The sequence below is a fragment of the Phyllostomus discolor genome, chromosome 4 (assembly GCF_004126475.2).
Source record: "Phyllostomus discolor isolate MPI-MPIP mPhyDis1 chromosome 4, mPhyDis1.pri.v3, whole genome shotgun sequence".
NCBI classification, from domain to species: Eukaryota; Metazoa; Chordata; class Mammalia; order Chiroptera; family Phyllostomidae; genus Phyllostomus; species Phyllostomus discolor.
Genome location: NC_040906.2, coordinates 57,377,118 through 57,665,475, shown reverse-complemented (window position 1 = coordinate 57,665,475; position 288,358 = coordinate 57,377,118). Strand labels below are relative to the sequence as shown.

The 288,358-nt window shown below is 36.8% G+C and overlaps 2 protein-coding genes across 2 annotated transcripts; one reads left to right on the top strand and one right to left on the bottom strand.

The window, feature by feature from the left end:
* The first annotated feature begins 62,134 nt into the window (after positions 1–62,134).
* LOC114494843 (isocitrate dehydrogenase [NAD] subunit beta, mitochondrial-like) lies at positions 62,135–63,189 on the top strand. Its single transcript, XM_036022555.1, has one exon. It carries the CDS (start codon positions 62,521–62,523, stop codon positions 62,863–62,865), a length of 345 nt encoding a protein of 114 aa, XP_035878448.1. The 5' UTR covers positions 62,135–62,520; the 3' UTR covers positions 62,866–63,189.
* A 95,489-nt stretch (positions 63,190–158,678) lies between these two features.
* On the bottom strand, positions 158,679–284,718 carry GRB14 (growth factor receptor bound protein 14). Its single transcript, XM_028510739.2, is given in 16 exon segments — positions 158,679–159,061; positions 160,279–160,372; positions 162,365–162,452; positions 162,592–162,664; positions 162,757–162,873; position 165,182; positions 167,742–167,778; positions 167,781–167,820; positions 173,682–173,777; positions 173,971–174,081; positions 178,793–178,930; positions 181,873–181,947; positions 183,805–183,926; positions 202,815–202,971; positions 283,005–283,137; positions 284,361–284,718. Coding segments are annotated over 16 exon segments (1,620 nt in total). The 5' UTR covers positions 284,552–284,718; the 3' UTR covers positions 158,679–158,914.
* Between the last annotated feature and the right edge of the window lie 3,640 nt (positions 284,719–288,358).

Below are 288,358 nucleotides of genomic sequence, written 5' to 3'. Positions count from 1 at the left end.
AATTGAGAGCCTTGCTGGGTAGAGTAGTCTTGGTTGTAGGTCTTTGGTTTTCATTGCTTAGAATATTCCTTGCCATTCTCTTCTGGCTTCTAGTGTTTCTGTTGAGAAGTCAGCTGCTAGTCTTACTGTGGCTCCCTTGTACACTACTTCTTGTTTCTCCCTTGGTGCCTTTAAGATTCTCTCTTTGTCTTTGAGTTTTGCCATTTTAATTATATGTCTTGGAGTGGGCCTCTTTGGGTTCATCTTGACTAGGACCCTCTGTGTTTCTTGGATTTGATTGACTTTTTTTCTCATCAGGTTAGGGAAGTTTTCTGTCATTACTTTTTCACACAGGTTTTGTATCACTTGCTTATTTTCTTCTCCTTCTGATATCCCTAATATATGGATACCATTACGTTTCACATTGTCCTGCAACTCCTTTAACCACTCTTCATTTTTCTTGAGTCTTTTTTCATTTTGTTGCTCTGTCTGGGAATTTTTTTCTACCTTGTCTTCCAGCTTGTTGACTAAATTCTCTGCCTCATCGAAACTGCTTTTTATTCCTTCCACTGTGTTCTTCTTTTCAAGTATTGTATTTTTCATTTCCTCCTGGTTATTATTGATAGTTTCTATTTACTTTTTCATGCTGGTGTCATTCTCAGTAAGTTCCTTGAACTTTTCCTGGAGTTCTTTGAAGTTCTCACTGATCAACTTGAGCATCCTTACAACCATTATTTTTAACTCAGTGTCTGATCATTTGGTTGCCTCAATTTCATTTAACACTCTTTCTAGGGATTTCTCCTTTCTTTTCAGTTGGAGGTTGTTTCTTTGTCTCCCTATTTTAGGTGACTCTTCTTGTGTGTTTCTGTGTGTTAGATTGATCTGCTTTGACTCCTTGTCTTTATTCTGTGGTCTTCTGTGGTAGGAGAACTGTGGGGCTCAGTGGTACAGTCTCCTTGATCACTTGCACGTGATGCTCTTGAACTGCCCTTTATGCCTTTTATGTTGGGCCTCTGGTTGTAATTGGGTTTTGGTTGTTGTGGGGTCATTCTTTTGTGGGTTCTTCCCTCCAGCTAACTGACTAAGAATCACTCCTCCATCCAATAGTATACAATACTGTTGTACAGGCACTGTCAGGATGAAAACCATTCAGACCAGAAAATGGACCCACACCTGCAAAAATAACCCTTACTCACAATTGACTCATAAGGAAATGAGTCAATATTAATAAAGGTATAAAGAGATTAAGACTATTATAAGAAAGGGAAAAACAAATATGAGATGACTAACTGAAAGAAAAGATTTTACAAGGGTAGAGGGATGGGCAATAATAAGAGTAAGATGTACACCCTGGCTGGTGTGGCTCAATAGTTTGAGCACCAGCCTGCAAACCAAAGGTTGTTGGTTGGATTCCCAGAGAACACACATGCCTGGGTTGTAGGCCAGGACCCTGATAGGGAACACACAAGAGGCAACCACACATTGATGTTTCTCTCCCTCTCTTTCTCCTTCTCTTCACCTGTGTCTAAAAATAAAATAAATAAAATTTTTAAAAAAGAGTAGGACATAGGTATTTTTAAATTTTTTACAACACTCCACACTAAACTGTTTAAACTCCACAGTGGTTTCACTGGCAACAGTGCATGAGGGTTTCCTTTTCTCCACATCCCTCCCCATCCCCTTGTTGTTTCTTATCTTTTAATGATGACCATTCTGACAGGTATAAGGCAATGAACTTTAAGGGCATTGTTCTAAGTAAAATAAGACAGGGAATGATAAATACTGTATGATATCACTTACAGGTGAAATCTAAAAAAGTCAAACTTGTAGTAACAGAATTAAATGGTGTTTACCTGGGCTGGAGGTGGGGAAAATAAGGAGATGCTGGTCAAAGAGCACAAATATCTGGTTAGAAGATAAATAAGTTTTGGAAATCTAATGTATGGCTTTATGATTACAAATAACAATAATATACCATATACTTGGAAGTTGCTAAAAGAGTAAATTTTAAATGTTTCCACCAAAACTAAAAATATAATTATGTGACATAATGGAGATATTAGCTAACATTATGATGATAATCTCATTACAATACATACTTGTGTGAAATCAACATATTATGCACATTATAATTACATAATATTGTATTAAAATTATATATCAATAATGCTGGGAAGAAGAGGCAAGTGTCTCACCTTTAGCCAAATAGCCAAAGACTACTAATAATGCTGAGTCTTTATATAGGATAAGGTGTAAAAGATCATTACCCATCATTGAACTAAATACCTTGCATTTATTAGGTCATTTTAAGTTCAAAAGATTATATTTTATAAAAACTCCCCAAACAGTACTGTTTTTATGGCCTAAGAAGAGAAACATTGGTCTTAGACTACTAAGGTTTGAATACTGGTTCTGACATCTGCCCACCCAATGATCTAGAATAAGTCATTTAACCGCTCTGTAAAATAGGGAGGGATGATAGGACTGACCTCATAAATTTTCTTTTTGTGTGTTTGTGCACATGTGTGTGAATGCACAGAATAACTCAATATATAATAAAGTGTTTTAAATAGTGCCCAGTACTCTATACATATATATTAATGGCCAACACTTGTAGAGCAATGCTCAAGGTCACTTACCCAGTGTTTGAGTAGGAGTCCAACAGAGGTTCTAATCTGTAATTGTAATATATCTGACCAGTAGTAGAAACTCTCTTACCTTTGTTTCTTTCCCATGCCTACTGATTCTGTAGGCCCTTATTAGTCTTTGGAGGAATTGAGCAGATTTTATTATTAGGTATAAATTAATGGCACGCCCTAAAAATCCTGCTCCTCATTACCTTATACCTCATCAAAAATATTGAAAAACAGTTGTTATCTGTAGAGATACTTTGCTGATACTCATCTGGATCTCATAACACATGTCAGCCCAGTCCGTGAGGCAACCATTGGCCATTAATTCAACAAGTATTTCTGAATACAAGCCTTTGGTATTCTTTTTTATATATAAGCATTTTAAATTTAGAACAGTTTAAGATTTACAGAAAAATTGCAAAGACAGTACACAGAGTTCCCATACAAACCATGCCCTATTTCCATTATCATTAACATACTACATTAGTGTGTCACATTAGTGATAATTAGTGAACCAATATTGATACTTTTTTATTAAAATCTGTAATTCATTCAGAATTCCTTACATTTTACTTAATGGCCTTGTTTTATTCCAGGAACCCACCCAGGATACTACATTGCATTTAGAAATCATGTCTTCTCAGGTTCCTCTTTAGTGTGAGTACTGGTCAGGCTTTTGTATAGCATTCTTTTTTTTTTAAGATTTTATTTTTATTTATTTTTAGAGAGGGAAGGGAGGGAGAAAGAGAGAGAGAGAGAAACATCAATGTGCGGTTGCTGGGGGCCGTGGCCTGCAACCCAGGAATGTGGCCTGACTGGGAATCAAACCTGTGACACTTTGGTTCGCAGCCCACGCTCAATCCACTGAGCTACACCAGCCAGGAACATTCTTAAATTAGAATTGACCCTTCTCTCAAGATTACACTGGTGTTTTATGTTTTGAGTGAGAAAGACCACAGAGGTAAAGTGCCATTTTTTCCATTTTTTAAAATTGTTTTTCAAGTAGAGTTGTCTCCATTTCTCCCCACCACTTCCCCCACCCCAATCATCTCCACCTCCCACCCTTAATCCTACCCTCCTTTGGCTTTGTCCATGTGTCCTTTACTCATGTTCCTTGATGATCCTTCCCCTTTCCCCCACCTCATTACCCCCTCTCCCCAACTCTGGTTACTGTTAATTTGTTCTTTATTTCAGTATCTCTGGTTATATTTCATACTATCACCATGATTTATTGCTGTTGATACTCATCTTAGTTACCTAAAGTAGCATTTGTCAGATTTCTACATTGTAAACTTATTGTTCTCCCCTTTCTACTCTATTCTTTAAAATGAAGTCACAATGTGTAGCCCGTATAAAAAAAGTGGGGAGTTATGCTCCACTTGCTTGAGGGTAGAATAACTATATAAATTATTTGGAATTCTTCTGCATAGGAACATCAAACTTCCACAATCATTTGTTGAGAAAGTCAATCCTTTTACTATGAAATGGTGTTTGCTGCTTTTCAAAGATCAGTTGATACTTGTGTAGATCTTCTTCTGGGCATGCTGTTCTGTTCCATTAATCAATGTGTCTATAATGTTGTTAGTGTCATGCTGTCCTGATTACTGTATTTATTGTGAGCCTTGAATGTGGGTAGTGTGATTCCTCCAACTTTTTTTTCTTCTTCTTTAGTATTGTATTGTCTATTCTAGATCCTTTGGTTTTTTGGTTTTTTTTTTTCATGTAGAATCTGTCATTATTTAAAAATAACTTGCTGAAATTTTGATAAAAAATGTGTGGATCTATAGATCAAATTGGGAAGAACTGTACCTTAACAATATTGAGTCTTCCACTCCAGATCGCAGGCCCTCTTTCCATTTTTTAAATTTCTTTAATAATTTTTAGAGCTTTATAGTTTGACATGTATTATGTATATATTTAGTTATATTTATTCCTGAATGATATTTTATTTTATTTTTTATCCTCACCTGAAGACATGCTTATTGACTTTGCAGAGAGGGAAAAGGAGCAGGGTGGGGGACAGAAACATCAATGTAAGAGAAAAGCATTGATTGGTGTGCCCTAAATGGGCATGTGCATGTGTCCTAAATGGGACCAAACCTACAACCCAGGCATGGGAACTGAACCCATGACCTTTGTTTTATGGGAGGACACTACAGCCAAATAAATGAGCCACACTAGTCAGGGCTGTTAATTATATTTTGGAATTTCAAATCCCAATATTTCACTTATAGGATATTTGAAAATAATTGACTTGTATATATTAATCTTGCATCCTGTGACCCTGATATACTGGAATATTCATTCCGGTAGGCTTTTTGGTGTACCCTTTTTTGAAATTTTCTACATAAAAAAAAGCATGTTACTTGCAAATAAAGACAGTTTTATCTCTTCCTTAGATTTCTGTATACATTTTTTGTCTTGTCTTTTGCATTAATATGATTTCAAGTGAGATGTTAAATAGGAATAGTAAGAGAAGACATCCTTGCCTTGTTCTCAATCTTAGGGAGCAAGTATACTGTTTCTCACCATTAAGTATAGTGTTAACAGTAAGTTTTACATAGATGTTTTTATTAAGAAAATTCCCTTCACTTTCCAGTTTTCTGAATATTTTTATTACAAATGCATGATAAATTTTGTCAAATGTTTTTCTTCATTAATTAATATGATCATATGAGTTTTCTTGCTTATTTGCTCATTGGTGTTGTAGATAACATAGATTGATTTTTCAAATGTTGAACCACTCTTCTATATGTGGACAAAAGTCTGGTTGACCATGGTGTATAATTTATGTTATGTAATTCTGGATTTGATTTGCTCATATTTTGATAAAAATGTCTGTATCTGTATTCATGAAAAAAACTTATTCTGTTTTTTTCTATGTTGCTTCTGCTTCTATTTTTCTAGAACAGATTGTAAAAATTGATATAATTTCTTCCTTAAGTATTTGCTAGAAATCCTGTGAAATGACCTGAACCTGGTACTTTCTTCTTTGGAAAAAATATAATTATTGATTTAATTTCTTTAATAGATATAAATAGGTATATTTAGATTATCTATTTCTTATTGTATAATGTTTGGTTGTTTATTCCTTAAGAAATAGGCTCATTGTATCTAACTTGTCAATTTGATAAGCACAGAGTTGTCTATATCTCTTTATTTCTTTAATGTCCATGTGATCTAACAGTGAAGACATTACTTTCATGAATGATATTGAGAAATTGTGTCTACACTCTTTTTTTCTTAGTTAGGTTGATTAAGGATTTATCATTTTTTATATTTTCAAAGAGCCAAGCTTTTGTTTTGTTGATTTACTCTATTACTTTTCTGTTTTCACTGTCACTATTTCTGCTCAATTTTATCATTCTTTTCTTTTTAAAATCTCCTTGATTTACAATTCAATTATTCTTCTTTCTCTAAGGGGTAAACTTAGGTTGTTCATTTTAGTGTTTTATTATTTTCTTATACAATGATGTAGGTCTATAAATTCTTTCAAAGTGCCATTTCTGTTGCAATCCACCAATTTGATAAGTTACATTCATATTTAGTTTAAAATATCTCTTCCATTTTCTTGGCACATCTTATTTGACTTGAGTTATTCTAAAAGTATGTTGTTCACTAATATTTCAGAAATTTTTTGCTTTATTTCTGTTGTACACTTCTAGTTTAATTCCACAGTGTTCTGATAATATATTTTGTATCATTTTTACTCTTTTAAATTTGTTTAAGTGTCTTCTATAGCCCAGAATGTGATCTATCTTGCTGAATGTTTCATGTGAGCTTCAGAAGAATGTATTCTGCTGTTGTTGGATGAGATATTCTATAAAAGTCAGTTAGAACAAATTGATTGATAGTGTTTTTCAGGTCAACAATTTCTTTATTGATTTATTGCCTGCTTAAACTATCAAATACCAACAGAGGGATTTGAAATCTCCAACTATAATAGTAGATCTGTCTGTTTTTCCTTTCAGTTTTTGCCTCAGGTATCATGATGTATACACATTTAGGATTGTTATTCCTTCTTGAAGCATTAATCACTTTTCATTATGTAATGCCCCCCTTTATTACTAAAATTTTTCCTTGTTTTGAGGAGTGTTTTGCCCCAAATGAGTGTGGCTACTGCAGCTTAATTTTTATTAGTGCTAGCATGGCATATTTTCTCCATCTCTTTACTATCAACATTGAGATACTGTGCATTTGAAGTACGGTTCTTGTAGACAATATATAGTTGGATTTGTTTTTTATTCAATCTGATCATCTCTATTTTTAATTTGTTTACATTTAAACAAATTAAATTTACATTTAAAAGATTATTGATATAGTTAGCTTAATTTTTACAGTGTTTGTAGCCATTCTCTTCATTGCACTTATTCTTTTTTTAATTTCCTTTTATTTGCTGCCTTCCTTAGTTTTACTTGAACATTTTATATAATTTCACATTATCTCCTCTCTTAAAATATCAATTATACTTCCTTAATTCCTTTAGTTATTGCCCTAAGATATATGTGTGTGTGTGTGTGTGTATCTAAATTTAAACTCATCTTGAAAAAAACTATACCATTTACATACAGTATGGGCAGCTTATAACACAGTATGCATAGTACAGGTAACACAACATGGTATTTATAATTCCTTCCCTCCCTCTCATTTGTTATAACATTTCTGTCATTCCTTTCACTTATCACTATAACAACATAATATATTTTAACTATATTATTCTAAATAAATAGTAGCCTTTTAGAACAATTAAGAATATGAAAAATGAAAAGGAGAAAACTGTATTTGAACAATGATTAAAAAAATAAAAAAGAAAAAAAATAATATGAAAAGTCAATACATTTTTATTACCTTCATTTATTCTTTTCCCAACATGGTTCCTTTGTTTATGTAAATCAGGTTATTTTTTTCTGTTTACTTTTTATTTTTATATTCTAACTGTGAACTAATAAAAATGTAATTTTCTTTTTTCACATATTTTCATTGTTGTTCAAGTACAGTTGTCTCCATTGTCTCCTTCGCCATGCCCCCCCACCCCAGCCATCCCCCTTCCCACCCTTGATTCTACCCCTCTTTGGCTTTGTCCATGTGTCCATTATTCCTTCCCATCTCCCATCTGGTTACTGTCAGTTTGTTCTATTTTTCAGTGTCTCTGGTTATTTTTTGCTTGTTTGTTTGTTTTGCTAACAAGGTTCCACTTACAGGTGAGATCATATGGTACATGTCTTTCACTGACTGGCCATCTGTATGTCCTCCTTGCATGGATATGGACAATGGTTTGTAAATTGACTTTGGAAGTCGGGGGACTGGTTGCATAGAGGGGATCATGGGACAACTATAATAACATAAACAATAAAATATTTTTTAAAATAAAAATAAATAAATTGGGGAGGATTCGAGGTTAAAAAAGAGAAAAGTCCTGTGCAGAAGAAAAACATGATTTATTTGTTCCCTATAAATGAGATATCATTTGTTTTCTATAAATGAGATACCACAATGAGATATCATCTCACACCAGTCAAATGACTCTCACTAATAAACAAACAAACAACAAGTACTGGTGAGGATGTGGAGAAAAGGGAACCCTAGTGCACTGTTGGTGGGAACATGGTGAAAAAATGGAACACTTCTGTCTTGTTGGTGGGAGTGCAGACTGGTACAGCCACCATGAAAAACAGTATGGAATTTCCTCAAAAAAGATAAAAATGGAACTACCTTTTGATCCAGTGATCCACTGCTGGGAATATACCCTAAGAACCCCAAAATACCAATATAAAATAATTTACACACCCCTACATTCAAAGCAGTGCTATTTACAATAGCTAAGATTTGTATAGAACTTCTTCTAACATTTCTTGCATGGCAAGTCTGCTGGTGATAAATTTCTTCCATTTTTCTTTGTCTGAAAAAGTCTTATACCCACTTTATTTTGAAGGTTAATTTTTTCAAATATAAAATTCTAGGGGTTTTATTCAACATTTTAAACCTTTCAATTTACTGTCTCTTGGGGCTAGTTTCTGATGAAAAGTCCCCTGTAATTATTTTTCTTGTTCCTCTACTTTTTTCCCCTTCAGGCTTTTTTCAAGATGGTCTGTTCTTGTTTTCTGCAGTTCGAATCTGATATGTCTAGATGTGAGGCTTTGGTATTTAACTTGTTTGGTGTCCTCTGAATTTCCTGTGTCTGTACTTTGTTGGGCACCATTAATTTTGGCAAGTTCTTGGGCACTATTTCTTCAAGTATTTCTTCTGCTTAGTTCTTCATTCTTCTGCTATCTCAACTACATGTATGTTTCACTTTTTTAAATTATCTCACAAATCTTGGAAACTTGGTTCTCTCATTTTTTTCTCTTCACATTTTAGTCTGCAATGTTTCTATGGGACTATTTTTAAGCAGTTTGATTCTTTGCGTAGTGGTGTCCAGTCCATAGGTGAGTCCATCAAAGGCATTCACTCTCTCTATCAGAGTGCTTTTGTTTCTAGTGTTTTTTAAATCTTTCATAGAGTTTCTATCGCTCTGCTTTCATCACTTGTACGTTGTCTATTTTTTCCCATTAGAGACCTTAACATGGTACTCATAGTTATTTTAAATTTCTGATCTGATGTGTTTAATCAATGCTAGAGTTGTAGGTGCTAGAGGCTTCAAATTCCTGTAACCTTTTCATTTCCTCTGCTGACTTTGCACTTCCCTAAATACTCCTCTTCAGAGAAAGTCTGGGTCTCACAGCTTTTTTAATTGCAATACACTGTTATTACATGAGAATCTTGTTAGCATAGTGAGAATGTATGGGGAAAGGGGAAGTATTCTATAACATTCTGATCAAATTATAGTGTTTAGTGGACCTTTCTCTTAGGGATCTGACCTTCACAAGTGATTCCTAGTGCTTTTTCCCCTGACTGTATCAGTCCTGGCATCTTTGGCTGTATTTGTTTTCTCCCTCAGTCAAAAAGAGAATAAGAATGGAATGAAATGTGAGCAATGCTTTTCCCCCACCTGTGATAATATTCTGGTAAAGTGTTTTTTCCTTGGATATTTAGGCTTTGTTATGGACAACCCTCAGGGTGTATATCACAATGATTCTTCCAGTTCTTTCAGCTACAATCCATTGTTATTTTGCTAGTCCTGTAGGTGATGAGATAAGACATGGAGGAAGTGAAACATCTATAATTTTGTGATTAAATCTCTCTGTCTTAATAGGTCTGTGTCTCTCACAAATGCTTCTCCAGAGGTATAGCTTTATTTTTTCATCACTTTTGAGTCAAAAAGCCCAGAGGGGACTGGAGAAATGCCCTTCCCTAGCTAGAATAAGCTACTTCTAAGGCCTTTTCCCCTTGAGAGTAGCTTTCACTATAGAGAACACTCAGGTTACATTTCACAGTGATTAAAATTTCAATTTTGTTCTCCCCACCACAGGTATAAGAAGATATTTCTCACATCTTTATCTTCAGAACCTGGTAGGGTTTGGGAGGTAATGACCCATAAACCTCTAGGGTCCTCTAAGACCATAGCCTCCCAAAACTTCTCATTCTCATGCTAGTCCATGCTCATCTTCCAGCAGTTCATTATTTATTCACACTTTTAGGGTTCCTAACACTTATGGCTCCATCCTCTTCTCCTTCAAGGAAACAATCCCAGCTCTGACCCTCTGGATTCACCTGTCTCTCTAGATTTTGAGGGGGTAATTTGCCTTGTAAACTTAGTTCCCCAGTAGATCCAAGAAAGTGATTGGTTTTCAGTTTTTTTCAGCTTTTTCTTTTTGTAAGGACAGGAACTATGGCTTCCAACTCTTCACATGTTGGAGCTTAGGCCAAAAGTCCATGGTTTTTATTTCTTAAACATAAATAAGACATAATCTCTAAACATAGTTTAGTCTAACAAAAGACCATAGACAAATTAAAAATGCACACATCAATGTGTTCATTTTAAATGGTGATAAGTGTGGCAAACATAAAGAATAGAGAACTATGAGGAAGAATAATGAGATCATTTTCTGGTGTGTCAGGGAAGGCTTCTCTAAGGGAGAAACGATAAAACTGGGACTTGAAGAATTAATAAGAGTTAGGGTGAGGGAGCTGTGAAAGGTGGCTCAGAGATGGAAAAGAGCTGGACTCAATTATTTGCCTAATTTGTGACTGAAAGAAGAGCAGAAGCAGCTCTGAATGAGTTTGGAGTAGCTGACAGGAGTCAGTCTAAGCAGGTGTATTAAGACATGCATGTTAAGAAGTATTACTATAAGTACCTAAGAGAGCCATCAAAGAGCTTTAAAGAGTGAAGCGAAATGATCACCTCATGTTAGATTACTCTTGCTGCAGTGTGAAAAACTGATTAAAGTGAGGCCAAAGGAAGTGGAGACACCAATTAAGAAGCCACAGCATTAGTTCAAAAGTGGATGGTGTTGGCTTGATTCAAATTAATGACAGTAGAGAAGAAAGTAAGTAAACTGATTCAGAATACATTTTTGGATATGAAAACAAGACTGATAATTATCTCTTAAAAAGATTATGAAAAGCCAAATTCTAGTTCTATGTTTAAGAAGCTGGGAAGTTCTTAGGAAGTTGCTGCTCCATCCTAACAAGTAAAAAGCCCTTTAGCCACTATGCTGTACTCCTGAAAGTAATAAAGTTTACATTCCAAAATGATATGGAATGGAAAGTATAATTAACATGAAAATGAAAATTAATCATAAAAATGCTAAACATGTAAATACCATCAACTCTTTTTTTTTAATCTGTAAGAGAAAGAAGGATACGATGGAGCGGCTGTCCACATAACTGGAGAGACAAACAGGTGAAGCCAGGAGCCACTGATTACCAGCCACAGTGGAGACACGCAATCAGAAATCTCCGCAGACACCAGGGGAGGAAAATCTAAACTATCATTGACGGATTGCTGGAGGGTCAATACGCACACCTATGAGAATAAAAACTCCAAGGGGAATCCAGTCATAGGAAGAGCCTCTACATTATTGTGAGATTCACCTCCAGGAGCTAGACTAAGTCCCTTCAGGAAATATCAGAAAAAAAAAAACAAACCCTCATGCTTCCTGTAAGATGAGGGCAAAGGAACCACTTTGATTTACACCAGAGTATTCTGCTGCAGAGTATTCTCTTTCTTTTTTTTGTTTTTAATTATTTTATTGTTGTTCAATTAGAGTTGTCTGCATTTTTCCCCACCCCAGCCAAACCCACCTCCCTCCCTTGTTTCCACCCCACCTCCTTGGTTTTGTCCATGTGTCCTTTATAGTAATTCCTGAAAACCTTTCCCCCCATTATCCTCACCCACCTCCCCTCTGGTTACTGTCAGATTGTTCTTAATGTCAATGTCGGTGTTTATATTTTGCTTGCTTTTTTCTTTTGTTGATTAAGTTCCACTTATAGCTGCAATCATATGGTATTTGTCTTTCACCACCTGGCTTATTTCACTTAGCATAATGCTCTCCAGTTCCATCCATGCTGTTGCAAAGGGAAGAGTATTCTGCTCCTCTTAAGGAGACCTACCCTCAGGAGAAAGTAATTAACCAAGACGCCTAACTTTCTGGGGTCCTGTCAGAGCCTAACTGACCTGGGGGGAGGGAAAAACCAAACCCCAGCGCTCTAGCCATTTTGTCCTACCTAAAAGGGGAGAAAAAATCCAGGAAGTACTTATGAAGCTCACTGTCCACAGGCATAGGCTCACTAAAAGACTGATACCTGATCACGGGAATATAGAACATGTCCCCTTCACAACACTACCACCGTGTTGTTCAAGGACTATGCAAAGCAGTGCTTTCACCTGGTACATCAACTAACAATAGAAAAATTACAGAGCATAACAAAAGTCAAAAAGAAAAAAGAAAGACTGTGAAGAGAAAAATAAACATCAGAACCAAATATGCAGGGATTTTAGAAATTATCAGATTAGGAATTTGTGTTGCCACCTTTCAAGGCCAGGCAGGTTACTGGTATTTGTACAGATGGAAAAAATATTCACAGAGCCATTGGAATCTGTGGCATGCCTTTATTCATGGGTAGGCGAGCCACACACACTGCAAGCTATGTGTCTATCTGCATGTCTCCTGTCATGGCCTCTGCTCCCCAGCATGGCACCCATCGTGGCACCTGTCCCCTTATGTTTCTCATCATCATCGTCTTCAGCAAAGAGTCCCTACCTGTTTAAGTATTAGAGGGAAACAAAGCCAGCAAGATACCAGAAATTATATAACATAACATAATTCTGCACATGCAAGCCCACCTCAGGTTATGGAAACAATTTATCAGGCACAGTCTCAAGGCTATGAGAATGCTAGTTATCAGGTCCCTCCAAAGTTCTGGGAACACTGCTTCCCTTTGCTACCCAGACACCTGGGTGAGGAAGCCAGACTGCCTCCACTTACCCTACAGAATTTAAAACAACTACAGCTCGTATGCTAAGGGCTCTAATGGATAAAGTGGACAGCATGCAAGAGCAGATGAGCAGTGTACGAAGAGAGATGTAAATCCTAAGAAAGAACCAAAAAGAATTGGTAAAGATCAAAAACCTTATAACAGAAATGAAGAATGCCTTTGACTGGCTTACTAGTACAGTAAACACAGATGAAGAAATAATCTCTGAGCTTGAGGATGTAAAAATAGAAATATTGAAAACTGAAAATCAAAAAGAACAGAGGCCAAAAAAATCAGAATATAATATCCAAAGACACCTACAAAAATGTAGCCATATGCATAATGGGAATGCTACAAGAAGAAGAGAGAGAAAAAGGAATAGAAGAAAATTTAAAACAATAATTACTAAGAAATTACCCAAATTTATTTCAAACACCATACCACAGATCCAGAAAACTCTTAGAATATGGCTTAAGAAATGTTAAAAATAAAAATCATACATCGTTTTCCCTCAGACCATAAGAGAATTAAACTAGAAGTCAGTAACAGAAGGCTAACTGGAAAATCCCTAAATATGTGAAGAGTAAACAATATGCCTTTAAATAATACGGATCAAAGAAGAAATCTCTAGAGAAATTTTAAAATATTTAGAACTAAATTAAATAAAAACACAACTTATACAAAATCTGTGTGACACAGCAAAAGCAGTGTTTGGGGGATATTTATGGCATAGGTTGGACATATTTGAAAAGATCTAAAATCAATAATTGAAGTTTCTACTTTAGGAGATTAGGAAAAGAAGAGCCAATAAAATCCAAAGTGAATAGAAGAAAATATATAGTAAATATAAGAGCAGAAATCAATGAAATTGAAAATAGAAAGTGAATAGAGAAAATCAACAAAACCAAAAGCTGGTTCTTTAAAAATATCTGTAACATCAGGAAGTCTCTGGCCAGAGTAACTAACATAAGATGAGTAGACACAGATTACTCATATGCAAATAAAAAAGCAGGTATCTCTACATATGCTATAGATATTAAAAGATATTAAATATATATTATTAACAACTCCATGCCCATAAATCTGACAACTTAGATGAAAGAGACCAATTCTTTCAAAGGCATAATCTTAAAAACTCACACACATAAAGAAATACACATTTTGAATAGGCCTATAATGTATCTATCAAGGAAATCAAATCAATAAATACTAACCTTCCAAAATAGAAAGCATTAGGTTCAAGATTGGATCACTGGTGAATTCTACCAATCATTTAAGGAAGAAATTATAATAATTCTCTATAATCACTTTCAGAGGGAATACTTTCTTACTCATTCTGTGAGGCCAACACGGCCCTAATACCTAAACCAAAGACATTATAAGAAAAAGTACTACAGACCAATGTCTCTCATAAATATAGATACAAAAATCTTTTTAAAAATATTAACAAATTTAGCCTTAACCAGTGTAGCTCAGTGGACTGAGTGCGGGCTACAAACCAAAGGGTTTCCAGTTCAATTCCCAGCCAGGGCACATGCCTGGGTTACAGGCCAGGTCCTCAGTAGGGGGCATGTGAGAGGTAACCACACCTTGATGTTCCTTTCCCTCTTTCTCCTTCCCTTCCTCTCTTTCTAAAAATAAATAAATAAAATCTTTGTAAAAATTAGCAAATTTAATCCAACAGTGCATGAAAATAATTATATACCACAACCAAGTGGGATTTATTTCAGGTATGCAAGCCTGTTTCAGTATTCAAGAATCAATGTAATACATCACAACAACAGGCTAGAAAAGCAAAATGACATAACCATAATTAGATGTAGAAAAATATTTGACAACTCATTCATGATAAAAATTCTCAGTAATTTTGGACTAGAAGACAACTTCCTCAACTTGATAAAGTTTATCCACAAAATATCTACAGCTAACATTACACATAATGGTTAGAAACTCAAACCCTTCTCACTAGGGTTAGGAACAGGGCAAGAACATCTCCTCCTTTGGCATTGTACCAGAATTTCTAAGTAATTCAATAAGATTAGACAAGAAAGTAAAATTATAGAGATTGGAAAGGAAAACATAAAACAGTGTTTTTGTTGTTGTTGTTTGCAGGTAACATGAGGGTCTGTGTAGAAAATCTGAAAGAATCTAGAAAAATAAAAATAAAAAACCTTCCAGAACCAAGAGGAATTATGTCAAGAGCTGGAACAACCTCTAGGTAGAAAATCCAAAATAATCACCAAACAACTCACAGAACTAATAAGCAATTATACCACAGGTGCAGGATACAAGGTTTATATACAAAAGTCAAATGTATCCCTATATACCAGCAATGAGTGTTGGAATTTGATATTAAAAAAAATACCACTAATATCAACACTCTAAAAAATGAAAAAAACTTAGGTGAATATGTAACAAAATACATACAAAATCTATAAGACAAAACAATATAGCACAATATAGCATTAATATTAGCACTCCAGAAAATTAAAAACTTAAGTACATACCTAACAAAATATGTACAAATCCACATTATTAAACAAATGGAGAGAGCTATCCCATATTCATGGATACATAATTCAATATTGTCAAGCTGTCAGTTTTTCCCAATTTCATCTATAGACTTAATGCAATTTTAATAGTGATCTCTGCAAGTTATTTAGTAGATATCAAAAATGATTCTAGAGGAGAGAGGAGATAGGGACTGATTAAGGGAAGGTGACAAGATTAGTCAAAGAACATATATGAAGGACCCATGAACATGGACAATGATGTGGAGATTGACTTACTATGGAAGTGAGGAGCAGGCTGGGAGGAGGGGGGCAAATGGGGGAAAATTGGGACAACTGTAATAGTATAAGTGACAAAATATTTTTTAAATGATTCTAAAGTTTATATGGAGAGCCAAACAACTCAGAACAGACAGCACAATATCGGAGAAGAATAAAGTTAAGGATTCATACTACTGGACTTAAAAACATACTATAAAGCTACAATAATTACAATAGTGTGGAATTGGCAAAAGGATGGAGACATAGATCAATAGAGCAGTTTAGAGAGCTCAGCAATTGATTCACATAAATACAATCAACTGACTTTGACAAAGGAGCAAAGGCAATACGATATATAAAAAATCATCTTTTCAATAGATTGCACTGGAACAAATAGACATCCATACAGAAAGAACTAAATTTAGATACAAATTCTACAAGCTTCACAAAAATTTCCTCAAAATGAATCATAACCCTGGCTGGCGTAGCTCGGTGGACTGAGCACAGGCTGGGAACCAAAATGTCGCAGGTTTGATTTCCAGCCAAGGTACATGCCTGGGTCGCAGGCCATGACCCCCAGCAACAGCACATTGATGTTTCTCTCTCTCTCTCTCTCTCTCTCTCTCTCTCTGTCTCCCCACTTCCCTCTCTAAAAAAATAAATAAATAAAATATTTTTTAAAAAATGAATCATAGACCTGCATGTAAATGCACAGCTATAAAACTCCTCAAAGACAACTTTGGAAAAAATATGAATGAATCGGGTGTTGATGATGATTTAGATTCAACATCAAAGTTGCGATCCCTGAAAAAATTGATTAATATGAACTTTATTAAAATTAAGAACTTCTCTGTGAAAGATGTCAAGAGAATGAAAAGACAAGCCACAGCCTGAGAGAATGTATTTGCAAAAGACATCTTTGTATATTCAATATACACCTTTGTATATCAAAATGTACCAAAAACTCTTAAAACTAAACAAGAAGAAAACAGATCACCTAATTTAACAATGGGCCAAAGACCTTAACAGACACTTCACTAAAGAAGATAAAGAGATGGCAAGTTAGCATATGAAAAAGTGTTCCACATTATATGTCATCAGATAAATGGAAATTAAAATAGGATACTGTAGGAGGGTACAGGCAGAGGGCCCCCAAAAGAAGGGCTCATAATGGGGTCCAGAACTCAAGGTGTCCAGATTTTAGGATGTCCTCACCCCCTACCTCCCAGGTGTAGGTTGGGGGAAGGGACAAGTGGAGCAGGGCCATTGAGAGCTGTTTTGCATAGCAACTATTCTTTGCAGCTAACCTCTGGCATGGTCATTTCACACATCTATAACCTTTACTGGTTGCATAGATATGTTAAATAGCTGTGACCAGCTGTGAGCCAGAGGGATGGAAGAAACTTCCCCTAGGTGAAGTGCCTGGGAGGCAACTCCCCCTAGTTACTGTGCCTGCACCTGCGTGAGAATTTGGAAATAATTGGTTCCACGACATGGGGCCACCCTTGAGCAGACTCATGGAGCCCAGTAAAGCTAGAAGGATATTTAAACCCAGACTTGACGGCCATTGAGGGGAGAACCATGCGGCTTTAGCAGAGTGGGGACTCTGCAGAAAGATCTGACCTATAAGAATAGAGTCCCTCCAGCCCATGAGGTCAATCTCTGCTTGGAGTTGGCCTGCTCCCGTGTTCCCTGCTATAAACTGTGGGTGTTCAGTTCAATTCTTTGTCCCGAGAATTAAATCACCATGCGAGAGAAAATCACCATGTGGCTTTAGCAGAGAACCGCCACTCGGTTTTGGCAGAGTGGTGACCCCCGACTCCTTGCAGCTATTGAAGAGAGAGAAGCACGCAGCTGCAGCCATGTAAGGAGGACCACACACTTTTGGCACAGGGAGACCCCCCTCCAGCAGCCATGAGAAGAATCACCACGCGGCTTTAGCAGAGAACCACCAGGCAGCTTTAGCTGGAGATCCCAGCAACACAGCTGATGGTGCTGGGAACCAAGGGAGGCCTGCCAGCTGAACATGGATTACTGGGAAGAACCTCAAGCTGCCTGAGCCATGGACTTCTATTTCTTTTCCTGAAATATGGTACCCCAGACTGGGCAAAGGGGGAAGGAAGAACTGTGTGTGTTTGTGGGTGTTTTAAGGAACTTTGGGATTTTGACAAAGACATTAAGTCATTACTTTTAGTCTGTATAACTTGAATAAATAGCTCCTTTCCTTTTCACCAATCTCTAACATGAAGAGCTATAATTCTCTGGCATAGAGAAAGGTGAACCTAGTACAGGGGGACCCCAGGAGAAACAGGGGTCAATTCAGTAGCATTGTGGGACCCTCTTCCCTGGTGGCCAATCGGGGAGGATCATGGGAGACCACATACATGTGCAGTAGCTTTAAAGTAATACAACTACTTGTACATACAACTACTTGTACATGCTCAGTAAAAGCCCACCAAAACTAGCCAGGAAAGATCTGCCCTATAAGAATAGAGTCCCTCCAGCCCATGAGGTCAATCTCTGCTTGGAGTTGGCCTGCTCCCATGTTCTCTGCTATAAACTCTGGGTGTTCAGTTCAATTCTTTGCCCCAATCACTAAGAACCTGGTTACCTGTGTCCACTTGTGACAATACCACTATACATCTATTAAAATGGCCAAGATTTGAATCATGACAACACCAACTGGTGGTGAGGATGTGAAGCAGCAAGAACTCTCATTCATGGTTGGTAGAAATATAAAATGGTACAGACACTTTGAAAGACAGTTTGATGGTTTCTTACAAAAGTAAACACAATCTTACCAAATGGTCTAGCAATTGCACTAATCAGCATTAACTCAAAAAGTTGAAAACTTATGTCACAAAAAAATTACAAAGTGAACCAGATGTTTACAGAAGATTTATCCATAATTGCTAAACCTTGGGAACAACTAAGGTGTCTTTCAGTAGGTGAAAGAATAAATGAACTTAAACTGTGGCACATGCAGACAATGCAATATTACTTAGCACTCAAAAGAAATGAGCTGCCAAGGCAAGAAAAAATATGGAAAAACTCTAAATGCATATTACTAAGTATAAAAGAAGCCAATCTGAAAAGGCTACATACTGTATGATTCTAAGTATATGATATTTTGGAAAAGTTAAAACTATGAAGACAATACAAAGATCAGTTGTTGCCAAGGAATAGGATGTAGGGAGAAATAAGTTAACCAGAACACAGAGAAACCACTCTGTATGATACCATAGTGGTGGATATATATCAATATACATTTATCCAAACCCATGGACTGTACAACATCAAGAGAAAAATGTAAAGTCTTGACTTTGAGTGTTACGATGTATTCATGTAGCTTAATTAGTTATAACAATGTTTAACTCTGGTTGGGGTGTTCTTAATGAAGAACTCTATATAATTGTCAGTTCACAGGGTATATGGGAAATTTCTGTACTTTCCTCTTAATTTTACTCTAAACCTAAAACTGCTTTCAAAATATAAAGCCTTTTATAAAAATAAACCAACAAAGAAACAGAAAAGACTTTCTAATAACCTGGATATGAAAGGTATAGGAGAGAGGAGGTGTTAAGAGTGATTGCCAGATTGTTATCGTAAGCAACGGGTGAATTTGTGATGGTAATTCTTGAAATAAAAAATCTGAAGGGAGCATTGTGGGAGGCTGCTCTGCATGGCGTAGGCCCAGCTCCCGCTGGGAGACGCTCATGGACAGGTTTTCCCATGGGGAATCAGGCCTGCAATGTGCCTAGGCCACTATGAGTCTTGCTTTTTGCTAAAACTCCCTCACCCTGAATTGAGGACATTTACTGCAAAGCAACTTCCTAAAAACCATGCTGAACCTCCCAAGGATGAGTGTAACAGTTCAACTCCTTTTGTCTTTTCATTTGTAAATATCCCTCTTCAGTATCCTCTCCTTTGTTTTCTGTATAAGGCAACCACCTAAAGCAAGCCTGTGCAGTTTATGAGAACCTTCTTGTAATGTGCCCAGTAAGCACACATCCAATGCGCTCATTGGAGCGAGGGCCAAGGCTTTTGTTCCCCTTGAGAGAAAAGCCATGCCATCCCTTTTCCTCCACCAGATACAGTAATTCATGTGAATGTCTCATTTTCATTCATAATGATGTGGACCCCACAAGCTGGAGTCTGCATCAGAGCATATATGGAGGTGTGTAATTAATTGGTGATGAAACAGGGATCAAGTGGTCACATATAGACATATTGGTTATAAGTTATCAAAGAACAAGCAAAATATAGTAGACAGTTGAAGTTACTGGCTTTTAAAACAATAGAATTGATGAATTCCCCTGGCTAGAGAATGTAGAATTAGTAAATTATATGAAATTAGTAGCAAACAGAGCCTAAGTAGTCAATTATAGAAGCCTCTTGGGAAGAAAACTATTTTCCTTTCATGATCTATATGATTCCTAAGTTTCCACTCAGATCTAGCACTGAATATATGAGTTTCCACTCAGATCTAGCACTGGATATCTAAATATCCATTATACTTAGTAAACAAAATATTTTGACATTGTTTCTTTAGCTAGAAAAGATCGCTAAAGTAAACCAAAATGACTGAGCATCTACTATATTCAAGGCACTGAGCTGCATCTTGGTAATTCCAGAGGAATGAGAAGCATTTTGCTTTTGTTTTGTTTTGATTTCATTTCATTTCAAAGCACAGAAGCAGAAGATGAAATAGAGAGGGAAAGAGAGAAAAACAGAAAGGAAAGAGGTGACTACAAAAAAAAAAAAGCATTTAAGAGGGACAAAGTGACCAGAAATCCATAGATCTTATTAAGACCACTTTAGTCATTGTCAAATCAAATAATTCTATGTTTTCCAGTGTAGAATAAAACATTCATGTCTGATTTCATTATTGTTGCTCCTAATTATCAACTAAGTGACAATATGTACAAGACAAATTTCTGACATTGAAGAGCTTATAACCTTTCCTTCGAAGTAGTGCTCCCTGATGGGAGTGCTGAGTTAGGTGCAATCTTGCCTTTACACAAAGTTGAGTACGTTCTTTCCATGCTGTTTGGAAAGGGATTTAAAGGTTTAACCTACATATCAATAGCCTGGGTCAGGGCTTCTCTTTCCAGTGGGATTTCCTGGGTTCCTAGGGGAATTTTTGTTTCACTGAGTTTAACGTATCCAGGCTCTTCCAATGGTAGCTTTGAAGGGGTTCTTTTATGGGAAGCCTCAAGAGTAGTTGAGAGAGCCATTCCATGGTTCACGTATGAGCCTAAAATTTTACATTTTTAAGTATTAGTTGAACCTCCTAATTTCTATTTATTTTTCAACTTTGCTAAAAGAATTCATCAGATACTTCTCAGAAAACAATCCAGGAGGAGATGAATTCTCAATATATTTCTTTGGTTGTCTTGGATGTCAGAGCAGAATATTACCAAGAGATGGCTTCCTGGAGTATTTTTACATATACCACCTGTTATGGGAAAAATTGTGTCCTAGAACTGTGGCCAAAGTTGTTGAAGCTCTAACTTCCAGTACCTCAGAATGTGACTGTACTTGGAGACGAGGCCTCTAAAGAGATAATTGATAGGTGATTAAGTTAAAATGAGGCCTATAGGGTAAGGCTTATTCCAATATAACTGGTGTCCTTACAAAAAGAGAAAATTTGAACACACAAAAAGACACCAGGGATGCACATGCACAGAGGAAAGACAGTGTGAGGACACAGGGAGCAGGTGGCCATCTGCAAGCCAAGGAGAACGGTTTCAAAAGGAACCAAACCTGCCAACGTCTTCCTGCCGGACTTCTAGCCTCCTGCCCCATGAGCAAATAAATTACTATTGTTTAGGTCACCCAGGCTGTGATATTTTGTTATAACATCCCTAGCAAACTAACATATCATCTAAGTTTTTCTAGAATGACCTGTATTTTAAACTACAGATTTCCAGGCCCTATTCCAGTGCCTGGATCATGGACCTGGTATATAAAATCTGCATTTCAACAGTTATCCCAAGGATATTCTGATGCTAATTAAAGTTTGAGAAACTCTGATAGTAAGGTCACCAAACATCTTTATAAATAAAAACAAACATTTAAACTTTTCTATTTTAAAATAATATTTTGTGAGTACAGTTTAGTAGTAGCAAGACTTAAAAATTAAGACCACAGAAAATTCACTCTCTCCCTTTAGCTCTCCATTAGCTACCTAATGCTTCTTGCAGAATCAGACTATTCATAATGGTCCCAAGTTTTGTCTCTTACCTTAAAAAGGAATACCTGACAGGTGGTGGACAGGGAACTCTTCATTAACACAGGTGGCTGATTTCATGCCTAACACTTGCCAACACCTGCAGGCTCATCCAAGACTTGTTCCTTTAATTCTATCTTTATGCTTAAAATGTAAAAGAACATTAAATTAAAACTCAGTCACTATATATAGAATATATGACATTTTAAAAATACAGCAATACCTGTTGGAAAAATCTTGGAGCCAAATCTCACTCTCAGACACACAGATACCTCCCACTAATGTCATATTAGGACCCTCTCATTATTTTCAATTAATTAAAGACAATAAATCTTACAAAGGTTGAAATGAACATTCTGATCAATTTCAGGGTAGTTTTTTTTTTTTACTCTATTCCTACAAAAAAAAAAGAACTCTGTGTTCATGCATATAAAGAAATGTGAAAAGAGGCAATGAGTAGAAAAAACATTAGGTAAAGATTTTGAAATTATTTTTGAAATAACCTTGCTCATTTCTGTAATTCACTTTCCTGAAAAGGAAAAATTACACCCATGTGCTGTTGTATGGTTGCAAATTCTGAGTTTCTGAATGCTATGTCAGTTTTTCTCAAGTTGCTTTCGGTCAGTTATTTCACCTATACATCCCATCTTTGATAACAAAATTCGCAACTGGAATATTTTTATCACTTCAACTCAGCTCAAAGACATTTATTTAATGTTTCCTATGTGTTGAGCACTGTGCCAGGTTCCGCAGGTTCTGCAATGCTCATCCATCTGAATCTATAGAAGTGACACATATTTTTAACTGAAAATATATTTCCAGACAATGCACATGTACATCATATACACATGCACATAAATACACATGCATAAGACATATCGTCCCTTCCCTGTCTACCTCTTTCTCCTTCCTTTTTTCCTCTTGTCTCCTCTTCTCCCCGCTCCTCTCCCAATTTTTCCTCCCCTCCCCTGCCCTCCCCTTCTCTTCTCTTCTCTTCTCTTCTCTTCTCTTCTCTTCTCTTCTCTTCTCCTTTCCTCTTCTCTCCTCTCCCTTCCTCCCCCACCCTCCCCTCCCCTTCCCCCCACTCTTGTTCACAAGTGTGCACATAAGGACATAAATTGCAACTGTACTTGCTAGAACTGCCAGTTTCTACATGATCAATAAACATAAACTGAGAAATTTTTTTACATTGCTATAGAAGGAACAAATAGGATTTTTATTCCTGTAGATCAGGCATATATTTCTATTTTCTATTCTAATAAGAATTACAACAATGACACTCATAAGAAATTGTAATATTTGCTGGTTGCTTATTTCTATACTAAAACTGTGTTATGTGATTCATATAGATTACATGATATCACTGTTATCTCCTTTTGTAGATGGGACTTAAACTAAAAATCAAGTTTTTCTAGTTTACAGAGCTAGTACCTGGTGGACAAGACCCCTAACCTGGCTATTCCATCTCCAGAATCCATTTGTATAATGAGGCATGTGACTTTTAGTTCTGCTGAAACAAAAACTTCCAATGTGTAATGAAAATGCTCTTAGATTTACTGGGGTCAGTACTGGAAATAGCCATTTGAAGATTTGCTATTAAGAACATTATTCGTTATGACAAAACCTCTCATTGGGCAGTCAGCTTACAGGAGTAACAGTACCTTAGTTACAGAGATTATTTTCCATAATGTAAAAGCAATCTTAATTCAATGTTATTATAAATGATCTAATTTAATTAGTAATATTTGGATTTCCTTATACTGAACATTTTCTTTTTTTCTGTACTTTTATTTGTAGTCATATTTGGATATATTATTTTCTAAAATTGCATAGTCAATGATAATAACATTTGATGAAATCTATTCATATTGAACTCATTTTATTCCCTCACATTGGGATTCATTTTATGACGAAAGGATAAATTGTCTTTTCATCTTTCTCTAGACTGGTATGTAATAAACAAAAGAACAACAGTAGCAACAATATATTACATAGTCCTTACTCATGCCTCTGTCAATAGCTTTACAAACTACTGAAAATGAAGTTGAAATTATCAACAAGTTGCCCTGGCTGGTGTGGCTCAGTGGACTGAGTGAACCAAAGGGTTGCTGGTTCAATTTCCCTTTTGGGGCATGCCTGGGTTGAGGGCCAGGTCCCCAGTAGGGGGTGCATGAAAGGCAACCACACATGGATTTCTCTCCCTCTGTTTCTCCTTCCATTCTCCTCTCTATAAAAATAAATAAATAAATAAATAAATAAATGACATCTTTATTTTTTAAAAAAGAATTATCAACAAGTTTTCTTTCTCACACACTAAGTAATTAATAATTTCTATCACTCTCACCACCTTTACCCTCTCCTCACCCTCCAAATTGCTACTTAACCTGAGACCTCATCCTGTCTTTCCTAGTCAGAGCCACTGCCCTAGGACCGTGTCTCCTTAGAGCACTTACATTTTCAAAACACACATCTGATGATGTGACTCTTAATTTTAAAATCTAGTTTTATGTTTATGGTTAGCATATATACTTATAATTCAGGTGATTTTTTGTTTGTATAGAACTTTAGAACCAAAAGTTCCAGCTTTGAACAATGTTATTTATCTAGATAAATATGAGAAATGTTTGTGGGGGGTGGGGGGAAGATATCACTTGGCACTCTGGGTGGAAATAGGATTTGATTTTTATGGAAAAAGAAAAAAGTGATATACATCTTTCAAATTGAATTGCTGATTTAAGCTCCTTATTGGTCAGGATTATTGTGGGGAGGGTTATCATTTTAGGATATATGGTCACATAAATTTATTTTTATGAAAGCAAAATTTTTGGAAATCTACCACCTGGTATTTCCAAGAGCATTCTCTAAGCTGCAGGATGAATAAAATGAATCAGAGAAATAACTTCATCTTCATAGAAATAGTTTGGAGGTCTTAACATGATAAGCAACAAAAAAATAAAGTCTTTTTGCAAGGAAAAGAGTCACATGTCTTTTTCATTGATTTTGTCACTTCATTGCGCACAGCAAATCTATGTCAACTTGAGTGGCAAATCTCAGAGGGGGAAAAATGCACCAGTCAAGGCCACAAAAGCAGAAAATATACTTAGGAAATTGTCTGTTGTAGTCATAATGAGAGGGCTTATCTTTCAAGATATGGTTCACAAAATTTTATATCCAAAGAGATGTTAAAGACCATTTTATTAATTTCATGTCGCGTCTCTCAGTCAATATGAATCAATTTTCTAAAGAAAGAGAAAAAATATGATTATGTATAATTGCCCTACTAAATGGTCATCATTTCCATAAAGTATTATTAGTTTCTTACTGTATTAGTATGCTGGGGCTACTATAATATAGTACCACAAAACTAAGCAGCTGAAACACCAAAAATTTATTATTTTACAGTCTGGAGAAAAGAGGTCCAAGATCATTGTTTCACAGGGCAATGCTCTCTCTGAAAATGATACAGAAATATTTGTTTCAGACTTCTCCCCTAGCATCTGTGCGTGTTTTTGTGTCCAAATTTCTCCCTTTGCACAAGAAAAAACAGACATAGTGGTTAGGGGGCCAACCTACTCCAGTGTGATCTCATATTAACTAATTCCTTGGCAATGACTCTATTTCCAAATAAGGTCACATTGTAAAGTATCCATGTTCAACATATGAATTTGGGAGGGATACAATTGAACTCTTTTTTGGTTTCTTTTACTTAATTACTTACTTTATTATATTTATGTTTAAAATATATTTTATTGATTATGCTATTACAGTTCTCCCAACTTTTCCCCTTTGCCCTCATCCACCCAGTACCCCATTCCCTCCAACAAACCCCCTTACTTTATGTCCATGGGTCGTGCACATAAGTTATTTGCTACTCCATTTCCTATACTGTTCTTAACATCCCCCTGTCTATTCTGTACCTACCAATTTGTACTTCATAATCCCAGAACCCACACTGCCCCCTTTCACCCTCCAAATGCTCTCCATATCTATAATTCCATTTTTATTTTGCTTATTAGTTTGTTTTTGGAGTCAATTGTTGATAGTTGTGATTTTATTGCTATTTTAATGTTTATAGTTTTGATTCAATGCAATCCTTATTAAAGTACCAATGACATATTTCACAGATACAGAACAAACATTTCAAAAATTTATATGGAATCATAAACAACCCTGAATAGCTGCAGTAATTTTGAGAAACAAAACAAAGTAGGAGGGATCACAATACCTGATATCAAACTGTATTACAAGGCCACTGTAATCAAAACAGCCTAGTACTGACATAAGAACAGAAACATAGGCCAATGGGACAGAACATAGAGCCCAGTAATAAATCTGTCTCTATGGTCAATTAACATTTGACAAGGGGACAGAAGCATAAAATGATTTTCTCCTTTTTTTTAAAATAAGTCACTTTACATTTCATATAATAATGTCTTGGTGATGATGAATTCCTTTAGTTTTTTCTTGTTTGGGAAACTCTTTATCTGCCATTTGATAACTTTCTGGGTAGAGCAATATAGGTTGTAGGTCTTTGCTTTGCATCATTTTGAATACTTCTTGTCAATCTCTTCTAGTCTGCAAAGTTTCTTTTGAGAAATCAGCTGACAGTCTTATGGGAACTCCCTTATAAGTAAATAAATGCTTGTCTTTTGCTGCTTTTAAAATACTCTTTTTAACTTTAACCTTTGGCATTTTAATTATGATGTGCCTTAGAGTAGGCCTCTTTGCATCCATGTTGTTTGGGACTCTCTGTACTTCCTGGACTTGCATATGTATTTCCTTCACCAAATCAAAGAAGTTTTCTTTCATTATCTTTTCAAAAAAGTTTTTAATTTTTTGTTCTTTCTCTTCCCCTTCCAGCACCCTTATGATTAAAATATTAGTACTTCTGGAGTTGTCCCAGAGTCTCCTTAGTCTATCCTTGTTTTATTGGATTCTTTTTTCTTCTTATTCTTCTGATATAATGTTTTTCTCTTCCTTATGTTTCCAATCATTAATTTAATTCTTGCCTTCACCCACTCCACTGTTAGTTCCCTGTAATTTTTCTTTTATTTCACTTAATGTAAACTTTATTTCTGCCTGTTTTTTAATGCTGTTGAGATACCCAATGATTTCTTTGAGAATCTTTTTTTTTAGATTTTATTAATTTTTTTAGAGAGAGAGAAGGCAGGCAGAAAGAGAGAGAGAGAAACATCAATGTGGTTGCTGGGGGCCATGGCCTGCAACCCAAGCATGTGCCCTGACTGGGAATCGAACCTGTGATGCTTTGGTTCACAGTCTGCACTCAATCCACTGAGCTACACCACCCAGGGCTCGAGAATCTTAATAACAAGTGTTTTGAACTCTGGATCTGATAGATTGCTTATCTCCATTTTATTTAGTTTTTCTGGATGTTCTGTTCTCTCATTTGGGCCATACTTCTTTGTCTCTTCATTTGGCAGCCTCCCTGTGTTTGTGTCTATGTATTAGATAGAGCTGTTTTGACTCTGTGTCTTAGTAGTGTGGCCTATTGTAGAAAAGCACACCAGTAAGTTGGATGGGGTGAACCCTTAGGTAATCACTAGGGAGGAGCAACCATTGTGAACTAGGTTTGTGGAGTCTTCCATATGGTGTTGCCACTCTGTGGCTCTCGGTGGGGAAGGAATCAGAAAGGGAACAATGTTGCTGCATGGCCTCTGGAGTTTTATCCAAGAGGAAGCTCTCCCATGGCACTCACCCTGATGCCAGATAATGTGATTTCTCCCCGTATGTCACTCGTGCCCTTCCAGCTGCTGCCTCAGTGCTGAAGCCCAGAGGGAGTGGGTCTGCATAAGTAATAAGTCCATTGCAGGCTCTGCAAGAGGAAACTCCTGAGAATCCTTAAGTTTTTTCTACTATCCTAACCTCCCCTGGTTTTTACAGCTAGAAGTTATGGGGACTTATCTTCCTGGCACTGGAATCCTGGGCTGTGTGGTCTGGTATGGGGTTGGAATCCCTTGCTTCAAATATAATGTTTTTGCTCCAAAGGTATCCCTCCTGGTTTTTATCTACCACCCTTGGGTGTGGGACCACACATTCAGTATCTCTGTGCCTCTCCTTATCTTTGCACCTCACTGTGGCCTCTGCTCCTCCACCTCTCTTACCCCTCTGAATAAATGTGATTTCTTTAATTCTTTGGTTGACAGATTTTCATATAGCTCAATTTTCTGATGATTCTGGGTGATATTTGTTTTGTAGTCTAGTCATAATTTTGGTTGCAATTGTGCAAGGAGGCAAGCCATATTTACCTACACCTCTATCTTCACCTGAAGTCCAATTGCACTCAACACTAGTGAATACTTGGTATTTTCTTTACCTTTAAGCATTATGAATAGTGTGGAACATCATTCTCCATTGGTTGTTTTTGAGAGATTTTACTCTGTGCAAGACTATATAAATAAAATGAAAACAGTTAATTTAGTCAAGGAGCACTATAGATATATGAAGAGATGTCTAATAATTTAAGACAGTGAGAAGTGTGATCAAATGATTATTACTAAGAACAAGGATTATAGAGTTCTATAAGGCTTTTGCAAGGATGATCAAGCTATACAAAAAAACATTTTATGGTGAAAAAATTGTTATGAACAAAAATGTGGAACTGGTGAATTATACACATACGAAGGCACATACTCATACACAGAATCAAAATTCTTAAAAGGAGGAAAATGGGCACAACACTGAACCCTTTGGAGAGCTCTTCTAATGCTATAGTTTGGATTTGGTCACACGAGCCATGGGAAGAGATGTAGAAGCATTTTAGAGTAGCTTCTGAAATGACATTTTTTCAGGGACATTGATTAAGGTAGAAGGAGAAATGACTAAAGGAAGGATATCAAAGAGATAACATATTCAATGTCTTTAGAGGAAAAAGCAAAGTATAGACACTTTACTTTTACTTGTGTGAAATTCCCATCCCTATTCTGAAAGAATTCATTTTGCCAGTTGTCTTCCATTCCTGACACTTCATCAGTTATGAAGCAATGGGACCCGGAAGGGCTCAGAAGTAGTCTTACTGCTCTACCCGATTAGGGTGTGCTGGATCATCACAAAACAGAATGACACAGTCATTTGAAAACCCTGGCCTCAAAGACTAGATATCACAATTTCCCAAATCTACCAACACCTGCACTCACAAGACAGGGAATGAGTTCATACTTCCAAAATGTTTTAACTATTATCAGAAGGTAATCATGATCAGGATTGCACTGAAACTTGTTCAGTGAGAAGGTCATTGTTATTCTGGACTGCACATGCAAAAAAATATGTGATGGAACACAGGAAGAGTCCTCTCTTTCTGATTCAGGAGAGACTGGAGCAGGAGTAGGCTTTCAGTTTGGGGACCTCATTAGGAGAAAGAGAGAGACATACTGTGGGAAGTTCAGAAGAAATCAACAGGAATAATTAAGGAACCAGAGGTATTTACTCCAGAGAAAATATTAAAAGAATAAATAATGTGCATGCTGTTGGTTAACTAGAGGGAACATGAAAACTGTCTACAAATACCTAACATGTAAACATTGAAAACTGAAAGTCAATAAAAGCCTAGAGCAAGAAGGTAAAATTCAAAATAAGGCAATTAAATAAAAAAGAAGATTCTGGCAGAATACAAGAGAAAACAAGGCAAGTACTCTACAGATAGATGGCTTAACTTTTCCCAGAATATTTAAAAACAAATTAGTTAAATAATAATATGTGTTCTGTAGGGTATAAGCACCTAGGAATATATAAGTTTTACCCAATAATCTGTCACTTCTTTCCTTTAACAAAACTAATTTTAATATTTGGTCACTAATGGAATAAAGATAGGTTAAAAATACTTTTTTACTTAATTGGAAAATAAAAGTGAATTTTAGCCATCTAAAATATTTGAAGATAGAATGTTGTTTCTGGAAGTTAGTAGATTCAAGCTGATGTTCTCTCTTATCTGGAACCAATTCCAATTACCTGCAAGTTACAGAAATGAGCTGAACATTTGTATTTTCTTTTTCATTACCACTCTCCCCTTGGAAGCAAGCTGAGGAAAGGGTACTTCTTTACAAAGGTATAGAGCTGGCTCCTCTTGCCCCCACCCCAGGCTTCTCTCTCACCCGAGTCACTTTGAAAATCCCATCACCACCAAGTCACACATCTGCACCTCGGTCTTTTATTTACTTAATCTAGAGTCTCTTTGAATCTGTAGGATTTGAGTTTTCCTACCAGTACCTCTGGAGCATAAAGGAAGATCACTGAGAGAAAGATGTCATCATAAGAAGCATGGTACTTCTACTCATATTCCCCAGTGCCTAACACAGTACAGATCTCAGAAAAACATTTGCAAGTGGAATGAGTGGGTCCTTTCTTCATGGTCCTCTTTACAACTCTGAAAATGAGTTCCTAATTATCTCATGTTATAGATTCCTCTTTTTTGATGTTTTTCTGGAGTATGACTACTAGTTTCTCAATGATAGAGGCAGGATATTTCATTTAAAACAGCGTTCATGAAAAGCACTGTGCATGTTGCTGTGTTCATGCCAAAGCCCAATAGATTGCATATTTACCCTAGAATCTGACCTCACCATACAGAAGGGGTTGAATGGAGTGTTCTGGAACTAGGAATGTAGTCTAAGGTTTAATTCGCTGTTTTGTTTCAAGTCAAAGTCCCAGATTGTATATGTGTACATAAGAGCCACTCCTGCTAGACCAGTCTCATCAGAGCTGCTGTACTTTTCTGGAAAAATAAACAAACAAACAAACATCCAGTTCAGAAAGTCAAATAGAAATACTTCACAAGACCAATGCAAAGTGAAGTAACCCCAAGACTTAAATGACCACATGAGTAGGACAAGCCTTGGAAGGTTTGCTCCCAGCCCATCACCACTCACAGAGTAGCTTGTGTCCATGGTCTCCTTTTAATCGTAGTATAGTTCTTTCTGTTACCCTTGTAGCCTGGCATGTTATACTTTCAAAGGAAGACCTTTATTTATAATAAAAATGAATTAAGCCCCTTTCTGAATTTCATAAACTTATCAATAAAACCTCCTTAAATTTCAGCTCATTGCACAAAACAGCTAACAAATTTTCTGCAGTTTTATAGCTCAACTGGTAAAAAATTACTGCTTATTCCCTGACCTAGACTAATAAAAAATTAATTATAGTAAAATATTATATATAAAAACACATATTCTTATAAGTTGAACTTGTATTGCTATGTATTTTCCCTTCCATTTAAATTTTAAGAAAGCACAGTGAGATCAGGTGGGTAGTAAACTGATCAAAGCCTATATCCAATAAATTGGAAGACATATGGTGTGACTTGGAGCTGCAGAGTGAATGTTCTCTTGGTCTAGCACAGTTCGTGAAGTGAAGTGTAAAATAGGACACAAGTGACTTGGGTACAGTCATTTAGCATCTGTTCCAGTCATGTTAATTCAGGTTGGACATCATATGAAGGCAGGAACATAACATGATGCAGAAACACTTAAAATAACATAATTGCCAGTTTAATAGCTTGGCAAGAAATGAATGTTTAACCTTTGCAGGCAGAAAATTGGGTTTGTTTTAATAGTTAAGATTCTCTATTCTCCTGAAACCATGACAACATACCATGGCAATAAAGGTGCCCTTCACTCTCTAATAAAGGCAATGGCGATCACTACTCAATCATTTATTCGTTTATTCAATCTTTAAATCTCATCTCAAATACGACCTCCTCCATGAAGAATGATTAACAGCTTTAAAGGGTATATTAAAAGTAGAATAATAGAAAGTGTGAAATGTTATACTAGAAAATCTCATAAGCAGTAGGTGGACTAAGAACAAATTATGTGATATGAGGCACCTTGATTGAAGTATATTATATATACCATATATTTTAGCCAACACTTTATGTTCTGTAGTAGGGTAAAGATAATTTTCCTACAAATGGTTTTGCCTGGAAAGGGGGAAATAGACCATACTTCTTCAACCTTATGGTGTTGTGAGACTAGACTCAAAATTTCAACTGACTTATTTTTAAATCTAAAAAATGTGACCAAGAGAATATCAGTCAATATGCTCTATTCGTTAACATCAGGGTCCAACAAAAAATTCAACAGATTCATAACATAGTTTTAGAGAACAGTTGCTAACTCTGTAAAATGAGAAATTTGCATCATTCATATACAAAGTTTGGCAATAGGAGGGCAGCACAACACAGGGAGAAAGAGGGCACCAAACTGGGAGTCAGGAACTGTGCTACTACTCATGAACATTAATTAATCACAAGTGGGCCAACTCCTATGAGCTTTAATTTTCTTTATGTAAAATTAGTGAGTTGGACCAGATAGTCTCTAAAATCTCTTCTATCTTTCCAGTCTATTTTATTTTATATATATAAATACATATAAATATATCAATATATATATAAATATATATATATTGATTATGCTATTACAGTTGTTCCATTACCCCCCTTCATTCCCCTCCACCCTGTATACCCTCTGCCACCCACATTCCCCCCTTTAGTTCATGTCCATGTGTCATAAGTTCTTTTGCTTCCACATTTCCCGTACTATTCTTGCCTTCCCCCTGTCTATTTTCTACCTACCATCTATGATACTTATTCTCCGTACCTTTTCCCCCTCTCTCCTCCTATCACTCCCCTGTTGGTAGCCCTCCGTGTCATCTCCATTTCTGTGGTTCTGTTCCTGTTCTAGTTGTTTGCTTAGTTTGTTTTTTTTGTTTTAGATTGGTTGTTAATAATTGTAAGTTTGTTATCATTTTACTATACATGTTTTTTATCTTCTTTTTCTTAGATAAGTCCCTTTAACATTTCATATAATAAGGGCTTGGTGATGATGAACTCCTTTAACTTGACCTTATCTGGGAAGCATTTTATCTGCCCTTCCATTCTAAATTAAAACTTTGCTGGATAGAATAATCTTGGATATAGGTCCTTGCCTTTCATGAGTTGGAATACTTCTTTCCAGCCCCTTCTTACTTGCAAGGTCTCTTTTGAGAAATCAGCTGACAGTCTGATGGGAACTCCTTTGTAGATTACTGTCTCATCTCTCGCTGCTTCTAGAATTATCTCCTTCATTTTTATCTTGAGTAAGGTAATTATGATGTGCCTTGGTGTGTTCCTCCTTAGGCCAACTTCTTTGGGACTCTCTGAGCTTCCTGGAGGTCCTGGAAGTCTATTTCCTTTGCCAGATCGGGGAAGTTCTCCTTTATTATTTGTTCAAATAACTTTTCCACTTGTTGCTCTTCCTCTTCCCTTTATGGTACCCCTATAATTTATTTATAAATTATAGATGTTGGAATGTTTAAAGATGTCCTGAAGGTTCCTGAGCCTCTCCTCATTTTTTTGATATCTTACTTCTTCATTCTTTTCTGTTTGGTTGTTTCTTTCTTCCTTCTGGTCCATTCCATTGATTTGAGTCCCAGTTTTCTTCCCGTCACTATTGGTTCCCTGTGCATGTTCCTTCATTTCACTTAGTGTAGCCTTCATTTTCTCATCTAATTTGTGGCCAAATTCAACTGGTTCTGTGAGCATCCTGATCACCAGTGTTTTGAACTGTGCATCTGATAGGTTGGCTATCTCTTGGTTGCTTAGTTGTATTTGCTGTGGAGCTTTGATCTGTTCTTCTGTTTGGGCCATTTTTTTTTGTCTTGACCTGTCTGTTACATAGTTAGGGGTGGAGCCTTAGGTATTCACCAGGGTGGGGCAACTCAGTTGCTGGGTTGTGATGCTGTATGTGGGGGCATGGTCGGAGAGGGAACAATGGAGGTTGCTCTGCTCTCCATTGGACTCAAGTCCTTTCCGCCGCTCCCCCCAAGCAAACTGGGCCTTTTGGGTGCTAATTCCCATGTGGGTGGGCTTGTGCACAATCTAGGACCCCATTGGCCTCTCCAATGCACTCTCCTGTGAGGCTGGGAGTCTCTCCCTGTGCCTCAACCCACACATGTGTTTTCAATCAGTGCCCCAAAGCTCTATTCCCAGCACTGGGACCCTGGGTTGTGTGCAGTGCCCCACTTCACAATTGCCGCCTTGCTGGGTCTGCCAGTTGCCACCCCTGAGCCCAGGTCTGCCAGCCGCCTGTGCACCTAGGGTCTGCCCACTGTGGTCTTGCACACCCAGGATGCCTTATGTGCTGGGTCCCACCGCTCTTTGTGCTGTGACCCCTCTCTGACCAGCTGCGTGACTCTGCCCCTCTTACTGGTCTAGATGAACATGACTATTTTAACTTCTTGGTTGTCAGACTTCCATACAGTTCAATTTTCTGTCAGTTCTGGTTTTTATTCTGTTTCTAAATTGTTGTTGTCCCTATCTTGGCTTTTTGAGGTGGCACAGTGTGTCTACCTATGCCTCCATCTTGGCCAGAAATTTTTTCCAGTCTATTTTAAATTGGTGATCTGTTACTGTTAACAAAGAAAAACTTTAATGGGTTTTTATTTCTAAATAAAATTGATAATACATAATAAACTTTAGTGTGCCCTAAATTGTATGTACTATTAATGAATTTCCATTAACATTAATACTATCTATAACCAAGATGGCTTATTGAGAACCAGACCAAGGATACAAAGTAGAGTGTTTCTTTATCATACTTCTAAGTATTTCTGGAAATGAGACTACAATTTTAGTCTCATTTGTTTAGTTAGTAGAAAAAAATTATTGAGTGCCCACTTTGTGTTAGAAAACCTGTTTTCTTAAAAAATAAAGTACAAAAATATTTTGCAATTATGTTTGCTGTTACTAGTATTCTCTGATGTCTTATAAAAAAATTCTGGATTCTTTTTTTCATATGATATTTCCAAAGTCCATTTTTTTCTGAACCATAAGTGTAAAAAAAATTAAAATTACTACATAGATAATGATTTTTTAAAAAAACTAAAAAGCTTCAACAGAGGAAAAACTAAGAAAATACAAAACAATATGTATCCATTGTTTAGAAATCAAATACTCTGAATCTATTTCTACACAATATTGGTGTATATTAAAGAATCATTTAGCTAAACACTGCTATATAAGGCAACAAGTAATATGTGAAGTTTATTGTTTAATTTTTTCAGTGCATTCTGATAGATAACATATAAAAAACAAAATTATCAGAGTGGTTTTAAATAATTTCTAGTTGTAAAAAAAGGAGAAAGCATAAAATAAAGGTATATTTAAAGCCTATTTAAATTCTTTGTAACACTGTAGAAAATGCTTCAAATATATTTCTAACCTCTTTATTTTCATACCCATTTGTATAGCCCTTGTTCCAGCACTACCAATGTGTGCATTTCCTCCCCTAACCTGGCTTAATTGCCTCTCTCCACTTCAACTGGATTCTCAAGCCATTCTTACCTGAAAAATATACAATATTTTTCTGAAGCACAGTGAGGTACTATACATGACAAGCCAAAGGTGAACACTTTGGTGGATTTTATTATGGTTTCTAATTTTGTTCCCAATTTTTCAGGACACATTTCTGTGAGAAATTTATACATCCTTGCTCATTGACTCGTAGGGACTTCATGAGGGACAGTGTGAAGGGATTGTATCTTCAAAAACAGCCTATAGACATCTATCTGGTCCAAATGGTGGCAGAAGCAGACATGACTTTCCTCTTCACACAACCACATCAAAATTACAGCTAAAATATAGAACAATCATCACTCAGAACTGTCAGAAATCAAGTTGAGTGGAAGTATGACAACAACAGAATTAAAGAAACCACATCCATCCAGACTGAGCCAATAAGCTGGTGCCATATCTAAGACTCCATAAACTGGGCTGACACTGTTTTACCCACCTTGGTGATCCTCAGAGTCTCCATCCCACCCAACTTATGGTCCAACCCTAGCTACTTTTCCATAGGAATGGCTGGTCTTGGCTCATGCTTCACAACTTCCTAAATCCTCTCAACCAAGCCATAGCTGGCCTCAGTGAGCCCTAGGCCCAGCAATCACAGCAGCCACCCTAGATTCACATGTTGGCTTTGTCTGGGAATCTTCAAGCCCAGCACAATTAGCAGCCATCTCAGATTGCTTTATAGCTCAAGCAGGGTGGCCTTGGGAAAAACACAAGTCAGGGCTGACCTTGGCCTGCACCACCTGAGAAGCCCCAGTGCCAGTGTACCCAATTGACAGCCAAGGACCACATCAGAGCATCACCACCCTGCCCCTACATGGCTGATCCTCCACAGAGGGCAGAGGTTGGTTGTAAGTGGTCACAGTCAATCCTTGAGACTGATTGACCTGGGTATATCCCTCCCACTGATCTGCCAACAGCAATCAAGGCTCAGCTACAAGAGGAGGGTGTATACCACCTGCACAAAGGGCTCATCTCGAGTGCCTAGCTTAGGTGATGGGGAGGCTGTGACACTGTACCCTACATGATACCTACTACATTGGGTCACACTACCAAGACGAGGAGTCATAGCAGCTCTACTTAACACATAGAAACAAACACAGGGAGGCTGCCAAAATGAAGAGACAAAGAAACACTGTTCAAATGAAAGAACAGATCAAAACTCCAGGGAAAAACTAAACAAAATGGACATAAGCAATCTATCAAATGCAGAGCTCAAAACACTGGTTATCAAGGAACTTAATGAGGATCTTAGTAGAACAAAGGATACACTAATTGAAATAAAGAACAACTTACAGGGAAACAACAGTAGAGTGGAAGCCAAGAATCAAATCAATGATTTGGAACCTTAGGAAGAATAAAACAACCAATCAGACCAACAAGAAGAAAAAAGAATCCAAAACAATGAGGATAGTCTAAGCAGCATCTGGGCCAGTTTCAAGAGGTCCAACATTCACATCATAGGGGTACTAGAAGGAGAAGAGGAAGAACAAAAAATTGGAAGTTTATTTGAAAAAATACCAGAAGAAATCTTCCCTAATTTGGTGAAGGAAATACAGATGCAAGTCCAAGAAACACAGAGAGTCCCAGACAACATGAATGCAAAGAGGCCCACTCTAAGGCACATCATAATTAAAATGCCAAAGGTTAAAAATAAAAAGAGTATCTTAAAAGCAGCAATAGACAAGCATTTAGTTACCTGCAAGGGAGTTCCCATAAGACTGATTTCTCAAAAGAAACTTCGCAGACTAGAAGAGATTGGCCAGAAATATTCAAAGTCATGAAAAGCAGTGACCTACAGCCAATATTGCTCTACCCTGAAAAGCTATAATTTATAATTGAAGGGCAGAGAAAGAGCTTCCCAGACAAGAAAAACTAAAGGAGCTTATCATCACCAAATTATTATTATATGAAATGTTAAAGGGACTTATTTAAGAAAAAGAAGATCAAAACTATGAAAAATAAAATGGCAAAAAATACGTATCTATCAACAATTGATTCTAGAAAAACAAACTAAGCAAACAAGAAGAACAGGGACAGACTTCTGGGTACAGAGAGCATTTTGATGGTTGCCAGATGCAAGGGGGTGTAAGGCAATGGGTGAAGAGGTGAGGAGATTAAGAAATAAAAACAGGTAGTTACAGAATAGCCATAGGGATGTAAAGTACAATATATGAAATGGAGTAGCCAAAGAATTTATATGTTTGACCAATGGACATGAACAATGGTTGGGGGATTGCCTTAGGGAGTGGAGGTTGATGAGTTGAGGGGGCCATAGGGTGAAAAATCAGGACAACTGCAATAGTGTAATCAACAAAATATAATTTTTAAAAGCACCCTATACATTGCTTTACACATACTAAGTACTCAATGATGGTTATTCAAGTAACATATAAGTTATCAGAAAAAATGAGAAGGATATTAGGATATAAATATATACAGTGATCTTCCATAAAAATAATTAGAGGCTCACAGTTCTTTAGAAAACCTTAATGTTTGGGAAAAAAAGTAATTTTTTTAATTTTCTTGGAAATCTGATAATTAGAGATCAACTAAGTTAAAATCTCCTTCAAGAACCAAATATTACCCATTTAGCTTTGTGCCTTCCAGAGCATACACAATGATCAGAATTAATAAATATTTCCTGAACTGAGAGAATTATTTTGTAATAAAATGTCACAAGTTTAGTAACCAAAGTTATAGAAACTGAAATCAGTTCATGTTTGGAATTTTAATCATGAATAGAACAAAGCAACCGAGTGATTTCCTAGCAAAAAAAAAAAAAAAAAAAGTAAGTGGCCTATCTTTAATGCCTACTGTTAGTTCAGAAAGACTAACACTAATAACTATAAATAATCCCAATGAGAATAATTAATTTATAGTAGTAACTTCTATATGCCAGAAACTGTTCTAACATATATACGTACATATGTATATAGATTAGTAGATATACACATATATATCTATCTATATAGATAGAAATTAAATGAGTGTGTGTATCTATATCTATATATCTATATATTTTTATATGTATATGTAGATACACACACACACTCATTTAATTTCCCCTAACAACCCAATGAGAAAGGTACTATTATTACCTCTATTTTATAACTCAGGAAACTGAGAATTACTGATCTAAGAAATTTGCCCTCAGATGCCTACTATATGCCAGGGACAATGTTAAGCACTCTATACTCATTATCACGTTCAATTCTAATAACTACCTATTGAGGTAGAAACAATATCACTCAAGCAAAAAAAAGAGATTTTGCAAGGTTAAGTCATTTGGCTAAGTCACAAGCTAGTAAGTGATAGAGCCAGAATTTGAATCAAATTTGTTTGATTTTAGAGAATAAGCTCTAAATCACTACCCCACTCTGAAGAACCACATACAGATATATACATCAATAGCATACTGATTTGTGGGTTACACAATGCTTAGAGTGCTAGAAAATATAATAAATGATTGAGTTTGGATTTGAAAGATCTCCACAGATGGCAAAGGAATTTTATAAGAAGATGAATAGAAATAAACATAATGCCCTATATTCGAATCCAGTGTACTATCAGCAAAAATGTTTTTTAAAAAATGTAACTTCTTAGGATAACAAGTGTAAAAATAAAAAGGACTTAGGTGATTTGTACCTAATAATTTTAACTGAAGTCAACACTGTAGAGTGACCATCAATGTCAAATAGATCTAAAATTGCTTTAATATAAACTATGGACCTTTCCACTCAGTACTCATAAGACCACCTGAAATATAACAATCAGTGCCAAATGTCCTGGAAATTCTTAACCTGTAAATTTAAAGGTGTGATAGCTGCTCATAAATATCAGTAGTACTGGATGAGGGAGAAAGGACGACTGGCTTAATCTGGACTTAAATGGAAGAAGAAAGTGTAGTAATTATAAGAAGACAGATTTTTGGTTCAATCTAACAGTCAAAGACATTCAAACCTTGAACTGGCTGTTGGCTGTCTCGATGAAGGCACTGTCATTCATGCAATGGTTGGAGTGCAGTATGCTGAAGACACTGTCCAGTGGATTCCGGCATCTGGCAAGAGGTTGTATTTAGTGTCTCTTCTAAACCTCATTTTCTGTGATTCCATGGAGTCTCATGTAAGTAGAAGAAAAACAAAACAAACCTAAAAATTTGAGGAAAGTTCAAGCTAATGATTGAAATAAGGTGACAAGTTATTTAATGTAGTCCCTCAATTTTCCCAACAATTCTGGAGTAGCTGGACCTATATGTACTTTTCAGAAAGTAAAAGAAAAAGGAGTTTGGCTGATTGCTTCATTTTCTAATAAATAAGTCCCTTTTATATGCCCACAGTTATATATGAGAAACAAACTTTCACAAATGATTCTTATTTCAAGTCACTCAAGCTGTGCCCTTTCTCTATATACTAGACTTTCCCTGGCCCTAAACATGAAAGATGACATTATTTTATGAGTAAAAATTAATATATTAAATCACATTTCAAAACAACTTCAAGGATTCAGCTCAGGGAGAAACTCACATTTTTTTCTTTCTTATAAAGAACATAGCATGTAAAAAACACAAAGAAAATGTATATTGTTGCTTTAGTTACAGAATATTGCTTGTCAAAAGGTCCTTCCCTTCTCCCCACTTAACTGTTGTTTCCAACATTCTGTCTTTCCCTATCCTTTGCTTGCTAAAGTAGCTTAGTCTGTAATAAAAGCAACTGCGTGTCAGCTTGAGACTGCCATGAAAACTCACATCCACATAAAGCACTTTTCCAGGTTTGTTAAACTTCTTGACACACACACACACACACACACACACACACACACAAGAACTAACTGCCGTCATCTTCTCTCTGTTGCCTCTCTCCCACATCTGTCCCTTTTAAACTATCATTCCAATTTTATTGAGACCCTTTTGCTAGAGTACCACATTCCAGCTCAGTCACTATAGGAAAGTAAACCCTAAAGAACGAGTTTGCAACTATGACAAACCATTTCCCCTTCTTATGTTAGCATTTCATCTCAGAGGACTCTTGCCCCTCTCAGGCAGTTGCAAGGCACCTCTTTGTCTGTTGCACTTACTGTGTGAAGGTGTGTCATTGACTATTGTAAAGTCAACTCAAAATTGCCAACTTGAAGCTGGCACACGTTTGGTTTCTTTTTAATAGTGTGTTGAAGTTGACGCCCCCATGGGATTTGTGCTGCCATGAGCGGCAGTTTATACTTTCATGATATTGCCATTCTGAGACAGCCTTAGGCAGAGCCAACACGCCAACCTCTGTATTTGGGGGTTGCGAGAGTTGGTGATTGGCTGCAACTCATTTGATCACAACTGTATCCAACTCCCACATCCATCTCAGTTGTCCTTTCTCATTGTTCTCTCCTCTCTCTTCTGAACTCCCTTGGTTCTTTAAAGTTGAAAAAGTTCTAAAATGTTCAGTGTGGTGGCCCTCTCAACAGGAGGATTTCCCAGCAAGAGAAAAATGCAAGGCATTAAGGCAGTCCTCTTACAAAAGCTATAGGTAAAATTCTCTTCTCAAAGTCCATTTCTCCATGCCTTGATAGGACATACCTACTTCATAAGAAAAATTATGCGAAGAAGCAATTTCTGTTTCTTTCCAGGGGAATACTAAGCATGCTGAATATCATTTAGACTAGTTATTCTCAAAATGTAATCTGAAGACCAGCAGCATCAGCACCACCTGGGACTCTGTTAGAAATGCAAATTCTTGGCCCCCGCCCCAGCCCTACAGAATCAGAAACTCTGAGAGTAGAGACCATGAATCTGTTTTAACAAGCCCTCCTGGTGATTCTGACATATAGTAAAGTTTGTACTGTCTAACTAAACTAAACTAGCAGCTCATGTGTTATTACATTTAATGGAAGTGTATAATTGGAGTAGAATCAAGTAAATGCACAATAATAATAGGAAATAAGGAACAAATATGATAATGGATAATAACTCATGGATTTTTAAACTGGATTTTAGCAAAATTAACTCATCAAAATAGCACTATATCAAAAACTGGTGTTTTATTTGAAAAATGGCCTTAGAATCATGAATAAAAATAACATCCAAGTCAAAGTCACTTTATTATCCTAATATCTGCTAAACTAAATCTGAAGATCAGTTATTGCTGCAACAAATACATCTTAAGCACTTGTTTTTATGTTACACTGTGCTTCATTCCAGGAAAAGAAACAGACTCTGACCTCACAGCTGTGAGAATCCAAGCCATTCACATGCAATGCTATAAAACAAAGGTGAAAATAACTCTTTTAAGCAAAGATAAAATACTCTGAAAGTTCAGGAGAGAATGAAAAACTTTTACAAAATGAATCAAGAAAAGCTTAATGAAAAATATACCTATTCAATGTATACCAAACAGAAGTATACAAGTCAATAAGTAAGTGAAAAATATACTAATCTAATTAAAGATAGTAAGTATAAAACTACAGGACATGACTTTCAAAGTTGCAGTGCTTTATAAAGTGAGGATGTATCAAATCTGAAACTAAACCAGTTACTGACTGGTGTACTTTTTGGAAGAAATTCATGCATCAAAAGCCCTAAAAGTGTTTATATGATTTCACCTAGTAATTCCATTGTAAGAATTTAACCAGAAGGAATAACCAGGAATATGTACAATGTTTTAAATACAAAAATAATCAATGAAGAAAAAAACAGATTAAAAATAAATTTTCAAAAATAGTAGTTTGCATAAATATGTCACCTAAGTAAAGAAATATTGCACTGCTATTAACAGCACATTATAGAACAATTTTTATTGACATGAAAAAAAATGACTTTCCCCAACATGGCCCTAAGAGTCTTTGACTGCTCCTGATATCCATCCTTTACAATAAAAGGGTAATCATAAGTTAGCACTTTCCTGAGTCTCCTGCGTTGTTCTAGCGAACTACTGAATTCGAAGTGTAGTGGCAACCACTGATTTTATATCCCGTTGGTCAGAAACACAGGTATTCTGGACAACCCAGAGTTTGCGGCTGGTATCTAAAGTCATGTGGAATTCTGCCCTCAATTTGAAGTCTGTGCTAACTGTAGATAGCTAGTGTGAGAGCTGCATCACATTCAGTATAGAAAAACTTGAGTCTCCGTGAGCTTAAAGCAATTTTCCTTACCACATATGCTTATAACAATTTTATTTAATAATACTCCCATTTCACAGATGTTAATCAGTTACAACTGATACCATAGAGTTTTATTACTAACAAATATATGACTAATTTATTATTAACAAATATAATATGATATTATATCTACAAACTGAAGTTTAATCACAAGCAGATTTAACTTAGTCTTTCATCATTCAGAGCAGATAAAAATAAGCATAATATACTCCTGGCGTCCTCCAAGTGAAATTCCACAATCAAAATTGAACTCTGAAGAAGCTCTGCATGTCTTGGGGTCTTACTGTATAAAAGCACACATTCTCCCTGAAACATACTTTTTTTCTCAATAGTTATAAAAGTTGAGGAATATGACCTGCATGATTCCTATTTGTACTGAACTATAGAGATTAGAGAAAATATGAAACTCTACGTAGTTGTTTATTTTTGTATTTTTAATGTAAAATTAAGATGTTCTATGTGTATCTTCAGTACTCAAACAATAATTATAAGAGCAAATAATCTGAAGTAGAGGGAAGAAAAAAGAATAAAAGCTTCAATAAGAAATCGATTTACTATGGAACTGTTCTTTATTCTTCATGTTGTTTATTTCAGATAAGCAACGAAAAATATTTCCTTAATATGGTAAAATTCAGGAATTGGCCTGAATTTTCTGAAGAGCAAAAGTTTTCATGTTCACATCAAAATGTCTCTGCTTTTCTTGAAAATGCCACCATTGCAATTTATTTTTGCTTTTGCTTTGTAAAATACCAAAGTTAAGGAACACCTAGCTTGAAAAATAATTGTGGATTTAAACCATAACATAACAGAGATGGTAGATGGACATACTAAGATCAAGGCTGAAGTTTTTGATCCATAGAAGAACCCCTAAGGAAAATGAGTCAAGTCATATAATTGCCATTTTGCTTCTAATGCTGTAGAGTGTTCATTTTCAATAGAGTAAACATAGGTAGGGAGTAAGCAAAACTTCAAAACACCCTAAATGTTCTATAAATTATCATAGCATTTAACTATGGTGTCGCAAAAGAAACCAAACAATTGGAGTTGAACCAGAGTCCTCTAAAATAGATAACACCATTCTCATCAATAAACAAGATGCAAGGCTGGCTTTGTATTATTAAAAAGGTACAGAACCAGGCCTTCTCCTTTTGCAGTTCCAGTGGCCAGAGAAGAGTTATTGCTTCTTTCACTTAATGGCTTCTGTGAGTCTTTAGAAGTGAAACCATGCCCACAGACCCCATAATCTCAATTATTATGAAAAGACCTTTCCAATGTTACAGAACCTCAACCTATGCTGTTCTGGAATAGCTGTAGGGTCTGATTGCCTGCCACCAAGAAGGGTGATTTCCAATGTAAGAGTCTGGTAAAAAGCAAAGAAATTGTTTATTTAAAATGTATACAGATTTAGCCCTGGCTGGTGTAGCTCGGTGGATTGAGCACAGGCCTGGGAAGCAAAGGATCACCAGTTTGATTCCAGATCAGGGCACGTGCCTGGGTTGTGGACCAGGTCCCCAGTAGGAGGTGCACTAGAGGCAACCACACATTGATGTTTCCCTCTCTTTTTCCTTCCCTTCCTCTTTCTGCAAAAATAAATAAATAAATCTTTTTTAAAATTAAAAAAATAAAACTTATACAGATTTAGAATAATGGTGGAATTGTGCCATTAAGTTCCACTCCCTTCAAAAACACCCAAAACACACAGTCCTGCCACCCTTTGCCAAACCAGGCCAGTTTCAGAATACACCGGTCAGAGGTACCATCTTACAGAAAAATAGGAGTCCACGGCTCAGCATTCTCAATCACAGTTCAGCATTCCAGGCATCTCCCATTAATCTGTGCTTGGCTGGGCAGGCCCCGACAATTCCATCAGCCGTACAGCCATGTTCTCCTTGGCAGGTTTCCCAGTGGGTCTCCTCTTCCTCTTTCTTCCTCCAGCTCTTAATTTCAAACCTCGTGGCACCTCCTTACTCACCAAACCTCATGGTGTGCCAATGGGGGCCTCTCTACACTCACCCTTTCAAACCACATGCATGCTCCCTGGCTGTCTACCCTAATTTTAAATTCTGTCCTGGGGCTTCCTACATGACTTCATACTCTCACTATATGTCCTGAAGGTCATGTAGGCCTTTACCCAGGTAGCAGCACAGCTTCCCATCAGGAAGGAAATGGCTATCACTTCCCATTGTAATGCAAAGTATCTTAATTGCTGTATCGTCTGCTTCCCCCTGCCCCCAAACCATGGACTGTGGGGACTTTGGAGACCTCTCACCCTGTACCCTGTTTCACTATCCCTGTATTTCATAACAAAAATAATGAAAACAATTGATATTTATTAAGTACCAAAAATTATATGATAAGAACATTCATGCCTTATTTCATTTCATTTTAATAATGTCTCTATTAGGCAAGTAGCATTAGTCTTATTTCAAACCAAGGTAACTGAGGGTAAGAGATTAAGTTGCTCAGGACCACTTGATGTTGATAGCTTAACAGCTATAAAGTAAGGATTTGAACTTAGGTCTTTGTGGGTTTTTTTTTTATTTTTACTTTTTTATTTTTAGAGAGAGGAGAAGGGGAGGAGAAAGAGAGGAAGAGAAACTTCAATGTATGGTTGCCTCTCACGCACCCCAACTGGGTGTACAACTTGAGTCCCAACCCAGGCAAATGCCCTGACTAGGAGTTGAACCAGCAACCCTTAGGTTTGCAGGCCAGTGCTCAATCCACTGAGCTACATCAGCCAGGGTGGTCTCTGTGTTTAAAAGGCCAAAACCTTCTCTACTACAGGACACAGAAAAGAATAAGTTTGTAAGGGAAAACTAGTGGAAAACAGATCTTCAGCAATCTATATCTACAAAATATTCTATTATGCTTTTACTTTCTTGGCTAGGTTTGATAAAGCAATCAGGTGTTGCTTTTAGTCCATTTATTTTATTTTTTTTGTTGTTGTTTTGTTTTGTTTTGTTTTGTGGGGAGTAGGGGAAGGAGGACATTAGCTACTCCTCGGTAAAGTTTAAATGAATACCCAGTCTCCTACTTTTATATTTTATACATAGTTAGTATCTGAAAACTGTAAAACACATAGTATGTAACATGAAATGACTTCTACAGCATAACAAGTTTTTAAAAATATAAAAACTATAAATACACACAACTTTAGAAGCTATCTTTGCTGCTATGTTTCCAACACTTTAGACATGTTCTATAATTTTGTTTTCTCAACACATTCATGGTTAGCCAGTTTAAATATAATGAGCTTCCAAATGAAGCTTGAGATTCATTATTTTCACCACTTAATTATTCTCATCTTTTTCACAATTAGTCTATAAATTTAGTCTACATTTCACAAGCATAGCCCTTTTCTAATTTACACTCACTTCTATATATCAATTGCAAAATTCAGTAAAGTTGTCATCAGTTGCCCAAACACTTGCCCAAAGCAGCAAGACTCCAAGAAAGAATGGTTGGCTGGCAAATAGCACCACCAAGCAATTTGTTGACAAAAACGTGGTGTTGAGAAATCAATGTAGATTATATGCAATTGTAGACTATGTGAAAATCCAAGGGAAAATCATGGTTTTCCAATCATGGCAGAATCGTTTCTAGATTGGAATGTACTGGCAAATAAACTAGAATTTGAGTCCCAATTCTAAATGTGCTTGGTATTTTACTATTTCCTTAACCATAAAATAAGGATTAATACCTGTCTTAATCAGTTCAGGCTGCTACAAATAACCATAGTCTGAATATCTTAAACAACAAACATTTATTTCTCATCATTCTGGAGACTAGAAATCCATGTTCAAGGTGCCAGCAAGACTAAGTCCTGGTGAGAGTCTCCTTCCGGGGTTGCAGAGAGACTGCTGACTATTCCTTGTATCCTCAAATGTGGTCACAGGGTAAGCTGACTGCTTGACCTCTTCATATAAGAAACTAATAATCCATTCATGAGGGCTCCACCTCCATGACCTAATTATCTCCCAAAAGCCTCACCTCTGAATATCATCCCACTGGAGATTGAATTTCAACATAGGAATTTTGGGAGAATGGAACATATGAATTCAGTCCACGTTTATCTTAAGGAACAAATGACATGATACAGGTGAATTACACTTTGTTGTACAATTAAGGACTCAATAAATACTAGCTATTATCATTGTTACAATTTCATTTTAAGTTTAATACTTTAGCACACAAGAATTCAACAGGATCTATAACACTGAGATTAACTCCATACTACCCCTTGGCACTCAAATCAAGTATCCACCAACGATTGATCTGAGCCCAGGTCACATAGATAGATAGAGGTACTAGATACTTGAGCCTAACACCACCATTCTTCCAACCTAATAATGCAGAGTAATCAGAAGTTTCCCAGTTTAAGAATGAGAAATCTTTGCAACTTTTAGTAAAATATGTTACTCAGGTCTCTCATCAAAACAAAAGATTCTCCTTAAATTACATACACCTGATTCAAATGGATTGCTTTGCCTTGGGTCAAAGATAAATCAGTATTTAGTTTAGAAAAAAGTTTAGTCTCCTAAACCATTTATTATTTTTATTCATTTTAATTATAAGACATTGGACAAAATTTAATGTATTAATAATACTTAATAAAGCAGACTTTGCCAGTGCACAGATTTTTACTAATAACCAAAGTGAACACTTTGAAAATTATGCACTATTTCTAGCCACTTGGACATCGTTTGGTGTGGCAAACAGCAGTTTACTGAATGGCATCAGGAGAATCTAGAAAAATACAAAAGTGTGTGCTAGAAAAGTGGAAGGGATCATACCCTGCCATGTAAACCAACAGCAGTATATTCCTGTGAATATAACATGACTATTAACAAATGTCGTGCTCCTCCAAGGAGAAGATAATTATGCTCAGTATCAATCACAACTTTAAATTGAAATGGAGTAATTCGATACGGGATAGACATGATGTTTAGAATCTAGTTGTATACTCTTTGTAAGGAAAGCAGCATGGACGGTTGCCTTGAGATGAGAGGAAACAGGAGTTTTAATCAAAACATTTATGTTTGTCAATGTAATACCAATTGTAAATCAGCTTTAGAAACCAATAGGACCAGAACAGGATAGTTCTAGGAGGTAAATTACTGATATTCACTATGAGAAGCCTGACTTATAGCCAGACACTTTATAAAGAACAATGACATTTTCATCTTTTATCTTTTAAAATAATAGCTTTTATTATCTCTGAAGTCACATATATTCATTATATAAAGAGAAAAGTTGTATTTAAGGGTTATACCTTCTGCTGAAAAGAGTGCAAAATTCCCACTTGGCACAAATTAAACTTAATAATGTCCAAGCAGTCCACTATAGGTTTCACAGAATGAAAAGCAGATGGAGGACCCTAAGTACAGTAGGACAATGACATTTTAAATTTGTAAATAATAACTCTTTTAAAAAGAATCCCTCAAAAGTTAAAATAAATTACCCCAAGACTTAAATATGTCTTTTGCAATTTGGAAAAGAAATACAACAGGACAATTCAGTGAAACTTCTTGGGCAGTCTTTCAAAGAAATGAAGAAGCATAACAGGGACCTTTTATGAGGCCTCAATAGAGCTGGTGAGTATTCTATAAACAACGGTATTGCAGGATTAGACCTGGTCACAATCATACTAGATGTTATACTTCCAATCCTTATTCCCTGGCTCATAGTAAAAAGAGAGGAAAAAATTATATTTCCATTTATGGCAATAAGAAAAAAGGGTAACTATTTTATAGACTACCAGTTGTAAGATGGTAGGTTGGATGGTTTTTACTTGAACAGGCTATATTATAATGGCAAACAATGGCAGTGTGTATTTATGACATCCTGTTTTCTCAAAAACTCAGCTTCACTTTAATTTTGCTCCAGTCACAATATTTCAGAGGAAAACTGAAAGACGCATAACCTCTGCAATAGTTAGTGGCAACTTTCTATGAGACTGGAAATGTATTCACTGTGAAAATATTGAGTCACTAAGCCTTCAGACTGCATTCCAAAAGTCTACTAGAGGTGTTTCAATCAAGGGTGTGCGAATGTGACAGCCAGGCCATTTGGGCTACAAAAGCATTGTACAGAATTACGTTGGTGAATTTAGTGCCCTCCAGATGACCTCGAGTGTGGCCATGGTATTAAGTCATGGAGAAATCTATTCATAAGTTGAATATTTTTTTCCAAAAAAGGGGGGAAAAAAGAAAGAGTCTTGAGTTCCCTGTAAGAATCCTAAATTACCTCCATCTCCCAATGGAATGATTCACTTTCATTTCCAATAGCAGTAAAGCCTATTGACCCCCGTGTGTTATCCTTCTCGCTGCTCATGCAGGACTTTCTTTAATCTCTCGGATCAAAGACTGGTCAATAAAAATCATCTCTGCTTTTGTGGGGAGCAAACAAACTGCACTCAGTCCTATGATAATTGTAAGTTTTCACAAAATCCTACAGAAAGAAATTCTCATGTGTTGCTAGTAAATTCTCAAAGGGAAAACTTGTTTTCTATTTGGTGAGCTCATTTAACATGCACTGGGTTTTCCAAATAAGGTACAAATTAGTTCTCCAGGGGAGTTTTTGTTCTGTTTTTTCCCCTTCTTCCTAAAAATTTTAAATGAATTTTGAATCAGTGAAAGATCTCTTACCAATGACCCTGAACACTGAAGTCCAATTTTTCTGCAGAAAAAAATTACATGGAGGTGTCATTTTGAAAAAAGAACATCAATATAAATGACAGCCTCAATATGAACTGCCCTTTGCAATAAAGGAAACATGCCTCAATCCCAAACAAAAAGGACAACTTCTTTGGGGAAAGAGTAGCCCAGTTGTTTTCCCTATTAAAGTTTGGTCCACTTTGCTAAGTAGTAGCAAGTATCAGGAGAAGACAGGAATAAGACTTCGTTTTTGTTAGGTCTGTGGTTAGTCAGTTGGAACTAGACTCAGTTCATTGACTTGTTTCAAAATAGATCATCTAACAGTCACTCAGGAGATTCATAGTTCCACAGCATTATTTCAAAGTTGACAAATTGCTAATTTAGTAGGGTGCATTTGCCATTTCTAGCCACATTAAGTTTTCAAAATTTTATTTCAATTTCCTAGCTGCTGGTTGTAAGAATACATACTACCTTCTGAACTTTCTTCCATCTATGTTTAAATACAAAAGTGATGGGAAATTGACACTTTGCAGAAGTGAACTCCATGAAGGATATTCTGGTACTTTTACCATCACAAGAAAATAATGATCAGTTTCAAAGATATTGCATATACCAATTATGTGAGATGTTATTCTAAACACCACTAGGTATTTTATGTAATGCACCAGGAGGGAAGTAACTGAAAACGTGAAAATCTATTCCAGCTATTAAATACAAAGTAGCAGAATCGATTGCCATGGAGATAGAACACATTCTACACTGAGGCTTACATTCTCACTTATTTTGATCTGTTTCATATGAATATTGCTACTGGAATTTTCTGTATAAACATAATTTTAATGATGTTTTGTGTTACTGGGAATCACAATATCTGCCTATTGCATATCTTATGGGACTATTATAAAAATAAATATACTTTCAAATCACCAGAATGCTAACATTAAATATATCTAAAAATTATTGTTACTCACAGCTAATTTGAGAAACCAGTTCAATGAAATTTGTCATGTTTAAAAAATTTATTTTGATTTTAAAACTAATAATAATAGGAACATTGGCCTTGGAGTTAGATTTGGGAAAAAATTCAGATCCATGACTTATTCTTACTCATAGAGTCCTTCTTTTCTTCTTCTATAAAACTGAAATTTAAAAAATATATTTTTTGCTTTGCGGTATGTATTAAATATAAATAGTACCTAAAAAAATTTCTACTCCGTTCTTGGTTTACACTAAAAATCCTAAATAGCCTAGTTTTTTGAGTACTTACTTTTATCAGTCCTCAAGCTAAGTACTGTTCTTATATTAACTCATTTAAACTCCAAACTAAGCTATAAGATAGACACTGTGATGATCACATTTTATAAGCAAGGAAACGAAGTCACAGAGAATCTCAATGACGTTCCTAAGGTCATTGACTCTCAGAGTGGCAGAGGCAGGATTTGAAACTTAGGTAGTCTTACTGAAGAGCGTCAACTTTAGAACACCACACAATATTTTATATTAAGTGCTAATTTGTCAAATATTTATATTAAATGTTTTACACTGAAAGTACTTGAGGTTTGCCTTTTTTTGAGGTAGGGTCAAAACTTGACTTTGCCCTTTAATGACATCACAGATCATAGTGTCAACACAGACGGCCTATTGAATATCTTTTATTCCTTCACTGGTAATATGAAGAACTGACTCATAGCAGTGCAGAGAAGATCACAAAAGTTGGTGAAAGTAATATACTAAGTAATCATGATTGTTCAGTAGTCCACATTGTACCCTGGGGTGAAAAAATTCTACTTTAATTCAGTGGCTCAAATCTTGGTGAGTCCATGGTTTTCAGACTGTACTTCCCAAACCCAGGCCTATAGGGTCCCTTATTAAGAGTCAGACAGGAACCTGAACTCACTCCACCCCAAACAACCAAAACTCCTTGTGTGTACTTAATTTTCATGTTCCCATTAAGAATACATTGAATACAGGATTCCACAGCAATATGTATAATATAGATATAGTTAAAGCTCTGAATTTAGAGATGCCCCTTCCAGCCAAAATTTAATTATTTTATCATTACCACTTAAAATCACATGCTAATTAATTTAAATGTAAATCACTTTTTAAAGAGCTATATAAAAACAGTATGTTTCTAAGCTTTGAGGAAGATAAGAAACATACTGTTTTAATCATTCATTTACAAAAATGCCATGATGTTTGGGAAGACTCTACTTTTCTGTCACCAATCTAATTTGTAGTCCCTATAATCCAACCCTTATAAATTATACCATCTCATAATTTATAATGCAAATATCTCACAGTTAACACTAGTTGTGAAGGAATAAATTCCAAATCCACTCACTCATTCACAAATTTAAAAAACTGCATATTAGACATATATTGAAATATGTGTAACAACCACTGTAAAAGAAATACATATTTTATATAGAAAACTAAAAATACACAAATGTATAGAAAATATTTTATGCAGTTTTTATATAGTTTCATCTTACCGTATGAACAAACTGCATGAATTAAGCTGAAGTAATATAATTTTCTTGCTAAAAGAGTTACACATACATGTTATAGCAATATTGGGATATACAGAAAATTAAAATGAAGTAAAAAAAATCATACAGAATTTATAACAATGAAAACCATTAGCAACTTTTTCTTAATATAATGTTACAGTTTTATTTTAAAATAGTTGAGATTATTTTGTATGGTCTAATTTTTACACATACTTACAACAAAGTCATTCAGATAGCATAGATGGAAAGGAAATTAAGATGGAATCAGTAAACAATATTTGTTACTCAATAGTCTCTGTCAAATTAAAGCAAACATCATGTCTCAGGTTATTTAATATGTTGAAATTAATTACTAGGTACTCTAGTACTATAAAAAAGCCTAAAAGGCCATTTTGCTGTTCTATACAACTCTGCTGTGGATAAAGAAAAAAAAAGACATCTTTTTTCCAGGTCTCCTAGCAAAAACTCTGAGAATGAGCTAAAACAGAATACCATCAAACTTAGTTACAATTCTCACCCTCAACCTTATAATCTTCTCTCCTACCATGTTTATTTCTTAATGCTGCATATTGGCATATGATCTCAAAGTTTTAAACAGTGCTTTCTAAACTGATGCGTACATGAATCACCTGTAGATCTTGTTTAAATGCAGATTCTGATTAAACAGGTCTAGGTAAGGTCAGAGATCCCTCATTTCTCACAAGCTCCCAGGGAATGGAGATGCTGCTGGTCCACAAGCCATGGTCTCTGTCCAGCTCCCACAAGCCACCTCGCAGGGGTGAGATGACCCTCGTCATCTGCTGGGTATGGACTCTAGGCTTCTGTGTGAGGGTGCCCACTTGAAAGAAGAAAGAACCTGCCCATTCTCTTTTAGGTGATTGAGACAGGACTGTTTCTTACTTAAACATTATTTACAAGCCACGGATTGATTTTGTATTTTGATTTTCATTATTTCCTGTGTTTTCATAAGTGTATTTGTGGGAATAAGGAGAAAAAAATCAGAGATAACTAATTCCTAAGCATTTAAATTATAAGTTTGACTAAATTTAAAAAGTAAAAAATAATGAAATGTCACATGAGTTGCCGTGACTGCCAGCAGTGAAAAAGGTGGAAAGGAGGAGCTCCCCAGCAAGTTGTAAGAATAATGACACTCCCACAGGACACAAAACTACCTTTTTATTCCTATTTCTTTCAATGCAAAGTGTTCAAATGATATTAGCAGGCTAAACCTGTGGTGCCGACAGGTGAGTGTAGACATATCCTAGGAGAGTCCATGCCTGGGGCCAGGCACAGATGGCTGTCAGTGATCCTGTTCGGCACTAAAAACCTCCTGCAGCATGAGAACCAGAGCAGAATATAATTTAGACCATGTTGGGAACAAAATAAAGTGGGAGAGGATTTCACTTTTAAATGTTCACTCTCCCAAAACAGAAATAAACAAAAACAATCTATCTACATAGCATCATGTTCCCCCGAGGCAAACGATCACATCTATGCCTCAATTGGTTTCAGTGAGAGCTCTCTGTGAGCCAAGATAATTAAGTACTATCCTGCCCAGGAGCAGGGGGATGGGTAAAATGACCTCTTGAAGTCCCAATCCTGTAATTTAGGAAATGGTAGCTGACTCCTTCGGTATAACAACAGAAGTGATGGTGAAGGGGTGAGCAGGCTCTGGTAGCCAACAGGCATCATACTTTAACCCTCAGTCTGCCGTGCTAGAATGTTAGCAGGGACAATGTCTTTGCTTCTAATATCTGCAAACGTCCAAATTCCTGTGACCCTCTAACTTAGTGGAAGTCATCATGTAATTAGGACATTCCCCAAGAAGTCTCAGAACCTTGTGGGTAACTGTACTGACTAGGAAACAAGCACAGATTTTTTTTTAGCTTGTAGTTTCACAGAAAAGGAACAGAATCAAAGGCCTTAAAATGGTTTGAGAGATCATCTTGCCTTAATGACTGAAGGCAAATTAATTAAGACTAATTTTGACTAATCCTCAGTTATCCAGAATGGCGTTGGCTGAGAAAGTTTATTTTAAAAATGTATGTTGTAAGAGTTCATAGCAACACAATTTACAATAGCCAAGTGCAAGAAGCAACCTAAGTGCCCATTAGTAAATGAGTGGATCAAAGAACTGTGGTACATTTACACAATGGAAAACTATGCAGAAGGAAAAAAAGAAGGAGCCCCTACCCTTTGCTATTGCATGGATGGATCTGGAGACTATTATGGTAAGTGAAATAAGCCAGGCAGTGGAAGACAAATACCATATGATCTCACCTATAAATGGAACCTAATTAACAAACCAAACAAGCAAGCAAAATATAACCAGAGACATTGAAATAAAGAACAAACTAACAGTGACCAGAGGGAAGATTTGAGGAGATAATGGGGAAAAAGAGGAAGGGTCATCAGGGAACATGTATAAAGGACACATGGACAAAGCCAAAGAGGCATAGGATTGAGGGTGGGAGGTGAGGATAGCTGCATGGGGTGGAGGGTGGTGTTGGGGGCACATGGAGACAACTGTACTTGAACAACTAAAAATAAGAGTTGATAAATTATACACTATGTGGATGATTAGCTTTCAAAGCATTAGAATACCTGATTCTGAACTCTGTTGCTAACTGTAACCGAATGTTTTATAATGTGTAGGACTAGTAGGAAGGAAATTTGGATAAGAGACTGAATGACGTTGCAAATCTATTACCTACTACTAAAATCAAAAGCAAACAAAAAGTCAAATTCACCTACTGGTGGGAGTCAGAGAATCTTTATGGTTGATAAAGGAGAGATATTATCATGAGACATTATAGGTGCTGTGACATGACACATTTCTATGCAGTTTAGACCAGGCTGTCAATTGCCAGTTCAGAACCAGTAACACAAATACACAGCCTCAACCTGTGCTCCCTGCCATATTCTTACTCAGGCTCCTAGGCATTCCCTTCATGGAACTGAACAGCTTACAGTTTTGTATTTGTGGGTCCTTCTGTCCTTCCTACAATTCCATGTTGACGGAAACCTCTTGCTTTTCCCCTCTTGAATCCAAAGCACTCCTGAGTACCTTACATGTAGTAGGTCTTGCTAAATAGTCATAGGATACATTTTAAATAAATTTTGGATTTTTACATGTAAATTTTTCTTGAACTAACAGGGGTTCACTGACCCTTTGATAAAGACATTTCGTAGGTGGAGTTCATTTTAGTCATAGGAATGGTGTATTTAAATATTAATACTTTTCAAAAGTCTATTGGCTTTATCTGTGGAACTGATTCCTCATTGTCCTACTATTGTATACTAAACAAGTAAATTGGTCCCATGTTATGGATTATGAGAGAGAAGGAAAAAGATTCCCAATTAGCAAAATTAATATCTGTGATAAACAGGGAATTAAAAGCTAGATATGTAATCAGCTTTTTAAAATATTCTGTTACCTGTTCAACCACGAAGTACAACTCCCTACATTACTAATAGAGTTCATTCATTAGCTCAATTATATTAATGGAAACACTATTTAAATCACATGAATACCTAATGACTTATTTTTAAATTTACAGGTATAGTAAATATACAGTATATAAATGCATCTGCATACAATTAATATATAACAATTAAATTTTTATTTTCTTTTTTTATATTGTAACTCATATTATTTTTTCCTATAAGAAACAGAAGCAACCCATTAAAAATATCAAGGTTGATTTTTTTTTAAACAAAGCATTCAGATACTAAAAACTGAATACTTCATAAAGAAAATAGGTTGCTCTCCCCTAAAATTGCCTCTAATGTTAGCTGAATATTAATAAAATCCATAAACCATTAGTACATTATAGCTGCTTTGTTCTGAATTACATAGACCTTTTATGTTTATTCCTCAGTGAAAATGCATAAAAAAATGAAATCCACTCTAATTGTACTCTCTGAAGATAGCTGGTAAAATCATTTCTAGCAGCTATAAATCAATTGTAGTATTAAAATGACCTGCCAGGTGCATCTTCTGGGTATCAGACTAATTAAGGGAATGTATTAATTGCAACAATTCATCAACACCACCAACGTTGTTAGGTAACCCTTACAATGAATCTTTTTTACCATATTATCTAGCAATAAAACTGCAGTTTTATAAAATGTGATGGGAAAAGAGAGAGAGAGAAAGCTCAGAGAATGGCTTCTGCTTCTGCTTCTGCTCCCACATTTCAAAAGACCTTACACAGAGTTGCACGATGGCTAGCATAGAATTTTTTCTTACACAAAATCTTTCATTCACCTTCATGCTCAGTTTCTATAGTATTTTATAAAATTTGTATCCATTGATTTTAGAGAGAGGAAGGAACAGAAAGAGAGAGAGGCATCAGCTACTGTTCTCCCCACCCGTGCACTCACTGGCTGACTCTCACATGCGCCCCGACCAGAGGTGCAACCCTGGAGCCTCAGACAACGCTCTCCAACCAACTGAGCTACCCTATTGCATATTACAATATTACCCTATTACCTATTATAATAAAATACAATAGGGCACTATAGTATTTTATAAAATGTTTTTAATATATCTTAATAAGTAAATGCTGGATTTTAAAACCCATTTATTTTATTGCTTTTATTTTAATATGATAGATTAATATGTATGCTTATGTATGTGTATATAAAACAATATCACATGGTTGCATAAGCATGTGTGTGCATGTATATCTTTCCTTGGGTGTAAGTCAATTAAGCTGTAATAGTAATTAGTATCTAAAGAATATCAGAGAAATGTAGACTTTGATCTTACATAGTAAACTGAGTAGGCTTTTGAAATTAATTTCCAATGACTGCCACAGTAGTATTACATTTTGCATTCCTCAAAGGAGAAAAAATGTAAAATTTGGAAGATTGTTATAAAACTCAAAGTGTTTCTTCTTTCTTAAAGAGCCAAATTCTTAGAGCATTAAGTGGCTCACTAGTTTTAAGACTGAAATTAATTCATTTTGTCATTATGGTAACCTTTTCTTGAAGTTGGTTCTTTTTAGCACTCTAAATAATACAAGTGACAAAACGACACACTCCAAGAGGAAGGGACTGCTGTTTTCTACTCTTCTCGTGTAAATCACTAGGAGACTCAGAACTGACCCTGAATATCCCTGAATAAACTATTCTTGAATCTGGTTCTAAACTTCTAACAACATGATTCCTTTCAGATCAGGTCTTGGCAATCTGCTGCTTTTTGGGAGTTTCTCGGCAAGAAATCCATTTCTTATTTAGAATATTCTGAGTCTACAGAATCCAGAGTAGACTGGGCTCTAGAGTGACCCCACATTACACTAGCACATCTGATCCCCCTACAATAAAAACACACAGGGAGACTAAATCACTGCAATTGGTAGTCACTGCAACGCTCTCAACAGCACCAACAGGAACAGAACGGTTATAAATTGCTTTAACACAAGTTGTGTATTGGTATTTGACCATGACCGAAGAACCTCAGGTAATGCTGGCATCTAAGGCTTGGGATAAAGTAAAGAAATCTTCCTCCTCCTGTGTGGTTAGAATTTTAAGGTGGGGCAAGCAATTTGTTTAACAATTGCCCTAAGACTAAGAAGAGTCTTCTGCATCCCCTCCAAAAGAGCACCCTGGAGAGAAGAAGCTGGCAGGTTCTGTTTGGAGTTGTTGCTTGGTTGGGTAAACTCGTCAGCTCACCCAAAGTCACAAGCCCATATCAGGCATTGGAGCTCTAAATTCTCTCTTGCTCTTCATTTCCCAAGGAACAAAAATAGAAGAGAAATTTTAAAAGGACTGAAGGCTAAAGGGGCAGACAAAACTTCCCACTAAGGGCAACAGGGGCAGAGCCTCAGGCCAGAGAGCCCAACAACTACAGGAGAGCCCTGGCGACAGGAAGTCTTTCACTCAAGCAACTCTGCCTTCAGGGAGCAACGCTGGACATCTGAGAAGTCGGGACAAGCTTGCAGTCATTCGGAGTCCGGAGTCCGTGAGGGAGTGGGCAGAGCATTGATCTGAGTTTGCCAAAGAAAATGTTCAGGCTTCTGTACTTTTCTAGTGGCATACAAAAGAAGAGGGCTGAGAAGCAACTAAATCCCTTCCCCGTGAATACCTGAAATGTTTCTGTGAGTTTGAACTTTCAAAGCTAACTCTGGCTAAAGAAACATGAAATGTTAATGTTAGTTCCCTTTATCGATGATTTACTGTGTCGGGCACTATGCTGAGCACTTTGCAAATAGTTTTGATCCATCCCGTTATCTATCTGTACCAGTTTCATCTTTATCACCATCCTAGATGGAAGGAAGTAAATTCAGGGAAGATAAGTAACTTTTCACAAAATTCTATAGTTAGCTGGGAAACTCAAGAATTTGAATCCAGTTATATTTGATGATAAGCTCATTCTCTTACTCACTAAGCTCTTGTTATTCCTAAATACCTTCATGGGATTTGTAATCATCTCAACTAACAAGAAACAAACATAAATTTCCTGGGATTCTCTTTCACAACTGTTAATTTTGTTACTCAACTGTTAATGTTGTTACTCAACATTATTTGTTACCAAATAATGTCCACTTGGCCTATGTCTTCCAAATTTCCTATAAATTCCTGGGAATACACTTTCAATCTCAACAATTTTACATTTTAACTTCTCATGAAGGCTACACTGATTAAACGAAAGTTCAAATCTTTGGTTCATACCGTATTCCTTCACTAAACCAGCATAAATGCAGAATTTCATATCTTTTTTTACTCACCCTGATTTTCACTTCATGTTATTTCAGGAAGATTTTCCATATAAGCAACAGGGCCAAAATATTGATATATTAATAATTATCATATGTAGAGCTTAAGAAATCCAGAAAATTTGCACAACACAGAAAAACAAAGGCAGCATGCTTCCTCTCATTCAAAGTCAGGGTAGAACATGACAAAGAAGCACATATCAGACCAGAGCTTTAAAATCTGTGCTCTCAGGGCTAGAGTGACAATAACTATGAATGTGCTGACTGACTGAAGATACAGTGTTTTTCATGCAATCAAAACAACTGTACCAAATTTTCAAATATTCTTACTTAAAGAAACAAAGTAATATGTTATTTAGAGTCTTATCCACAATCAGGGTCAGTTCACTTATTGATACTAATCAAGGAGAGTAGAACAGGAAATAATCCCAGAGTCACTTTGGGTTCTGAAATAAGTGTGTTTGGATTTTTCTTTTTGGATACAAGGATGCTGTATGAGGCTTTTTTTTATTTTCCTATTCTTTATAAGTTCAAAAGGTAAAAAAAAATGCTTTGATCATCTCTTAGAAATATCCATTGTATCTTTGTGGTTTCTGGGCAGTATACAAAACAAAATAGACTTTATTCAGCAAATGTTTGTAAGTTATTCAGTTTTCCTAGTTGGTCCAGTTGGTTGACACCTTCTTGAAATTCTTTCCATGCAAGAAATAATGAACTCCCACTCAAGCTGACATTTTGTATGGCTCTTCATCTTTCTGTGTATAATAACAAAGGCACGATTATCTCTGACAACACGCAAGCTCATAAATATAGTATCTTATCTTGCATGTCTCTTTTTTCACCCTTGACACAGAGTTCATCATCCATTAATTCTTTCAAATTCATTCATGGTCAGGTCCTATCTTTACCTATGAGATGTAAAACAGCATTTTTCAAATATTCCCCATTCTCCACTCCATCTTATGGGTAAAGGAATTTATTTGTCAAACATTTTGATCATGTTAGTTCACTCTCTGGTCATGTGTTAGGCCCTACATCCTTTGAAATTCAAACTACAATTCCAAACAAAAGTTTTAAGCAGCATCCTTTAGAAAATATTTTCTCAGTCCTCTCAAGAAAGTCAGTTTTTTCTTTCTCATTGACACCACTGTACCTCATGTACATCTCTATTTTATAATACTTTTTACTCTGAAGGGTATTGGTTCATTATTTGATGCCTCATTAAACTGTGAGCTCCCTGAATGCAAGAATCATGATTTATATCTTATAAATCCAGCACCTAGTGTTTTGTGTCTTATAAAGAGGCACTCATTAAATGTTTGTTGAAAAATAAGTGAAGACTCTATTAATTGCCACCACCACATATGCCATTCTTCCTCTTAGCTCAATCCAACGAGTCATGCTTAAGCAGGACTCATTAATTTCATCATTCATATGAAATTAACTTTATCTTGACCTTAAATTATGACACAGACATTTCCTCTAAACATGAATGACCTTTCCTCTTCTCTATCAACACTGGCCCTTTCAAAGTGCTGATCAATACTAACCTTAACCTGTTTAAGAAAGGTTTTTATCCCACCTAACTCTCCAAGTCATTTTGCTATTTGGTTGCGGATGAGGATGATGATGATGATTGAATACCATCAAGTAAAAGCCCCTTATGTTAATTTCTGTATATTAATTGTCGATTTTCTTTACAATAGTTTGAAATATATGAAATGAATGTAACATTACACCCACTTAGAGATGAAATGACTGAGGCTGAAATCGTAATCATTAACCCATTAACACCAATATTTTTCGTGGAATTATTTTTATTTTTCATGGAATTATTTTTCTAGGACACAATCTTGCATTAAAGAATGAACAAGTTCTCTAGAACATGAGATATCTCCTTCCAAGTTCTACCTCGACCATTTGTGATCTACAGAACCATTCAAGGAGTCTGACCTTTAGTCTGCTAATTTATAAAAAGAGAAGAAGTCTAAGAACTGAGTAACTTTTTCCTATCCCCACCCATATTATATTCTACATGCAGCCATCAGTAAATGGTTTTGATGACAAGGATGTTTATAATAGTGTCTTCTCTCTACATGCACAACACAAAGGAAGAGAATGAATTTTATGTTCTTATTATTACCCCAAAATACCTACCAATTTTTCTTGTTTTTGGCACTGTCTGGTCTGGAATTGTATCATTTAATATTTTAAAAAGTTAATAAAATGTTAGAAGTACTAATTAACGATGCAGCAACTGTCTATACAACGAGACCTGCTACTACTAAAGAAAAATAAGCTAAGAAAAACATAACTACCATATTGCAAAATGAGGAACTTTCCTGATAGAAATTCAGAAACAAAATTGTTTAGAAATGCTAACATGATTTCCCTTTCATTAAGGAAGGCTTATTCAGGGTAACAGCATTTAAAATAGTTGTCTAATAGAAACTTTAGTATATACCTGAGTGACCATCCCTTGTTCTTAAAATCATATGGGGGATTTGACAACCTCAGTTTCTTAATGTAGCTCTCTGGAACACTTATTTGTTACACACATATCTCTGTGCTTCGTTAAAGCCCTCTGTGGCCTTAAAGCGGGAACTGAATGTCTCCTGTCAAGAAAAAGCCTTAGCGCATTGTAATATAACCAAATGTTACCATTTATCTTTTGACTGCCCTGGAATTTCCCTGTCAGGGTGCTATTTCTAACTGGCCTAGTCACATTCCTCGGTTTTTGCTTCTGCCACAGCCAGATGGGGCCCCTAGAAATTATTGATCAGCTGTGTCCCTGCAGTGAGAGTATGAATGCCATTCAGTAACAGTGCTTGCCAAGAAAGTGCAATATGCTGCAAGTGGCGGTGGAATTCCCACCATGCTGGTTTCCTTTAGGTTCATTGATGCTTCAAAAGAAAGCCTGAAAAGCAGACAGGCGACTGATGTGGATGGCGAGAGAAGGAAACACAGGTGGGATTTAAGGGTAACATCAAGAAAACATTTGTTAAAAAACATAAAACTCTCTCGGGTGCTTGTAGGCACCTTCTCTAGCACTGCCATTTCGACAACACCCGCTCTCTGCAGTCCTTTATTCTCCGATCTCCTCAAAGGGCTACTGAGCCACGAGCAATCACACAACAGGGAGTACTTATGTCAGCCCCACGCACATTTCTGTGACCTGAAATATGAGGTGTGGCTAAGTAGACCTCACTGTTGCCAGGGTCTACATATTTTATCTGCACGTTCACTCCCTAGAATTGTTCTCCTATTACTGCCCTGATTGTAGCTAAAAACAATAAATGAAAATATGCTGAAAGATGACAGTCTAAAGTCATAATGGAAATTACAGGCACATAAAGTAGCACTGAGGTGCCTAGATGGCCATTTGACTAGGAGTACAGATGTCCTGTCCAGACAGCCGAACAACCCGCGTCTCCCCCTCTCTGTAGCCGTGAAGTGTATACTCTCAGCACACTGGAACCTTCAAAGCTTGGAAGTTGGTTTTCCCTGCTGCAATTCCATGTCACCTCTTTAACTTGTACACACAAAGTTACTGGGACACTGTCTGCTGCCAGTAGCAGTCCCAACAAGCTGAGGTGGCTGCCCAAGCTAGCAGCACATAAACAGCTAACTATGTCTTATGTCAAACCTATGTCATGAAATCTCATTGGTGGTACTGGAATGTCTAAGTGACTGGAATGGCTGCAGATTAGTTATTTCTGAGTATTTAGGTGAAAAGACATGACTAGAACATTCTTTGGGGGAAATAAAGCTCTGTTCCAAAATATAAGGATTGGTAGTCCCTGAAGAAAATGATTCCCTGGTTAATACATTTGGGAAGTTCTTGACCACATCTGGAGATGTATAGTAATAAAGTCTTGAATACCTTTTCAATATTCCATGTAACAGTTTGGAAATCATTGTGTTATTTATCTGATATGGTGAAAATTCTCATGTCCCTCTTTTTTTTAATGTGAATTTTTCTTACTTTAATTTCATTATCTGACAGAAAGGCAAAAACAATTCAGATTCGGGTTCCATCAGGCAATATTAGGAAGTGTTGTGTTCAAAGGTCATGACTGCCACAAGGCCAACATTGTGAAACTTGGGGTTGGGTTGCTCCCACAGTGCTGTGAGGACATTGCTGAACTATATCCCCAACCCGAGTTTGAGACAATGATCGTAAACAACTGCTGCATACAGCTGGTGCAGACTCCTTACCAGTTTGATGTGCTGGTGCTGCCCTATCTCTACGGGAACATTATTGACAATCTGGCTGCTGGCCTGGTTGAGGGAGCTGGTGTGGCACCTGAGGAGAGCTGCAGTGTAGAGTATGCCATTTTTGAGATGGTTGCCCAGGATCCATTCACCCAGGCAGTGGGCAGGAATATAGGCAAACTCACAGCCATACTGCTCTCAGTTTCCAAAATGCTACGACACCTGAATCTAGAATATCACTCCAGCATGACTGCAGGTGCAGTGAAGAAGGTCATCAAAGTTGACAAGATGCAGCGGACCTGAGACATGGCCGGCTAGAGCACCACAACGGACTTCATCAAGTCTGTCATTGGCCACCAGCACCCATAATGGGCCTAGAGCCCTTTACTCCCTCCAACCTTGTGAGGACCACACTACCTACCCTTCCCTTCTGGACAGAGGACCAGAGAAGAGCCCTTAAACTTATAGACCATAACCACCTTCTAGGCAAAGCATAGGTTCGAACTCCTGACATGGGTGGCTAGGCCACCTGCTGAGACTTACTTTACTGAGGCTGTCATTGATGTCCGGTCCCACCTACATCCACATAAAGGTGTCCAATAAAACTTGTACATCAAGAAAAAAAAAGAAGTGTTATGTTCAAGGATGGTATTAGAGTTCCCATGCAGTGCTGCCCTTGGAGTTCATGACCTAGACACCTAGTCATTTTAAGATCCCTCCAGAACTTGTAAAACTAAATTAATATGCAGGAGAACAAGACAAACCCACTTCACACTAGATGTGATTTTTATCGTTATGCCTTTTGGATAGTGAATTACTTTTTTTTATTTTACATGATTGCAGCATAAGCTACCTGCAAATGTGTACCCCCAAATTCTACCCAATGTTTACCAACAATAGTATCTTTGCTTGGATTGTATAAAGCAAAACAAGCAAACTGCTTTTGGCAAAGAGCAGCAATTCTCAACCAGTGTGCAGGTGTAGGCACACCGATGTATCACAAGAATTTTTAAAACACGCAATACCTGACTATTTAGTCAGGGGCACTGACCTCTTTTCCCTTAGATTGTCAAGTGAAAAAAAAAAATGACAACAGCCAACACAACAATAGCTGTCTAGTGTAAATGAATCAAAATTATACCTGTTTTTGTCAAATCAGCAAAAAATATGTATTTTTTTGTATACCCCAGAATTTCCAATTAGTTTGTGGCTGTGTGCCATGAAATGAAAAAGGTTGAAATTCACTGGTGTAGAGGATAGTTAAATCTTACGCTCTACTTCATCAAGTCTCTTTCATTTTGGTTACTTTTCCGTGCATTGCTTGTCTAGCTACCCAGATCCAAAACTTTCTCAGTACCTTTTGACATCAACTGGTGAATTTAAAATGCCTTGAGAGTTTCATGGCTATGTTAAAACTAAAGTATTTCTTCACTCTTTTCCTCTCTTGTACTTTTCTTATCTTTTTACCTTTCTTTTGTCCTCTATCTCTTCCTTATCCCTTTCACCTTCTCTCCACGTGCCTCACACTGTTGATCCACTAGCCACAGCCCAGCCATCTGATAGCTATATCTGAAAGTAATTTGGGACAGAAACAAAAGGCCCCAGAATCCTTAGTAATCCTCTTCAGATCCGGCTACTGAGCACTGGTTAGGCTCCTGCACAGCCAACAGTCTTTTCAGGCAACAACCTTGAAAATTGAAAACTGGTTAGAGCATCCGTGGAATAACATGAGTCCTGAAACAAAAGCATACAAATAGAAAAGAAAATGTCTTTTCAGTGATAAATGAAGGCGCTGCTGAAACAATTGAAAGGAAGAGAGGCTCTAGGTGATCTCTATTGATGGGCCTCAAAGTGGCTGGTGCTTAGAAGCAGACTGGTTATTTTGCCTGCATTTCAGGTGCCCTTAGGCCTCTGCCCTGAAGGCTGAGCAGCTTACTCTACTACACAAAGCTTCCTGTCTGAGAGGGAATAGCAAATCTGAGATAATGCATATCTGAGAGTTACTCATGGGGTAAGCGATACCAGCACAGAGCATTCCAGCCCAGCAATGCCTGCTGCTGTGCTTAAGGGAAGGCAGCTGTACAGGCATTACAGCTGAGGCCACTTCCATTTTGACTTTCTGTTCCCACCCTCCACAAACACCCTCTCCCTCCTCCCTCTCCCTGAGGAAAGACCACCATGCCTCCCCTTTGACTCACTTTCCCCTGAATTACCTCTCTTCCCTCTTTTCCTCTCTTTCTGACCAAACTGCATCAAGCCAAAATGTTTGACAAAGATCTACAAATATGCCAAGTAAAATATTTCTGCTGAGCCACATTTAGAAGACCTCTCTCTTTGTTGAGAACATCTATGTAATGATTCCTAAAGTTCAACATTTTTATTTCTGCCTAATGCAAGGGCCATTTTTAAGCAGGTAATTTTATTTTTGTGTGCCAGGCTGCCACCCTTAAGAGTTTCTAATGTGCTGAACATAATTTATTTCCAAGAAATTCAAGTCACATCACCCATTGCCTCCTCTTAATACACTCCTCTCTTTCATGTCTTATCCTCAGTCGGTTCCTCACTTCACCCCTCCCATTACTCCTTTACACTGCCTTTCATTTTTAAGCTCTCTTCTGTCCTGTTTTTTTTTTTCTGGACTTCCCCAACTCAAATGGATTCCTCATCTGGGCATTTCTGGCCATCCTAACAATGTATACCATCTCTTTCCTCTCTGTGCTTCACCCCAGCTCATCCTCCCGGTCCCAGGAAAACCAAGCTCTGAGAGACTGGAACAAGGATCAGGAGCAGGAAATTTAACAATGGCAGAGCTGTGACAAGTTAATTCAACTCCTGCTGTTAAATTAACCAGCGTTCCAGCCGAGTTAACGCGTCACCCAGTTTCAAAAGGTTAAGCTCCAAGCTTAATCTTATTCATCATTATGAACTCTTCAAATTGGCTGAAATATTTAAAATTCAGTGAAATGAAAGGACTGCAGGAAACATTTAAGAGCCTACTGCCCAGTCTTCAAAAAATAGAAAAATAATCTACAAAGATTAGAAAAAGAAGGCTTCAGAATGGGTGAATGGAGACACTTGAGAACCATGGTAGAGTGAATAATAAAAGGACATGGAGGACAAGGGCATCTTATCTTCCCACTATCATAAAGAGATTCAGGCGTTAGGAAGAAATTTAATGGAGCACCCTGAAAATGCTTGTCCTATCTCATCATAAGCAACAGAGCAAAACTGAATGCTAATGAAAAGGGCATGTACAATAATACCTCCTGAGCTCCTCTCCTCTTTGGACTTCGGACACAGATGGGAGGTGGGCCACAGCCTGCCCCCCAATTATCACTGACCGGGGGGAGATCACAGCCCCCTGAGCACTCTCTACTCAGGCTCTGTGACAGCAGAGAGCCCATATAAATTTTGAGAGAAGGAACTATGCAGCAGAAAATAACACCAGAGGTGCTGAGTATAGCATTTCTTACTTAGCACAAAGTTTAGTATACAGTAGGGCTTAATAAAGGTTAAATCTATCATTCTTACTACTACTACTATTACTGCTACTTCTATTATACACTTTCCGTTATAAATCTCTGCAGACTTCTATGGAGTATAACAACTGAGATAGGGAGAACTAATATTCCACGTACACCCCTTTCCCTCCTCAGTCTCTCACCCCAAGCTGAAGTGTATGGGCTTATTTAAAATGTTCCATCACATGTGCATAAGTTTCTGCTACCAACTTAGCAACCCAGACCTCTTCACACAGCTATCAATGGTTTGCCCAGGCTGGTCCTCATGCTTCAATTTCCTCCCTGCCCCTGTTTACCAACTAGTGTATGTCATCACAGAATCCTTCATGCTCCACCTCTTCACAGAAAGCTTTTATATGAGAGTCATTCATCCTGAAATTGCCAATGCAATCACGCTTCAACTCATTACAAGACATAGTTTTAGAACTTGTAATTATGTTGCTTTGTTGATTGTATATTTGATATGTTTGTGTATATTATTGGATCATAGGTATCTACAAAGCAAAGACAAAACCTGTCTGTTTTTAATACACACTCTGAAAGCCTAATACAATTTCTCCATCTTTCAAGTTACTAATAAATAAGAATAGGCCTATGAGCATCTGTATACCCTCCATTTTAATTTTGTGCTATATTTACTTTTACTCTAGCCCTTCTTTCCTCCTCCTCCTTCTCCTCCTTCTCCTCCTTCTCTTCCTTCTCCTCCCTCTTCTTTCTCCCTCTCTTTCTCTCTCTCTCTCTCTTTCACACACTCAAATACACACACACACACACACACACACACACACAATATAGTCCTTTCCAGTTCATATGCTGGCTTTAATTGGTTGTTCTAACCTAATTACACTGGCTTAAAAAATTATATAACTGTTAATGGTAGTGAAGATGGTTGAGCAACTTGCCTTGACTGTAAGGCATCTCCCCATTAAACAGGATACTGAGTTTACTGATTGAATTTCCCAGTGATGGTCAAAACATCTTTGCCCATTCCAAAAGCCTTTACACAATGTGAATTTGCCACTCCCCTGTCAACAGATGGAGCTGAGTTGCCCTCTCCTTGAATTTTGGTTGGCCTTAGTAACTCAGTTGAAACCAATAGGATGTAGCAAAAGTGAGTTGTATGACTGGACTTACCTGTGGGTACTTTTGAACTTGGATACAATAGCGTTTCCTCGGCTTCCATTAATACTACCTCAAAGATGGGTGAAATTCCTTCATCCATGTACAAACATTAATCAGTTCGCTAGACATGTTCCCTGCTCTAGAATTGAAACTAACTCCAACCTGCTAACTCACCCTTTCTCCTCAGTGTCCCTATTTAATTTAGTAATTATTCACTCCAGTTTTTTGCACATTTGGCAGAACTGACCATGCTTACTTTATTTGATAGTTTTTGAACACACAGATTTTGACTTCTTTTTTCATGTGATAAAACTCTCCACAAATTGAAACCAACACCTAAACCTGAAACTACAGTATTAGAATATAAAAACTTATAGATTAATCATTACTCACTGACTGGTTGATTGAGTCCAAAGTGTCACTGGGAACACTCTGTTCCTCAGTTCTCTAAAACTGAGTTCTAGCCAGTGACTGAGCTCCTATCTGGAACCTCCAGTTCCCACAAGAAAGAAATTCCCTGTCTTTGAAGGCCAGCTTTACTTTGGAGACAATTTGATTTCAGACTTTGTTTGCAGTTGTTTTTCTAGGTTTTTGTTACCCCAGGATTACCAAGGTCAGTGCTGCTCAAATGGTGTTTCTTTTGTGTCAGAATCGAAAAGCAAGATCAGCAACTTATAACTAGATCTAAAGTTAGGCAAGAATTCCTGAGACATAAAGCTGATGTGTTGGACATAATATTCTGTGCTGAAAAATAAGGGTGAATATTGAAATTCTTTAAGATAAACCATTATGAAATACTGTGTTTTAGAATGGTTTCACTTTGTATGTGCTAACTAAAGATTTTCATTATATTCATGTAAAAGGATAGCTTTATTTAATGGCTGATCAGTTTGAAAACTGTCCTGAGATTTCTAGTTGAAAACCATTGAGGAGCTAACTATAACGAATATCAAACTGTATTAACAATATGAAATATGCAACATGGAGAATTGATATTACTTTGTATGAAAAAGTCGACCTAAAAAGATGCAAGAGTAGCTGTAATAAGTGGGGAAAGGTACTGTTCAAAGGTAGGCAATGATCAGCTCTTTTCTGGGAATAAAATAAAAATAAATTATCTTAAAATATATCATGCCAGTCTTGCCTACAATTAAGGAAAAGCATCATATATTTATTATTGTTAAATACTGCCGATGATTAAAACAGATTTAGAACCAGTTTTAGAAGTTTCTGTATAAACAGAGTATGTAATTACTATCCTCAAAAGTAAATGAAGTAATATCACTACCTTGCCTCTATTTCACATTTTATAATTTTGAATGTTCATTGGTATACATATGAGTAATAGAAAGGCAAATGGGTTCCTATTTACCCAAAATAACTTCAATTTTAGCTTTTTACCAAGAAGATACAGCCATCTCATTTTTAGCATTTCCCAAATTGCCCAGTTCAGATAATATTATGTGGGTACATAACACACACATACCATTTTACAGTTGAGGAGATCAAGTTGCTTACATGGGATTACAAAATAAATAATGAAACTGACTTTTAATTAGAAGTTTCTGATTCTTCAATGATAAAGGCAAAACCTAAGCATAACCAGATCATTTATAGGATGAGGTTTAATTCTCAAAAAAGGAGTTTTTCTTAATATTGTTGAGATGAATTATAAATTTCTTAATAATGACTAATTAATATTCAAGTTTTAAGACCAAATTTTCCAAACATTTGTTACAAGAATAATTTGTCCAAACATCAAGAGTCTCTGTTTGTGATAGTTAATTGAAAAGAAAAACCAGAGGTGTGGCAGGTTAGAGGTGACCAAAACTTCTTCGGGACTATTCCCCTAGAGAAGTGGTTCTGTGATCACTGACCCAGAATCAGAGAAGGTCTGTGACTGTTTCAACCAATAGTATATGGTGGAAATGCACCTGAGTCGGGGTTTTTTTTTTATTCCAGGGGCTTAAAACACCTTGAACTTTTGTGTCTCTTAGAACATTCTCTCTCTGTAAGCCTTGAGCTGCTGCTATCCAAACAGTCCATCTACCATAAGACCCCCATGCCAAAGTGGCTAGAGATAGGCTCTGTGTTCAAAACTCCTGATAAGTTGAGCCATCAAACTGCTCCTGATGAGGCACCAGAAATGTGTGTGAAGCCATTGTGACTCTCCCAACCATCTCATCCACAGACTGGACACTACCAGGTGATGGTATTGAACGTTATACAGACGTATGAGTCAGTGGAAGCCTGCTGGAATTACTGACTCACAAAATCGTGAGATAAAACAAATCATTTCTTGCTTTAAGCTACCAAGGTTTAAGGTAATTTGTTATGTAGCAATAGGTAACTTGAGACAGAATTTGGCACATGTGAAATGTGATAACAAACATAAAAAGTGGAACATGTAGCACTGGCTGGAACTGGGTGTTGGGAAGAAGCTAGAAGGAACTCTTGGTAAAATCTTGAATGGCCTCAGGGAGATATTAGGGCTTCAAGGACAATAAGGAAAATGTTATTGGAAGCCAGTGAAAAGGGCAGCTAAGTTATATACAGACAGAACAGTTAGCAAAACTGTTGCCTGCAGCTATATGGTAAATTCAAAAACACCCTAATGATCTCAGAAATCTTGCTAGACAAATTTGCAGGCACAAATTCTTCTAGCCACCTATGACAAAATGAAAGATAAGAGAGACAAACTAAGGAAGAAATCCTTAAGTTTTCTAGCATAATTGGAAAAAATACTAAGATGTTCAGGACAGTCTTTCCAAGCCTAAAAATGCTGTTAAAAAGAAAGACATAGCTTCATAGAAAAGATCAAATTTAAGTTCCTGTTAAGTAGAGCATGGTATGAGAGTAAAAATGGAGTCAAGGGTGAAAGTGTAAAACCTTTTTTTAAGACTTTGTAGAGACTTAAAATGGTGTTCCATAGACTTTTTCAGCCAGACGAAATGACTGACCTCTAAGGATGTAAAGCCTTCTTCACTTTACAGACTCTCTCTTTTTAAATATTGGGCTCCTGAGGATCTTGAGGACATTGTATCAGCCTCACAGAGTGCCCAAGGCATAGAAGAGACTATTTTGAAAATATTTATGACGTGAAATGGATTGTAAATTGATACACATGAAGTCTAGAAAGCTTTTAAAAGAATTATACCAACTGAACTGAAAAAGACAGTGATATTACAAAATGAAAAATATATTCACACCCCTGATTTCCAATAGGCAAAATAAAAAAATATAGCTAAGGAAAGTACTCAGCTATAAACATAGGGTATTTCTTATAAAAAGAAAGAATGAATTCAATGTCAAACCAGGAGTTCAGTGGGAGAAGTTAATAGGCACAGAGAATCATTTCTATGAAACAATACTGTGCTCTAATTTTTTTTAAATAAGGACAACACATGCTTGACTACATTTCAGAAATGCTATGAATTGGAGATTACCATATGCCTCTGTCCCCCCCACCCCCTCTTTGAAAAGGAGTATCTATTGGTACTATCTTACGCCTCACTCACCATTGTATGTTAGGAGTTGGGAACACATCTTGTCTAAAGGGTAAGATGAAGAGAAACAATATAGGAAGAACTGCACAAAAGGAGCCTAATATAAACCTAAACTTGATTTTTAAAAATTGAACCATGGGCTCTGAGATAATATTGCAACAGAATAGAAATTTGTGGGATTTAGAGGAAGAAAGTTTATTTCTTATTTGGACTAAATATAAACAATTGTGGCTCAGGGAAGACTGTTGAATTAAAGATGAATGCATATTTTTTAAAATTCTCATTAAGAGTTAGTCATCCATTCTTATTTTTGAGTTAAGTGAGTTCTATTATTGCTTTAGCTGATAAAATTCAGCAAAAGTGACACTATGCCTATTTCAGCTCAATAAACATTTTTTAACTCAGGAAAGAACATTTACAAAACAGCTAGCTTCATACTTAATGGCAAAAGACTAGACACTTTTTCCCTAAGACTAGAAACAAAGCAACAATGTCCAATCTTGCCACTCCTATTCAACATTATACTGGAAAACTAGAGTGCAATAAGAAAAATAAACAATAGCTATATACACTGGAAAGGAAGAAACAAAGAAGTTCATAGAACAGAAGATCAATATATAAAGCAATTATATTCTTATACATCAACAATGAACAATTAAAATTAGACATTGTAAAACAATCCATTTATAATTGCATCAAATAATGCCATATTTAGGTACAAATTTAAAAAGTATGTTTAGAGTTTATATGTGAAAAACTATAAAATATTGATAAAATAAATCAAATATCTAAAACAATTGAATGATATTCCATGTTCAGGAGTGAGAAGACTCAGTATTGCTAAGGTGCCAATTCTTCCTAACTTGTTCTACATAGGCTCAATAAAATCCTCATCAAAATCCCAGGAAGATTTGTTCATCAATGAACTGATTCTAAATTTGATATGGTTAAGCAATAAACATAGAATACCCAATAAAATACTTTTACTAAAGAAGTAAAACAATAACAAATCCATTTAAAGGCTTACTATAAGTAATTAATATAATATGATTTGGCAAAAGAATAGATTTATAATGTGTCAGGACATAGAACTTAGAAATAGATGCTCATATATATAGTCAATTTGTTTTTTATAATAGCTCAGAGGCAATTCAATGAAGATAGATATTTTAACAAATGGCACTGAAAGAATTAGACATTTATATGCAAATAAAACGAATGTAGACACAGACCTTATAGCTTACACTAAAATTAACTCAAAATAGATAATGGACTTAAGAGTAAAATAAAAAACTAAAAACAACACAATGGCAAAAAGAAAAACTACTAGAAGAAAATATAGAAGACCATATATATATATATATGCCTTGGGTTTGGTGATGAGTTCATAAATACAACACTAATTTTATGAACCATAAAAGAAAAAAGTGATTAGTCAGACTTCATTAGAATTAAAACTTCTACTCTGATAAAGAGAGTGCTAAGAGAAAATGAAAAGGCAAGCTGCAGACTGAGAGGAAATATTTGCAAAATGTATATTTGATAAGGGAATTGTATCAAAATATTTAAAGAACTCTTCAAACTCAACAATAGGAATCAAACAACCCAATTGAATTATGAACGAGGGATGTGAACAGATACTTCACCAAAGAAGGTATGCAGATGGCAAACAAACATAAAAAGATACTCAACATGATTTGTCCTTAGGAGAGTGTAAATACCACATGTGCTTATTACAATGGCTAAAAGCCAAAAATCTGAAAATACCAGTTGCTGTTTAGGATGCAAACAGGAACTCTTATTTATTGCTGATGGAATGCAAAATAGGATACCTCCCTCAGAAGGGAGTTTGGCAGTTTCTTCCAATGCTAAATAAACATAGTCTTAATATGTAATATCTTAATATATAAGATATTTACCTGTTTTGAAAACTTATGTCCACACAAAAAACATACACATAAACATTCATACCAGATTTATTATAATAACCCCAAACTTGAAATAACCAAGGTGACCTTCAATAAGTAAATGCTTAAACAAGTATGGTACATTCATACAGTGGAATACTATCTAGTTACAAAAAAGAATGAGCTCCCAAGCCACACAAAGACATGGATGAATCTTAAGCATACATTGCTAAGTACAAAAGCTAGACTAAAAAAGGTTACCTACTATATGAGTCCAAATATATGATATCTAATAAAGAAAAAACTATAGATATAGAAAAGTGATTCACTGATCAGTTTACTAGGGATTGGGGAAGGAGGGTTGAATATGTGAAGCTCAGGATAGTGAACCTATTCTGTATGAGACTGTAATGATAGGCATATGACACGATGCAATTGTAAAAATCAATAAAGCTTTATAGCACAAAGAGTGAAGTTTAACGTATACAAATTAAAAAAATTTTAGGAAGTTTCAGGACTCTGGGATGGAATGCAGAAAGATGTGATGCCTGTATGAAACAACCTCACTGAGCAGGTTGAGGGAGACAGGCGCTGACCTCAGTACTGTCGGAAATGTGTGGGGTCTGTAAGACTAAATGCAAAAGAAGCTATATATAAACACTGGACTATAGTGAAAAAGTTGTTTCCCTAGGGTTACAGGTTAACACTTCTAAAACTACTACACTTAAAACTAAACAAGTAAATAAATGCATGGCAGACAATGGTAATTGGGTTTCTCACTGTTGGTGTAAAAAGTTACAGGTAGCAAGGAGAGGAAGTTGGAATCAATTGTGTGGCAATGGATTAGAGTGGAAGATATTATTATATAATGCATATTTATTGTAATAAAGACACAATGTTGGTTCGGAAATATTTATAGCTCTGTGTAAACACACATTATCTTCTTGGCCTGTCAGCTGAAAGCCTTGGAGCAATTAACGACATGACAATAATCACACTAAACACTCAGATTTTTATTTCTAATACCATTCTTCAATAAAAGGAACCTGAGTTTCTTAGAGAAATAGCTGATTTTAGAGTAAGACAGAAAATATGTAAGATGAGCCTGGAGCATCTTATAGTGAAAGAAAGTAAAGACTATTGTAATAGCTTTGCATAGTAACAGATGATTACTAGATTTTCTTGGTCATTATATCGAAAGGTATACAAATGTGAAATTACTATGTTGTACACCTGAAACTAATATGATATTGTATTCCATTATACTTTAATAAGAAATTAATTTTTTAAAAAAATAAAAAGTTAAGGGCATGCTCAAAAAAATTCTGCAACTGGGATATGTCAAAGGGTACAGAGCCAACTGAAAGAGTTCACAATGCCTGAAGCTAGAACAACTTCAGCAACGGTAAAGATAGGTTAACATTTGATTATTATCTAAAGCATAAAATAAATATTCATGAGTCCATACTGATATAAATAAATGATTTCATAAATAAATAAATGAGAGGAAATCTCCTGTGTCAAAAAGTTTCAAATATTTATGTAAATACTCTGCTCTTAAGAATGGGGAACATAATTCAAGCCAAGTGATCAAAGTTAACATCAGTAATGAAAAGTCATATTGGTAGCACATAGCCTTGATATACATGAAGGAATGCATAGTATATACCTATCACACAGCATTTGTGTAATGAAAATGGCACTTTGAGCTTTCCTCCTGAGCTAAATATAACCATGAGGTAAGCATCAGACTATTCCCAACCAAAGAATACCCTATAAAACACGTGACTAGTAATCCTTAAAACTGTCAAGATCATTAAAAAAAAAAGAAACTCTGAGAAACAGTCACAGCTAAAAATAAGCCTAAGAAGACATGATTACTAAATACGATGTGATATTTTGGATAAAATCACATAACAGAAAACAAAGTCACTAAGGAAAACAAAACAAAAATCTAAAATTTAACATTAATAGCAATATTATTTTATTAATTGTGACAAAATATTATTCATTATCAGATGTTGATAGTAGAAGAAATTGAATATGAAATATATAAGAACTCTCTGGACTATCTTCTCAATAATTCTGTAAATTTAAAATTGTTCTGAAATAAAAAGTTTACTTCAAAAAAGAGCAAGTTCAGACAACTTTCATACACAAATTGAAATAATGTAGGCTATAAAACTATATTAATTGAGACCATGTGATTGGCAGAAAGATAGATTCACAAAAAAATGTACCAAAATAGTCTAGAAATGTTCTTGTACAACATCGTCAAGGGATTTTCAAGAAAGGTGATAAGGTGGCTCAATGAGAAAAAAAACAGTTTTTCAACAAATTGTGATAAAAAAGTTTGGTATCCATACATGCAAAATGAACATCAAAGAGGAAATTAAATAAATTTTAAAATATTTTGAACGAAATAAAAATAAAAGCATAACTAATTAAAATTTATGGGATGCAATTAAAGCAGTGCTTAGAGGAAAATTTATCAGTCAGTTCATACATTAAAAAAAAGAAAAATTAAAAATCAATATTCTAAGCTTTTTCTTTTTATCCTAAAAAGAAAAAAGAAAAGTAAGTCCAAATTAAGCAAAAGAAAAGATGTAATAAAAATTAGAGCAAAAATCAGGATATTGAAAATAGAAATCAATGGAGATTCAAAAGATAGTTCTTTGAAAAGATTAATGATCAATGAACCCCTGCTAAACTAAGATAAAAAGAAAGAGAACACAAATTATTAACATCACAATGAAAGTTGACACATCACTGTGGGTGCTAGGGGCATCAAAGGATAATAAAGAATATTGTGAATAACTCTATGCCCACAAATTTTATAACCTACATGAAATGGACCAATTCCTCAAAAGACACAATCTGACAAAACCCATACAAGAAAAAACTAGAAGATGAAAAACATAATCTACATAACCTAAATAGGTCTATATCTATTAAAGAAATTAAATCAATAATAGATAAACTTTCAAATCAGAAAGCACCATGCCCAGATGGGTTCATTGGTGAATTTTACCAAACATTTAAAGAAGAAATTACATCAATTTTACAGTTTTTTTTCCAGATGATACATGAGAGGGAAACTTTCTAACTCATTCTCTGAGGCCAATATTATTCTGTTACTTAAACCAGACAAAGAAATTACAAGAAAAGAAAGCTACAGATAAATATCTTTCATGTACAAGGATGTAGGAGTTCTCAAAAATATTAGCAAATTATATTTAATTATATCAAAAAAGAATTATATACCACAGGGATTTATCTCAGATATACATGGCTGGTTAAGTGCTCCCCAAAAATCAATAAATGTAATATATCACATCAACAGGCTAAAGAAGAAAAATTACATGATTGTATCAATACATGCAGAAAAAGCATTTAACAAAATCCAACACCCATTCACGATAAAAAAAAACCCTCAGGAAACTAGAAATAGAGGGGAACTTTCTCAACTTAAAAAACAATACTTACAAAAAAAAAAAAAAACCCTACAGGTAACATCAACTTCATGGTGAGAAACTTGAACCTTTCCCACTAGGATCAGGATCAAGTGAGAATGTCTCTTTTCATCACTGCTTTGTAACAATGTACTAAAAGTTCCAGCTAATGCAATGACAAGAAAATAAAATAAAAATAAAAATAAAATAAAATAAAGTAAAATAAAATAAAATAAATAAATAAAATTAAATAAAATTAAATAAATACAGATTTTGAAGGAAGAAAATAAAACTGTCTTTGTTCACAGGTGACTTGATGTCTATGTGGAAAATACAAAAGATTTGACAAAGAATCTTCTGGAACTAATAAGTTAGTGTAGCAAGTGTGCAGAATACAAGATAATATACAAACATCAGTATCTCTCTTATTTAACAACAATGAACAAGATGAATTTGAAATTAAAATCACAATAGCATTTTTGTATTACAATAACATTCTTACTAGTAACAAAGAAGTAATTTTACTAGCAAGAAAAAAAGAAACATGTAGGTATAAGTCAAGAAATACAGGAGAAAAACTACAAATCTCTAGTGAACAAAATCACATAATAACAAAATTAAAAGGGAGATATTTACAGGAAGGGAGACTCAATATTGTCAGGATATGAGTTTTTTCTAAACTGATCTATGAGTATAGATTCAATGTAAGGCCATTTTTTTGATATTAACAAATTGATTTTAAGTTTGTATGAATGATAATGGTTTGGCTTCTGGTCAAGATGTCAGGGTAGGTAAATGCTGTGCTGTCTCCTCCAACAAGCACATCAGATTTAGGACTAAACTACAGAACAACCATCATTGCAAATCACCTGAAGTTTAGCTGAACAGAAGTCCTATAACCGTGGATATGCAGAAGAAGCCACATCATTACTAGCAAGAGGGACAGAGACAGGGAAGGGTTCAGCCCCTCAGCCATGTGTGGTGGTTAAAAAATCAAGAGGGAAATCTTGGCTACAGAAATCCCCCCTGAAGAACAAGGTGTCCTGGACCCACACTAGGGTATAACCAGGCAATTGAAAATAACCCAAGACTAAAAAGAAGTAAGTTGTTAAGCCATGAAAAGACATAGAGAAAACTTACGTGCATATTATTAAGGGAAAGAAGACAATCTGAAAGGGATACATGCCCTATGCTTCCAAATATGACATTTTGAAAAAGGCAAAATGAAGATGGTAAAAAGATCAATTGCCGAGAGTTAAAGGGAAGGGAAAGATGAATGGGAAATGCACAGAGGATATTTAGGGCAGTGAAAATACTCTATATGATACTATAATTGGGGATATTTTCATTATACATTTGTCCTATAAAATGTAAAACACTAAAAATGAACCCAGTGTAAACTATAGTCTTTGGGTAATAATTGGTCAGTGTAGTTTGATCAATTATGAAATACCACTCTGGTGGGGAATATTGATAATGGGGGAGGTCATGCATGTGTTGGGGGTGAGAGAACATGGGAAATCTCTGTACCTTCCTGTCAGCTTTGCTGTGAGCATAAAATAGTTCTAAAGAAACAAAATCTATTTTAAAAAAATTTAGTGAGAAAAAAACCTTAATCCTTGCTTCACACCTCATACAAAAACTAAAATTAGTCACTGACCTAAATGTACAAGCTTAAATTGTCAAAATTATAAGATACAATTTAGAAAAAAATATTATGTTTAAATGTATATAGACTATAGACAACATCTCTCTTAATCTCTCTTGATCTCTCTTAACAAAGAGAAACAGATTGAAAGAATTAAAATAAATTTAGCAAAATGTTAACAATTGAAGAATCAAATTGAAGTTTATATGAATGTTTGTTCCACTATTCTTAAAAGTTTTCTGTAGGTTTAAAAGTTTTAACATTAAAAGTTTGGGGAAGAAAATAATAGAGTCAAATTGAAACTGAAAACACTGAATTATACCTTAGGATTGCTCCAAATGTCTCAAAATAATTAAATTCAAATCTATTAAATATTCCAGCTTTAGTAACAAAAGCTTTAAATTAAAACCAAAGGAAATAAGAATCAATTATGATACATAAGATATTATAGTCAGATAAAGACATAATAAAAATTTATTGAATTTAGCAATGTGAAGGGCATTAGTGGCTTTGTTGAAGGTAATTTCAATTGGATAATGAGAGTAGAAAACAAATTTCAGTAGAGGAGGATGTAAATACATATTTGAGGAATATAAATAGTCTTGTAATAAATTATTTTGTGAAGATAGACAAAGGGAACTATTTCTCTTTAACAGGAGAGAGGGGGAAATGGGCTTAGATGCAAAAAAGGTTTCAGACTGTGGTGGAAGATAACAGATTTTGCATCTGCAGATAGCTATTTTTTCAATGGACAATGAAGGTCCACATCTGAAATTTAGTCTTGGGAAGTCAGGAAGCTCAAAGGATTGATAAGTAAGCAGCTAGAACGTCATAGTAGTGTTTCCATGCTAGAGTGAAAGTCCATTTAAAAATGAAACTGTATTCATATAATATTCATGAAAGTACACAAATCTTGTTAATTAGGTAGCAATGCAGTCTTCTCTACATTTATCCAAAAAAATTGAAAACTATGCTCCCTCAAAAAAAATGTACGAGTACACAAATCATTACAGTGGCTTTATTCCTAACCACCAAAACTTGCAAACAACCCAAATGTCCTTCAGCTAGCTATTGAATGAGATACATCCATACAGTGGAATACTATTCAACCATAAAGAGAAAGTAGCAAAGTACTGATATATGAAGCAACATGGATGCCTCTCAAATGCATTATGCTAAGTGGAAGGAACTAGATTCAAAAGCATGCATATTGTCTGATTCCATTTATATGATAAACACAAAACTATAGCATACAGAAAACATTCTAGTAGTTGCTTAAGATCTGGGGGTAAGGGAAGAATAGACTAAAAAGGGCACAAGGGAATGTTCTGGAGGGATAAAATTGTTCTATATCTTGATTGTGGCGGTAGCCACAAAACTCTAGATGTCAGTAAATCTCATAAAATGGTGCATAAAAAGGAAAAATTTTATTATATGTAAATTAAACCTCAACATTTTTTTAGAAATTAGTTGATGACAATGTGAAGGGTTAGACCTCTGACACTAACTAGGGTAAACAATTGCATGAAGCATGATGACTGGGCTTAGTCTTTCAAAGTAGAAGGTCCACATCTGCACTGGGGTGCAGAGTAGGTCATAGGGATGACAGGGATGCTGGTCTCTTAGTTCTGTGATCAGCAGACTATTTCCCAACCCCAAAACTTCTGAAGTAGGCAGTTTAGCTGGAAGCAGCCTCAACTGTATGCCCAATGAGCTATATATATATATATATTGTTATTGTCTCTTTTTGCTATGATGTGAGGAATGACAGGGAGCACTGTCCTGGAAGGAGATAGTTCTATAGTTCTGACTACTTCCCTCAACAGTGTTATGGATTCTGTGAAAATATAGCACCTTAGTGATTTTGGAAGTACTGCCCACTCCAGACTCCTTATGGAACTCTGATCCAGATAACAGAAGAAGTTACAGCTGCTATTACAGGCTGTATACAAAATAATAATATAAAAAAAAAACTTACATTACAAAACAAAGAATTTAGTCAAACCTTTACTTAGAGGTAATTAATAACCCTAAAATATTCTCATTATTTAACAAGGAAGAATAAAATTTGGTGAACTTAGCTTTTAATAGCTTGGGGTGGGAGTTTAAGTTGAGCAAAAATTAATTTAATTTAACAATAAATGAATAAAAGTAACAAAATAAAACAGAAACTAATGCATTTAGAAATTAAATATCAAAGATCTTGCACACACAAATAAATATGCAAACATTTTAATTTCCAATTAAAATCAGAAAATAAATTAACTACATATAGTTCAGGCAATAAATTAAAATATAAATCTTTTCTCTTTTTTTATTGTTGCTCAAGTACAGTTGTCTCCATTTTCCCCCCACCACTTTCCACAACCCCAGCCATCCCCACATCCCATCCTTGATCTTACCACTCTTTGGCTTTGTCCATGTGTCCTTTATACATGTTCCTTGATGACCCTTCCCCTTGTCCACCCGTTATGCCCTCTCACCTCCCCTCTGGTCACTGTCAGTTTGTTCTTTATTTCCATGACTCTGGTTATATTTTGCTTGCTTGTTTGTTTTGTTAATTAGGTTCCACCTATAGGTGAGATCATGCGGTATTTGTCTTTCACTGCCTTGCTTATTTCACTTACCATAATAGTCTCCAGATCCATCCATGTTGTCGCAAAGGATTGGAGCTCTTTATTTCTTTCTGCTGCATAGTATTCTATTGTGTAAATGTACCACAGTTTTTTTATCCACTTATTTACTGATGGGCACTTAGGTTGCTTCCAACACATGGCTATTGTAAATTGTGCTACTATTTGAACATTGGGGCACATAAGTTCTTTTGAATTAGTGTTTCAAGATTGTTAGGGTATAATCCCAGCAATGGAACTGTAGGGTCAAGAGGCAGTTCCAATTTTAGTTTTCAGAGGAAATTCCATACTGTTTTCCACAGTGGCTGCACCAGTCTGCATTCCCACAAACAGTGCACTAGAGTTCTTTTTTCTCCACAACCTCACAAGCACTTGTTTGTTGATTTGGTTATGATGGACATTCTCACTAGTGTGAAGTGATATCTCATTATGGTTTTAATTTGCATCTTTTGGATGACTAGTGATGCTGAGCATCCTTTCATATGTGTCTGGACCTTCTGTATGTTCCCCTTGGAGAAGTGTCTGTTCAGGTCCTTTGCCCATTTTTTAATTGGGTTGTTTGTCTGCCTGGAGTGGAGTCATGTGAGTTCTTTTTATACTTTGGAGATCAAACCCTTGTCCGATATATCATTTGCAAATATATTTTCCCATATGATTGGTTCCCTTTTCATTTTGCTGATGCTTTCTTTAGCCATGCAAAATCTTTTTATTTTGATGAAGTTCCATTTGTTTATTCTTTCCTTTATGTCCCTTGTTCTAGAGGACATATTGGTGAAGATATTGCTACATGGAATATCTGAGATTTTCCTCCTTATATTCCCCTCCAGGACTTTTATGATGTCATGATTTATATTGAAGTCTTTTATCCATCTTGAGTTTATTTGTTACATGGTATAAGTTGGTGGTTGAGTTTCATTTTTTTGCAGTATGTGTTCCTAAAAAGATTTTTATAGAAACTACTAAAAATCTATCCAAGGTCTACAAAATCTGAATAAACCACAAACCCCTAAAGAAATAAGAGAAGTTGTTAAAATTAAACTCAACTTTCTCATGCCATATACAAGTTTTCAGAATAGAAAAAATTCCATCAGGGCTATCTCATGATAAGTGGTGATTTCTTCTTCTTTTCAATAGTTCCTAAATATAGTCAACATACATTGTTTTTTGTAATCAGAAACAAAGTACTAAATTTTATTTTCAAAAATAATAGTCCAGACCATCATTTTGTTCCCACTACTGATTCTGTTGTGTTTGGCCTTGGCAATTCTGACACCTCAATAAGACATAATGAAAAGACAGTTTTATAAAATCATTCTCAGACTTCTTGTTTTGAATCTTGTCAATGAGTGTATGTGAGAATCTGTTAAATGAGTATACTTGCTTGGTAGTAGAGAACTATTGTGGTATGTTTTAAAGTAACCAAACTTCAGTGGCTTAAGTGAACATATGTGAACACAAACAATAGGAATTATCAAATGAATCTTTTCAAAAAGTTGGCCTCCAAGTTCTCCCTCATCACTTAGCTGTTGCATGAAAAGAAGAAATGTCTGATGACTTGCAGTGTTGAAATACAAACTCCCTTTGAAACCTCAATTGTATTTTTGTCAATTAAACCAGTTCCCAAGTTTCTGACAAATTAATGAGCAATTTATTTTTTCTCTAAATATACTACTACATGTGCCCTGTATATGCTGACAGACAAGTTTGGGGCTGTCACCAAAGGGAAACATGGAGACATTATATGATGGAGAAAATGCTTTTAAAGTTTCTGCACAGTGATTATGAAGGAAGAATGAGGTAAGAACTCATTTTCTTTACAGAAGAAAAAATCAGGTAGAAAACACAAGATCGTGATGAAAAAGCTGGTATCATCTCACAACATCATCGGTTTTATTTCCTTTCTTCTTTATTAAAACTTTAATAATCACAGGACAGATATCAAAGTTGTCTAGGATAGCCAACACATTCAGTTTCTTTTTAAAAAGGACACAAGCCCTGGCTGGTGTAGCTCAATGAATTGAGTGCTGGCCTGCAGACCAAAGGGTCGCCAGTTTGATTAAAGTCGTCTGGGGCAACTTTAAATGTTCCAACATCCTAGTTATAGGAGTTCCAGAAGTAGAAAAGAAAGAGCAAGAAATTGAAAACTTATTTGAACAAATAATGCAAGAAAACTTCCCCACTCTGGTGAAGGAACTACACATGCAAGTCTAGGACACTCAGAGAGTCCCAAACAAGTTGGATCCAAGAAAAAAAACACACCAAAGCACATCACAATTACATTACCCAAGATTAAAGATAAGAGAGAATCTTAAAAGCTGCAAGAGAAAAAGAAACCATTGCTACAAAGCAGTTCCCATAAGACTATCAACTGATCTCTCAAAAGAAGCCTTGCAGGCAAGAAGAGGCTGGAAAGAAGTATTGAAAGTCATGAAAGGCAAGGACCTACATCCAAAATTACTCTATCCAGCAAAGCTGTCATTTAGAATGGAAGGGCAGATAAAGTGCTTCCCAGATAAGGTCAAGTTAAAGGAGTTCATCATCACCAATCCCTTATTATATGAAATGTTAAAAGGGACTTATCTAAGAAAAAGAAAAAGATCAAAAGTATGAACAGTAAAATGATAGCAAACTCACAACTATCAACAACTCAACCCAAAAGACAAAAACTAAAACTAAGCAAACAACTAGAATAGGAACAGAATCACAGAAATGGAGATCACACGGAGGGTTGTCAATGGGAAGGGGGAGGGGGAAAATGGAGGAAAGAGGTACAGGAAATAAGAAGCCTAATTGGTAAGCACAAAATAGACATGGGGAGGTTAAGAATAGTATAGAAAATGGAGAAGCCAAAAAACTTATATGTATGACCCCTGGACATGAACTAAGGAGTTGGCAGGGGGAATGCTAGAGTGCAGGGGGTGGAGGGTGGGGGGGATGGGGCGCGGTGCAGGGTAGAGGAAGATGAAAGGGAGAAAAAGGGGCAAATGGGACAACAGTAATAATATAAACAATAAAATATGGAAAGAAGGAAAGAAAGAAAGAAAGAAAGAGCCAGGTTTTATGATATATTTATCATATTTATACTTGATTACATTTGTATTTTAATATAAGAACATAATTTGTGCCCTGGCTAATGTTGTTCAGTGGACTGAATGCTGGGTTGTGAACCAAAGGACTGCCAGTTCAATTCCCAGTCAGGGCACATGCCTGGGTTGTAGACCAGGCCCCCAGTAGGGGGCACATGGGAGGCAAACACACATTGATGTTTCTTTCTCTTTCTTTCTCCCTCCCTCCCCACTCTCTAAAAATAAATAAATAAATAAATCTAAAAATATATATAAAAGAGAACATAATTTGTATTATATTAAGCATATTGGGATACAAATTTATGAAAATATTTTACTGTAAGGGGCACACTATCAAAAACATTTGGAAGTCATTGAAGGGGAGGACATAAATTCCATAAATAATAATAGATCTAAGAAGCTAATACCTATAATCAAAAACATTCTAGAAGAGATATTTTGTGGACATTTGAAAAGAAATGTAAATATATTGAAAAGCATGTAGTAGTTATAGAATGCAAGATGACTTTTATAAGGTAACTCATCCAACTGACTTGATTTATGTTTATAACATTGTCACGCTGACATTAAGAGAATGGAGTACTACCTAGGTTTGAGCTAAGCATTAGAACAAAATCAGGATATGACTAAACTAACAGAGTTTAAGTGACACACACTAGGAGGAATAGCTAAAATGATAGGCTACCAGAATGATGTTTCCAGCTCACTGCCTCTAGTACCACAGTTCTAAATTCTTCTGATTGCTCTGAGAATGAGATCTATATTCCATGGAATTTACACTACCTTCATTGACCCCAACCCCCTGAGGCCCTCGTGACAACCATTCTTTTGCACAGCATTCTTAACTCTCTTTGGCTTTCCTGACTGAACTTCCACCCTCTAAATCTAATCCTATGTCTGAACTGAAGCATCATTTCAACTAAATTACTCACAATCATGTTATCTAATCTCACTTTAAATTCATGAGGAGATAGTCCTTAATACCACTCAGGATTATATTTTCCTGGTCTGTTCATACTTTTACTCCCCTAAACAATTGTTTCACAACTTTTTCTCTTTTCAAACATCATCACTTTCCTCTTCCATCCTGTGTTTTACTGACTTTGCTTCCAATTTCATTGAGAATACTGGGCCATCACACGACTCATCTGTATCCATGCCCATAAACTCTACTGACCCATCTGTTAATGTGGAGAATGTCCCAGGTTCCTAGCTATAGCCTGTCAAGATTTAGGAAGATTTTGAGATTTTACTGTAAGTTAAAACAATAGCTTGCCACAATTTCATTGATAATACCCACAGACAAGAGAGCCCTGGGTTGAATGAAAAGGATTGTGTATTACTCAAATACATCACAGTAATGAGAGTATAGTCATTTTCTTATGATAGTTCCTATGATGGTTAATTTTATGTGTTAACTTGGCTAGTGCCTAGATGGTATGAACTAAATATTTGGGTGCCCTCAAAGTCTTATGTTGAAACCCTAACCTCCAGTGTAATGAAAATGATATCTGGAGGCAGAGCTTTAGGGAGGTAATTAAGGATAGATTAGATCAAGGGGGTAGGATCCTCACCATGAATTTATACAAAGACTAGGAGATACTGGATCTTTCTCTGTCTTTTTCATGTACCCATCAAGAAAGGCTATGTGAGGACAAAACCAGAAAGAGGGACTTTAAAGAACCCAAGTACTTTGGCACACTGATGTCAAATTTCCAGTCTCCTGAACTCTGAGAAATAAATATTGTTGCTTAAGCCAACAAGTTGCATAGTCTATGGTATTCTGTTATAGCAGCCCAAACTGACTAAGATACCAGATATTTGGTTAAGCATTATTTCTGGGTGTGTCTGTGAGAGTAGTCCTGGATGAGATTAACATTCACATTTACAGACCAGGTAAAGCTGATTGCCTTCACCAAAATGGGTGGGCTGCATCCTATCCACTGAAGACCTGAATAGAGTAGCAAGGCTGAGTGAGAAGGGATTCTCTCTTTCTGTCTAACTATCTTTGAATTTGGACATTGGTTTTCTCCTGCCTTCAGACTCAGGCTTGGACCTGAACTTATATCACCAGCTCTTGGGGTCTTCAGGCCTTTGAACTTAGACTGGAACTATACTATTTCTTCTCCTGTGGCTCTCCAGCTTGCCAATTGCAGATCTGAAACTTCACAACCTCCATAATCACATAAGCCAGTTTCTTATAGTAAATATTTTCATATCTATATGGAAATATATATAAATATAAGAGATATATATTCTGTTTCTCTGAAGACCTCAGGCTAATATAGTTCCTAAGCTTCAATCCCCATGGGACAATGTTGTAAGGACCAAGGGACATCTGCACATACAGCAGGCTGCATTACAAAAATGAACTTTGAGCTTAGGAAACCTGAATATTTTATAAAGGAATGAGGCATTATCTTAATTATAACTGGACAGTATACAAACCTATGCCCTCTCTAAAGGGAGAAAGATTCTATCTATAACTTCCAAAGCTCTTTGCAATAGAAACATCTTTAAAATGATAGTCTAGGACAAAAAGGCAATATGTGCCTTGGCTAACAATGTATGCAGAAATCTGAGAGACACATGGAGGATTGTCTCCTAAAGTAGCCAGCCCCTTCACTTACTTACCTATTTGAGTCTGTCCTCTCTTGCCTACTTAAGAATGCTGTATAGCAATTTTACCATTTCTCTCCTGAGGAACTATTTTTCTTTCTCTATTGTTTTATTTCTATTTACATAAATTTTTCCAATCTTAAAAAAATTGATTCATTTTTAAGTCATTACCATTCCTACTCCTCTTTTTTTTTTTTTTCACAATAAATCTTATGGTGGGGAAACCCCATTTAGATTCACTGCCCTTGCATTATCTTCTTTTATTTTCTCCAAAACTCATTTTAATTAAGCTTCTGCCTCTCATCACTCCACCAGCACTCCTCTTGTCAAGATCACTAATGACTTCTATGTTGCTGAATCCAGTGGTCAGCTATCAGTTCTCATTTTGACCTATGAGAAGCATTTGAAACAACTGTGTTTCCTCCCCATTCTGAACACATTCTCATGGGTTTCCAGGAAACTTCTCTCACTACCTTTCTCACCATTCTTTCTGACTACTCCTCAGTCAGAAAGGCTGGTTTGTGCCATTTGATGATGGCATGAATCATCTCCAACCACTAAATATTGAAGTGACCTGGGACTTAGTCTTCAGATCACTCCTATATTGTATCCACACTCGTTCTGTTGATAATTCATCTACATACAAGAGGTCTGTCCAGAAAAAGTTCAACCATCGTTAATATAATGAGAATGGTTTGCACAACAACATCAATGTAACCTGGCAACCAAGGAGAGTGGACTGGAATACACATGCATGAATAATGACAACTTCACTGTACTAGTTAATGGGGGAAGTAGACACCATTGAGTGAGCATGTGTACTGTGTGGCCATTGCATTCAAAATGACTGAGCAATTAGAGCAATGCATCTGCATCAAATTTTGTGTTAAACTTGAACTTCCTCCATGGAAACTAGTGGGATGATTCAAAAGGCCACAGCTATGGGCAACTGGTGAATGACAGCTTCATCACAATGAAGAACCTGCTTATGCATTACATCTCATGCAGAGTTTTTTTGTGAAATATCAAACCACCCAGGTGACTCAGCCTCCCTACAGCCCAGATTTGGTGCCCTGTGACTTCTGGCTTTTCCCAAAACTAAAATCACTTTGAAAGGAAAGAGATTTCAAACCATTGATGACATTAAGGAAAACATGACAGGGCAGCTGATGGCAATTTGGAGAACTGTTTGAGATCCCAAGGTACCTACCTTGAAGGGGACTGAGGTGTCATTGTCCTATGTACAATGTTTCTTGTATCTTGCGTCTTCTTAAATAAATATCTCTATTTTTAATACTACATGGCTGGATTCCCTCTGGACAGACCTCATATAGTTTTATTATTTTAAATAGTATCCTCTATGTGCGGTTGACTATTGAAGTTCTATTTTTGCCCCATATCTTTTCACAGAACTCCAGATTCATGTCCAACTGCCTAGTCAACATTGTCCTTAAATATTCACTTGGTCTCTAAAACTTAAAAGCTCCTGATATTGCCTTTCTAACTTGCTTCACCTCCCCATTTAGGTAAATGGGAATTCTATCTTCAGTTGTTCAAACCAAAAATCCTCAAGTCATCCATGACTTTTTCCTATATACTGCATCTAATTCTTCAGCTAATCCTGCCTGCTCTACCTTCAAAATTATCCAGAAGAGAACCGATTTTTACTACTTTCATTGCTACCATTCTAGTTCAAGCCACCAATATCTACAACCTGAAAGAGACTTATAGCTAAGATCTACTTTAATGATAAAATCACCAAACATTCTAGAGCAACTTCAAAGATTATTTAAATGAAATCTTTCCCTTATCTATCCATCTCATAAAATTATATTTAGAATATCCATTCTACCCTGTGGGATAATCCATATCAATAGGCCCTGTGCATCCAGAAGAAAGAGACGGAAGAAAGAGGGGAGGAAGGAAAACAGAAAGGAAAGGAGTGACAACAATCTTTGGGAACTTTTGTATGCCTGTCTGGAAAGATTGTACACCTGATCAAAATCTAGCTCTAGTATTCCCAAACTGAAATGTAACTGACAACAAAATAAAAAACCTGATCATCTGAGTAAGGCTTTCATATGGCAAATGCAACCCCCAAAATAGTTTGCTTATATATGTTCAATTAAAACAAAAAGTTTAGAAAACATATAAAATTATCACATAATCTGAAAAATTCAACATGCTTCCTTATTTACAAAACAAGTGCTCAAAATTCTTGGAACTTAAAAACCTCAAAATTTTCACTGAATATGTAGATGTGTAAACCATGTATACCTACAAAGTATATAGAAGTAGGTATATGACAATTTCATATAATTCATAAAATATAATTCTCAGGTAGTACATATCTTTCAATTCTTTGAGTAATTACATTAAAAATATAGGTTACCAAAGTGACATTTGTATGTTGTTCATGTCTCCTAGGTGGAAACTAAGAAAGAAATGATACATTCCTTGAATGTTTAAACCGACTAAAACATTCTATTTTCATGATGCTTTGTGACATATGTGAGGACGTATCGTTACCTTCAAATATTTTTGTTAATTTCCCTATGTTCATTACTTTCTGGGTTTTTTTCCTGAGCCCTCTCTACAGTATTGCTCCCTCTCCTTCTGCCTCTCCCTCTCTCTCCCCCTTCCTTTCTTCTAATTAGGCCACTTCTTTCTTCCTATCATCCTTGCTCTAAATACACTTGCTAAGTCTATTGCTGCTGTTACTTCTTTTCCAACGTTATCTTTTTTTAAGCACAATGCCAGTGCCATTTTTCTTATGATTTGTGAAAGTCTTTCTTTCCTCTGTCCCTGCCCAGGCCTCCTACCCCCTGCCTAAGCTTTTCCTTTTTCCTCTATTATTTGCTCATGCTCTCTGTTATATTTCTAGCCCTTAAAGTTCACAGGGCTCATGAGAAAAGAAAACTAAAGCTGTGGTGAAACAACAGAGTTTTGTCCAAAATCCACCCTTGGTTATTTGGATCTAGTTTACAGGGTTGCCTCCAAACAATAGCTTAATTGCAGGAATCTTGGAGAGAAAAGAAAACCTGAAAAAATCAAGCAAAAGACTCAGAGAAAGCACTTGTTGTCATCTGTTTGCTCTCAAGCCTTCAGCCCTGCAATTTGCCTCAATCCTGCATCCATATGGTAAAACAAGATATATTTTCATTTTCCCCTTGTCTGCAGGAGAATTGGACCAAAAGAACTTCTCTTCACCCAATTACGATGAATTCTCAATAGTAAGATGACACAGAATACATGCTATCTGAAACTGTAAGTGATAACTATAAAAAATACATTTAATTTGAATAGGAGTTTTGCAGTCTTACCCCGAACACTAGGGAAGATGATCAAGCTCCTGAAGGCTGATCTTTTAGCGACATGCAGAGAATCTTATAAGCTAAAGAAATTCCCAGAGGAGAACTGTGGAATATAATAGCTGGTCTGTTTCACTACTTGAATCACTTCTTTGCTTAGATAGGCAATGATTTTAAAGTCCTTAATTTTACCAGTGTTCTTACATATTTTATTTTTCTATAACATCTTTTAATGTTTATTTTTGTGGCTAGTTTAGTTGCTAAGAATTATTGTTCTTACTCTGTAGGCCCAAAATGTCAGGAGAATTTTCCTAAGTGCTTATTAACATTTTTATTTTCATTTCACAAGTAAATTCTCTTTTACATGCTTTGAACAAAGAATAAATATATTTAAAGTCATTGTAGGGAAATTGACCATTACAAACTTAATTGGACCCCTTGCCTATCTTTTTTACCCCACGTGCATCTGCAATGGATCTACTGAGCTGCTCACCTATAGAGAAAAAAATCTGTTTATAACTGGAAACATTTCTAAAACTTCTATATTTGCAAAACAAAATTACCAAAACTGATAGAACCAGGAATACCAAATTATTTCTTTGTAAGGTATAGTCAGATGTTAACAGTACAGAGACATTTCATGAAATTGAAGCTCTAAACAAAATCTTTCACAAAGCCACACCTGAATTAGTCTTAAGAGAAAGATGGGGAGTAAATAAATACTATGTGAATTCTAAATAGACCACTAGGAAATTAAATATGAACAGAATAGACAAAAGTAAAAAGATGAAAGGCAAAGAATTGGGATGCTGCTGTTTAATTACCATTGATGTATAGCCATGAAGCAAGTATAGATAGAAATTCATACTCTAAGAATCTTTTAAAGGAAAATACTGCTGTGATACGAGAAAAGGATGCATTAACACTGACCGGTTTTTGAGCAGTGATATTTTGCCCTTTGAAGTTCTGTGAAAATTGCACTGTAGCAATAATATTTAATTGTAGCATAAAAATTAAACACCATTTACTTGATATAAAATAGGGATAGTATGTAAATTAAGTAAGTTTCAATTCATGTCTTCTTACTCACATCTGTTGGCAGTTTAAATAGTTTTAGTGTCATTAATTGTTATAAAAGTGCAAGATTTGCTGTATGCTTGCCACTTAGGACCAAAGGCACAAAAGTCTAATTGAACTAAGTAATTAGTAATTTGTCATTTCCTATTGTCAGCAATTACTTTCCATTAGAAATCCTCACTGAAAATTCTAATTTGAAGTGAGGTTTGCATTTTATTGCTGTCCATCCAAATTAGTTTAAAATTGACAGCTACATTTTCATTTAAAAATTTAAAGATTTTAAACAAGCTTGAAGAGACTGAAGCATACCCAGCTCCATATAAGCCTCCATGTATGTGTGTGCACACACACACACACTCCAGAAGCCAGCTCGCACGAATGGAGGTGTCTTTTATTTCCACAAAAGGGCATTGCTGGGCAAATATCACATTGTCACTGCTTCTGTGAAATTCCAGGTTTTTGATTTTTACACTTACACGCAGACCTCCTCAGTGGTGCTCTCACCTGCACCCAGATGCACCGGGAAATAGCACACTTTTAGACTTCTTCCTGGGGTTTCGAGCTCCTTCTGGGATGATGCTGTTGGATAGTTTTTCATTTGTTCTCTCTTCATGGCCCCCATGGCCACTCAACACTTTCCTTTCTGTATGTTCTTTATTTTGAGATTCATATTCACTTTGTTTTTATTATTATAATTTTTGTATTGTTGTTCAAGTACAGTTGTCTCTAATTCTCCCCCCTACACTCCCATCGCCCCACCCATCCCCGCCTCCCACCCTCAGTCTTACCCTCTTTGGCTTTATCCGTGTGTCCTTTATACATGTTCCTTGACAGCCCTTCCCTATTTTTCCTTATTATCCCTCTTCCCACTCCCCTCTGGTTACTGTTAGTTTGTTCTTTATTTCAATTGCATCTGGTTATATTTTGCTCACTTATTTGTTTTGTTGATTAGGTTCCACTTATAGGTGAGATCATATGGTATTTGTCTTTCACCACCTGGCTTTTTTCATTTACCATAATGTTCTACAGTTCCATCCATGCTGTTGTAAAAGGTAGGAGCTCCTTCTTTCTTCCTGCTGTGTAGTATTCCATTGTATAAATGTACCATAGTTTTTGGATCCACTCATTTGCTGATGGGCATTTAGGTTGCTTTCAGCACTTGGCTATTGTAAATTGTGCTGCTATGAACATTGGGGTACATTGGTATTTCAGGATTGTTAGGGTATAATCCCAGTCCTGGAAATGCTGGGTCAAAAGGCAGCTTGATTTTTAGTTTTCTGAGGAAATTCCATATTGTTTTCCACAGTGGTTGCACCAGTCTGCATTTCTACCAACAGCGCTAAAACTGTTGTGGGAAATCCACCCACACGCAGGGAGATAACGAAGCACAAACTTTATTACCCGGGGGCCCAGAGGGGGTGGTTAACATCCAAATCCTCTGAGTACCAATCCTTACTCTCCCGGGGTTTAAATAGTCCCGGGCTTCCTACCAACGAGGCAAAGCAAGATTACAGAAGCCGAATGTGGAAGTTAGGTCTAGCTACCTTATATGGGAGACAAAGAGAAAACGCAGGAGGAATTTGCAGAAGCTACAGAGCACAGGAGCTTATCATGGGAGTCAGTGTACGACCTTGAGTAACTGGCTGTTGCTTTGGTTACGACTGGTCAGCTTCTACAGTCCTGTGTGAAATTTTGCAAGTGTTACAGTTACAGAGCATAAGAAACTTTTGGAGTTTTCTTTTCCTGCCACAAAACCATGTAAAACTAGGGGGCAACTCAGCCTTCAAAACCAATACTAAAGAGATCATTTATAAGTCCACTGATGTAATTTACTAATTTTTAATATTTTTTATTTATAACTTTTTATTTTGAAATAACTTTAGGCTTACAGATAAGTTGCAAAAATAGTCAAGAATTCCCACATGCCCTTCACCCAGTTTCCCTTCCTGTTACATCATTCATAAGCATAGAACAATGATAAAAACTGAGAAATTATGGTAACTTTGTACAATACAGTTAACTAAACTACAGAATTTATTTGGATTTCATTGGTTTTTTTCCTTTTTATTGAATGTAGTGGGGTGACACTAGTTAACAAAATTATGCTGGTTTCAGGTGCACAATTCGGCAATGCATCATCCATACACTGCACTGTGTTCACCACCTCAAGTCAGGTCTCCTTCCATCACCATTTATCTCACCTTTACTGTCTTCTACCTCCCATCTTCCCCCTCCCAACCTCTATCACCACACTGTTATCAGTGTCCATGAGATTTTTTCTTTTTTTTCTTAACTCCCACCCCAGGTTCCCTCCCCAAGACCTGTCAGCCTGCTCTCCACCTATGAGTCTGTCTCTATTTTTGCTTATTAGTTAATTTGGTTCATTTGATTCCATATATGAGTCAATGAACATTTGACAAAGAAGGTAAAAACATACAATGGGGTAAAGACAGGATATTCAGTAAATGGTTTAGGAATATTGCCCTGATGTTCTTTAAACTAAGGTGAGTTAAGTTTATCCTTCATTTCCCTTGTAAAAGTTTGAACATCACATGTTATCCCAACTATATAATCTTACTTTTTACGAGAAAAACTTAACAGGTCATTTTTCCTTGAAGTACAGCTGGATATCTCTAACAAATAGACTATGTTTTTAAAATATAGAATAAACTCCATATAATTTTCTCTTTATTCTATGATTAACATCCTGAAGTTGTACTTCAGATCTTTAACTAAAAGCCTTGAGTTAACATATCTGTACACAGAGGCCTGGTATCTTAGATGTGGCTATTAAAAGTTGCCTGGCAAAAAGCATATGCACATATTTATTATGATAAAGATAGCAATGTCCATAAAGAACAGGTTTGATTTATTAACCCAGAGTTAGAATTACATTAAAGGGCAAAAGACAATGAAATCTCACAATTACATGTCTAATAATTTAGTAACTAATAAGGATGATGTTGAATGAATCTCCATATTAATTGAAGTAATATGGTTTACTAGTTTATTTTTTCTTAAGTCATGTAAATGCTAAAAATTGTCTTGTACTACTGGAAGTGGTAATGAATTTCTCTTATGTTTTAAAATGACACTCTAATCATTACTCTAAATTCATATACTTTCCCAGAACAAATTTTCTCCTGTTACCCTGTCGGTAACTAACTAGATATATCACACATCTGTAACACATAAGCGAACATTAATTAGTGCTAATTTACAATCAAATTTCAATGGAGAAGCAAATTATGCTTTGTTGAACATCAAAAGTCTTTATTGCGACCACCACGATGAAGAATGCCAGAACATCTTAATTATTTCTGCTTATAAATAATGTTTCCCACAAATCTTCAAAATGCACAAGAACACTCTAGAAAGCAAAAATAAAATGATAGTTTCCCTGTAGTCTAGTGCTAATGCAGTTCATTTCAATGAACATCTTGCTGTCTTTTCTTCATTGTAACAGAAAAGAGGTTGTCTGAAAACTCAAGAGCAAATTTTTCCATTGGGCATATTGTTTGCAATCCATTGACATAGAGCCAAGAAATTGTATGACCCTGCCTCAAGATTTTTCTACATAAATCCAAGATTGTGGAAAATATTCCAGTTTTATGTCAACCAAAAGTTACTTGAACGTTAAAATAGCCATCTCCCTACGTGTATCATATCTTTAATAGAGTCACATACTTCTAAAGTAATATACTTCACAAAAAGAAAATAAGCAACAGATATTTAAAAACTCTTAATCAGCTCATTCTAAAATTGTATAATTGCCAATAAGGCACTAAAGAAAAGAGAGGATTAAATTAAAAGTTCAATAAACACTGATCAATATGCTTGTAAATACCAAGTTTATAAAATGATCTTCCCTTTTAATGTAGTTATAACACCAGTACATGTTCTCATTTTGGAACTCAGCTGATCATTTGTAAATCTAATTAAATTTGTTTCTGATAGAAACATGTCAGAAACAGGAAAGGATTGCCAGAAAATAATTTTTGAAAGAAAGAAAACAGCAGCCTGGATTGTCAAGCTATTGCTGTCTCCTGGTCTAGCATTAGCTCACAGTCAGCTGAATAAAGCACTCATCTCTGTCTCAGATGTAAATAAATCACAAGCCTCAGTTACTTTACCGCTAGCTGTTTGTCATTCAGGAAAATAATGGTTAATCAATGTCTAATCAATGAAGATGTGTAACATATTAGTTTGCAGTCCTTCATCATCCTATTTTCTTCAATTGCCTGGGGGTTTGTGTTCAGTACTTACAGAATCGATTACAATTGAGAGTGATCATTCAGCTCATGTTGAGAGCTGTCAGCTGCGCTTTCCACGAAGCAGTTTGGCTCTTGTGTTTAATATGAGATGCTAATATTTAGCTGCATCTGACAAACTAGGTTCCATGGTGGAACATTTTATGAGAAGTGCTTAAGTAACTAATTGTATCACTACATGTCACTTGATGAAACTAAACTTTTCCTGACTTCACAATAATCATAAGCATTACTGGCTTGCTGCGGAAAATTAAAGGGAAATAGCTGCCTGCTTGAGTCTGATCATGCCTGCAGAGAAGGTCTAAGAAAGGCAACTACCAATGACACCTTTATAAATAACTACAGGGGTGGGGGGAGATTATTTTGCGATTTTCATATAAAGCAATATCTTCCTACGAAAGGACGATGTAGCCTCTTGTGCAAAGATCTTTGAATGCCCACAATTTCTCACCAATACCACGGGAAAAGTTGGAGCTGCTGCCTCTTGACACATTTCTTTTAAGAAACAACCTTTTGTGGCTACACCCGTTTAAAGTCCAAAGAAAATGTTAATTGCCTGACAAGCCCATTTTCCTTGCCATTTATAAAAATGTATCACCAACCTGTACATCCTGAAGAGAGACTGGGAGGGCATTAAAAACGGTGGAAAAAGAGAGTCCTGGTTTCCTTTCAACAACAACAAATAATTGTCAAGTTATGGAGTTTTGCCTTAATTACTGCTTTTGTGATTTGTTTGGCAAGGTGTGCTGGTGACATTCCCAGAGCCCAGTGTTAAAAACTAATAATGATATAGTATTTCACTAGAAACATTTTTGGATCTTGATAATATTGATTTAAAACGAACAAGTTCATGTGTCTTGTTAGAATCAGTTCCAACAGCACCCTCTAGTGCCCACAGCTTCGAAGCACCTGTGGAAGATAAGCCATCCTATGCAGTTTGAGTTCATTGACACTTGCTTTATAGCCAATATTAAGAAACTTTAAAAAGTCTATCCATCACCACAGGTGACCTAAATGTGCTCTTAACTTAAAAAAATATTTTAACATCATTCTGTGATCAAACATACTGGAGAAATTTAAAATGATCTAAGATTATTTTAAGTTATAATAGTGCATTAACTTTTTAAGAGTATCACTTCAGTGATACATTGTCAAATTTTATGGGTATTTCAGGACATGTTTTAATTATTTAAATTTCTGGAATAACCAACTTAACTAATGACAGCACCTTAAAAGAGAAGTTGTTTTACACCCGATGCCATAAGGTACAGTGAAATATTGAACTTACATTGTTTCTAGTAACTGCAGGAGGGAAAAAACTTTTATCTCTGAATCCACATTTTTAATGAATTTGACATGTTTTTTAAAAAAACTAATTTTACAGGTGATTAATAAAGATTCCATTGAATGATTAAATGATCATTTTTCCTTTTAGTTTTAAATCCATTTATTTCAGAAATAAATACCATTATAGTTTTGAGTACATTATCTGTGAAACACTGGTTTTAGATTTTGAAATAGAATTTCATAGTCAGGGAAGACATGTGTATTCTATTTTAAATAATGAATATATCTTTCTGAATTTATGAGCTAAACATGTAGTGAAAGAGTGAGAAATCATAAATTTATAGTAATAGTTTATGCAGGCATAAACCGAATTCATATAGATAAGTCACTTAGCTAACCTGACCTGAAAAGCAAACCCGTGAAAATCTCTTCCTTTGAGTGAATCAAAATGTATGTGTGTGCGCGTGTGTGTGTGTGCACATGTATGTGCTTGGAGATGTAATACAGGGATACTGAGGACAAAATTGCCGGTGGCACCCAATCCCAGAAAGATTCCCAACCTCAAAAATGCTAGAATTTTTAAAATATATACATGTTGGTGCTTTCCTCTTCATGTTCAAATGTCTTACTGAATCAGAGTTCATAAGTTTACATCCCGAGATTTTTCAGCAAACTTCACACTATTATTTCTTGTACGTATTTCTGGTGACAATTAAAAATATTTCAAAAGAAAAACTAACATTTCTGGAGTGTCTAATTTTGTCAGTCTCCTTATTGGGCACAAACACATGTTACCTCACAAAGAATGACATCAAACTCTGCCGTGAACTTGGTCAGCACTTGCTAGAACTTACCTCTTTTTCCTATCATTTGCATTATTCAGGATATGAGAAACCTTGTTAGCTGTGTGGCTTGTCTTGGAAGCTGGACTCGCATACCTGTGCAATTATTTGTAGTCTTCTTAAATTACATTTTTACCATCAGCAGTTCTCAGATGGAGCACATAACACTATAAAAGGCAAACCAACAAAAAAGTATGTAAAAGATCTTCATCTACCTTTTTGTACAGCTGCCAGGGGAGTGAGCTAGCCCCACAAATGCCTGCACTTTGATACGAAAGCTGTGATAATGATGAAAAGTTAATGGATTTTTATCTATATCAACCTGATGATCATAGACCTTGTTATTTTTATTATTTTTTAAGAAGGCGATTGGTGCTGCATGAATATGAAGGCATATTCACAGAATTTCTTAGATTTATAGGTACGGGAGCTACAAAGCCTTCTCTCTTTTTAAGGTAGATAAATTGAGTTCCATGCAGTTTACTATGTAGGGGTCTTTCAAATGAGACCACAAAATCTTGAAACCTTACTCTCCTCTGCGGACATTAAAGATCTCATAGCACTTTTTATAAGAGTAGGGGCTTGTCACCATACCACTGGGCACGTTCCTGGGACCTACCTTCAAGTGTAACAGCCAGCTTCTCTCCACAGGATATTACTGTATTAGGTACCCTGGAAAAGTTCAGTATATTTATTCAATCTATTTAAAATGTTATCCTAATGGTCCTGAAAATATCTTTTATTTTTGTAAAAAGAAATCAAAGGTCTCCTTAGGCAAAGTTACAGTAATGTTTGTTAAATGAAATCAAACTTCCTTCCAAAATATTTGATTAGTCCTTTTGAACACAAATGCCCACAGTATTAATTTTATTTAAAAAACAAAACAACCAATATATAATAAAAAAAATCTTATAACCCATGATCCATGCCTTCTGATACAGGTAATGTAAAATAAATGATATAATCTACAAAACAATGACAAATGAAAGACTTGGAAAAGGTTATGGTTTGACAAGGTAACATTTCTGAAATCCGGACACCGATCAAATTGATGTAACTCCCGGTGATGCAACACTTCCTGACACTAAAGTCTTTACCACTGTCGAAAACATATAGAAGAGCCTATTGTGATTGCTTAACGTCAGCTTTTGTTCATAAGCTCTTTCATAAAACTGAAACCAGGAAAATGATTTAAAGCGGTTCAATTTGTCTATTTACCTTAATCTTTAACTATTCCCATATGTCTGGCTACATGATGTATGACTCTTCATAAACCAATTTTTCAAAGATATACAGGACAGAAAAAAGTCAGGCTACTAACCTTTTATGTGCTGAACTTTTATAGAGCTCAAGAAAACAAAATGCTTTTAGGTTTCAGAAAAGGAAAAAAAGGAGAAGGGAAGGTTATTTTCTTTCTCTCTCTGCTGAGGAAATATTTGCATCAGTGGAAGTAGAGCAGGCATTAATTTCTAGGTATGTGAAAAGTCTTTTCAAAGGTCCCACCCATAAATGTCAATGGTCATGTTCTTTGTTTTAAAAAATAGCTAATTAAAAAATTATGATTCATAAATTAAGACCATTGAGTTCTTGTAAGTGCCGCAGTTGAGGCAGGGATCTTGTGTGAGGTGTAACACGGTTTATTTAGCAGGACGTTCAGGAAGCAAGGAATGCAGGTTAGGGATTTCCCTTATGAGGATCCCCAGTCGATACCAGAGTGGAACTGCTTTAGCTTCCACTTAAGGACCACAGTGATTGGAGAAATTAGTCAGTGGAAACAGAAAGCACACAGATTATTTAAAAATATCACAAGATTCTTATATCAATTTTAAATTAATTTACATACCTTTATGAAGATGAAAATTAAAATGTACCTTTTTTCATGTACCTAAAATGTACCTAAACAGAGCACCTACTGTGTGCTTGGAGCTGAACAAATAACTGTGAACAGAAAAAAATCACAGCTTTGTTCTTGGAGCCTATAACTTAGTTTTAAACTAGAAAATCAGATTCAGGATTATTACTATCAGTTTATGACCATAAGTCATGGGAAAAGTTAAGTTTCTCTGGCAGTGTTAGCCCTTAACCCTCTTGAGCTCAGCCCATATTCAATTTTTGTTCAGCAGCCTTTGTTATTTTAATAGTACACTATAATATCCCAGCTGGTTTGCCCAAATTAGGAAATGTAATCTTCTCTCACAAAAAGGAACAAACATTAGAATTCTTTTGATAAATATAGAATACAGAACAAGGAAAGAGAATTAACAATTGTCAAACATCTAACTATGCCTGTAACTCAAGTCCAGGCACAAATGTCCACATCTTTCATCAGATTAAAATCAGCTAAACCATTTTATTGAATAGTATAATCTGTACTTAAAATAGAAGAAAGTCAAATAGAAAAAACAATAAGTCATTAAAATTAATTCTTATTTCAGGGTGTGAAATAATTAACTTGCATTATAACACTATTTTTTCCATCTGTAATTAGATAAATAGCACTTATCTCACACAGATTTTGTAAAGGGGACTTTAGTGAGCTACTGTATTGATTGATAAGCCATAAGATTCAATGCAACTTCCTAAAAAAGTAGCTAACATGCTGAAAGGTAAACTTGTCAATCAGCAAAGAAAAATTAGCATTCAAATTATTGTTATCATCAAGAACTGTTGAAGTCTAATATATAAGATCTGTATGGCAAAAATCAACAGGATGCTGTTTAAAGTTTATGGAAGAATTTAATTCTCAACAACATGGCTGGATGATGCTATGATTTGTCCAGGCCATTGGCCCACTAATCATAATTGTGAAACCAAGATTTTAATAACAGCTTCTAAAGGACATGGAATTTCATGTTGCATGTATACATTTACTATCTCCCAAATGAAATGTTAAAAGTGTGTTTATGTGTATGCATATGTGTATACAGGCATTATTTACATATATGTAATATTTACTATTATACATATAAATATCATTGCAGTTCTCAAAATTCAAATGTAGCTATCCTTATAATATTGAAATGAAAAGTCTAAAACTTATAAAAGAGATGCTAGTATGTATCTTATATGATATCATTTAATGTACATTCTCAATGTATTAAAATTCTGAAAAAGAACTCTGTGTATGAGAATAACAAAAAATTTTTATATTTCCAAATTAAGTATATTCTAAAATAATTTGTTATTTTTTCAATTAGTAAGAATTCTAATTCTAAAAGGGTTCTGATTTCAGAATTACAAAATTGTCATCTTAAAGCAATTTGGAATAACTACACAATTGAAAGTAACTAATAATCAAAGAATATAAAGTTGATGTGTGTTTTAGTGAAAATATAGTGTAAATTCTCAGAATGAAAGAAAAAGCAAACACATTAGTATGATATTTGTTAAATGACTCTACTTAAAAATCTTTCCACTTACCTTGTTCTCAATCCGCTGATAAAGAAAAAAATAATTTAATAAATTAAAATCAGAAAGATTATAAGGATGTGTGTACATATGTAGTTATTTGTGTTTTGATAATCAGGAGATTTATGAAGATGAAACAGAGGAGTATTTAACTGTATTTACACAAATAGAAAAGTTAGTACCTAACTTTAAATTTTTATTTTTAAAACTCCAAAATGTTTTATTAAATTATTTTAAAATAAAAGAATTTTAGACCTTTGTAACCTAAAATGGAAGTGATTAGATTTGCTATTTACCTCATTTGAACTAATACATTCAAAATCAACTATTTCACACACAAAATAAACTCATTCAAAATAGATTTTTTTTAATTCTAGCTTTTTTCTAATGGTTCTTTTTAAAACTTCAAGTATGCTTGAGAAACTGACTGTGGATCATGTATACAAGGTAGGGTCAATGCTGTATTGAATTTCCAGACCATTTTCAGACTACCTTCTGGCAATGGAAGCATTTTGACCACTGACACTCCCTATGGGTATATCTGACTATCCTGGTACAATGCACCATTCCCCATTATTGAATCTACAACAAACTGCTGTAGGTTATTCATTGATTGAGTGTTTAAGTATATTCTTTAGGAGCAAATAGATAACTAATCTGTAAGCAATCACATGAAATAAAAAATCAGCAGAATTCCTGCTTCAAAGATGCTTTGAGCTCCAGCACTTAATTATGTTCATTCTTTGATTACATTGTGTCACATTCAATAAAGATATATAGGAATTCTATTTCTTTACATCACTGTAGATTCTTCTCAGCATCTGGTTGTACTACACAAGGAAATTTTAAAAACACTTTCCAAATCAACTATACCAAGGTAAATCACACCTATTCCCTTTTTATACTAATATTTTTTTCCTAAATCAATCACAATATTTACCAGGATGCTTATAGAGCTGCTAAGTGTGATTCTATAATTTGCTAATACACATTCAACTAAACACCAGGTAAGCCTTGTTCAGCCTCCAGATATACCTGTGTACAGACTCATGAGTCTGCGTTCATCTTCAGTAGACTGTATTTTAAGAATAAGCTTCAGGACTCCTGGCACAGCCTTCCTAAACAATTCAGAACCTGAGAGTGTGTGTGGTGGCACGCGTGTGAGAGGAGACAGCTCTGCGTCCATGCACGCCGTCCCTCTGTCAGTGTGGATTTAGGACAGCTTCCTAACATGAAATCCGCTCAGCTGCACTGTCGATTTCAGGGGTTCTAAAAGAGACAGAAAGAAAGAATACTCAGTTCCTTAAAATGTATTTGCTATTCCTCTTCTCTGAAAACCTGAATGCACTTAAAAAAATGTCTCTGAGTAGTGGCTTTTTGATGATATATCTGCCACACCAAGAGGATTTCTTTGTGTTTAAATTAGCTTGGCAGGCTTTTAATATTTTAACAAAACATTTAAACATTTAAAAATGTTTAAGGATAGAGTAAGTAACTCAATGCTTCCAAAAATACAATATAGAAATACATGTATTTTATCACTTAGCTTTTAAAAAGTGGCAAGAAAAAACAGTGAAAATATTTTTACAGTCATATATTATGTAATTTTATTTTATTGTTTTGTAAAATATAATTTCGGTTGGTAAAGTTTTCTTTGTTTTGTTCTATTGCCAGCAAAATTCTCATTGAAACCATAATCTGCATAAGGCAAGGAGGAGAAGCTCAAAGTATTAATATCAATACACAACAAATCACATTTCATCTAAGTTCTGCAACAGCAGCATTACTTTGATGCCAATGCTTTTTGTTTACATATTTTCACTTTAACAGCAGCATAAAAGGCTTGGAGAAGAAGCTATCATTTTGTTGCCTCACTAATGAAAGAGTGCCGTAAAATCTAGAGTGTATTCCAACTAATGAAATGGCTGGGTATTTTGAGAGATCACTAAATGCGGAAGTAGTTTATTGTAACAAAACATTTCAGTAATATTGCTTTCGAATGGGAAATAACCAGGGAATAGAAAACAATTTTAAAATGCAAGCAAAGAAACAACCAAAAAAGCAAATGCCAATCTCTATGGTCAATGTCACATTACTACTCATTCTCTGCTCAAGTTTATAGAGTTCTTCAAGTGTAACAATTAATGATCCAGGTCAGTTAGTCTACATGATTATGCTGAGGGGACCTGTATGTGTAAGAAAATGTGGTCCATTCACAGAATATGTGGCACTATGGAACAAAGACATAGAAATGAAGTTATGTTCCTTATAAAATAGTGAAGAAAATATGCTTAATGATTTGAGAGTTTAAAAATTATCTTCTCTGGAAACATTTTTCCTAAATGATGAACAATTTTAAAAGGAGTTTTTTTTAAGGGGGGAGGAAATGAAGTGCAAATTTTTTTAAATCTTTTTATAATATCAGTTTAAGTTTTATTTTGTTCTTTTGTAAACTATAGTTTTGGTTAATTAGGTTTTGTAATGACAATGACAATACTTCCAAATGAGGTCAAGCTATTACTTTTATATGTAATATTTGATTATATGGAATTTATTAACTACATATTTTATGTTCTTGAAAATGCATATATTTAACCAAGATACTCACTCAGAAGGGCACTGGGGGATTTTCCCATAGTCTTTAATGGAATAATTTTGATTCTTCCATGGAAACTTTTTCTTCTAATTTGAGAAAGACTCCTATTACTGCTAAAGCTTGACTGATACAGAAATAAGTGTACATATCAAACAAATTAAAAAAACAAAGGCAACAATGAATGCCAACTAACATGGTCCTACTGGTATTTTTTATTAATCCTACACTTACATACATATCATGTTGAATTTTTATTTTTTGTATGTATATAGTGTTTATTGAACTATGAAGCTTTTAAAGACTAGAACCATATTTTGTTTAGAGCCCAATTCACGTAGCAAATCTGCAATCAGTATTTGTAAAAGATGAGAATGGGAAGGACTGAAAGCAAAATAGTAGAATGGAAGGATGAACAAGCTTGCATAAGAAAGCTAAATAATAGAAAAATCCAAAAGAAAAGGAATCCAAAATTAAATCAAACAGCTGTTGCTCTCATACATGGAACAACATTAGCCTAATCTAAGCAATATAGATATAAATATGGTTGCTGGGCTGACAACTTATTTATTACTTAGAATTTCAACATGGATTTTTTTTATTATGTAGGGTTACCTTTTTTCATTATAATTCAAGGACACATTTTATAAAAGTGAGTTTATGTTTTTGTTTCAAATAAAGAGAACATATTCTACTCATTGCTGCCTGGTTTCTGAACCACATTGTCATAACTAAGCTTTCCTCTGTGACAGCCACACAAGAACACCAATGATGCTCCTATGAAGCATTGACAAGCGCCCCCCTTAAAAACTAAGTGGACAAAGCAGCAGCCAGCAGCACACCTGCATTCAGGGTCCTGCTTTCTGGGAAGATTCTACTAGCAATAGGCTCAGACTGACCTCATATCTGAGGGAGTTGCAAGTATGGCCAGTTTCTGCAAACAAAGGCTACAACACCCACCCCAAGGGCAATTTTTACATGTACACAGTATGAAAAATTACTCTTGGTTACTTCAGTGAATGTAGTCTTTCTCGTGCATTCATTTTTTTAACTACAAAGAAAGGTTTTCCTAAACTATTTTTGAAATTTTTTAATTCTTAAACTTAAATGTCAGAAATTGTAGCTTTATATGCTGCTCTTTTCTAGTAATAAGTAATACATTTTCTTCTCACAGCTAATATGGATTTCAATTCTACCAACCACCAGACATGGTTTTACCTCATGGTCTAGAGTAGTTATCTTTTTTGGCATAGGGTCCGAACACATTCTCAAAAATTGCATGATGTATCTGTCTTGAGTTTTAAAAACTAATAAATATAAAGTCAAATGTTTTATTATACAGTTGTCTATTATTCTAGTAAAAAGAAAGATACTACAAAATAAAAATTATAGTAAAGACTTGGTAAACAATTTTGGAATAAACTTACTAACACAGGGAAGAAAGAAAAGATAGGTAACATGCTTAAAGCTATGAAAGAATACTAGAGTGGAATTTAATTGTATTGTATGTTTGAGAAGAAACAAAAAATACATTTAATTTTTCAGTCTGACTAGTTATTGGGATTTATAGACAGATTGAATAATATGTAAAATAAAATAATTTACTAAATTTTACTATTTATGTAGGTCAATTTTATATGACTTGAGAACTGAGTATGTATTTTCCTTTTTAGTATTAGGGTCAATGCCACATGGCCACTGTGTATCTTGTTGAATTTGTTGAGTTTATTTGAATTGAATGAGGATTTGCACAGCTTTCATCTAGTTCACACATGATGATATGGAAATGCAAGCTAAAAATAGTGAACAGTATTTTGAGAATTTGTGAAGAGAGAAATGGAGAGAAAAATTATTAGCTAGATAAGCTTGGAGCTTAACTGAGAGAACCTCATGGAAAGATTTCAGGAAGGTTTATTTGGTAGTGACATACACATGCATTTCCCCTCTCAGCTGGAATGACTGCAAAAGGGCTGTCATGGTTGGTTGAGTAAATAATACACACTTTAAAAACAATTATAAATCTGTATTCACCTGATGGACTTTGTATTCATTCCAGTCAATTGGGCATATAATACTCGTTTAAAAAATAAGTACATATAATGCATTAAAAACTGCTTAAACGCCCATTTAACCGGAGGGGCCAAAACAGCTCTAAAATGGAGCATGTGATTAACACTAATGGAAGTTATGCATATGTAATGAAAGGAGAACCCCAAACCCTTTTAAAAGGGGCTATGACTGGAGAGTGACAACTGGGAAACACGAAGATTTAAGGCTTCTATTGTGTTCACAAGCAGGCTCTGCCCTCAAAGCAGTCAGTAACTCCCAGTGTGGTGAATCTTGGGATGCAAACAATAAATGCCCTGATATTTAAGGTGAAATAATACTAAGGGGAATGACAGTAACAGCCAGCTGACAAATAACACAGTGCTGTAATTGGGTTGCATCTTTGTACTTAAACAGCTATTCATTGATGATGGCTTCTACTCCACTTAAATATCATACCCAAGATTTCTATTTTATAATATCAAACACAAGAAAGACCTAATTGTTAAAGTTTTTAATAAGCCTAATGCAGAATAATATCATAATATTTTAAATGTAAAATATATTTAAAAGAATGAAGGATATATATAACAACTGGCATAAAAACAGAATTGATTCTGTCTTAGTTCTCTTTTGCTTTGGGCTTTGAGAGAGTATTTACCAATTAGCCATGTAGATAGTGAGATTTGGGAAGCATAAAATGTTTGCCTGTGGACCAAATAGCTTCCCCATTAGCCTGAAGAAAAGATTTGAAATTGTCTTTAGGGGTGATTTGTGGGGGTATTTAGATGACACTTCTGAAATGCCAAAACAATACCTGTACATAATAGACATTTATTCATGAGCACACACCAGCCCATAAATTAACTTCATACATAAACTATTCATGATCAGGGAAACAGAGTGGTTCTATATGACCATGGAAGGGGCAAGTCTGATGGGAGAAAAAGTCCAAAGCACATACAAGGTCTGTCCAGAAAAAGTTCAGCCATTGTTAATATAACAAGAATGGTTTGTGCAACAGCTTCAATGTAACCTGGTACCCAAGGAGAGTGGACTGGAATGCACATATGTGAATAATGACAACTTCACTGTACTGGTCAGTGGGGGTGGTAGATACCATTGAGTGAGCATGTGTACTGTGTGGCCATCACATTCAAAATGACTGAGTGAGCAAAGCAACAAAACTGCATCTAATTCTGTGTGAAGCTTGAACATTCCTCCATGGACACTATTGGGATGATCCAAAAGGCTGCAGCTGTGGGTAACTTGTGATTGGCAGCTTCATCATGACAAAGCACCCACTTATGCATCACATTTCATGCAGAGTTTTTTGGTGAGACATCAAATAACCCAGGTGACTCAACCCCACTACAGCCTAAATTTGGCATCCTGTGTTTTCTGGCTTCTCCCAAAACTAAAATCATCTTTGAAAGGGGAGAGATTTCAGACCATTGAGAGTCATGAAAATTCAGTGGTGTAGCTGATGGCAATTGGGAGAACTGTGTGAACTTCCAAGGCACCTACTTTGAGGCGGAGTGAAGTATCATTGTCCTATGTACAATGTTTCTTGTATCTTGTATCTTCTTCAAGAAGTGTCTCTTTTTTTCATAGTATGTGGCTGGGTACTTTCTGGACAGGCCACATAAGGCTGTTTAGAAATAAAGCTGCTTAGAGAAGGCTGTGAGCAATCAGTGGGCGGAATGAAAACAGAACTATCTGAAAAGGCCCCGAAAACAAACCTCAACATTCTCATTTATCACTTTTCTGATGGTTTTCTATGTCATAACACATTGCTAACTGCTAGAATTCTATCCCAGTCTCAGTCCTGTTTCCAATCCCAACATTAAATTACAATAGTTTGAATGTTGTTAGAGTGTGAGTGTCTTAAGGGTAGGGATATTTATGTATAATATCTAGGTATTGTTACTAGTACCAGGAAGGGTGCCTAAAATGTAAATGAGTTATGTGAATAACTGCTGAATGAATTAATTGAGTGAATAAATGAATAATAACACTAATGCCTGCAGAGGTACAGGACCAGAAAACAAGTTCACAGTCAAATGATGTTCTGGTTTCCTACTTAGTCTTATCCCCCAAGGTAAAATAAAGATGATTTCAGCTATGAATAGATGTGTGAATAGATAAAAAAATCTTTGTCATAGATAAAAAGGGCTTACAGAATAGAGGATAAGTAAAACAACCAGCAACAAGAGAAGGGAGAAGATGGAAGAAAAACAAAAGCAACCCCGGGAATATTTTGGAGTACTATTAATAGGAAAACACAAGAAATAAGACCCATAAAATGAACCTCCCTTAGATATTGGTGAATTTAGTTCTAATATCTGCAAACTCTGACATGGCACGCTTACTGTTCTTTATTCCCATGAGATAAATGCTGCCTTCTTTTACTGCCAGGCGTAGTCTCAATAAATTCCTCTAACCTGAGTCTGGCAAACTCGAGGTCCCAGTCCTTTGAGAGTCACAAAATACTGCATCCTATGCACAAGGGCAATAAGGTCTCCTTCCAAACTCTATGCCACTTTATCACCTAGATTCCGTGCAGGCCTGAGGAGTCCCACCACCTCTACAACTGTTTCTATACTTACCTACAGCCTGTCTCAGGCGTATGAGTAGGCGGGGACTACAAAATTCACTCCTCTACCCTCCCTACATCATGCACCAAAAATCTCTCCTCTACCAGTGAGAAGATAAAGGAAACAAACCAATACTGAGGAAATGAATGGAAAGTAGAAGCACAAAGATCTACAATAAGAGTAGCTGCCCAAAAGTCCTTTTACACAGGTATTGTCATGCAATCCTCATCACTGAGGTTATCCTCATCTTTAAAAATGGGCCAAATTGAGAGGTTAACTAACTTGCCCAAGAATGTATGAATATTTGCAGTGCACTAGCTCTAAAAGTCCAAAGATCAACTGGAAGATATGGCCCTTGCCTTCATGGAGCATATTGAGTGAAGGAGCAAAATTGCAAGGGCAGAAAATTGCAAAAAAATATAGTAAAGAAATCAATAGAGACCAGCGCATGCAGGTCAGGGAAAGAAATCTGGGGAATTTGGACATTATTACGGGGACAAAAGAAAACAACTGATGGGGGGTTAACAAGGATAAAATAGGATCAGATTTGTGTTTTTAACTTTTTTCTCTTACTGCAGTGTAAAACAAATAAATTAGAAGAAAAGAAATTATTTAGGGTAAAATACATGAATTGCTAATATGAGTGTTTTCATCTGACACAAATGCCAATTTCGTATAGTTCAGCCTAAAGGCTAGGTAGCTGTTACTTGCACTAAAGCAATGATAAGGAGAACACAGAGATGTAGATGCTTTCCACATCTTCTAGAGCTTTTTTGAGACGATATAGACAGCACTTAAGATTTATTGGATGTGGCAAGAGAAAAGGAGGCATTAAGAGTAACCCTCCCTCAAAGTGTTTAAATATAGCAACTGGGTAGTTAGTGACAGCAACTATCCACGTACAAAAAGGATGAAAAAACGAGAAGAGAGACACAAAAAATGGCCCTTGTTGGAGGAGGTTACTCATTTCCAGGACTCACCATATGAAGAAAGAGTAGAAGAAATGGCTTAATGTGAAAATTCTAATTTAACAAAATGTTTAAAAATGAGGTAAAAATGGGTTATATTGTGACACATCTAACAACTCTTTATATTTAAAAACTAAAACACTTAAGCTAAATTGCCAACCCCTGTCTTTCTGTAAAATAGTTCTCGTTCTACTCATTTAAAAAATAGGCTCTTATTTTTGCATAGATTCATAATCTGACCTTCTCCAGGTTGCCAAAGCCTAAGAAATAGCTTCAAGACTGTAGATTAACCTTTACAGGGTGTACTTGACATGAATGTTTAAGAGATATAGTGTCTTCAAATAAATGATCCCAACACAAATTTAAGATTCAATCAGCATTAATGGTGGTATTAGAAATGGTAACTTCAATTATAAGCATAATGCATTTTCCTTTGGGAGATTAATTTATGTAGAGTAGGTGCTTGGAGTTTGCCCTGGTGCAGCCATACTTCAAACCTGCTTGTGACCAGGAAAAGGCATGTGAGCTAGTTTGATCTTAGATAATAGCAAATGTTAAAAAAAATTGATGTTATGTAACTCATTTTCCAGAAAGATATTTTTTCCAATTATCTGAGAAAAGAGGTGTAATTAGAAATTAAAACAGATAAAATATAATATTAATTTAAAAAATCTAATATTGTCCTCAGTGGGTTTTATATTCAACCTATGGTTTTAAAAGAAGTAGTTATAAAATATTGTGCTATACAAGAATAAAATAAGCAATTTATCTCAGTAGTATTTTTTATCATTTCACTTTTTGAAAGAAACATACAGTTCCTTAAAGAAGTATATGACTAAAACTATATAATAATGTTTAAGGATGTTGACAGCTATTTTTAAAATAGAATAATGAGAACACTAAAAATGAAAACAAAAGTACCTATAACATCAAAATTATCTAAACTGAAAACTCGAAAGAAAAGATGTTTTTCTCTCTGTAATTTAGAGGAAACTATTATTGAAATAAATTTTCCTGGGGACATCAACAAACTAGAGTAGAAAGATACACATTTCTTAAAGTATAACATAAAATATATGAATTGAAATACATATGTAGTATCTATTAAACAGATTAACATTTAAAAATTATTTTTAAATTATAACTCCCTAAAGTGTTAATAATTATAGGTAATGTTTACTAACAGCTTTTTATACGTCATGTAAAATATATCAGATGCGTTAGGTGCTTTGAGGTAAATACAATTGCCAGTCCCATTTTATAGATAAATAAACAAAGCTTGGAGTTGAATTTACTCATCTGAGTTCTCCTGGCTAGGGAATGGCAAAGCCAGCCCGGAATCTCCAACCTGTGTGGTTCTCAAATATGAACTTAACTCCAGCAGGCTGTATACTGCTTCTCCAGCAGAGTGTGAGGTGACCTGATACCACTGTACTTATTTTACACCAGTGTGTCTTTTCCTTAGTGGTAGTTAACTCACAGGGGAAATGACACTAAGAAATGAAAATGAGGGACTGTGAGTGGAAATATCCAGTTACCCTTTGAAGGTGATTATTGAGTTTTTACCAGGTGAGTCATTTATTTATCCCTGCAGTTTTCCATCTGCAAATAAGAATTGACTAGATTATAATAGTGCACCATTCTGATTCAGTGATATTTCTGATATTGTTATTGGTTATTATGTATATGAGGTCTGTCCAGAAGGTATCCAGCCATGTAATATGAAAAATAGAGACATTCGCTGAAGATACAAGATACAAGAAACATTGTACATAGGACAATGACACCTCAGTCCCCTTCAAAATAGGCACCTTGGGACTTCACACAGTTCTCCCAATCGCCATCAACTGCCTCATTGTATTTTCCTGGATCTCATTGATGATCTGAAATCTCTTCCCTATTCGAAGGTGATTTAAGCTTTGGAAAAAAGCCAGAAGTCACAAAGTGACAAATCTAGACTGTGGGGGAGCTGAGTTAGCTGAGTAATTTGATGTTTTGCAAAAAGAGTTTGCATGAAATGTGATGCATAAGTGGGTGCTTTGTCATGATGAAGCTGCCAATCACAAGTTGCCATAGCTGCAGCCTTTTGAATCATCCCAATAGTGTCCATGGAGAAATGTTCAAGCTTCACACAGAATCAGATGCAGTTTCATTGCTCTGCTCGCTCAGTCATTTTGAATGTGATGGCCACACAGTACACATGCTCACTCAATGGTGTCTAACATTTCCACTGACCAGTACAGTGAAGTTGCCATTATTCACGCATGCATATTCCAGTCCACTCTCCTTGGCTGCCAGGTTATATTGATGATGTTGAGCAAACCATTCTTGTTATATTAACAATGGTTGGACTTTTCCTGGATAGACCATGTGTGTGTGTGTGTAAATATATTCATCAAAAAATTTAAACATTTAAATAAGTGGTTCTTCATAGAAGCTCACCATAAAATAGTTGAACCTAGTATTTATTAATTCCCCAACACAAACTGGTTATACATTCAAAACACCTCGATGAGACCTTTGAGAAAAATAAAATTCAATGCAGTCTATATTTCCCATGATGTAACAGTCTTCTTGAGAAGGTATTAAACACATGTAACCAACACAAAGTTGCTAAGCAATATACAAACTATTGTAAAATAATAGGGCAAAAAAATCACCGAAGTAATACTTAATTAAAGGTACAATCAGTGTGCACAGGTGCAACTAGAAAAGAGTTGAAAGAACTGATTTTGACCCATAAGATTGAAGCAGTGGTGAAAATGGATGTCCCGAGAGAAAGTCAGGAAAGCATGAGAATGTCTATTTGGGGTCAATATAGTCGCACAGGAAATAAGGAGGGTGATTCACAGATGGCCTCAAAGACCATGCAACACAGATTTAAATGAAAATAAAAACAATTTTGTTTTGATTTGGTTCTTCAAATTACTTTTACAATTTGTTAAACATTCTAATTTTAATACACCTTTTTCCTAAAGATTTTGCCTAAAGATTCTGTCAAATCAGCGTTCTCTATATTACCACAGAAGTTTCACTCTAAACAAATTAAATGAGAGAACTAAACCCAAATATTTCCAATGTGGGATGGTTCTTCTTAGCCCGGTGCTTTCTTTTAAAAAATGCATACATATAGATGTGAAACCAGGGACTCTTAGATGTCCCTCCACCTCTAATATTGTCCTAATGGCAGTTGTGTCTTTTGTTCTAATTTAACCCCCTTTGTGTAACTTTTAATGCTTTCTGCAAAATTCAGCAGTTCAATCTGGAACCTAAGAAATAAAACCCTGATGACTTTTAAAGAGTTTAAGATTAATTCAGGAAGAAATTACCTTGGTTAGTCATGCCTATTCTTATCAGCCACCTAAAGTTTGCTTTTGCTAAAGAAGTGGCGGAAGTTATATAGGAAGCCAAGACTCAGAAGATCATGTTATGTGTTTTGTTTTTTAATCACTAAATTCAAGAAGAAGCTAGAATTGCATTTTGAATGATTTTATTATTGTTCATGCTATCAAGTAATAGTCCCCAATGATAGGACATGTGAACACAGGGAAAAAAAAGAAAGATTAAAAAAAAAAAAAACAGCTTTTCCTTATTCAAAGGAAGGGACAGGAGTGCTAGTTGAAACTCTGAATGAGAATATTCACACATTACCTGAGAGAGTAAACAATATCCCCTAGTATCTGGTATTGTTTAATATCTAATAAAAACATTGGTTGCATTTTTTAATCAATGGTAAAAATAGTATTTAATATCTATTGAGTAATTATCATATGACAGATACCATGTCAAGTGCTTTATATAGAATTTCATTATTCTCACTATTGCATTAGTAAGGTGGAACCATTTTGACATAAGGGGACATTTTGCAGTGTCTAGAGTCAGTTTGGTTATTGAAATTGCGTTATTGACATCTAAGGGGTGGAGGCTGGCAATTCTGATAAACAACTTTCAATGCACATGAAAATAAAGAATCATCCAGTTGAGCCCTGACCCGTGTGGCTCGGTTGGTTGGGTGTCGTACAGCAAAATGAAAGGTCACAGGTTCGATTCCGGTCAGAGCACCTGCCTGGGTTTTAGGTTCGGTCCCCAGTGGGAGCATATACAAGAGGCAATTAATCAATGTTACTCTCTCCCATTGGTGTTTTTCTCCCTCCTTCCCACTTTCTAAAAAATAAGTAAATAAAATCCTTAAAAAAAAAGAATTATCCAGTTCAACATGTCAATAATGCCAAAGTTGAGAAACTCTACAATACTTTTATCCTCTCTTAACAGATGAATAAATGAGGCTTAAAGAGGTTAAATAAATTGCTCAAGTCATAAAGCTAAGAAGTGTCTGAGGTTCCAAACCCCACACCCTCCAACCATATCACATTCTTGCTACATTGCACCTCACTGGAAAATCACTGGCCTCACCATACACAGTCTCATAATGTGACAAACCTGGTGCTTTGAGTCAGAAGTCCTAGTTTTTGTGTAGCTAGGGCTGCTCATTGGTCTTCACTAGTTATTCCAATTCTCATCATTAACCTGGGAGCCTATGCCTAAAGCTTTCCTAAAATGTTTCTCCTAACTTCCTATTATTCTATCTCTGAGCCTGCTAGGTAAGGTTACCTAATTGCCCCTCCATCCCTTCACTGGGTATTAGATTAGGCCTCCCTTAGGCTTTGCCCTCATTCTGTTCTCTGCTTCTCAGTAAGTATCAAAGGATTTCCTCAAGTGACCTCCTGCTGGCTTTGCCATCTTCTTTGTGTAATACAAGTAGAATCCTGCTTTCAACAATGCCATGGATACTTTTCCACCTCTCAGGAGCATCCTAAGCACCACTGAGGAGAGAAGGGAGGGTTGGCACTGCCCTTTTCTCCAACTCTCTGTGGAGTATCAGGTATTCCTAAAGAAGCCACGAAGAGTCAACCCTCTCCCACTCCAAAGTAGTAAACATTCCAAGAGGAGGCGATCCACAGCCTGGCCTCTAAACCAAAGAGCTGAAGACCCAATATATGTTGCTTAGTTATCTGCATACACCCCAGGGACCAATCCAAAGCAGCCCCCCAAAAGCTAGCAAGCACCATAAATCTAGTCTCTATACCTGGATCACCTTATTTTTACACCCATTACAGAAGTAACATACATGCCCCCAAAATAGCAGCTTTACTAAACCACAGCACCAAGAGCTATAGTTTGTCTCTAAATATAGATTTGAAATGAAAGAAACAATACTTCCTATATGTGTCCTTATGAAGGATCAGATTTGTTTCTGCAGAAAACTGGATGTGGAAGAACACTCAAGAATATAGATATCAAGCAGAACTACACCCACTAATGTGGACTCCATTCCACAGCATTTACAGGTGCAATTGCCACAATTTCTGGTTCTTAAAACCCGCCTGTGTCATCTACAGGGTATGAGTCTTTCTGTTCCAGTTAAAACATATATGGATCATTTCAGAGAGGGCTTGGCTTATAGGGCTGTGATACCAGGAGCTCTTAATTCTATAACCAAATATTGAAGTTGTACATAGGCTGCCAAAGTCACTCAATAGTGCTAAGTATTTTGAGGAGATATAATCATGATTGTTCACTCATTATAATCAATAATTAATGACCTGGGAAAGTAAATTATGTCTAAAATTTCATATATATATAAAATTGAGATATATATGTATATATCTATGTATATATATATATATATATCAATTACTCTCACTTGATATGTATATGTATATATATACACATATATCAATATATGTATATACATATATATATATCAATTACTCTCACACCAGTTTATACATACTAATAGTGGATGGGTAGAACATGGATTAGTCATCATAACTGGATAAGTGAAATTCACATCATAACCTGAACTTTAACAAGCACTTTCTTCTTATTCTCCTTACTATGCCACCTATCAGATGTGCTAACGCAGACTAAAATTATCCAATATGTATCACATTTCCTTGCTAGAGGAAGTCATTGAGAGGATGTGACTGCCAGTTGACCTGCAAGTTGGACCAGGGCAATCAAAGCTCCTTATCCCAACCCCTGTCTTTGACATGTATGTTCTGCCCTGTACTGGGTATGACATGTATGTTCCTGTACTAGGAGCCACTTCAGGGAGCAGCCTTGTGAGAGTAATGTGTTACTGAGACCATCTGGACTGTGTGTATGACGGAACCCTGTTGGGGCCTCTGCAGGTGCAGAGATCTAGTCACCTTGCAGCTGCCCGAGACAAGCCCCATTATGTAAGTTCCCTTGCTTGTTCAACCTACCACCTACCAATCTGGAATGGCCTGCTTCTCTCTTCTGTCTCTCTGCCCTCTGTGCACAGGGCCAGTTCTGAAGTTCATCTAGAGAACTTCTGAAGTTGAGAGCCAGCCTTCCTTCATTTCCATCAAGGCAGCTACCCTTTGGTGAGGGTTCCAACAATGACTAAAGTCCAAGTATCAGAATGAGAGAAACAGGAACTCTGCAATATTCCAAAATCTTTTTTTAAAGATTTTATTCATTTTATTTTAGATGGAGGGCAAGGGAGAGAGAAAGAGAGGGAGAGAAACATCAATGCGTGGCTGCCTGTCATGTGCCCCTTACTGGGGACCTGGCCCACAACCCGGGCATGTGCCCTGACTGGGAATTGGACTGGCAACCCTTTTTTCTCGGGCCGGCACTCAGTCCTCTAAGCCACACTAGCCAGGGCAATATCCTGAAACTTTAAATTTCCTGTGAACAGGTACAAAGGAACTGCATTTTAATCACTTACCCTGCCTAGCTTTGCAGAATGTCTGCTTTAATCCTCCCCAGAGAAGCATGAACTACCCCTGGGAAGGCCAGCACAGTTTCCATTGGAAAAACACGTAACATGGTGAGAACCTCATCTCTGGCCATGGTGTTTATGATACTGGAAGTGGTCAAGTTCCCTGCATCCCGTAGACTACATGGTGGTAGGGTGTGGGATTGGGAGTACAGAGAGTAGTAACACTGGTTAGATTTAAAGTGGCCTTCCCATTGTCTGAAAACTAATCAAATGCCTTAGAGAAAAAACACAGGACCAAACTACGTTTTTGAGCTCTGGATACTGTAGAAATGGAATCAGTGGCTTCTAATGAGAACTTAGGTTAATTTTATTCTAAATAATTCACTGTTTCCTGACCATTTTGTTACTGTGCCCCACCACAATCCAACATCTAATCTGAACACACACACACACACACACACACACACACACACACACCTTTTCTTTTATTCCATTTAATTCCCAATATTTAAGTGAGATGAAAGTGAGATGGCTAACCCAGGCTAGAGCTAGGACAGCTGAAGCTGTCACGGAGCTATCGCCTCGTGACATGTAAGTCAGCCAAATTGCCACAGCCAAGTAGCAATCACTTGTCTTTCCCCTCATTTCCTCAGAGCAGAGGCTGATGTTAGGGTGGCTTTAGAATGTGGACAGGGGTCTCTGCAGCCAGGAAAAGTCAGCTGACACCTTTCTCTCCCTTCCCCCAAAGCGTGCTCAGCAGTTGTGACTCCTCTAAGGCTTGAACGCGGGTTTGCAAAGGTGAAGGGAGCATGGCTCAGCCCACTGCGCTGCCTTGCCCACAGCATAGTATAATATTAATTAGTCACCTTCCTTATTATTCAGTCCAAATATGCCAGACTGAAATAAATTACATTCTTAGCACATATTTCACACCCCTGGATCAAGTCTTGCAAGGGTTTTCTTTTATTATTTATAAGATCATGTGCTGTCTTCCTGAGGAAAATGAGATGGTCTGCATGAGGAAAAAGGTAAAAGAAATGCAGAGAAATGAAACAATCAGATATTCCCTAATGATATTTAAAAATAGAAAATTTGCTACTGTTACATACAGCATGTTCCATCTTTTGAGATTTAATGGCTCTCTTGTGGTTTAATGGAGAATTACTTTCAGTAATTGATTATTAAAATTTAAAATTGCTAACCATCTTCATTATTAGATGAGCGAACATGTTATCCTTGTAATTAAAAAAGCCTGAGACTCACTTTCATCCTGTTGACAGAGCGGGCAGACTGTCTCCGCACTCACGCGATGGTTTCAGGGTTCTTGTTTGACAAAAATAGCCAGCCAGTCATTTGATGATGAAAATGCAGTACATCCACAGAGACTGAGCAGAAAATATAATGAACAAAAAAAATAAAATAATAAAAGGCCCTACAAGCTAATTAAAGTTTTCAGTCCCGACTCATTAAATGCTCTGCATCACTTATGTGATATTTCAGTGTGCTGCGCTCCAGTAACACGGTGCTGTCACGCTATTCCAGCCTCAGAAAACATCAGCACCTCTCCTCCTCCACCTGCAACAGCACCTGCCCTTTCACATTGCACCTCAAGGTGCTACTATCACAAATTGTTGGTTTTGGCAACGTACTACCGAAATGGGTGCTGGAAATATACGGAGTGATTTGCTGCTGTCTCGAATGTGTTCAGGATCTTTCTTGATTGGAATAGAGAGCTCCAAGGCTAAAGATCCCTGATGAGCCCAAACAGTGGTACCTCAGAATCCCTTAGGAGGCCCACATCCTAAGAGAGAAGGCTTTATCAGTCAGTTATCCACACCCAGGGGGTGCAGAATTCGCCTTTATGGGAGCTTGTGTTCCCTTCAAAGTTTTCATCATGTTGCAGTGTGCGTTTTGTGAAGGCAGCCCTCAGTGATTTCCAAAAGGAAATTTTGTAACTGTCAATGAAAAGAGCTTATCAAAGGGGACGTTTTTCACAATTCAAGTATTGGACAAATGTCAGCCTTCAGGAGACAAAAATCCAGCAGATGTGAGAGGCACAAATATGACTCAAGAAAAGATTTTGTACATACATTTTTTTCAGAAAATCAAGGAAAGCCACCTAAATATCAGCATTGCTATCAAGTCTCGACTGTTTAGCTCATAAAATCCCTGCTCACATGTCAATTTTTTAAAACTGATGAATCAATGGCTTGCCAATATTTTGATTCTCAAGGATATCCTCACTGCTTCAACTCAGCCTGCCTTCATTAGTCTCTGATGCAAATTACTGACCTACCTTTCTTTGTCCATACTCAAAAACTACTATATCACTGGTCAATATTCAGATTGTGCTGTAAAGCTGTTCTCAGGTACTCGTTCTTTCATTCGTCTTCCTAATTAGATTATATGATCCTCAAGAATAAGAGCAATTTCTTTTACTTCTTTTTGCTATTTTTACTTACATAGTCTCTTACCTGATGTTGAGCTCAGCAGACATCATGTCTACCGCCCATCTTATTTCTTATTGGGTTAGATATGAAAGTTTGACAAGAAGCTGAGATATTCTATACTAATTAAATATAACCTTGAATTTAAAACCTGTACAGAGTAGAGCAGCCTTTTTCAACCATGTAACAATTTTCTCAATTCTCCCAAAAATGGTACATAGCTAGTTGCATTCTAGGTGCCTATGGCGTAAGTGAATTCATCACATAAGATGAACATTAGGACTTAATTCTCAAAACTTTGTGAGAAAGCCTGGTCTAGATGGTTCTTTCAGATTCCTTCAACAAGCTCTCAAAATCACTAACAAATAAGAAAAAGCCTTTCTTATTTCATGGCCTTTCTGGCTTTTGTGATATAACAACTTTCCTCCTGAAATATAAAGTGGCAACTAGTTTTTCAAGCCATCTCACAATGTCACCTCCTTATGATGGCTTTTATATACCCCAATACCACGGCACCTTACTTGTACTAATGACACACACTTCCCTCCTCTATCAGGTACCACTGTTAAACTATGGGCATGTTGGTAGCATAGTTCACTTACAAACATTTCTATACCTCTGTCAGCACCTAGTACTTAGCTTCTAATGTGTAAGAGATTACAGTAATTAGTAACTCAGTAAATTAATAGGTGAAATGTTTTAAAAAATGCCCGAGTCCCAGATTTTTTTTCTATTTCATAATCTCTTTTCTTAAATTTAAATTTGAATGAAAACAGCTACCCAGTACAAGGGTGTTGGTTAAGGGCTTAGAAAACATTTCTCTTATGGCATTAAAAATGTACATTTGCAAACACATTTCTAATCTTTGAATCTTAGTTGATGGCAATTTCATAGTGTTAGTGTCTCAGGCCTTGACCTCTGAGTCATCCTGGATCTTTTCTTCCCTCACAACCCTCCCTTATTTTGTCCACCTACAGGTATGTCAGCTCTTCTGTCAAAATGGGTCCGTGCCATTTCTCACCACCTCCATTACCACCATTTTGTTTCAAGGTACCATCCATGCCTGAGATTATTTGTATTCTAATATCTCTCCATTTACTGCCAGAAATATCCTGTTGCAGCATCACTTGGTTCTAGTCTTTCTTCTGCCCGAATCCTCCAGTGAAGCTGTTTTTACAATGGCCTAGAGAGTCCTACAAGATCTGCCTACCCTTCCTCTCCCTCCTGTCAGCAGGCGTTGGTCTCCTTGCTCCTCCTCCAACCACTGTCCCACCTCATGAGGTGCCCCAAGGCAGGTGCTCTTCCCTCATCCTGGATCACTCTCTGCCGAAGCAGACACAATTAGAAACTTAATCCCTCACCTTCTTTAGATTACTCCTCAAACATCACCTTACTATTAAGACCTTTAGAGATGTATAAATCTGTTTTTTTCTACAACTAGTTTAATCTACTTAATTTATAAGGCATGTTCAAAATGGAGAAAGCACAGAAGTTGTGAGTGCTTACTGAATATCACCATTTCAGAGTAAAATCCAAATGCTGGCACAGTTTGAGCATGCAATATGGCCACCTAATGTAGAAATGCTATGACTTCCTAGAAGAAGACTACTTAAAATGCATTTCCCGGTAGTTTCTTCCCATCTCATCCCTTTTGTTTTTCACAAATGGTGAGAATGCCTAAAAAGGGTTCTCAGAAGGTTATTGACAACCAATTGAAAGGTATTCTACCACTCCAAATTAGCTTTTAACCCTGATTCTACCAAACTTATTTTTCTGTAAAGAACAAGACCAGGGAGGAAGGAAGGAAGGAAGGAAGGAAGGAAGGAAGGAAGGAAGGAAGGAAGGAAGGAAGGAAAAAGAACTTTCATTTACTACATCTTTGTAATTGGACAAATCAGGCTGATAATAAAAATTGAATAGTGAAAGATTTCCCCTCAAGTTTTTGTTTTTGTTAGTGTCTTTATTTTTTACAGGTTCTTTCCATATATTATAATGACATGGCAGCAACACAGCTGATGATAGCTATTGGAATTCAAATGATTTTTGGAAAATATTTCGGTCTTGTCATATTCTTACCATCTAACATGCTATGGGACCTGGAGTCCAAAGCTAATTTTTGAGGTTGAAGGAAAGACTTGGTAATAACAACTTTCCCTGATGCGAAGTTTCATATATTTTTTAAAAAGGTTTTTCAAGGATCCCTAAAAATTGGTTGATCCACTTTCTCATTTTAAAGATAAGGAATCAAAGACTGGGTGAGAGTAAATAATTTGCTGAAGGCAAAAGATTTGTTACCAGCTACCCAGGAATGAAATTCAAGCTCCTTGGCACTCATTGTCCCTCTGCTTTGCTGTGTTTGTGCCTTTTTCATGACTGTGTCATTCTGGCTGTCACAGTGAAAAGCCAACTAATGTCAGCCCTGCTGCTTAAGAAGTTGTAATCTGTAACTTGCAACCAAATGGATAACATGAAAATAATCATAGTTGAAATTATGATGGAATATATTTTTTAGTTTACAATTTATAATCTTTAAAATATTTTCAAATCTGTCACCTCATTTTATCCTCAAAAGAACACTCCACAAAGTTTAAACAGCAAACATTGAATAAATATTAATAGATAACATTTAAATACCCCAATATGCTCTCTGGGGGATGGTCAGGAAAGAAAAGTCACTGTGGTTTCTTCTGTGTATGAACAAGATGGTGCTCTCACCATGTATGCTAGATGCCACTAAATTGGTTTTATGGTGAACCTTCATATGTGTGTGTATACACATATGTATGTATGTGTGTATACATGTATATATATACACAAATATATATGTATATATAATTTCACTTCTCTGTTCTCATAGATATGCTTGGAATCCACTAATGCTCCTTGCTATATTCCATGTGTCAGCACAGACGAAAGCCATCTCTCAGCTCTGGAAATGGCAGAGAGTGAATAATTAAGATCAGGCATCAAGACATTGACATGTCATTCACTGGTAACACAGAGGGACGGGATGCCAATAGTACTTTCTAAATATGCCACCAAGGGAGGGATTTCCTAGATCCTTAATAAAATTGGCCCCCATGCATAATGGATACTACCAGTCAGTACCTGCTTTCTACTGCATAGCGTATGTCAAAATTATGAAGGGGAAAAAGAAGAAAAATATATTGTCCACTTGCTGATGGAATAGACCACTGTCTATTTTATGAAATTTGAATGGAGTCAGGCAGAACCTCTAGCCAAAAGTACACCCCTCAATGCCTGTCACACTGCCTGAAACCCCACTGTTATTGACTCGGTCCTTTGTGTCTTGCATCTTGCTCGGGCCTTAAGCAAACGTATTACAATGCATATGCTCTGTAAAAAGGGCCACAGCCTTCTCATAGATTAGGCCTTTATTTAATGGGATGAGGAGAGTGTTAGTAGAGGGGTGTTTTAAAACTAATTTCTGGATATGGGAAATGTGTCTGGAGTAGTTATACATATCAGAATGGTGAGCGGGACTTTTCTCCTTGCTCCAAATGGGTACTGGGGTCCAGAGTTGCAAATACCTCACAAAAAATTATAAAGGGCATTACCAAAAACGATGCCAGGCAGACAGACCTTGGGACTGCAGGAGTGTGGCACCTTTAACAAATGACTGAAACCTGGCTTTTAGAGGGGGATCCAAAGCAGATCCTTTATAAACATTTTAAGCCCCTGTTTCCCCTTGCTGGTGGGGAAAAGGTCCTGATTTTGTTTGTTTATTTGTTTGTTTGCTTTTTATTTTTACCTACATGAGTCCCTGTCTGAGATCCTGCATATACCTACCAACACGGGCTGGTTACACAGGGATATATGTCCCTTATTTTTGCCTCATGTCCTCATGGACTCACCAACAGGGAAGACCAGATTCTAAATGACCCAGTACCATTCATGCTCAGATTTCTAAAACCCACTAGACTCAACTAACATGTGAGAAGTTAGATAATAGACAAACCGCTTTGTAAGAGATTAAGAAGGTACAGTGGGAAAGCACTATGAAAACGCCCTGAAGAGGAACCGGCAGCAATGTGGTTTGAGACCTGCTGTGACCGCCCGTGCGCGAGGGGGGGGGTGGGCAGCGCAAGCCAAGAACAACCACCCCGGAACTTTATTGTGTCTGTTCATTTGACCACTGGTGAGTGGGTAGGAGGAGTCATCCACCATAGGAAAGCCAACTTATAATTGGATGAAACCTTGGCTGGGTTTGAGGACACCTCACAGTATCACAGGGAAAGAGGGAGGGCATAGAGAATATCCTAAACGCAATAGGCCCTAATATGTACTCTTTCTGAAAAACCCCGTCAGTGGGACTGAACTGAGCGGCAGCTCATTTGAAGAAAAGGTGTTTCACGACCCCCAAAGGGACAGCACCACCACCAGGGGGAGAGTCTACAGACCTAGATAGACAGAATGGGGACAGGCTCTATTCGCTCACTGGAATTTCCTGAAATTTCCATAAATGTCAATAAACACTAGTCGAAGGTGTAAACGATGTTTCAATATATTTTGGTATGAAAGCTGTAACCATGAGAGTCTTAAAATAAAAGTATTAGAGGGAAATGTATGCATCTGCCATTCTCAGAGGCAGCATCTGACAGCAGAGGGGTGTTTGGACCCCCCAGAGCCAATCAAATAATCTGTTCCATTGATACAATTAATAAATCATTGATTAGTGTGCTGAGTGGTCTCTATGGGTGGTCTTTAATACAGGTGAATTGTAGCCATTGCCAGCTGTTTCTTTGGCAAGTTCTTCAGCTCAGGAAATCTGGCAGTGAGCCCAGATGCAGCCTGGGAGCCCCACGGCTTCAAAGTGTTTCTTCTTTCCCCCCAGCGAGTGCTTCCCCTTGTCATTACATGGTTCCCTGTGCGCTCATCATTACAACAACAGAATCCATAAAACCAAACACAGAAACAAAGGGATAACTTATTGGCAACTAATGAAACACAGAAAGATTGTTCAAGTGTTGTGAATGCAAAAGGCTTTTTGAGCCACTTTAAATGATATGCGGATATCCATCATGCTCCATGATTAACACAGGTGTGAAGGCAAGTATCTCAGCTTCATAAAAATTATACCATCTCTCTCTTAAATGTCTGTTCTTTTGTTGTTCCACATCTCCAACTGTTTTTTAGAGTGCTGCTTTGTTTTTTGGCCACTTGTCCAAATTGTATCCATCTGTCAAAGCTGGCTTATCCTCCACTTTTCTAAGAAAGTTTCCCTGCGCATGAAGATTCTGCTGGGCTTTCCTTTCTCTTCCTTTCTCCAATGATGGAGTGCCACAGATGTGGCCTGCAGGTGCTGGAGCAAGTATGGTAAAGTACAAGAATCCATGCTACATCACAAATAAACCAAGGCACTGCATTCTGACCCTGATATGTACTCAGAAACTTTTCCAATGAACAATTCAATTAACTCCACCAATTATTCAGCATAGGCAGCTGAGATGAAACCTGTTTGCCATCCCAGATGCTGAGGAAATAGAACAAACCTTGGCATCTGAGGAACCAGTATTCAAACCCGAAATCAAAAGTTTACTATATGTGCAACCATGGATTTTGTGTTTCTTTTTTAAACCCCTGAGTCTCAGAGTTTTAATCCAAATGACAGGAGTGATATGATCTTTTTCACCTGTGAGTTATGCCCAGTAGCTTATATGCACAATAAGTACCTAATACAGAAACATGTCTTGTCTCAAATGTCCCCACCAAAGCCACTCATTGCCATGCACTGCTAATCAGACCTTCTCTCTCCAAGTACATTGTAAGTTCCTTGAGGAAAGGGTTACAGAAAGTTTTCTATGCTAAAGCTAATCCTCTACATTGGGTAGGCCAAAAAGTCCATTTAGTTTTTTCCTTAAAATAAAAGACACATTTTTCATTTTCACCAACAACTTTATTGATTTGGATATTTTGAGTATGTTGGCTATCTCCCAAACAGTATAACGTTGATTGTTCTCAATTAATGTCTCAATTTGATTGCTATCGACTTTAACTGTCTACCCAACTGTGGAGCATCATCCAGCAAGAAATCTGCAAGCATGAAACTTCACAGTCCAATTTTGACACCTTTGATCAGTCACAGCACCTTCTCCATAAACTGCACAAATCTTTTTTTTTTGCATTTCAGTTGTGTTTTACCTGTCTTGAAATAATAAAGCATAATATGCCAAAAATGTTGCACATTTTTCCATCTTCAATATTAAAATGGCTATACAAAAATGACGAATTTTAATTTTTTAAATGCACACTGATATGACAGCTGTCACACTACAATCTAACAAAATTGTTTCAAATGAAGTTCAAGACAACTAAACACACCAGAGCCATCTTATGGAAAAAAAACAAACTTTTTGGCCAACCCAATACAATGACTATAACGTTTTTGGCTTTTTCCCTAAACCAGTAGGTGTAGATGGAAAAAAAATTAGGTGATTTTATGGATAAAAATAAGGGATTAATGTGCTAGTATTTTCAAGCAGTTGATTCCAGCATGATGCTCATTATCTAAAGATTCCAATGTATGAAACTGTTATAGAATAAAATAAAGTCCTGCCTATTTTTGTCCCAGAGTTGTAACAACTTTAATAATATGCTTGTAGATTCCTATCTGAAAGAATTCTAATTCATTCTTTGGCCTCCATTAGAGTCTGCACTCTGGTTTGGTCAGGGACACACAGCTTTGATAAACGGCTACCATATTAGCTTGATACATACTGCCAAATTGTGTTTGAGTGCCGTTTTTGAGAAGAGACTGGTGTTAGCACAGAAAGCAGGTTATTCTTCTTGAGAGAAGAACTAGTCTATCATGAATCTGAAATTGTACCTCTAACAAGGGTTAGCAGGATTTTTAATGCTTTCATGTCCTATCCCTACAATGTATCACTAAATTGTCAGGTTGCTATATGTAGTCCAAAATATTAGAGATCAATATTTTTAATTCAAGCATCTCCACATCATCTGTCTTTTGTAATCCAGCTTATGATGCAAATAAAATTTCTGATTTTCCAAGTTAAAAGTCCCCTTTATTTCTGCATATGGTAAATGCAAAACCTCCAGTCACTAAGAAATAGATTTAAATAATCATAGAATCACAGACTTTTCAGAGCTGGAATGGACCTTGGAGATCATCGAGTTCAACCCCCGCATTTTAGCAGATGAGGAGACTGATGTCAGTGGAGGGTTACAGCTTCAGGGGTAAAACAGAGTTCATTAGCTCATTTTAGAAAAAAACCTGTTTTTGTTGTTAGAATAAATGATTAAATGATTCCAATTTCATGCCATCCTTTTATTCAGAAAGTTTACTGTTCCTTTTGTCTGTGTAACCATGACAATTGCTGGAAATAATATAGCTATCAGTATAAAAATAGCCTCATTAGTATCAACAAGGAGTTCACCAATCAGCTTGGACCTATTAAAGGGCTGATAACCACTTTCCCTGCCTTACAGTCTGCAACACACACACACACACACACACACACACACACTGGACTCCTCCCTTAGGCTGGTTCTTTTCTCTAAGGCTCTGTCCGTCACAATTTGACAGCTGGGATTTACAAGTGGAATCCTACCTGAGAAAGCCCTGCTCTAAAGCAGGCTCAAATGGATCTTGCCCTGGGATTTCTGGCCTGCCTCTGCTCTCAAGAATCCCTAATGTCATTTCTAAAGCAAAATTGAATATTTTCCCTCTGTGTATGTAGTATAAGACAGAGGGAAAAAAGACATAATTTAGAAATTGACACATTTGTTAGCAAGAATTCTTTTGCAAGGTTTTGATGTTTGTTTCATGCTCTTCATCTGATTTTTCAACTGCCACTCCTTATCCTACTGTGAGCAATTTGATAACTTATGCTAATTTCTATAGGTCTGCATGCAACAAAAAACAACTTTTCAAGGTATTTTTATCACACCTGAACTCCACCTCACACCACCACGAAGCACAAACCAAATAAAATGAAAACTTCACTAAAAGACAAAATTAAACTGAGTTGTCCAGTTGAGCTGTATGGAAGGAGGGAGAGACTGACGGGATGTCACTCAGCAAACTGCCTTGGGAATTAAAAGGTTACAGAATATACTACGGCCTTAAAAATAGATAAATGGATCAATGGAGCAGAATGGAAAGTCCAGAAATAAAGTCACACATATATGATCGATTGATTTTTGACAAAGGTGCAAAGGCAATTCAGTGCTGAAAGAACTGTGTTCTCAAGAAATGGTACTGAGGCAATTAAATATTCATACCCCAAAAGATGAGCATTGATCCATCTCTTTCACCATAGAAACATTTTTACTCAAAATGGATCATGGATCTAAATGTAAAACCTAAACCTATAAAACTTATAGAAGGAAGCATAGAAAAAACTTTGTAAGCATGAATTAGGCAAAGATGTATAAAAGATAAAATTGATCAATTGGACTTCATCAAGATTAAGAACTTCCCTTCAAGTCATCACAAAGACAAACATAAGACAACTACAGACAGGAAGGAAATATTTGCAAGTCACATTTCTGAAACAGGATTTGTATCTAAAATATATAAATAACTCTCAAAATTCAATAATAATAAAACAATCTAATATAAGAGGGTGACCAAAGTATTTTAATAGCCACTTCACCAAAAAAGATATAAAGACATCAAAAAAGCACATGACAGCCATTAGGAAAATTACAATCATGGTAAGATACCACTGTATCACTCTTTAAGTGACTGAAATAACAAAGATCGATCACACCCAGGGCTGCTGAAAATATGGAGCAACTAGAACTCTCATACACAACTGCTTTGGAAGACAATGTGACAATTATTAAGAAGTGAAACTTACCATGTGAGTAAGCCATTTCACTCCTATTTCCCCAAGAAAAATGAAAGCACATGTCAGTAAAAAGACTTATATTTGAATGTTCAAGGCAAATTTATTTGTAATAGCTAAAAACTGGAAACAGCTCAAATGTCCCTCAACAGATGGATGGGTAAATAAATCATTTTATCTATGAAATAAATACTACTCAGCAAGGAGAAGAAATAAGTTATTGATACACACAACAATGTGGATGCTACTGAGGTAGAAAAGATGCCTTCACGAGGGTCAAAATGTTGACTTTAAAAATAAAATTCAGAATAATTATGCTTAATGAAAGAAGCCAGAAGAAAACCACACCAAGAAGAAGGAGGAGGAGAAGGAGGAGAGAGTACACAATGTATGATTCCATTTATATAAAATTCTTAAAAATGCAAGTAAATCTATAATGATGGAGAGCAGATTAGTGGTTGTCTAGGGGTAGGATGGCTTTGGGGTAGAGAATGGGAGAGTAATTGGAGAAATTGCAAAAGGGCACAAGGAAATGTTGGGGGTGATGGACATGTTTAGCTTTATTGTAGCAAAACTTGTATGGGTATAAATGTATGTCAAAACTTAACAATTTTAAACAAATTTCATTTGAACAAAATGGAGTGATAAAATAAATATACCATGGGTTAATTTATTGACATGATTCCCTTTGATGATTATATAATGTCACTTTTGAGGTAATGGGTTCAAGTGAGGCCTCAGGGAAGCATGACTAAAGAATCTTTAACAAAAGGGTCACACATTGCCAGCTTAGTTGTGAAGTCTCTCATTCCAACTTAATTTGGGAATCATTTTCCAGAATATAGTTTCTGAAAGAAGCAGTATTTCCAATTGTTTCTTTCTTCCATTTATCTTCACCACTTCAAGCATTAAGCACTTACTCTGTGCCTAGCATCTTACCAAGCAGGTTACATGTATTTTCTTAATTAACCTTCCTGGCAAGTGTTAATGTACCCATTTTACAGATGAGAAAACTGGAGCTTGAACAGTTAAATAAGGTGTTCAAAGTTATACAGCCACTAAATGTCAGGCAGAACCTGGATTCATAAGCAAGCCTGACTTCAAAATCCCATGCTCTAAAATGTGATTTATTGAGAAGATAGAAGGATTACGTTGGGTGTAAATATAACATCAAATTCTCCTGGCTTACTTAACCTATCTCCTTGCAGTTCAGCAAGATGCACTGTACTCCAACATTTTTAGTGGAGTTTACTCATCAGGGCTGGATAGACTGGAAGAAAAGCCTGCTTCTCTTTGATGATAGAATTTAATGACATAAGCAATCCGGGATGAGGATCGGTAGTAATGAGTTAATATAGAGAAGTAAGACAAACAGATGAGACATAGAGACACAAAAGAATGTCACATAGAGCTGTGCAAATTGTCTACAGTACAAGGGTAAGAGACTGAGGGGGCAAAAGGGGCTATGCACCCAGACTTCCTTCACCAAGCCTGAGTTTGTGCTCTCTCCCAGGCCTTCCCTGACAGTGAGAAGGACAGTTTAAATTTTTTTTTCACAAGGTACTACATAAGTTAGGAGTGGCCTTGATGAACAAATTTCCTTTGTTTGTCTTTTGTTCCTTTACTGTCTTCTAAACTCACGGTATTACATTCCTGCTCTGGATTTTGCATTATTCATGTCAAATCTGCTAAATAACATGTCCTAAAAGGCACAATCTGAGCCAAGGTAGCTCACATGAAAAAGAAAAAAAATAATGGCATAAATGATAAGTGAAATAAAGATTTTTAAAGAAATTTTATGGTATTTAATTAATCTACCAGTTTTACTAAGTTGCTTTCAAGTGAAATGGCTCTTTACCAGTGCCTTTTGAAAAGGTTAGAAGTGAATTCCCTGAGCTACAATCATTAGCATATAGATGTCTCTAAGTGTTAATTTCTGTTTTCACTGAATGAATGTAATTTAAAATGAGGCCCTTTCAAATCAGTTAACTTCGGCCATTTGAGAAAGATAAGAAAAATGGACTCAAGCATAAACCCCCAACAGAACCTGCTTCTTCAGGATAAGTACTACATGCCACAGCCACGCACTACTTGGGGAAATTACAGACCTGCTCAGAAAGAGGAAGAGGGGTTGAGGTGAGCAGGTTAAAAGGACCACAAACATTTGCTTTCGATTTACTTAATCATGAAAAGGAAATTAAAAATGAAATAAAGAAATAAATTCTGAAAAATATGGCTATTGCATTCCTGTAGAAAACCCCAGGAATATTGTTGATGAAACCCAGCCTTTCCACCATCTTACTTCTGCGCAGTGCTCGGCACGTATGGGCTGCACAACACACTCTTGCTGAGTTTCATTATCATTCATGGAAATATATGTCTAATAGGGACCTTGAAGATCATTAAGTCCTTTATTATACGCATGCTTCTCTTTTTATAGCAATAAACCTTTAAAAATATAGAGCAGATTCTGTCAATCCTATACATCTGACACTTGGACGACACCCCCTTCTTTCTTACAATAAAATTAGAACTTTTTCACATAACTCGTAAGTTATCCACGATCTATCTTTGTGACCCCCTCTCACTCTCATGCCCACTGGACTCAGCTACCCTGGTTTCTCCCAGTCTCATACACACACACCCCTGCCCTACCTCAAGGGCTGTTTTAGCCCCTGTATGAATGGAAGGCTGTACTTCTAGGCTTGCCTATGGGCAGTCACAGTCATTTCTCAAGCTTCAGGTCAAATGTCTCATGCTTAGGGAGGCCTCTTCTCATCAGCCCTTACCTCATCAGCCTCAGCCCCCCAATGTTTCTACATTTCAACACTCTCCTATCATTACACCTTTCCAAATGTGACATAGTTTTTATCTGATGTCTGTTTTTCTCACATGAATGCAAGATCATTGTGAGAGCAGGGACTTAGTTTCTCTTCTTCACAGTACTACCCTTGGTGCCTCGCATATTAGGCACCAAGTACCTGGTTCTGTGTAAAAGATCAAAGAATATTCCCTGACTCAATAAGTAAATGTCAGACTGATGGACTTACCCATCCCCTCTAGAATTTTGTAACGGCACATAAGCCTAAAGATGCATAAAACCCATTGCTTTGCAGGACGAGTTAAATTTAAAAAACTATAGAGACACTGCCTTCAAAGTGCTATTTTAAAAAAACAATATTAGCTATATTCTGCCATAGCACTTAATACAGTATCATAATTGCACCTGACACAGTGTTGACCTGTCTACCACACTCACACTAGACTTACCTATTTGTAGTACCACTCCCATTCCCTAAAATGTAGTATGTGACAGGAAAGAGATCGTATCTGGTTCAACTGTGTATCTCCAGAGTGCTTTACATATAACAAAATATAACAAATATACATTAAATGCCTGATAAGGTTCCACCTTCACCAGAATTCACACTTACTGCCATTTGGAGTCCTTCTCTAAATTGGCTTCCAGCACCCGCCCTTCTGACATAGCAAGGGGAGAAAGACAAGTGTTGGACTGATGAATCCTCATAAACATATAATGCTATTGGCTTGGGGCTCCAATTCATTTGACTGCTTTTCTAATAGATTTCTATGACACTAGACTAGAACTATTGATTCAATCATTCATTCTTCATTCAACAAATGCTATTGAATACCCAGCCACCTATTATGTTCTAAACAGTAAGCTAACTGTTGCTATACAGTGATAAACAAAACAGATTACAAGGTCCTTCTTGGAGCTTATTGTCTAACAGAGAAAAAAGACCATACACAAGTGCAAACAAGTGAACAAAAATCTGTAATTTTAATTATGAAGAGTTTTATGAAGATATAAATAGGTCTAATGATAGAGAATAAGATGTAGAGGAGTAAGGAACATGGGGAAGGTTTCTCTAAGATACTATTTAAAAGGATACATTAAAGACAAGAAAGCATTCATGCACACATCTAGTGGGAAAGTGCTCTGGGTGAAGGGAACAGTATGTGTTGCATCTCCGATGTGGGACAACTTTAGGTGCACTGAGGGACTTAGAGAGGCTCCTGTGTCTAGGAGCATACTTAGAAAGGTGTGGATGACATTGCTAAGTGAATAAGGGTCTGGAACTTGGAGGACCTTGCAGGTCATAGCAATAACTGTCTAGGGTATTCAAAGTGCAGCAGACAATGGAAACCATTGAATAGGTTTAAACAGAGGCATAGTAGTCTATATTCTCATTTTAACAGGTCACTCTGGTTGATAAGTGAAGAATTGATTGGTCATGGAGATTTATATGTATGTCTTCTTCACATGCTTGCATTATATTTTATTGGACAGTATCATTCCTTAATTAATGAGACCTCATCCAACACTCTCAGAAAACTCCACTGGGGAGGGTGGGTTACCTCCCTTATCTGGGTGTCTGACCACACCATTGTCCTCTTTGTTGTACACTGAGACATTGATGCTGAGCACACTGGTGAGTCCCTTGGGTTTTCTCACTGGGTCTATATTAGGTGTCCTCGTGGACAGTGTCATTCTTTTGAGAGGATATCATTCCTTTTTTGGTTCACTTGCTTGCATGTTTGCTTGCGTAGATTCCAGTTTTATAAGTGAAGTTCATACTTTTAAAAGCAGAAACATCAGAACTATGACTTCACCTCCCACTCTAATGCTAAGTCAACTCTCCCAAAACTTATTGACAAAGGCAATGCCTGGGCCACAGCTCTGCACGCTCACACACGCACACACACACACACACACACACACACACACACACACACAGGGGCCAATGGATAAAAGGAACTAATGGTTTTTTAGTTTTGTTTTCTTTTTTCCAAGGCAAAACCAGAATAATACCTTGAAGGTCATGCAGTAACTCAGTGGCTCACATCCCTACTTTTCAATAGATCCTTCCCTCTACTTCAAGGAGCTATTTAAACGACTCAGTTCTCTCAATGTCCATCCTTCCTTCAGTTCAGAAAACATCAATGCATTAAAATATATCCATTCCTTGTGCTCTAAATAACATCATGGTAGCCTGAGTTGATAAGTAAACTAAGATCACAAATGCATTGCCAAGCCAGACACTAAGCTGAAGATAACATAGATAAGGAAGGGATATGACTCTGTATTGAAAGTTAAGCTTCAAAGTATATGAAACAAGTGTGTCACTAGTTGCAAAATTCAGAATACAATCTGGGTAAACTGTGTTCCTCATAGCCCTACTTATGCAACAAATATTCATCTACCACTAGATATAATAAATTTAGAGGATAAACATAATAGTTATTGTAACAGCTAATTCATATGAGCAACTATGTGCATAAGGCACTTAATCATTCTACTATACCATGATGAAGCAACTATTATTATCTCCATTTTGCAGATGAGAAAATTGAGCTCCAATAGGATAAGTAATCTTCCAAGGTCACAGTTTGAGTAAGTGGCAGATTCAAATTTGGCTATGTTCAACGCCAGGTTCAAACTCTTAATTTTTTATAAACTTTTAATTCTATATAATGCTGCCTATTGCCTCTGAGAAGCCTACAGAAAGAGGGTCAAACTGAAATCTAATATTCACCTTGGAAGGGGCTTCACATAGCGGGCCTGTGGGGGCTCAAAAAAGAGATTTCCTGGGTAAGAGCCGAGTTTTAAGAGCAAGTAAAGTATAAGCAGAATCTGTGCCAGTGCAGCATAGAGATTACAATATTGTGCGCTGGAAATGTATTTACTGAGTTTTGATTGGATAACCTGACTTTGTTTCTTGTTCAAGTTACTTAAGATGTCAGTGTCTTAGTTTTCCCATCTGTCAAATAAATGGAATGAGAATACTCTATCAGGCCAATAGGAAGATTTAGTGAGTAAAGAGATGTCACATGATTAGAATAGTGTTTGTCATATAGTAGGTATGTGATAATATTGCTAATTCTTATGTTTATCAAAGAAAATGTAGGAGGTTAAAAACACAGATTAGTGGTCAATGTAACAGCATTTTAAACAAACAAACAAACAAAAATTGCAGAAGCCTGTAAGCGAGAGAGTGTGACAGAACCAGAACATTCTGAGGCATTCTGTAGGCTAGAGTTCAGCGCTCCTAAGTGCACAGGAAGGAGGAGATATCATTGCAAGACAGGAGAGGGAAGCATGCAACATGATGTTAAAATAACCTTGTGTATAACTTTTGAATTAGAGATGAACTTCATGCTATCACTGGTAAAATGGAAAATTTTGATAATAATAATGGAAAATGGAAAAATGTGAAAGTAATAATGTAATCCCTTGAAACTCTAAATAATTACCAAAGTCTACAATTCTTATGATATCCATTGCAAAGTTCTTGTAGAATTTATTCTTGGGTATTGTTAATCTAGCTAGCCACCTGGCATTCTTATTACAGAATCCTTACTCAACTGATATAAATTCCTGACTTACATTTGATGTCATCAAATTTAGTAGTGCACATATCCTTATAAATAGACAATTTTGAACTTTTGGTAACTTTTTTTACTTTGGCCAAATTTTTGATAGTTAAACTTTTTCTCACTCAAATATTGTCAGGGCATCTTTTTTTTTAAAAAAAAAGAACAAATCTGTGGGAAAAATATAGGTATTCTCCAAAAAATAATAAAGAGAAATACTGGGGATGAAAAGTGCTCATGTTAGCTAGCGCCACCCAGTAATGTTTATCTAACAAATATGGGCAGTGTGCTTGACATTTCTTCTGGTATCAATTTAGTTCATTTAGTTATTGTTTTCCACACTTATGGTAGCAGAAGTGCATTTAAATAGCAAACTTGCTTTGTGCCTAAAATGTTCTCATTAATAAAAACATATACACTGTGTTTTAATACCTTGTTGACACATTTACTAAGATGAATCAGGAGACCAATATCCATCTAGAGGCTTGTTATTAGGGAAATCATTTGTTTCCAGCCAGTCCAATGCTGCAAAAACAGGAATTGCCATTGTGCTGTAGATCAGAGCATTATGTAATTTATAAAGTGCTTCAGTGGAACAGAGCAATGCCATCCATCAGTATCCAATCAGCGGTGAAGCTGGCAGAGGAAACTGGGGTGTACAAGAATGCATTGGCACAGACCATTTAAACTGGCAGATTCTGAAGCTTGAACTTGGCAGTGTTTTTTAAAACTAATTTATTTGTTATTTGCGGGAAAGGGTTACCACTTTGAAACACATTCAAAAAGTTTCCAATTTCAGGACATTGAAGAGTCAAACAATGCAACTAGAATTCTTGTATGATTTCTTTTCCAGGACCCCCTTCGCCCTGTCCACAAACCTGATAAAATGTCATTTCGTTCCCTGCTATGGTGATATTTTTTTGCTCATTTCTTATTTCTGTTTTTAAAATTGAATCCTACTCAAATTCTTTTTCATTTTAAACACCACCTGCTCTTCTTTCTAAAGTATCTCTAACACAGGATCACATCTCTTGAGAGTCCTATTAGATTTGAAAGTGATGCATATATATCATTTATGACTTATAATTAAAGACTTGAATATGATCAAATTTTTATTCAGGTATATTAGCATTATGTAGACAAAGTCACAATGCCATGGGCATCTATAAATTCAATGCAGTTCTGATCAAAAGCACAGTAGAGTTTTCATACACTTTGATAAACTGACTCTTGGACTCATATAGGAGATAAAGCTCCAAAACTAGCTGAACATGTTTGGAAAAAAGGACAAGGAACAGGTTGGCCTCTGATCATGATAGTGGAATAAGTAAACATGGTACTTGCATCCTCCCACAACAACATCAAAATAACAATTAAACTACAGAAAAATCATCTTTGAGAACTGCCTGAAATCTAGCCCAGCAGAAGTCCTATAATTAAGGGTATACAGAAGAAGCCATGTAAATACTGGTAGGAGGGGCAGAGATGTGGAACAGACTATTCCCACACCCTGTTAAAAATTGGGAGGGATATCTTAGCTAAGGAGGTCCTGCCTAAGGAGCAAGGGATCCCAGCTCAACACCAGCACTTCCAACCCAGTGTTCCAGTGCTGGAAGGAAAAGTCACCATAACTTCTGGCTGCTGGAGTCCAAGACATTACTCTTAAAGGGCCTGTACACAGGTTTACTCACTCTGAGCTCCAGCACTGGAAAGGCACCAGGGACATATGAGGAGAAATTGAATTGTCCATTGAGGGCTAAAGGGCAGCTTTCTCCCAGACAGAAGTGCTGGCAGACACCATTGTTCCTTTTCTGAGTCCTCCAGCCACAGACCCAGCAGACAGATTCAATATCTGAGTCTCCATTGACCTCTCTAACACTGTTTGCCCTGTCCTGGTGATTCCCTGAGACCCTGCCCACCACCCAACTTTCAGGTCTACCCAAACCATTTCCCATGGCTGTTCCATAAAACTGGCCTGCCTTGGCTCATGCTGTAGAGTTTTCTAAGATCACTTGAAGATTCACAAACAGCATCTGGCCCCTTCATGTCCTGTACCTCTTGCTAAGTGGTCCCAGGTCCAGCACTAGCAGCAGCCAATCCTGGTTCAAGTTTGGCCTCTCCTAGCACCTCTAAGCCCAGCACAAGCAACAGCTATCTGAAGATCACTTTGTAGCACGTGCCAGGTGCCCCTGGAAAAGGCTTACATTAGTGTGAGGTCTGGAGGCTTCAGGGCCAGAACACCCATTGGACGGCTTCAGACCATGTCAGAGTACCACAGAATCTCCTCAAGGTAGGAAATACTCAAGAGACAGACTCATTGTGCACCAGAGCCCCATGAAGGGAGTCTTATTCCATGGGGTTGACCCCTGCACAACAGACCCTCATGGCTAGTATATGCAACAGATGGGCTTGGGGTAAATCTCCCCATTCATGTTCCAACAGCAATAAAGACTCAAAACAAAAGGAGGATACACATGGTCCACCAGAGTGTGCACCTGGAATGCCCAGCTCAAGTGACCAGGAAAGCTGCAGCACTGGGCCCTAGAGGACACCTACTGCATAAAGCTTCTCTACCAAGACCAGGATATGTAGATGCTCTACTTAATACACAGAAAACACAGTACAGCAGCTAAAATGAGGATACAAGGAAACATGTCCCAAATGAAAGTACAGAACACAACTACAGAAGAACTAAAAGAAGGGAGACAAACAATCTACCAGATGCAGAGTGCAAAACACTGGTTTATAATAATGCACAATTAACTGAGGGGAAGAGGACATGAACTTAGCGAGAACTTCAGTAAAGAGATAAGAAATATAAAAATGAAAATAGAAAGCATAAAAAAGAACCAGCAAGAAATGAAGAATACATCACAGGGAATTAACAGTAGAGTAGATGAAGCAGAGGATCAAATCACAATTTAGAAAATAAGGAAGAGGAAAACACCTAATGAGAATAGCAAAAATAAAAAATCCAAAAAATTAGGATAGTTTAAGGAGCCTCTAAGATAATACCAAGCATGCCAACATTCACATCATGGGAGTGCTGGAAAGAGAAGAGAGAGAGAGAGCAAGGAATTGAAAACCTATTTGAAATATAATAATGGAAAACTTCCCTAACCTAGTAAAGAAAATAGACATACAAGTCCAGGAAGAACAGAAAGTCCCAAACAAGATGAATCCAAAGAGGCCCACACCAAAACACATCATAATTAAAATGTCAAAGGTTAAAGACAAATATATAATCTTAAAGGCAACAAGAGAAAATTAGTTAATTATAAAAGAGCTCCCATGAGACTATCAGCTGATTTCTCAACAGAAAATTTGCAGACCAGAAAAGATTGGCACAAAATATTCAAAGTGATGAAAAGCAAGAACTTACAACAAGATTACCTTACCCAGCAAGGCTATCATTTAAAATGAAAGGAAGATAAAGAGCTTCTCATACAAGAAAAAGTTAAAGGAGTTCATCACAGCCAAACCAGTATTATAAGAAACATTAAAGGGTCTGAAAGAAGAAGAAGAAGAAGAAGAAGCAGCAGAAGAAGGATGAGGAGGAGGAGGTGGAGGAGGAGGAGGAAGATTAAAATATGAATAATAAAATGTCAATAAATACATATCTATCAACAACTTCTTTAAATAAAAAATGGATTAAACGCTCCAATCAAAGGACAAATCGCAATGGAAGAAATAACAAAGCAAGACCCCTAGATGTGCTGTCTACAAGAGACCCACTTCAGATTAAAAGACACATAGACTGGAACTAAAGGAATAGAAAAAGATACTTCATGACAATGGAAATTTTTTTAAAAGCTGGGGTAGACACACATACCAGGCAAAATAGATTTTAATACAAAGGAAATAACAAAAGCCAAAGAAGGATCCTGCAATTTCACTTCAGGGTATTTATCTGAAGAAACCCAAAATATTAAATAGAAAAGACATGTACATTCATATGTCTATTGCAGCATTATTTACAATAGCTGAGATATGGAAGTAAACTAAGTGTCAATGAATAGATGAATGGGTAAAGAAGAAGTGGTGCATATATACAATGGAATATGACTCAGCCATAAAAAAAGAATGAAATCTTGTAATCTACAACATGAATGGATTTAGAGGGGATTACGCTGAGTGAAATAAGTCAGGCTGAGAAAGACAAATGACAAGTTTCTTATATAAAGACTCTATAAAACAAAATAAACAAGCAAAACAGAAACAGACTTACAGATATGGAGAACATGTTTTAATATGCTTATTGGTTTTAGAGAGAGAGGAAGGGAGAAAGAGAGAGAGAGAGAAACATCAATTGGTTGCCTTCCATACAGTCCCAACTGGGGATTGAACCCACAACCTAGGTATGTGCCCTGACTGGGAACTGAACCCACAACCTTTTGGTATATGGGAAAACACTCCAACCAACTGAGCTATACCAGCAAGGGCAATAAAAAAACATTTTTATGGTTGTTTAAGGGAAAGGGGGTTGGGAGAATGGGTGAAAATGGTGAAGGGATTCAGAAGTACAAATTAGTAATTAAGAATAGTCATAGGGATATAAAGTACAGCATAGGGAATATAGTCAGTGATACTGTAATAACAATGTATGGTGACAGATGTATACTAGATTTATCAAAGTGATCATTTTGTAAGTTACATAAATGTCTAATCACTGGTTGTACACGTGAAACAAACAAAATATTGTACTGACATTGTAAATATCAACTGTAATTGAAAAATTAACAAAATATATTTTTAAAAATAACAAAGAACTGAGAGGTCTTGTTTCACTAGAGATAAGAATTTGTATGTAATGCTGTCATAATTAATACAATGCTATAATAGAGTAGAATGGGACAAATTAATCAATGGAATGTAAGAGAACTCCCAGGAACAGAAGTGTGCACACAGAAGAACTTGTTAAATGGTAAAACAGGCATTGGAAACACATTACTAAAAACCAAATTATTTAAAAAATATATCATTGAATATTAGCTTCAAATATTAAACAAAATAAAAAGAGATCAGATTCTTAACAAACACACAGATAAAAATTACAAAGGGATTAAAGCTTACACATAAAATAAAAAAATTAAAAAATATTTATGCCCTTAGAATGTCAAACAATTAGAAGTTATAAATAAACAGATGAATTAATTTGGCCAGACCCAAATTAAAATTTCTGTGTATGAAAAATAGCACAAACAAAGGATGAGAACACACTACAACCAGGAGAAGATATTGAAAATATATATCACAAGAAATTAAAATAAAAAATAATTTAAAAGTTTTATATGTGGTAAAAAACACAACCATATAGTAAAATTGGCTATAGATATAAACAAATACCAAAAAAGGAAACTTGAACTGCCAGTGAACATGATCCTGTGGAAAAATATCCACACACATTAGTATATTTAAATATTATATCACATTGATGAGATTGGTATAGAAAAAAAACTTGAAGACTGTAACACTATGTGTCAGAGAAAATGTAGGTAACTGACAGTAATTGCTCATGGGGTTTTAAATCATTAAACCATCTTGGCATCTTGGCAGTACTTTGCACAGAGAAAATGTATAAAACCTAAGATCTAGCAAATCAATTTTTAATGTATATACTCTAACAAAAATAACACAAACACACACTGGTGAGAATGGTCATCATAAACAAATCAACAAACAGCAAATGCTGGCGAGGATGTGGAGAAAAGGGAACCCCAGTGCACTGTTGGTGGGAATGCAAACTGCTGCAGCCACTGTGGAAAACAGTATGGAATTTCCTAAAAAATGGGCAAATGACCTGAACAGACACTTCTCCAAGGACAACATACAGAGGGTCCAGAGACATATGAAAGGATGCTCAGCATCACTAGCCATCAGAGAGATGCAATTAAAACCACAATGAGATACTGCTTCACACCAGTCAGAATGGCCATCATAACCAAATCAACAAACAATAAGTGCTGTGAGGGTGTGAATAAAAGGGAACCCTAGTGCACTGTTGGTAGGAATGCAGATTGGTACAGCCACTGTGGGAAACAGTATGGAATTTCCTCAGAAAAGTAAAATTGGAACTGCCTTTTCACCCAACAGTTCCATTGCTGGGATTATATACTAAGAACTCTGAAACACCAATCCAAAAGAACCTATGCACCCCAATGTTCATAGCAGCACAATTTACAATAGTCAAATGCTGGAAGCAACCTAAGTACCCATCAGTAAATGAATGGATCAAAAATCTATGGTACATTTACACAATGGAATTCTATGCAGCAGAAAGAAAGAAGGAGCTCCTACCCTTTGCAACAGCATGAATGGAACTGGAGAGCATTATGCAAGTGAAATAAGCCAGGCAGTGAGGGACAAATACCATATGATCTCACCTATAAGTGGAACCTAATCAACAAAACAAACAAGCAAGCAAAATATAACCGGAGACATGAAAATTAAGAACAAACTGACAGTAACCAGAGGGGAGGTAGGAGGAGATAATGGGGGAAAAGGGGGTAAAGGTTTTCAGGAACATTTATAAAGGAAACATGGACAAAACCAAATGGGGGTGGAGTCAGGGAAGGGAGGCGGGATGGCTGGGGTGGTGGGGAGTGGTGGGGGGAAAATGGAGATAACTGTACTTAAACAACAATAAAAAAAGCTTAAAAAATAACACAAACAAAACTCTCATAAGGAGACACAATGTAGAATATTTTTGCAGCATTATTTGTAATAATGAAAACTTTGAAACAACCCGGGTAATAACACATAAAGAAATAAATTTTGATATGATCTTTAAAAACAGCAAAAATGAAACACACACATTGCTAAATAGAATGATACAGATAGAATGATAAATATAGAACTCAATCAACATGAATGGATCTCAAAAATCTAATATTTAGTTTTTTAAAGCAAGGTATAGAACAATATTTATAGGATGATAGCATTATTCAAACACATGCAGAAAATAACAGAGTTTTATAGGTAGTTACATACATGTAAAACTATATAAGATACACACAACTTCTTAATGTGATTACCTTTAGAAAGGAGAAAGGGGGAGGACTCTAAAGTTTTATTTCTTTAAAAAAATAGTATGAAGTAAGACAAAATGTTATTTATCAATTTGGAGGAGAAGTGTTGACTGCTATGGAAAATAAATATGTAGGGAGGAGGTATATAATATTTATTCCTACACACTCAAGGAGTTAATGTCATAATTCACTTATCACAACCTTTACCTTCTAAATTAAAATTATGATTATTTCTCTCATTAATACTTTAATAATTTTCACTTTAAACAACTTAAAATATCTACCATTTAAGAAGGAACTGACTCTTGAGTTTACACAGACAAAAACTAGTACGGAAGAGTGGGGTATCCTGGAAACATTGACATTTTTATTAGAAGCCCAGGTAGAAATTAAGTAGAGCTCTCACTTGGAATTATCCCCCACTTCCAGGCAGCCATTCAGTTCTGATAGTCTACCAACCGTTTTTTCCTTGGGGAATAATATTGTAGCTTCTGACCACCCTTGTCTTTGGCCTCTTATTGCCTTTGTTCTTACCATCAAAGGGTAGCTGTCGCTATTAATATTTTCATATACATGGAATTTTTAACACCTTTCTAACCCAATGAGACAGCTAGGTAACATGAAGGAAATTTCGATGGGAAAAGGAGTGGAAAACATCCCATGTCAGAGCATTTATTAATTAGGTTGGGCTGGGCTTGACTTAGTAGAGAACAAGTCCAAAACAACTCCCAAACTTTCATTGGTTTAACAGAAATGTTTCTTTCTCACTTGTGTTGTATGTTGTTGGTAAAGGGAATACCAGGAACCCAGGTAATAGCAGATTCACCATCTCAAATCTATACCATTCAGCAGATGTAAACTTCTCAGCACCACTGTGGGTCAACAGCAAGCAGGAAAGGCACACAATCTTTGCACCAACACATAGTCCTTTGGCCAGAACAAGTTACCAGGTCCACTCAACCCATGTGTCTGGGAGGGGAGAAAATTGGACACTGGTGACTGCTAGTAATGTCTGTCAAGATACGGGCTGAGTTGTACGGGCTGGGTGGAAGCTGGGTAGCTAGAGAAGACATCCACAGAGGGCAATCATTGCAAGCTTGAAAGGAGGGTTAAGAGTACAGAAAGAGTGGATATCCCAATTCCTGCCTAACAGATTCAAATATTGGATTGACATACAGAAATTGAAGGAAAAATAATTTAGTCGCTGTTTCTAGTGTAGAAATTTGGTGTAATAGTTACAACATGCCCTGCATCAGAAACACAGGACAGGCATTTTCAGGACTTTGTTTGTTTGTTTAGTTTTTCAGACAATTCAAGCATTTATCTTTTATTTTGCTTCTAACTGCAATTGGCAAGTAGATGCTAAATCTTCGATGGTTTGATATGTTTATGGGCAAACAAAAAAAATCAAAGAATAGTCATTCATTCCCATTCTTTGACTTCTGTTTATTGGATTCAGTATAAGAAAATGAAAATTTGTTGAAGTCCAAAAAACATTCTGAGAATATTTTTAAGGGGATTGTATTGTTTATCTTTAATGATGCCAGGATTTGTGGAATTATGCCTAAAACTAATTCCATTAGAAAGTCTCTTTCTCAAATTCATTTATTACACTTCAGCTTCCATTATGTATTTGATTCTCCTCTGGCCACAGCTAAATCGTAATCATCTGTGCTGGCAGTTCTCTATGTGAAATTGCATGCTAGGTATTTTTACATCCAAAGCAATTTAATGCCTAAATGTATCCGTGTTCTGTAACAAGAGATTCTAAACAATTTTAACTGAACTTATCTGCTACCTCTTCCATTTTCAAAAACTATAGGTACATACAAAAATAACATAATCTGTCTTCAAGTATAGTATTTAATTATTCACTCATAATTTTATTAAGTTCAATGCAGCAAGTATAATGAGTTTGTGTTCAATTCTGCATTCAGAATCAAGATCTAGGGATTAAATAATCTTATATTTCTATTCATAACTAAAATGCAAAAGCACTATCTGAATTTGATAACATATAAAACCTCAAGGAAATAGCTGTGGTAATCTAGATATGTAGTCTTAATTTTGAGGGTAGAGATAATATGATAAACTTATTTAGGATTTATTTTCTTACAATTTACTTAGCCCTACTGCATGTTTTAACAGATGTGCCTCTGACAGCAAACCTAGAAGTATTTTTCTGCCTCATTTTTCCCTTTTTGACAAAGAAAAAAGTCGGGGAGTAATGCTTTTCCTACAACAAGAGCATCAGAGCCTTTTAAAGGACCTTCATTACTTTATGTGGTAAATGTTCACAGCTCTCAAATTTATTGGCATAGCTGTCAACATGTACATTCAGTTTGATAATAACGTTCCAGCTTAACGAGGCCTCTTGGAATTATTTATTATTAAATTTCATTACTTTCTGCAAATGTTCATGCTGATTAAGCCCACCCTTTCAGCCCTACCACACATAGACCAATCACAGTGTGACGAGATGGTGAAATTTGAGCTAACATGCTTTCCACAGGACCTGTCTTGTCAAATCTTTAAATATAATTTAATGAAATGTCTGTTGACGTAACTATGGAAAGTGGAAAAACTCATTTATAAAATCAACCAACCATACCTGAAGAACATTTGCACTCTCTGACATGACAAGAATTACTTAAACATTTGGACTGCCTTTGTGTGGAAAAAATTGCCACGTGTGGCATTTGCCAAATATTCTGGCCATTGTAATCTGTTATGAATATGGTACATCTTTCCTAGAAGACACTACTCCCATGGATAAGATTTCCATAAAAATGCCTTGAAGAATATCAAGTGGTATAGAAATGTAATGTGCTATTATCTTTGCAGATGTTTACAATCAAAATAGATCTTGTCCAAACTCTGGGTGATTTTATAAGATAATAAGCAAATGCTACGGGAATATACGTTATGATCAGTATTGCCATAGAGGAAATCTAGGCAGTAATTCCATGCATAGAATGGAGACAGGCTGTGAATGAAATATATATTTACTTGTACATACACTCACGTATATTTGTAATTTCCAACATGGAATATAAAAGTGTTTAACCTTCCTGAAGTAATTCAGTAGGAAGGGGAAGTGAGGCAGTATGAAAAAGGGGGTAGGCCCACTAAATCAAGATCTTCGTGGGCAAATTATATGATAATATATTATTTTTTAAAGAATGGCAGTTGGAAGCAGTTTGAACTTGCCCATTTCTGGTGCTCCTATTAGACCCCTGAGTTCTACCTCTACAACAACCATAATCTTATACATATCTGTCACCAGGCTTGTCCTCCTCACTTTTCATGGTTCTTTGAGGATAGGGACCTTGTCTTTTTTTGTGTCTCAGTTTCTCAGCATCTAAAACAGTATCAAAGACATGTGAGGTGATCAAAATATGTTAAACAGATTAACTGGAAGGACAGAAAACAATTATGACCCCCCCAAAAAAAACCCTTTTGAAAATTTCCTTACATAGAAATTGGCTTAAATTATTTTTGCAGTCCTCAAAAAGAAAAGAGGTACTGGTGAAGGTGGAGAGAAAGGAAATTTTTTCAAATCCTGAAGGATTGTTTTATACTCTTTCTTTCTGATATGGTTTGGTTGGAAACATATCTAGTCTCGCCCTGGCTGGCGTAGCTCAGTGGATTGAGCGCGGGCTGGGAACCAAAGTGTCCCAGGTTCGATTCCCAGCCAGGGTACATTCCTGGGTTGCAGGCCAGAACCCCCAGCAACCGCACATTGATGTCTCTCTCTCTCTCTCTCTCTCTCTCTATCTCTATCTCTATCTCCCTCCCTTCCCCCTCTAAAAATAAATAAATAAAATCTTTAAAAAAAAAAAAAAAAGAAACATATCTAGTCTCAAATCAGCAAATATTACAGTGGCTACCTCGCTAGGCATCATCAAGAATGTAGAAAATGATATGTGAGGTGTGTTGCCAACTCATGAGGCCCACGTAGTCTGTTTCAGATGCATGCTGATTTTACAAAGCCCACTTCCACGTAACCTCAGAAGTATAAAAATCTGAGAAAACTGTGTGCTATGTGAACCTAAGATTTTTGTCTTAGAAGGGTTCATCAGAAAGGTGTATTTCAAGTTGTACTTTGAAGTAGAGTGAGACTGTGAATAAGTGGAGAAGGCCTTGGGTGACCAAAAGAAGTCTATTTCTGGGGAAGTAGATGTGAAAAGGAAGGCATGGGAGCCTACCAAAAATAAAGAGGTAGTGATCTGCAAAAGTAGAAGCCACAGAGGTTTTGGAGACAACAGGCTCACATTTAAAACAATCTAGGAGGTAGGGCATGAGGAGATTATGATAAGAACAGAAGTAAAAATCAATGGGTTTAAAAGTTATTCATAAAGTAGCATTCATTTATCCTTTTAATCAAAATCTATTGAATTATTATGTTCATAGAGAGACAGAGAATAAAAAGGAAAGGACTTTAAGAATAGTATTTATTGAGTGGTTTTGTGCCAGGTATTAGTAAGCCTCAAGTTTTACATATATTATCCCAATCCTTATGAAAATTCCTTTTGTAAAAGCAAAGTGAAGAATAAAGAAGCTATTTGTCTCAAAAATCACAGAGTTATTAAGTGGACTTGAACTCCCTGTCTCTCTGAACCAAAAATACATGGTTTTTTCACTCATCATCTCCTGCTTCCTACCTATGAGGAGGGACTAAAAAAACCTGGAATTATCTTCTAGAGGGTAGGCCTCTTATAATTCAGGCTTCCCCCACTGTATCACTGTACCAACTGGCGTTGTTGTCAGAGGCTGTGCTCAACTTCAGTGAATTTTTTTGAAGACTCAACACATTTGCCCATTTCATGATGGGTGATTTGTGAGCACACCTGCCCACACCTGCCCACAACCACACTGAGTGTTCAGCAGTTTTTGATCCAAAACAGCATGACCCCCATGTCCCACCCTCTCTATTCACCTGATCTGGCCTGGAGCGACTTATTTTTTGCTTCCCTGGATGAAAAAAATCCTCAAAGGGAAACGTTTTACCAATGTGGAATAGGTGAAAAAAATGGCAGAGGCAGTAAAAGGCATCAAAATTGACGAATTCAAAAACTGTTTTGAGCAATGGAAAAAACATCTCAATAAGTGTATTGCATCAAATGAAGATTAATTTGAAGGTGAAGTTTAAACATGTAAGAATAAATACACAATTTTTATAAATAAATTCTGTTTTAGGGGGTGTCCCCCCCTGTATATACTGCATCTCATAGGTCCCTTCCAACCAAAACCTCCAGTGGCAGAGGTTTGCCACATAAAGTCCTGACAGTCTGGTTGGGAAAAACAAATGAGATCTATAGAGAGCTAGGCAGAGGTATAGAAGCAAATAGATATATGACCATTAACAAGTGAAAAGCAACACACATAAGCAACAGCAAACTAAAGTAGTTTTATCAAAACTCTGGGCAAATAAAAAACCCCACAAACAAACACTGAAATAAGAAGAAATAGAAAACAAATTATACCACCAACATACTTAACATACAGAAGTGTTTCTAAAAATCCAGAACTTTTATTTTTAATCATTTAACCAATTTTAAATCATTTTACAGTTGCTAACTTATTGGCTCACAGTGTTCACCCACAGATATAATGGTTTCATCCTGAATATACACTGATATTAGAGCATATAGTGAACGATAACCCCAGCAAAAACTGGAGCTACAAAAGCAATCTTCAAAAAGGTGTCTCCAACGGCAGCATGACTGACAGTCAGTGCCAAACAGGTAATGTCCAAGGCCTAATATGAGAAGAATTGGTAATTCCCAGCATTAAATCCAGAATCTTGAAATTGCCTCGAGGTTATTGCTTATATTCTTTATGTTTCTTTGCATCTCTAAATTAAGGTGGAAAATCTCTTCTTTAATATTCTTCTTTCTACGATAATGTGCCAAACTTAAACATTAAGCATTAATGTTCTGCACAGCTGTGACTCCACAGTCTCTAACATGTAAATAACTGGGCTCAATCCTATGGGTGGGCACAGACGGAGCCCTTCCAAGGGCACTGGAAGAGATTGGGCAAATATTTTCCATCCAGAAATATTGTACTTTGGCATCAATGGCACTCACATTGCCAGCCCTTAGTCAACGTGCTACCCATGGAACATATTCAGGGCGAATGCCTGGGCTTTAGAGAGCGTGGCAACAGCATTATCTACTGAAAAGAGCCCTTGTGAAAAAGATCTTAGGCATTTCAGTCAGACACTCCAGGATTTAAAGGCAAGCACCAGTATTTTATTTCTGTTTTCTGTTCTGTAATATCAGAATAGCACAACGTACCTTCTGGGATTTTTTCAATGGTTAAATGAGGTACACCATGCAAAGACCCTGTGATAGATAGTGTCTATCACTTCGCAGAGCCCTCATATGATAGTTATTCCTGGTATTGTTTGATTTGCCCTATAGCACAGCTAAGAAAGCAGAAGTATAATGAGTTTAAATGTTTTTTCTGCTATCGCACAATGGAAAGACCTGGACTGACTCCAAATCTGTGCTCACAGCAAAAAAGAATCCATGATCTGGAGAAAAATGCATTTTAAAAACATGAATTTGGGGGTCAGGGTTGCTAGGGCAATTTTATAATTTTATAATTAACTAAAAATAGCTTTATTGTAAGTAGAGGGATCTCAACAGCAACCCCAATTTGATCTGGACATCCACGCTTCACTGCTTATGCTTCACAACAAACCTTCAAATCAGAAAATTCACTCTAGTACCAGTAATTAAGATTTTTAATTGGAAGAAAAAGTATACAACTCTCAAAATGTATTTAATTAGCCCTCAGACCACTCACTGATGCAGCACATAATTTCCAAAACAACTGTAGAATTCAATACATAGTCTTTGTTAGAAAGGGAATCACATTATTAAAACAAAACAGCTAGAGCTAACTTAGAGAATAAAGGTACCCTCATCGAATTATATCCTTACTTCTTGGCATTTAACCCAATTGCCTTTAATATCTCATTTCTTTCTTTAATGCTTTCAAGCTTGTTTTTTATTAATTATACAAATCATTAGTATTAAAAGGCAATATAATGGTTTCAAGAGTAGCTTCAGAGACCAACTGCATATTTAATCAACTGCCTCTAAATTTTTAATCATTTGAGTCCAGGTTCTTGTCTTGAAGCTTAACTTGATAACAAACTTACCAACTGGTAGAACTAATTGGTACAGAATCAGTCAATAATTTATAAGAAAAGGGAAAAATGGATGCTACGAAGGTGTGAGACCACCAGCCTCAGTTATTGCTGAGCGTTAACAGCAAAAACAAGGCTTGGCTCTACAAATCCACGGCGCACCGGTGACATCCACTGGCTGTCCCTCAGCATCATCCAGATTCTCAGGATTTTCAGTGTGACTTGTAAAACAAAAACTGCTGGGTTTTACATATGTACTCTTTCTTTAGAATCCACAGTATTAGATTAACCTGTACATCTATTTAATGCATCACATGACTAACTTTTAAAACCTTAACTCATTCTTGCACTGAGTTACAGTGACTCAAATGAAATTCCTCACCTCTGTGAGTTTGCAAAAAGGCAAACGAAACAGCAAGAGGGGACAACATCTTCACTAGTTATATACGATCAGTGAAAATCAATAGTATTATTTTACAGTAATGGGAAGTTGGTGAATTGTCTTGGTGCTATAAATCTGGGAAAAGACTAGCACTGGGCAGGAATGGCCAAGTGCCCTGAGATAGTGACTCTCAAAGTTTAGTAACAAATCACCTGGATTGCTTGTTACAGGTGCAGATTTCTGGGCTCTATCAGAATCACTGAGAGAAGTTTCTAATGCAGGTGGTTAACAAACCACACTTGGAGGAACACTGCACTGAGAGAAAGGATCTCTTATCTTTAATTCCCCAAAAATGGGATTCCACACAGAATGCAAAACATAATTTTGGACATTTTCAGAATAGATAACATGCAGAAGAGTTTCAAGTTTATCAGCAGAAAAATTCTTTAAAATTGTCACTTCTCAAAATTTGAGCATTAAATCATTCAAAAGTTATTTTTAAAAAATTTTCAAATCTTCTAGGCAGTGCATATAAGACAGAAATAATTTGTAATTGCCTGTAAATAAAAGTCAGATACCCAGAAAAAAAATAAGACTAAATAGGTGGAAAATAATTAGTGTGAAACACTCAAAGGTGATACATAATTTATAGTCACTATACATGTAAATATGTTAGCAATATTTTATTCTCTGTGGGTGGCAAAATTACAGGTGATGTTTTTGCTACTTCTGTCTGTCTTTTTTGCAATGAAGATGTGCTGTTTATGTAAATTTTTGAAACAAAATCTAGGTAAACATACTATATAGGTACTAGAGAATTCATGGTTGTTCTGGGTCTCTGTGGTACATTCAGCAGTCTCGACAATATTTAACCAATCTTCATCTTTATTATCATCATCATCATCATCATCCCCCTAAATCCCAAAACTCAGCCTTCAATCAACCAGATGCTTCGAGGATGATTTTAAGAACCAAGTTACTGGATAAAGAGCTTGGGTATTTACTTGGAAGCTATGATCTAATAACTTTAAGTTAATAATTGTGACTTGATATAAAGGACAATTTTGAGAAGAACCAAGAAAGTAAGAGACATAAGGCCCAGAAAGCACAAAGGCTAAGCTCTTCTCTTTGAAAAACCAAGGAAAGGTATTACAGAGATGGGGTTATAAAATGGTAAGAGCAAGAGAGATAGCGTCTAGAACACAGAGAAAGGAAAATTGTTGTTTTCCAGTTTTTGAAGGGACTGAAAAATTGACCCAATAGATTACAATTCCAGGTAAGTCATTCCTTTTACCATAGTAAAATGTCACAATGTTATAATGTAGGCAACAAAAAAAAGTAACGTTCTTTCAGAAAACATGTTCAAACAACCTTCGGGCTCCTGAGGACCTGTGTAGGATTCACATGTGTCTGGGATAATGTTGCTGGAAGAGGATTTGATAGCTGGATGCTTGAAGCCACTTTGTAATCTTTACAAGTCCTCTAAGATAAAAGCTAGAAGCTCACTTATCTTCAAAAGATAAAAACAGGTCTCTTTCAATAAAAAATCTGTAGTTTTGTTGAGTTACTAAGACCGCAGCCTGAAGAGAGCGCCTAAACTTAGACTTCTTTCTTTAAGGAATTGGCAGGTGTCTGCCAAGATGTGTGCTCATTTTCCATTGAGAATTCATGAGAAATAATGAATCCACATGTTCTGGCAGAAGAGTAGCAGGCTCTGAGTGAAACCTAGGTTGGAGGAACAAGACATCCAAAAGTCCATGTGTATTTTACCAGACAAGAATGCCAGTTCACATTAAGAAATAAACAATTGGAGTAGGCAAACTTAGACAAGTAGAGTATAAAATGACTTAAATTATTTCCCTCTGTGTAGATAAGTCTATCCTTTTCTCTAAATTGAAAAGAGACACTTTTCTGATTATAAAACATATGCTCATTTATTAAAAGCTATAAAAAAAACTATAAAGCCAAAAATCCCACTATTTTATAGGGAGGACAAGGTCAGCTGCTTCTACTATCACTTTGATGACCATCTTTGAAAGCACGTGCTGTGAGCATGCACTTATGTGCTCGCACACTTTTGCTCAAAAATTGTGGATATTTTCCCTATCAATAAGTACAGATCTGTAACTCTGCATTATGATGATTACAATCAGTCCCTCAGGTGTTTTCCGTTTCCATTGACTGTCCAAAGCAATGCTGCAGTGCACGTCCTCTCTTGCCCACTTCCGATCCATTATCCACAAGGTTTCCAGAGTGATCTTGTTCAAATATAAATTCTATTTTATCACTTCTTTGTTAAGAGGCTATCAGTGGCTTTCTATTACCCTTAAAATAAAAGTCTGAACAGTTCTTCATGGACTAAAAGGTTCTGTAAGATGTGAATGTTGCCGGTTCCCCCAGGGTCATCTATACCTTGCCTTCCTGACTCACATGCCTGCCCACTCTGTTCCTCAAACGTGTAGCATCAGTTTGTTCCCTGGAGCTTTTCCTCATGTTCTTTTTACTGGTTGGGAAGCTCTTCATCTACAGGGCTCTGGCCTAGCTATCTTTTAATTGTTTGTCTCCCCTTAAATGACACTTGCTAGAAATAGTTTCAAAATAAAAGGGAATTCACATTTTATATTTTATATAAATATTGCCAAATATTATCCAGCTATGAAAAAAAACCAGAAATCCTGCTATTTATGACAACATGAAAAGAACTTGAAAGCGTTATGCTAAGTGAAATAAGTTAGGCAGAAAGAGAGAAATACTGTATGATCTCACTTATATGTGAAATAAAAAACAAAACAACAGTAAAATAAATCTGAACTCATACATGCAGAGAATGCATCAGTGGTTGCCAGAGGCAGGGGTTGAAATAAGCAAACATGCTCAAAAGGTACCAACTTCCAGTTATAAATCCAACTTCCAGTTGCAGTATAAAGCACAGTGACTATAGTTAGCAATACTGTAGTGTATATTTGAACGCTGCTAAAAGAGGTCTTAAAAGTTCACATCACGATAAAAAATTATAACTATGTGGTGATGGTTGTTAATTAAGCTTATGGTGGTAATCATTTTGAAATATCCACATATGTGTATATCTAATGGTATATATCTAAAACTAATATACTGTTATATGTCAACTATATCTCAATTTTTTATGGGAAAAATATCACCCAACTCTTCTACCAGAAGTATGTAGCACTTGAAACTCCCACCTATAACGTTGTGAACATGTTTGATTTTCTCCTCACATTCTTAATAGTACTTGATATGACCAATCCATTAGAAAAATAAATATCTACTCAAATTTAAATTTTAATTGCTGAATTGTAATGAGGCTAAACTTTTCTATGGGGTTTTTTTTTTGGCTTTCTGTTATTTTAATTGCCAGTTAATTTATTTGCTTTTTTCTATTGGACTGTACATCTTGTTTTTTGATATATAAAGGTATTTTCCATATTAAGCTTATTTCTTATCAATAATTTTATAAATATTTTATCTAATTTTTCTTTTGTTATTAAGTCTTATTTATAGTGGTAATCTTTTTTGTATATATTTTAATTTTGTATGTTTCAAATCCTCTTTTAATTATGGTTTTAATACCATGACTAAATACAACCACAATTTAACATAAATATTACCCCTTAATTTTTTCAGTTTTTTATGCCTTCATATTTTATGTTCAGGTTTTATAACTATCTGAAATTTCATATGGAATAAATAGTGATGTAGGGAGCTATGAAATAGTAGTTGTTCCTTCAAACCTAAAAAATCAATAGTTCTTTTATTGATTTCTAAATCTGTGCATATTCTCAATTCTTTCACTGGTTTCTCTTTTTCTCATTTTAAAGCAATATGAACTGAGTGACACTTGAGTGCAATGAATCTCATCACCTTTATAGAAATCCAAGGCATGGTCCCAGGTAACGTGGGCCACGGCTTGATCTTTTCTCTGGTGATCAGCATCATTTTGTCCTTTTGAAAGATGGCTGTGATGGATGTTCTGCCATCAGGTCACCCTTGCTTACTTCTGACTACAGGTTCTGCCACAGAAGCCTTTGTCTCTACTCTCAAAGACAAAATACTTAAGAGTCTATTTTCCTGGACATTCTCCAATTATTCCCCTACCCACAGAGCTGTGGAGAAGAGGGACACAGGTTTGTGCTCCTCAAGGAAAACCCCCAGCAACCACATACTTCTCAATTTTGGCTCAGCTGTATTTCTCTCTTCTAGTTAGACCATGTCCACCATATGCAAAACAAAAATCCCTTTTCTCCTCTTTGGGTAATCTAACTTTTATTACCCTTCAATAGTCCTAAAACACAGGTTTCACCACCTCTTTTCAAATGTATAGTTTAGGAATGTGTGAGGGTAGCTCAGATGTTTACAATCACAATGTTGGTCTCTGCTTCCCAAGTTAAGGAAAAAGAGTAGCTTTCTTCTTTTCTAATGAGTCCTCAAAACAACAAAAACAATTTTAAAATTATCTTAATCACTGTTATTTACATTGTAATATCTGTGGTACTAACACCACCATTTTCTAAGTGGTCTTGGCTATTCTTCTATGTTTATTCTTCTAGTCAAATGTATAAAGGACACGTGGACAAGCCAAAGTGGGGTAGGATCCAGAGTAGGAGGTGGAGATGGCTGGGGTGAGGAGCAGTTGTGGGGTGAAAATGGAGACAACTGTACTTGAACAACAATAAAAAAATGTTAAAAAAAATAAAAATAAAACTCAGAACTGTACATTTTTTAAAGTTAGAATTATTACATCAAGAAAAAATATCCAGTAGGATCTCGATGTAGGTTGTATTGAATTTATAGGTTGGGTGAGTATTGAGATTCAGCAATTTTAAAAGCGAAATGGAAGTGAAGTGATACCATTCCACTGGCACAGAGATCAGATGGGAATTCTTGGAATTCAGTTGATTTTCAATTGAATTGAATAGGAAGCCAATTTTTTAAATGAGTAGAAATGTTTGATGAAATAAAATAAAAAGGGTGAAGTAAAACCAAAATGATTACCAACCTTAGGTAAATGATCACAGGGTATATCTGAATTCTGATTTTTATCTTATGCCTAAAACCAGATAGATAGTAGATGGATGATGGATAGACAGGTAGGTAGGTAGGCCAATAGATAGAAATAGATAAATTGATTTATAATTCCAAAGACCTAGAATGATTTCCTTATGGATGTCCCCCAGGAACTCCAGATTTAGGAGTTCCAAAACTGACCTCATATCCTGTTCCTCCTCATCATTGTACAGATTCATTTAACAAATCTGTATTAACACTTAATATCAGCTTTAGACACTTCATTAAGTCCTGAGGCTACAACCATGAACAAGACAGTCCTTGCCAGGACCTTACATTAAATAGAGAAAACAAATTTAATATTATGTTAGGTTTGGGAAGATGAAAGTTGTTAAGTTGTAGAACCACAGAGCAAACGTCCTTAAACAATATATACTCAATATCCATTTTCTTAAAAAGGGTCTTTTTGCCACCTGGTCTCTAGACTTTCTCAACGGCCACCTTAGTCCTCAGCTTCCAGCCTTCCTCCATCTTATTAGGGCTCTTGATTCATCCTCTCACTGCCTCCTTTCTCACTCCCATGCCCAAACTCTTCACTGCCTCATGCAAAACGAAATCCTCTGCATTTATTTCTGTCAGCATCAAGGCTTTCGGCCTCACCTTCCAATATAAAGAGTTTTGAGTAAAGCCAATTCTTTCTCTAAGGATTCTGACATCTGTTAAAGTCATACATTTTTCACCCTCTTCATTATCACTATCTTCCTAGTTCCCCTGGTCCAAACCTAAATATTTTTGACTCCTCCCTTTGCTTCTCCCTCATCCTTTTCATTCAACCACTAACGATTCCTCTGCCATAAAATCTTTCTTTTCATGCCCATGGCTGTAGAGCAGACTCTCCTGCTGCCAAAATCAATGGCTTCCTGATGGGTTAACCTTCTTTGGTTCCCTTCCTCACCCTTACTCATTTTATACACAGTTGCCCTTCTAATCCAGACTTCATCAGGGTACTTCTATCTTCTAATTTTTTCACTTATTCATTCAATAGACATGTCTGAGAGTTTTCAATGTGCAGGGCAGATTAACAAGATGAATAAAACCCATTCCTGACTTCAAATAGGGAAAAATTTAATGGGGTGACACATTGAGGAAACTTTGGCTTTCCCAACTAAAATGTAAACCACTGTGCCGAGCAATGGAGCCCTCCCTAGTGCAGCAGCAGCTTGCCTTTCTAGTGCTATTTGCCACGACTTCTGTCTCCGTCACAATGCCCAGTCTGCTTCACTTACAGGGGAGCTGTCATCTGAAAGACCCTTACATTCAACCCATGCCCTTCCCATGCTGCCTGGCATTACCACTGTCCCTTTGATGACACTGCACAGTTCTTTCTGCAAGGTTTTGTGAATGTAACTCCTATAGGCCTTTCGGGACCCACTGTTTTCCTTCCATCTTTCAGCAACTGTCGCCGATGTCTTTCTCTCATTGTGTTTATAGGAAACACTTACCCACCCTGGCTTCGAGGACAGGTACTTATATATCTACACCCTATTATTCAAATGCACATCTCTAAGAGAGCCTTTCAAATAATAGGCATTCAATATGTGCTTAAGTGAACTTAACAAGGACCTAAGGTAAGAACATCATTTTTAGCTCCTAATCTGATCACTCACATTATAGGTGCTTCTGAGGGGAGAATTCAGAGACACATTCATTATGTGAAAGTTTATTAATTTCTCAGACATGCACCAATCCCCTAGTAGCCTTCTCCATTTTCTCCACTCAGCCACACATTAGCCCATTTCTTGAGTTGTACAGGCGGGGATCTCTAAAGCAGGTTTTGTCTTCCACATGTGAGCACATCACGAAAAGGCAGGATTCTTTGGAAAAGACCACAGTGCTGGAGAAAATGGAAGGCAGCAGGAAAAGAGGAAGAACAAACATGAGATGGACTGACTCCATAATAGAAGGCATAGGCGTGCGTGCACAGGAGCCGAGCGGGGCTGTTCAGGGCAGGACACGGTGGATGTCATTACCAATTCGGAGTCACCAGGGGTGGGAGCCAATGTAACAGCACATAATACACACTTATTTCCCATTCTGTCAATCACTGTTCTATCAGGGGAGGGAGACGGAAAGTGTGAGAATCCCAAAGCTCACCTCGTATTTTTAATCAGCAAGAAAAGAGTGGGGGAGTCTGCAGGGTCTGGCACAGGTGAGTAGTTATACATATAGTCCCCACAGGTGGGCTGTGCACTGTCTCCCACTGCACTGTAACTATGGCTACTTCCATAAAAGCGGTCTTACAGGAAGGACTGAAACCGAGGCAGAGGCACAACCTGTAACATACACTGTGTTATTCTCGGCAGGAAGGCAATACAAGTGGTGGCAGAGCAAAGACACTCAGTGGCAGAAGGGGCAATGTCCCAGGAAGGTGGGCTCCTAAATGTAAAACCACTGATGTAATGAAAAACATATTAAGATCTAGACCATGTGCTACTTTACAGTCGGTTTTATTTCCTCACAACTTAAGAAGTGAATGATGATGATGGTGCTCTCTCTTGCACAGACACACAGAAACTGATTCGACCAAGTCTGCAAATCTACCATGTAACAGACTGGAATGCAAGTCCACAAAGTCCACTTCAGAGTTATAATCTTAACTCCAGTTTCTAGTGCCTTGTGTATTATGCAGGGTTAAATTAAGAAGTGGCACATTTTTTATAATTATAAGGGGAAATGTAATAAAAAACAACTAGTCTCATGATACCCCAACTGCAGACAATTATTTATGCGGTCTAGAAATTTACTTGGATACCTTTCTTAATTAAGTTGGAGGAACTCTGCAATGGACTTTAGGGTGAGTATAGTTATATGCTCAGCTATGGTTGGCTGGCCTTTCTCTTGTTCACATCTGTAATTTGTGGCATGAGGTATATGTAATTAGAGACATTACAAGCAGTACCCCAGTTACTAGCACACCTGAATGTCACAGTTAAAAGTCTGGGAGCCAGGGCTGGCAGGAGGTGATACACTCCCACAAGAAGCCACTATAAAGGCTCTGCATCTCAAGTACTACTCTTTACCCAACTAGTGTGGGTGAACGTGACCGAGAATCACCCACTGTGTTCTCTGGAGAACACAAAACACCACGGGGGGCATTGTATGGGTGATAGTCAACACAACCAGGAAACGGCAGGTCACAGAACATCAGGGTTTCACCTGAAGGGCCACCCACACATATGATTACAGTTATGCTTCTATAATTAGTTTACTTTGAAATTCTAACTGTTTTAGACATTTAAAGACATTTTGATAAGGTCTATAAATTCTATCAGGGTGCTAGGGAGATCTACAGCACATAAAAGCTTAAACTTGTCTGGCAATAGAGAGGAGTTTTCTCAATAGTGGAGCCAACTTGAAACACCAACTTGTAACCATTACCAATGACCAGCTTTCCTCTTCAAAAAAATAAAAATCCAGTCTGATATCACTACCACAATACAAATACCATACATACAGTCAGGGCATACACCATTGCACATGTGAAGCAAGTCATTATTTTAATTGAAACACTCCTAATAATTTTCATCTTGTTTGATTAGTTTTCTTGAATGTTTCAAAATAATTACTTAATTTGTCCATATAAGAAAATTTTGTAAAATGACCTGGACCAGGTTGGTCTGCTGGGTTTGCTCCTTTCTAGGAGAATGAAGCATGCAAACTCCAACATATGAAAAGAAAAAGGAAGAAAACAGAGCTGATTTGTCCTAATCTTTATCCAAAATGGTGCTAGATAGCAGAACATAGCTAAATCCAAACAAACAAAAAAATAATTCAAAGGTAATTCACATTTTTCTTGGAAAGGCATTTTAATACTGTATGAATGTGTCTGATAGTCTCAGATTTGATTTCATATTAGATTTAAACACACACACACACACACACACACACATTCAAAACCCTTTCTCACAAGGAAAAAGGAAGGCTAATGTCAACCTTTCCTCAATAATTTTGACTCATGCTTTAAGATCAAAGTAAGCAATTACATTCAAAATCTGGCTCCACAATAACTTTAGATTATAAATGAAGTTAAAGATACAAATAACAAAGACAAGCACAAATTGGTCAATTTAGAGTCTGGTATTTAAAATACTACATTTTCTGATACTGTCAATTTGAACTGGGTGCAAAATGAGAAAATGCATTTCAATTCCAAACACGAAGTATTTTTATAAATCAAAAATAAATCAGAAATACCCAGGGCTATTCTTAGAGCGTCTACATTTAGAGGTCGTACGTGTCTTCCAAGCCTTTATACACACCAGATCAATATTTTATAACATCAAACTTATGTTCTAAATTTCAGTGTTTAAATAGGTTTGTATCAGCTAAAAATGAAATATTTAAAAAATCCCACCAATACTTTTTTCCAGCAATTGATGTTATTAGCATTTTATAAATGTTTTCACATGCTGTTATCAAAAATGTATACATTCAAAACTAAAGCATGCAGTTCTGAAATATTGTTTTAAGAAATCTAACTATACCATAATGTTGTTATAAGGATTAATTAGAGAAAATGGGCAATATTTTGTACGATCTTAATGTTTATTTTATATTGTTTCTCTTATTTAAAAAAATAATAAATATGCTGCCCACAGAAAGTGGAAAAAGCAAAATTACAGGATCTCAACAAAACCTTCCCAGATGATCTCAAAGAGGAGACAAGAGAGGTCAGTGCCTCGTGTTTCCAGTCTCTGACTTCTGTACTGATGTTGCCTGGGTAAAACATTGGAAAGGGGGTAAGCAAAAAGAATACCAACTTATCTATTAGAATCTTAATAGATTTTTGAACCTTTGATTGCATCGATTTTAACTGGTTTAGTGATCTAGTAGTATAGTAAGGATCTAAGTAGCTTTCATAAAGTTACAGCATGGGGGCAAATATAAAATTATTAAGGAGACAATGTAACACCCTCATAGATTATATGCCACAAGAAAGCATATGTAAGTTATTGATATAAAAAGTCCCTCTAGCTCTGGCTGGTGTAGCTCAGTGGATTGAGCGCAATCCTGTGAACCAAAGGGTAACTGGTTGGATTCCCACTTGGGGCACATGCCTGGGTTGTGGGCCAGGTCCCTGGTAGGGGGTGTGCAAGAGGCAACCTAAGGATTTTGCCAAGATATCTATCTGGTTTTAGGTCAGGTCCCCAGTGGGGGCCATGTGAGAAGCAATCACACACTGATGTTTCTCTCCCTCTCTTTCTCCTTTCCTTCCCCTCTCTCTAAATAATTTTTAATAAATAAAATCTTTTTTAAAAGTCCCTCTCTATTTTGATCATTTTCTTAAAAACGAATAGAATCATGCACTGAATACAGCCAATGATGATCTGCATATATGACAACGATCCAATAAAATTATAACAGGGCTGGAAAATCCCTATCGCCTAATGACGTCACAGCTGTTATTAATGTCACAGTGTATTGTGTTGCGCACATACTTACCATTGTGTCACAACTGCCTGTAGTATTCAGTATGGTAACATGCTGTAGAGGCTTGTCACCTAGGAGCGACAGGCTATACCATACAGCCTAGATAGGTAGTAGGGTATGCCCCCTAGGCTTGTGTAAGTGCATTCTATAATGTTTCCACAATGATGAAATTGCCTGATACATTTCTCAGAATGTATCCTTGCCATTATCAGACTTGTGACTAGATAATTCCAGTCAATTATTAAGTGAATGGAAAGAATACAATGAATAATGTGTCACTAAGAGGTGTAATGCCACTGGAAATACTATAGTACAATTAATCATTTAATAATGTAATAAAAGTTATCCTGAAAAAATCAATATATTTCAAAATAAGTTTAAGCTGCTACCTCAAAATATCATTTGATTTTAAGGTTACAGTAAACTCAAAAAATATATAATTCAAAATAGTTTTTAGTTTTATTAACAGATCATGGGTAGCTTCTTTTAACTGATACCAAGTTTTTAATCATACTTCTTAAGTTATAAGAAAAAGTAAATAATTTAAACTCAGTCCTCAAATAATTCATTTTGAACCCAATTTTTTTTCATGTTTTAAATTGATAATCCTAATGCCTCTACAGTAAGGACAGAAAAATGTTTAAAATATGCATATTTGAAGTAAATAGTATAGTAATGTAAAAATCACACACAGACACACCAAATCATTCTTTTTCTGAGGTTTAATTTTAACTAATGAATTTTAAATGATGGATATAACAGCAATCCAAATCTTTGCTTATTATCAGTACACAAACTATTTTTTTGTAACTTGAAGGTGAAAGAGATTCTCTTCACTGTGGCAATGCTTTCACCCTTTTTATGGTCTTCCTTTTTCCTTTTTAAATTTTTTTTCCTTGAATCCTTTTTCTTCAAGTTTAACAAGTCACTTCTGGTTTGGCTAAAGTGCAATTCTAGCACAATAATGTTTCAACTTGCAAGGAAGAACACCCTTGTTGAGTTGATAAAACTCCACCAGCTGGATCAGATCCGTAAACCTCGTGTGGCCATCGTCCAGGGTGTGGAACATTTCACCGTCATCTTCCACCTGCAAGAGGAAAAACAATAAACTAGTGAGAAGGGCAAACAACCCAGCGGGAAAATCACGTTCCATTGCATACTGCGTCTTTATATGCCCAAATTCAAGCTTACATAACTAAAGGAAAATATCAAGAATGGCATGCCAATTTCTTTTTCATAACCTCACTTGCATGGAAAGGAAATATCATCTGATCCCAGTATAAGCAATATGGCTGTACTTTCTCTACCTCTGTAATTAGACTAGTATGACTATTTGGAATCAATACACAGTGAGAACTCTGAGCTACTCAGGGTATTAATGACACCACTTACAGACATTAACTTCCATTTCTAAATGTTGTCTACCTAACAGACTCACTTAGTATATTAAAAATGAATATTCACATAATTTGTATGAGTAAATTGATTCTGAAGCAATAAAATATTATGTTAATGGGCTGACAGAGTTCCTTTTTTTCTGGACTTGTCAGTAAGCTCTCCTGGCATTAAGCAATTCATACTTGCCAGGAACATCATTCACATAATCAATGTATGAAGTAGGGAAGACACTTCATACAGACTTTGGATTATTCCAAAAACAGTCCATTCCAAAGGAAACACCGGTAATTTAGCAATCTCATGTAACACTTCCTGAAAGTAGAATAATTCTCTATTCCACACTACTGATCACATGCATATATACCAAACAAATGTGTGCACACACACCAGTAGAAGCAACAAAAATCCAAAAGCAAGTTGTGCCACTCAGAAGCAGAATCATAAAAAATTTTAAATGTGCTCAAAATAGTTTAAACAATCTCCAGTTCTGCAGCACCTATGCATCCATCCACAATGAATAAAAACCAAACTAAAAAAGCAAAAAACAAAACAAAACAAAACACATTTTGGGACAACAGAGAAGAAATGGCTGTAAAATAATGGTTTTTAAAGAACTGTTAGTAGAATTCAGGAGAAAGAATCTTTAGTGGCCTTTAAACAACAGGGGGCATGAGGTCTATACGATATTGCTAAATCAAATTTCACAGGAAAAGAAAATTTAATTTTTACAATTCCTGTATTTCTTACATTAATTCAGACTCATAAAACCATTTATGCCAAACTTAACTCTAGTCAAAAAACTCCCAAATTATATTTAATGAAAGAACCAGAGAAAACCAAAGTTTCCAAAAGCATACACATCAAGATCACCTCTAATATACAAATGTGAAATCATAAATTACTTACTGGTATAATCTGAAAGTGCTTTATTTTTTGTGCATGACTCATTGACAGCACAAAAGTTTTGGGGTTGCTCTGGCTATCCCGGACCAAGAAAACTCTAAAGAAAGAGAAAGAATTTCAGTGTGTTTCCACATTTACTTTTGGTTCTCATAGAAATACAGCATGTGATGAAACCAGAAAGTATACACATAAATGCGGCTAGTTTTCTCCCACTGCGTATTCAATGATGGGATTATCCAACATGGTAAACAATATGGTATAACATTACCTTCTACCCTAAAACTGTCTTTCATGCTAGTTTTAATAGCCCATTTGAAAGACTGTTTGCTCACAATAAGCCATATAAATGCTATGATGGCATCAACAATTGGTGCTGTCTCCTTTTTTCCACTGAAAAATTGAGTATTTACATGTAACTATTTTGCACAGAGAATGGGACATTAGCATATTGCCATTTTAACTTCTGGGTCATATTAGGTCCTGAAAGAAAAAATTATTTAAAAGGAAATTATTTTTAATTACCTCTTCTGGATCCCCTTTTTTCTCGTTTTTGCTTCCTACTGTTACATACACAACAGAAAGTGAGAAATAAATACGTTCTAAAAAAATCAACCCTGAAATCATTTATTAAGTGTATGAGCAAAATATTTTAAGATAAAGAAACACCCAAACAGCATGTCCTTTAACCTTGAAAAATGCAGCAGAAAAACCTTTATGATGTCAAGCCAGAAAAACAAGATGTGGCCTAATGGCCTAGAAGAAAAGTGCTGCCAGGCGTGGACTCTTCCTTACTGGCAATACAGTGAAAAACCAGCTTTATACTAATTGTTGGCACACAGACTGCAAAGAGTCTCCAGTGGTGACTCCAGTGCTAATCTCAGTGTGCCTGGGCAAAGAGGCAGCCAAATTTGAGCCAGCACAGATGTCTGATGAGATTACCCATTTCAGCTATGCTGTGCAAGATCCCAACTCTGCATCACTGGGAGAGGGGACAAAAGGGAGTTTCACTGGTCAATGGAGCTGTACCTGTTTCCCACTCCCAAGTAAGTCACCACCACCACCTAGTGGCCTGCCTTGCATCATCACTTCTTTCCAAAGAAATGCCAGAGAAAAAATTTTTAATTAAAAAAGTAAAGATGCTATCATTCTTTATGCAATTATTTCATTCAATTTACAAAAACTGGGCTCAGAAGGAAGGGAAATTACGATCCTCCAAAACATTTATCTATTCTTCGCGGTTTATTTCTTCTCTTAGTCTCATCAGATTGTGATTCTGCTGAATGTCCAAATTTATATCTAAAAAGACCATGCCCCATGCAGGGAAGCATATTAAAATCTTTTTTTATTTAGAGTCTAGTGAAATTCTGACTTGCTATTAATAATCGTCCATGTGAAGATGCATTTTTATCCAAATGTCAGTATTAAATCACCTTGAAATCTTGTCATCTTCTTAAGCCAACCCTTGAAAGATATAAGAGCCCATCACCCCTTGTTTAAATTGATGCTAGCTCCATTTCTCATCCAAACCTCAAAACAACCTCATCGACTGTATTGTATTTGGGAAGAGAATGTAGTCAGTATTATATGAAGTATCTGAAATACTTTGACAAAAAAATTCTTGAGATTATAAATTGTTCATAATATATTTTATATTTCTCCTGTATCTTCCATGGTACCCCACTAAAAGATAACATGAGAAAATGTTAAGAAGGACTCTTTGCATAGGTTTATATTACTTCATGTTTTTTAAATTTAGATAAAGGACATTGGAATATAAACAGAAAGAAAAAAAGGAAAGTCTAAATATATAAGCAACTTTTTACTTAACACACCCTGCATCAAAATTTGATATTAGTGACTGTCAGTTAAGAGCAGAGCACCCCATTTAGTTATCTGTTCATTTATGCACAAATACTAACCACACAGGATGGAACAGGTATATAGATATTTCTAGGATACATTGGCAGCCATCCTTATAGAACAAAGTCCCTTCTGTGTTAGTAAATTGAAGTCAAAACTCTTTGTGTTGAATAAGTAATTACTGACTATAGCAGAAATAAAAATCACTACCATTCAAAATCAAACTTACCCATCCACAAGTCCTTGCTGAATAATCAGTCGCTGAGCTTCATCTCTAGAAATTTTGTGGTGAAACCAAGGTTGGGAGCGGTGGATAGCTGAAGAAACAGAGTGAAGAAATACAAAGCTTTGTATGAAATGATCACAGCTGAACGATACGCGAACTTTCTACCATAAGCCCTCAGTGAGTACATCTGAATGCACCCTGACCCAGGCACGGTGAGGGTGCAGACATACCCATGTTCGCGGCAGAGCTCTGTGAAGAGGCCGTGGGGCTACTGTGAGTGCCCAGGCGTAAACATCCTTTTTTCTGCACAAAGAAGGGGAAAAACAAATTTCAGCTTTCTGAGTGAAGCAAACTCAATTCACAATTTTTTTTAAAGAACATGAACCCATCTGTACCCTCCATGCGAGTCCCTCTTCAACTGCAACTGATAGGGCTTCCGTGGGATTCTCTATGACTCTGCTTTTCTGGCCTGAGAAGTCCATTGCTACCAGGGAATTCTCTGATATACTTCTCTGGGAAAAAAACACATTTTTTTTTTACCATGAGAATATATTTGAAGTTATATTGCAGTGCTTTGCTGGCAATATGTTTGCATTCTAGGATGTGGTTCCTAAGGTGGCTAGCAGGACATTAAAATGTTAATAATACATATTCAAGATAAAATGGTGCCATAAAATAATTTAGTTAAATAAGTTACACAGTTATTAGTTAAGGTAAGTGAATTAAGTATCCAATAAAGGGATTAAAACCTTTCAAGGTAAGCATGCCTTTCTCCTAAAACAACCCTCTCTTCACATTTTCTGGTAAAACAGGAAGACACCAAAGTAGAAAAGATTTTTAGCCCTTCCTGTGGATAAAAAGATCCATTACTCCTGAACTTGGTTCTCTATTATGCTTTGAGAATCATTAATTATCATTTAAATGTCAAATCTATCTAATTATGAAGCAGCTATTTATTAACATTCATGATACACTAAAGCTATAACAAACTGACTTCTATCACTTCTTTAGAAAGAAATAGTATGCATTTTATAACAGAACTGCAGTATGCACTTTGTAAGTTAACCACCTCAATTTTCATCTAACTTGGAAAATCAAATTTAGTGAAATAATTTAGATAACTCCACATTCTTACATTTTTCTTTAATTTAATATATGAATATTTTTTCATCTTGTGAGAATAATCATGGCAAACTGAGGGCTGCAAAAAGAAGTCAATGACAAAGAAAAACTGATAAAAAGGAAGACATCTTTAAACATAATTTCAAACAACTTTTTGCTAATAATTTTTGTCAGTTACTTTTCGTGTTCCTATTTTCTGAATGTGAAAATAAAATACCCAAAACCTGGACTTAATTTTATTTTTTGTTTGTTTAGGGTTCCACTTCACAGCAACCTGTTAAGAAGAATGCCACCCAAGTCATGCATCTTTAAAAAAGACAATTGTCAAAATCTCCAGTCAAGCGTGTCACTCAGTTTTTAAAAATTAAAACTCTCCAAAGGAAAAAAATTCAAAAACGATGGACAATGGACAATGTTTATGTCCTTCTCTACTCGTTAATAGAGGAGCAAAACAAAAAATGGAAGGCTCATGGTAAATGAGGAACCAATGTGCATCGGGAGACTCACGGCTTAATATCATTCTGCATCTCTCCACAAGGGTTCAGCCATTTCTAACTCCGCCTAACAGTCTCCAGTCACATGGGTGCCTGAAACCTCATCCATGCACAAAGAATCGGGGCGGGGGCTCATTTATCACTACATCCTGCACTGTGCACTTTACTAGAATTTGTTATTTCCTCTTCAAATCATGCTACTGAAGTCTACAATCTTATTAAGGTTCATCTTTACTTCCAGAGATCTGACATGCAATCCTTCATTTGTTACAGGAGCCTTTATAACTGACAGCTGCTCCTTCCGGACAGACGCTGTCTCTATAATCTCTGTGCTGCCATACCTTACTTTGCCCTTCTCACCTGTGATCTTTTGTGCTGGGCTGTGTACCAGTTGGGTATACTTTGTTTTGCCAAGTTTAAGGAAAGCCTCCACCTTCCCAAACCACAGAGTAACTAATCTCAGTCATAATGATGCCTTATCTTTATATCTCTGCCTCACATGTCACAATAGACTCTGTAATCTCGAATTCCTAATAACATCAAAGTACTGTTAGGAAAATAATAAATAAATGTGACCTGTCTCTTTGTTTGTTTTGGCCTACAATATGATAGACTAGAATGTAAAACAAGGTCTCATGCTCCATAATTACTTGACATAAGTAGGAATCTACAATACAAGTAAGTACTTCTTTTTTTATTTTATATATTCATTTTTTTAGAAAGAGAGGAGGGAGGGAGAAAGAGAGGGAGAGAAACATTGATGTATGTATGAGAGTAACATCGACTGGTTGCCTCTTGCATGCCCCAACTGAGGACCTGGCCTGCAACCCAGGCATGTGCCCTGACTGGGAATCGAACCAGTGACCTTTTGGTTCATAGGCCAATGCTCAATCCACTAAGCCACACCAGTCAGGGCACAAATAAGTATTTTCATTTGCTACATTAACTACACTAAAGGGAAACACAGGAACATAGTAAATATTTTCTACTGAATGGCAGGTGGTGGATAAAAAATTAATAGTTTACCTTTGGTGGACAAAGAAACGAAAGTGAAGCAAAATCAGACTTGAACTCAAAAGGTCATTTTCAGCTCAATTTCTTTCACATAGAAAAACAATGTTGATAACATTCAGAATCAGTGTATTTTTCAAAACATTTGTCTATATTGCTAGTTCTTTCTTCTAGTTGTATAAGCAGGGCAAACCCTAAAAAAAGGGTCCATAATTTTAAGGGCATGCCTCTTTTTTTGAGAAAGAAAGGCCTGGGTACAGTCTGGATTATCCAAGCCAAACACACTGAGATCAGATCTAGTCACTCTGAGTGGACATAAAATGGTTTTCAGGCAGTTTAGCTGTGTGGCAACTAGTAGCCATTCACTCTCTGCCACCCCATTAAAAAAACATCTTGATAAAGCTGCAGTGTATTCCTTAGCAAGAGGGCATAAATTTCCTCAGATGTTGTTTCTCTCATTGACTTCATATAGGCAACCAGACATCAGAGATTAATTGATTCTAGAAATTATTCAACTGCCCTCATAATTTATACTGCAGGACACCAGTGGCTCCATAAGGTCACACAGTGCATGGTAAAAGCAGAGACAGGCAGGCTCTACCTGGAGTTCTTTATGTACCACAGAGTGGGGGCATAGGGAAGAAACTGTGGTATGGAATGTTTAGGTCAGCGTCAAAAGTGAGCCGGAATAAGAATTTGTGTAGACTTTCTTTTCCCATCCCCTCACTCCACCCAGGACCATATTAACAGATGCTCCTTTTAATGAATCCTCCGTTTGCCTTAAAAAGGACCAATTATATTTGGCTTCCTGGAATAGCTGCGGAAGATTTTCATTTCAAAGGCTGACAGTGGTGGCTGTTACATGTTATGTATAACTATCATGTTCATTATGGCATGAGACTGCGTTTTTCTCATTTCCTTTCTCAAAATTTATCTCTAAAGAAGACCAGATAATAATTTTGCCCCTTTACACTAACACTTCTATGTTGCACTGAAACAGTGCTTGGATGAAAACCAGCAAAGGCAGATGAAGGGGACTAATATCCATTATATAGGTCACTGATTCTTCACAATAATCTAGAAAGTAGGATTAAGTATAGACACCAAAATAAAACAAATACTTTCCCCAAACTTCTTAGTTTCCTTCATGGAAATTAAGGAGGGCGGAGCTAAAATCTCAAGTGTTTTTGATCATGACAACTGCCATACAGAACGGACAGGTCCCCATCACACAGACACCCACAGCCCATCTCCTTCAATCCCTGTTTTCAATCAGATTCACCCAACAAGTGCATTTCCTACACATGGTGTTGAACGAGGAAAGCTACACACTAGCCAAACTGTCATATGCCATATTGATCTACAGTAGGATCACGTTCAATGGAAATAGTCAAGAATAATACCATACTTGTATGCTAATAACAGTGATGAGAATAGAAAGTTCTTTGTTTATGACAATTTTTCCCATGATGAAGAGGACACTGAACAATAATTGCCTTCAAATGCATGACTGCTATTAACATGCTCATCCTAATAACTTTAGATTCTAAAAGAAATGCAGAAGGGTTTAGCAAAGGATTAAGATAATAAAATTCATTACTATTCCTATATATATAGATTGAAAGATAAGGATAAGCTGACAAATTATAAAAATACCTTAAAGTGATTGCTTTTATAAAAATTCATTACATTCCTGTTTCTCATTTTAGGGCTTAAAAGTAACATGATACAAGATGAGAAGTTACTCTTCCATAACTTAAAGCAGCAGAACTAAAGGATTGGGGTTCTTTTTCCATATTAGTCTATCAGGCTTCACAATCGACATTATTTCATGCTTCATTCCTAGAACTCAGCCTCTCATCTGCTACATTACATGTGGGAAATGCTCCTTCTTGGTCACGGGCTCAAGGAGCGTATTTTTAACCTAAGTGGAAGTGCAGCATGTTAGCTGATTTGTAACACAGGCACCACACATCTGAATTCTTAATGTACTCAATACTAAAAAGCACAAGCAATTGGCAGAACATAAAGTTTAATTTAAAAAAATAAAGTTGTGTTAATGTACAGAAAGTTAAATTAAGGTCCTAAAGAAGACCGTGTCTGTGTCTGTCTGGTGATCAATACCCAAGTTGTGCGCAGTATAAACCTGAGAAGTGGCACTACACTTAATACAACACTTGGCTGTATTTTAGCTGGCAGTTTTGGGGTTTTCTGGAGAGCAGTTTGCTTGTCAAGAAAATGGACAGTTTAAAATTATTGTAGAAATCCAGAATGCAAAAGAGCTTACATATGTATAGTACAGCTTTTAAAATTCCAAATCTGTACAGTAGACTATGACAATTCCAGAATTAATATTAAATAAATAAACCCAATAATCAAAACCAATAATTAAGAAAACATCTACAACTCCAGGAAAAATATTCTATATATTATCTTATTAAGATCTAATCTTCAAATGTTGTAATGACACAGAAGGACTCATGCAATTCTTTCAAATATTTGAAAATTTCTTTAACATACAGCTATCTATTTTAATTGGATATTTCATGTATACTGTACTGCTGTGATTTAATACATAGGCTGCAATCACACAAACTCTAAGAAAAATAATTAACATAACATTAAGGTAAGATGATGCCAGAGTCACTTATTTGATAGAAAGGAAAGAATGTAAATGCATTATAATGTACTGTAACTGCAGATTAAGATAACATAAATATAACATGAAATATAGGTTCAAATATGGTCCTTACATGGGTGATATACTCTGAGAACTGCAGCCACTTCTACTTGATATGGATGCATGTAATTCTGGTACAGCTGCATGCCGTACTGTAGAACAAAGGGATAAAGGACACAGTCCCACCACTTTTACTACACAGATAATTTACAAAAAGCAACACCTTCATTAATTATACACCATCAATATAAAAATAAAAATTTTAAGCATTCCTTGAAACTAACAAGTTAAAGCAACAAAATTTTTGAAAGATAAACTTTTAGGGCCTTAAAATGATACATTTAAAAAATAGTGTTTTTATTTGTACCCACTATTTAAGGTCTACTTTCACCAGTATAAAGATCTGGAGCTGATATTTCTATACACAATTTTTAGCACCAACAGCAAAATTGTTGGGAGGGGTACATTATCTAGTGATAGGAAAGCTCACTTGGGAAGGCTTTATGGTTCCAAAGACTCTGCAAAAACATCCTAAGCAAAACCAGGTAAAATTTACCAAAACTTTCAATGACTGGTTGATGAATTACATTGTCTCTTTGGTAAATCCATGCACTGGGCCCTATGTCAAAGATCTCTGGCTCTGTAACCTCCTCTGGTAACATTACATTTATGACACTGTTTCATGTTTGGCTCTAAATTCAGGGAAATCAAAATGATGGGAATTAGGCCGAGTTCCAACAAAGGGTCACAAAATATAACATAAATGGCAGTAGATAAGAACTGCAGCATCTTTACTTTCAGGAGGTAGCATCAAAAAACTTGGGCTGCCAGGCTACAAAGAGAAAATGGGTCTAGACTCTAATACCAGAGTATTAGTTTCAGAGACATTAAGAATGCCAACTTTCTGTGACCCAACTTATCTGTCAGTGGTCTCCATTTGAAACTGGAAGATAACCGACTTAGATTTAAATCACTTTGGTACAGAGAAAGAAAGAAAATGAAAGAAAGAAAGGAAGAAAAAGAAACAGGGAAAGAAAAAAGAAAAGAAGAAAAGAAAGAAAAGAAAAGAAAAGAAAAGAAAAGAAAGAAAAGAAAAGAAAAGAAAGAGAAAAGAGAAACCAGTGGGACAAAGAGGTTTTTTTTGTTGTTGTTTGATTATTATTGTTTGTTTGTTGTTTGTTTTTTTGTTTGTTTGTTTTTGCTACACTCTACAATTCTCTCCATTTCATGGAGCCATAATGAACTTATTAAAAGTAGGTCCTATATATAAAAAAGACACACCATGGAAACCAATCTTACCCTTAGGATATTCACCTATTTAAATATTCCAACAGAGCTATTTCTCTACTAAAGGCTATTTCCTTAAAAATGATTTCCACAAACTGGATATAGTTGGTAATTAGGCAGACAGTCAGAGTGGGGAAGGAAAGTCACTGTGTTTAAGACTGTGCTTTCAACCTGAATATCATTCAACCCACACTCATTTAAAATTCTGTGTGACTTCTTTTATCTAATTATTTCCCAACTTTTAAAATTATTTTTGACTTAAAGTTTGATTGACATTGATGAGATCTAATAAAATTTATTATAAATAAACTCTCAGTCTACAATAATTTTTAAAAGAAGACAGAGGAGCTCCATTCCTAGTGAAGTTCATTTTGGAGAATATACAATAACCTCCAGCCAATACTGTCACAAGGTCCATGCTGCTTGGCCACCTTTTATTTATCTGCAGTGAAAAGCCTGCTACCAACTAATAAGACTGTTTTCTTCAGAGATGTATTGTCCCTGGTACCTGTGGCGTTGGCTAGTTGCTTCTGTGCTTTTGGAGGTCTGTGGTAGGCATTTAATTCTGGCTGAGGCGTAGGGCATGGGCCACTTTATCATTTCTCTGTCCCTATGGAGGGGCAGAGAAGGGACCAAAATGCATTCGAGTGAAGCTAGCAGAGTTTTAACTGAAGGAAAAGGAAGCAGACGTGTAACTAGGACACTGTGGATGAGCAAATGCCTTTTCTAAGTCTCAGATTTTCTGATTCTGTATGTAACTGGGATTTCTCCAAAGAGAACAGGAGTATCTCCATCTGATGTTACATGAAAACAAAAGGGAAATGAAAATAAAAGATGCCAAATTCTTGGGGGAGGCTGTCTAATAAGTAGTATATAATAAAAACTAAAGGGTACTTTCAGTCCAGCCAACATAACATAGACTACTTTGTCCCTGCTCCTCCCCACTAAGTACAGCAAGTCCTCAGATAATGATATTTGATTAAAACATTGATGAGAGAAAAAAAGAACTGACTCCTAGCTGGGGCCACTGTCTGTGTGGAGTTTGCACATTTCTCCATGTGTGTGGGTTTTCTCTGAGGACTCCAGTTCCCTCCCACATCCCAAACATGTGCACATGAGGTGAACTGGTGTGTCTATGCTGTCCCATCTGAGTGCACGCGTGTGCGTGTGCCTGCGACGGAAGGGCATCTCTTCTAGGGTTGGTCCTGCCTTGAGCCCTGAGCTGCCAGGATAGGCTCCACCACCTTCAACCCTGAACAGATGGGAAAATCATTCTCTCACTTATTTTTATACATCATTCTTAAGTGAATGTAAAACTCACATTTATTTCAATGTTTGAGGTCTGTATTTAGAAGTTTGGTGATGTTCATTTGACCAGAAGTATACCATAGAAACTTAACTCTTGTTTTTATCAATTAGCCTTTGGTATACTGGTTTCATTACACATCATTTCTACAGTTGCAGTTTTCAAGAACCTATCAAGGACATTAATTGAGGGCTTTCTGTGCAGTGGTAAACTCTGGAAATAACACAATAGACAACCAAAGGTGGGGGTCTAAAGATATCTCTAACACCAGATGACCCAAGTCACACCAGCCACAGGGATCAAACAGGCACCGCATTGACAACCTGCCAGGAAAACCAACTCAGTCCCCTATTAGAGTGTCTCAGGTGTGTCTGTGCTGACAAGCCCAGACTCATGAATCTGGATATTATGAAGTGTAAAACAGATCATATTACTTTCCTGTATGAAATCCTTCATGGGTTTCTCATTGGCCCCAAGATAAAGGTCCTCACTGGTGCTTGCCTCCCTCCCTAGCCTCAGCTGGAAAAGCTTTACCACAAATGAAACAAATTTGTGGTAAACAATTACACCAATGGGAACAGAATGTGGTAGCAGAATAATGGCTCCCACAGATGCCCAAGTTCTAATCTCTGGAACCTATGACTATGTTAGGCTACATGGAAAAGGAGAATTAAGTTGTATGTGGAATTAAGAGTGCTAATCAAGTGACCTTGAAATAAGGTGATTATCCTGGACTACCCAGCTGGATCCCATGTAACCACAGGGGTCCCTATAAGCACAAGGAGGAACCAGAAGGGAAAGAACCAGAGATATGGCAGTGCAAAAAGGACCCAGTCCACACAGCTAGCTGTGAGGGAGGATGAAGGGGCCATGAGCCAGGGAATCTAGGTGGCCACTAAGGCTGGAGAGGGCAAGAAAACAGGTTTCCCCTAGTAGCCCTCAGAATGTAGCCCTGCTGTCACCTTGTTTTCAGGCCGCTGAAGACCTCTTTCAGATTTCTGAATGACAGAGGGATAAGATAATAAATGTGTACTGTTTTAGGCCATCACTTTGGTGGTCATGTGTTACAGCAGCTCTAGAAAACTAATGTAACAGAGCATGTTGAGACTAGACATTTATGACCTGCAAGTGGCTTTGAGGAGAGTCAGGTGAGAGAAAAATGTGAGAAGGGGACAATCTGCCAGAAACTAAGCATTCTGTATATGAAATGATCATAAATTCTTAGACACACATTTCTTCTCAGATTTTAACATCTTTACATTTGATTTATAATCTGTAGCATCTTATATTCACCACGGACCAACCAACTTGTCACTGCCCAAAACAGGTGGGATTGAGAAATCGTTAGCATCAAACCTTGCACAAGAGATGTCAGTGGATAGAAAGACAGCCCCACAGAACAGAGTAGGGTGCCCATCTGAGAGATTCAACTTTCCCAAACATTTTGAGAGTGCACAGCTGGATAGTCTGTGGAAAATATGAATATCCTTGACTCTGAGGTGAACATGATTTAGAAAAGCCAGACTTAGAATATAAAAAAGCTTAAGGATATCTCAACTAATTTATTTCACACATATTTTCACATATTTGTATATATCTCTGTGCATACAGAAAACTAATAAATGATGAAAATCTAGGTCTGTATAAATCTAAGCTAAGTGAAAATAAAATTATAAGTAATTCATATTACTTATCGCATCATATCATAGCATCATATCATAATATTATTGGCATAATTCTTACTTTCTAGTTAACACAAAAATAATGGTGTATCCTAGTGAAGTCAGCGGTGTGTTAGATTCACTGAAAGACTAATCTGAGGACGTGGGCTTACCACCTGCTTCTGTGTTGGGTCCTAATTTTGAGCCCAAGTTAGAAGGGAGGAAGACTTGGCTAACAAGGTTGGAAAGCATGTCCTCTACTGGCTTTCCACAATTCTGATGGAAGGGGAGAGAAAATTAGAGACCTCAGGGTATTTTCTCTACCATATTCACAAGAGTCAAAGAGTACAAATAATGAAAATATCCATCAACAAATAAATAAACTGCTTATTTAACATACATAGACATACAGTGGAACATGATTCAGCCATAAAAGAAATGAAGTACTACTGTGTATGCTACAACGTGAATGAACCATATAAAACATTATGGTAAGTGAAAGAAGCCAGACACAAAAAGTCACCTATTGTATGATTCTGTTTACATGAAATAGAGAAATTCATAGAGATAGAACAAAGTTGGTGGATGCCAGGGGCTGAAAGTAACTGCTTAACAGGTATAGTTTCCTTTAGAGGTAAAGAAAATAGTTAAAAAGATGTTTTTTCATTATTGATTTGTGAGAGAGAGAGAAACATCCATTTGTTGTTTACTTATTTATGCATTCATTGGTTGCTTCTTGCACAAGCAAAGACAGGAGACCAAACCTGCAACTCTGGCACATTGGGATGATGCTCTAACCAACTGAGCAAGGGCAAGAAAATGAGCAAGGGCCAGGGCAAGAAAATGTTTTGGAGTGAGACACAGTTGGTGTTCACACAACATTTTGAATATACTAAATGCCACTGAGTTGTTCACATTAATCTGATTAATTTTATATTATGTAAATTTCACTTCAATTAAAAAAAATTAAAAGAATAAAAAAACAAACCCTCTTCCAAACCTGGTATGACAACTAATCTGATTCTGATTATTCTGCCCTTCCTCAAAAGTAAATGGTTAATAATTTTAAATTTAAAGTTCTGTTAAATTTACTAGCAGATAGGTTTCAAATACAAATGTTTTCTATACATTTTGGAAGAAATCAATTCTGTGTCTTCCCTATATACCTAACCTTTAGAACATCCTTATTCCTTCCAAAATGTTTACCCACAAATTATACTTATGACAGTTGTAATTTCTATTTAACACAAAGGTAGATGCTTTAATAATATATCTATCTAAACTTTATATAATAATTTGAGTTATACTTAAAATAGAAAGCAACTCATACAATACAAAAATGAAATACAAAACAACTACACTAAATATATATATCCAGGTGGGCACCTTTCAAAATGTACTTCATAATGAATGGATCGATGGTAATTTTTTAAAATACACACTAAGTCATGTACAGGAGAAGTTTCAGTCAGTTCTACTGGCTATAAATGTATATTCTTAGGCAAAATTAAAATCATAACATTCCTAAAAGTAGAATACTTCACACAAAAAAGATAAATATTTTAGGTTATTCCACTCTACTCTGCAAATGTTTATCTCTTAGAGAAAAATACAATACACACATTGGGTGGTGGTGATTTCACTTCTTACATTCCCACACAGACTCATGGCAAATCTCTGCATTTTGAAATACAGCTATTTTCAAACCTTGATGCTACTCCCAGCATTTAATAGAAACGCAAGATTGCAGTGAGATTACCTTAAGCAATCTAATCGCGGTCACCCAGCACGTCCTACTTTGCTCTTCTTCTGCACAGAGCATTTTCAGGTCTCGGGGCCCCCGCGCTTTGTTAGGCTAGAAGGCCACAGCACATTGTTTATCGTTAATGCATATCTTGAAGGTAACACCTGTTGAAATAAAAGCCACTAAAATTCTCCCATATGTGTAAGAGAAAGCTATCTCTTTTTAAAAGAAACTAAAAGAAACTCAAGCTTACCTAAAAGGCTGAGGCTTGCTTTATTCATCTATCAAAATATTAAGCCTGTACCTTAAAGCAGAATCCATAGTTAGTTGGTGCTCCATGTTTTTTTTTGCCTGCCAGGGACACATAAATATCACTATTGCCAAATTCGCTGAAAAACTGCAAATGCCGGGGTTCCTTTAAAAAAATATATACATGTGAGTGTTGACACAGGTACCTATTCTGCAGTATCTATTTTGTATTTCTATTATATTATGTAATTTACATCTTGGCAAAAATTATCCCAAATAATGTCCCTGAAACAAAAGGGAAGAAAAACTAAGACACTGTATTCTTAAATAACCAGGAGCTTGATACCATATCATTTAATTTGAGAAGTGGTAGCTTGTTTATAATTTAACTTCCAACATACAAAAAGAAAACCACTTTCCTATTCTAAAATTATCCCCTTTCACCACCATGTCAATGATTTTGAAGGCAAGAAGACAGAAAGAATGGCTTTTGAAAATGTTTTCCTTTCTGGGTTTCAAATAATGGCAGTTCTCTAAAAGGAAGAAGGATGGGTTAAGCTTCCACAGCAGTTAGAGAAGAAAAAGGCAACACAGACAACGATTCCTGCTTCATTCAGAAATAACCATCCCTCACGTCTGTGTACTGCCTAACACACCACAGCAAGCAACAAGATAGGAGACATGGCTATCTTCCTTTATTGAAAGAAGGAAGTCTGTTCTGATGAGCTCAGGGAAATTACTTGGCAGTGGGATGTATCTGATTTTCAAGGCAAAGTGGAATCATGAAGTTATTTCTTCTCTGAGAAATCCATGAGATTTAGAACTGGTCATAGGAAATCCCTAGGCCATATTATTCTGTGATAGGTTAATAACTTGGAGAAGTGTTCAATTCTGGGGTTGAATATATAATCAAAACTGACCAAAATACGTCTGTTCTTTAAAACCTTGCTGCATGGTTCCCGACCACACCAGCATTACCTGGGAGTTTGTTAGAAATATAAAATCTCAGGGCCCACCCTGGACCCATTGAATCAAAATCTGACTTTTACCAAGTCTCAGGTGATTCAAATGCACTGAAATTTAGTAATGCTCTCAAAGAAAGAAAGAGAAAGGAAGAGAGGAAGAAGAGAGAGAAAAACAGAGCATTCAGCAATTTGAGCAGCCGATTCACATCTAAATCCAAAGAAGTTTCACTCATTTACTAGCAGGCTATATTGTCCCTGATGACCGGTACAGTGAGAATTTCTATGTATGTCACTGTTTCTCTTACATGTCACTGTTTTTAGGCATTTTGATCCAATGAATGACTATAGGTCCCAATTCCATGAAAATAACACAGAACAGAAAATTGCAAAAACAGACCCAGCCTAGAGCCTGTGGAACAAGGGAAGAGAAAGGAAAAAGATACTCTTACTGGCATGGCCTTTAAAGCTGAATTCCTAGGTAGAAACTGATTTATCAGGAAAAAAATGTCTGATTTCTATGAAGATGAAATAAGAACACCGCTGCCCACTGATACTGTACAAGTCAAAGTTACTGAGTCATTCAAATGTAAGAAAAAGGCAGCTCAAGAAACCCTGGAAGGCCATAGAGGCACATGAGTTTCCTCTTTTGACTGATTTTTTCCCCATTACATATGCCCCAAGGCATATCAGGGCTTATGGCATTTTAAGACTACAAGGCCGAGTTGGCATGGTTAGTAAAAGCTAAGCGTGCTCTTGTATAACATCAGAGGGGTTGGAGAGGAGGGTGTTTCTCTATAGTTACTACATGTTTCTCTATAATATAAGCCACAATCACATCTTCAAGGCTTATAACAGCGGTTATCTAATTCTTTCATAGCCTACATCTTTATAAAGTAAAATAAATTGAGGCCCTTCTTACAGAAAAAGAGCAAGATACTGACTATGTGCCAGGTAGAAATGTCAGTATTAGATACCAGATAATCTACATAATTTATATCAGTCATTATTGAGGTTATATCGTTTATATATATCATTTATATAATGTATGTATAAATTATCAAGAATAATTTATATCATACTTGAGGTTACATAACACCTCATAGTTCTTTATTGAGGGGACTTAAAATCATTTTCACATATGGACCATTGAACATGAGCTTATTAGGCAAGGCTAAAAAGAATATTATGAACTGATGCACAGCAAAGTCAGACACCACTAAAAATAGCTAAGGTCCAGACCACAAATAGGGATTTGATGCTTAGGATTTTGCCTAGCCAGGGGGAAGACCATTGCAAGGATAAAAGCATGGATTAAGTGGAAGGAAGAAGAGCTGTGTTGTATAATGAGTAAGGAAGAAAGAGAGTGAAGAGTGAAGTTGATTTTAATGAGAAACCTGTTACAGAACTAAGAATTCAGGAACTCAAGAGACATTATCCCATCTTCAAGTGAAGAATCACTGGGAAAAAAAACAAAAACACCACAGTGAGCCGTGGCTGGTGTGGCTCAGTGGATTGAGTGACCGCCTGCGAACCAAAAAGTCACCGGTTGGATTCCCCGTCAGGGCACATGCCTGGGTTGTGGGTCAGGTCCCCAGTAGCGGGTGGGCAAGAGGCAACTACACACTGATCTTTCTCTCGCCTTCTTTCTCCCTTCCTCCTCCCCTCTCTAAAAATAAATAAAAATCTTAAAATAAGACACAGTGAAATAAGCACGATTACTACATTTAAAAAGTACTTTTCTCTGATTTTAAAAGCACAAAGATGATCCACAATTGTTCAAAAGACATCTTCCTGTGAACTTTCATACACTAGGAATGCTGGGAAAAGAGCAAGTTCATTAAAGTGGTAAAAAAGAGTCTAAAACTTTAATTACAAAAATGGGTAATTATTCATCCTAACATTATTTATGATAGGAAAATGTGAAAACTAATTTAGATGGTCACGAAAAATTAGTTAAATGCATCTCTATGATAAAACATAAGCAGTCAAACGATATATACTTCAAAATAAAAGATTTCTGTAAGGGGAAGAGGTCTAAATTAGTAAAGCCCCATTCCATGAAGCATCCCACCACTAACACTCACACACACACATGCACACAAACAGCAACAAAGAAAACAGTATGTGAGGAAAAGGAGGAAACCATGTAAAAAAATAGTTGGAGAAAACAGGGAACAGAGTCAAGTATCACTCCTTTGAGGCTCCTGTTAGGTCCTGTGAGACCACTACCCAAATAATTTGTCTCCATTGTTAACCGTTAACCATTAACCGTGCCCTGGGATGCTTCACCCTCAGCACAGTGTATGTGGAGCTAAGATCATTAGCATATCACTTCTAAGATAATGACCTTTTAGCAAACCTCTTATTCTTGTTTGTTCTATTACAACATTTTCTATTTTTTTTATTTCTTTCTCTAAGAATATTTTAATGCTTCCTCTTCTTTCATATCAATCAGTCACATAAACACAGCCATTTTCTATTTAATCTGGCATTTATCCCTTTCTTCCTCCACTGCTCTTCCTCAGTTAGATTGCATCATCTCCACTTTGAATTACCAAATTATCATCTAGTTAGCATCTCTGCTGCTCACTCCTCCCACTCTTCCTCTCTCCCCCTCTCCTGCCTCTCTTCCTGGCTCCCTCCTCCTCTCTTTTTCTCTTTCTTCTTGATATTTTTAAGCTCAGTGTGGCCACACTAACATATTTTTTAAAAATTTCTCACCTGAGGATATGTCTTGTTTTTTTTTTAATTGATTTTAGAGAGCAAAGGGGTTGGTGGTGGGGGAGAGAGACATAGAGAAACATCAATTAGTTGCCTCCTTCATGTGCCCTCCCTGGGATCTAATCTACAACCTAGGTATGTGCCCTGGCTGGGGATCAAACTCACAACCTGTTTTTTGGTCTGGGATGACACTCCACCAAGCAAGCCACCCAGCCAGGTAAGCCATACTAATCTTAAAACCTTGTCATTTCATTCTCTTGCTGAAAAATTTTCTCTGGCTTCCTGTAGTGAGTTGAATAATAGCTTCCCCAAATATATGTCCATGTCCTAACCTCTGAGAAACTATGACTATGACATAATTTAGAAAAAGGGTCTTTGCAGATGTAATTAAATTAAGGGTCTCAAGATGAGATCATTTTAGATTATGCAGTTGGGACCTAAATCCAATGGCAAGTGTCTTTATAAGAGACACAGGAAGGCAGAGACAGAGACGAAAGTTAGGCAGCCACAAGCAAAGGGACACATGGAGCCATGACTAGCCAAGACAGCTAATCCTAGCGAAAGTTTAAAGGACCAAATAATGGGAATGTGAAGTAAATAATGGATAAACATCTCCAGCATAAAAGAAAAATAGGAATTTAAAGATTGAATGCATATGTTAAGAATCAAGCAAGCGTTATCAAAATATATTTGAAGGCACCTAGAAATCTGGCAGGAAAATTACTGAACACCAATGATTATAATAATATTGGAAAACAGCCAGAGAAAAATGACCGTTACCATAAAAAATCAACAATGTTGTCGCTGACAATAGATGCATGAAAATACAATCAAAATAACCTCTTGTGAAAACTCTCAAAAGTAGTTTTACTTGAAAGATATCACTGCATTGCATAAAATGTGAATGCTTATACAACACAGACTACATGGCATAGGCTACATCTACTAGACTACATAGAAACACAGACTGCACAATGCTGAGCACTGTGGGAATTACATGTATGAGTAGTTATGTATGCAAGTATAGGCATCTGCTGAAGAGTTAGTTTTTAAAAGAATTATTACAAATGTTCAAATCCAAAGATTTTACCAACTCTTGAAATCAAGTAATAAAATAATAAAAAAAGGAAAATCCATTTTAACTTACAACTTATCTATGATTTATAATACATCATTGATATTTCCAATTACCTTCGATGTCCCTTTAGTAGAAAAATATAAACCAGATCTTCTTAAAAGGAAGTAAATCTTTTTCCAGGACTTCCTTCCCTGTTCTTTTGCATGTAAGAAGCCATGGATTTCAGGATATGTGCTTGAACTCAGAAACATCTGGAAAAAGAAAATCAGACACTCCCATATGGTTTTTGAATCAGTGATATTGTAACTTAATATTAATCATGTTAAGATTTTAAATATGAGCCCTGGCTGGTGTAGCCCAGTGGATTAAGCGCGGGCTGCAAACCAAGCATCACAGGTTCGATTCCCAGTCAGGGCACATGCCTAGGTTGCAGGCCATAGCCCCCAGCAACTGCACATTGATGTTTTTCTCTCTCTCTCTTTCTCCCTCCCTTCCCTCTCTAAAAATATATAATAAATAAAATCTTAAAAGATTTTAAATACGAACATGTAATATCTAACAGTATCTTTACCACTCATATTACAGAAATGACAATACATACAAAAGAAAATAAATCAGTCTCTTATTTAAAGTTCCAAATGAAAATATGTTCTCAAAATATAAATTCTAAATTATGATCAGTACTTAGCCAAACACCAAAATTATAAGCTAACTGAATGTCCATTTGAAAGTTGGACTTCATCTAGGGAGTTAAGTTCTGATACTTTTCATCTTTTTCTATGATTTTCCCTAAGAACTTATCAATTTCAACTTCATTGTGGTGCAGGACAATTCTGACTTCAATTATTCAATTATTAAGAAAGTTAAGCCAAGTTCACCTCCCTAATGAGGGTAAAGCAAACAATCTCTTCTTTGTTTCTAGGGTTCTCAGTTGTGAGTAGGTATTCCAGGCTGTTTTCCAAAGAGAACTACAACACCTTCCATTGTACCTGTTCTTCTGCAAAGTGATCTAGCCACTGAACCATAAGGAGGCAGAGTCTATGTCTTCATCTTCCTGAAATCTCAGCAAGACTTGCGACTACTCTGACCAACAGAACTGGCAAAAGTGACGGTTAGCACATTCTAACTATAGTCCTTAACTAGCTTGATGGCTTCCACTACTTAACTCTTGGAAGCCAGCTGTCACATAAAAAGTGTGACTACCTTGAGACAGCTATGTGGTAGATAGCCCCGGAGGACGAGGCACCATGTGGAGAGAGATAGGCCAAGCAGTACCAGGCAGATGTAGAGAAAAGCCAGCTTAAAAGGGGATCTTCAACCCCTCTGTGAATCAGTGTGTCTCAGAAATGATCCACCCAGGTAAACCCTTTCAAATTTTTCATCCACAAATTTGTTGGCAAAATGTGAGTGGATACTTAAGCTGTTAAGGTTTGGAGTAGGTTGCTACACAGTAGTAATTAACTGACAGATGTGCTGGTCAGGAAACAAGAGTGAAAAGGAATAGCTCTGTCTGCATGGCTGTGCTGAGCACCTTTAATAAAACAATGAAAATGCACTGGCATCTCATAAAAAAGAAAATAAACATGCCTGTGAGTAAACAAATGCAAAAAGGTAAAACTGAGAGTGAGAAAAATTATTAGCTAAAACACTGTAACATTACAAAATGCTACTCAGGGAAATGCTGCTAGTAGATATTTATGTTTTTTAAGTAAATTACTAAAAACAATTTCAATGTAATGAGCCACAGATATCAATTAATTGACATGCAAAGCAGGCAACTACTTTTTTTAGTTTGAGTGCTTTCCAAGTTATTAAAGCAAACCAATTAAATTTTAAAAAGGGAGTCACAGAGGTCACACTAGAAAAAGAAGAAACGCTTTAAAAACTGGAAACATTGCCTCAGTGGACAGAAAAGGTCAGGGCCACATGCACAACTATCTGATTCCAAGGCTGTGATTTTCTTGTTTTTATAATGTAGCATTAAAGTAATATAACTCCATTATCGGAGAATTGGGGAGCGGAGGCAGAAGGAAAACTCCCATCCACATCCTGTTACATCCTGCTGATGAGGTGCTGAGAAGGCTTGGGAGCTGGGGTGCCAGGGGCCACCACTGCATTTACCCTAATAGTCTGACGGGGTATCTGTGAAACTCGGTAGCATATAAATAGCTTTGAAAAAAAATCTCTTGAGGTTAATCATGTTTTTATTATATTTTGAAGTGTAAAAATGAAATACCACATATTAAAAAGCTCACAGAAAACAAATCAATCATATCCAGTATTTGTATTAATATATTTACTAGTATATTTAAATATCAACACATTTAAAATAGTATCTATATTGAAAATATTAAATGAAGAATATTAAAATTTTCCTTCACTTAAGATCAGAGGGCACTGAGTGAGTTTGGGGATGCCCAGGGCCTAGATCAAACAGCAATGTCTTTATAAAGATATTGCTCAGTACAAACCTGCTAACAACTATAGACCTTCTGGTATAAAATCTACTGATTTATCAAAATAAAATAACTGAAATCATTCTTTTACTGTAATGAAAATAACTTGGAAAATGACCCCCTAACATTACTGACAGTTTGAAAGAAATGAGCCCAATAAATGCAAAACCAATGAGATTTTTCATTAAATAGTCAGTACTCTTATTTCAGCTGTAATATTTCACAATTCTACTCAAGTATTTCTGTCTTAGGTAGTACAAATATTGATGTATAAAATAGATATATTTTATACATTTTTTCTCCTTTGATTTAATTGCTAAGTATTTTATAACAGATAGGATTGAGGGCATTTCTTATAAAACAATATTAAATACCACTTAGTAAAATATCTACTATTTAATGGAAATTTTAATTTTTCAAAAGACTAAGAATCTTTAATCACATCACAAAACAAAACTGCAAGTTTCCTTTCATGATACGCATTTTTAAACAGTTACAAACCTTTGACAATTAGCCAAACCTGGGAAGAATAATATTGTTACAGGGTCCTATTGATTTAAAGGAATTCTTTACCCAGATTGTGCTCTTGTCTTTTCCTTCTTATTCTTTTCAGTTTTACCTCCAGCAAAATTTAATCATTCAAGATGTAACATTTCAAATTTGAGACATTTATATATATGGACCTTAAAGTTTCCCTTTATTATTACTTAACACATTTTAATGGAAGTATATTTTACCTGCAAAATCTGTGTGGGGGATATTTCACCGTTGGTTTCAGTTGCAAAAGACACCATATGCTCTGGAAAAAAATACTGACAAAAAGATACAAGTTACATTATCCCAAAACCTGTGCTAGAAAAGCTTCAATTATGACCATTGTAATCTAAAGTGAAAGTTCTTCAAATCGGCTGAAAATTCACTCAAAGTGCTTTTTAAAATGACACTCCATGGACTTCACCTTGAGGTATGTTAATGGAAAGGTCAGAGCTGGGCCCAGGCTAGCAAGCACCCTCAGAGGACACCCACAAAGAGATCCACATACCTCGAGTTACACAAAACTCTGCCCTCAGGATAACAGTGTGCTTGCTCCTGTTTCTCTTCCCTGAGCCCTGCAACCACTCTAGCAGTGCTAAAGGACCATCAACTCCATTTTAGAAAGGCAAAGCTCATAGACATAAAGGGTGTACTCAAGGTTGCAGCCCACACTGTAGAGGAGCCAGAGCGTAAACTAGGACCAGGGATTGAAAAGTCCCATCTTTTCCACTCACTGCTTTTCCAAACTTGTTTCATTATAAAATTCACCCAGAGCAGTTGCTTGACAGGAATTCCTAGGCCTCATTCCTGAATGATTCTGTAGTTCGGGTACCTCCTGAATCCTGTGTTTTTTTACAAGCACTCTCCCCTTCCCCCGATAATTTTTATGACCAGACAAGTTTGGGAAAATATATTACACTACTTCCTTTAGGACAGGCTTTTCAACAGAAGTTCCATTAACATTCAGTCTAATAATAATCCTGTGTGGCGGGGGCAGGGAGAGCTGCCCTGCACCTTGTAGGCAGTTTAGCAGCATTCCTGGCCTCTGGTCACCAGCAGCCTGCCCCACCCCCAGCTGTGACAACCACAAACATCACCAGACACCAGCAAACCGCCACCCCAGGTGAGAACCACTGTCCTAGGTCTACAAAATGGATGCACATACAGCCAGCCACCTGTTTAAATTTTCAAAAACTAGATAGAAACTAAAATGAACACTAAGCCATTTTTCTATAATGATGATTTTTAAATTCTTGATTTTTATAAAGATTCACATGAAAACAATCTCCCTTCAAATTCTAATTCTATTTAATTTTTATTAGAACTCTTATTTTCTTTGGCATAGATCATCCATTATGTTTCTATTAATAGGTTCAAATAAAAGAGAACATAAGAGGTCTTTTGGGGTTTGAAAAGATTCTGTTACAGTGAGTATCATATATTTTCCATAAAGGATCATTTCAATTCAATTATCTAAAACATAGTATAAAAAATGCTATAGCTGCAAAGACCAAAACAATTTAAAATAGTAATTTCAAAGACTATTCTGACTTCTAAAGATCTCTAGTCTTCATTACAATGTGATACATTTATTTTCTTTTAATGAGACTACAATGAAAGTAGGTTTACTAGAAAATAAACTGCCCTGTACCTGATTTCTACCTTGCTCACTGATCACTGCACTAAAAAGAAAATAATGGCAGCAGCAAGACTCACGTCAACCTTAAATTTCAAGATTAAGTTACAACAATCCCAACATCATCAATCTGTTTTTACCTTAACATTTTATATTTTAAGTATCCTAAATTCTCTGAAAAGTGCTAAAATAAAATTTTGGAACCTGCTTGAGGATATCTAATAATTCATTCCCTAAATGAAATGTAGAGATTTGTTTTTCTTAAAAAGCAAAAGCAAGAAGCAAGCATTCTTGAAAAGCATGTACCTGAACTTCTGTGCTGATTCTGACTAATCAACTGTAGGGTAAGAAGAAATGTGACTATAAAGGACCAGAATTCTTACCCACATATTACCAAATAAGGAATTATATTTTATTTATAGTGATACTTCACATGAACTAAAACAAAATTTAACTAGTTCATTTATTTTTCATAACTATTAATAGGAATTTCACTTACCACTGGATTTTTAAAGAATTCATATTTGGCATAATTTTTTCTAAAGTACAGTTTACTTTCTTCTTCCATTCCCCAGTTAGATAGCACTTCAGTCACCAGCTCATGGTCTTCTACTGTTCTTTCTGTAAAGAATGTTTCAGTGAGTATGTCAATGGATGGATGGATGGATGGATAAGTGGATAAAAAGGTAGGCAGACAAATATATATATATGGATATATAGATATCCATACAAATACACAAAATATATTATCTATGTATATTTATTCAAAATAGAAAATTTCAACTCCATTTTGAAAAAGTCAGACTGACAAAACTTCCTTCAATTTTGAATTAGTAACAACTGATTTTTATACCAAGGCAGACTATAACCTGAAAAGAAAACGACAAAATATTACAATGCACTTTTTGCTAATTCTGAATATGTTTTTATTGACATGTAAATTATAAGTTTGATAATAAATTTGCATTAAGAATATGGGAGCTATTCTTTTTCTCCAACTCATCATGGTGTCAAAATTAAAATCATTGCCTTTGGGTTAAACAATTCAGCCCATGAAAAGAAGAAAAATTTTGATAGGTTCAATATGCACTTAAGACCTATAATCTGGATAGTTAAGAAAAACTAAAATAAATGCTTTAAAAGGAAAACATTAATGCAGGTACATACATTTTTTTAAGAAAACTAATTTCTTCAGGCACCTTATACTTTTAAACCAATGTTCAGGGAAACATACTTTGTATTAACAATGAAGACAACTAGGTAAGGTGGGAAGGCACTAAGGAGGAAAGTCACTAAAATGGAGTAAGCAGACAACTTTAAGGGGGTGACCATAACATGCAAAATACCTATTTAATAAGAAACTGAGTAACTTAGCAGCAATATTCCTAATAGCCCCAAACTAGAAACCACCCAAATGCTTATCAACATGAGAATAAATAAGTTTTATAATAGCATGCAGTGGGATATATACAACAACAAGCAGTTTTATGGATGAATTTCACTAACATAATGTTAAACAAAATAAGTCAGACACAGAGAGTACATACTATATGATTCCACTTATAGAAGGTTCAACATCGGTAAAATAAATCTACGGTATCAGAAATCAAGATAAAGAGGATGGTGGGTGAGTAAGTGGGGTCTGGTGGGAACCACTAAGTATGGAAAATATCCCATAGATCTGGGTGTTGAATATTCAGGCATATGCAATATCTGAGAATTCATCGAGTTGTCCAATGTGGTTTGGTCACATTTTTTAAGATAAGTGACACTGCAATAAAAAAGTTAAAGTAGCTGTGAAATTACTAATGTAAAACAGGGAATAGAGAAAAGCCAAATAAGAAATATAGAAATCCTCTGCTTTTCCTAGGACCTTTGTGAAAAGTAACTGTGTCTCAGAAATTCAACACTCAGTAGTGATCTGTGACCTGTAACACCCAAACCCTTGAAAGTAATGTCACACTTAAATAGAAGCTTATTCTCTGAAAGGAAGTTCTTGTGAGAGTGCTCAATGAATATGGATGAGTTTGAGCAAAGTGTGCATCAGCACTCTGGGTTCTGTCCCTAACTCTGACTGCTTCTTCTGTCTCACTGACTATCTCTCACAGTTCCTTCTCCCTCCCAAGATGCAAGCCTTGGCTCAACTCTCTCCTTTTCCTTTCTCTAAATTAATTCATGCTCTCCTCTTTATCCATCACATCTGTGAAGTTCCCTGAAGTGAAATCTCCAACTACAGCTGCTTTTACTCATAACTCATACTGCAGTGCTAACTGCTAGACTTTCGACCACCTCAGAGAGTTTGTGTATAACCAAAATCAGTAAGGCAGTTCCTAAAAATACTAAGCAATTTCATCAATTCCCTTTCTGGGTATATAAACAAAAGAAGTGACAATAGGGATTGGAACAAATATCTATACACCAATGTTCATAGTAGCAACATTCACAATAGCCAAAAGGTGGAAACACTTTAATGTCCACCAACAAATGAATACACAATGAAAAACAATACAGACATACAATGGAAAAATTAGCCTTAAAAAAGAATAAAGTTGTAACAGATGCTACAACATTGATGAACCTTAAAAATATTTGTTTTGCAAAATAAGAAAGACACAAAAGAACAAATACTGTGTAATTCCATTTATATAAGGTACTTAGAATAAAAAATTAATGGAGACAAAAAGTAGAATGGTGGCTGTCAGAGACTGGGGAAAGGAAGAAATGAGGAGTTATTGTTTAATGGGTTGAGTACGGAGAGACAAAAATGTTCTAGAGATGAAATGTTGGTGGCTCTACAACATGAATATACATAATTCCAGTGAACTGTACTCTTAAAATGCATAAAATGATAAATTTTGTTATGTGTATTTTACCAAAATTTAAAAAAGAAACAAAATCCTCTTCCTTTTTCCTTCTCAAACTGCTTTTTCCTAAATTTTCCTATCTCCATTACATCTCTCTCCACATATACTTCCATATCCTCTACTCTTGCTATCCCCAATGTCAGGGATTCTTCCTCTGAGTGTCTCTCATACAATCAACTCCCTACCCATTCCCACTATCACCATTCCTTTTCAGACCTTCAACTTTTTTTAACTGATCTCCAAACCTCTACTTTCTTGGTCTTTCGATCCTACCTGAACACTAATATCACAACAAACCTTGTGAGCAGTTTGTATCAATGTGATCCCTGCTCAAAACACTTGTGGACTTCCCAGCTTGTTATGAGACAAACCCATGTAGTCTGGCAGTCATGACTCACTTATTTATCCATCCACTAGACAAATATTTATCAAAAGCCTACCAAGTGTCTGACAATTGTCTTGGGGCTTGAAACTTTGTAGTAAAAAGTCAAAAATCACTGCCTTATGGAGCTTTCATTCTGACGGAAAGATATGGACAACGAACAAAATGTTAAGTTTTAAAATGTTGCTATACTTCCAGCAAGATGGAGGAATAGGTGGACGCACCGTACCTCCTCGAACAACCAAGATTAGAACAACAATAATTTACAGACAGAATAACACCCAGAACTGACAGAGGATTTATCTGAATGGAAATCGGACAGCCAAGAAGTTGAAGTAGACCCATATATCCAGACTGGTAGGAGAAGACGAGCCGGGCGGGCGCGGGGCTGGTGTGGGTCGGCGGCGCAGAGGTCGGGGAAAATCTGGTGCGAAATCGGCGTGACAGCCATCCGGGGTGCAAGAACGCAGCGGTGATCCCTGAGTACGCAAGCTGCGGCTGGCGGACCCAGTGAGGCAGCGATTGTGGACCAGGGCAGAACTCGCAGCCCAGGATCCCAGAGAGGGGACTGAGCCCAGGAGAACGGAACTACCGCCATTGTTCCCTCCCGTCCCGCCCCCGCCCCCGCCCCCACATATAACGTCACAATCTAGCGACTGGGGTGCCCAGCCCTGGTGAACACCTAAGGCTCCGCCCCCCACCGTAACAAGAACGACCGGACCGGGAGAAAAAAAAGGATAGACAGGGAAAGATATGTTTCCAACAGAACAGATCAGTCCCCCAAGACTCATCCTTTTGAGCGACCAAGAAATAGCCAGTCTATCAGATGTGCAGTTCAAAACACTGGTGACCAGAAAGCTCAGGGAATTGGTTGATTTTGGGCACAATTTAGATGAAAGGATGCAGGTTACCATAAAAGAGATGCAGGAAGATATACGGAGGAGAGCCAATAGTGAAAGGAAGGAATCTGAGTCTCAAAACAATACAGTGGACCAGAAGGAAGATAGAATCAACCAAGCAGGAAAGCATGATGAAATAAGAATTCAAAAAATCGAGGAAAAGCTTAAGAGCATCCAGGACACCTTCAAACGTTCCAACATCCGAATTATAGGGGTACCAGAATGGGAAGGGGAAAGGCAACAAATTGAGCACGTATTTGAACAAATAATAAAGGAGAACTTCCCCATTCTGGCAAAGGGAACAGTCTTCCAAGAAATCCAAGAAGCTCAGAGAGCCCCAAAGAAGTTGGACCCAAGAAGAAACACACCAAGGCACATCATAATTACATTAGCCAAGGTAAAAACGAAGGAGAGAATCCTAGAAGCAGCAAGAGATAAGGGGACAGTCACCTACAAAGGAATTCCCATCAGACTGTCAGCTGATTTCTCCAAAGAGACCTTCCAGGCAAGAAGGGGCTGGAAAGAAATATTCCAAGTCATGAAAGACAAGGACCTACATCCCAGATTGCTCTATCCAGCAAAGCTCTCATTTAGAATGGAAGAGAAGATAAAGTGCTTTTCAGATAAGGTCAAATTAAAGGAGTTCATCATCAGCAAGCCCTTACTTTATGAAATGCTAAAGGGACTTATCTAAGAAAAGAAGATAAAGAAAAAACATGTATAGTAAAAGGACAGCAAACTCACAATTATTAACAACCACACCTAAAGCAAAACCAAAAGAAACTAAGTAAACAACTAGAACAGGAACAGAACCACAGAAATGGAGGGCACGTGGAGGGTTAGCAGCAGGGGGGTGGGAGGAGGAGAGAGGGGGAAAAGGTATAGAGAATAAGTAGCATAGAATGTAGGTTGAAAATAGATAGGGGGAGGGCAAGAATAGTACGGGAAATGTAGAAGCTAAAGAACTCATAAGTATGACACATGGACATGAACTAAAGGGGGGAAACGTGGGTGGGAGAGGGGGTACAGGGTGGAGGGGAGAGAAGGGGTGAAATGGGACAACTGTAATAGCATAATCAATAAAATATATTTTAAAAAATAATAAATAAAATGTTGCTATAAATACTACTTAGAAAAATAGAACAGGGAAGAGGGAGAGAGGAGGGCACAAGGGAAAGGAGTCCATTTTCAACAGCTTGCCAAGGAAGGTCTCTTACGGAAGGTAATATGCGAACAAAGACCCAAAGAAGAAGAGGATATAAGTCAAGCAGGTATCTAGAGGAAGAACAAGAACAAAGCTCCTGAGGCAAGAGAAAGGATGATGTGTTTGAAATACAGCATGAGGTTAATGCCGCTTAAGCTGAGTGAGCAAAAGAGAGAGTGCCAGAATAGGTTAGAGAAGTAATGGCATGGGGAGCCTGGATAAAGCCGTGCAGTTCATAGTATGGATCTGGCTTTTCCTCTGAGTTAGATAAGAAGTCATTTCAAAGAGAAGGAATATCGTGAACCAAGATGTTTTCATTGGATTACATTGGCTGCTAAGTGTAGAACAGATCCTAAGAGGCTTAAAGACAGAAGTAGAACATTGTAATTAGGGGATGGTAGATGATGTGGCTTGGATTAGAGTAGTATCATCAGTCCACATGTAAGAAGTAGGAAAAATCTAGATATGTTCTTAAGATAGAGCCAACAGGGTTTGCTGACAACTTGGACGTGGAATGAAAGAGAGAAGACAGTTAAGGAAGGCACTGAAAGTCTTTGTCTAAGCTCTTGGAAGAACTGTGTTGCCATGAATGAGTTTAGAAGACTGTATGAGAAGTGGGTTGGGGGATGAGGGGTTGTAGATCCAGGAGTCACTGAGATATTGAGTGGAAGTTGCCTCCCTAACAACCTTTTGTATGACAAAAACCCAGCTGTTTGTGACACAAACAAGCTTACAAAACACAGTCCACATTATTAAACATACTATGTGCTAAGCACTATATATTCTTTGCAACTACAATAAGAGAAAATTTCAAGGTATTACGAAAGATAGTTGTTTGTCTCTCTGTACCAAATACTTCTCTCTACCACTAAGAAAATAGCATCTGTTCTGCTCTCAGGATACATATACAGAGAGGAAAATAATGACCGAGATGCATTTTCTTTCCTTTTGAGCTTCAAAGTAGACTTTATCAATCTTTGACAGATATAACTGCTTGGGGAGAATCATGCTTAGCCAATCCTCCATTGCCTCATACAGAGATCCACCCTTTGTCTTCTGGGAAAGGAGCTGGAATCAAGGGGTTAGTGGAAGAGAGGGTGGAGTACAGACTGAGATGGAGCTAGACTGTAAGCAGATGATGTAGGTCCCAAGTAACCCTGCATCTTGCACCCTTCCAGAACTAGAACCCCAGGATAGGGAGTTGATGGAGATATAATGCCAGGTAAGTTTTTGTGTGGCTCAAACCGTTGTAGCCTTAGGAGACCTGTAGTCTTAAGTAAATGCCTTGAGTCTAGTATGGTAGAAAAGCAATAGCTGAGTGTAACATCAAGGCAGAGGAGTCCATACCATCCCGGCATGGGGAAAGAGCACTAAAGTGGAACCAAGTGCCCCAGGAGAAGCATAGAAGGGCCAAGAGAAAACCATGAACTTAAGGGACTTTTTGATAGAGTCAATACTTTGAGAGGAACAAGACTTTTCAGAACATGAAGAGTTGGACAAGAGTTAGACAAATAGCTTCTGGGGCTTAAATGTCCCACCAGAGTATTAGAGGAGTGAAAGTAGGCCTGATCCTTCAACTGAGAATATTTTAACCTTAAATTTAACTCCTTTATAGAACATGAATGTATTATTTACCATAAGACTGAGAACAATCCAAGAAGCAAACAAATAAAGATTAAACTATCTGCCATTGGGAAGCCAGGAGACTGAAGGTCAAAAAATAATTCAGTTATAGAAATAAAGTAAGTTACATCTCTGCAAGTCTCAATCTGAGACCTTTTTTATTACTGTATTTAATTCCTGTAATATCTGCAATAGGATGAATAATGGCCCCAATACTGGTTCCTAATATCTTGAACCTGTAAATGTTACCTCATATAGCAAAGACTTTGTAGATGTCATTAACTTAAATATAATGAGATGAGGAAATTATCCTGAATTATCCAGGTAGGCCTTAAACCCAAACACAAGTATCTTTATAAAAGAGAGACAGAAAGAGATATGACACAGACAGAAGAAGAAAAGGGCAATGTGACCACAGAGTATAGTTTCAGGTGATGTGGCCACAAGCCAAAGAATGATGACAGCCACCAGCAGCTGAATGAGGCAAGGAATTCCCCCTAATTGGATTGCCCCAATGCCCTCGGAAAGAGAGTGGCCCTGCTAACACCTTGATTTCAGCCCAGTAAAATTAGTTTTGAACTTTACCTCTAGAACTCTTAAAGATTATTTGTTTTTTTTAAGCCACCAAGTTTTTGGTAATGTGTTACAGAGGTCTTAGGAAACAAATACAATAATCTAATGAGCAAGTTATATCTCCACTCTATAGCAAATGAAACTAAAGTTCAGAATGGCAAAATCTTAGGATTTAAATGGCAGTCCCATCCTGGATCCAAGTTGATGCTCTTTGCAAAGCATTGCAACGGGACTTCACTACACTTCCCATCAGAGAGGCATCTCCTGCTGCCTCTGCTGGTCTGTTTATATCCTGCTCATTCTTCCCGTTTACTAGCTAAAATCTCACATGTTCCTGCAGTTTTCATGTTTCAAATGCCTCATTTTTTTATTTTGAAATGAATCAAAATGTTTGTTTCCATAAACATTTGCTAATTAAGTGAAAATAAGCAACCATATTCTGAGTGGAAAGAGAAAGAAAATAATGGGCAATATTTCCAATTTTATGAATCTCAACCTTATATGAAAGTAACATAAATCATTTGAATCTTGATAGCATCAAAAAAGAAAAAGAAGGAAAGAAAGAAAGAAATAAGCCCTGGCCAGTGTAGCTCAGCTGGAGCACTGTCTTGGAACCCAAAAGGTCACAGGTGCAATTCTTAGGGTATGTGTCTAGGTTGTGGGTTCGATCCCTGGCTGGCGTGCATGTGAGAGGCAACCAATAGAGGTTTCTCTCTTACATAGATGTTCTCTCCATCTCTTCTCCCTCCCTTCCCTCTCTCTAAAATCATAAACATGTCCTCAGGTGAGAATTTAAAAAAGAAAAGAAAGAGGGTAGAAAAACCAAGCACATTTGAATGGTTATGACAAAAGAACAACTAGAGAAATATATGTGACCACAAAAGAAGTGGCAGTCTAGCCAGGGTTTTGTTTACATGAAATAAAACCCAGCATATCAATCTAGAAAGAAAAAATAAAGGATATAATATCTGCAGAAAGCTTCACAGAACTGTAATACCAAATTTTTAAATAATGCATGTACTACCATCAGGAAAACATACTGGTAATCTTAAAAAAAATTTCTTCAAAAAGAGCTAGCAAAACCTGGAGTATGTGAGAAAGCAAAATACATACTTTTAATTCTTTCAAAGAAAATTTCTGATACTATTCTATTAAAAATTCAGATAATGTATAAAAAAGCAAATAAAGTCCAGAGGATCAAATACAGCTAGCTCCTGGTTCTTATCTCATAAAGTCATTTGGTAATGGAGATAAAACTTTATTTTAGAATCAGCTTTTTAAAAATTATATCATGTTATATTAAAACAATCTTTTTAGGTTTATATATCCCCATCCCAATTTGAATGCATGGTCATATACCATGCATATGAGAAGGAGAAGACTTAGTAAGAGAAGACTCCTACTAAGTCTTCTTATGTTAAAGAACCAATGCCACAATAATCCAAATAACCCCAAGAGGCATAACTGATGATCAGGTGAACATCTTACAGAAAATTAGTGGGTTTTTAAAAAGGCAGATATCTGACTAAATACACACCTTAACAGGGAGTAAGTTCAAGAAAATGCAGGATGAGTAAATGGATTCCTTTCAGAGGAAAAGAAAAATGCTTAATGGGGAGGTAAAAAGTTACCGAAGACCAGCATTGTTTGACCTAGGCCCAAGCATCACCAGGACCAGAGAAAAGGAAGGGAAAAGCCAAAACAGCACAAAATACTAGTCTAGATGGCTTACAATACACTTTCTTTTTGCTCTTCTTTAGCCTTATTCTAAAACCAAGCAGATTTTAACCAACTAAGCAACCCTAAGTAATTTATTGCATTTGTAAAATATCTAAACAAAACAAATTAATTTTGTAATCAGAGGCTCCTTGCTGCAACATCAGAAAACACTGATATTAGAGACTACCACCCAGAACAAACTCAGATTTTGAGTTACCATTTGAAAAGCGACCCCAGGCAGCTTGTACATACATTCACCATAATTATTTTAAAGACCTTATTTTAAAGCACCATAAATGCATCTAAAATACTACAGTAAAACATATTAGTATATCTTCAAAGTTGTATCTATCTTTTTAACTTTTTTAATTTTAAAAAGTAAAGAAAGTATTTCTCAGGCATTGGAAAGTAAATTACAATAATCAAATACCACTCCTATAGAAGCAGAAAAATGGGAGAGAGGCCAGTTTAAATCACTTCAATACAGAAACCAAACAGGAGGAAAACAGGAAAGCAAGCCTCCAAAAAAGGGGAAAAAAATCTTTTTTAAAACAAACAAAAAAAGCTTCATATTGCTTTAAATTTATTTTTTGTTTCTAACAGATCAGTGAAGTATTATTATAACAATACAATATTAACAAATAATGATAACTACATATAATTGTTTTCTATTTAATTTTCAGAAACTGTTCCTTTAAAACACAGAAGAGAAAAAAATGTTTCTTCTGAAACTGTTGATTTAACTTGAAAGTCCTTTTAAAAAAACTCAAACCTCCCAGTATGGAAAGTGTTCACCTGTGAACTTCTGCCTAGATTTCTTCGCTGAATCTACTGCAAGTACAGCGTGGGGTTCAGATAGAAACCTGAGTCCCTACTCTTCTCATTACTTGATAAGAGAAGAAACAAGAATGGCTTTTACCTCTAATTCACTGAGAAAACAATTCTCTATATACCTTTGTTACAGGAAACTCCAGGAGACAAATGGTCCTTGTACTTCTCTGTGCTGGGCAGAAACTACACACATTTTGTCAATCTTATTTTCAGATAAAAATGAACAGCTTCTGACCAAGCAAAACAAAAACTGGAGAAGCAAAGAATAAAATAGGGCTCAATTTCTAAAAGGTCCCTTTATCTAAGAAAACTACTTAATACCAACAAGATCCCTCAGAAAATTGCCACCACCAAATTCAGCTTCCCAAGGGCAATAAGAGGAAAATCTCGACACTTCAGCTCATGAGTAGAAAGTCCTTGTGGATCATTCTTTAGCAAATCTAAATAGTTCTCACATTAACTCAGACTCGACGATCACAACCTGTATTCATAGAAAGCCTTATTTCTCTATAGTGTTTGCATACATATTATCTCAAGCTGACTGGTAAGTTCCTCAAGAGCTAAGAAACAACTTCTATAAATTCTAAGTTACCTAATGCATGCTTTAAGGACTTGGAGTAAATTTCCACGTGGGCATGAGGTGTGATTGCTTCGGTTTCTTTTCCAAGTCTCTGCCTGCTATGTACAATATGCTGCAATCCATTCTTTGAACTTAATATAAATACCTTACAGTTTGGTACAGCTTAGTTAAAAAAAACACTTATTTGTCATAAATCCTGGGTTACAAAGATGTATGTATACACAGAGCTCCAGCTCTCATGGAATTACTGTCTAGTTATAATAATACAATCACTATGGAGATAGTTGCAAAAATGTCCCAGTAGCACAGAAGATGGGTGTTTGACCCAATTTGGAACTTCAGAAAGATGTCTGAGTTAAGTCTTTAACTTATGTATTTAACTAATGTCTTTCAAAGTTTGTAAATTGTGTTTATGCCTTTTGTCCAATTACAGAAAATTTGAAAACACAGACAGCTAATAATCCCAATCCATCTTTAAACCTGTCAATCAGGCATAAGTACTTAAAATTTCAGTATATTCCCTTCTTGCTTTTTCTCTAGCACATATATAAGTAGCTGTGTATATATTTTTCACAAAATTTAGAAAACATTTTTTACATTGAAACATATATATAAAATATAAATATGGTTTCTAAATTTGGTAAAATATACATACTTTTTTCAATCTATCGTTATAATCTTACATCAGCCCACATCAGTCATCACAGGAAGAACTCCAAGAACATAAACCAAAGCTGTATAACTTACATCCTATGGATATACAGTAATTTATAATACCCTCCTATTATAGTAGCACTAGGTTTTATTGTTCAAATTAATATTATAAAAGCAATCCTGCTTAAATAGCCCTACGATACCTATTCTTTGTCCAAATCTGCTTGTTGCCCACACCCATCCACAGCATGCACTTGCAGGAGCGTCACCTCCCAGGACACAATTCATCATTATCACCCCTAGTGCTTCCAGCACTGCTCCGTTATTTTGGGAGCTGGAATTTCCTAGTGGACGCATGAGAAGGAATGGTGCCAGTAAGTATCCTGATTGTATCCCTGGAACAGCTTTTGACCAGCAAATGTCTGTTCCCAGGGGCTGGGCACCTGGAGGAGGTGGATGTGTCTCCCTACCCACTCTCAGGTGGAAAGGGTGACGGTGCTTCTGAACTCTGAGCATCGGATCACACCAGCTGCTTTTCTCTCTCCTTGCCCTAGAGGATAGCACTAGGTAGCTTTCAGTAAGCTCGGACAGGGTTTTCATCTTATCATGTCTTCGTACATATTTTTAGGACACAGCTGTCACGACCACCGACCAGCAGTGACTGCGGAATGCTGCAGATGGCTCGTCGAAACGCGAGAAAAACATAAACAGAGACAACCGAGTCCTGTGGAGAAATAGGGACGAAACGGCCACTCTCCCTAGTGGAGAGCGCCTCGGCCACCCTCCCCAGGGGAGAGTGCCTTGTTCTCCCGCCCAAGCAGGCTTTTATTGGGTTCGTTCACACAGGAATTAAGGTAAAGCTCATTAATCATTACTAGGCAGTAAAGATCAAACAATAGATAACAAAGAACTCTGAGGGCCTATTTTGAGTCAGGGTCAGATAGCTAAAGAGCTGTAAAACTTTGAGGAACAAACTTACTTCTTGCTGGGACCCTTATCAGTTAATTGAGAGCATTCTAAACAAAGCAAGTTTCATAGGATTTCACATATTCTTTCTTAGGCCTGATCACCCGGGGAACCCGCCCTTTCCAGCACAGGGCTGTACCACCCTGTCATTGTTTCAAGCTTAGGTGGAGCAAGGGAAGTAAGGCAGCCAAGAGATTAGGAGATTTTCTCACAGACAATGAGGACTCAGGTTTTGTCAAAGCCGAGGGGCAAGGGTCCATCACCCCCTTTTGCTGTAGCCCCCAAAGTCCTTCCTTGGGGACCTCCCACATGATTGTGCCTGTCTTAGGTCATTCCCCCCTTGGGGAATCTTACCCATCATTGGCTAATCGACCAAGCATTGGGGGCCAGGCAGGGTGAAGTAAAAGGAGCAGAAGCAGCTCTCCTGCCAGGGAGATAAGCTTTTGTCTCCTTGGTGGCTTACAGTCCGAGGTCATTCCCTCGGCCTTAGCCTTGGCAGGGGTTATAGCTTCTGATACCAGGCAGGGTGGTTCCCAACACACAGCTAGTGGTTATATTTTACTGCCATTTTAACTAAAATTCCGAGTAAGCCTTGGAAGAGACACAGCAGTTAGCCAGGTAAAGATGGGTGAGAAAGGACTTCCTCAGAATCTCAACAGCAGGAGCAAACAAACCAAGGAGCAGAATCCATAGTGTATGGGAGTGACTAGAGGTAGTTCTCTAATGAAGAAACTAGAGGAAGGAGGGATGAGACACAAGGCTGGAGAGAGGAGGGAGAGTCCGGGCGCAGTTGCTACAATTCTGCAAAGGAACTTGGACCCTAATGCAAGGAGAATCAGACCAGGAAGCAGATGGGTAACTGATGTAACCAAAGGTAAGGAGAAGAGCTTTAAAACAGAGTAACAGGAGAGAGACGATGAGATCTGAACTCAGACTATAAGAATAAGGGTACTGAGAAGGAAAAACCAGCTGGACCAGGAGGCAAGTTTGGTTACAAGCACTCTTTGCTGGTTTCATATTTTCTACCTCCAACCTTAGTGTGCTACCGGGATACCATATTTCCTGAAAGCTCAGGTCAGGGCTCCAGCAACCTCCATAGGGGAGGAAGAACAGGGTTCCATGTCCCAAAAGCATCACAGTTACTTCTGCCGGTGATGAAGGGAGTCACAATGCTGAGGGCTAGTAGATTCCAAACAGCACAGAAAGAACAACAACATATGAACTCCAGAAAACAGAAAAAAAACACACTTGAGCTACTTTTGTTTTAAAAAGAAGTGAAGGAGCAGCTTGAAAGCAGGTGCCTGTGAGGCATTCCCTCACTGCCACTGTGCACTGCTTCTGTCTTATAGAGATCACGTGGGGATAGCCGCACACATAAAAGTGGTATCATTAAAAGCCTCCAGTCATTCACTTTGCTTATTAAAGCCACTCCACAATGAAAATCATAATGGAAATCTTAGCTGTCCCTAGCAATGACACTAAAATACAATTAGTTCTTCTTCCCAAGGAGTATAGAGGTATGCGCTTGAGGTATTGTGTTAATTGCCACTGCTTCATACCATAGCTTCAATCAGGAATCAGAATGGGAGCAAGACAAGCATGGATGTCACTAAGTTCCTAAGGACTGAAAACTGGAGTTTTCCTCCCGTCATCCTCTCAACAATGAGGACTCCATCTGGGGAACTACAGTGACACCCAGTGGCTGTGAAGTATTATAAGACACCAGTTACAAAACTTCAGTTTATTACATGATGAGGAGGGGAAATACTTGTTGGTATGCTGAAATTTTCAACTCAATGCCTATAAAAATGTGCATACAAACAGAAACTCATCACAGTATGATCCAAAATCAGGCAAATCAGTGATTTATAATGAAATCAGCATGTTTAGCTACCTTTGATAATTTACTCCACCTATTAAAATTCTCGGTGGTGTTTATTAACAATGATGGGCAGAGGATATGAAGTACTGATATTGTATTCAAAGTTCCAAAGAGCCTATTGCCTCATGCTGTGTGCACATGTGAGAACAAGTCACGGCCAGCCCTCTCACTCGGTCATACAAACAGCTGATACAAGGTGAGCCAGGCTTGACCACTTTGATCCCAATAGTTTTGACAGTATCTCTGTAAAGATGTATCTGAAAATGTTCCGGAGGGTTCAAAATTTCAATTTATATTTATAGCATGTGTGAGAAACACAGATGGAGAGTGTGACAGAGACAAACCAACAGCAGAATCCCAGGAATATCTGCCTGACCTATTAGGGTGAGGATAAACCAACCTGCTTCCACAGAAAACACATACACTTTAGAATCTGACAGAATGCAGGTTTGTGCAATATTTGACTCTAGGCAAGGTGTTTCATCAGTAGTCTTTGTGTTCCTATATGTAAAATGGAGATTAAGAAACATCATACAGGGTTGCTATGAAGCAAAGTATTAAGAGTATCTATCAAGATTAATGTAACACCTCTCACTCAGTGCTTTGCATGTATAAGATGCACATTAATAGTAGCTATCATGTATATGCATTCATATTAAAAACACTAAGAAGACTGAAGTTCCCTTTGTCACAGAAAATACTCTGAAAACAGACTTTAGATTCCATAAACCTGCCATATTTTGAATGTCAAGTGCTCCTCTTCCTGACTCTAGTAATTTGGAGCAAGCTTTAGCAAATCAGAAGCAATACCTATTAGCAACAGAGAATGTCTCTGAAATTCTCCTAAGTTTATCTTGGACATTAAAATGAATGAAAGTGCAGGAAACCCTCAACTCTCATGTATCCCCTAAGTCAAAATGCTCTTGCATAAAAGGTTTCAGCACCTCACAAACACTGAACATCAAGTGTGCAGATCACAATGTGCAGATGGTACAACGGGGCACGCACGACTAGCAAAAGTGAGAAAGGGGCAAAGACCAATCCAGGAAGCCACAAGTAGTTTGCTGTAAAAGAAAAACAACATTGCTCAGCCTCCAAAAGGTCAAAACCTGCATTCTGGCCTTCCTAGCAGCATACTTTAAAAACGACATCAGCTCATTCTGCTGTCTGACTCAAAGACCTCCAATTCTTTTCCTCTCACTCGATGTAAAAGTCAAGTCCCCTCCATGGCCTATGAGACCCTCCATGAGCTTGCTCCGCAGCAGCTCCATGAAGTCCTCTCCCATTACTTCCCACCTTACTGACTCTACTCCAGACATAGCAGCCTCTTGGCTGCTTCCTGAACACAGCACATTGCATGGTCCAGCCCTTTTCACGGGCTGCTCCTTCTGTCTAGAACAATCTTCTTCCATTTGTAACTGTGAGGGTTGCTGCTGTTGGCTTCACGTCTCCACTCAAATGTCTCACTGTCAGAGAAAACGTCCCTGGTCCCTCTATTTAAAGTGCATCTCTCCCCTCCCCCAGCTCTCTGTCCCTCTTCCCTGCCTCCCTTTTCTCCCTAGCACTTCCATCACCTAAGGGACTACACATTTTTATCATGTGTCTTTCTTTCCCTGCTAGAACGCAAATGCATAAGGGCAGTGCTTTTTGTCTATTTTGTTCACATGACACCCCCAGGACCCACACACAGAAAGGGCTTGGTACAAAACAGTCAATAAATATTTGCTAAATTGTTTGAGGAAGGCAACAGGGGAAGCAAAGTTAGGGAGAGTTCCTAGATTTTGTGGAATCTGTAAAGTAAACAAAAATAAAAATGCCCAAGATGCTTTTTTCAGTACACACATATACAAAAAAAGTATAGTTTAGAGACTATGTTAAAACAGAGGCACTAATCAATGCCATCTTGGTGCTGTAAAATCACGGATAATGTTGCTTCTTTCTTGATATCTTTGTTTCTCAGTTACGTGAATTATTCAGCTCTCAATGAGCTGAATTATTTTTGTATTGAAAATATTTTTAAAATAATAGATACTACTGCCTCTCTTTCAGAATTCCACTCATTGAAAATTCTTTATGTCAAGTCTAAGAGCAGTCAAGAGTATCTCCTGAGCAATATACAGATCTGAATAGCTGGTCACCAAGTTTTGAAAAACATTTATTATCCTTTGGTTCTTGATTATATCAATAGCACTCAAAAAAGATTTACAGGCGAAGGTGTTAGTGGTTCATTCTATTGACAAAGAGCATCTGCAACTTCATGTCATATTTAGGGTAGGGGGAACCTGCTCTAGTTCTTTTCATTCATTTTAATATGCAAATGGAGAAAAAGTTACTTAATATCACTACTAGATTCAATTAATATTGCAAGAGTATTTATAACCTACACACACAAATTAAATGTGTGTAAATAAATACATCAGTTTTATATTTTATGCTGAAGAAGGCCAACAGTGGTTAATTGTTATAATGTTAAAGAAATGGAAGCTGGTAAATCAGTCACACATTAGTATTCCAGTAGCATTAGCATCTAGAAGTTTTCTACTGCTTCAAAGTACAATCAGAGGAAAAAAAGACTACAAGGAAGCTCCAGAACTACATTTCTTTCTCATAGGCTTTGGTCTAAGGCATGGTTGATGAAGCCATGAGACACTATCCTCACATCTTTGATTTTATTTCAGTACTGTTTCCAGAAAATATAGTAATGAAAAAATTTATTTCTATATATCTAAAAGTTTAATTTAGTATATAGCTCAAATTGATTCTCAATGTTCCATCTTAAATTTTAAAGACTTGTACATTATATTCCTTAATATAACTCACAGTGATCTTAGTGAAAACTGCTGTTTGATTTAGAGTAGCTTTTTTATTACTTCAAGCTGTTTGTTATGGATACAGTAGAGTGACCATAACCAAAAAATATGTTTTAAAGGCTCCCCAAAAGAAAGATTTGTAAGTATAAAATACTGTGATTATATATTATTCTAATTAAGACCTATGTCCCAAGAAGCGTAAGTAAGTGAAAGAGTTTGGAACATGGCAGATATCTACTGAGAGTCAACACTGCATTTCTAGGAGATGAACACCACAAATAGAAGTTAAATTAGTCACAAATGGCACTGAAGAAAGTATAGGTGGAGCTTTTTCTGCCCTAGGGAGGTGAGGCTATTTTGCACAGACTAATATAGCATACCTTCATAATTCAGGTTTTCTTGGCAGCAATATGCTCAGCTGCCAAGATCAGCTGACATACTGTAGCTCATCAACTATCAGCTGGGGCTGGGGAACATGGGCTGGGGTTCAGAATCAATGTGGAGACTGCCAGACTACAGGTTTCTTTTCCACAGCTTTCGCTCTCTCGATTCCCTGAGGTTCTGACATACCCTAGGACAAGAGTCTTCAGCCGGAAGTACACAAACACTTTCCAAAGGGTTCACAGGTTGCAGGTAGTTTTAAATGAACCACTTTCCAGAATCTTTTAAAAGAATACAACTTTTCTGTCAACATCGTCTTTATTTCATTTCATAAAACAGAGGCAAACCTCTCATCTGAACTGAACCTTGCATTGGCTATTGCTCTGTGGAATACACCTTCTATGAACCAAAGGGAACATTTAAATACTGGTAGTTAGCTTTGTAAGAAAGTGAATGACTCATGTCTAGGTATACAATTCTCAATTCTTTGAACAAATTGAAGAAAATACTTCAGCTGTCACTGCCAAATTATTTAAAACAACTTTGATGGTTTACTACTAAAAGTTTCTAACAAATAATTCAAAGGGGCTTACAGTAGGCTAAATAACAGATCCCACACCCCGCCCCCCCCCCAAAAAAAATCCACACCTTAATCTCTGGAACCTATGAATGTTCTCTTAGATAGCAAAAAGAGAGAGAGGAGGAGGAAAAGAAAGAAGAAAGTAGAAGTAGAAGTAGAAGAAAGGGAGGGAGGGAAAGAAAGAGAAAAAGACTTTGCAGATATGATTGTGTTAGGATCTTGAAATGAGAACATTTTCCTGAATGATCTAAGAAGAGCCTAAATGCTCCTGTTCTTGTAGGAGAGAGTCACCGGGAGATCTGACAGACAGGAGGAGAAAGCAACACGACCCAGAGGTAGGGGCCTAAGTGATACGGACATAAGCCAAGGAATGGCAGCTGCGTCCAGAAGCTGGAAAAGACAAGGAGCAGATTTTCTCCTAAAGCCTATGGAGAAAGTGCATTCCTGACAATAATTTCATTTTAATCCCAGAACCAGCAACCTTGATTTCAGACTCTGGGCCTCCAAAACTGTGAGAGACTAAATATTTGGTTGTTTTAGGCCACTTGTTACAATGGCCACAGGAAACTAATACAGAATTCAAAGCACTGAATGGCACTGCTATAACTTCTTCCTTTCTCATCTACTAATCATGGGAACGTTTTTTAAAACCGATATGTGTTAAAATAAGAAAGGAGAGATAAAATTGTTGCCAATCCTGTCTCACTCTAGCAGAAGAATGAAAATTCTTTATAACTTATTAAAAGATTGGGAAAAAATACATTAAAAGCCTCTACAATTTACAATATAAAATGTATTTTCAATATAAAAATTTTTTAAAGGTTACTCTTTTATGTTTATAATTTTAAAATGTGAACAAGTTACTTATTTCTTCAAGAAAAATTCAGAGTATATGCTCCCATAAAGAGTATTAGTGTGGCTACTCCCCATGTTTACCCTATAATCAATTCAAAAAAAAAATAATCCAAATAACAGCTTATTTTAACTTCTTAAAAATGTTTACTGTGCTACTAAACATTATTGTGAAATTTGTCTTTCCATCAGTTTGGACTCTACACTCTAACTCTAAAATCCCCATAAATCATTATTTAAATGGGAGCGGGGGGAATGTGTAATATTTTTATTCTTCCACTTTGTTCCACTATTTTTTAATCCTTACCCAAAGACATTTTTTTCATTACTTTAAAAGAGAGGAAGGGAAAGAGATAGAGAGATGGAGAGAGGGAAAAAGAAAGAGAGACATCCATGTAAGAGAGAGACATCTGTTGGTTGCCTTCTTGCACATGTCCCGGCTGGGGATCAAACCAGCAACCTGGGTATGTGCCCTGATTGGGAGTGGAACCCACAACCTTTTGGTCTATGGCATGATGCTCCAACCAACTGAGCTGCACTGGCCAGGGTTTGCTCTACTATTTTAATCTCTCAACCTCCAATACCAAAAATAAAAATAAAGAATTATTCACTGTTTTCTTTTATTTTCCTCTATCTGAAGAAAATTTTTGCCACTTAAAACAGGAAGGGACAGAAAAGCAATGATGTCAGTGTGATTCTATGTCCTTACCTAGGCCAATTTGAGGCAGGTGCTCAAAAAGGGTCCAGCTATGGTCATCAATGTAGTGGTTCTTCAGGATCAACAGCTGGCAGACATCTCGGGCAGTTATGTCACTGGGAACCTCTAAGGCCCTGCTGGTTTCATCTTCACTGTACACTTTAATTACCTGCATATGTAGAAATAAGAAAATGAGCTAAAATATGGTATTAAAAACATTACATTAGTGTAAATCATCAAACTTATTGGTTAAACTGCTTACAAATTGCTTATAGTTTCCTCTACAACTAATTTACATATACATTAAGTGAATGTTAGTTATCCCAAGATTTGTTTATACCATGTGTCCAAGTCGCTTTGTCCAACAACTTCCACTCTCTCATCTAGAATCCAATGGCCATTTGACGTCATTGGCCATTATTAATGATGGAATTTTATATATTAATTTAATTAATTATAAGAACATATTTTTTCCCTACCACTCTGATCTACTCAAAAGCTCTGTTATCTCTTATCAATAGTTTAACGTTTCCATGGCATATTTAAATTCTTTAACTAACCCAAGTAACATGGGTGATTTATTACCAGATACACTCAAACAATAAAACCAGTAAAGAGAATCAGACTTCTTGAAAAGATTTCTCCACTTCAGGCATAAAAGTTTTGCCAAAGTCTGGCTAGACATTCACCCAATCCTTCTCTTTCCTCCCCAGCAATGAACTGTGGCCACGAGATTGTGCTGCAGTCCGTGCAACGTAAGCCCATGCAGTGTCTGCACTTCCCAGCCCAGCCCATAAATGTCTCCCACAAATTGTCCTCCAGTTCTCTTTCACCCCCTCCGTCAGATGGAAATGACTCCAAGGACCTAGAGGAGAGGAAAGGCAGGGAATAGAAGGAAACTTTGTCCCCGAATGACCACGCCAAAGGTGCCCAACTCAGTAGACTCGTATGATGCTTTGATGTGAACGAGAAATAAACTTTTATCATGTTAGCTCACTGTGCCTTTGTACTTACCTAGTAGAGCAGTTATGTTTCCCTAAATTATATAGAATTCAAGTTTCATACACAACACTCCTCTCAAGCTATGCTCAATGCTAGAATTTCCCATATTAATGTTATGTTACATATTAATTAAATTAATCATAAGAAGGCAAATGGCCATGACAATAGTACAGTAAGGTAAACACACATACCCAAAGGTGGGAAATGGTAAGAAAATTCAATGTAATACACCTGTTACAAAAACAAAGATGTGAATATTTTTAATAATGCAAACAAATGCAAATTAAAATGATGTGTCAATTCTGTCTTAATCCATTTTTTTTTTCATCACACCTAATCACAGTGCAATGGAATAGTTGCTATCTCACAATGATAGTAGTGATATAAACTGGGAAACTATTGTGTACACCTATTGGAAAATATTTACCAAAGGCATAAAAGGTTCATTCCTTTGGCTCACTAATTTCACTTAAGCAAACTATTTCAATGAGTTTGTCCTAAATATGGAAAATGGCTTTAGGCTTGACATGTCCAGCAAAGTGTTATTTATAATTCTACCAACCAAAATATTCAACAATGAAAGAATGGTAAACACATTACTTTCACAGGATGGAATTATTATGTAGTCCTTACAAAGGTTATCAAGAAAATGATACAAAACTTAAGAATTTCTTAAGGAAAATAAAATTATGACACCAAAGTATATGTTATGTGATACAGTGCAAACTTACTTGTCATGTCATCTGATACAGTGCAAACTTACTTGTCGGACTTGGCTCCGCAGCACCTACCCCTCTTGTAACAGTATTCTGATTGCCTTTTAGGGCACCACTCCCTCCCTCATCATCAGTCTCTGTGATTCCGGCAGCTCCAACTTCTGCTAGTGATGGTATGCTGGAGCTGCTGGAGCTGGCTTGTGAGAACTGATTATTCCACATTCAAGAACTTTGCAAGCCAGGCTTCTTGAAAACAGCCACAGTAGGAGTACATACACCAAATAAATTGACAAATGTTACAAATTAAGACTTTTCATTTCTTTTTAGAGCCAGTTTACCAGTGTACCACTACCTCGGCTCCAGATGGGAAAATACACAGGTTGATCTATCAGCATCCAGTATCCCCCTCGCAACAACGATCACTTCAGAAATGGGGACATGCCCTAATCAGAGCCGGTCAGAGCCAGTGTGGTATTTGTTCACATAACCACAGAAGGGACCCTCTTTTCTGGGGCAGATGTAGGGTGAAGATGCTACTATTTGTCAAGAGAAGATTATCAGAAGATGGCAAGAAATGCAGACCCATGCCAAGAAATGCAGAGTCCTGAGAATATCACTGAGCTCCTGGATCAAGGAGCACCTTAATTCTTTGTGTTTTTATCCTCTGTATGCCAGGAGGCTAAAAGCTTCTAGTGGTAACACCCACCAACTTATCTCCCTTGTTCCTGCTGTGAACCCCTCCAATCTATTCTCTATATTGCTAGCAGAATAAACTTTCTAATAGCCAATCCAATCAGGACATTCTGCTACTAAAATTCACCTAACTCAAGAGCTCACTTGTTTATTAAGATCCCATGGAAGGTACGTGTCCTTTGCTGTGTTTTATTATTATAGAGCTGTCACAGAAAGAGATGGTTGTTATACTCAGAGAGCGTAAAGTCTATCAGGGAAAGCAGCACTGAAAACAGTAATTACAGCCCTGGCCATATGGCTTAGTTGGTCGGAGTATCGTCCCATACATCAAAAGGTTGTGGGTTCAATCCCCAGTAGGGGCATATACAGGAGGCAACCAATTGATGTTTCTCTCACATTGATGTCTCCCCCAACCCCAAGAGTGATAAACACATCCTTGGGTGAGGATTTAAAAAAAAACAATAATTACAAAGTAGAGCATAAAAGTACAGCATGGTACTAATTTATAAAACAAGGGTTAGAAAAGGCCCAAAATATATCTGTGAAAAGGTAAATATTTAAGCCAAGACCTGAAAGAGGAATGGGCAGTAGCTAGCTAGGCAAAGAGCATTTCAAGCTAAGGGAATACAAGCTGTGCAAAGCCCATGGGCAAGAAGAAATGGCAGGTTCTATGGATTTAGAGCAGGCAGGGATGGCAGGAGCAGCAAACAAGGAGCACAGCCCTAAGGAAACTGAGGGGTAGGTATGATGGTGGTGAAAGGATGTTTAAGTTTAAGATCAGAACTGACTTGAGAATCATGGAGCTTAGAGATGCTAAGCAAACACTTGGACATGAATGGGTTGGATAAGGCAGGGGAAAAAAGAACAAAGAAAAAACAGAACCTAGGACTGAACCCTAAGAAATTCCAAAATTTAACAGTGAATTAGAGTCAATAAAGCCTCAAAGATAAAATGAGACCAGGGAAGTGGAACCTCACAGAAGAAAGTCTGAACCCTTCCCAGCATAGCAGCCCACAGAACAGGTCGAGCTGTGATCCTAGTCAGATGGGACAAAACATTGCAACGTGTTCTCTCTTAGTTGCATGTAAGGTATCCTCTATGAGAAATCAATGCTCCCACTACCAGCACATGCGCTTTATTCGTTAAACTCCTACTTACCATTTGGCCCCAGCTTCCATGGTACTTTGCTCTGGAAAGTCTTCCCTGAAGGCCCATGACTTTTTTTTTAATTTATTTTAATTGTTGCAGTACAATTTTCTATCTTTTACTCCCACCCCAACCTATCCACCCAGCCCTCCCCTCCTCCCTCCCATTTCCACCTGCCCCTAGTTTTTATCCATGTGTCCTTTATACTTGTTCCTGTAAACCCTTCCCCTTTTCCCCTGAAATTCCCTCTCCTCTCCCCTTTGAACTCTGTCAGTCTGTTCTTTATTTCAGTGTCTTTGGTTATATTTTGCTTGTTTGTTTGTTTTGTTGTTTAGGTTCTTGTTAAAGGTGAGATCATATGGTATTCGTCTTTCACCACCTGGCTTATTTCGCTTAGCATAATGCTTTCTAGTTGCATCCATACTGTTGCAAAGGGTACGCGCTCCTTCTTTCTTTCTGCTGCATAGAACTCCATTGTATAAATGTACCATAGTTTTTTGATCCATTCATTTACTCATGGACATATAGGTTGTTTCCAATACTTGGCTATTGTAAATTGTGCTGCTATGAACATTGGGGTGCATAGGTTCTTTTGGATTGGTGTTTCGGGGTTCTTAGGATATAATCCTAGCAGTGGAATTGCTGGGTCAAAAGGCAGATCCATTTTTAGTTTTCTGAGAAAATTCCATACTGTTTTCCATAGTGGTTGTACCAGTCTGCAATCCCAACAGTAATGCCCATGACTTTGTAACATGCCCTCTAATGTGCTCTCATTTTGTATTTCTATATGATGCCTTTCTCTTGAACTGTAATAGTAAGTTCTTATAAGAAAAACCACTGTTTGTTTACTATTTGTCATCACATCCTAGGGACCTAGCCCAAGGCAAGACATGGCTTAATAAAGATCTTAGGAATAAAATATTTTTGTGCCCTTGCAAAGCTTAGCAAAGTGTTTTGTACACAGTAGGTACTCAATGCATATTTGTAAATTTTAACTTAAAACTATTTTGTCATAAAGTATACCACTGATTAAATTTTATGCTCAGGAAATTAAAATTTTTCCCAATGAGCAACAGTTACACAATTCTTCATATCAATAATCCTAGGTAAAAACTGACTCAATATCGCCGTTAGCAGAGAATTCTGACCTTTAGTCATTGAGGCGGCCATAAAATTATATAAAAAGGGCCATGAAAATATACTGTCAAAATCAGATGTGATTGTTTGAACTTTCATTTCAGTTCATTTATTTCATGGTTAATACGCGTGGTTCACTAAGACTCCAAGACCTGTTTGGAATCTCAGTGCCTCCCATGACTGCATCTGGGGGAGCTACTATCCTTAAGTGTGCACCTTCAGTATTTGCTTGCCACTTCTAAAGGACTCTAGAGGATGCTGTTCACTGTATCTCCATGCTTCTGTGATTAATGACTGGATTGAGCACTGGAGGGTGCCCCTGCCAAAAACAATGTGAAGATGACCACTCCTGAGAGGACAGAAAGGTTCAACCCTGGGGCTGCTCCAGTGCGGAGGCAATGATGAGCTGTTGTTTCAGTTCCATCGGAGACAGGCTGCACATTCCACGCCAGGGAAGGGGGGACTGGCAATGAACTGGGGTCTGGTAAAAAGTGCTCCTTGTGCTCCCTGACTACCCTGTGTTTTCCTACAGTGAACTTCCATCACCTGGGGTAACAGAAGCATGCCTCTTATTTTTCATGCTCTATTTTTTATATCAGAGGGGCTAAGAAAGTGAAAAATTGAAAACACTCTGAAGCTTAAGCCAAATTCATAAAGATGGCAAGAACAGAGCGAGAGGTAAAGATGGGGAAAATGAAAAAGATATCTAACCAATCAGGAAAGCCATTATTTCTTCAAACTATGTTGCTACAAATTTGAAAGAAATAAATTGCTAAGAATCAAGACATAAATTTAGAAGAGCTAGGCCAACATAAATTTCTAGAAGAGGTTCAGGTACTCATTTTTTAAATAACACCTGCTGAGACAAGAATGTAATACCTTTGTGGGAGCTCCATTTCAAACCCTTATTTTTTTTAATCCTATTTAATTCTGACATTTGTCCAAAATACATATACATATTCTTAGATCTATTTGGTAATTATGAAAAATCCTTTATACTTCCAGTGGGATGCCCTTTATTAAAGGTCTCATTTTACATCTATGTATTTCTCCTTAAAATATGCCTCTTGCCAAAAGTATTACTACACTAAAACTTCCTGTGTAAGAAAAAATTCAAGTCATCAGAAAAGCTACATGACTAGTGTGGATTAAAACTAAGTTAACCGGGGCTGCTGTGGCTCAGTTGTTTGGGTGTCATCCTACAAACCTAAAGACTGCCAGGTCAGTTCCCACTCAGGGCACATGCCTGGGCTGTGGTTTCAGGTGTGTGCAGAAGGCAGCCCATTGATGTTTCTCTCTCTCTCTCTTCCCCGCACCCCCCCTCTCTCTTGACTCAAAAACAAACAAAATAAATAACAAAATGTATTTTTAAAAACTAAGTTAAAAACTTTTGTGATCATGTAAAAAACAAATAGCTGAGATGTTCTTAAAAATCATTAAAGTATTGGTCTTCTGTTTCCTTTATATCCTGAGGAGTAAAACAGAGATTGGAAGATCATATGATCATGCTATTTAATAAAGGGATACTATATATTGCCAGTTCAGTGGCCCAAATTCCCAGCTTAAACAAAAGGGTGAGGGTGAGAAGAATATTAATCATATCAACTTATCTACAAAATCATTTGAAAAGGCACACCAGCAGGACGAAATCCTCTCTGGACCTAAAGAAGAAGTGGAAGTTCCTTTGTTTCATCAGTGGACAAACACTTCACTATCAGAGAGACATGCACTGACAGGGTCTGTCTACACATCCCACCAGTGTAAACAGAGAGCACCCAAGGACAGCCCGCAGGGCAGACACCAGCTGTGTTTAGAAAGCCCTTCCACGTAGCTGCAATCCTGACCATCAGAGTAACCTTGGCCTTTGGAGTGGTTTGCAGAGTCAAAAACAGCTCTGGGAGCAGCTGGCATGGAGCGATGAAATTGCAATACACAGACCGAGTAACCCCTGCAGGGGGAATGCAGATCTCTGTCGTGGCTGACATCCTTATCAAGTCTGTTTATACACTTTATACCTCGACTTCCCTAGACTGCCCTCCATAAAAAGTAAGTGGAGGCAAGAGATTAAAAAAAAATAACATAACCCATTTTTAAAAGAGTAGACACAATAATGTTCAAATATAAAGACAGCAAGACATGGTTAACTTTTCAGGAAAAGGCTTGAGACCTCTGACATTTTGAGACTAACAGAAGAATACTTAAAGAATAAGAAAGACAAAGACTTTCTGAAAAAATAAAGAGATCAAGTTTGAAAGTCAATTATGTATCACTCTGCTCCCAAAGCACACCAAGTGTTTATCTCTACAATCACTGGAAATTCTGATTCTCAGAACAGAAGATACGGAATGCCTTAGGAAAGCACTGGCAAGGCTAAAGAGTCAGCCTCTCCCCTGTAGGTCCCGGGAATGTGACGGCAAGGGACAGCCACATCCTTTTCTAACCTGGTTCACACATGTTTGAAAGACACTCAGGGCTGTGATCTGGTCATTTGGCAATGCCACCAAGAAGAAAGGGGCGTTTGAAACCCTTGGTAAGTAGCTACTGAAGAGCTTTTCCCCATTTATCCCTTATTTCTCCTGGGAGGGAAGAAAGAAGAGGGATAATCATTAACCAGGTTGAAAAACATAGCTAAACAAACAAAAACTCATAGATATAGACAACACTATAGTAATTACCAGAGGGAAGGAGGATTGGGGGTAGTAAAAAGCAAAGGGGGTCAAATACATGATGGTGGAAGAAGGTTGACTTTGGGTGGTGGGCACATAATGCAATATACAGATGATGTATGACAGAATTAATTGTCCACTTGAAACCTATATAATTTTATTAACCCAATGTCACCCCAATAAACTTAATATTAAAAGAGCATTGATTAAACATAAATATATGAGCAAGGATCCATATGATAAAAAGTAAGGGAAAGAAAAGAAAGAAAAGGAAGAAAAGAAAGAAAGAAAGAAAGAAAGAAAGAAAGAAAGAAAGAAAGAAAGAAAGAAAGAAAGAAAGAAACAGAGGGAGGGAGGGAGGGAGGGAGGGAGGGAGGAGGAAGGAGGGAAGAAGAGAGGAAAGAGGAGGGGAAAAAGGCTTTTGCAGCATGGAGCATGGTTATCTTCTAGCCAAAGTTTCTATTTTAGGATCACAAATTTAGTTTTTAAATTAACTACATTTAAAGATCACATTTAACTCTTTTTAATTAGTACTAATTCAAAATAATTTAAACACCATATTTAATACCAAGATCTTATGATGAAAAGTATACAACTTTTAAACAGAAAATGTTCATTTATTTATTATATCTATTAATATTATTTATTGTATCACATATTGTTTTTATGTAACAGAAGGTAAGAAACACGGCCCATAGAAATTTGCTCCCAACCTGGTCCCAAAGCAAAGCTTATTTCTACAGCTCTTCAAAAGTTTACCATCAAAGTATAGTATAAAGTCATCTTTTAATGTTTAAGGTTTTTTCCTCTATTATTTTTAATAGATATGTGATGTACCTAAGTCATGTGAAATATTTTTACATCAAGGTCACAGTAGCCCTGGCTTTTCTAAATAAGGAACACAGTGTCCTAAGATAAGAAAAGACAGCTCAGGTATTTTGAATTAAGCAACTTAATATGTTCTCTTGAAGAGAATGGAAAATAATGCATTCATTATTACTTATTCCAAATCTCTAATAAAATGTTATGTTAAAAAAAAAAAAGATTGTTCCAAAAGACCCCGATTGCTCAAGAAAAGCTGCTGCTTTCTACTACCATCCTGTATTATTTTGCTAGCTGTCAAATACTTAGTTTGAGCCAAACAGTACAATTCAGAGAAATCAGGTAATACGAAGTCTTAAATTCTTTCTATCAAAAGAGACAGTCAACAAAACATTTTACTTGAGCATGAGCAATAAATGTTTGATTAGTTATGATATTAACTTAAAACAGATTATTATCATCAATATAAATACTACAGGAATTGATTGACAAACAGATCCATTCCATACTCCTATGGCTCCTTCCAACTTTATTTTCCTATCATCTCTTTGTTATTCTTGATCTCTGGCCATACTTTTTTTTTCTCAGTTTCTTGAAATAGCCATGCTCTTTCCTATCACAGGACATTTGCGCATACTGTTTCTGCTGCCCAGAATTCTGAGGTCTTCCCACCTTCAACACGCATCCATCCAATTAACCATCAATTGTGATGGGAAGCTTTCAGTAACGCTCCCAGTTTAGGGCCAGGCCCTTTGTTCCATGCATGTAATTACTATGAACAGGCCTCCATGACTCAAAGGGCTGAAAATGCAGGGGGGACATCAACGTTTTCTCCCTGTTATGTCCCCAGCAGTTAGCACAGTTCTGGGCACACAGTGAACAGAGATATTCTTTTAGTGATGAGAGAAGCCATCATGGTAGCCCAATGGAAGACAATATTAGGAATTCCCAAAATAGCAGCTTTGAAACCTCAGGAGGTCTGAAAAACCTCTAAAAAAGAAGAGAAACACATAGACCAAACAGAAAATACAGGGAAGTTTTCATGCAACATGTGAATTAAACAAGGGTGAATCAGGTAACTTCTATGGTCCATTTCAAGTTTGGAATTCTGTAGAAATTTGAAAAAAAGAAGGTAGGAGGGTATCTGAGTGGGACAATATTATGAGAAAAGATACTGAGGACTGAAGAAGCAAAAATATGTACAGAACACTACCCAGAATATTCTGCCAAGATCAGAGGGACAAAGTTACGAGGACCAGATGAGGAATCACAGGTGCCTACGTAAGAAAGATCTTTGCCCAGCACAGCTGAACAGTGCTCCCCATCACTGCAAACTACAGAGGGGGCCAACAATAAGGGGTTATTGTAAGATATATAAATGATAGGGTACCTTTTCTCAATGAATGAAAATATAGAATTAAGTTTTAAAAGACAGTTTTACAAGAATGTGATTACAAGGATGTGAAAAATAGGGATAAATAATCACATGATGATATAATCATTCAAGAACAGATTCAGCTAAAAGTAACAGAAAAGACACCCTCCAAAATTGAGGTTTATGTTTTTCCTCACATTCAAAAACAGAGGCAGACAGGCCAGGACTTTGGTGGGGCGATTTCATCAAGTCACCACTAACCCAGGTTCTTTCCATTAGTCTACAATCTTCAAGGTCACAAGACGGATCACCCCCATCCCATCTCTGTACAAACTGAACTGTGTACATTTGCACATTACTACATTTCAACAGGAAAATCATAGGGCACGACTGATAAAGATAAGAACTAATTCAGAGTTAAAGGACCTGTGTTACTGGGATCCCTACAGATTTTCCAGGAGTTCTGGATATGAATTCAAAGGCAAGGATGATATGAATTGGTTTCCCAGCCAGCATCAGGCCAGGCCAAAGAGGCCCAGTGTGGCTCACCACTGGAAATGAGCCACACTTGGCAGGGCAGAGGATTTAGCACTGCTACACCTGGCAGCTCAGATTAGTGACACTGCCGAATCATGCCACGTCTAGGCTTCCAACCAAGAGAAGAAAGACAGTCTTCAGCCCAAGGGAGGCCCAGAAAGTCTCCTTAAAGTCCCTCTGCTCTACTCTGTGCTTCTACTCTGTTCTTTACCTTTCTGCTCACCTTGCCTCAGGCCAAGAGCCCTGCAGACTCCCCTTCGTTGGGCTTCCTTTTTCCTTAAAGGACAGAAAGACCCTACCTAGTTCAAGTGGGTGGTGCAATGTTACAAAGAGAAATTGGAAGCTCTTTCAGTTTGCTCTGTTGTGTGGCTTTTAAAAAGGCAAAAACAAACAAACAAAAAAAGCTCCAATTTCATTACAAAAGAAGGCAAACTTTAAAAACTACATCCAAAAATATCTTGACCCATGATGCACAAATGCACACACGTATACATATGTATGTATAAATGTTGTTCTAGGACCTGAATCCAGTATGAATGGTAAAGGGGGTCAGATCACAAATCCCACACTGGTGTTTCCAATGACTTCATCCAAGGGGTGTTCTCTGAAACCTCAGTATGTTTAACACTCATGCAATTCCTGCGAAGATGCCAGTGCTGACTAATTCATCTTTGAAGTGAAAGAAACCTTCACAAGTGCTAATGCTTATTCATATTTAAAGCAAAAAAAAAAAAAAAAAGCCTCTGGTCAAGCTTATGTTGGACACAGTGTTATTCCAGTATCTCATTTCAGTTTTTAAGCAATTCTTTATTCCCAGAATAACCATCAGACATGTCTAAGCAGAAAAGTTAAAACCGTTTCACACAGTGAGAAAGGACACGTTGAGGAGGGGAGGAAGAAATGTTTAGAAGACAGAAAGGGAAAATGAGATGGCAGGAAAGAGACTGATTAAAACCCAGGGCATATAGGACTTTATTCCAGTTCTTGAGCTGGCTGGCATCAGCTGAAGCACTTTTAGGAACTACCTTATTTCACTGATTCTTAAAAGCACATTTTCTCACATTTAACTTCACTGAAAGTTGGATGTAATTTACCATCAGTGGTACGCCATAGTTTGTTTAATGGGAAGCATAGAAAATAATGACGCATCTTATAATTTAAGGTGCCACAGAATCAATGAAATACGCTGTGTTCAGTCTTTCTGGGGCATTTGAGGTAAACTTATAATAACACCAAACAAAGTACCACTTTCTAGACCTAACGTTCCCATGATCGGAGAGCACTAGGAGTAAATGATTTTATATCCATCTTTGTAACTTTACCTTTGCTTCATTTTCTAAATATTTACTGTGTATCACTGAACAACACATGTAGACCACACTCCTACAAAAGAAATGGAATTAATACTGTTAGAATCATAAAATACTAACGATTAGAAGGGCTCTTGGAGAATATTCAGTAAAACCCTTTCACTTCACAAATGAAGTTGCTAAGGCTGGAGAGGGTGTGACTTGCCAGGGGGTCTGTGGCTGGTTTTGGGCAGAGCCAGCCATGGGACCCTGCCCCTGGGCTCTGAGCTGATCCTGCTCTTTCCACTCAGCTGGCCCAATTTCCAGGCAGCCTTAAGCTGCTGCTTCTACACAACAACTTAGAGACAAGTACTATATAATTATACACCAGGACATAAAAATGCTTTTATGTCCCAAAGATCTACCTTTCTAAATGTCAAAAAAAAAGTTGTTTGTATTTTCACTTTCCTTAGCATAATTTGCTAGGAAAATTGCATATAGTGAAACAGCCAGCAGAGGGAGCCTTGATTTGTCAGTGGGTGCAAGGAGAAAAAGAAATGCGATGTTTTGGAAATTAGAACTTTAACACTATTAACCCTATGGAGTTCTTGCTTAATGTCATTACAAGCTTTGTAGTGAAGTTTAAGTCTATTTTTAAATAGTCTTAATTCTTTGAATTTTTAATGTAAATCATGCCTACATCGTAAACTTCAATAAGAAGAATTGGTTGGTATCTGTGTGTGTGTGCGTGTGATCACCTCACCAGAAATCTAAGTGGAGTTCTCTCTGGCATTCAGAATGGTAATATCAAAATTTTTCTTCAAATTTTGACAGAACTACTCAAACTAATTTGACTTCTGAAAATAAGAAATAATACTCCTGACCTTTTTACAAGAACAAATAAATGTGCATGTCCAAATACGCATGTCCAATTAGGAAGTTATAATCACTTACCAACAATGCTGTTTTTGCCAAGATGATTTGTTAATTTCCCTTTTTGAACTGTCTTAAGAGAAAATATTTTAAATATCCTACAGGGGTAAAATATCTTTATTCTCTCAGAGGGCTTAATATCTGAAATTACCAAAGGTCTTGCTTCCCTTTTCTGCCAAAGAGAGAGTCTTATTCTCTAGTTTGGGCTTAGGGTGCTGGGGCACAGCCAGGAGAGCCAACCCTCAGGCTGGCCCGAGCCAAAAGTCTGAGACTGTTAATCAGCCAGCTATTTTTAACCCACCTTCATTGCCCAACGTGGACTGGGCACTGTGATTTACACAATGCTATGGGGCATGGGCCCTGTTCTCATGCAGGTTCAGTCCAGGTGCTCACGGCAATGACAGACTCCAGAGCTGGCTCTGTGAGCAGGTCCTAGACAGCCAGCTAACCGGTCTTGAGCCTTAGATTCCTCAACTATAAAATGGACCAGATGCTGGCAAACTGGTAGCACTCAGTTGATATTAGAGGTTATTATTATAAATTTTTTAAAGCAAGTAATGCATTTCTGAGGAAGTTCTAAACACTCCTACAGACCTGTGTCTAACATACAATTTAGTCACTATGTCTTTATGCAAGTAAGTTACCCCCTATAAAAAATTTAAAGGGCAGCAGAAGGGTCAAGGTTTGGCAACAATGAGAACTCTGGGTAAACAGCAATAACGATACTCACTACCCCATCATGGCCTCGTTCCAAACGAGCCATCCATCTGAACTTAGGGCACCATCTGTGGACTTCCATGAACCTCCCCTCCTCAGGAAACCTGCTCTCTCCCCATTCAGCACATCTTCTACTCTCTGCATACAAGTAATAGAAACAGATGTGTTCAAGAATCACAACCATATTTTGTACCTGTCATGACAATAATAAAAATCAAAGGGACAAATATATCCTGAAGGCCTAATATGTCTAATCTACTTGTAGTGGAGATGGCCAGTTGCCACCAGGGGCCACCCTTCCTAATGAATCCTGGTTCTGATGAGGGTCGTGTATTAATAAGTTCAAGGCCTACATTTCCTGGCCTCCCTTGAGTCCAAGGTTGACCATGTGACACAATCCTGGCCAATAAGATGTAAGCAGAAGCTCCTGGTTATTTCAGAGTAGCACATTAACATCTAACAGAACTGGCTGGCGGGCCCTGTGTCCTTCCCATTTTATATGTGAGGAATGTGAACAGGATGTCTGCAGATCTGCATTTATCTTCCCATAAAAGGAAAAGGGACCCACACTAAGGAAGATATAATAGAAAGCAAGAAGGAGCTTAGCTGCCTGAGGACATTGTGAGGCTGCTACATTACTTGAGACCCATTCTTTTTATACATGTAAAGTAAAAGAAAAATAAATCTCTCCCCTGTTTAATATACTTCTTTTGAGTTTTATTGATTACATGAAATTATATTCAGCCTGTAACTGATAAAGCACTGTATTTAAAGAACCTTTCTCTTAAATTTTAAAAATCTAGTTGTAAGACAAAAAAAGACAAATTTTAAAAACTGAATAGCATAAGATATACAAAAATATACAAGATCCATAGAGAAGACTTAAAGTCAAATTTTAAAAGCCAGAAAGCATAAGATATACACCTAGGCATAGCTAACAAGTCTTAAATATTGTACAAGGTAACAATAAAATTGATGTTGCATGACAATAGTTACTGAATTGAGAAATGAGTAACAAAGTTATGTTCACTGAGACTGAATCAAGATACCATGAAGGTAGATGCGAAAGACTATTAGAAGGCTTCAAGATGGTACCACAGCCTGAGCTGGGACAGAGGCAATAAACAACCTTTGGAAAAGCAAACAGGAGCCTTGAGTTATCTGTAGCCCACTGAGCACAAAGCTGGGACCAGAAGAACAGAAGGACAAACAGCAAACACTGTTATGAGCACGAGGAGAAAACAATGTGCTGGAGTGGAGGCTTCGCATGGAGCTGGGAAACTGCAGGGTCCAGGCCCTGACGCAGACTGAATGCTGCATACATGGGGACTGATTCTGTATGTATTTTAAAGGTTCTGGACAAAAGAGTGATATGATCTGTTTCATTATTTACAAAATCATTTTTTTAATTATAGCAATGATTTATATTGTATGAAGAAAGAAATGAATGTCATATAAACTATTGTCTTATATAGATGGGGAATTGAATCTTCTGGTAAATGATATTATTCCCCATTATACTCATGAATTTCATATTTTAAAAGGATATAAGTTTTAAGAAAAATATATTCTAAACATTATCCCTTTTTCCTGAGATTTCAGAAGACCTCGGGATCATGTGTTTTTATCAACACCTCTGTAACGACAGTATTAATAAAGAATGCAGAAATGTTTGTATGTGTAATTTGCAAAACAACATTAATCTGATAGAGGCATGAAATATTCCTACCCCATATGGACATCTGGCCTTATGACCCTGCAGCCTTTCTATAAAAAACGTGATTTGAAAAAAATATTTAAAAATATTTTATATTGTATTTCATTTATACCTTAGAATGTTTGAGTCTTTTGTTAACTTTTTGAGACCTTAAAATGTTTTTTGATGCAATGTACCAATCTAGAGCTCTGAATTAAAATTGTCTGTTCTCTCTCTCTTTCTGTCTCACACACACACAAAATCACTCACACTCACTTTGTTGCTTACAATTGCTTTCTGAATAAAATGTTTTCTACATTAGAGCATATGGGAGTTGGTGGAGGTACAAAGAAAGATGAAAGAATTTGACTAAGCTAATTCTGGACTAGAAGATGAATGGCAATTATACACACCATGAGGCAATTTCATTAACATATTAATTTCAAGAGGTAACACGTATCTAGGAGAAACACACTGAAAGTCACAAGACCTAGATTCTATTTCTAGCTTTGCCATTGACCTTCTGAGTGACCTTGCATAAGTCACTCAACACCCATGAGACTCAGTCTTCTCCTCTTAAAAAATAAATACATAACCTAGTAGTTAGCTAATAAAAATGCTATAAAGTAAAGGATTCATTCAAAACTGTTGTAGGTTACAATAATTTGTGAAGGATATGATAAAGCCATCTTCACTAGAATCTTGATTCACTAGAATAAAGGAAATCAGTTCTAAATACAATTAGAGGAGGCCAAAAATTTATTTACAATTTGCTTGATAGGGACTCTACCAAAATACTCTGTTCTTCAAAGACCAAACTGTATCTTTTCTGCTATAAAAAAAGGACCCATACAATGTTAAGGACCATATTTAAAATTCAGGTCCCTAACCATCCTCAGGAGGATCTTTTGGCCACATACATGAGCTGATTAGAAATTTACTCCCTAGTGCTACTAAGCATTTTCAGAAATACACTCAGCTTTTCAAATGATTAGGATTGCAACTGGCAAATTATTTTGTGAGAACTACTCATTAAGGATGAGCAAACTTTATTACAACCTGTGGCAAAAGTACCTGCCTTTGGGGAAAATGAGAAGCTCCCCTCAGAATACTATGAGAAATGCTTGTACTGATTTGTAAGGTCATCTTATGGTGCATATAAAAAATGACAAGTTAATCACAAGTGTGGAAAAATTTTCTATGTTAGAAAAAAAGTCATGGTGTAACCAGAGCAGATGGATGTTTTTTAGTCAGAAAAAATATCCAATTCCTAAAATAAGATACATTAACATTTCAGAACAATTTTATAGGCAATGGGTCTTTTGGAGGTTAAAATGTCAGGTGAAAGAAAGAGTGCAAGTACTTTCTTCAAATGATAATGTGCTAAATTATATGAACATTTAATATGTGTACTCAATGGAAAAGATTAAGATAGATTTGGGCTTAGGGAATTTTGACTTACATAATTATTATAATAGAAATCCAGCAAGAAGCTTATTATAAATAGACCAAGAGAAATCATAATGATGTGTCCAGTGGCAGCTCAGAACTAACAGCAATTACAATCATCTTTCCAGAGTCCCCTTCATTTGCTACCTACCAGTCAGAGCCAAACTGTATTCACACCAATTTCCCCAGACTAACTAGCTGCTCAAAGTCTTTAAAAATGATACCATCTTTGTCTAATGTTTAATACTATAAGAAAATAAAAAATGGTTTAAATACTTACTATAACTATGAAAATACAAAATATAATATACAATTCACAGAATTAGATGCAAACAAGACTTAGAGCATTTAATGAAAATCTCTAAGCCATTATCTTACAAATGAGGAAAGAACGGCTCTCAGAGCGTCAGTGACTTGCCCAAGGTCACACAGCTCATGAACGGAGAGTCAAGGTGGCATGCTTGCCACCACCCAAACACACTGTCCAAAAAGACCTCGTGGTGAACACTTCATGGTCAATCTAAACTGCAGTGTTAACTGGATAAAGATGAAAAACAGGACAACACAGATTTGATATGTTAATAAGCCTTTTCACATTCCCAACCCCTCAGGAAACTATGGTCATTATCAGTGTACTGCCCAGTCGTAATTGGAATAAAGACTCAAGCTCAAAGCAAAATATTTTTAATTAAATTTGCTAAAAATGAGAGAAAGGAATCAAGAAATATTAAGAGCAAATGTTGGCAAAATTACTACATACTATTCCAGTTCCAAATAAAATGACCCTACTGAGTAAATGGTAGGATAAGAAAATAAGTTGAAAAGTTGAACATTTAAAACAAAAAAGAAGAAACACTTGTTTTTAAAGTCCACCTTAATTGTTAGAGCTGTCATTTTCAAATAAATTAAACCATGACCTTTGACTAAATGGAATACACTAATAGTTAACTAACAGTTAACTATTAAAAGTCAAGTATGAATATAAACATTGCAGTTTCTAGTAGCACCGAAATCATTCAGAGAGAATATTGCGAAAAATGTGTTTTTGGTGCTTTCTTTTTCTACACAAAAGATTTGATTCTTTAAAGAATTCAATTCAATATTCTTATTAGGTATATTTTCAAGAGAAGCCTAGTATATTCAGTATCACTTAAATAGTACATTATGCCATGTATTTATTACTTTATAAAATACACTGTTAACAAGTAAGACATGAAAATAATCTTTACAAAAAACTAACAGAAAAACTATTTTCATGCACAGGCTTGACTGCATTAATAATTAACGGAAAGCACTTTCACAGGGATATTTAATGGAAAGTTTTTCTTAAGTAAATAGGGAGAAACTCAATAGAAACTGGTAGAAACCAGAGAAAAATAAACTGGTGCCACATGTGTAAACAGTAGAACAATTATATAGTACATTCAACAATGAAAATGGATGTACTATAAATTACAGTAAAACAAATAAACTGTTCCTCAGTATACAAATATAAAACATAATAGCTAGCAGATTTCCTAGTGTACTAAAGGCAAAGAGGCCTGAAGTTACAGTGGAAGGGGGGAAAAAAACCTTCAATATAGTCCCTAAACTACAATTCCCTGAAACTGAGACCAAGCTGCGTTTACATGGAGCTCTGACCACAGAGATGTTCCAGTGCAGCGTGTTTCCAGTATAATTTCAATAATACATTCTTTAATTGCCTATAGCCTCAATGAAACATAACTCACTCACGATATGTAACTAAAGTTTCCTACACATTAATTAAACACAAAGTAACGGGGAAAAAACAGCAAGAAAACATGGCTACAGAAGCCACATACCCTCTTCTGCAGAACTATTGGCGTTATTGCAGGCAGAGTGACTCTTCTCGCACTCAAACTCATGCCTGCTCTTCTTAAAATGATCTCCTCTCGTAGGACAGGGACAAAATGAAAGAAATCTTCTATAGTTACTCCTTGGGAATCTCAGGGCTCGGTGCAAAGAAACAACTAGGAAAGCAATAAATGTCACCCTGCGTATGTGATTCCTATCTACCCAAAGCCAATTAAGGATGGCTGTGGGACAGGACAAGGCAACAACCAATGAAAGCCCGGAAAACTCTGCCTTTGTCCTTGGAAACACATTCTGATACTTTTGTTTATGATATTTAAAGAACCAGATTAACAGGCATCTAGTTCACTTAACTTTTTTTTCCAAAACAGTGCAATTCAATGCCATCTTTATTGACTAGAAAGTTTTGTCTTTAGTAAAACATTCCAACATATGGCAGATAAGAAGTGTTTACATTGGTCTATTTAAAGTATATAAATAGGCAGATGAACTAAATTTACGTATGCTACTCATAAAATTGATAAATGAGCCCACTGGAATGTATTACAGAGGCACAAAAAATAATCCTAAAGTTAGAATTGATTCAAAAATGTTTATTTACATGGTTTAATAAAAGATTATCAATATACAAATATGCATGTCATCTCCTAAATGGCTACAATTTTGTATTTTTTGTTTTTCATCTCCCAAACAACTAAATTTATTGTATTTTGCATTTCACCTCATAAACAACTAAAATTTAGCCCTGGCTGGCGTAGCTCAGTGGATTGAGCGCGGGCTGGGAACCAAAGTGTCCCAGGTTCGATTCCCAGCCAGGGTACATTCCTGGGTTGCAGGCCATAACCCCCAGCAACCGCACATTAATGTTTCTCTCCCTCTCTCTCTCTCCCCCCTCCCTCCCTTCCCTCTCTAAAAATAAATAAATCTTAAAAAAAAAAAAAAAAAAACAACTAAAATTTTTGTATTGAAGCTACATATTTAAATATTCCTGTTTATTACTTAAATAATCAACCTAAAAAATAATGTTAAATATAAAAGGTGCATAAGGTATGTATAAATCTAAAATGCTTACATTTTTAAAAAGTACAGATCTATGTAACTTAGCACATTTCATTCAATTAAAAGCACTCAAACAATAATCACTGCTCAAAGTAATATCAAAATTTTAATGACAATTTTGCCTTTTTTTTACAATAACTAAAAATTGTATTCTATGTTTAGGGGAGATGGAGGAGCATCACAACTAAAACACTGCTAGCTAACAAAAAAACTTTCAATAAGGTCTAAATAAAAGGTAAAAGAAACATTTAAAAATGATAAAAAGGTGTTGCAATATTAAAGCTAAACTGACTTTTTATAATTAAAAAATCCCTCTTGAACTGACACTTTAATAAGCACTTACTCAATGCTCCTCAACCACGGAAGGACCTCCTGACTGCAGCATAGGGCAAATTCCCTGTAATTTCTAGATAACCACACGACTGTTGCAGTCACAAGGCAAAACGGAAAATTCTTCGCAATTCAGACACAAACCTTCCACTTAATTACCTAGAGTGTATTAGGCAGGATTCAGTTTACTACCTTACACTTGAGCGTGTTTTATATGCATGATGACCTCATATTAGGAAGGAAGGAAGGAAGAAAGGAAGGAAGGAAGGAAGGAAGGGAGGGAGGGAGGGAGGGAGGGAAGAAGGAAGGAAGGCTGGCTACACACTTTACAAACTCTAGAGTTTCCTACTTTGAATTTCAAAACCTACGAATCCTTCATAGCTAAGGGTTAGAAAATTCACTTAATATAAAAAAGTCAAAGACATATACCAATAATGAACTACCAGAAAAACTAAGAACACAACCCCACCCTGACTGGCTGGCTCAGTTACTTCAACACCAACCTCAAAAGCAAAAGGTTACCAGTTTGATTTCTGGTCAGGGCACATGCCTATGTTGCAGGTCAGGTCCCCAGTCGGGGCATATATGAGATTGATGCTTCTCTCTCACACTGAGGTTTCTCTCCCTCTTTCTCTTTCCCTTTCCCTCCTCTCTGAAATAAATAAACAAATAAAATCTTTTTAAAAAGATCTAATTTACAACTGCATCAAAAATAAATAAAATACCTGGAAATAAATTTAACCAAGGAGGTAAAAGACCTGTACTTGGAAATTTATAGGACCTTGAAGAAAGAAATTAAGATGATACAAATAAATGGAAGTATATACCATGCTCATGGATAGGAAGAATTAACATCATTAAAATGGCCATACTACCAAAAGCAATCTATAGATTCAGTGTAATTCCTATCAAAATACCAAAAGCATATTTCACAAAACTAGAACTAATAACCCAAAAATTTATATGAAACTACAACAAACACTGAGTGGCTACAACAATAATGAGGAAAAAAAGAACAAAACTGGAGAAATCATGCTACTTGATACCAAACTATACCAAAAGGATATAGTAGTTAAAACAGCATGGTATGGGCATAAGAACAGACACATAGCACAATGGAACAAAACAGACAGCACAGAAATAAAACCATGTCTCTATGGTCAATTAATATTTGACAAAGGAGGCAGGAACATGTAATGAGGTAAAGACAGTCTCTTCAATAAATGATGTTTGGAAAACAAATAGATGTAAAAAATGAAATTAAACCACCTTCTTACACTACATACGAGAATAAACTCATGTGAATTAAAGACTTAAATGGAAGATTCAAACCATAAAACTCCTAGAAGAAAATATAGGCAATAAAATCTCAGACATTTCTTAGTAATATTTTTTTCTGATATATCTCTTCAGACAAGGGAAAGAAGCAAAAACGTAAATAAATAAACAAATCAGACTATGTAGAACTAAAATGTTTTTGCACAGCAAAGAAATGATCAACAAAATAAAAAGACAACCCACTGAATGGGAGGACATACTTGCCAATAGCACATCTGATAAGAAGTTAATATCAAAATTTATAAAGAACTCATAGAACTCAACACCAAACAAACAATTCAATTAAAAAATGGGCAAAACACCTGAATAGACATTTCTTGAAAGACAGACAGATGGCCAGTAGACATGAAAAGATGGTCAACGTCACTAATCATCAGAGAGATGTAAATTAAAACCATAGTGAAATATCACCACAGAATGACTGTCATCAATAAGTCAGCAAACAATGTGTTAGCAAGGATGTGGAGAAAAGGGAACCCTCACGCACTGTTGGTGGAATGCAGACTGGTGGAGCCAGTGTGGAAAACAGTATGGAGGTTCCTCAAAAAATTAAAAATGGAACTGCTTTATGACCCAGCAATTCCACTTCTGGGGATTTATCTGAAGAAACCCAAAACACTAATTTGAAAAAATATATGCACCCCCATGTTCAAAGCAGTGTTGTTTACAATAGCCAATGCTATGAAGCAATACAACCTAAGCATCCATCAACAGAAAGTGGATAAAAGATATATAATGGAATATTATTTGTTCACAATAAAGAATGAAATTTTACCATTTGCAACAACATGTATGGACCTAGAGGGTATTATGCTAAGTGAAATAAGTCTATCAGGGAAAGATAATTACCATATGATTTCACTTACCTGTAGAATTTTAAGAACAATATAAACAAACAAACAAAACAGAAACAGACATAGATACAGAGAATAGACCGATGGCTGTCAGAGGGGAGGAGGGTTTGGAGACTGGAAAAACGCTGAAGGGATTGAGAAGTACAGATTGGTAGTTATAAAATAGTCACAGGGATATAAAGTACAGCATAGGGAATATAGTCAGTAATATTGTAATAACTATGTATAGTGTCAGATATGTGCTGAAAATATCAGAGGAACACTTTGTAAAGTATATGATTATCGAACCACTAAGAGTACACTATGTCGAAACTAATACAAATTAATATTGCATGTAAACTGTGATTGAAAAAAACTTTAATAATGTGAAACAAAGTTAAAAAAAGTCACATCTAGTTTGGAGTTATTCATTTGATCTTTATCCAGTTAGATTTGTTATTGTCTTTAAAAATGAGATGCAAATTAAAACTACAATGAGATATCACCTTACACCTGTCAGAATAGCTACCATCAATAAATCAACAAACAACTAGTGCTGGTGAGGACATGGAGAACAGAGAACCCCAGTGTACTGCTGTTAGTAATGGAGATTGGTATAACCACTGTGGAAAACAGTATAGAGTTTCCTCAAAAAATTAAAATGTAACTGCTTTTTGACCCATTGACCCCACTTCTAAGAATCCCGAAACACCAATGAGAAAGAATCTGTGCACCTTCATATTCGTAGCAGCATTATTTACAATATACAATAGCCAAGATCTGGAAACAGCCCAAGTTCCCATCAGTAGAAGAGTGAATAAAAAAGCTTTTGTGCATCTGTACAATGAAATACTACCTGGCTGTATAAAAGAAGTAAATCTTACCCTTTGCAACAGCATGCATGGGCCTGCACATCATTATGCTATGTGCAATAAGCTAGTCAGAGGAAGACAAATACCATATGATCTCACTTATATGTGGAATCTAATCAACAAAATAAACTGATGAACAAAACAGAACCAGAGGCATGGATACATGGAACAGACTGGTAGCTGTAAGATGGGAGGGTGTTGGTAGGGGACGGACTAAATAAAAGATGAAGAGTTCACCAAAGAATATATACATGCATAGCCCATGGACACAGACAGTAGTGTGGAGAAGGCATTTGGGGAGGGGGCAGGAAAGGGACCTGGGTGGAGGTAGGCAAAGGGCGGGAGATGGGGGACATTACTAATAGTGTCAACAATAAAAATAAATAAATAAACAGAGAAATAGATAGATAAATAAATAAATAAATAAATAAATAAAACTTCCAACAAAAATCTACTAATACTGGGAAAGGAGTCACCATTTGTGAACTAAAGATCTGGTTTAACATTTTGGCAGAGTAACAATAACAAAGCCCATAGTAATTCTGTATTTTCAAGATTGTTACCTGTATTTACTTTTTCTTTCCTCTTTTCTCCATTTAGTATTAGAATATTACAAAGAAATGTAATCTCTAGTCTCAAAATATGTGTTTTCATCAAGATCAAAGAAATTTATCCACTCAATCATGAAGCAAAGTACCCACCATGTGCCAGGCACTGAGTTAGATGGTAAAAACATATTGATGAATAAGGTGTGGTTGCTGACTCATAGTGGAATAGAGATATCTGTTTATAGTTGTTTATTTTTTTTTTATAATTTTTTATTTTTAAATATTTAAAAATATATTTTAAATAAAATAAATATTTTTAAATATATTTTATTGATTATGCTATTACAGTTGTCCCATTTCCCCCCTGTATTCCCCTCCAGCCTGCACACGCCCTCCCACCCAAATCCCCCCGCCTTGGTTCATGTCTATGGGTCATACATGTAAGTTCTCTGGCTTCTACATTTTCTATACTATTCCCAACCTCCCCCTGTCTATTTTGTACCTACCATTTATGTATCTTATTCCCTGTGCCTTTTCCCCCATTCTCACTCCTCTCCCCTGCCCCACTGATAATCCCCCATAAGATCTCCATTTCTGTGACTCTGTTCTAGTTGTTTGCTTAGTTTGTTGTTTTTAGTTTCAGTTGTTAATAGTCATTTTACTGTTTGTATTTTTGATCATCTTCTTTGTCTTAGATAAGTCCCTTTAACATTTCATACAATAAGGGCTTGGTGAAGATGAACTCCTTAACTTGACTTTATCTGGGAAGTAGTTTATCTTCTGTTCCATTCTAAATGATAGGTTTGCGGGATAGAATAATCTTGGATGTAGGTCCTTGCCTTTCATGATTTGAAATACTTCTTTCCAGCCCTTTCTTGCCTACAAGGTTTCTTTTGAGAAATCAGCTGACAGCCTTATGGGAACTCCTTTGTAGGTAAGTGTCTCCTTTTCTCTTTCTGCTTTTAAGATTATCTCTTTATCTTTCATCATGGGTAATGTAATTATGATGTGCCTTGAAGTGTTCCTCCTTGGGTCCAACTTCTTTGGGACTCTCTGAGCTTCCTGGACTTCCTGGAAGTCTATTTCTTTTGCCAGATTGGAAAGGTTTTCCTTCATTATTTTTTCAAGTAAGTTTTGTATTTCTTGCTCTTCCTCTTCTCCTTATGGCACCCCTATGATGACTCATAAGGGTTGTCCCAGAGGTTCCCAAGCCTTTCCTCATTTTTTCTGAATTCTTATTTCTTCATTCTGTTCTGATTGAATGTTTATTTCTTCCTTCTGCTCCAAATTGTTGATTTGAGTCCCAGTTTCCCTCTCTTCACTGTTGGTTCTCTGTACATTTCTCTTCATTTCACTTGGCATAGCCTTCACTTTTTTCCCTACTTTGCAACCATACTCAACCATTTCTGTGAGTACCCTGATTACCAGTGTTTTGAACTCTGTATCTGATCGACTAGCTATCTCTTCATCACTTAGTTCTATTTTGGGAGTTTTGATCTTTCATTTGGGTCATTTTTTTTTTTTTGTCTCAGCATACCTGTCACATAGTAAGGGGCAAAACCTTAGGTATTCACAAGGGCGGGATAACTCATGTCACTGCATTGTAGTGGTGTATGTAGGGGAGGGGTCCAAGAGGGAACAGTGGTGCTTGCTTGCCTCTCTGCCAGTTTTTAGTCACTTCCCATACAACCCACAAGCACCCTGGGCCCTGCTGGTGCTGATTCCCAGGTGGGTGGCTTTATGTACATTCTAGGGTATCTCTCCAGTGAACTCTCTTGTGAGGCTGGGAGTTTCTCACACCCCACAAACACCACAGGATTTTACAGTCAGAGATTTTGAGGCTTTATTTCCCCACGGCTGGAACCCTGGGTTGTGTGGTCTGTCTCGCTCCCCAGTTGTTCATCCTGGTTTATCCACACACAAATGTGGTACCACCAGGTCTGTCAACCACCGCCTCACCCACCCTGGTCCTCTAGCCACTGCCTTGCTGTGTGTTCTCTCAACCCCATCTGCCTGTCTCCCCCACTCCTACCAGTCTGAATGAATATATCTTCTTTAACTCCTTGGTTCTCGGACTTCCATACAGTTTGCTTTTCTAGCAGTTGTGGTTATTTTTGGTTTTAAATTTCTTGTTGTCCTTCGTTTGGTTGTGCAAGGAGCAATGTATATGTACCTACACTTCCATCTTGGCCCAAAGTGTTTATACTTGTTTTTTAAAATCATACTCAGGAGTGGGCTAAGTAAGTCTAACAGTAATTAAATGACAAATAGCAGGGATGTGTCAAGGCTGGAGAAACTACACATCAGAGGTGAGATTACAGCAGGCTTCACAAAAGAAATGGTGTTTGTTTGAAATGTGAAAAGGGGAAAAGAATATGCAGAATTTGATAACTGATGTGGATATAGACTGATGTTCTCAAAGCCAACTCCAAGGTTTGAATCTAGGTATACGGAAATCAAAGATGCTATTTTATATCACACTATGGAGCTTTTTAAACACTACACTGAATCTTTTAAGTCAAAATGATGTCCATAATTTTGTCTGTACTTATTATGCAGCCTGCCTGCTCTATAATGGCTTCATAATATTTGACAGACAACTAACTGCTGACGTGATATGTCATCTCTTTGAAACACTAGAAAACTGAAGTTCATTATGTTTTCAGTGCAAACTGCAAAGAGTCAGGCATTCTTTGACTCTGTGACCAAAAAGGTATCTGTCTTTGAAAATGAAACTTACATATACTTTTCATAGTCAACAGGCTGAAAGACTGTGATGACATCCAAACTTAATACAGACAGTCTCATTTTCCCATAATCCTTCTTCAGTGTTATATCAACCCTGCTTTAGCTCACTTCCTACTTATTGTAGGCCCTGACTCAAAACTTAACTTTTTTATCATTACTATAAATAACTTTCACACTCACTAGCCTTGTCACCTGAGCCTTAATTTCCTCAGCTGCTGCAAAAAAGAGAATAAAAAGATATGGCCAACAATTTTGGAACTGCTGTGAGGATTAAGGAAATCAAGTTTGTGTAAGGACTAGAAGAGCCCAAGCAGGTGCTTAAAAAATACCCCTTGAACTCCTACTGCAAAGTACTAGACCTAAAATGTGTTCTCCTTAAACAATCACAAGTCTTTATTTTGAAAAATGAAATTTTGACGTAACAGCATTTTGAACTTAATATAGCATGGTCAGTAATGGAGTACTATAGAATAGTACTGCCCATTATTTTGTTTTTGCTCAATATTTTGAGAGAATGAGTGAATTTTTCCACTCAACATGTGCATATCAAGGGTTCAATGTGAATTAAAGAATAACAAAAATAACTATTATGATGATTATTAACAATATATATGTGAGCAACCAATGAGCCAGGCACTGAGCTAGTTTTCATGTAGTCTTCACGGGTCTGAGGACGGCACTAGCTATTCAACAGATGATGAAACTAAGGTCAAACGAGCAAAATGGTCTCAGACAGAAGTACACATTGAACAAGAATTGTTCAAGTTCACAAAATATATAAGCCAATAAGCCAACGTGAAAACTGCATCTGGCCATCTCCAAGACACTCTACCTTTCTAAGCCAACAATATTTTCTCCCATACTGTACTACATAATTTGATATATTATTAGAATTATCTGTCATCCTCAATAGCTCTCGTTTCTGATGTATCTGTTTGTTTCACTAACTCAATAAATATGTATTGAGGGCCTTACTATATGTAAAATACTATGCCATTTGCTATGAGAAATTAAAAAGTGATCAATTTCTGATTTCTAATTACCAAAGGGGTTGATGCATGGTGACAAACTAGTCACAGTAGTGTACAAGTTGGGATACGAGCAGAAGAAGAGTGCTACATGAGGACAGCCAACTTCTAAGTTCCAGGAGCGCCTTCCAAACTACTTCTCCCATTCAACAAAAGTTTGCTGGAGTTCCCAAAAGCAGATTCTGTATTCCTATCTCTTTGTAATGTTCACACACTAAAACCCACAAATCTTTCAAAGCCCAAGACAAGCCACATCTCTTCTGACAGTTTCGATGATAACACATCCTTCAAACATCTCTATTTTTTTTCCAGAAGTAACCTTAGAATTAAGAAGTAGAATAGGAAAGACAATTAGCATATTAATTGTCTAGTAAGTGTGAGACACTTAATGTGTTATTTCACTTTATTCTAACACACCTGTCAAGCAGGTATTATTTAATCCCATTTTACAGATTCAAACCACATGCATCTTTTCCACATTGTCTCTTTACCATTTATCATATACTAGTTCAGTCAAGCTTCAGCTATCGTTGCTTATGTGTATGCACTTTATTATCATTTGAAATGTAGGGTATGGACATGTCTAACTTCTCTTTAACCAAAACACTGTAAATTTAGTGGATTTCAAATAGAAAAAAACATGCTATAAGGCAGAAAAATGCTTTTTGATTGCTAAGTGCTAAAAATACTTCTTTAGCCAACCAATCAACCAATCTCCTGCTATACACAAAACACACCTGCTCTGCCTCTTCATTTTCCCCCGTACAGGGTGCTATCCTGCTACCCACTTGGGGTAACTCATTGTCTATCCAGGACCATTATCTCCCTCAAAGATGTAGATGAAAATTCACCACTCCACTGCCTTTAGATAGAGGAAGAGGTTATTCCTCTAGCTAAATTATATCATTCCTTGTTTTGGACTTTTTTAGGAATTAAATCTTCGCCATTTTTCATGCCTTGCTCTGTACTTACTAACACTCTGCTTTGATAACTAATAAATCCTTTAATTGGCCTTATTTTGGGCCTAACAAAAAATAAAATCCTTAAGGGTTGGACCCATGCTCTAATCTCTGCTGCTCCCAGAATATCTGGCTGAGTGCTCTCCCTGTACACAGTAGGCATTATGTTCACGCACAATCAATGTGGAAAGATTAGTCACTCCGGTTACATAGTGAACAAGTCTCCTTTTTTATCATAACAATTGTTAGCCTTATGATTTATTCTGAACAAAAGCACACAGTATTCTTCACAAAAACATTTGGATATGTTTTTGCTATGTGACATAGTTCTGTTAGTGGTTAGTAATGTGAAAACTAAATTTAACTGTTGTTCTGAGGACATGTTTCATTAAAATCTTAAAATATTTTGTTATAGTAATTAGTCTAAATCTTTAGACCTAAACTGAGTACATCTAGTTTTACCTGCTCAACTTACTTCTCCTAAGACCCTTTGCTACCCTGGCTGTATGACATGGCATCAGTCTTCATACTCAATGAGCCTGATCTATCTTATTTTTCCCCTCTCTTCTAACAGCTATTTCCTTCTGACAGGATTTCTCATTGATATGAACTCTTAACAGAAAACTTCTTCTTTCAAAGAAATCACTAAATGACTTATAATCTCAAGTGATGGTAAATATTAGCAACCCACCATTCATTCAAGTATTTAAAAAGTGCCCATTTTTCTACACCTGACAGTTTTCTAGAAGCATTATGACTACCTATCGAAGAATTACTATCAGCAGGAGAGCAGAAGGACAGTTATAAAAATAATTACAAAATGCATTAAGTTCCATAAGCAAGTATAAATAAAGTGCTGGAACCACAAAAGAGAAAGAGTAGAATTTCACCATGAGGTAGCAGACGTGTTCCCCAAATAGACACAGGGTTCAAGAATGAAGGCAACCCCAGATAAAGGAAACATATAGAAAGATGAGTCTGGACAAACATCAAGGGAGTGACCAGCAAGAAGAGTCATGCTGAAGAATTTAGCTTTTGTTCCTGAAGATAGTAATATTGAATAAATTGTGAACATTTTTTAATCCTTACCCAAGGATATGCTTATTGATTTTAGAGTGAGAGGAAGGGAGAGAAAGAAAGAGAGAGAAACACACAGATTGGTTGCTCCCTGTATGCACCTTGACCAGGGAGAGTACTCACAACATAGGTATGTGACCTGACTGAGAATTGAACCTACAACCATTTGGTGTATGTGATGATGCTCCAGGCTAGGGCTGGTAAGTTGTAAATTTTATCTCAGTTTTAAAGATGAATTGTATTGTTTAGAATTGCATTCAAGTTACAGAATAGTAACTAGAAGCAAGGAAAATAGAAAGATCTAAACAAACCAAATGAAAAAAATCATACTACCAGATTAGAAAGAAGTCAAGATTTCAGAGCTGACAAAGAGGTAGAAACAGCAAGATCAGGTAACCATTTGATCAGGTATGAACAAATACATACAAAAAGCATTAATTTGTTCCTGTATATAAGCTTACAAAGTAAGTTATAAATTTAAAAAGTATAGGCTATAAAACATAAACATCTTGTCTAAACTCTTCAGATTTTAGATACTTAAAGACATTCTTAAGGAAAAAAGTCATTGATATTTTAGAGAGATGACACCAGGAGAACAATCTAAAACAACTTCCTTCAAAACTTTCTACATATTCCCTAAGCCTAAAGACAATGAGAAAAAGAAGAGGAAAAGAAAAAGAAAAATTATGTTCTTGCTAAGAAAGGAAACTTTTTTTTTTCAAATAAACTGTGATGGGATATAAGAAAGTTACCTTCAGTAAACCATTAACTTAAAAAATTTTCTAGAAGTTGAAAAATTATTAGGACTAAATTGATAAGAATATAGGAAATTATAGCAAGAATTTATATATTAGAGAAGTGAGATGAAGACAGATACAAAAAATTAGAGTATACATCGAAAGAATCTAGGCTCTTTATAAATATTATGTATTTACTTAAAAGAAAGGATCGCAGAGGCAAAGGCAACCCAGAACTTCCAAGACAAAAAAAAAAAAAAGAAGACATGAAAAAGGATATAAATGTGAACCCCCTCAAAAAATGAGAGTTATTTCACACAAAAAATTAGAATTTTTTAGAGATCTAACTAACTGAACTCCTCAGATGGGGTCAAGATTTAAGGTGCTATAGTACTGAAAAATAGAAGGTTCTGCTATGTAACAGTGGCAATTAAAGAACCACACCAATCTCGGATATTATAAATAGTATGGAAATATAAAAACATAAAATATTATTATATAATAAACAAAGTTAAAAACTAATAAGTAGTATGGGAGATAAAGTTCAGTGTCTCATATAATGTGAAGAAAAAAATCAAAGAAATGAAAAAAAGGAAATAAGCCATGTAGGCACAATCCCAAAAGATTAATACATACAGAATATGAATTAAAGAAAGAGTAAAAAAAAGTGGAAAATTTTTTTAAAAAGAGGTGGGAGGAAAGTTACATGAGCTGATGAAAGTTACAAATCTTTAAATTAAAATTAATTTGAATGAAAAAAATAGTGAGAAATGTGACAAGTTCAAAGAAAAAAATTGATAACTGCTCCTGAAAGAAGAATTAATGTTAACTGTAGGGTATGAGAATTAGACTGGTATCAGAATATTATCTGATTTCTCACCAATACCCCTCATTAACACAAACACACACACACAAAGAAAAATAGAAACCACAGGAAACCAGAAATCCATCCTTGCAGGGAACACTGCAACTCTATAGCAGCGAAAAGTCATCATGTTAAGAAAAACTTCATACCTTCTTATTTCCATTAGCTTAGAAGAAATAGATACAAAAACATTCAAACACAAATGGGGAATATTGTTTTCACTTAGTACACTGACCATGGCTGTCTCCTCATGAACCTCCCATAAACATGTTCCAAAAAAACACACCCACTTTAAGGATGAAAAATAAAGTGGAACCATCATGAATCAAATCTGTGCAAACATAGCATGAATAAGAAAGAAAGGAGAAAAAGTAGAGGAAAAACAACTGGCAGAAGAGGGCTATTACAAGAAAAGTTCGGCCAAAGATCCAATTAAAATTAAGATCACTTCCAGTAAAGATGGTAGCCTACTAGGTAAACATGGCCTGCCTTCTCACACAACCACACCAAAATTACAACTAAATTATAGAACAACCATCACACAGAATCGGCAGAAATTGAGTTGAATGGAAGTCTGACAACTAGGGAATTAAAGAAACCACATCCACCCAGACAGGAAGGAGGGGGTAGAGACTTGGAACTAGCTGCTCCTACACCCACATGCAGTAGATAAAAATCAGGAGAGATATCTCAGCAGCAAGAAGTCTCAGCTATATGCCAAGCCCCCCAGCCAGAGTTCCAGTGTTAGAAGATAAGTGCCAATAACTTCTGGCTCCAGAACACAGCATGTATTGAGTTCGTAGAAGAAACTTCTGGAGTCCCAAGCAGTTCCTCTTAAAGAACCCACACATGGACTCACCTACTCAGACTCATTACCTTTGAGTTCCAGCACTGGGGTAGCAACTTGAAAGGCAGCAGTGGCATACAGGGATAAACTGAGTGGCTAACATCAAGGCAGGAGGTAGGAGACATCTTTCTACTGGACATAAAGGTGGGCACAGCCACAGAACTGGGTGCCATATCTGAGACTCCATCAACCTGGCTGACACTGTTTACTCCCCCTTGGAAATCCCGAGGCTCCATCCCACCCAACTGACAGCTGTTAATAGTAGCTTTTCTATATGAATGGCTGGTCTTGGCACAAGTTTCAGAACTTCCTAAATCCTGTCAAGCAAGCCATAGCTGGCCTCAGTGAGCGCCCAGGCCCCTCACCTCTTGCTAAGTGGCCCTAAGCACAGCACTAGCAGCAGTGAGCCTAGATTCACAATTAGACTTCTCCTGGGATTCTCCAAGTCCATCACAAGTAACAGCCATCTCAGATTCCTCTGTACCTCAGGCAGGACAGTCCCAGGCAAAACACAGGTGGGGGTTGATTGTGGCCTACACCACCCAGGAAACCTCAGTGCCAGCACAACCAGTGGACAGCTACAGACCATGTTGGAGCACCACCACTCTGACCCTGCATGGCTCATCCTCCAGAGAGGATGGAGGCTGGTCGTCAGTGGGCACAGCCAGCCCTTGCAACTGACTGGCCTTGGTAAATCCCTTCCAATGACCTGCCAACAGCAACCAAGGCTCAACTATAAGATGAGGTTATATTCAGGCCACATGAAGTACACACCTTAAGTATCCAGCTTGGGTGATAGGGGAGGCTGTGCCAGGGGACCCTACAGGACACCTACATAAGGCCACAATACCAAGACAGGGAGTCATAGCAGCTCAGCCTAATACATAGAAACAAACACAGGGAAGCTGACAAAATGGAGAGACAAAGCAACATAGCCCAAAAGAAAGAACAGATCAAAAGTCCAGAAAAAAGAACTAAACAAAATGGAAATAAGCAATCTATTGTGTGCAGAGTTCTACACACTGGTTATAAGGAAGGTCAAGGAACTTAGCGAGAACTTCAACAGCATAAAAAAGATCCAGTCAGAAAAGAAGGATGCACTATTGATATAAAGAACAATTTACAGTGAAACAACAGGAAAGTAAATAAACACAAGTAAAGTAAATGAATTGGAACATAAGGAAGAAAAAACAACCAATCAGACCACCAAGGAAAAAGAATGAAGAAAAATAAACCTAGTATAAATAGCCTCTGGGACAACTTCAAGTGTTCCAACATTTGCATTACAGGGGTACTAGAAGGAAAAGTGGAGGAGGGAGAAATTGGAAATCTATTTGAAAAAATAATGAAAGAAAACCTCCCTAGTTTGGTGAGGGAAATAGACATGCAAGTCCAGGATGCACAGAGAGTCCCAAGCAAGATAGACAAAATGAGGCTTACTCCAAGATACATCATAATTAAAATGCCAAAGGTATAGATAGAGAGAGAATCTTAAAAGCAGCAAGAGTAAAGCATTTAGTTACCTACAAAGGAGTTCCCATAAGACAGTCAGCTGATTTCTCAAAAGAAAACTTTACAGGCTAGAAGGGATTGGCAAGAAATATTCAAAAGTCATGAAAAGCAGGGACCTAGAGCCAAGATTGCTCTACCCAACAAAGATATCATTCAGAATTAAAGAGCTTCCCAGACAAGAAAAAGCCAAAGGAGTTCTTCACCACCAAACCATTATTATATGAAATGTCAAAGGGACTCATTTGAGAAAAGACGATCAAAACTATAAGCAATAAAATGGCGATAAATACATTCATGTCAACAATTGGATCTATAAAGAAAACTAAGCAAACTAGAAAAACAGATAGAATCATGGATATGGAGAGCATTTTGATGGCTGCCAGATGGGAGGCAGTGTAGAGGAATGGGTAAGGAGGTGAGGGGATTAAGAAGTACAAATAGGTAGTTATAGAATAGCCATGGGGTTGTAAAGTACAGTATAGGAAATGGAGTAGCCAAAGAATTTATTCACATGAGCCACAGACATGAACAACAGTGTGGGGTGCCTGAAGGAGTGGGGGTGGTGCTATGTGGAGGGGGCAAATGGGGAAAAACTGGGACAACTGTAATTGCATAACCAATCAAGTATCATTTAAAAACTTAGGGTCATACGTTAAACCAAGAATAGTAATAATAAACAAAATCATATCTGCTCACACACAAGGCAGAAAACTGAAAGCATAAGAAATACCAAGAAAGTAAGAGGACATGAAACATCAGATTGCAAAGCTCAAGAGACATAACTGCTATGTATTGAAATCCATAATGAAATCAGAGTTCAGCTAAATAGATGACAGATACAAGAACAGCAGCCAAAGAGAGAGAGAAAAACCACTATAAATTAAAGTTTTAGAAACAGTAATCTAAAGAAAAAGAGATCTAAAGGATATCTATATAATACATGTAACTGGAATTTCCACAGAAGAAAACCAAAATATTGGAAAACAATAAATATGTAAAGATAAAACATATGAAAAGTTTTTATAATAAAATGTTTATTTAAAGGGCAACCAGTCCCCTAGAGAAACTTGTTTTAATAGTCAACAGTAAGCTACCTAATAAAGTTAAAGTTAAAAAATCCTTTGGAATACAAGACAAGAAAGCTCTGGTATCTTATAAATAGTGGTGGTTGTGGGGGATGGGGGAGGATTGTCTCTGTTATTGTATTTCTCCAAGAATATTAAAATACAGGTTTCAGTAGACTCCTCTAGTTACTCTACTGGATGGAATAATGATTGTAAAATTCTTGGGATAAGAAAATTTATATGAAATTTTAAAATTCAACCAAACTCATTAATTATAAAGGCAACAAACAATGTGCAAAAGTTCTAAACATGTGCAAACACACAATATCTTGGTCCCATGCTATCTTCTTCAGGAATCTACTAAAAGGTTAAACTGTAGTCATCTAAGAGATGGTTGGAAAAATCAGAGGAAAAAGACTAGAATAAATATTGAAACTAATTATGGAACTAAATTCCTACGCGATTGTGTTCCTATAATAAAATATAAGTAATTACGTGCCTTAATAATGCAGAAATGATACCTGCCCCCACAAAAGATAAAAGCTGAAGGAGGAAGAACATGGAATGTTACTGAGATCAAAAGACATTATTAATCACAGGGGAATTTAAGTAAATGATTTTACAATTCTAAAATTAACTAGTAGAATAGGGGAGAGAAGTAGAAAAATATTAATTTTATCGTTACTCCTCAGAGGGAGATTAATAGATAGTTTTAAAAAATAAAAGTATTAAGGGTCTTCATACAGTTATAGTCATAATGACAATAGAGATATCAACCTTTCTAATTAAAAGCGCATAAAGCTAAGAAAGCAGAACAAATTGTAAAACTTCTTCAAAACTCATATTTAAAAACATACTGTGAAATAATGTAACAGTATTAATACCAAACTTTTATTTATCTCAGTAACTATGAGAGAGCTAAAGTTTCCACATAAATTATAAAGGAGATTCCATTCTATTGGTAGGAAAGAGACCCCAATGCCCAAGTGATTTAGTGTGAAAACAAAGGAATGGGTTGGGGTAAGAAAAGAAAGAAGGAAGGATGGAGAATGAGGAGAGGAAGGGAGGGAGGAGGGAAGAAAATAACCACGGTCCATTATCTTGCAAGGTTGAACTCAGAACAGAAAAGCATTAAACAACCAATCAAAAGAACTTTGTAAAGTTGAATGATGGGATTCACAATAAAAAGTATTATGAATACTTAAGTCTCATGGAATACATGTGTATAAAACACAGTACAGGGAATATGAGGAAAAATATAGAAACATTATTAATAGGCTATTATCCAATCCCCACAAACCATTAAGCAACAGTGGATTAAAAACTAAGTATATGAAAATTTAAATAGGTTAATATAATTAATAACAGATCTAACTGTCACGTATTAAACTGCAAGGTTAAATCAAAGAATATAACTTCTTTTTGAGAGAGTGGATTAAAAACAAAAAACTTGGTCAAAATAAAATCCCATTATAGTATAAACACATCTTATCCTTAAACACATTCTTAAACACATCCACTAATAAACAAGAGTGAAAATAAATTCATTAACATCCAAAAATTAGAAAATATTATTAAAATAAGTAAAGAAATAGCTACTGAAAAATCTAGGGAGAGAAAAGAAAAACATACTAATAAACAAAATGAGAACACACACCAGGAAAATGAATAAGCAACTAAAAGAAAGTTAAAAAAATGATTCTGGTCTAGAAGGAGGCATAGGTAGAAATGCTTTGCTTCCTCGCAAAACCAAAAGAAGGACAATAAACAACCAGAACTGCCAGAAAATTGACCTGTATGTAAGTCTGACAACCAAGAAGTTAAAGAAGATACGTTCGTCCAGACAGGGAGAAGAAGAGGAGACAGGCAGTGTGGGCAGAGAGGATGAGCGGGAAGGTGGTAGCTGGTGGGCAGAACCACATTTGCATGTGCATAAACCAGGAGGAACTATGGAGTGAGACAGACTGTACAACTCAGGGTTCTAGCACCAGGAAATGAAGTCTCAAAACTTCTGGCTATAAAAACCTTTGGGGCAGGAGAAATTCCCAGTCTCACAGGAGAGTCCACCGGAGGGACCCAGGGGTCCTAGAATGTACATAAACCCACCCACTCAGAATCAGCACCCAGAAGGCACAATTCGCTTGTGGGTAGCAGGAGAAGTACTGAAAGTGGGGGGAGAGCTGAGCAAGTAGCATTGTTCCCTCTCGGACCCCTCCCCTATATACAGTGTCACAATGCAGTGATATGGGTTGCCCTGCCCTGGTAAATACCTAAGGCTCCAACCCTAAAATGTAATAGGTGCACTGAGAAAAAGAAATATGGCCCAAATGAAAGAACAGATCAAAAGTCCAGAAAAAGAGCTAAATGATGAGGAAATAGACAACCTATCAGATGCAGAGTTCAAAACACTGGTAATCAGGATGCTCACAGAAATGGCTGAATATGGTCCCAAAATAAAGGAAGAAGTGAAGGCTATACAAAGTGAATTAAATAATAATACATAATGAATCAACAGTGAAGGGAAGAAAACTGGGACTCGAATCAACGATTTGGAACAGAAGGAAAAAATTAAACATCCAACCACAACAGAATGAAGAAACAAGAATTCAAAAAAAAAAAATGAGGAGAGGCCTGGGAACCTCTGGGACAACTTTAAATGTTCCAACATCCGAATCATATGGTGCCTGAAGGAGAAGGCGAAAAGCAAGAAATTGAAAACTTATTTGAACAAATAATGCAGGAAAACTTCCCCAATTTGGCAAAGGAAATAAACTTCCAGGAAGTCCAGGAAGCTCAGAGAGTCTCAAACAAGTTGGATTCAAGAAGAAACACACCAAGACACATCATAATTAAGTTATCCAATATTAAAGACAAGGAGAGAATCTTAAAAGCAATAAGAAAAAAGGAGACAGTTACCTAAAAAGGAGTTCCCATCAGACTATCAGCTGATTTCTCAAAAGAAACCTTGCAGGCAAGAAGGGGCTGGAAAGAAGTATTCAAAGTCATGAAAGGCAAGGACCTACATTCAAGATTACTCTATCTAGCAAAAAGCTATCATTTAGAATGGAAGTACAGATAAAGTGCTTCCCAGGTAAGGTCAAGTTAAAAGAGTTCATCATCATCAATCCCTTATTATACTAAATGTTAGAGGGACTTATCTAAGAAAAAAAGATCAAAACTATGAACAGTAAAATGATAACAAACTCACAACTATCAACAACTGAACCTAAAAAACAAAAACAAAATCAAAGCAAACAACTAGAATGGGAAGAGAATCACAGAAATGGAGATCACATGGAGGGTTATCAGTGGGGAGTGGGAGGCAGAGAATGGGGGAAAGGGTACGGGAATAAGAAGCATAAATAGTAGGTATAAAATTGACAGGGAAAGTTAAGAATAGTACGGGAAATAACAAAACTAAAGAACTTGTATGTATGACCCATGGTCATGAACTAATGTGGGGGAATGCTGGAGGCAGGGGTATGCAAGGTGAAGGGAGAGACAGAGGAGAAAAATAAATAGGATAACTCTAATAGCATAATCAATAAAATATACGTAAAAATAAGAATTAAAAAAGAAACTACTTCCCTCAAGTGTATGCAAATAAAATCTAGATGAAAAGGAACATTCTCTAGAACAATACTATTTACAAGAATTAAATCCAGAAAAAAAGAAAATTCAAAGACAACAGTTACCATAGAAGAAAGAAAGTGGTCAACCGGGCCAGGGGCTCAGTTGTTTGGAACATCGTCCTGTGCACCAAAGGGTTGCATATTTGATCCCCAGTCAAGGCACATACCTAGGTTACAGGTTCGACCTCCAGCCAGGGCACACACGGGAAGCAACTGACCAATCTTTCTCTCTCACATCAATGTTTCTTTCTCTCTCTCTTCCCTCCCCAACCCCTAAAAATCAATAAATATATTCTCAGGTGAGGACTTAAAAAGACAAGAAAGAGAAAACAATACTTTTAAATAAAAAGCTAGAAAACAATGCTACAACTTTGTTTTTTAAAAAAATAAAGAAAAAAGAAATCTGTGAAAGAGCTACTCCAAAAAAAAGTAGCCCAGTCCTAAATAATTTTTTTTGTAACAGAGAAATGTTTTATAACCTTTAAGGAACAAATAATTTCTATGCTATTTGAACTATTTCAGAGTAAAGAAAATGTACAATTATAGCCAAGGAAGTTAGAATAACAGAGGGTTTTGCATAGCTGATGTACTATAAAACTGTAGTCATTCAAGTTCTAAAAGGTACTCACAAATCTATGTGTATATACAACAGCTGAAATGAATGGAAAAAAAAAGATGACACACCCAAAAAGGCTAACTATATTCGTATTTGTAAACAAAAGATGTAGATGCTTTACTGTTAAGAAAAACCACAGACTCAAAATGGCATCACTTGTGCCAAACCCATGATACCAACACAGACTTATCTGACTTTATCTCAGTTGTGACCTTCACCAGAAATGTAATCTTAATTACCAAGTATTAAATTTTCTGGTTAACACCAATGATGTAATCCCTCTCTACCCCACAACCACCAAAAAGAAGCAATCTATCTACCTGATAAAACCCTGGACCTCCCCACAAAAAAGAAAAAGAAAAGAGTTCCTAACCTAAAAATTATCCTTTCTTTTCTTTTGCTAAAAATTCCCTGTCACACCCTTCTTCCTATAAATCTTCCACCTTGTACAACCCCTTGGCTCACTCATCTAGATATTTGATGAGATGATCACTTAATAAAACTCATCAGATCTTCAAATTCACTCCATGGAATTTTGTTTCTAACATGACCCAACATGACACAGTAAAAAAAGGACTCCAAAATTAGAAAGCTAAAGAGAAATTTCTAACAATTAACTAATTTATAAACACATTAGAAGAAACAATCAAAGAATAATTGAATAATCTTAGGGTAGGAAACGCCTCCCTAAATCAGAGCTAGAAGCCATAAAAAAATCAACAAATTTAACTCATAAATATTTTGATATTTACAGTACAAAGATATACATACAATGAAAATGCAAGACACAGATTGCAAAAAATATGTGCAACTTATTTAATACCCAGGATATGCAGAGTTCCTAAAAATTAACAGAAAAAAATAAATAACATCCTAAGAGAAATATGAATAAAGTACAGATATGAACACACAGTTCATATGCACACACCAACATATTATACCACTGAATACAGAAACTGGAAAAGACATTCAGTCTCACTAGTAGTAAGACAAATGCATATTAAAACAAGACATTTTCACTACTAGACAAAAATTGAAAAGACTGAAAATGTCAAATGGTGGCACAAGTGTTGGGAAGACACTGATACTCTCAGATGCTGACCTAAGTAGAGTAACTGGGAACCAAGTCTGGAAGGGCATTTGGCAGCATTTATAAAAATGTTCAGAAGCCACACCCTTTGATATATAACTACTGCTTTCCCATTTCTCTACTCTGTAGACTAATTAGAATAAATATTTAAACATTCATCTGGAAGAATGTTTACTACATTGTTGTTTACAAGAGGAAAAATTTGAAAACAGGTGAGATGTTGAAAATGGTTACTGATTAGTAACATTAGTCAGGCTGCAGAATGCTAGGGAGCAAGTGACAGAACTAAGATATGAATTAATAATAAAGATTGCGCCCCAGCTGGCGTAGCTCAGTGGATTGAGCGCGGGCTGCGAACCAAAGTGTCGCAGGTTCCATTCCCAGTCAGGGCACATGCCTGGGTTGCAGGCCATGGCCCCCAGCAACCGCACATTGATGTTTCTCTCCCTCTCTTTCTCCCTCCCTTCCTTCTCTAAAAATAAATAAATAAAATTTTAAATAATAATAATAATAATAATAAAGATTGCCACACACACTGGTGAATTTTTCACTACAAAACAGTAATTTAGTGTGACACAAATTGTATAAAATCAAATAAAATATCTATAATTTTATATATATCATAAGCATAGGTAAGCCCATAGGAAAAATACTAGAATAATACATGCCAATTTTTTAATTATATTGATCTCCAGGCAGGAAAGTGAGATTGAGAAGACATGTGATCATGAAGTGGTTATTTGAAGGTATTTCTTTTTATAATTAATATAATATTCATATAGAAATTAAAATGTAAAAAACTATAAGATTCCTCAAGTTAAAAGTCAAATACTTAATGAAAGTGGAGTTGCCATGAGCTCTGACTGCTTAAATACTGACAATGGCTCCTTAAAAATTCTTATTGTTGCTTCTAGCACTTGGCTATTATATTTTGCTGCTATGAACATTGGGGTGCATAGATTCTTTTGGATTGGTGTTTCAGGGTTCTTAGGATATAATTCCAGCAGTGGAATTGCCAGGTCAAAAGGCAGTTCCATTTTTAGTTTTCTGAGGAAATTCCACACTGTTTTCCATAGTGGCTGCACCAGTCTGCATTCCCACCAACAGTGCACTAGGGTTCCCTTTTCTCCACATCCTCTCCAACTTTTGTTGTTTGTTGATGTGTTTATTATGGCCATTCTGACTTGGTGTGAAGTGGTATCTCATTGTGGTTTTAATTTTCATCTCTCTGATGGCCATCAGTAAATGAGTAGATCAAAAACTATGGTACATTTACGCGATGGAATACTACGCAGTAAAAAAGAGGAACCCCCCACCCTTCGCAACAGCATGGATGGAACTGGAGAGCATTATGTTAAATGAAATAAGCCAGGTGGTTCAAGACAAATACAATATGATCTCACCTTTAAGTGGAACCTAATCAACAAAACAAACAAGCAAGCAAAATATAAGCTGAGACATTGAAATTAACAACAAACTGACAGTAACCAGAAGGAAGGTGGGAGGGGATAATGGAGGGAAAAGGGTGAAGGGTTTTTCAGGGACAACTATAAAGGACACATGGACAAAGCCAAGGGTGGGAGTGGAATCAGGGGAGGGAAGTGGGGATGACTGGGGTGGGGGAAAGAGGTGGGGGGGAAAGGCAGACAACTGTACTTGAACAACAATAAAATTTTTCAAAATGAAAAAAAAAATTCTTACTGTATTTTTTATTTGTGAGCAATTATCTCTGGCATTTGCATTTAATACATTCCAATGGATAAATACATTATCATTTCTTTAAAATATATTGGATTTAGGAAGTCCATATTACTTATTCAATGAACAAATATTTGACTTGTCTATGAAGTCATCTCATGTCACTTAGTACCTAGGAATCCTTTCTGAACACCTCTGGTCAAATGGTTATTCAAATGCCCTGAAAACCTCCAGCTACAGGAAAGTAATAAACACCATGTGTTGATATCTTTGCACCCCTGAGCCCATTAGGTTCCCAGCAGGCTCTTACTATCAGCTAAAGGCAGGAGTGCTGTATTTGATAAGGTAGGACTTTTGTCTCTGGCTCTCCTTTCTGTGCCTCTCCCTTCAAGCAAGTGAAACATACTACATTTTAGGAGGAAACAAGAAACATCGGCCACAAAATACATCTCCACTAGGAAACAAACAAAATATATTTCCAAGTAAATTAGAAAATGTTCCCTTCTTTCCTCTAGAGCCTATCCCTTCAGCTACATGTTGCTCCCTGAGGCAGACTGAATGATGGTTCTCCCCACAGCGTCTACGCCTGAGCTCCTGGAAGCTGTGAATACATTATTGTACAAGCCACAAGATTCTGAGTTTTGGTCCTCGGTCCTCTACCAGCTCTCAGAGCACCAATCTTCATCTGCAAAATGAATTATTTGTACAAAATGGTCTTTAAGGATTTTCCATTTATAAAAGGAAAAAAATTAATATAAATTTAAAAACACATTTATACCCTTAAAGAAACTAATGTGTATTTTTCCAACTAGAAGTAAATCCTTACAATTTAAATGTCCTTTTCAGGAAATTTAATACTATTCTCTTAAACATCATCCATGTTGCAAAAACATATAGGGATACATTGACTTGCCACAAATCAATGTCACCCTACTGACTAAAGACAAAATTCTGGCTACTCTTCTCCCAAATATTATCAATCACACATAACAAACTCCCATGGAATGTTTTGCCCTACTCCTGTTCTTTAGATCAATCAAGAACCTGCTGGTGCCTTCATAATAGTTGTACACTTCTTTACAGGAAATGCTGTCACTTTAAGAATGAAATCGTGCAGTATCTTCAACTTCATCAGTGGAAAAGAAGACAGAATACATTCTAAAACAGACCTCAACTCTCGGCAGATTTATTACCATCAATCTCAAGTAACAAGTTGGTCTATTTTTTCACAAGCACACAAGTTAGATGACACAAGAAATTTCATTAAAATGCATACAATATTTTCAGTCACCAGAAGTATTACATTTGGTTTTCATTTTTCTTCATATAAACTCTTGAAGGGAAAAGGACTGAAAGCTAAGTAACTATTTCCCAAGTATCTGACAGTATCCTGTGTCATTAGCAAGTGCTTATAATTATCCATAAAAAATAAGAAATGATCATACTGACAATATAAAAAACCTCTACTCAAAATAGTCAAAAAAGCACAATTTTAGTCACCAGTCAGCTCCATTAAAAAAAAACTCCAACCTGGCTGGCGTAGCTCAGTGGACTGAGCTCGGACTGCGAACCAAAGTGTTGCAGGTTCGATTCCCAGTCAGGGCACATTCCTGGGTTGTAGTCCACGGCCCCCAGCAACTGCACATTGATGTTTCTCTCTCTCCCTCTCTCTCTCTTTCTCCCTCCCTTCTCTCTCTAAAAATAAATAAAATCTTTTTAAAAAACTCCAAATTTACTTTTCTCCATGTAAAACATTACTATGCAGTTGACTAATACATGCATGCATCCATTTTTTCATTCAACCACATCTACTGACAACAGATTACACATGAAGCACTGTTAGACCTTATTAAATCACAGATGAGTATGACATAGTTCCTACCTAAAGTCACTTCCACCTGTTTTCTCTGCTGTGGACCATACAGAGAAAAAGTTACAGAGATTGATGGAGGCTTCATAAAGGAAGAGGCCATGGACCTTAAAAGGGAAGGATTTCACTGGTGTGAACCGGAGGCAGGGAGAATTCCAGGCATAGGAAGGGAACATGAAATAAATTTGGAAACAGAGTAATATATTTTGATTAGACTGAAGGAATATGTAGAGAATAGCAGGATGCAAGATTGGAATGCTTCATTGTAGCCAATCTTTTGGACAACTTCAAAATTAAGTTGAAGAATCTGATGATAACTTGGTAGGCAATGGGGGTCCAGTGCAGATTTTTAGGCAGAGGGCCGTGAATAAAGCTGTCCTTCTGAGAACGTTAATTTGGCAGCCATGTATCAGATGAACCCATATGGGAATTCTGTAGGTCCCACTGTTTTCTTTCACAGAATTCTACCTTATAACAAATGGTTAAGTGCCTCCTTGTTATTTAACATTTTATCTCCCATTTCCACAAATGCTTTGACTCCTCTTGGGATGATCTCTGAGTAAGTCACATAACACAGGCCACAGTATTCAAAGAGCCTTCAGGAATGAGCCAGTGCTACCTTGAAGAAGACCAGAGGCAGGCCCAATAACCTTCATACTAAAAAAAGCCCAGACATCACTTTAAGAGCCAGAAGTCTATATTTAGATCCAAGTGCCTTGATCAAAATGATAAGCTTAGAGGAGCAAGACATGTGAAGGAGAAAGAATAATTACCATATTGGGTACTGGCCTCCTGGGGATTATTATTTCTACTTTATAATAATGCAAATGATGATCAAAGATGTTAGAGGTTAACTTGCTCAAAACCACAATGCTGTAATGCTTGGCAAAATTTTGACCCAGAAGGGGAAAACAGCAAAGGGAAAATAATGAAACACATACTATTCTCTTAGCTGAATGAAAGACTGTAGGTTTGAGATTAAATGAGTTTACCAAGTACAGAACGGAAACAGTGAAGGTTTTGATATAATATTTTAAACTTATTTTAGTGAAATATCATAACTCCAATAAGAGAAAAACTGCAAAGAGAAGATTAGAACCAATAAATAAATCAAAACAGAAACTCTTACAAATAAACAGGAATCAGATTGGCAACAAACTTTTTGTCTTTAAGACCGGATGCTGAAAGACACTGGATTAATAGCTTTAAAGTTCTGAGAGGAAATTTATTTTGAACCTGGAATTCTATACCTAGACAAATTATTAAAAAGAGTGAGGGTCAGTAAAGACATCCATAAAAACAGAGCTTTGGATACAGGACTTCTAGTCAAGATGGAGGCGTAGGTAAATGTGGCTTGCCTTCTCATACAACCATAGCAAACCACTAGACTACAAAACTAATTATCCCCCAGAATAATCAGAAAATTGAGCTGTATGGAAGTCCGACAACCAAGGAATTAAATAAACCACATCCATCCAGACTGGTAGGAAGGACAGAGACATGGAGAGATGTGCACACACTGAACGGGTGGTCCCACACGCAAGGGTGGTAGACAAAAATCGGGAGGGATACCTCAGGAGTGAGGGATCCCAGCCTCACACCAGACTGCCCAGCCTAGGGTTCCAGCACCAGGAAGACAAGTCCCCATAACTTCTGGCTATAAAATCCAGTGGGGGTTGGGGCACCAGAAGAAACTGCAGGATTCTCAGGAATCTCCTCTTAAAGGGCCTGCAACAAACTCAGAAATTATGCAGACTCACTCCCTCTGGGCTTCGGCACCAGTGGTATATGGGGAGAAATTGAAGTGTCTGGCATCAAGGCAAGTGCTGGGAGACAGCTTCATCCCAGACAAAACTCCAGAGGCCAGGCAGACGCATAGTCCCCTCTCCAAGCCCTCCCCCACACAGAGCCACAGAGCAGTGGTTTGGGTTGCCTGGCCCTGGTGATTACCTAAGGCTCAGCCCCATCCAACTTACCAGTGCACTTTTCTACAATAGGCCACACTACTAAGACAAGCAGTCAACGCAGCTCTACCTAACACACAGAAACAAATACAGGGAGGCTGACAAAAGAGAAGACAAAGAAATATGACCCAAATGAGAGAACAGAACAAAACTCCAGAAAAAGAATGAAACAAAACAGAGATAAGCAATCCATCGGATACAGAGTTCAAAACACTGGTTATTAGGATGTTCAAGGAACTCATTGGGTACTTGAACAGAATCATAGGGGTGCCTGAGGAGAATAGAAAGAGCAAGAAATTGAAGGCCTATTTGAAAAAATAATGAAAGAACACTCCCCTAATTTGGTAAAGGAAATAGACATACAAGTCTAAGAACCACCGGGAATCCCAAACAAAATGGATGCAAGAGGACCACACCAAGACATATAATTAAAATGCCAAAAGTTAAACATAAAGAGAGAATGTTAAAAGCAGTAAGAGAAAAGCAGAGAGTTACCTACAAAGGAGTTCCCATGTGACTGACAGCTGATTTCTCAAAAGAAACTTTGCAGGCTAGAAGCGACCGGCAGGAAAAATTCAAAGTGATGGAAAGCAAAGACTTACAACCTAGATTACTCTATCCAACAAAGCTACCATTTAAAATTGAAAGGCAGATGAAGTGCTTCCCAGACAAGATAAAGCTAAAGAAATTCATCATCGCCAAACCATTATTATATGAAATGCTAGAAGGACTTATTTAAGAACAAGATCAAAACTATGAACATTAAAATGGCAATAAATTCACAACCATCAACAATTGAATTTGAAAAACAAACTAAGCAAACAAGCAGAACAGAAACAGAATCATAGATACGGAGATCATTTGGAAGGTTATCAGTTGGGAGGGGGAAGGAAGAGAATGGGGGAAAAGTTGCAGGGATTAATAAGTACATATTGGTAGGTGCAAAATAGACAGGGGGATGTTAGGAACAGTATAGGAAATGGAGTAGCCAAAGAACTTATATACATGACCCCCGGACATGAATAAAGGGGGCAACTGCCAGGTGGAATGGCAGTTACCGCTTGAAGGGGGCAAAGGGAAACAAGCATAATCAATAAAATATATTTTAAAATAGAGCTTTTTCTCTATTAATTATAAACAAATACTCCATGTATTTCAGGCATGGTGCTAGGCATTCATTATTTCAGGAGAAGTATGCTGGCCGAGACAGTTTTTCTGCATAAAACATTGTCTTTTACTTATTTTTTTAAATTTCAGTTGATTGGAATGTTGTATTCCTCAAACATTCTCATCTCCAAAGTTTTTATAAATAGATATTTTTTGTACTGCAATAGACACAATGATATATTATTGTGTGTACCTATTAACTCTCATACCATAAACAAGTAACTTTACTGACAATAAAGGAAAGAAAGAAAAGAGGGAGTCTGTCAAGCAGTCACTAAGTTGAAACTGTAATAAATAACTCAAAGAAAAGATATTTATTCACTTTTATTTTTCCCAGTTCTGAGTCTGCTGATCTTACCAACAGAAACTGACATTTAGGATTGTCTCCAAATCAAAGTTTTATTCCAGATATTAAGACCAACTGTAAAGAAAACTGCACCTGCCATAAAAATTCTCTCACAGCAGTAAAAACACCACATCAGACAGGGGGTAACATGGAATCACTGCAGACAGCACTAGAGGGGTCTCTGCAAAGATGGTGTTGGTCATGCCACCCTCTGATATGAGACATAGAGCACGAGTCCCAGAGAGTCCCTGCACTGTTCAGGACCTCGCGCCCACTCGTTCCAGTCTGTCCACGTTAGAATCACAGAGGCCACCGAAATATTTCTTAAGCCAAATGAGATGGTTAGCTTGTCAATTGTGAACAGACAGATCTGTCTTTCCAGTCTTCACAATAGCTCTATAGTTAAAAGGATTTAAACCTAGAGTAATCTTTTAAAAATATTATACCACATGGAAAATGCATTTAATATTTAAATGATTCATTTAATGGTTTTATAAGGATAAGAAAACTTCCGACAATGCCCAGCCAAGGGTAGGCAAGAAATGCAGAAATGCTGCCAATGTACCTAATCTTAACAGCAGCATCCTTATGTTCTCTCATTAGACTCTCCTGAGCAGATTGAGTAGAACTACTGAATTAAATAACGGCCAAGAATTTCTCTACTCAATTCCACAGACCATCTGGTCTGCTATGCTGTTTCTGCCAGTGGTCACAGCAGAAACTTCAAGAAAGCAAATGTGGACATCATTATAAAGCTGTATGTAGGTGGAGAGAGAAAAATATTCTTAACTGTAATCGTGGAAGAATATGCATTTTTTGACCACAAATTCAAATATTTATGAGGTGTGACTATGTGATAATGATACTGATTTAACAAATATACCAGAATATATAGATGCGGCAAAGAGCGAACCTTCAAAAGTGACTGTCTCAGAAGTTATCCAGGTAGATCTCATCATGTGGCACTTCATTCCAAATTGTTTAAAAAATAAACCTATGGCCCTGGCTGGTGTGGCTCAGTAGGCTGAGTGCTGGTCTGTGAACTGAAGGGTCGCTGGTTCAATTCCTAGTCAGGGTACATACCTGGGTTGCAGGCCACGTCCCCAGTAGGGGGCACATGAGAGGTAACCACACATTGATGTTTCTCTCCCTCTTTCTCCTTCCCTTTCCCCGCTGTCTAAAATAAATAAATAAAGCCTTTAAAATAACCCTATGTTTTTACTTTCAGCCACCTTTATCCAATTGACTTTATTAACAAAGAAGACACCCTCATTTTCTGGCATAAAGGGGAAGGAGTAGTAAGCTATTTTACTAACATGTTGCTAAAGTCAATGCAGTAGTTTTGAATGTTCAGCTTACTTCAGGGAAAGCTATTTTGAGAACCGTTCAGACCTTTATTAAAATTCCCAATTCAAATAAATCATTCCAAAAATTTCCTTTAGATAACATTCATATAGTGAAACATATTAGTTGCACAACAAAATTAAGGTAGAAGTACACTTTTTATATGTTGAATGTACACATAGTACATAGCGGTCTCCCCTGAGTCAATGTACACATTTACAGACATTTTATAGGAGCTGAAATATAAGACTGTCTTCAACTAGTATTCACAGGGATTCATGGTTATTATGCTTTTGCTTTCATTATGTTGTCCCAGTAGGATGTATTTAGTAGAAATTACAACTATAATAATATCATGCCTTTGGAAAAAATACTGTCTTAGTTAAAATACTCTACTTTGCAATTCTACAGAAAATGTCACCAAAAAAAAAAAGTTTTAGACATCTTATATCTTTATTCTAACAATGTGCTTCTCCACAAGCAGTTTTTACATTCCTCATGGGGAATACCAAAATGTTCAAGTCAAGGAAGAAAGAGTCTCATTAACTTCTTCATATGCGTCCTAGTTTGAATGCTCATGTCATTCTTCAGAATTGGCTCTAAACAAATTTTTGCTCTTCTTCAAAATCAGATAGTCACAAGCAATTAAGAGCAGTGGGAATGTTTATTAAAAGACTACTATCACTTTCTAAAAATGAGTCAATTTTTCCAAAACTACTGAATAGTAATGCCAGCCCTAAAATCAATGTCATCTCCCAGTGACTACCTTGAACGAGACTAAACTCATTCAGATGTATCAATTACAGAATAAAGATAAATAAATCTCATGATGTTAAGCCACATTCAGATGAAAGTGAATTCAACAGTATGGAAGGTGGAAAAAACAGAACTATCATTTATATCGCAATCTAGTGCAAATTGACATTTAATCTGTACTCTACGTACAGCACCTGGCACCCTGACCCTGGATGGATCCTGAAAGAGTGAATGTGTCTCTTCTACAGCATTGTTTCATCTGATTCTATGACTGAAGCCACTTTGGTAGTACTTTATAGAAGTAGTTGCACTTTAAAAAAATTTTTACAAACCAGACACAATCATATTCTTCATTATATGAAAATATTAACTCCATTATTTCACTATTATAATATTCTATTAAGATCAGTCATGGTGATCTGATCTATTCTGACGGTGATCAGATCAACGGTGACTGATCTAATCCATATTTGTAAAACTGTCACTTGATTTATTTTGCAAACATCTACATCACATGTGTAATAATAACATGGCAATATCTGACTATAATCCTAATCAATTATGCAGTTAGTTAATTCAGTAAAATTACTTGGCCTAATGAATTTCAATCAACCCCAAGAAACTGCTTTCAGTTCTAATATTAAGCCAATTGAAATAATACATGGAGCCCTGGTTGGTGTGGCTCAGTGGATTGAGCACCAGTCTGCAGACTAAATAGTTGCTAGTTCGATTCCCAGTCAGGGCACATGCCTGGGTTGTAGGCCAGGCTCCCCAGTTGGAAGCCTGTGAGAAGAAACCAATCAATGTCTCTCTTACACACGATGTTTCTCTCCCTCTTTCTCTCTCACTTCTCCTCTCTCTAAAAGTAAATAAATAAAACATTTTTAAAAAGGCGGAAAGAGAGAGAATACATGAAAATTTCTGTATATGTCAATGAGAATTCTCAAACCTAGCCGTGAATGAGATAAACTGACACAAAGATACTCTTCCAAGTCAGTCTTCTGTGTAGAATGGTAAACTTTCTAAGACTAGGGATGGGAAAAGTGGCAGATTACACTAGCATTTGCTTCTATTGTCAGCATCTCACTGAGGTGGCCTTCCAGCCCAGCCCATTAAATAAGGGGTTTTAACCAAAGCTCTGCATTGAAAGTGTCAATATACTGAGTAACAAAAGTCTTGGGATGTTTCAAGAATAAAAATATAATAATAATAATTGTTTCCTCAGTCTCCTTACCTCCTCCCTCCCCACACTGGTAACACCTCAAGCAGAGCCTTGAGTCCAGGATGTCTTCTGAAGGCAATTACCTTCTTTAATAAACAAGAAAAAGGGAAAATCTATTCTGCCCATGTCCAACTGGATCCTGCAACACCACCCCTTAATTTGCTAATTCTCAGAGAACTAGAGGACTGATGTAAGAAGGACTGGAAGTCAGTCTGGAGGCTGAAGTTTCTGAAGGTCTCAGACCAGTTTATTTCCCTATCATTCTCTCTAGTCCTCTGAAACCATTCCCTGGCCCTGCTACCTTCTTGAAAGCAGTATCTACTGTTCTGGGCAGCTGGGCCACATGCTTGACAAATTTGGTCCAGAGCCCCTGCGTCATAGGCTACTACTGATCTCAGTGAGGCCTTTGAGACCTAACCCTAAACAAGCCAGTTCTGACTTGGAGGCCCTGCTCTTGGGCACCACCAGGCTGGGATCCAAGCAGGTGGCTGGCATCAGCCACTGGGCACACTGTGTTCACAGAGCCTTCACCTTTGCAGCCTGGCATCTGTGTGCATGGCAACTTGCTAGCAATCTGAGACACCAGGGAAAGAGTGGGACCTGCATTTAGTGACACTGCACAAAGATTAACTCAAGCTCTCCTCTTGCCTACACTCTGCTTGATAAAGATTACAGCTAAGTCCTGGCAAGTAATTTAATGCATTTGGGTCTCAGTCTCCACATTTGTACAACAAGAAAACAAATCATTAACAGAGCCCCTTTTTGCTAAAAGCTTATGATTCTAGATCAATATACAATATTTGGTCAAAAAAAATTTAATGATGTTAAGACACATTAAAAAGATAGGAAGGATGGGGTACCCAATACATCTGCAGGAATTATTTCTAAGCAATAGAGTTGTGCTTTTAGATTTTGTTCAGTGGTTTTAATTGTCTTTAATTGTATATAGTTTCTAGTTTTCCATAATATTTAATAGCTTAAATAAATTATTGAAATGTAAATATACTTTAAATAAAAATATAAAATACGACTATATTATTTCACAAAAAATAGATTGATATAAAAAATCAGGCAAAATTTTTCCAAATCACAAACTTTTTTTTTGTATTGTTTTATGTTACTTTAATAGAGCTTTCTTACACATACACAAAGCCTGAGAGAATGAGTTATTCAGCATCATTGTCTGAATTCCAACCAGCAAAGTCTTTGTTTGAGTAATTGTTTTTGTGAAATGTTGCTACAGATGCCTGGAAAGTAATTTCTTTGAAGGTGTCATCCTCATTTTGAATCACTGAATGCATATTTATTGCTGAAGATACATGCATAAGCCAAAAGTCACAGAAAGCCTTTAACAGTCTCAAGTCTCTCAGAACTTTTCAACATGTGTACAGCTAGGTATTCTCTTTTGGAAATGGCAAAACTTGCTGGTGCAAACTTTGCTATTCACTAGCTATTCTGGGAAGCTCATAGGAAGATTAACCCTCTTCTCATTGCTTACTTTGTATATGCTTTGTATGTAGTGAAGCACTGTACTATATAAACTATTTTTTCCACATGTAGAAATACTCCTCAGTTTCTGAAAGTTGGCATAATTACTCACCTCCATTTTTCTATTTCCTTTTACCATATGCTGCTTCTCTCCCTGCATCTCAGCTCTGCCTCCATGTTCCTGCTGCTTTGACCTGTTATTCCTCAGTCTTCCTCCTTCCCCCATAATAAGCCTTGAGTTTCATAAATATGTGATTACAATTGTGCAAGAACCAGTCTCAAGTTATAATTTGTGGGCTGCAAACCGAAGTGTCGCAGGTTCGATTCCCAGTCAGGGTACATGCCTGGGTTGCAGGCCATGACCCCCAGCAACCGCACATTGATGTCTCTCTCTCTCTCTCTATCTCCCTCCTTCCCCTCTCTAAAAATAAATAAATAAAATCTTAAAAAAAGGTATAATTTAATACAAAGCACTTTATGTTATAGAGTAAGTCGTTTGTACCTTTAAAGCACTTTCATATAAAGTCATCCTGAGACACTATTAAGTCAAAAGGCAAAGTAAATATGGCATGCCTAAAAATAAGCATATATTTATAGTTATTAATGTTTACATAAATGAATACAGGGAAATGGATAAGACATTAATAAAAGTGGATCCTGCAGAGATAGGGGAGATGTCAATGGATTAAAAAATGGGAGAAAGACTTCTGAAATAATTTTATATTTTTTATATTGTGAATTATTTGTGTGTTATACCTACTTAAGATAATAAAATTAAAAATTAAGTGAATGTGTTTTCAATGAATTTAAAGTTTCAAGACCCTAAAGTAATACATTCTTTTTCTTTTCCAATTCCCCCCAAAAGAACAATAAACAAAACCACTAACTCCATTTACAAAGATCACAAGAAGCAGATTTAACTGTGAACTTTAATATATGAAAACATAAATGGCAAAAAAAAAATGGTATATGACTTAGGAGAAAACAGTGAGATCGAACCTGAAGGCAAAAGCAGAGAGAAGCAATCCAATATGTCCTGCAAACCCTGAAATGTTCAGAAACTAGAAATATAAGACATAGACAGAGGAGTCATTGTTATTGGATGTATATTTTTTAAAAAAACTCATGGCTTAAAAGTCTCCATAAATTGTCCTCCCCTCTCCATACTACAGAGTCAGGACACTACTTCTACTACCACCTCAGAGATACATCTTAAGAGAAATAGAGCTGGAGAGGCTCCAGGGCCAAAGGAGACTGGGGTTGAAAATCTACTTCCCAGTTAGTAAGACACCTATCCTCCATGCACCCTATCCTCACCTTGTTTCACCACACAGGCCACGAGGCTTATATACCCAAGCAAAATATTGGAGGATCACAGTCTGGGTAACTAAATGGCCTCAGATAAAAGACCTACACGATCATGAAGGTTCCCAATAAGTTTGATTGATACTGCCCTACCCTGACAGCATCTACCCAACAAACAGAAATGTCAATAATCAGTTTATGGCCTCATTTTTAAATATAAATGGGCAGAGAAAACTCAACAGACATCTGGTGAATATCTCTATCACAGAAGACAGGAGGCACAACAAATAAACAGAGAAAAAAAAACTCAGATAAAAGAAATGAGACAGAAGATAACTTCAAGGAAGGCATAAATAATATCCTGAGAGAGGTATTAGAAATAGCATCCAGATACTATAAAATAAACACATCATATTTAGAAATAAGAAATGAAGTCAGACATTAAAGATATAATTACTGAAACAAAATGGTTATTTCAAAATGGAAACACACATGGAGCAAATCACTCAAAAATTAGAACAAAAAGATAAAAATGGATGAAAGAAAAGAAATTAGCAAAATATCAGATCAATTCAATAAGCTCAACATCTAACTTATACAATCCTAAAATAGAAAAGAGAAGGCAGAGGATAGGAAAATACCACAGAAATAACACAGAAAAAAATGCAGAAGAAAAGGACTAATCTCCATATTAAAAGTTTTTACAAAGTGCTCTACACAATAAATTTCTTTTTAAGAAGTCTCACATCAAGACATTTCATCATGAAGTTAAACCACATCAGTGACAAAGAGACAACCCTAAAGCTTCCAGAGAGGGACAAGTAGGTCACGAAGAACTGAAATTATGAATGAAATACTGCTCAACAACAACCTAGAGACACACACAACAATTAAAGAAATGCCTTCAAAACAGTAAAAATGACTAGAATTCTATATTCAACAAAACTAATGCTGAATTGTACACCTAGTTATAAAGACATTTTCAAAACTGCAGGCTCAAAAAAATGACTCCTCCCTCCCCAGCTATTTATCCCATCAGAAAAAGAGGAAAAAATAAATTATAAGACATAGGAAATAGGGAATCAAATACACAAAAGAGAAAAAAAGGAACTGCCAGAATGAAGGCAAAGCAAAGCCCCAGAGCAACAACAGCTCTGTGGTAATCCCAAAGAGCAACCTTCCCAGACAAGAGCAGGACTGTAACAGAAAACCAGAAAATTCCAGGAAGGGTGCCTGGGACGGGGAAGCAACTCACGGACTGCCTACACAGCTGACTATGGGGAAGGCTGTGTTGAGAGTGTCTTACCAGCTTGTTGGAAGGGGTAAATAAATGTGGTCATAAATCAAAGAATATGGAGCATTTCGAAAACGAGGCAATTACTAATTTCAGGAAAAATGAAAGCTTCTCACAATAAATGTGATTACAACACACTGTGTAGCAGTGAGTGATATTTGCACAGTCAGATCAGGGAATTACCAAATTGTGATGTGACCATGTCGTCAGTGTGGGAGGAAAGGAGAGGCCACCAAAGAACCAACGATCTCCAGCTGCCATAGAAAGTCAACAGATAACATCTAAAATACCTTCTGTTTGTAGCCTAACAAATAAAAAGTATGTGTGTTGACTCACAAGACCACAGTTTATAGATACGGATATAAAATACTATATTAAATGACAGAAAAAAACACCAAATCCTTTGGCAGAAGTTTTCCCTGGGGTAGGACAACAAGAGGTTTTCTTTTATTTTTATAAGACTTACTTTTTCAATTTTTTAAGTCATATGCACATATTATTTTGATACAAAGTTAGTCCATATAGCCATGTAACTAATCTCACATTTAATCTTCATGACACCATGTGCTATAAATGGGGTGAGTATTAACATCTCTATGACCAATGAAGAAACATGCAACATGTATGCTAACTCCAAAAAAAACTATCTAGTTAATCACAACCATAGGCAGAACCAACTTCCTTACCTCTTACTCCAGGATGCTGTCTACTGTATCCTTCTTGTCATGTACAGATATTGGATATGATTATTTACTGGGGACTTTCTAACAACCTCATTATCTATCACAGGTGAAAGGGAACTTTGAACTCACAATTTGACAATGTCCATGGTGTTAGCTGAAGTAAGCATATCCAAGAGCAGGAAGAAGCAATCGATTTCTTCTTAAATTTCGCCATTAAGTGATTCTACAACTATATTTTTTTCATCAATATCTTGCACACATTTTAACTTATCTTCTAGACATTTTTCTGTTAACTTTCATAATTTACAAAAGTAAAAACTGGGTTTAGAGGAGAAAAAGGAGGAGAACATGCCTATTGTTTTCAAAATCATTTTCATATTAAAACTGAAAATTAGTTTCTGCCAGGCTCAGCCAAAGGTTCTTTAGGAAAATGTTTTTAATCCTCAAGTGCCAAATACACTAGTGCAGACAACTAATGGTTTCATGTCTGTTTCATTCACCAGAGCCCAGCTCAGTATTTATAAATACAGGCAACAAAACACATACTTATTAAATAAATCAATAAAAGAATCCCACAAGCCCAGATGATCAAGTAACTTCAGAGCATGCTAGAAGTTTTATAATACATCGATGTGTCTGTATGTAGTCAAGTGGACATTTTCAGTTTGATAAGCCTACTCATTTTTTTATTCAGTAAACATTTTTTAAACCTCAATATACCAGGGACTATGTACTAAAGATCCATGGATGTGTGAAACATAATCCTTAATCTCAAGAGCCTGACAGTATAGTGGTGTAAAGAGGCAGGTCTAAAAACCATACCAGTAGAGATGGCATAGATACTATGAAAACAAACACGTAAGATACAGTGGGGCCCAAGAAGGATGTGATTCATTTTTCTCATGCCCTTTAGAAAAGGTGGTAACTCATTCTGGGATGGCAAGCTATGCCTGGAAGGGAAAATAAAATGTGGAGTGAGATGAGACAGCAGGCAAGGGAGAGGCTGTCAGAAATCAGATCACAGAAGTCCTTGTAAGCAATAGGAAAGAACTTAGACACTATTCTACAGACAGTAGAAAGTCATTCAAGAATTAACACAGAAGAAATGTCATGTTCAGGTTTAGGTTTTTAGCAGTTACAGAAAAAGAAGAGAATGGTATGATCAGGGACACCGTGTGCATTCAAAGACTCCTGCCATACTGCAGAATAAAATCATGACCCTAATTAGAATATGCTTTAGTGTAAAATCTAAACAAAAGCTGCATTCTATACTTGGTACCTACATATAAATTTCCAACTTGGAATATACTGTGGATATTCTCTTATATGCTTGATTACAAATAAATTTTTCCCAAAGAAAAGTGATTATGCAGTGATAGAAGGGACATAACAACAGCCACTTTTTATAAAGCCTATAACATTAATAAGTCAAGTTTTAGTAAAGCAAACAGAGCTAAATCCCAGCTTTTGAAATACTACGTTTCTAAAGAATCTGTACCAAACTGGATATCCAAAGAATCCTGAACCCTAATATAAGAAGGCAACTAATAACCAAGTCATTAAAATGCCAGTTTTCTTTAAGTAAAAAAAAAAAAAGACTAAGAATTACCAAGAGCCTAATAAAAAGTTTTCTTCCATATTCTAAGTCTCTCTTAAAATTACTCTTCAGGATTCTTTCATAGCTGTGTTTTCTTTCTTGATTACATGAGGAATTATTTAAAGTACATTTGGTCTAGAAAATAAAAATAGCAAATAGTTTAAAATAGCTAGAGTAAAAAACTGATAAATACACAAAGATAACATTTTGTGGAATAATATGTTCTTCAGCTTGGGACTGCTTGGCATATTATTTTTACACTTTGAATCAGGCTCAAGGAAACATAAAACACAAAGTTTACCTTGAACTTTTAAGCATAATTTTTGGCTCATCCTTGAGGAAAGCTGGAACCGTCAGAGTTCAAATTATTCTTTTTGAGTAAAGAACTACAGTTCACTTCTCACAAAAAAAGCTGAAAAAATATTTCCAATATCTAGTCTTTAATCCTTGAAATAACCTACATAACTTTCATTTTTTTAATCTGACTCTAAGGGATAGAAATGTCAGATATTCCCCTTACTAGTACTGCATTAACCACACCACATCTATGCCTTTACACAGCTCCAGAGTTTGATGGTGTCGTGACAAAAGAGTCAAGCAGTACACCAAAGCATCCGTGAAAGTGAAAAGTAAGGGGAAAAGAGAAAACCAAAGGCAAAAAATTACTTTAAAATTTCACATATACTTGCATTAAACACATAGGCTAGAAATGTGAGAAATATGCAAGCATTCACAGGATTTCAAAAAAATCTTCAGTGCATTTCATCCTCTTTCTAGCACAGTTATATAATCATAGAGCGAGGTCATAATTTTAATCTTTAATCATTTAAACAATTAATATTGCTAAGTATTTCAAAATTATGTGAAAATGGATTATGGAGAAAAATTAGATGCAGTCCCTGCTATCACGGGCTTATAATCTGGTAGAAATACCTACAACCTGTTTAAGTTACACGGGGTGGGAAAAGTAAATTTATAGTTGTTTGTTTGAAAAATAATATGATAATTAGCCCTGGCTGGTGTGGCTCTGTGGATTGAATGCTGGCCTATGAACTAATGGGTAGCTGATTCAATTCCCAATCAGGGCAGAAGCCTGAGTTACCAGCCAGGTCCCCAGTAGGGTGCGTGCAGGAGACAACCACAACTTGATGTTTTTCTCCCTTTCCTTCTCCCTCCCTTCCCCTCTAAAAATCTTTTTAAAAATATGATAATTAATAACAATACAAGAATAAACTCTATTTTGCACACACACAACCATAAACCTACTTTTGCCCTGTGCTGTATAAACAGTAAAGTACCATTCACCTTCCCAAAAGCTAAAAATAAACTGAATGATTTAATTAACTATACCAACTAATAATTCCAATGGTATGAAAGAAATCAGGCTGATTTTAAGAGAAATAAGACAATGGATAAAGAAAAAAGAAGGGAGGGAAGGAAAGAAGGAGAGAAAGAAAAGTAAAGAAAGGAAAAGCAATAAAAGAAAAGAAAAAATTAATGAAAACTACTGTCATCTTTAGGACTAGGGATGTATAGAAAAATGGAGAGTTCACTCTGTTGACTACCAAGTTTAAGAACTGATGTTGAAAGAAGGCAGCTATTGGGAAAGATGAGAAAAAAAGCAAGTAGACCAATCTCTAGGACACTTAGAAGAAAGAGAGGAGGAAAAGCACCAGAACCCAAACTGAATGAAGAAACTTAATCAGTAAGAAGTCCTGAACCATGCTGTTGCTCCTTGATTCTCCTCATCACCAAGTAGAGTACACTCCCCAGCTGCAAGCAGCCTTCAGAACATTCTCTCTGCATCCCCACACGTAAGAAGACATCTGTCACCTACTGGTGCTAAGAGCAATGTGAAGTGCTCACTCCCACTCCCCACAGGACGAGTGGAACCCAGTTCCTCTATGAAAGTCAAATAGAGAGAGAGGTTGGACTGATAGGTTCAGTGTACTCAAGCTGGAATTGGAAAAAAATTCCCATAGAAAATTGGTAAATATGGTGATTATTTAAAGGCCAGCAATTTTCAACCTTTATCATCTCATGGCACACATAAAATAATTATTAAAATTCTGTGGAACACAAAAAATACATATTTTTTTGCTGATCTGACAAAAATAGGTATAATTTTGACTGATTTACATAAAAATAATAATAGTAATTACCTACCCATTTTGCTCCAAGTGACCTTTTAAAATATAGGTGCCTATACTCGTATGTAAGGATTTCTGGTACCAAGAATTAACCAATCAGATGCAACTTTATTGTGAGACATGACCAAAAAAATGCAACTCTTATATGACCTATGTATTTATGGTTCAAGACAGGGCATTCACATTGGATGGCTATTGTTGTGTTGGCTATTGTCATAAATTTATTAATATTTGGCAATCTATAGAAAAATAAGTACTGACTAAATAATCAGGTATCGCATGTTTTAAAAATTCTTGCATCACACTGGTTGAAAAATCACTGCATTAGGCATGTAATGTTAAATTGAATTTTGATTACCATTTCTTCTATGGGAAAATGCATTGGAAGTTCCAAATTTACCAGAAAACTTTTGGAATACAAATTGCATAAATGTTGAGATTGCCTATATAAAAAATGACAATTCATTATTAGTGTACATACTTATTTTTCTAGTATTGTAGCTGAACATTTGAATACTAGGTGAAACACATTCATGCTAGAATGTAACTTTTTATAATAGTGGTTAAATAGTACAACATGGTTGGACTGAATATTTCTGGAACACTTTTTGGGGATCCTTTTTGAAATTGCAAAAGTTTCTGTCATGGTAGTAGTTCCTTAAATGTCTCTAGGTTATATCCATGTGTCTTTACTTACAAGTTGTAAAGTGCAAAATTAATGATCTTATGGAGTCCTCCTTCTTGACAAGAGCAACAAGCACAGATCAGAGTTCTGATTGTGACCATGACCTAGAAATGAGCATGTCACTGAATCTCTCTGAAATGCAGTTTTTTTCCACGAAAGGGAGTGGTTCAATAAGATGTTCTTCCGGGTTCCTTTCAGTCGCCACCATCTGTTCTTCTCTCAGGTGCCCTGCCTAGGTTCTGGTTATTCTATTGCTATTTAACAGATTGCCCAAAAACAGAGATTTAAACAACAACCCTGTTACGGTATCTCAACATTGTGTGCATTGCGAGGGCAGGGCTCAGCGAAACAATTCTTCAGTTCTACATGGAGTCAATGAAGGCCACAGGTATTTGTCTGGGGGATGGGCTAGTCTGAAGGTTGGAGTGATGACTGCCTCACTCTCACGTCTAGCAGCTTAGCAGGGATGGCTGAAAAGCTGGGCTTAAATGAAACTATTGATCAGATAGCTTATATAGGGCCTCTCCAGCACGGTGGTCTTAGAATGGTCAGACGGGGGGCTCAGATAAGGAAGCTGAGGTTTCCCAAAGAGAGTACTCCAAGAAACAGGATATGGAAGCAGCCAGTCTGTCAAAGCCCCAGACCAGAAACTATCAGTGTCACTCCCACTGTACTATATTGGTCAAATGATCTGATCCATCCAAGTTCTAGAGGACGAGATATAGATTCCCATTTAGAGTCATCTTTAATCCACCATAGCCTGTATCTAGAAAGTAACACCAGTGGTAACACTGCCAACTCCCTCTGTCCAATGGTTCACAGTAGAAACTAGAGAGATAAAAAAGAAGGAACAGTCCCAGCCTTCAAAAAAGGTAACATTTTGACAAAAAGAAAAAATGGCAAAGGAAGCATTCCTTTCCTGCTTAACCGAACTCAAGTTGATTTACTCTATTATTAATAGAGCATTTATTGGTAAAAGCATGGAAAATGCCACATAAAATGCACATATAAATATATAAACAAATTATCTCCATGTGGACCAAGTCTAGAAGGAAAGAGAAAAAGTTTTAGGATACAGGATTCATTTCCAGTGTTTTAATGATACAGTATGGTCAAAATTCTTAGGCAAAACACTATAAAACTTTATTCAACAAATAGTCTATAGGACATATCTGTCAATTCTAGCCTTATAATCCTTTAGCATATTAGACTCTTACAACTAAGAATAAAAACCCAACCTATAAAAACTGGTAACTAGAACCATTGTTCATAATGTAACATGAAAATGTGAATAGAAACAAGAATTATTTAAATACATGATTACCTGGCTGGCGTAGCTCAGTGGATTGAGCACAGGCTGCAAAACAGTGTCACAGGTTCAATTCCCAGTCAGGGTACATGCCTGGGTTGCAGGCCATGACCCCCAGCAACTGCACATTGATGTTTCTCTCTCTCTATCTCCCTCCCTTCCCTCTCTAAAAATAAATAAACAAAATCTTTTTTAAAATAAATAAATAAATACATACATACATGATTAGAGTAACTTTCTGATCACCTCGTCCTTTCCTAAATAGATCATTTATTTCAAAGGATGATACTTCCCTAACTTAGTCTAAATGAAATGAACTAACAATGCAATCTAGAATAATTCACATGGGAACAACCAGGTCACAGATCCTCTGGGTCATCGAACACATGCCCCCTCTGCTGTCTGTATCTGGAACTTAACCACAACCACAGACTAAAATGCGTCCCAACAGCACTCCCTGTGTGATCTACTTCGACAACCACTTTCACAGTCATGGAGCCCTGGCAATTTCCACTGTCCCTGAGGTTCTTTTTCAGACAAAAAGTACACTTTATTTTTTATTTACAGTTTTTTTATTGCATTTTTCCCATTACCATTTATCCCCCTTGTACCCTCTTGCATCTCCACCCACCGCCCCCCTCCACAATCACCAGACTGTTGTCCATGTCCATGAGTTATTTTTCTTTTTGGCTCAATCCCACCACCCCCTAACCCCCCACCCCAAGCCATCAGCAAGGCAAAGCAATACAAAGTCAAGCAAAAGCTAATTAGCTTTGAAATGAAGCAGAAATACTTAGAGAAGTTTGATTCTTTCAAAAAAATATTATAGAACCACAAACATATATAAAGTATGTGGATATTCAAGTAAGATCACCTCCCAAAACCAAGACAAATTGCCCAATTCTTCCTCTGTAAGGGAGAATATCTTCCAACTCCTGTTTCAATCAGATTATACTATGATTTCCTCTAAAGTGGCCTACAGATAACCTGTATCAGAATCACTAGAATATCCTGGCACATGCTTGTTAAAAGTTCTGATAATTCAGCCCCACTCCAGACCTATGGAAGTAGACTCCCCAGGGATGAAGACCAACAATTGGCACTTACATAACAAATACTCCAGGTATGTGACATGCCCCCTGAGGGTTGAAAGTCACCACCTTAAAGCACTATAAATATAACAACATTTTGAAGATGGAAGGATAATCATACTGATAAGTAAAGCATTGCTAATTTCTATTTTTAATGGAACTTAATTTGATCTCTAAATATCTGAATCATTGTTGACCCCATGCTTTAAAAATCATTCTTCTCTACACTGACACTCTAGCCCTGCCATTACTGCAGTGATGGGTGTTGGCCATGCTGAGAGGCCCTTGTAGAGGCAGGACGGGCGCACTACCCAATGCCTGCAACTTCTGAGGCGGCCTGCCTTCTGTCCGAGAGGAAGGAAAAGGGGGATGAGAAAATACATTCCTCTTCACTTCATACAATCTGCCCAATTGTTCCCTAGGCCACAGGGCAGGATTTTTACTAACTTAAATCTCAATTAAATCCTAGGCAAGGGTCTGTCAATGAAAATTAACACCCCAGAATACAGCTAAATTCTTTAAGTCAGAATACATTCTGGTTCGAGAGTGATCCAATTTCCCTGGTAGTTTCTAAAAATCATTGAAAATCCTACAAATTAAAAAATAGTAATAAGGATTTCTGACACTTCCTGAAACTAATAAAAAGGACTTTTTTAGTTTTCTAAAAGCAATACACCAATACCATAGGAAAAATACTGGAGGTTGAGCTTGGGGGAGATAAGAATATATGAGTTTCAAGTACACTTTAAAGGAAACTTTTTTCATTATGTTACATTTCAGGTTTCACAATATAAAAATCTGTGACACTGAAAAAATTCTGCAATATCGAAATACAAAGGAAGTATTTTGTGTGTAGTTTTTAAATATAACTCCACCTACAACTTTGTGTTAAGCACCCTGGGATGGAACTGAAATCTGAAAATCTGGGTTCAGGCCCCGGCTCTGTCAGGCATTACTGCACAATGTCACCCTTGATCTGCAACTCTATCTCCTTCCATCTGTAAAACTGAGATAAAACTAACTCATATTCTTACTGCAGTCAAATTTTCAAAGTATAAAAATGATAATGTATTGAAAAGTTCCTAGAAAACTGTTTCCTCACTAATATAAAGACAGGATTCATGCACCCTTAGGAGCCAGCATGAAAGAAATCACACTGCTTTATAACTGCATAGACCTCCACAACGCAGGATACCGTCTTAACAGTTTTGAAGAATCATTTTTCTCACAGAAGTAAAGTGCATTTTTATATTTAAATTTTCTGTGATTACTATACTTCTATATATCCAGAACTAAACGAATCAAGTCCAAGCTAATGTTGAGTGAGAGGAACCTCTGAATAGGTCTAATACTGGTTCCATTCCATCAGGCACATAGGTTATACCATGAAACTGTGACATCTCCACAATGCTGACCTCTAGAATTCTACCCTTTAATAGTATTGATAGTTTAAACCAGGCCTATAGAAACATTCTTTTTTTGTTTCTAAAATGTTTTTAAAACTTAAATAATATAAGGAAAGAATGGAGGAAGGGAGGAAGAAAGAAAGCAACAGTTATCAGGAGTCTGCAAATAAAGGGCAGTTAATGCAACACGGCAGTCTGGGGTTGGCAGTCTGAGTCTGGCACTTCCCATCTGTGCAAATTTGATCAGATAATATAATCCTTCTTAAACCTAAATGCCCTCCTTTAGAAGATTGATATCATGACAGTGTCTACCTCACTGAGATATTAAGAAAAGTAGACATTATAAAACTTATCTTCTTAGCAGAGCACCTGGTGCACTGTAAGAGGTGAATAAATATTAATGATAATAATAATTGCTAAGTTATTACTATACTCTCTATACTGATAGGTCAAATAACTATGTACAACTGAAGATACCTCAATTTCTAAAGACTAATTGAGAAATATCTCATGATACTTTTGATAGACAAGATAAAATAGGACTAGAATTATAACACGATCGTATATACACCAAACACAATGACTAGTACAAAGCAGACACTCAATAAATATTTGTTTGAATGGATCAGCAATGTGTTGAGAAAACTTAGTGTTGGCCAATCCATTAGCAACCCTCTGGAATGTAGGTCAGAGTGGTGCTTTGTCTTGCACTCTTGAATAAAGACACTAATGCCACCTATACCCATGTGAAAATAAAGTAAACTGAGAGGGATGATTACTGTGATAAAAGAAGGCAACTCAATAATATCCTGACAGGCTAGAATAATGAATCAAAATTAAGATTTAAATAGGAAAAGGTAAAATACAAAAAATTTTGCAAATAACTTTTTTCTAACAATCATATATAACCTTGGTTTACATGTAGTGCATGAGAAAGCATTTATATGCAGATTTTGTTGATCACAAGCAAAATAAGCTATCACTGAAAATGCTCAAGGAGACTATATGGATGATCACCCATCAGATACTTCAGAGATGTGAACCATATGTTTATTCAACAAGTATTTACAGAGAACCTACAACATGCCAGGAACAATGATGGGGTCTGGAAATGCACTGATGTCCAAGACAAATTTGGTTCCTGCTGCCCCAAAGACCTTCCTGGATAGTAGAACACTGATGACTGAACAGCTAACACAACCTTACTGACCTAGTAGATAATTTCTAAGCAGGGCACCTAATGCAGACATGGTAGGGGAGGAGAAGACTCTCTTAGCTGCATCTTCAAAGAAATGCATATGAAGCTAGCTATTTGAAGATCAGGAAGGAAAGAAATGGAAGAATATAGAACATCTTATGTGCAGACTTGATCCTCACAGAGTCAGATAAGAGAAATAAATGTGCTAGAAAGCTAAAAGAAATTAGTGTGGTCAACACACAGAGTATAAGAGACGGGATCAGAGAGGTGGTCTAGCTATGCAATACTCCAAGAGCCCTATTAAAATCTACATCCAAAGACAACGGGAGAATCCATGGAAGGGTTTAAGGGAAGAATGACAGAATCTGATTTGTCCTAGAAAACTATCACTTCACTATAAAAAGGAAATCTTGATACATGATCAAAGAAATGTTAAAAAGCTCTGGGAAAAGAAGGGGTGATTACTTTAATAAATAGTACTTTATGAGTAGACATTCATTTGGAAAAAATTAGATTCCTATCTTATATAAAAGTAAATCATGCTGCGTTAAAGACCCAAATATGAGAAGTAAAATGTTAAAATGATTAGTTAAAAATATATTAAACACATAGAAGGAAGAAAAAATTTCTTAAGATATGCAAAAGTACAAAACTATATTTAACTCAATTAAAACAAAAATATTCTGTATCATAAGACACACTGTAAACAAAATTGAGACAAGCTACAATTACTGAGAAAAGATCATTATGTTTATAATTACAAAAAGATTAGTATCCATACCATATAAAGAATTCTTAAACATTAATAAAATGAAAAACACAATACAAAAATATAAATAATTAACAAAGTAGAAATATGAATGGCCAAAAGCAAATGAAAAGATGCTCAACCTTACAAGTAGTCCAGCTAATTAATGCAAATTAACACCACTAATTAAATTTCATTAACATCCACCACATTGGCAAAAACTTTAAAATCTGAAAATATCAGCTGTTGAAGAAAATGTGTGGAAATGGTGATACATACAGTGCTAGTGGATACAGCCACTTTGGGAAATAATTTGGCAATATCTAACAAAACTGGACATGCACCTGCTCTACAGCCACACAATTTCACCTCTAAATACACAGAGAACCCCTTGCACAGACACAAAAGACTATATACTACAGTGTGGCTTTTAATGATGGAAATTGAGAAGATTCTTAATTTTCTTCAATTCGGAATAAATTAAATTTGATATATGCATACAATGAAATTAAATTAAAATACTCTAATGTATTAGCATGAATTACGAAAATCATGAATGAAACAGCAAGTTGCAGAGAAACAAATGCAATATTTTTTACATAAATCATTAAAATACAGTACAGTGCTACATATTGCAAAAGTATAAAAACATGGAAGGAAAGGCTACACACCAACCTCAGAAAAGTGGTTCCCTCACAGCAGGGGGAAAAGAGAAAACACAGGATTAAGACAAAAAGAATAAAGAGCAAAGCTACCATGTATGAACAACCTATTTCTTCAAAAGAAAAAATATGTACTTCTCTATATATTTGGAACTATTTCATGGTTAAAAGCATATTATTACATGCTACAATGTGAATGAACTTCTAAAACATGCTAAATGAAAGAAATCAGACACAAAAGGACACATATGATTCCATTTACATGAAATATCCAGAATAGGTAAATGCATAGGGACAGGCAGCAGATTAATGGTTTCCAGGAGCTGGGGGCAGGGGAAGATGGGGGGTAAACCACTTAATGGATACAGGGTTTCCATTAGGGGTGACGGAATTAGATAAACATGATGTTTACATGACACAGAAAACGTACTAAATACCACTGAACTGTGTACTTTAAACTGATTAACTTTCTATTTCTTTTTCTGAAATGTCAATGTTAGTATATAGGAATGCAATGGATTTTTGTACATTGATTTTGTATCCTGTAACTTTGCTATATTTATTGTTTCTAATAGTTTTTTGGTGGAGTCTTTAGAGTTTTCTATATAAAGAATCGTGGATGGATCTTGAGAATATCATGCTAAATAAAATAAGGCAGACATTAATTTATTGAAGAACTATATGATTTCACTCATATGTGGATTACAAAACTGAAAACAACAAGTGAACAAACAAGATAAGCAAACAAACAAAAACTCATAGACATGGACAATAGTATAGTGGTTACCAGTTATGTAATGAAGTGTAAAGAGGGTCAAATACATGGTAACAGAAGATTTGACTTTGGATAGTATTAGGCACACAATGCAATATACAGATGACGTTATCAAAGAATTGTACACTTGCCCTGAACAATGGTGTGGCTGAGTGGATCCAGTCCCAGCCTGCGAACCAAAGGGTCACCACCAATTCCCAGTCAGGGTACATGCCTGAGTTACTGGCCAGGTCCCCAGTAGGGGAAGTGTGAAAGAGGCAACCACACATTGATGTTTCTATCCCTCTCTCCTTCCCTCCTCCTCTCTCTAAAAATAAATAAATAAATTCTTTTAAAAAAAGAATCATACACTTGAAACCTATAAAATTTTATTAACCAATGTCACCCCAATAAATTTAATAAAACTAAAAACTGGTTAATTTATGTTATATGAATTTTAGCTCCTGAATAAAAAATAATTTTAAGCATAGGACACTTGTAGATGTAGAGCAAGAGCAAGACTAAAAAGAAAAAGATGACTTGGCCTGAACTATTGCAGTGGCAGAGAAGTTGTGAAGAATGGATAAATTCAAGATTTGTTTTTCCAGGAAGACTGTGTAACCAACTGAATGAGGAAAGAGATGAATAGAGGGGAGCCAAAGATGAACTAAGATTTCTGATTCTCTAGTATAAGAAGAGTATGTGCCATTTTCAATGAAGGGAAACACAAGAGAAGGAGCAAGCTTAAGAGGGAAAGAATTAATTTGGTTTGAAAAGTGCTAGGTCCCTAAATGGGGGCGCACAAGAGGCAACAACACATCGAGGTTTCTCTTCCCCTCCCTTCCCCTCTCTCTTAATATAAATAAAATCTTAAAAAAAATGAACTGAGAAGGAAAAAGAGATGATAACTCCTGAGGATTACAAAGAGCCTTGTCCCACAGAACTGAAAACAACACTAGTGTTTCTTAAAATTTTCTACAAGAGCTACTAAAAATGCAAAAGAAAGTAATTGCATAGCCCTTTTCATCTCAGGGTAGGCCATAATTCTAAGGTATTTAATTTGTTCTTAAATATACACATAAATTGTGTATTCTGCTCATCAAAACAGGTTTTTTTTATGTAAGACATTTTCTTCCTATTTTCAATTAAAAGCTTTGTTGCAGAAAGGTGCTCCATGTTCATTATGCAACTTCCCATACTGCCCTCCCCCAGTCCTCACACCCCACAGGCACCTCATACACTCCCCCTTGGAGAAACATGCAGGAGGTGCTTCATCCCACAAGAGTGATGTCCCCTGGAAATCGCTACAGAAAGCATCTGCCAGAGCACAAGTCCCATGAACTGCTTCGTGACCTGTCAACACTTCTTCCTTTCATTGGTCTTAAAACTACCTCCTTTAACCTTCAAAATGTTTCAGATACCATGAAGAGACTTTAATTACACCTTTTCTTCATCTCTCTTGACTCAAGAGCCATGATTTATCAAGCACTCTTTGCATAGAAGTTGACCCAGTGCCTTCAAATATTTTAGTCACTTTTCTCTAAACCTCTCCCAAGGTGCAGACTTGGTTTTCTAAAGGAGCCCTTATGCCTGGGGAACAGAGGTAGGTTCAGCCTAAATGAGGTCATTAAAACAAAACATCAAGTTCCCAGTGCCCTAGGATTCCAAGCCAATGACCTACAGAGTGTTCCAGCTGATCTCAATTTCCCTGGCATGGCACAGTAAGAGTACTGTAATATAATGCAAAATGTCTCTAAAGAGAAACTAGATACTGGCCTGAATCTTGCCAATACACAGTTGAATAATACCAAAGTACCTTTCATCTGAATACTGGGCTTCACACGCATATGTCACCCTTCCCGAGAATGAAAGTAATCTTCCACTGTGAATGTGGTTTGATTGAAAAGCTTTTACTGGACTCAGCCCCATAAAGTTTACATGCTTCTTGACTGAAAATGGTCGCAAGGGTACCACAGAGACAAAACACAGAATTTGTTCTGAGCAAGGGTAACCCAAATTTAGAAGGTACTAATAGTGGCAAACCAATACTCAAAAGTTTACCCTAACTAGATGTCTTTTAATATCTGACAATATCAGACCCCTGTTTATAACTAAACTAAATTTCACTTTTCTAAGTTTCCTTGCAATCTCTTCATCATTTGTACTAAGTATCAGTTCCCAAATATTCCCTCATTTCTCTGTCAACAACCACTTACTTCCCTGATCCTTCCCCATTCATTTATTCAGTCATTTATTCTTTCACTTAGCAAAATGCACTGAGGGTCTAGGAAGTGCCAGGCACTGCATTATCCACGGACTCAGTGGTATATACAAAGTCCCTGCTCTCAAAGGGGTGTTCCACTAGGGTTTCTAGTGGGAACAGGCAGAGAATAGACACATATGTGTGTCAACATACAATATGTGGAGAGAAAAATTAATCTGGGAAAGGGAGGAAAGAGTGCAGAGGTGGGGAAAGACAATGTCAGTCTTTAAGTTCCACCTGAGCGGGAGTCTTTTTAATGACCCATCACCCAGTAAAACAATTAGGGCCTCTAGCAGATAAAGTCCAACTCTAGTTTTCAATTCAAAAAGAGATATCAATAGGCATTCTGAGAAAAAAACTAAAACACTGAAAATTATTTATTGATTATATCTTATAAGAGAAATAACTGAAAGCAGTCAAAATTAAAATAATACAGAACCAAGAGTTCTGAGGAATATGATGAAGTGTTAGAAAGGGCAAGGAATTCCTTTGTGTGAGTGTAATTCCCACCTTGACTTTCAGTGTTTGGATGTAATTAAGTAAAAATCAAGTATGAAATTAGACATAGTTCCATTAATTATAATTGCATCATGATAAAAATTTCTTGTTTTTAATGAAAGCAAATGGTATGTACTTTAAAAAATAGTCTAGCAACTAGCATATTTTCTGTTGAAGAAAACTAGGAAATATTAAAGTATTTTACAGCCCTGGCTGGCATAGCTCAGTGGATTGAGCGCAGTTGCAAACCAAAGTGTCCCAGGTTCGATTCCCAGTCAGGGTACATGCCTGGGTTGCAGTCCAAGGCCCCCAGCAATCGCACATTGATGTTTCTCTCTCTCTTTCTCTCTCATTCCCTTCCCTCTCTAAAAAATAAATAAATAAGATCTTTAAAAAAACATTATAAAAAAGTATTTTACGATGAAATAGGGTGGGATTTGACTGGCACTGGAATAAATATTTCATGATATGCTTTAATTAATAGGTTTTAATCACAATATTAAATAACTCACACAAAATCTAAAAGAAATCATGTACATGCTACCTCTTTGAGTTTCATTCAAATTATCTAAAAAGTGTGGTAGTCTCAAAAGGAATTCCTGTTACACTTAAGAGAATCAATTACTGACTGTTACAGATGCTGTGGCATACCACCCAAACCTCTAGGACTGAAGCATGTATTCTCCCAGCTGTTAGTGTCAGCCACTAAGAACTCCTAGGCAAGTTCTCCCTGAACTAGGCTGAAGAGAGCCGTCATGCCCTCGGCCAGGCCCTTCCTGGGCAGCCCAGCTCCTCTGCCCTGATTCTGAATAATTCTGCAGGGCAACCTCAGCTCCAGAGCTCTTACAGAAATGGTTACGGCCTCTGTTGGCTAAGGTGGCTGTAGTGCGGTCTCTGTTGTGGCTGTACTGCATCTATTCCCTGTGTCTGTCCCCACAGGCATTGTTTCCAAGAGCGCTCCCCAGTAAATTTTTACAGGCAAACCTAAGCTTCAAGTTGGCTTCCCAAGGACCCTCACTGCAGCAGTAACCTAATCACTTCAGATGTTTGTTGGTGTGTTTCCTTTCGGTTATTGATGCGTCCCAATACTGAGAAAAGTAAAAAATACCTTTAAATACATGACCAAAGGCCATTTTCAGCATTCATTATTTCTCACTGATGCACTGTTTACCTTGTTCTTCAGGAACGCTTCCTCAAGGGTTATTTATGTGTTCTCTGACAATAGGAGAGGGAAGAACTGAAAGTGGTAATTGAAAAGTGAAAAATAAAATTATAAAAATTGTCATTACTCCCATCACACCATCATTTATTTAAACTGAGAACATTTCAACACTAGCCAAATTCTTATTTTTAACCATATCTCCCTTTAACAGAAATATGTGTAAGGCATACAAAGACAGGAAATGCTTCTGATTTGTGGTACTTTGATGAATTATTAAAGGATGATTTCCCTGTAGGTGATGCCCTGGAGGTTTACATGCCCTAGAGTAATGCATCAGGTGAGGTGGTTATTGTGAACATAGATGGTTTCTCAGGAAGGTAAGTTTTAGGAAAAAGTACATATGGAAGATGAGGACTTAGAAACTGATTTTCTTAAATCTATGAGTTTGTACACCTCTTGGAAAGTCTTCTTGTATATTCAAGAGTATACATATCTCCCCATTTCCACATTATGAACACAGGCATAAATCATTCAGCTATGACATTAACAGCTAAAAATTAAAACATTTGCTAACATCTACCTCTTGCTCTGAGAGACTTATATTTAAACTCGATTGATATTTCCATTTAACTTTTCCTAGATATATGGATTTTTGTTAACACACAGTCAGCTGGAAGACAATACAGCAGTTCACCAAGCACTTTTCACTTGTAACTCCATTAAATAAGAATAATGTATAAAGTCAAAAAAATATCGTTAATTTCATTACACATGATAAAAATTCCCTACGTGTGTAATGAAAGCAAAGGGTATGTACTACTAAAATCCAACTGGTCCAGGATTCTAGCATGTAACTTTATCTTTGTTAACAGAGTCTGTCAATAAAATTAAATATATATATTTTTAAATTTGAAAGAGGAGAAAAATAATTGACTGTGATTAAAATAAATATGTCAAAATACAATTTGTTAAAATTGGTTTTAACTATCTTCAACAACCCAGTTATTCATTCTTTTACCAAAAGAACCCCAAAACAACTAACCTAGGATACTCTATTTAGACTCTAAATTTATTATTAAAAGTAATAAATAATTAGACTCAATAGATAAAAAGACAACTTAGATTATGGTAAGTACAGCTAAGGAAACACAATAGAAAGTGTGATGGAGTGGGGGGGGGGTAACAGATGTAATGGGATGGTTAATAAAACTAGTCAAAAAAGACCTGCTTGATAAGATGATCTTGTTCTGAGAAGTGCAGACTAAAGAAGCATCAGCTACGTCAAGAGTCAGGAAAAGAAGTTCCAGACAGAGAAACAGTCAGGCCAAAGGCTTGAGGTAGAAAAAAGTTTGCCAACTTCCCAAACAGGTAGGACTGCCCATCCACCATGGCTGGAGAATAAAAGAGTAGAATGCAGATGAGTTTTAAAAGGTAGATGGAAGCGAAACCATGTGTAGTACTGCAGGCCAGGGTAAAAATCTGGATTTGCTTCTAAGCAATCAAAAATTTTTCAACCAGAGAATGACATGATGCGATCTACATTTCTAAAAGTTCACTGTAGCCAATGAATGGAAAATGGACCAAAATAGGCTAAAACAGAAGCACAGAGGCCATTTATGAGTCTCTTGTACGGGAGAAGACAGTGACCTAAATTGGGATGGGAGCAGTGCAGATGGAGAGAAGTTTATGGATTCCAGTACACAGTGATGACAGACAGAGACGTACTCGACAAAGATCAGAAAGAGGTCTTCTAGGTTTCTGGCTTGAGCACGCAATGGATGACCTGAGGGTGGAGCAGATTGAAGTACATACTGGACCTGCATCAGCCTCAAATGTTCACCTCTAATCACACGTCCTTATTTCTAAGTTTAAATACAACTGTAACCACCTAACCTGCCATTCTCCAGATATACCTTTTCTGATGCTTTAGTATTCAGACCTTGTCTTTGATGTACAATTTGTAACTAGCCCATCCTGCCCCCATCATTCCCATAAAGGTGGCTCCTAACCACAAAGGTGGTTAACCCACGGCACCCCAAATGGACTCTTTATCAAAGGAGGTGTGGTGACCAAATGGGAAGATCTGAACAAAGGCTGAGAAAAAACTTCTGAGGCCAATGAAACCAAAGAAACTTCCCAAGACTCCTTTACCTACATGGAATCATTAGTAATTCAAGAGCCACCAGAATCACCTTTTCTAGGAACAAGATGAAATCATAGTGCTTGAAGCACCAGAAAGTGTAGGCAGTAGCCTCTTATCATATCACTCAGCAACTGCAGGACCATATTAAAAACTAGGCTTGCTGACTTCCCGTCTAGTATCTTTTAATTATATCATATAGACCAGGGGTGTCAAACTCATTTTCACCAGGGGCCACATCAGCCTCAAGGCTGTATGCAAAGGGATGAATGTAATTTTAAGACTGTATAAATGTAACTACTCCTTAACAGTTAAGTGAGAGCTTGGCACTGCTGCCAGGTAGAAACAAGGTGCCAAGCCAGATAAAACAAGGTGGAGGGCTGGATTCGGCCCTTGGGCCTTGTGTTTGCCACCTGTGATATAGACTCATACCTTTCCATAGAAACAATATTAAAAATGGTACACAGGCTGCCCTAACAACCTAGCCACCACATGTAACCTTATATCTCTGAAAAGTGTGTGTGAATATTCAAACAGACAACATATAAACAATCTTCTGGAATAGAGAAAAGCATCTGTAAACTAGTTAAAAATATTAATCCTCCTATTTGTGCTTATTTTCTCTGTGACTTTGAAAAACACTAAATAAGTGGGAAGGACAAGAACTTAAAGCTGTTCTCCCCACACAGGCTCTCCCGTTTCTCCTGTAAATTGATTCTAAAAGCTTCCCTTCTTCTCCTCAGTCTTGGCAAAGGCTTGCAGCCACTTCCCAGGCTCTGTCCTGAGCTGTCCTTTATCTAGAGTGCCGAAAGTACCATTCCCAAGTCTGCTCATCCCTGATCAAATGCACACTGGTGCACACTTACACAACAGAATTCCATGTCAGCTGTCATTTCTGAAGGTAACATCCGTAACACCACAGAAAGCTTTTTTATACTAAGATCCATGTTTATATTGAACCATGAATGACTCCAATTTTCCTTCTCTTGATGGAACATAATATATGCCCCTAGGGGAAAACAAACCAGACACTGAGCTTCCAAAGAAATGAAAAATAAAGCCCATATTGCAGACAAAGGTTGAAATGAGATGTATCCTGCAAATAACCAAAACTTGAGACAACCTTCAAACTGAAAATAAAACCTTGACAAACAGAAGACTTGCTAGGGGATTTAAGTTTTAAAACAGGAAGAGACAGTCATCTTCTGCTATGAATGAAGGTAACTAGCATGATGCAGCGAGAAACTGGAGTTGGTAGCTGCTGTCATTAGAAACTAAGGGACCTCACTAAAGTTCAAGCTCAGGACAGTAGTCAAGGAAGTTTACCATCACTGAAGAGTGGTGTTAACTGAAACCACTATCAAATAAATATGCTTCAAGTGAATTGAGGTGAAGGAACTGGACCCTGGAGGCCAAGTCAGTGGGTCACCATATATCATACACTTAGGATAATAATTTGTTTTTCTGCCCTTCTGTTTTTTGAAACTTTTTTCTTGCTCATTAGCTGCCTACCACTTCCTCTCCACCCCTATATACCATACCTACTGACCCTGCACTACCTATTCACAAACTTTGTTCCCACAACCACTGCTGAGTGAGAAGCAGTCGAGGACCCTACGTTCCTTTGACCACAGCTGACTAAGAGCCGAACATGCTGGACTAAAACCCCTGTCCGGATGTAGACTCCAGTCAGCTACCAAGGGCTGAGCCACTAACAGAAGGAAACATTTATTCCAGTAGGGGTGACCATTTGGGGTCACATGCACTGACACATGACCAAGACAAGCAAAACTACAAAAAAAGCCATAAAATGAAAGAGATTTACAAGAAGCAGAGACTGTGTGTTGTGCTTGAGGGAGAACAAAAGAAAGAGCATGAAGTGGCTGTGATGATTTTTGCTGACTTTCTAATTTCCAGTTCTAATCTCTCATGGGATCAATGAACTTTTGGCCTTCAGGTACTACAACATAACCTTTCAAACAAGTTCATGAGAGGTTCTGTTTCTTCCACACAATCAATACCTGGATAAAATACCAACTAAAGTCCATTAGTAATATTCCTACCTTTTATCAACCTGATGAAATTGGCCAGATTGCCCCACAGTCTGAAAGCAGAAGAGGATAAGAATACTCCTGGTTTTGTACATATGTTAAAGAGCAAAAAACTAAAAAGTTATATTCCTATGTCCTTCACCAGGAAGTTATTTTTCAGTAGATTTTGCAAGAGATCTAAGTATCTATACTTTTTTAACAGGCATCCCTATTCATTCTGAGGAACGTTGGCCCAGGGACTTTGAGAAGAACTGTTCTTCCACATTGCTACAAAGATCTGTGTACTTTCAAATTCCTCTATAAGAAAAATGATATTCATCAAGTGCCAACATTCAAAAGTAGCAATTGCTGTTGGAAAGACATGTTTGTTTGAAACCCTAAGAGAAGCAAGTATTGTGTCTATTATTCTTTGGGCATATATGTGATACTTACATTTCATTTCACATTAAATAGAATTTTATAAAATGGCTGGGGGTGGATGCCTAACAACAATTTATGAGGTTGTTTCATATGCAAATAAATTTAAATTGCCAAAGTGCTAATTTAAAAACTTTTTAAATATAACCACTTTGTAATTTGAGGATTTCATATATCATTCCAATTGAGAAAATTTGATCACGAATGGTTTTACATGATACCAAGAAGTTATGATTTTTGTTAGGGAACAATGGCATTTTAGTTATTTAGGAAATTTTTTTTCAAAGATTCATACAAAACTAGGTAAGGATACAATTAACAGCATGTGCAGGGTTTACTTTAAAATATTTCAACAAAACCAAATGTTTTTAAAAGGAATAGAGGAAGTAAATGACACAAAATTTTAGTAATCACTGAATCTGGAAAATGGGAATACAGGGGTACAGTTGGTTAATGGAGCAGCCACACAAATTCCTACAGGACTACATACACTGTTCCAGCACTGTACAAAATGGAACAATTACTGATATCACAAAGGAATGACGTAAGAGGTCCTTTAATTTGGGGGCAGAGATGAACTTATCTTTTTATAGTTCTTGACAAATGAGAGGAAAATAATTCAAAGGCACAGTGTGTTGGGAACCACCCTGCCTGGTATCAGAAGCTGTAACCCCCACTTAGGCTAAGGCTAAGGGAACGCCCTTGGAACCAAGCTAGCAAAGAGATAAAAGCTTATCTCCCTGGCGGGAGCACTGCTTCTGCTGCTTCATTCATAACTGAACCCCAAAGCTTGGTTAGTTAGCCAAAGACGGGTAAGATTCCCCAAGGGGGGAACGATCTAAGACAGGCACGATCACATGGGAGGCCCCCAAAAGGACTTTGGGGGCTACAGCAAAAGGGGGTGATGGACCCTCGCACCTCGGCTTTGACATAGCCTGAGTCCTCATCCTCTGGGAGAAAATCTCCTTATTTCTTGGTTGCCTGAGTTCCCTTGCTCCACCTAAGCCTGAAACAATGACAGGGGGCAGTGCAGCTCTGTGCTGAAAAGGGCGGGTTCCCCAGGTGATCAGGCCTAAGAAAGAGCATGTAAATTCCTGTGAAACCTGCTTTGTTTAGAATGCTCTCAGTTGAATGAGAAGGGTCCAAGGAGGAAGTTAGTTTGTTCTTTAAAGTCTTATAGCTCTTTGACCCTGACTCAGAATAGGCCCTCAGACACTTCCTTGTTATCTGTTGTTTGATCCCTACTGCCTAGCAATGAGTACTGAGCTTTTACCTGAATTCCTATTCAAATGAAACCAATAAAAAGCCTCTCCGGAGGGGGAACGGCACGCTCTCCCCACCAGAGAGGGTGGCCAAGGCGCTCCCCATGTGAGGAGTGGCCCTGCTGTTCCTATTCCCCCACAGGACCTGGTTGTCTCTGTGTATGTTTTTCTCGAGTTTCGACGAGCCATCCGCAGCATTCTGTGATCACTGCTGGCCGGTGACCCATGCATCAGTAGTGGATGGAAAAGTTATTTCTTAAGTATCTGGAAGATATTTTTCGTTTTTCTGAAATCATAAAAAAGTTTAATTCCATAAAGAATAAACTAGACCCAGTGTGGTGAGGAGCAAAGCACACTGAGACATAAATCACTTTTTTGATCTCCTTTTCTCTAAACTGTAGAAGCACAGGCAAATCACTTCTGGCTTTTGCATTTTTTTTTTTAAGATTTTATTTATTTTTAGAGAGAGGGGAATAGAGGGAGAACTACACAGAAAAGTTAATTATCAGTAATACTAATATATGTTATCTGGTGATATAACCAATTATTTGATAGATTTTTTTTCCTATCAGTGTTAGGTTGAAGATGGAGAAGAAAGCTAGAGGAAAAAACACAGAGACACAGTTATATTTGTGGAAGAAAAAAAAAGGGATTCTAGGTCTTTAGATAATAAAATATTAACAGATGGTATTAGTCACCCCTGCTCTTGTACAATATTATGGGAAGAATTATAACCAACAACAGCAGTATAAGTTTATTACTTGCACTAGTTGTATACTGTTTGATTTCTTTGAAAACTGTATCTTCCTAAAAAAAAAAAAAGATTGTCAGAGCCTCAAGAAATCCAGGTTTCAGGTCCTGGCTGTGCCACTACCAGCTGCATAGCATTTCTTAGCCTCCATTCACTCATCTGTAAAAGGGTGTTCATCTGGATGATCTCCAAGATCTCTTCCAGCTTAAACATTCCATGACGCAGTTTTTCATAAGTGTCTTTTTAGCTTTAAAATCTTCAGAAGTTTTATTTTGAATTAGTGATACTATATAGTCCTGGGAATCAATTAATCAGAGTTAATATACAAGCCAGGCCCAAGCCCAAAAGTTATCTAGGGGTTGACAAACTCGAGACAAGACCTGACTCTGCAGCCAGAGCTAAAGGTCCCATCTTCCAGATTTGGCAGTTATTAAAATTTTGCCTCATTCTTTCCCTTTCTCTAAACACTAAGTGTGCAGGGACAAGTTACTGGTAAATTTCAATCAGAAGAAGGAAAAAAAGAGAGAGAGGAAAAGATCTAAATTCATAAAGTAAGCCACTTTTAATATAAAATTTAAATCGCAAGTAAATTTTCTGGACCATGTATATAGAGGGAGATACGCTTTGAATCTGCTTTATTGGTGAACACAAAGAAATATGCCAGGGAAATATATCTGGCCAGTATTATAAAAAACTAGGAGGGAAGGAAAGTAAAGAATCCAGATTCTATCTCATTGTAGCTCTCATTTTTAAATGAAAATACTAGAAGCCAATAGTATTCAATACTTCGTGACATTCTATTTGCAAAAAGAGATAAAGCATATCCTATTTGTGGCTTCATTACACTTTACCACTCATGCATTAAGTAGGCAACTCAAATTGTAAAAAAATATTCATAGCCTATAAAATGATTTCTAGTCTGGATTCTTTCAAACTTTCTGGTCATTTATTTGTACATAGCAAGCAATCCTTCACTTTTTCTATGGGGAGAAAGGAATTGCTAAAATGACTGGAATGATTAAACAAACCAAATAAAAGACAGAATATGAAGAAAAGAGACATCATCTCCTAGAATGTTTCAACCATAAATAATATTATATAGTACCCATCACACACTGTCATTTATATCATTTCAACCAATGGTTGGAGCCCAATGGGCCAGAATACTACCTTGTAAAAGGGTAACCTGTGTCACCAAGATACTGACCTTGGGGAAATCACTGATAGTCATATGTTTCCAAAACCTCACTCATTTCAAAGAACTGAGTATATACATAGGAATAAAAACAAAGGATAAGTTCTAAATGCAAAATCCAGGTGGGAAAAAGAAAACATAAAAACATACATGAAAAGAAACTGTCCTGTTTGCAACTTTGGGACAGCCTTCTCTTCTTAGAGACCCCAACCCTTGGGCTGAAGGAAAAGATAAGCAGGAAGTGCCCTTTGGGGGGAACATCCCTCAGGGACTGGTCTCCAGCATGCAGGCCACAACTCTCTGCTCATGACCCAGCACAGCTGTCGTGTGGGTGCAGTGCTCTCTGAGGTCACTGTGGAAACAGGGAACGAGGCCTGGGCAGGAAAACAGGTCACAGTCAATAGTAACATAGCACCCTTTTCCCACGTTGCCAATTTGCTGAACCTGATCTGAAGAAATGCATTCCCCAAGATAAGATGTCTTACTCTAGGATGATGACTATCCACACTTAGGGCACACCCTGACTTAACCCTGACATTGATACCCACTTTCTTTCTCTTCTTATTCCATTAACATAAGCATACAATACTTATTATCTCTTGCTCTTCTATTCAAAAGAAACCTGTCCCATGAATACATCTCTTAGACACAGGCATTCTCAATATCCATTCACAAAAGTAAACTGTGAGTCAGCTCAGACCTCTTCCCCTACTCCCTCTGTTCAACTCCTAACCCCTAACCCAATCCCAAATCAAAGGCCCACCTTGGTAAACACCCTTCGGATGGCCTCTTTGCTCAGCTCAGTGCCTCAGAGCCTAGGTGCAAGGAATGTTAACAGGCCTCCATAAACTGGGAAATCTGTTAAAACTCCATCAGACATTTCCTTTGCCTTCCCAGGGCACATGAACAACACAGAATCGACTTTTTCCCCCACCACGGCACACAGTGAAATCTATCATCCACACCCACATCTTATATCCCAAAAAACAAAGCTCTCAAAGGGCCCAGACATTTCAGAATGGAATTTTTCCCCCTTGGGCTCTGACTTTAAACCTCACTGTGAAAATAAAGCTCTCAAGAAAGTTTCTCGTTCGTGTTCATCTCCCCATCCAAGCTCACAGTCCCACCCACTTAAGGACTAACTCAGAACATACCTCCGCTCTTGGAATATTTACTCCCACTTTCTCCAATCCTTATCCAAAAAGTACATGCTGCAATTAAATTTCACTTCCCCTCCCCGCCAAAAAAGTATATATGTCTTTTTATACCAGATTTCCATCAAAACACAACATTCCATGGAATGCTTCCATGCTGGCTCTATTACTGCTATATGGTATCAAGAATTCATCTACTTCCTAGGGAATTTCCTCCATTCCTAAAATTATAAACAGACATTATTGAACCCATCACAGGTAGTAAAAGTGCAGAAAAAAAGAAAGGAAACAACAGATGGGCAAAAATGATCAACTGTTATTTTTTTATAATTTTTATTTATTGATTTGAGAGAGAAAGGGAGAAAGAAAGAGAGAGAGAAACATCACTTTGTCACTCCATTTATCTATGCATTCATTCACTGGCTGTTCCTTGTACATGCCCTGACCTCGGATCAAACCAGCAACCTGAACTATCCTTGGCATACAGGGATGATGCTCTAACCAAGTGACCTATCTGACAAGGGCTACGATCACCGGTTTTCTCCCCTCTGTTCATGATCCCTCTCCTCACTGCAAGCAACTGACTACTTAAATTTATTGCTTCTGCCCTGCAAGAACAAGAACATTTTGCCCAGTGAAGCTTCTCTTTGTTCTGTTGATACAAAACTGAAAGGAATATTAAGATTATTTCAAAATACACTAATTTTTGTTTGTTTTACAAAATGCATAATTATGATAGATCTCCACCTAGTTGCTTCATCCTTGAACTCTAATCTGCTTCAGTCAGTCCCATCCTAGAAACTCCTAAGAAAGAAAGGAAATAAAAAAAAATAAAGCCCATCTTCTAATCATCACTTACAAGTCATCTGGCTTCTAAGGTCAGAAGCCTCTCAAGTAAGAATTAACTGAAATACAGACGACGTCAAGTCCTGAACTCCAATTACCTTTGCCACAGATTCACTATATCCCTTTCCTTTAGTAAATGAGGTTGGTTTAGTTGAAATTGTGAAAGATTAAAGATACTAAAGAAAACAGTCAGTTTCCTTCTCATCCCAATACCACCACGCCTCTCTTCCAATTCCTGACTTAAAATTGATAATCTAGTATCACAAAGACTTCTCCCATCTACGCTGTGAATAATTAGAGCTCCCATACTCTGCACTTTGCAGGTATTTTCTCATTTAAACTATCCCAGGAGCCTGACAGGTAAGTTTGAACATTCCCATTTTATGACTGTGAAAACTGAGGCCCGAAGGGAAAATAATGACAAATAACTATGTCAGTCAATAGATTTAAAATAGGCCATGTTAATCCTTTGTTAAAATTGGAAATTGTTGAATACTTTAAAGACTGTGTGGATTTAAAACTCCTAAGGCCTTTTAATTAGAAAATTTTAAAAAGCGTACCTGTTTTTTCCTTGAATTCGCTTTGGGAAACAGGCCTGCCGACAACACAGATGTAAATGAAGAACAGCATAGCTCAGGGAAAGGGTTTGGAATAGATGGCATTTCCAGAACATCAAGATCTTTCTTTTCTCTCCTACACCGAGAGAACATAGGATATAATTTACATAAAACAGAAGGTAAAATATAATTGCTGTCAGAATTAAAAACTTAAAGCCAACATGTACAACTCTGACAACGGTCTGTGAAGTACTTTTCTGCTGGTTAAAATAAAATATGTTAATTGATACAAATCAATCATCTATAGTATCCTATCCTTGGGGTGAGGGGAGGGTGCTTTTAAAAAAAAATCACCAGGCATGGAAATCCCATTTCCAGTACTTTGATAATTTTCCTGAAGCTGAAATACACACTATACATTTATTGATGCAAAAACCATCCTGAGGAGTTAGGCATTTTTATGCATCCATTCAAGTCTATTAAATGTAATGAATTTAGCCATGTGCTATTTTACTAATCATTTTGGGGAAGTTTTGGTCTATTAATTACAGCTGTGGTTCATCTCACTTCAGATTTCATTCACAACGTTGCCCAGACACAGTATGTTGATTTTTCAAGTACTTTTAGATACTGAATCACAAGGCAGTGTTTGTGAGGAGGTAAGTGAATAGAACTTGCTAGTATAAGTGTACTCTTGTCCATTGAAAGTAGTTTTAACTTTAGTGAAGTTGAAGCACTTTTAAAATCTGAAAAGTACCAAATAAATGTATGAATGTAAAGGACTAGAGATTTTTGTATCGTTACAGCCTTTTTCCCCTAAAGAATGTGCAAAATGTGAACTCCACAGGCACTTAGTGCTGAATGCTATGGAGATTGGAAAACCTTTTAAAGCCTCTGTTCTTTGCTGCTGAACAGCAAGACTGCTCAAATTTCAATCCGTGCTTTGCTTTTCCAGGCTCGCTGTAAGGCTCTATGCAGGAGGTAAACTCATTTACTCTACAATTTTTTCAATCTATAAAATTTAAACAAGGTCTGTTTGTTTTTAAATGCTGGGGTCACGAAGAATGAAGGGAGATGGGTGGTCAGCCTGAAGCTCGGCCTCCTAGTTCACACAGATGGGCAGAGGCGAGAAAGAGACCGCGAGCTCTCAAAGAAACCGCGATGCTATTTATAAGGCTCTGCGAGATCGCAGTGTCCTGCTGATCCGGTAGAAGCCAGCTCAAAGGGAATTGTCTTCAGAGACTTTTCACAAACTTGGCCCAGCTATGGGCACATGGCTCACCCCCTAGGACCGCCTCCTCGCCCCCTCTCCGGCTGCCAACCCAGGACACTCCCCCGCGCCCCCGGAGGGTTGCCTACCTGTCTGCAGCACAGCCGCGAGCCCCGTCCGGAGGGGGCAGGAGCGCTCGCGTGTGCAGCCAGGGGGCTGACGCCAGGTCGCGGGCGTCGCCCCTCCCCTGAGCAGCGCCGCACACCTGGGCGGCCAGCCGCGAGTCCCGCGCTGCCGCCCTACCCGCCGGGCTCTGCCCACCTTGAAGGGAAGTGGTCATTGTGGCCCGTCGGGGGACTCAGGCGTCATGGGAGACCCAGCGCCCAGAAGAAGGTGGTTCGGTGGCGGGAGGCGAGGTGCCCGTTCGGCTGCCCGAGCGCGCTGCAGGTGCGGTGGCCTCGCTGCCTGCGCTCCGGGCCCCGCGGCTCAGACGTTCAGCCGAGCAGTCGGCGAGGCGGCGGGGGAGGGGAGGGGGCGGAGGAGGAGGGTGGGGAGAGGGGAGGAGCGGCCGGTGGGTGGGGGCCGCAGGGGGCGGGCGGTGGGACGACACGCTGAGGGGGCGGGGAGGGCGCCCAGTGCCCGCAGGCTCCTGGCGGCCGGGAGCGCTCGAGGGAGCTGGTGTCTGTACTGCTTCTGCAGCGCCTGGGCTTTGGCTGCCAGCGCCCAAGGCCAGGGTCGCGGCCTCCCCAGGTGGGCGCTGGAGCTGGAGGCTGAGCCCTGGGTCCCAGTGGGACCCGCTCCGCTTGAGGCGAGGACCGAGAAGTACCAGCGATCCCAACGGGCTTGCCTGGCAGATTGCAGGCGGGGCAGGGGTCTGGGCATCGCTGACCCCTACACCGTTCCATTCTTGATGCTCTGCAATCTGAGATCACCTAAGCTGTGACTGGGCCGCCATGACAGGCCCCATGGTGCCAGGAGGCCGGGAGACCATGGGACTAGGTTTTCCCCAGCCCTTATCCCAGGTGTCTCTTCCTCTTTCCACCCCGCCGCCCAAGCTAGGGGTGGGGGAATTGAAGAGCCAGGGACTGGGAGCCGGGTGGAGGGGGTGGGACGGGGAGGAGACAATAAGTACAATCAGTAAGGAAAACTACTGTTTAAGAATTCTCAGTAAGGCATGAGTAAATCTAAAGATGTCTTAGGAATTAGATAAAAGATTGCTTTTTTATAATAAGAACGCCCTTGTTCCATTCCGCCTCACAACTGCCTCATAAATTAGATGTTACCCCATTTTACAGATACGGAAATTAGAGTCCAAAGCCGTGGAGTACCTTGCACAAGGTAGGACTAAGTAATTGGTGCAGTCAAGCTTCCAACCCAGAAGATTCCATATCAAAATCCAGGCTATTAGAAATGGTAATTACATTATGCACACACTCAGATGCAGCAGCCCTATTCTGAAGTTTTGGGTGATATTCTGTTTCCGCTCTTCCAATAAGAGCCCCCATCCCAATGTACCGCTGAGGGTTTCCAAATGTTTTTCCATGCACTCCATTCATTGACCAAATTAAGTAACATCTGTCCCTGGCATCTATTTCACCAGGTTTTCTTAACCTCTACAACCTCCGTCCAGGGAAAGGCAAACACACTGCCTCCTGAGGAAACCGCAAACCTCCCCCCTCCCCACCCCACACACACACTCACACAGCCCAGGCACCAACCACTGCTGACACCCAGGGGTCGCTAATTCCCAGCCTTTGAGGAAACTATAGGAAACTCCACGGAGGCAGAAGTTCTGTATTTTCCTGATGTCAAAATTAACACCCAGTAAAGAGCAGTACTGGCCTGTGTCACACGATGAACATGGTCCGGAGGATGCTTTATACATTGCAAGGACCAAGACAGAACAAAATGATAGTGCTCCTGAGGGGTAACAATAATACTGACCATGATGATAGATAACGAGTATTGATGCTGTGTGCCGGGCAAAGCCTTCACTCAAATCCAATTCCCTAAATGATGGTGTGAATTCTATGTGTAGGTTTTAAAAGAATTTAATGTAAAAGCATACAGATATAGTGAAGTCATTCCAGCAAAATAAAAGTTATATAATGAACAAAACTTGAATAAAAGACATAAAGAAACTTTCATCATCATCCCTATTTTCATCCAAAACTCTTGCAGGCAGCCATTTCTCCTCTCTAGAAATGATACTGTTGGAGCATTCCAACAAGATAAATGAACAATAGCCGAAATTTGTTTCCTCCCTACTCTCAACTCTCCGTGCCCCTCCCCCCCCCCCCCCCCCCCCCACGGAGCTGCTTGGCCTTTTTTGTTAGAGAGGACAGGTGAAAGCTGTGCATCTTTGGAATCACTTGAAATATTTTTCCCCAGTAGTGTATCCTGCTCCACTTCCCAGGTTAAGTTTTTAACCTCGAGAAAGAGTATTCGTTGGCTGGAATGAGATCTCACTTGTGTCTCCCCTCTCCAGATACTTTCTCATTTAGTAAAAATCCAGGGAATATCCATTTACAGGCTTTATGCTCCACCTCTAATAGCCATGGTAGACATTATAATACCTGCAGTTATCAGTGGCCACAAAGAAAAGAACAAGTCTCTCAGGAATGAGAACCTAAATATTTTTGTCTTGTAGATTAGCATTAAATATTTAATTTGCTCCCAGAAACCTTGAAGATCTGTACCGAGAATTATGAGAAGTATGAGATCATTCACATTTTTGATGCAAACCAACAGAAGAATTAGTTTTTGAGGTTTTACAAAAAGAAATGATTCTAAATTAAAGCACTACGCAATATAATAGGTGAGCAATACTATCAGACCTAATACCCCTGAAGAGAATGCAGAGACATTTTTCTGTCAAAGAGGAAGTTTAAAAAGGAGATCTTCCTTCCCATAACTGACAGAGATTGCTGAAACAATAGGCAGATGTCTTGGTACCCAGCAGCAGGTTCTCCCAGGGTGGCTGCTCTTCCTTTTACCTTGAACCTCTAAAATTACAAAGGAAGCACTTGTCTCCTGGCTCCTCCCCTTTTCTACCCTTGCACTTCCCTTTTTCTGTCTCTCCCTAGGGATCCTAGCCTCTCTACCCCTCAAGGAAAATATGTTCTCCTTGCTTTACTCTCTTTTTCTTATCACATTTCTTAACTCTTTCTAATTGGGAAGGATAATATACATTGAGAAAAGAAGTTCACTAACAAGATTGCATAATGACTTACCACAAGGCAAACACTGATGTCAAGTCATGAAATGCATTACTGTCAGTCCTCCAACAGCCCCTCCCACCAACCCAGATTTTCATAATAATCAACCCATAGTTTAACCATAAGTATCCATCCCTAAACACAATAGAGTCAGTTGTCTAATGTTGACCTTTATTTATTTAAATGGAATCATACATACGGAATGACCCTTTTGTGCTTGACTCGGTCCTTTACCATATTATTTGATATTCTCCCATGCTTTTATAAGTAGCTGTAGTTCTTTTCATTTTCCTATTATGTGTAGATACCACAATTCATTCATTCCACTACTGATAAGCACCTGGGCTGTTTCCATCTTTTGACTATCACTAATCTGCTACCATGAACATTCTGTATACTTACTTCTCTTGGTGCACAAGTGCATGCATTTCCAGATGGTACACATGCAGGAGTGGCCTTGTGAGGTCATGATGTATGTATATTCAGCTTTAGTGGATGCTGCCAGGTTCTTAATTAATTGTACCAACTTTTACCATCACCAGCAATGCATAAGTTTTCCCAAGTTTTCCCATCCTTGACAATTAGAATATTATTAGGATTTTCACAATAGACATTCTGGTGAGTGCGTAGAAGTGTCTCACGATGGAATTTGACTTTATGACTAATGAGGGTGAGCACTTTTTCACATGATTATCTGCCATTTCAGAAGTACCATTTCAACTCTCCTGGCCATTTTTATGATGTGAAAAATGATGGCTATCATTTTCCATCATTTATGATGTCTATCATTTTTTTTTATTCTTTTACAGGAGTTCTTTTTATATTCTAGTTCCCAGCAATTTGTTATCATATTTTGCAACTATATTCTTCCATTCTGTGTCTTCCAAAAGATATCTTTTGGTAAACAGGAGCTTTTAAGTATAATATAA

Excerpts from the sequence above, each read along its gene's own strand:
- LOC114494843 (XM_036022555.1), top strand. The coding sequence starts at position 62,521 with ATGATCGTAAACAACTGCTGCATACAGCTGGTGCAGACTCCTTACCAG.